The sequence below is a fragment of the Cydia amplana genome, chromosome 16 (assembly GCF_948474715.1).
Source record: "Cydia amplana chromosome 16, ilCydAmpl1.1, whole genome shotgun sequence".
Taxonomy (NCBI): Eukaryota; Metazoa; Arthropoda; class Insecta; order Lepidoptera; family Tortricidae; genus Cydia; species Cydia amplana.
This window is the reverse complement of record NC_086084.1, coordinates 12395600-12683957: the sequence shown is the minus strand read 5'-3', so window position 1 is coordinate 12683957 and position 288358 is coordinate 12395600. Positions and strand designations below refer to the sequence as shown.

Here is a 288358-nt window from a genome sequence, read left to right as displayed (position 1 = left end):
TTTTCATACTACACTGAATTGTCACCCTATACATGAGAATAACAGCGCCCTCTTGACAATTATCATATACTGGGTGCTTCCTGTAACAGGAGCAATAAATTAAACTGTAGGCTGTACTCCTCAAACTGACCAACATTTGTTCAGCAACTTTTGAAAATAACTCATGTTTTGAATTTTATTACACTTTCAAATTTATTCTAAGACGCAATGTATTGCTAATTTTGTTATGTTTAAAGCGTGACAAGCAACGTCAAACACACTGATGTCAGCATACATTGAAGGCAATATTTATTTTGTATGAAAAAGAGCAAGTCTAAAGGATTCATAAGTTTTAAAAGTCGCTGAATAAATGTTGGTCAGTTTGAGGAGTACAGCCTTTAGTTTAATTTATTGCTCCTGTTACAGGAAGCACCCTGTATTACTGGTCAGGCAATTTATGCCATAACGGCCATAACACATCTATCACCGTCATTGGAAAAATGACACAAAATAAAATAAGTCTTAACACAACACAATAAAAAAACTATTCAATAAAATAACATTTTCACCTCAGCAGCTCGAACAAGGGTACTTTGCTACTTAAAAACAGTGAGCAAAATCGCATTTTGCTCACTGAGTGAGACAAATTGAGCAAAATGTGATTTTGCTCACTCGGTGAGCAAAATGCGATTTTGCTCACTGTTTTTAAGTAGCAAAGTACCCTTGTTCGAGCTGCTGAGGTGAAAATTTAATTGTTGGTATATCTTAAGAAAACATGAGTGAATAGAGGTAAGTGATGAAGAAGGAATACATTTTTCGGGTTCTCTAATATGTTCTCACTGCTGAGGTGAAAAATGTTGTGTACTACACGAGATCAAAGTTATTTACATCTCGTGCGCTTTGAGTCCCTTACTACGCTCAAGATTCTAAATTAGATTCACTCGCTACGCTCGTGAATCTATTATAGAATCTTTCGCTTGCACGGGACTCAAAATAAGCACTCGAAGAAATATCAAACTTCGATCTCTTGTTGTACAAATAACTATATAACCTAACCATTATAACCAAAAGTGAAACAAAACAAGACGAAGAGTGAAAAGTTATAAGAAAAAGAAATAACATTTTGAACTTGGCGCGCTACGCTAGTTGCCAGCATTGAAAAATGATTATATGAATTATACTTGGTCAACCAGATCTTGAGAGTAGAAAAAAGGCGGCAAATTTGAAAAATGTAGGCGCGAAGGGATATCGTCCCATAGAAAATTTGTATTTCGCGCCTTTTTTTACTGACGAGATTTGGTTGACCAGCTATAATAACAATTCTTTTTTATGATAATAATTGTTACTTATAGAAATTAAATAATCAAATAGACACATTTATCGATAGCAACAAGCAAACCAATCAATAATTAATAATTTAATCATTATTATTTCAACCCATTCCTTCTTGTCTATGGTAAAAAAAAGAACAACTAGATCTGGCAATAAAATTCTAGATTGGCTATAGTCGTTAATTTTTTTTTTAAGTTTGAGTGATTTGTCTGCAATCGTAAATGTCATAGCATTTTTGAGCTCAATATTATACCAGAATGGCAGAAAATAGAGAAGAAATTTTAGCAAACTTCCAGGTGAATACGCTATTTATATCTAAATTCACAATAATCAGTGAGTAAAACTTGACTATGTTCGTTGTGAACAGGTTATGTGATTAACAACAACAGTGACTGTGAATTATTCTTTATCTCTTTGTGCTTTTCTCGTATTCCAATATTTATCAATTGTTACTTACTTATTATCATCCTAATAGTGCTTGCTTTCGGTAGTGTACGATTGAAAATCTGACAGAAGTAAGTTTTTGGTGAAATGCTACATTTTTCTAGTTTTCCATAATCGTAACGAAAATTCTCGTTACTAGTTGTTTCCACAAGGTTGATTTGCTCGGAACTGTGTATAGTAATTATAGTTAACATATATTTAAGGCAACACGCTTGTTTCGCACATTTCCTTCTAACTTCCTTTGTGTTCTTTGTTGTGGTTTACATATTTGTTTGTTTGTAGGGAATAACAGCAATAGATGATGTTGCAGAGGCGATATATCACTTGGACGAGGCAAACTGGGACTTACTTGTAAGTAAATGTCTATTTATATGTGCAATTCTCAAATAAAGTCAATTCCAAATCTTTGCATTTGCATGATTTGCAGGATTATGGCCTTATGGATTTAGGTTATTACTCATACTCATATATTTTATTGCATTTCATGTGTACAGAGGATCTTAGGGCCAAGTACAGTTTCAACATGAACCCTGCGAGGGTATAGCAACATAACAGACTAACTTAAACTAAACATCTAGATCTCACTTAAAAAAATCTTGGATACAATAATATGCTTTGCTAATTAGATATCGCCTTAATTGCACTTTAAATCTATTTATGTTTGTTTCCACCTGTATTGATTTTGGAATTTTATTATATATATTGACTGACATGGCAAATGGACTAGAGTGGATCATTTTCATGTTTGAGTTAGGGCGGGCTAATCTTGTATTGGGTTGTAAGTTAGATGGACGAGAGTTGTTAAAAACTTTGTTCATTTGAAAATAACATTCAATAGTAGTTGTCATAGCCATTTTAGTTGTAAACCTTATACCATATGCCCATTGGAGGGTCTGCCATCTTATAGCCTGAATCGGAAACATAAACTGTACAAGTACATTGACACTATGCCAAACGAAGTTTTTTCCCTTTGACAGTTCACATACGTTTTCTTGTGCATTGTAGGTTCTGCCATCTTGTGGGCTAAATTGGAAGCTTAAACTTGGAATTTACACTTCGCGCAATAAACAGGAGGCTTCTGTGCTGCCCCCTAGAGTCCATGCATATTTCCTATTGCTACCAACAATGATGCACCTTTTCACTAGACTTATATTAATTGACCGGGATATGAAACGTGATTACCTTTTGTTTTGTTGTTATCGTTTGGTCGATATAATCTATCTAAACCTTTAAACGAGCAACTCTTGTTTATTTATATATATATTTCGGGGATCTCGGAAACGGCTCTAACGATTTCGATGAAATTTGGTTTTCGGGGGTGAAAAATCGATCTAGCTAGGTCTTATCTCTGGGAAAACTCGCATTTTCGAGTTTTTATATGTTATCCGAGCGAAGCTCGGTCACCCAGATATTTCTAGTGAAACTGTGAATCATTCAAAACTGTTGATGCACCCAACAATTTTTTTTCCCATTGCAGTCAGCCATCAACAGAGTGATGCCGCAGGACGGCAGCCGGCCAGCGCGAGGCGACAACAACGACGTGGACGTCGAGATGATAGACGACGACATATCTGTGATAACCCCAAAAACACGCCCACCTGGTATGTACTATAAGTTTACAATCTAAAGGCCTATCTCCATATTGCGCGGCAAACTAACGAACATTGGCTCGCGAGGCAGCCGCGCGCAATGGATACCGGGTTGGCTCGCGAGCCAACGCGATCAGAGCGCCTACCGCGAACCACGTTCGACGTGTTGCCTCTCTGTCGCACTTGTAAATTCGTACGTAAGTGTGACAGGGAGGTAACACGTCGAACGTGGTTCGCGGTAGGCCCTCTGATCGAGCCAACTCGGTGCGCCCGGTATCCATTGCGCGCGCGGATTCAAAGATTCAAAGATTTATTTGTTCAACATAGGTAAGTTACAAGATGTTAAATAAATGTTTCAGTATCACTATGTCGTGCCTATTGGCATACAAATTCAATAAAAATACACACTCTAATCATAATGTCACAGATAAACAATAATAGTCAAAACAGGATTATCTCATGCAGTAAATCAATAAAGTAAATAATCTTTAATATTATGTGATAATAGTGGATGTTCGTGCCGCGCGATATGGAGACGGGGCTTAACATAGGTTAGGTTAGTTAATAATCTCCCTACCGTCAGTTTATAATTTAACTAGTGAGATTATAAACTGACGAGTGTTTACGATTTTATGGTGACATGTATTCTCAACAGACCATTGGTTACAGTCAGCTGCAGAAATTGCCAAGCGGGCGAGGTGTTCAAAATAATCTTGGCGCGACTTTATTGTTGACAGAATAAGAGCATGTCAAAGTAATTTTGAACACCTCGCCCGCTTAGCAACATCTGCAGCTGACTGTAGCTAGGTACTATATTGCGGTGAGTACGGGCCGCGACCACCACTAGAAATTGTCGCAAGCGAGGACTCGGAAGAATCTGCCGTAGGTCACACAGCAGAAAACCGTGTCTATGAGTCTTAGTTGCCTGAAAATAAAAGAGATTACTTAGATTAATAGTATTTTATACAATCGTGACATAATGGAAACCTTTAAAAGCTTGATTATATCACTATTGTATACAATACCTTTTCTACGACTCAACAAAAATAATACTCTGTGATTGGATTTATGAATTGTCTGGTAAAAGTGTGGACGATGATACATCCATCCCTGTGTCTGTTATCTGTAGGGCCTTCTGTGCCTTAACATTTTTTTTTTGATATTTATCTTTTATTACAGATCGAGAAGACAGTAGCCAAGCTTCAACCTCGTCGCCTAGAAATAGTTACACTAGTTTGGTAGAGCTGCAAATACACTATAACAATAAAGTGCACGATGTCCATATGTCCGGTGCAGCGACAGTCAGTAAGTATTTTCGTTATTGTATTAACCTTTTGGACGCCAATGACCGATATATCCGCACCGTAGGTTCAACACCAAAAACCGATTAATCGGTCACAGACAACAGAGCAACATAGACCTACGTGCATATGCATAAAGTTCAATTTCAGTTTTGACACTTCGGTGACGTGCTGACGTGGCGTCAGCGTGACAGCTTTTGTGTTTGACACGGCGTCGAAAAGATTAATATAGTTTGTCAAAGGACTGTCTCATTTCAGACATAGACAGAGAGAATCATACTATCTTTACCCAAGAAAAGGATGAGTATAGTTTTTTTTTGTTCTTATTTACTGACAAATTTAGTTTTACCAACTATACATGTTGTAACAAATTAAAGCCTGACCAGGAATATAATTACGCGCGGAATTTCACTGAAACTAATTTTTGCATGCTTCACTGAACTGTCATATGTCACCCTATACATGAGAATAACAGCGCCCTCTTGACAATGATCATATATTACTATCATACTTACCAGTTTTGTCACTGGCCTATTGCTCTATCCCTATCCTATCACACTTACTGTCAGTTAGTCTTAGAATGTTACAGACACTCTCTTTGTGCTAAATAAAAAAGAAGTGTTTTTTTTTTTATTGTCTTTAGTTACCGCAATAGCAATTCATTCTATTTCATAAGTGAATTTCTGTATATGTTAAACGATAACAAGTAGGTTTTACCAGGCGTGGCTCACTTCGCGATTATGTCGCGTCGCTACAAGTACCTACCTACACCAATTTTGGTGTCTAGCCATAGTAGTTGCCGCGCACCGCTATGGAACGGACGCCTGCTCGAGCTTGCGCCACCTAGCGGACATATTTGTCGTAATAGACGCGTTTTGTTAGGGAGTGAATCTTCTGTACCTAGTACTATTATTTATTCTGTAGTTTTACGCCAAGGCAATGTATAAGATGTTATTTTGGCACTTTGCCAATATTTATTATTATTATTATTATTCTATAAGCAGGCAGGCAGTTGTGACAACTGATATTGCCTGTATCCAGTAATCATTGACAGTTGTCATTGACAAGTAGATGTATAGGTGTGCTTGTCTAGTTGTTTTTTAAATTGGTTCACCTTTTGTGCTGAGACCACATCTTCAGGGAGTTTGTTCCAAGCCCTCACTACTCGGTTGCTCAAAAAGTGTTTGTATGGGTTACTGTGGGACTTATGCCTTTCTAACTTTAAGTGAAGACCTCTCAGACGGGTGTTGTTGTTGCGCTTGAACATTTCATGAAAATCCTTGAGGTCCTTGAGGTTGCGGATTTAATCAAATGTTCTACTTGTTCACAGATGACTTAAAGAAGCGGTTAGAATCGGTCTGCGGAGTCCCAGTGTGCCGGCAACAGATCTCCGGGCTGGGCGGGTCTCGGGCAACCTCCAGCGCTGCGTTAGGAGGGCTCGGTCTGCAGCCTAACACTGTGTTGCGGCTCAAACAGGCAGATGAACTCATGCCGGATGATGAGTAAGTTTCGTCTACTCCTAAAACATTACGGCGTTATTCATAATCGTCTGCTAAGTTAACCAGCTGCGCTGCGTTTTCAGAGCGCTGGTGGCCTAGCGGTAAGAGCGTGCGACTTGCAATCCTAAGGTCGCGGGTTCGAACCCCGGCTCGTACTAATGAGTTTTTCGGAACTTATGTACGTAATATCATTTGATTATTAAATTATACAACGGGACTTAATCGCGTATCTAAGTTTTAAGATTTACCTCCGACGTTTCGAGGACGGCGTTGTCCCCGTGGTCTCGGAGAAGACTGGCTTAAGTTGACATCAGCATCGTCTAACCGCGCGAGTTTTTCGAAGTACCCGCACTTGGACCGAACCGATAAAGTTGGCACGGTACTTGGAAAGTACTCTATAAAGACGGTGTACACTCCTTTATTCAAAGTAGCAGGGAGCCTAAGGTCACCGAAGGACGTTATTCCGTATCAGTCACCTGGCGTTTACAAAATTGATTGCAGTTGTGGTAGTTCCTATATCGGAGAAACAAAGCGCACAATAGCAGAAAGAGTTAAGGAACATATTGCAGCTGTCAAAAATCGTCAGGTGAACAAGTCTGCCGTGGCTGAGCATTTACTGGAGTCAGGACCAAACCACTGGATTGAGCTGCATAACCCTAAAATCCTGTCCACGGATCGTCATTTCTACAGCAGGAAAGTACGGGAAGCCATTGAAATCAAAAAACATAGTAATTTCAATCGGGACGAGGGTTTCAAGATCTCATCCACATGGAATCCAGTCATTAGTAAATGTAAGCGTAAACGAATATCGACAGTCGATAAATCGAATATCGTTAGTGTTGTGTGTCGACAGAGTGACATCCCTAGTGCGCAAAACGTTCAAGCGGATAAACAAGACCAAGTGCGGGTAGTTCGAAAAACTCGCGCGGTTAGACGATGCTGATGTCAACTTAAGCCAGTCTTCTCCGAGACCACGGGGACAACGCCGTCCTCGAAACGTCGGAGGTAAATCTTAAAACTTAGATACGCGATTAAGTCCCGTTGTATAATTTAATAATGTGTAAAAATCGTGAAAGTTTAAATCAGTGTGATATCATTTGATATTTACCAGTCGCTTTTCGGTGAAGGAAAACATCGTGAGGAAACCGGACTAATCCCAATAAGGGCCTAGTTTACCCTCTGGGTTGGAAGGTCAGATGGCAGTCGCTTTCGTAAAAACTAGTGCCCACGCCAATTACTAGGATTAGTTGCCAAGCGGACCCCAGGCTCCCATGAGCCGTGGCAAAATGCCGGGACAACGCGAGGAAGATGATGATGATCGTTGTTTATCCCTCTCTATGGCATAACGACAGATACAGACAAACGACGATTATCAACTGATTAAGTTAGCAGCCGTTTATGAATAACGCTGTTAGATTCCATTACGTATAGGCATAGACTAGGAATCCTCTAGACGGAGTTTAGAGCAATTATTTCATGAAACCGATGCTGCCAAAAATACGGGGGTGCGGGGGGACGAGGTGAGCGAATCCCGTGCCGTGATTGGTCCGTTCAAAGACACGGACCAATCACAGCACGGAATTGACTCAAAGATGGAGTAAAACTACCGTATAAGTGGCAGAGGGGTTAGCGTTACTATGCTCAGTCTAGAGGATGTCTTGTCTGTGCGTATAGGTATATATAGGTATAGTTTGTAGCTTTCTAATAGAGCCCGAAGGCTAATCCTATTGTCTATTGTTAAGTAAAACCGCTCGTGCCACGTGCCACAACCACCTGCATAAAAAATCGGTACTTCGGTTACTGAGTGCCGGCGAGTCGGACGCTACAGAACCAGTCTAAAATGTGTCATCGAGATGCGTAACAAAGGCGCGTTATCGGAGAGCGCACCTACACTGGTTTTTTGAGCGTTGGACTAGCCCGCGCTCAGGTGCCAAATAGAATAATTAGGACCCTTTTTTGCAGGTAAGTAGCACGTGCGGTTTTACTGAACAATTGACAATAGGATAAGCCTTCGGGCTCTACTAGAAAGCTACAAACTATATCGGAAATCTATAAGAGAGTTCAATGACCGGGTGGACGAAAACCGAATTAAGTAATATGTATTTTGCGGTTAATAAATTGGCATGTCCCAAAATATATAGTCACGAGCCGCCTCTGGACATGTTCTTTCCGTGTACCAGGGATCAGACGATGCCGGTATTTTTTGTATGGGAACGAAACGGTATTTGGGAACGGTAACGGTACAAAATTAAAAGCGCTTTTAATTAAGAAAGCCTACTACTCGGTTGCAGTATTCCTGGAAGATCAAAATCTATAATGGCCAAATTATTATCACCCCACTGCATTAGTTTTAAGAACTAGCTTTAAGAACTATTTTTTAAGAATACTTGCTATACCCTGTCACGGTCCATGTGATACCTTAAATATCTGTAACAACATATGTACCATGGTTGGCAATAAACGATTATGATTATGATTATTTTTTCGTAATTTGCTAATTATTTCATTTTTAATTGGGCAATCTAATAATACCAAGTCTTAACCTAAAACACATCTGAGTCCTGTACATTTCGAGTATAAAGTAATTCGAAAAAAATGGTTATTACGAAGTTTTTTGCAAAAAACCTGTTCCAATCCCTGCCGTGTACCCTTCATTTAGAGTTGAACGTTTATAGTTTGTCCAAGGACTGTCTCATTTCAAAGATAGACAGAGAGAATCATACTATCTTTGTCCACAGACTACATATATACAGACGCTGCTATCCCATACATTCAAATGTGACCGCCTAAAAGCGCATCATTACCAGATGGCGTCACTGAAAATGCACTGTTGCCTATCATGGATACAAGATGGCGCTGTGTCACATCCAAATCATAGAATTCCTAACGACATCTATACGTCTTCATTGAAAGTTAGTAGACATATGTCGTTGCCAACGATTAGAAGTAATCAACAGATGTCGCTTTATAGCGTATTGAATAAATCATGAATCTAGTTTAAAACTGGATCAAGCATGAGGGGTGGAAGGAAATGACCGAACAGGATATTCTTATGTATCTTTCAGTATGAGTAAAGAGAGTTCGGGCACTTAAGGAGTACAGGGAGGGAAGGGAGAGGCAGGGTACAGAGAAATAGCGTAGCCAAACGGTATAACCATAAAGTAATTTCGGAAAACGATACTGTGGTGATGATAATATTTATATATTATAAGAATGCTACATAAGTCTTGCCGAAACTATTTAAACCGGCTGAAAATAAATACCTGTCATAATAATTTTGCGCATGCTACCATTGGTGCATGGCAAAAGGATTAGACATTACTACTGGCGTAAGTCCGTCTATATGCCACCATGCCACTGGTACTTGAGCGTTTCTTTATATTTTTTTAATCCAATTGCTCAAAAAGTTTAGTTTTTGTAGCTGCAAATCGTGCGTAAAGTTTGATTTTTTTACACTAGTGCTAAAAAGTAATCTGATTGATACATTTTAAATAAATGAGTATTATGCGAGACCCGCTTATAAATGACCCACCTGAACAACGCGCGATTGGGCATAAAGGAGTATTATTCGAGACCCAATAGTATTACTTGAACAACGCGCGACAGAATGAAGCTGACGTTCGTACAATACACTTTATACACTTAATATAAATGTAATTAATTAGATATATATCAATATAATGAAATAACAAAAGATTCATGTTTTTTTACATATAGCTGGTCAACCAAATCTTGTCAGTAAAATAAAGGCGCGAAATTCAAATTTTCTATGGGACGATATCCTTTCGCGCCTACATTTTTCAAATTTGCCGCCTTTTTCTACTGTCAAGATCTGGTTGACCATGTATAATTATATGTTCTGAAAATTAATTTTATTAATTTTAATAATACAATTTCTCTTCAATTGGCATAATGCTGACAACAGTGACAACAGAATCCACATTGAAAAAAATGGCAATTAAAAGTAAAACTTTTTTTATTCCCTTCCCGCCTTTTTTATTCAACATTTAAAGTGATTTATGTTTGTAAGTAATTGCCAAGAAAGCATAAGTTATTAAATAAAAATGAGTGATTCAGACGATTTTGGAGTTAATTTAACGCCACCAGCCCTAGTAGCACGGTCGCATTTTTATCATTTATCACTATGCCTGTCACGTTCTAACAAGTAGGTAAGTGCGAAAGTGACGGGCATAGTGATAGTGGATAAAAATGGATCCGTGCTGAGCCCGCAGATATCAAAGTAAAGGCATCCGTTGTAAGTGACAGGGCTATAACCGCGAAAATCGAATTTCGCAAATTGCGGGCATTTTTCTCTGTCACTCTAATTACGCCTGCATTGGAGTAAAAGAGAAAGATCCCCGCAATTTGCGAATTTCGGTTTTGGCGGTAGCCCCTCAGTATATTACCGGAAAAATCGAAAGCTCGGTACTCGTGCAAAATGACATACTTCTCGCACTTATATCGAAAACTACTATTTTTTGCCATTTTTTATATTGTGATCTTTTTTGCCACTTTTGTGTTATTTGTACTCAAATTCACGAGCTCTTTCGATCCTAATGAGATAAAATACCTCAATTCATGCTCAATTCACTCTTATCGTGCCTTCTAAAAATTTACGATACAAGTTGCATTGCAATAACTATAAAAAAGTAACTGATTTGACTAGTACGAAAATACCCTATTGTAACAATACGATGCGACGTTGTCGAGTTAAACTGGACTCGCTTCGCAGTAACTCATAGCAGTTTGGCAACGTCGCGTCGTGCTTTTATTTTTAAGCAACAGATTTGTACATGATTTGTACCATCTTAGTACCTATACATACAAAGATATGTTTTCATAACGTTCCTTTTCAACTTCTCCCATGGCAAAACCCGTACCTATCAAACCTGAAATTATTATACAAAAGCATTTAATGTTTGTTTTAATAAACTTTTTCTGTTATAATTAGAATAAATATATCTAATTTTGCGTATATTGACCAGGCAGGTGTTTGTATCACTAATTATGTGACCTATAAGTATAGACAGACAACAGCGTGCACAGAAACGTCAAAAACGGCATCAAGTAATGATTATTGCTATTTTAAAATTAGTCCCCTACTTCAGGGTAATGTTATACGCCTGTTCCTTAAAAAAGCTGAGGGCCTACCGCGAACCACGTTCGACGTGTTGCCTCCCCGTCACACTTACGTACGAATTTACAAGTGCGACAGAGAGGCAACACGTCGAACGTGGTTCGCGGTAGGCCCTCAGAAATGGACACTGAGGCATAATTATCATTATTTTGGAATTTAAGTACTATATAATATTATTTGTAGTCTTTTGGAATATCATATTTTATTTGAACTAATAATATTGTATAATAATAAATCATAAAAGCTCTATTTAGGGACAAGAAAGAACTTTCAACGGCAACACTAAAAATAAACTGTCAAATAGTCAAGTCGCCACAAAGCGGCACCGCGTTTGTTGCCTTTGCGTTGTTTCTGTTTATACAAACTTATTAATTTCATATTATAGCTTCATTTGAACTATAGTACAAGTACGTGAATAGAATACCTAGACGTGTCTTGCTTGGTGCAGTTGCGTAGGTATGCTAAAAGGAAAGTTGGAAGACCGATGTGGCGCTTTAAAGACTGCTAAGCGTGACATGTGCCCAAAATGTGGGAGGTCGTGCCGCTCACGCATCGGCCTCCACAATCACCAAACCCGTTGTCTAAACAGCAATGCATAAATCGTCTGCAATAGACGAAAAGACCTGTGATGATGACGTGAATTGCCGATGTAGTAACGGAACACTACTAATGGTAAAACCTACATATTAATCTGACAGTGTCTACTGTTTGCCAATAAATGATAAAATTGATAAAAAATTAACACTTCAGGTAAGTTTGTTTTGAATACAAAGGTTAATTAAATAATTTATCACCACACCAACTGGTAAAGGCCCCCTTGATTGTTCAAATACTAATGAGAAAATTGCATTTTTCCCACATGTGGGGCAAAGTAATCAGATCTAAATTTTGAGTTTCCTTATGTTAGCTGGTAGAATTTACTTTTAAATGATGATTTTGAATTATAAATTCTTTATAATGTTCATGTGGATTTGATTTTTTTGGTATTTTATAGTTGGTATTTTCCCTGCGTTGGCATGGTGATAAATTCTGTGTTTCATTAGGTGGCAATGTTTGTTTAACCCTCGTGCCTTGAATTCTCACAACGCTCAAGATTCCACTTCTCGAACCACTCGCTACGCTCATAGTTCAAATCTTCTGCTTGGAATCAACATTAGCATGAGCGGTTAAACAACTGCTTTGCCCCCTTGCCCACTAATAACTATTGTCAAGTTTTATTTTAACCCCCCATGCTAATATTGATACCCGAGCAAGCAAAAGATTCCAAAGTATTTAGAGTTAGAGCAAGAAAGAAGAAAGGTACGTCATAATTTCAAAGATGTTTGACATTTAAAATAACACATGTACTGCGCAGGCGATCAATATCGCTGCATACTTTTCTTGGTCTAAATCTATACAATGGTTAGTGTTTGCAAACAGACTCCAATGTGAAGGCAATGTGTATTAAACTTTATTGTGATATTATTACATTTTATATATAAAAAATATGTTTCTGATTTCAGGACCCAGCCTCTAGCCACTAGAAGTTACAATGTATGCAACAAGAGAGTGAAGATGAAATAGTCAATGCATCTCTGTACAGTCGCCATCAGATATATCGGAACGGCCAAGGTGTTCACAATATCTGAACACGCACTCTAACGCCCTGACAATAGAGGCGTGTTCAGATATTTGTGAGCGCCTTGGCCGCTCCGATATATCTGATGGCGACTGTACCACAAGTAAAATATTTTGAGTGGAAGATGGTTGAGATTGATTCCTGTTTCAACGGACAGACACATGCTATGAAGATTCTTTTAAAAATAATAAAATACAATTAATAAATTCAATGTTTAACATGATAGTGACTTTATTTTGTCTACCCACTAACAACCAATTTGTTCAATGCTGGCGGGCAATGGCGGTAAACTTAAATATTTGATGTGGTATGAAGCTAAATGTTTTGAACATAATGGCAAGCCACTAAAAAGTTTTAATCCTAGATTAGCCATTAAACTGTGGCTACCAGTCTGATTTGTTAATTGTTATATAAGTACAGTCAGCGTCATATAGTAGGTAGCATCCAAAGTATTCAAATAGTTCGGTACACCATATTATTTGTATGGCGTACTGAACTATTTGAATACTTTGGATGCGACCTACTATACGACGCTGACTGTACTTAATTTAAATATATATAAATTGTATATTATTTCTACGGCCTCCTAGCTAGTCAGTAGTGACAGTGACCCTGCTCTGCTATGTGCTATGAAGTAGGAGGTCCTGGGTTCAAATCCTCATAGGAAATTTATTTGTTTTTTAATTGTGTGTGTATATATTAATGGTCTATATCTATTCCCATCTGTCCACACCTCTTGTATGGCGGCGGGGACAAATGGGCCACCACCATGGGACACCATATTAATACACTTTTAGGGGGATCCGAACCTAGGACTTCCAGCTTTGATATGATCATAAAATATAAGATATGTATGTATTTACATTTACACATTGTATTATTGCTCTCATACATATAGGGATATTTTTTTAAATGTCGGATGTCTCTTCTCTTTTGAGCATGAATAGAAGCAGGGGATAACTGACAGAACGGGATAGTCTTATGTATCTTTCAGTAGGAGTAGCAGCGAAAGCGCTATTATTGTTTGTCCTTGTCACAGTCTCACATCTTGTTTTATTCCCCACCGTAAATTGACCACCGTGATTGGTCGAATTCATTTGTTGCCCACCATAACAAATAAATTCGACCAATCATAGCGGCGCAATGCGACGCTATGATTGGTCGAATTTACATGTTTTGTCCCTCACGGAGGCACGCGTACACCACTTCTATAGGATGCTACCTTCTATGCTTTTGAGCAAGTTTTTGTCACCTGCCCTGCTATTCTAACTGCTCAAGAATTTACAATGTTTTGTTACCAAGTAGGTCGATTAGTGTAAGACTGTCCTAAAATATATGTATAGCTATATGAGGACAATTTTGTAATGCGTAAGGTTAAGTAAATTAATATACAAACAGCAACACTCCTAACTGTACATCGGTACAGTTAACACTTAACAGTGTGGCTGATGATACCATGTAGGTTTAATATATTTTAATTATTATCACGTTTCTAAGAACAATAGTACATTATTGTCGAGGTTCGGAAGTAGCTACTTGCAAGCTGAGGATTCGTTTTAAACGGACGACCTTGGGAGTCCGTTTAATTGAATCCGAAGCCAGCAAGTAGCCTTCCAGCCGAGTCATATATAGTGCTTTTCTCAAAAATGGTGCAAGAGATATTTTACAGAAGCAACGTTCTAATTTTCACAGAGAAAAGTAAAACCATTAAAAAGATTTGCTTGCCGCCTTTAAAAAAAATAGAAGTGTATTTTTCTGCTGAAAATACGCCAACGTATTTGAGACACCTAAATAGTCGCGGTACCAACATTATATTAATAATAAGTGCTGATCATCTGTTTGGCTGTTTAATGGACCTATGCCTTCATTTGATATGGCCATTTAAAGTTTTAAAAAGTTTGGAACTCGTTTAATAATGGAATTTGTATGCAACATTGCAGTCCCGAAATCGAGACTGCAATGTTTTTAACTTTTTAATTTTTAGAATGACCATAAACTACACACTTCGCGACCTATTTTTTAACCGGCAACGTCGACTTTGCCGTCCATTTTTGAGAAAAATTATATTATTTATTACTTAATAATGTTGATATGTTGTCTGTGATATGATCATAAAGTATGAGGATTTACTACAGTGACATCTATTGATAGTCTTTCTCAAACAATCGAGCTATTTAGTGTGTTACAACGGCAAGAAACTAACTGTCTAGTAATGCGATAGATGGCGCTTAGAATAGTTCATGCCATTATTTATTTATTTTTTTCTGCGTCGATTTACTATGTGTAAATGGATGTTTTAAAAGGTTTTTGTTGTAATATGCTAAATAAATTAGAACTATACATGTTAATTTAAAAATTGGCAAGATTTGAAATAACACAAATATATATTTAGGCCCAATGGTGCTCTGAGTGACATCTCTTGAATTTTTGTGGAACTAAGCGAGGCTTGTATGGGCCGATTACTCTATACTATACTTACTTTATGCTTTGTCTTACGCTAGTGTTAGCACCCAAAAGATAGGGAAGCGTATAGTTATTTTGTACTTTTTTTGACACATTTGGTTTGCTAGACCACAATTGCTACTTGTACTTTCCAGAGTGGCGGAACGTCTGACAAACACGTACGTGTTGCACGTGACGCACGAAGACGTCGGCAAAGACTACACGCTCAAGTACCCCGGCACGAAAACGGTGCAGGAAGTGAAGAACGACATATTCTCACTCACTGACATACCGGTCAGACACCAGGTGAGTCCCAATACATAGTACACAGTATTCTAAGAACGAAGATGTAAGGACTACACGCTCAAGTACCCCGGCACGAAGATGGTGCAAGAGGTGAAAACGACATATTCTCACTCACTGACATACCGGTCAGACACCAGGTGAGTCCCAATACATAGTACACAGTATTCTAAGAACGAAGATGTAAGGACTACACGCTCAAGTACCCCGGCACGAAGATGGTGCAAGAGGTGAAAACGACATATTCTCACTCACTGACATACCGGTCAGACACCAGGTGAGTCCCAATACATAGTACACAGTATTCTAAGAACGAAGACGTATAGACTACACGCTCAAGTATGCCGGCATGAAGACGGTGCAAGAAGTTAAGAACGACATATTTACTGACATACCGGTCAGACACCAGGTGAGTCCCAATACGTTGTACACAGTATTCTAAGAACGAAGATGTAAGGACTACACGCTCAAGTATGCCGGCACGAAGACGGTGCAAGAAGTTAAGAACGACATATTCACTGACATACCGGTCAGACATCAGGTGAGTCCCAATACGTTGTACACAGTATTCTAAGAACGAAGATGTAAGGACTACACGTTCAAGTACCCCGGCACGAAGACGGTGCAGGAAGTGAAGAATGACATATTCTCACTCACTGACATACCGGTCAGACACCAGGTGAGTCCCAATACGTTGTACACAGTATTCTAAGAACGAAGGCGTATAGACTACACGCTCAAGTATGCCGGCATGAAGACGGTGCAAGAAGTTAAGAACGACATATTTACTGACATACCGGTCAGACACCAGGTGAGTCCCAATAAGTTGTACACAGTATTCTAAGAACGAAGATGTAAGGACTACACGCTCAAGTATGCCGGCATGAAGACGGTGCAAGAAGTGAAGAACGACATATTCTCACTCACTGACATACCGGTCAGACACCAGGTGAGTCCTAATACGTTGTACACAGTATTCTAAGAACGAAGATGTAAGGACTACACGCTCAAGTATGCCGGCACGAAGACGGTGCAAGAAGTGAAGAACGACATATTCTCACTCACTGACATACCGGTCAGACACCAGGTGAGTCCTAATACGTTGTACACAGTATTCTAAGAACGAAGATGTAAGGACTACACGCTCAAGTATGCCGGCACGAAGACGGTGCAAGAAGTGAAGAACGACATATTCTCACTCACTGACATACCGGTCAGACACCAGGTGAGTCCTAATACGTTGTACACAGTATTCTAAGAACGAAGATGTAAGGACTACACGCTCAAGTATCCCGGCACGAAAACGGTGCAGGAAGTGAAGAACGACATATTCTCACTCACTGACATACCGGTCAGACACCAGGTGAGTCCCAATACATAGTACACAGTATTCTAAGAACGAAGACGTATAGACTACACGCTCAAGTATGCCGGCACGAAGACGGTGCAAGAAGTGAAGAACGACATATTCTCACTCACTGACATACCGGTCAGACACCAGGTGAGTCCCAATACGTTGTACACAGTATTCTAAGAACGAAGATGTAAGGACTACACGCTCAAGTAAATATCCCGGCACGAAGACGGTGCAAGAAGTGAAGAACGACATATTCTCACTCGCTGTCCTCGCTGACATACTGGTCAGACACCAGGTGAGTCCCAATACGTTGTACACAGTATTCTAAGAACGAAGATGTAAGGACTACACGCTCAAGTATGCCGGCACGAAGACGGTGCAAGAAGTTAAGAACGACACATTCACTGACATACCGGTCAGACACCAGGTGAGTCCCAATACGTTGTACACAGTATTCTAAGAACGAAGACGTATAGACTACACGCTCAAGTATGCCGGCACGAAGACGGTGCAAGAAGTGAAGAACGACATATTCTCACTCACTGACATACCGGTCAGACACCTGGTGAGTCCCAATACATTGTATACAGTATTCTAAGACCTAAGAAGGACTACACGCTTAAGTATGCCGGCATGAAGACGGTGCAAGAAGTGAAGAACGACATATTCTCACTCACTAACATACCGGTCAGACACCAGGTGAGTCCCAATACATAGTGCACAGTATTCTAAGAACGAAGACGTTTAGACTACACGCTCAAGTATGCCGGCATGAAGACGGTGCAAGAAGTGAAGAACGACATATTCTCACTCACTGACATACCGGTCAGACACCAGGTGAGTCCCAATACATTGTATACAGTATTCTAAGACCTAAGAAGGACTACACGCTCAAGTATGCTGGCATGAAGACGGTGCAGGAAGTGAAGAACGACATATTCTCACTCACTGACATACCGGTCAGACACCAGGTGAGTCCCAATACGTTGTACACAGTATTCTAAGAACGAAGATGTAAGGACTACACGCTCAAGTAAATATCCCGGCACGAAGACGGTGCAAGAAGTGAAGAACGACATATTCTCACTCGCTGTCCTCGCTGACATACTGGTCAGACACCAGGTGAGTCCCAATACGTTGTACACAGTATTCTAAGAACGAAGATGTAAGGACTACACGCTCAAGTATGCCGGCACGAAGACGGTGCAAGAAGTTAAGAACGACACACTCACTGACATACCGGTCAGACACCAGGTGAGTCCCAATACGTTGTACACAGTATTCTAAGAACGAAGGCGTATAGACTACACGCTCAAGTATGCCGGCACGAAGACGGTGCAAGAAGTGAAGAACAACATATTCTCACTCACTGACATACCGGTCAGACACCAGGTGAGTCCCAATACGTTGTACACAGTATTCTAAGAACGAAGATGTAAGGACTACACGCTCAAGTATCCCGGCATGAAGACGGTGCAAGAAGTGAAGAACGACATATTCTCACTCACTGACATACCGGTCAGACACCAGGTGAGTCCCAATACGTTGTACACAGTATTCTAAGAACGAAGACGTATAGACTACACGCTCAAGTATGCCGGCATGAAGACGGTGCAAGAAGTTAAGAACGACATATTTACTGACATACCGGTCAGACACCAGGTGAGTCCCAATACGTTGTACACAGTATTCTAAGAACGAAGATGTAAGGACTACACGCTCAAGTACCCCGGCACGAAGATGGTGCAAGAGGTGAAAACGACATATTCTCACTCACTGACATACCGGTCAGACACCAAAGGTGAGTTCCATAATGTATTGTTTGCCCGTATTTTCGTTAGTCATAATTTATCCAACAAACCACTCTGTGGTTTGGCAGAAAAATATATATGTAATTAGTTGTAAGCAAGATCTCTGAATAAACGTTTTATTTATTATTTATTTATTATTTTTATTTTTTTAGTTCAGAAACGTGTCACTTTTCAGGATTGCCATAAAACAAACCTAACCTAACCTATCTATAGGATAACCTTACGAAAATCCTGAAAAGTTAACGGTTTCAGTTTTAAAACTAATGATAATATGTCAAATAATACATTATGACTTAAAACTGTATGGGAATCAAAGGGGGAAAAGTTAAATTAATAAAATGGTGGGGGGAATAGAATAAAGTGTCCGCGTGGCAAAGTCCCGTAGCGGGATATATAGCTGGTCAAGCAAATCTTGCTAGTAAAAAAAGGCGCGAATTTCAAATTTTCATAATCATAATCATAATCTTTATTGTTTGTGAGTAATGGGTTACATTGCCAGTAATTACTATTGTAACAATATTTCATGGACTCACCAAGACACACTCACTGTACTGACAAGATCTGCTTGACCATCTATATCTATTGAATCGTAAGAAATATGTAAATTGGATTTTTTTTTCTTGTACAGGTGTGGACGGGATGGCCGGTGGTGACCGGTCTGGACGACACGGTTCTAGCCATGGTTGGGCTCGACATGCCGCAGCACGAGCTTGCCGTAAAACGCGGACCCACAAAGGAATACAAGCGGGTAACTGCACTTTTATAACACTTTAAACTCTCGCGTTTTGTACACATATTTAATTTCACAAACGGGTCTAACGCGATATATTTTCATTGTGCAACTCAGCTGAAACGTCGGAATTTAAGGTAAAAACAATGAAAATTATCGCGTTAGACCCGTTTGTGACATTAAATAACTGCACTTTTCTCCAACATCATCTTCGGGTCCATTTCTCGAATGGTTTTAGACTAATATCTTTTCTCCTGGAAATTCATACGATTTAACAGTCCGAAGACCAATAATACCCTTCAAGAAATGGGCGTAATAAGCTTTTACACCGGCCCTAATAGGATCACTTGTGTGTCTGTCCGTCCGTCTGTCACAGCCTATTTTCTCCGAAACTACTGGACCAATTAAGTTGAAATTTGGCACACATATGTAAGTTTGTGACCCAAAGATGGACGTATAACGTAAATAAATTAATTTTAAATATGGAGGCTATTTTTGGGGGGGTAAATGAGAAAATTTAAAAATAAAGTTTTTCAAACTATATCGTGTTACATATCAAATGAAAAAGCTCATTGTAAGAATCTCAAATATATATTTTTAATAATTTTAGGTTAAATAGTTCAGTAGTTATTCAAGAAAATAGTCAAAAAATGACCATCCTCCCCCCTAATCTCCGAAATTACTGGGTCTAAAATTTTGAAAAAAATACACAAAATAGTTCTTTACCTATACATGACAGGAAAACCTATTAGAAATGTGCAGTCAAGCGTGAGTCGGACTTAATGTACGGAACCCTTGGAACGCGAGTCCGACTCGCACTTGGCCGCTTTTTTTTTATGTCGATTATATTTTTAGCTCGTATTATTTTAAATTATGTTCGCAGATAGTAGTGGAGAGTTCTGACAGCGAGAACAGTTCCGTAGAAGAAATAGAAGACAGCGGTGACGGGTTCACGTGCGAAGACGACATGTTTGTTGAACTAGTCAACTCGGAGAGACTGCGTCCACTTAGTAAGCTTTTTATTTTATACTAGCTTTTGCCCGCGACTTCGTCTGCGTGGAGTTAGTAATTTGGGTAGCTTATTTTTACCCAATCTGCTTTTTAACGATTCCCCATACACACTTCCACCCCCCTTTTCACCCCCTTAAAGGGAGATTTTTGGAATATAAACTACCCTATGTCCTTCCCCGGGACTCAAACTATCTCCATACCAAATTTCAACTAAAGCGGTTCAGCGGGTTAATTGTGAAGAGGTAACAGACAGACAGACACCCTTTCGCATTTATAATATTAGTATTGATGAAAACATTGTTTTTTACGGTTGCTCAAGACAGGAAGGCGTGGAAGAATCTTGTGGAGGCCTTATGCACCTCCAGGGTGTCCTACGACAAACGACAAAATTGTTTTTTTAGCGAATCTGATTCGCTCACGACTATATTATTATGTATAAAAATCGATTGCAACGCTGTCCACAGTACACAGTGTACTACTTACTCAAAAGTGCTTGTTACTAGGCTTAATTTATTAAAAAATGTTTTTACTTGACTTGTTCAGCGTCTAATTCTGACGCCGTATATTCATGTTTTATGGAATATAACATTTTTCGATACAATCGTGTTCGGAAAACGAAACGTTACGCTATTTTCTCTCTATCACTCTTCCATATTAGTGCGATAGAGACAATAACGTTTCGTTTCTCCGATTGTCTAGCTACAATCCCCTGATGCTGCACTCAGCGTACGACAACTACGGACCGCAACGACAGAATAAATATACGTACTAGGTACTGAAGGTTCACTCTAACAAAACGCGTCTATTACGAGAGATATAAGCACAAGCGCGAGCAGGCGTCCGTTCCGTAGCTGTGCGCGGCAGCTACTACTGCTAGACACCAAAATTGGTGGCCGCATGTACTTGTAGCGACACGACGAAATCGCGGAGTGAGCCACGCCTGTCGCAACCTAATATTTTTTCTCTCTGTAGTGTCAGAACACGTAGAGGACGAGGCGCTAGGCTGCATCGAGTTCGCGGAACGGTTCCGCGCGCGCTACGGGCCCAACACGCCGCACTTCTTCGAGGGCACCCTACAGGACGCCATCAAGGAGTCCTGTCTCCAGCCAGCGCGCGAGGTACGCTCCTTAACATTTATATTAACCTTTTGGACGCCAATGACCGATATATCCTCACCGTAGGTCCAACGCCAAGGGCGGATTAATCAGTCGCAGACTACAGACAGAGCAACATCGACCTACGTGCATATACATAAAGTTCAACTTCAGTTTTGATACTTCAATGACGTGGTGTCTGAGTGACAGCTTTTGTGTTTGACACGGCGTCGAAAAGGTTAAAAGAGGCCTCAGACGATCTAGCATGAGTTGCGTTCTCGCGCGCGACTCCATGCATAAAGCGCGACTTCAAGTATGGACTCGCGCGCGAAAACGCAACTTATGCTAGACCGCCAGATATTGATTTTCAACACGTTCGGACGAAAATTAAGAAATTTAAGATGGCGGCCGACATTTAGATATAGATTTATTTATTTTTTGAACATGAAATGTCAATTTTAATTATTCAAGGCTAATCTATACGAATTTGAGTTATGGCCGTCAAGTAGGTAGCTATTCTTGAACCATTTTTTGCATATTTACCTACTTAGTTTATTATCACCTTATAAATGATGTCAAGTTTCGAATGATTAAAAATATAAAGCTACTTAGGAGCAATAAATATGTATTTATCTGTTCAATAAAAAACCTAAATAAACATCGTTTTCAAAGTATTTTGACAGTCCTTGCGCTCGAGTTCAACCATTGAGCTAAGACAGCAGATTATACACATTTTAAATTAAAAATTAAACATTTATATATTGTTTACAGCGAAAACTCCTAGGCGTATATCTGCACCACGAACAATCCGTGCTGGCCAACGTGTTCTGCGCTCAGCTGCTCGGCTGCGAAACCGTTCTACACACGCTCAACCACAACTTCGTACTCTATGGGTGGGATTTAACGGACCCCGATAACAACAACATGTACGTACACTAGTTTACATAGATATCCTCCTAAGGCTCAAGGTCCTACCTATAGTACCAATTCAGTTCGATGTAATTTAAACCAATTCAATTTGAAGTGTCGCTTCTGCTTTGTTTCGTTCAATTTTGAATCAACGCATAATCAACTCTATTTCCTACTATTTAGGTTCAAATTTCTCTGTATACGTTATTTTATGCAGGTTACTGAACTCCGTGGCCAACGCACTAGGCCCCGTGGCCAGCATGACGATCCGCAGCATCCCCGTGGAGAGACTACCCGCGCTGGTCATCATCATGCGAGTGCGCTCCAACACCGAGATCTACTCCGTCATCAACGGTGAGTGATGTTCAGGGTACTGAACTCCGTGGCCAACGCGCTGGGTCCCGTGGCCAGCATGACGATCCGCAGCATTCCCATGGAGAGACTACCCGCGCTGGTCATCATCATGCGAGTGCGCTCCAACACGGAGATCTACTCCGTCATCAACGGTGAGTGATGTACAGGGTACTGAACTCCGTGGCCAACGCGCTGGGTCCCGTGGCCAGCATGACGATCCGCAGCATTCCCGTGGAGAGACTACCCGCGCTGGTCATCATCATGCGAGTGCGCTCCAACACCGAGATCTACTCCATCATCAACGGTGAGTGATGTACAGGGTACTGAACTCCGTGGCCAACGCGCTGGGCCCCGGGCTCCGTGGCCAATCAAAAAGTTAACGATGATCAACTCAGGCTAACGTGGGATTCAAACCCACATGTTTGAATTGCCGGTCCATAGCGTTACTACAATAAAAAAGAAAAAAATATAAACATTTAAGCCTACAGTTATATTAAAAATTAAATAGAGTAAACCTACACCTACGGATGTTTCTGGGCGACCAGCCTCTAAAAAGCTTCCATTCCATTGTATTTGGAATTTTTATTTTGATTTGAATCGTAATTATATTTCTCTCGGTACAAACCTTGTCTTTACGTGTATTTTCAAAGTTCTACAATTTCTATTATTCTGGATAATTATAATGTATGTTGTAGGGTATATTCCCTTTATTTACAACTAGCGACCCGCCCCGGCTTCGCACGGGTTAACAAATTAATACATAAACCTTCCTCTTGAATCACTCTATCTATTTAAAAAACGCGCATCTAAATCCGTTGCGTAGTTTTAAAGATCTAAGCATACATAGGGACAGACAGCGGGAAGCGACTTTGTTTTATACTATGGAGTGATTGTCAGAGGTACGATTCTCTCACGAGTGTGTGATAATTGAAAACATTTTTTTTATCATATTATCATCTTTGCAGGTAATGTGGGCGTCTCAGAGCTAGTGGGCGGTCTAGTAGAAGCGTTGGAGCGATTCGCGGCCCAACGCGACGAGGACGCAAGATTAGAAAGAGAACGCGATGCCCGCCAGCGGGTCAAGCTAGAGCAGGACGAGGCATATCAAGCCAGTCTCGAGGCCGACAGGTATAGTTATCTTTTTTACTAGTACGGCAGAAGTTGTTAAGAACAGGGGCCTATTGCATAACATTTTACAACTCATAATACAAGCGGACGCCTCTTTTCATTCCCTTTTATTAGAAAGAGACTTCCGCTTGTATTATGAGTTGTAAAATGTTATGCAATAGCCCCCAGGTGCCCGTTTCTCAAAAGCTTGTAACTTGTAATATACTTAAGCGGATGTCACTTTTTGACATCTTTTGTTAGAAAGGGACATCCACTTGTATTACAAGTTACAAGCTATTAAGAAATGGGCCTCAGGTCTACGACTTGTTTTTACCACGCGCGTTGGCACTCTGAACGAAATAAGGATTTAAATTACCCCTCTTTCCTGTTATGGACAAAAAAAAACTAGAACTTATTTTTCTGACATATCCCAAAAGTGGTATAAATTTACTAATCAAGTTAAATTCATGTTGTCATTACGTTCATGATTTCAGAGCAAAAGAACAATTGAAAAAGCAGCAGGAACTAGAAAAAAATCAAGAAATAGAAAGAGCAGAGTCTGAAAGACAAATTGAAGAAGCGAAAAAGGAGGTAAGCTATTGCCACGAACTTGTCATGCACTGGCATAAGTTTATACTAATCAACAGTAACTTCAGTCACTGCGAGCGCGAAAGCACAAAATCCTATTATAATCCTAATCACATTACCATAAGGTTGATTTTCATTCGCAGGCGGATCGTTCGAATCAAGTCCTATAATAATTTGAAATTCTCAATGTCTATACGATGAATTGTATACCTTAAACCGGTGGGATAAGATTGAGTTTGGTCAGGCGGACCGCGCGAGCGCGCAGGCGCGCGTGCCGGCCGAGCCCGCCGACGGGTCGCCTCACGTAACGCGGATTTTATTACAATCCTAATTACATTATCATAAGGTTCATTTTCATTAGCAGGCGACTCAAGTCCTATAACAATTTGAAATTCTCAATGTCGATACGATGAATTGTATACCTTAAACCGGTGGGATAAGATTGAGTTTGGTTCGACAGGCGGACCGCGCGAGCGCGCAGGCGCGCGTGCCGGCCGAGCCCGCCGACGGGTCGCCTCACGTAACGCGGATTTTATTACAATCCTAATTACATTATCATAAGGTTCATTTTCATTAGCAGGCGACTCAAGTCCTATAACATTTTGAAATTCTCAATGTCGATACGATGAATTGTATACCTTAAACCAGTAGGATAAGATTGAGTTTGGTCAGGCGGACCGCGCGAGCGCGCAGGCGCGCGTGCCGGCCGAGCCCGCCGACGGGTCGCCTCACGTAACGCGGATTTTATTACAATCCTAATTACATTATCATAAGGTTCATTTTCATTAGCAGGCGACTCAAGTCCTATAACAATTTGAAATTCTCAATGTCGATACGATGAATTGTATACCTTAAACCGGTGGGATAAGATTGAGTTTGGTTCGACAGGCGGACCGCGCGAGCGCGCAGGCGCGCGTGCCGGCCGAGCCCGCCGACGGGTCGCCTCACGTAACGCGGATTTTATTACAATCCTAATTACATTATCATAAGGTTCATTTTCATTATCAGGCGACTCAAGTCCTATAACAATTTGAAATTCTCAATGTCGATACGATGAATTGTATACCTTAAACCGGTGGGATAAGATTGAGTTTGGTTCGACAGGCGGACCGCGCGAGCGCGCAGGCGCGCGTGCCGGCCGAGCCCGCCGACGGAACGCATGACGTCACGCGGATCAGGATCCGCTTGCCGCCGCCGCACGACAGCGCTCTCGAGCGCCGCTTCAACGGTGGGGACACGCTCGCGGTAAGCAAATGTGGACCTTACGTCTATCCAAATAGAGTTTAACCCCTTATTCATTAACCCTTCGTATGTATTAGCACTGATCAGTGCGAACGAATTTAAACCTTTTGTATTAAACAATGGACTTACATTTGTGCGCACTGATCAGTGCTTAGACATACGAAGGGTTAAACTTTACGGACCTGTTTTAAATTATGTTTTATCCCTTTCTTACATAATTTATAATAGTGTCGCAAGCGTGTCTAGAATGCAGAGGCCATTACCGGTATAATTAAAAATCAAAATACCTATCTCATAGCATTCACAATATTTCTTTGATATTATAGAATAGTATTTAGGTAAGGATAATGATTGATCTATCTAAATTATTATTTATTAGCTAAATTAAGTGCATGAATATAAATAAACCTACCTACACACCTACACCTACTGACATGACATAAATTTATTAATTTCCGCTACCTAAAGGTTGTCTGGAAGAGATCGCTTTTTAGCGATAAGACCGCCTGTTGTTTAACCTCTTCTTCCTGTGTTCAAGCTTGGATGTCTTGAGTATTAAATAAAAATCGCAGATACTTAAAAAGCTTCTAATTCTGGTTCCACAGAGGTACTTAAGATTACATTGTATGAAAAATATATTTGCGAGTGTGACGCGCACATGAGCGTGTATCTCAGAGCCTAATGGCTCGCTAGGCGTCTATAGAGTCGGCGGGGGGCGCGGCCGATGGGCCAACTGGTTTAGTGGTGTACGGTCCCCGCTTCCCCTTCGTTGGTAGGAGCCGCAACATCCTGGGGGCCCTTGGAGGCGTCAGCCTTCAAGGCTTCATGAGTGTCGTCCAGCAGTGGGCAGAGGTACTTCACACCTCGTTTATAAGTGCCCGTTACTGTGGCAACTTCGGCCACTCGCGAAATCCCGTCGGCGCCAGGAAACAATTTGGCGATTCGTCCAAGCCGCCAGTGTAGGGGAGGAGTATTCTCTTCCTTGATGAGGACCAGGTCACCCAGTTGAAGAGCTCGTCCTGGAACACGCCACTTCGTCCGTTGTTGGAGCTCGCAGACGTATTCCAATTGCCAGCGCCGCCAGAAGTGCTGTCTTAATGCCTCGAGCCTCTGAAACCTATCTAAACGGTTTGGGTTTATATCCGCGAGGTGGGGCGACGGCAACGAAGTGAGCGCGCGGCCGATGATGAAGTGACCTGGGGTTAAGGGTTGGAAATCGTTTGGTGAGGACGACAAAGGACATAAAGGACGACTGTTAAGGATAGATTCTACCTGACTAAAGAGAGTTGCCAATTCTTCATAGATTAAATGAGCGTTACCTAATATACGATTGAGGTGAAATTTTGCCGATTTGACTCCTGCTTCCCACAAACCACCAAAGTGAGGAGCATATGCCGGTTGGAATTTAAATTGTATTCCCTCATTTGCTGCAAAATTGCAAACCGTGTCTGAGTTTGAAGTAAGGTAATCGCTAATTTCCTTGGCCGCTCCTACAAAATTACGTCCATTATCGCAGAATATTTCGCGAGGTCGCCCTCTACGAGAGATAAAACGTCGCAGTGAAAGTATGAACGAATCCGTCGACAGCGTGCTTACTGCCTCTAAATGCAAACATTTGTACCGGAAACAAACAAATATAGCTAAATAGCACTTTGTTATTTTGCAACCTCTGCCATGCCTGTCTGTAATCATAAAGGGCCCAGCGAAGTCTACGCCGACACTAATGAAAGGAAAATCAGGCGTTACGCGCTGAGAAGGCAGAGCGCCCATCAAAGGAGCAGAAGTGTTGCCAGCTGCGCGGCGACAGGTGACGCATTGTTGCGATACGGTGCGCGCAAGCGTGCGCCCCGATACCGGCCATACCGTCTCGCGAACGGCGGCTAGAAGCAGCTGAGGAGGAGCGTGCAGGAGACGGATGTGTTCCTGTTGAAACAGCAATCTAGTCAATCTATGTTTAGAATGTAACAGCATTGGGTGGCGTTTGTCAAATGGATAAAACGACGAGGACAGACGTCCACCAACTCTGAGAAGCTTGTCGTCTTCATCGTAAAATGGGTTCAATGATAAAATAGGGCTTTTAGGGCCTAGAGGTTGCTTGTCACGCAACAAATTCAATTCAAGGGGGAAACTAGCCTGTTGTGACAAAGCGACCAGTTTTTTAAACGAAACCTCGAGCTCCTCAGGTTGTAGCACACCCGTAGTTTTATTGGATGAAGGGCGGCAGTTATGCGCAAACCTAAGCATATAAGCTACCGCACGTTGTAAATGTGTAAGTTTCGAATATCGATCGAAATCAATAACATTGGTTTTTTGCGAATCGTCAGTAATCGCGACGTTAACCTTTAGCTCGGGTAAATCGAGTTCCGAGTTTGCGGAAAACTGAGGCCAGTTATTTTGTGGCTCGTATAAAAAAGATGGCCCGGTCCACCACATGTGCAAATCAGGTAAGCGACGCGCTTCGACCCCTCTAGATGGGTAGTCAGCCGGATTTAACGCGGTTGGAACGTGACGAAACTCACTGCCATCGGTGAGTTCTAATATATGAGCCACGCGATTGGCAACAAACGTTTTTAATTTGGTTTGATTAGTTTTAAGCCATGCTATTACAATTGACGAGTCAGTCCAATAAAATTTCTGCGCAATCTGGCAGCGCAACGTCTTAGAAACAGCTGACGCGAGCTGCGCGCCTAGAAGGCAAGCGCATAATTCCAATCGCGGAATAGTCGTAGCCTGGACCTGCGCGACCTTGGCCTTGGCGCACAGCAACCTGACTACAACATCGCCCTTCTCATTAGTGGACTTTAAATAAATACAGGCCGCGTATGCAACTGAGCTTGCATCACAAAAGACGTGCATCTCGATATGCGTCGGCGAGTCGCAAAGTACATTACGAGGTATTTGGAGCGAAGTTAAAGACGCTAACCCGTTAACAAAGTCCTGCCAAGACTCGTTTATGTAACTCGGCACGGGAAGATCCCAGTCGATTTTTTCAATCCATAATTTTTGAATTAAAACTTTAGGTATAATCGTCAGCAAACACAAGAGGCCTAGGGGATCAAATATTTTACACGAGTCCGATAAAATTGAACGTTTCGTAGGGTGGCCGTCCTTGGCAGAGTATTGAGTAGGAAAATGAATGACATCTGCCTCAGAGTCCCAGCCCACTCCTAGCGTGTGCGACGACGAGCTAATGATCAAGCTACCTTTATTTTCACCTACACTATCGTTTTGTGAGTCATGCAAAATTGACGGTAAATTTGTGCGATATTTGCGCAAGGGAAAACAACCAGCTGCCAGCGCACGCTCAACCGACTCTTTAATATAACGCAATTCCTCCTCTGTGTCTGATCCCGTTAATAAATCGTCAACTAAAAAATCATTTTGAATGATGATCTTAATTTTTTCATCTGCACATTCCTCGCCCAACTGCCACAAACAGCGTGTACTCAAAAAACTAGCACTTGAAAATCCGTAAGTGACCGTGTTAAGCCTTAAAGTCTTTAAAGGTTCGTTCTCATTGGAGCGCCAGAGGATTAATTGTAAATCGCGGTCGCATTCCTGAACCAGGATGTAGCGATGCTACACGGTTTCCCATACTAAAAACATACTACACAACCTGCAATGAATGAGTGTCGCATTTCCGACAAAATAACATATACCAAAGTATGACAATTATGTAAAACTGTAGTATACCTTCTCAGCTGTAGGTTGATCAAAATACCCCGCCTCCTGGCTGGCTAGATTCGAAGAAACAAGCCCAAAGAGAATGCCACTCGAACGGAACTTGTCACCCGGGTTGTGCTGAAATTACTGGACTGAACCTGGCTTTGCGCATATCAAAATGATCCTTGTGATCCACTCTAACTGCTCAAATAGGTCACATCCTAATCTAATTGGTATTTTAGAATCATTTATAAAATTGCTTAAAATTATAAATCATAAATATGTGGGTCCTCCATCGTTCGACAGAGGAAACGTCAAAATAAACGAAGGTTTCGTTACTGCATAGGCAGGGAAGATATTCCGAACGAAACAATGTAGGAAATAGTAATAAAAGATGTAATTATTAATTATTATTGTTAACAACTTAAAATAATTCAAGTATTAATGAACATTTGTATTTTACAAGAATTACTGGATTTAAAAAATGCTCGAGTTGGTTTGAAGTTTAATGCATTGATGTGAATCGAAACGCAATTGACGGGTTGGTGGACTTTTCGAGAGGTGACAGGTCAGAACACTTGGGGGGTTTTTTGGTTTGTCGGGACGACGTGGGCTGGAAGCTTGTCCTAGATCGATTGTGGGAAAAATTATCACGTCTCCTCCTGCCGCCCGGCTCAGCCGGTGGGAACTCGGACTATGATGTAGGCCCGTTTCCGTGGGTGAATCGCGTGGGTGATTCGCGTGAGTGAAGTGCGCGTTCCGGTGTACCCTTCGCCGCCTTCCGAAGGGGAAACATGGTGGACAGTCGTGCTCCCGCGCACGTCAGCGCGTGCCGCCAGCTTGGCGGCGCGGCGCATTGACGCCGCCTCCCACCGCAGGGCGCTGCTTCGGCCCGTGGGCAGCGTGCCGGACGGCGCTACCAGCCGTTCGACGACCCCAAGGTTTCAGCACACGGCCCCCCGCGCACATCATCGAACTCCACGGCGCGGCGTACCCGCGCCGTCCCATAGCCGTAGGGCACGGCCCCGACCGCTGAGGGAGAACGTTAATATAGTCACATATTTATGATTTATAATTTTAAGCAATTTTTTTTTTTATTTTTTTTTTTTTTTATTTTATTTATTTACACACATACAATTATCATTACAGGTTGCACCCAATGCGATAATGTAGCAAAATATTACATACAAATACACAAGTACCTATATCTAACAAATCATATTTTTACCTATTCAATATAACAAAGAGTTATTAAAGCTACTTTAGTGAATTCACTCGTAGTACATGAAAATAGGTCTATATGCGAGGCTATTAGGTTAGGTTCAGGGAACAGCGGTCGGGGTATTCTCTGTTTCCCAGCGCCCGCATCTAGCGAGGTGCCATGTAAATAAGGTCTGTCACCGATTTGGAAAGTAAATTGCATGATACACATTTGGCCTTATCCTTTATAGCGCCCTATCCCTACTCTCATAACCAGGTTTAAAGCAACAAGAGGTCCTTGTATTTCAATGGTTCAGTGTCTTGCTGCGAGCCTTATCCGGCATCTATTGTTGAGCATTTAAAAGTGTTGAAAGCATAATCTTAACAAACCACAACTATTCGGCCATCGCCGCTTCAAAAAATTCTCATTTTTATACACTACAATGGCGCCCGAACTTAAAAGCTTTCTAAACATTTACCCTGGTTACTGTGAGCTTGGAAAGGTGATAATAACAATTTATAAAAAAAAATTGTCATTTAAAAAAAAACTTAATATTTAAAAAAAATTGTTGAATTATTGGAGTTAAAAACACAATGTCAATTAATTTGTAAGTTTGCTTGTGGCAGGGTAGCAATTTTATCAATTATTACAATTTTTATTAGGCTACACTATGACCAATTAGCATAGCGCTCAGCCACATATTATTTTTTCACCACGCTCCATTTGAGAGCATAGTGGTAATTTATTTTAACACTTCATGTGCAAAGTGAAGTGTTATCAACTTATTACATATATATATATTACATACCCTGACACAAGCAAACCAGCTTTTTCACCGACATGCCGGACGGGGAAGGAGAGGAATTTCATGAAGTAGGTGGGGTAGATAGCTAAGCCACCCACCCCTACCCGTGTCTAATACCTCATTGTTTAATACGCGACCACTGGGTGCCGCATTGGACACCCGCCCGCCCGGTCAACCCATTTCCCACACATTTCAAGAGTATTAAAATATTTATCCACTTTTACTTGTCAAACCAACTCAAACTTAACATTCCGGAGACTTAGTAGAATAGACGAGACACTCTAAATTATTTTTTCGGTTTTGACTTATTCGGTTCTAAATAGAACTATTTTATAGAACTTAAATGTTCACATTATTTGTTTTGTTTGAAATTTGAGGAAATTGGCCTTAGTACCAACCTCAATTCCAGCTATCTTTGCATAGCATTTTTTATGTTGTACTGAAACATGCACCATTTGTATTCGCTAAAGGTAGGGAGATGTCGACGAACGGCATGCTGCATTCCACATGGAGTAGTATTCCTGATTTGTCACATAACCTCCGAATTTCCGACTGCTAGAGCAAACCGCTTTGTAGTTAAGGTAATCTGAAAAAATTCAGTTACCATTTAATCTCAGAGCATTGGTTAAGTGACATTATGCTCAAAATTGTATTTTACAAGGTGTATTTTCAAGCTACCAACTTATTTTTATTTTTCGGGTGAACTTCGGTAACAACCCATTTTTTTTGAGTATGCATACTTCCTTGACTCATTTGGTCAAGATTTTTTCAAGTGTTTTCTGGAAAACCTTATTTTTTTGTGACTACACACCCTAAGGGTCCAGGGTGATTCATTTATATGGGATATAACTCACTGACTTTGACATGAAAAAGAAAACCAAGTTTTTTCTTTTTCACTTAGTGTAAGCCCGCTGGCTACACATTGGAATATGACTTGAGTGTGAGCTACAAGTTAGCCTCCACTATAAGTGCAATTACTAGGTATAAACTAGCAACTAGTTACCACATTCCATTAAGGTACTAGTAGTTTTATAGTTATAGGCATATAAGCATAGTAGAGCATGCTATATTAAAACATAATTATTAGTATTGTACTATGTATATGACTACTAGTAATATACTAAATAGTAAGAATTGAAAAATATAGTTGAAAATACTTGATATTTAAATTAGGTTTTAAATACATTAGTTAACCATAAAATAGAGATTAGCTTATTGGTAGTTACATTGAAAGTGGTTAGACCACTCAACTTAGGATTATTTTAAATGAAATCCAAGGGATATTTTTAGTTAGGTTGTAGAAACCACAGTGTACTAGCTAGACACTGTGATTTCCAATACATAACATACAAGGATAAAGGTCTAGGACATAGGTCTAACAAGTAGTAATAAAACTTTATAGTCCAAGAGACGGACATAGGTAGACTAAGTTTTAATAATAGCCGGCATGCTCAACATATAAGTCTAAGCTTAGGGTATAACAATGATATATGTTAAATGTATATGTATATATATGCATGCATAATTAACGTCCTAATAGACTTGTTGATTTCGGGAAAAATTCTCCGGTTACCCCGGCTGCCTCGGTTAAGCGGACTTAACCTCTTTGCCGAGAGAGGGGATATTGTAGCGATGCTACACGGTTTCCCATACTAAAAACATACTACACAACCTGCAATGAATGAGTGTCGCATTTCCGACAAAATAACATATACCAAAGTATGACAATTATGTAAAACTGTAGTATACCTTCTCAGCTGTAGGTTGATCAAAATACCCCGCCTCCTGGCTGGCTAGATTCGAAGAAACAAGCCCAAAGAGAATGCCACTCGAACGGAACTTGTCACCCGGGTTGTGCTGAAATTACTGGACTGAACCTGGCTTTGCGCATATCAAAATGATCCTTGTGATCCACTCTAACTGCTCAAATAGGTCACATCCTAATCTAATTGGTATTTTAGAATCATTTATAAAATTGCTTAAAATTATAAATCATAAATATGTGGGTCCTCCATCGTTCGACAGAGGAAACGTCAAAATAAACGAAGGTTTCGTTACTGCATAGGCAGGGAAGATATTCCGAACGAAACAATGTAGGAAATAGTAATAAAAGATGTAATTATTAATTATTATTGTTAACAACTTAAAATAATTCAAGTATTAATGAACATTTGTATTTTACAAGAATTACTGGATTTAAAAAATGCTCGAGTTGGTTTGAAGTTTAATGCATTGATGTGAATCGAAACGCAATTGACGGGTTGGTGGACTTTTCGAGAGGTGACAGGTCAGAACACTTGGGGGGTTTTTTGGTTTGTCGGGACGACGTGGGCTGGAAGCTTGTCCTAGATCGATTGTGGGAAAAATTATCACGTCTCCTCCTGCCGCCCGGCTCAGCCGGTGGGAACTCGGACTATGATGTAGGCCCGTTTCCGTGGGTGAATCGCGTGGGTGATTCGCGTGAGTGAAGTGCGCGTTCCGGTGTACCCTTCGCCGCCTTCCGAAGGGGAAACATGGTGGACAGTCGTGCTCCCGCGCACGTCAGCGCGTGCCGCCAGCTTGGCGGCGCGGCGCATTGACGCCGCCTCCCACCGCAGGGCGCTGCTTCGGCCCGTGGGCAGCGTGCCGGACGGCGCTACCAGCCGTTCGACGACCCCAAGGTTTCAGCACACGGCCCCCCGCGCACATCATCGAACTCCACGGCGCGGCGTACCCGCGCCGTCCCATAGCCGTAGGGCACGGCCCCGACCCGCAGACCGTGCGTCAGGCGGCCCAGAGCGCCGCTTGACGATCCCGAGGCTCTTCATGCGGTCCCGCCCGCGAAGATACCGGCTGCCGCGGACCGTTCTCGCCCTGGCTTAAAGAAGTTAAGGCTCGACGAACGGCCGCCGCCTTCTGACCACATCCGCCTGCTGCGGCCAGCAGCAGTGTTTCTCCGGATAACGACCTTGCGCCGGATTCGTGAGTGCACCAAACTTTAGTGTTAGATTTTGGCCAAAATCTCGCGTCCCGTTTGATCTCGCGGCCGTATTTTTAAGGCTCTAGGACTATATTAACGTTCTCCCTCAGCGGTCGGGGTATTCTCTGTTTCCCAGCGCCCGCATCTAGCGAGGTGCCATGTAAATAAGGTCTGTCACCGATTTGGAAAGTAAATTGCATGATACACATTTGGCCTTATCCTTTATAGCGCCCTATCCCTACTCTCATAACCAGGTTTAAAGCAACAAGAGGTCCTTGTATTTCAATGGTTCAGTGTCTTGCTGCGAGCCTTATCCGGCATCTATTGTTGAGCATTTAAAAGTGTTGAAAGCATAATCTTAACAAACCACAACTATTCGGCCATCGCCGCTTCAAAAAATTCTCATTTTTATACACTACAAGGACCTGCCGATACATCTTAGCGACATCCCCAGTTAAAACATATTTGTAAGTACGAAACCTCAGAAGAATGTTAAACAACGAATCTTGGATCGTCGGCCCAACCATCTGTAGGTCGTTTATAGAATAGCCAGACGTGGTGGGGGCACTGCCATTGAATACGACCCTTAATTTTGTAGATTCGCTAGAGGGCTTTTGCACAGAATGATGTGACACAAAAAAAGAAGGGTCCGGAATGTCAGAATCGGACACAGAGAGATGGCCTAATTCGGCATATTCATTTATAAATTGCTGGTAAGCTGTTTTCAAATCAGGGTTGCGTTTAAATCGTTTCTCTAATGCAAAGAACCGTTTTTTAGCAAATCGATACGAATCCCCTAAACAATCGGGTTCGGTAACTAATGGCAAACGCACGTGAAACCTACCGTTATCGTCACGATAAGTGTGAGTGACAAAGTGTTGCTCACATTCCGCCTCTAAATCGGTAAACGGTTGACTAGGTTGGGGCACCTGCTCCAGCTGCCAGAATTTAGTAAGCGAGTCGTCGAGATTACTACTTGTGTACAAGTGATTGCATTGTAAAAAGGAATTGAACGACTTATCGTTTAACATTGAAAATGCATTGTACTTACTGATCACTAACCAACCTAGTTTCGATTTGCGCAAAACAAGCGAATCGTGCCCTATATCAATTTGCTGGCCTTCAACCAGACTCCAAAAAACGTCACCGCCAAGTAAAATATCTACAGGTCCGGGCTGATTAAAATTAGGATCAGCGAGTGTTTTATTACGTGGCAACTTGACGCTCGACACATCGATATACTCTAGTGGCAAAGAGCTATTAATTACAGGCAGCGCTAAACATGCGATATCGAATTTGGATTTTTTATCATGTTTAGACCGAATTTGCACAAAGCAGCGCTCCGGATTACTAGATATAGGAACGTCGGACAATCCGAAAAGCTTGGAATTACTGGGCAGCGGTGCGAGTTGCAATTTCTGTTTAATACTGCTTGTAACAATAGAAGGCATGCTTCCGCAATCTAAAAACGCGCGCGCTGTTACATAATCATTAATAGCCGGGCTATATATGTCTATGTACGCGGTAGGCAAGAGTATTTGATTTGAGCGCGACACGGTCACATTCGACGACAGCCCGAGCTCGGGCTCCGAACGCGGCGGAGGCGCATCTACGGGCGCAGCGGCAACCTGAGGAGTCTCCCTATGCAACAAAGTATTATGGCGCTTCTTACAAGTGTGACACGGAGCTACTCTGCAGCGATGAGAAGTGTGCCCCTTCCGCAAACAGTTGAGACAAAGGCGTAACCTTGACGCTCCGGAGATCCGGTCTTCAACTGGCAGGGACAGGAATGACGAGCAATCGTAAATCCGGTGCTCGCCGCTGCAGAACACACAGGCAGGAGGAGAGGCCGAGGCCGAAGCAGCAGGAGTGGCTGAAACCGCAAAACATTTGGTGCTAGACTTCTCGCGTTTATTATGAGGCGAGGCAATAGGTTCGCGTTTATTATTATTATTAGTGATAGGCTTATCAGATTTATTACGCTGAACCGATTCCAAAACATCCGCACGTCCCTTTAAAAAGCGATTAAAATCGGCCAATGACGGCATATCATCATTTGAAAATGAATTACTTTTAAATTCCTCCCATTTTAAACTCGTATTACTATCAAGTTTATTCGCGACCATATGTATAAGAAGCGTGTCCCACTGATCAGTGGGCTGGCCCAACGTATTTAAAGCCCGTAGGTTTTTGGACACATGATCCACTAAATAGCGCAAGGACTTTGCCGATTCGCGACCAATCTGTTGTAAGTTAAACAATGAGTTTAAATGGTTGCTAATCAGCTGTTTTTTGTTGTCATATCTCTCGCAGAGTAGACGCCATGCCTCAGCATAATTATTGTCCGACACTTCTAAATTACTTATAACCTGAGCCGCTTCACCGTCCAAATAAGAATTTAGATAGTGAAATTTGTGAATCGGCTTGATGTGGTCGGAACTGTGAATGAGTGAATCAAATGTGTCTCTAAATTCGAGCCACTTAAAATACGAACCATCGAAACTAGCGATTTTAATCACAGGCAAACGAAAATTTAAACCGTTGCATACATTGTCATGACCACAGTTACTTTGAACTTCAGACTTTACGCTGGCGAAATCAGATCTTTCGGCTATCTTATCGATAATTTTCTGCGCCGTTGCAATAAGAGAAATAAAATCATTTTCCATCTCTTCTCTTATGTCAATTTCGGACTGCATATCAGATGTAGTCGCAATTTCTATTTGAGTTTGGATCTGGTCGAATTGTGTGAACATATTACGAAAACGATCCAACTTCAACGAAAGTTCGTCTACATCTTTCGAGGAAATATTTTCCTGAGCATTCAATTCCACAATGTAATTTTTAAATTTAGTAATACGCCCCTTAATGGACGTTCTAGTAGGAATCAACGTAGCCATTATATGAAAAAGATCCGATTTCAATTAAAAACAGCGAATGAGGAAATGAGAAATCAAAAATAAAATATTGGAATAAATACGTAAATTTTTCCGGCCTATGTTCACAGTCACAGTGGTTGGCTCGGTCGGCAACAGTGCTATGCGGAATGCAGGAGTCAGCGGAAAACGCACCGCAGCTGCAGCTGAGTAGTGGCTGTTGCCGGGAGCGATGCGACCGGTTCTTATCTGTAACACGGTGAACACTTGTGTTACTATGGAATGCAATGGAATTTTTTGCGTTGAGATTTAACTGTGCGTAATTAGTAAAATCGCTAGACAGTATTCTATATAGCACAAAGTGGGAGTATGCTTTATGAAATAACGGAATGTTTAAATTAAGCTGAAGAAATTAACTAATAAGAATGTCACTCAAATAAGCGTTCTGTTCTTTAATAGTTTTAAATGCTTAAATGGCCGTAAAAGGCTATGGTTTTTAATTAGGCTTTAAAGCAGCGATCAGATTATTTCACTGACACTAGCTATTAAATGAGGATACGTGCTAAAAAATGTTTACGTCACTAGTGCAATAAAATGGCATACAATTAAACTTAAGCACGGCAAAGGGTGAAGACGGCAAAGCTAAATAGTCAAGTAGGTGGAGGATAGTACGAGCAGAAAAATAGGAAATATGAAGGAATGGTGCACTTCCCTTGCTAAACCTTGGCTGCGGCGGCGTAGTTCTGACCGGCGGCGGGCTTGAAGTAAGGGTGTCTGCAGCTTCCAAAATGGCGTCGTAAATCTCCGAATATATATTTGTACACTGCAACTGGCGTCGTGGATAGGTACAATAGGCGTCGTAAGTCCAGAATACTGCGTTGACGCCGGGATGTCCAATTTCTGCCACGTTGTAGCTGTCGTGACCTTTGCTCTCTTCACACGTAGAAATTCCGTTCGACTCGGACAGAAGCAATCGTTGCGTATTAATCACGTCGATGGGTCACCATGTTCAAGCTTGGATGTCTTGAGTATTAAATAAAAATCGCAGATACTTAAAAAGCTTCTAATTCTGGTTCCACAGAGGTACTTAAGATTACATTGTATGAAAAATATATTTGCGAGTGTGACGCGCACATGAGCGTGTATCTCAGAGCCTAATGGCTCGCTAGGCGTCTATAGAGTCGGCGGGGGGCGCGGCCGATGGGCCAACTGGTTTAGTGGTGTACGGTCCCCGCTTCCCCTTCGTTGGTAGGAGCCGCAACATCCTGTATTATCTGTATTGTTTTCTGTAATGAGGTGTGCAATGAAGAGTATTTGTATTGTATTGTAAACAACCGTTATACCGATACAGAATACCGGTTAATTTGTATGAAAAATAAACCGGTATTCAGTCCCTGCTATAATGCAAGGGAAATTCTCAAGAATTAAATATTTTGTCATTCTTCAGTTGCCAAGAAGATTGAAGCAAGATTTGACATACTTGTGATAAAAATTTGTTTTTTTTTCTCTTTACAGGTATTATTTGACTTCCTTGCATCAAAAGGTTTTCCAAAAGAAAGCTACAAAGTGATATCTAGCTGGCCTAGGAGAGACGTAAGTTATACTCCGTATTTATACAGGGTGCCCAGTAATTAATGGATAATCTTCTAACCACCGACAGGGCACTTAGGCTGGTCAAGAAAATGCACTTATAGGTCTAGTAAAAGTTTCGTGGTTTTAGAGATAATCGCACTTTTCTAAATTTGAAGTATGGTGCTAGCTATTAAAAAAGATAGAAAAGTTCGATTATCTCGAAAACCACGAAACTTTTACTAGACCTATAAGTGCATTTTCTGGACCAGCCTAAGGTGCCCTGTTGATGGTTAGATGGTTATCCATTAATTACTGGGCACCCTGTATAATATGGTATTTGATATTTTATGAATGGTATCTGTCGATCAGGTTTGTTTTGAGGATCAAATGTCTGTGTCACAATGGGTCCCTTGTGTTAAAGCAATACAAAAGTCACAAATGATGGTCAAAGTCTGGCACCCGCACTTTACTGACGAAACGCTTCATAGAAAATGGCAATACATCGTGACGTCACCATGTAAATGTTGCTGCTTTTAGTTCCTTTCTTAGGGATACCATTCGTTTACATTGCTACTGACATATCCAGCTTGACAGACTATAGCTAAAATTTGGAACAGTTATAGCAATTACCAACACTAATATTGTAAATAAGTTAAAACCGCTTATTAAAGGCGCAAAGATATTATATACATGCAAACCGTACAAAGAAAATACGTATTTTCATCTAGATTCTTTGTCTTTTTGGGCCCATTTTTGTACAACAGGTTAAATGCAACACTAGACTTATACCCACTTAGCTATGCTTGTTGCAAGAATACTCTACGACGCGCCTTGCAAAAAATGACGTACGATGATACAGAGAACTTACTAATAGTCGTAAAATGATTACCTACTGCCTACTGTATTCTGATATTTAATACTTAAGAACCTACTTTTTTGTTTAGGTAATAAGACTTATATTGTGTACTACTTATAGTTTATAATTAAGTGAATAATTAATAAATAGTTAATATTGTCCTTCGCTGCCTGAAACACAGGGAATCCTAGTTCAGGCATTTGTAAATCACTTGTCTTTATAAATTCTTAGTCTTTAAGAGCAACCACTGTACTATACTTTTCTCAATAAATTATTTGTATTTGTATTTATATTTGTATTTTTATTTATTGTTGCAGTTAACAATGGAATCTCACAGCAGCACACTAAAGGCGATGAAACTGTTCCCGCAGGAGACACTCATGCTGGAGGAACGGTGAAGGCACACACACATACACAATTATACATATACATACAGTACCAGAAGCACACTCCCGCGCAACTTTGTACTTCCAGGGGGCAGCACTGCAGCGCGGAAAACCTTTTCAATACAGACTTTCATATAAAACTTGTACAACTTGCAAAGTATCACGTTTATCCTTGAGATTTAACAAAGACATTCCTCGCTGCACATCCACACACATCTCTGGTGGAAATGCAGCCTTATCAAACTCAACCTCACTGTCAAGTAAAAAAATTGTTAACTATTTTCAATACAAATAACTTCAACTATGATTGTTCTCATTTTAACTATCTATTGCCATTTGTGGTGACTGACTTCATTTAGATACACGATTATAATACAGATTTTACATTTTGACACAACAATCTATGATTAAGTACATAGGTACATTATAAATCGGTATTATATTTTATATAAAGACTAGATATATTAGACTTTTCAAGTTGTTTTCGCAAGTTTCCACGAATTATACATAAATGTACCTATGTCAGAGAAGAAAGATAATTATTGGTTTGATACAAAGGTAAGTCGCGGTCAGATTTTTTTTTTACCGTGATTGTCCCCTAAATTAGTGTGTTGTGACGACAAAACATACCAATTGGGCAATATCAGATACCTGATTAGGGTTCATCCACTTATTACGTCACAGTAACGGGGGGGGGGGGGTCCAGGGGGCGACCAGGGTACGCAGCCCTAGCCAACATGCCATTCGTTTACAACGAAACGCAACTGTCACTGTCGCACTAATATGGAAGAGTGATAAACACAGCGATTCCTTGTCGTAGCGCAAGCGATTGTCACCTTGGCTAGGCACTAGGAATGCTGACCTTACACCATTGCATGCAATAGAGTAATTGCTTAAGCTCTATTCTCCTAAGGCCCAAACATACAAACGCAACATCCAAACATTGCCACTGAAATCTGAACCTAAATTGTAGGAAATAGAGTTGATTTTGCGTTGTTTTAAAGCAAAAGCGACTTATACTATAGGTAGGACCTTGGGCCTTAGGAGTATATGGAGCCACACGCTTTTATTGTATATTATGATTTTTACATGAGTGAAGTAGGTAATTATAATTGATTTGTAAATAAATAGGCGTTGTCAGTACAGAAACGTGGGTTTTAGTTTTAATTTTTTCCACTACTGGGCATTATAAAAAATCGAAGCTATTTGTTAAATTTTTATTTTAGTTTCCGTACGATTATGTTAGCTAAAGTCCTATATACTTAGTTAAGTTTTCGTCAAAGAAAACTTACAATCTAGATGGGACAATAAAGGCCACCCCACACTAGCGTCTTTTGAGCGTCGGCCTCTAGTCAGCGCAATGGAAAATGGCGTCACTGCGCAGTTGCGCCAACGTTGCGTCGAGCAGCAGCCATAGAGTTGACTAGACGCCGAGACTCTGAAGACGCTAGCTAATAGTGTGGGGTGGTTATAATGTCCCAATTATGCTTTTAGTTCAATTTATTGTTTAAAATATAGAATGACCAGCACATATCATCAACTTTTAAAAGTGTTGGCTGGTTCCGTGCTGGTATCGTGTTTGAATAACATGCGTCTAAACGTAACAGCCAGAGATGTAATGAAAAATGTTTTAATCTTATCTTTGTGCAGTTGGCATAAGGTTTAACCTCAATTGACCTGCGGTAAAAGTTCTATGAAATTGTGGCTACATCATAATCATAAAGTGCAAAGACGAAATTTTACGTCGTCGATAAACGTGCTGTAAACTTATAAACAGGAAAATATGCTAAAAATGCTACTGATCCCAGGTTGTACAGAGTTTTATGACATTTAATAATAAACGTATGAAAATGTATTGCATTTTTATAGCATTGCCAGAAAATATCCACTCTATTGTGAAACAAAAACAAGTACCTATCAGAAAATGTGTAGAATATAATTTCAGAATATAGTTTGCTTACTATATTATCCTCCTTTTCAAATCAATCCTTTTAAAATATAAGATTGCTAACTGCGACATCTATAGTCGAAACACATTCGCTTTTGTACCTTTGAATTTCCAATGACGTCATTTTTACTTCTGCGTTGTCATTGATTGACCAAAAATAATTAGTATGTCTGGTTTTGTAAATACACCAATGGGAGTCGAGGGCAACAAAAACGCGCGAAAAAATACGCCTTTGGAAAAGTCATCCAATATTCCGAAAGCTCCCTCCACACTCGTGCGCGAATCGCGGCGCGAAGCCGAATCACGCGCAAAGTCTGAAGAGGGCTTAATATCGCATACCTTTTCTACAAATCGGAAAACGCCTGTAAGCAGTGCTTCACTGTTTTATATTTATATAAATTAGCTTAACATAATTTATGATAGCGGATAGCAAGATTTTGGATATTTATAATTTTTCACGACGCGAGTGGAAACTGTAATGTGAGGTTATGAAGTTATGTACCCAAATAAATAATGCGAATGAAGACGATATTGTGCTTTATTTCATTTTGTCCACTACGAGTATAAAGCCCCCTCCACACTCGTGCGCGAGCGCGCGTGGCTTTACAATTACTTTATAACCTATTCAAGTTAGGCGAAGACCTACGTACGTAGCGGTGTAGCATCGCTGAACCGCGCGGAACGGCGGAGGCACGGCGTGAAATTTTGTATCACGGTATATATCGGCTCGGCCACGACATTGAGCGACTTGCGACGGCGGCAGCGATAACCATAGGTTGCCGCTGCCGCCATCGCCAGTCGCGCAATGTGGCCGAGCTGTATAGGTAATCCGCTAGAGCGGATCCGTTCCGCACGCACTGCGAATAATTTCTTGTGTTGCGTTACTTGTTACTTCACTAGGTAAGTGTAAGTACGTCTGCGAAATATAATGGCTATCGCACTCAGTGTCTAAACTGTATCATCTTCGACTGCAGCCTATAGACCACGAGTTCAGCCATGAACACTACCGTCGCCGCGAGCACGCCCAGACACAGCAACAGCAATGGCGTCGTGAACTCACGGAGCATGACGCTGAATATGCTGGAGTCAGGAGTTCGTACGCAGAGCGGCTTCGGCTCGTCCCAGTTGGTTTTTAGACGCTGCATCAGACCAGATTCCGCCATCTTGCGGATCCTCTGCCAATCATCTTATTTCAGTGTGTGTGGTGTGGATGCCGCATAGCATAGTACTAACTAGGTACCAGATACCTCCCTAACGTGGCACTCTAGGCAGGTAGGGTAAGTGTAGGTAAATGACGCTACTGATGTCTACATCAGCGAAATATAACGTAAAGCCGAGCTTAGTGTCTAAACTGTATCCTCTTACACTGCAGCCTGTAGACCACGAGTTCAGCCATGAACACTACCGTCGCCGCGAGCACGCCCAGACACAGCAGCAGCAATGGCGTCGTGAACTCACGGAGCGAGACGCTGAATATGCTGGAGTCAGGAGTTCGTATGCAGAGCGGCTTCGGCTCGTCCCAGATGGTTTTCAGGCGCTGCGTCAGACCAGATTCGGCCATCTTGCGGATCCTCTGCTAATCATCTTATTTCAGTGTGTGTGGTGTGGATTCTGCATAGCATAGTACTAACTAGGTACTACATCAGCGAAATATAACGTAAAGCCGCGCTTAGTGTCTAAACTGTATCCTCTTACACTGCAGCCTATAGACCACGAGTTCAGCCATGAACACTACCGTCGCCGCGAGCACGCCCAGACACAGCAGCAGCAATGGCGTCGTGAACTCACGGAGAGAGACGCTGAATATGCTGGAGTCAGGAGTTCGTACGCAGAGCGGCTTCGGCTCGTCCCAGATGGTTTTCAGGCGCTGCATCAGACCAGATTCGGCCATCTTGCGGATCCTGTGAAAAACGTATTATTTGAAAAATGACACATTCATTGCTACCCAGCCAAACAAGACATCCGCGCGAAGCCACCGTAAACTTCGTCATATAAAGCTGTAGTACCGCGATCCCGACTATCGGGTCGTCCGGCCTGGGAACGAAATCATATAATACCCGATAGTCGGGTTTTCGGCAATGATTGTTAAGGCTGTCTGTCCACTGGGGCGGAGCGGTGAGCGAGATAAAAGTCCACCAATAGAGTTGAATAAAATCGCTACTCTTTGCGCTGTTGGTGGATTTTTATCAAGCTCACCGCGCCGCTCCGGTGGGTAGGCAACCTAAAGCCTTGCTTGAGTTGCGCTAGTTAGATTAGACGCGCAAACTAAAGCTTCTCGCATAGCCTCCTTAGGCCCAGCCATACAAACAAAATATCCAAAATTTGCCACTGAAATTTAAACCTAAATTTTAGGGAATAGAATTGATTTTGCGTTGATTCAAAATTGAACGAAACAGCAAAAGCGACACTGTTCTAATTGAACATGGTTTAAATTACATCGAACTAAATAGGTACTATAGGTAGGACCTTGGGGCTTAGGAGGATAGGGCAATCTGGACTGGATGCACCTTTAATTGCACACTGTTTAATTGTTTATTAGCATAACCTCGCAACCGAGCTAGCAAATCTGTAGCAGTTGTACGTCAGGGTTATCACTACTATGCATAAACTAAAGTACAAAAAATATTTTTTCTTTGTTTTCAAACACACCAATATTTTCAAGCAATGAAAATTCCATGTTAATATTTGAAAGAAATGCAAAAAACCGTAATTTTATAAATAAAATAACAGATACATTGAAGCGCATCTAATATTGACATTGACCTGTTAATTTATATTATTTGACAGTAAATTAAACCGGGTTATATCGGAACTATCGGAAGAGGGTCAACAAGGTTCTCGATCAATTTTATTAATCTTACATACAATAAAGTTAAAGCAAAATGGTTCATCATAATCGCCAACCCTGACACAAAACTGTCATATGCTACGGTTTTGCTAGCTCCGTTGCGGGGTATGTAGCCATCAACATCGTATAAGTAGTAAGTATATTAAAATAACGGTTTTAAAAACGCCCGTTTCGAACTGTAGTTTCTTTAAGCCCCTCGGAGCTGGCACATGTGGTTGTGGACTATACCAGGCGTGGATCACTCCGCGATTTCGTCGAGTCGCTACAAGTACATACGGCCCACACCAATTTGGGTATCTAAAGCCATATTAGTTGCCGCGCACCGCTACGGAACGGACGCCTGCTCGCACTTGCGCCACCTAGCGGTCATATCTGTCGTAATAGACGCGTTTTGTTATTAGAGAGTGAATCTTCTGCACCTAGTGCTATTATTTATTCTGTGACTATACTTCGCCTTCAGATCAGACAGACAAAGGTAGGTACCCATAACTGAAATGCTTGATATACGGCGAGCCCTTCTTCATGACAGCAAACATGGTCTGCGGCGGGAACAGCTCCACCTCCTGTAGCTCGCAGATCTCCCGCTCGGTGAACGTCCGCCTGGTGACAAAAATACAGGGCATATTTCTCTGTCACCCTAATTACGCCTTTATTGGAGTAAAAGAGAAAGATTCCGCAATTTGCGAATTTCGGTTTTCGAGGTCCTCAGTCCATGTGTCACACTTACTACAAAACCGAAGTTTGACAGCGATTCAGGGACGAATCATGCTATTCCTTTCAGCTATTTAGGGCTGTCAAAATTCAAGTCATTATATCTTATCTGAGTCATCTGCGGTCGTGCACGCAAAAGACCGTCAAGTGGTGCCAACCCTAATAATTGCTCGAAGCAATGCTGAGCCGAATGGAGCCCAATTGGCCCGAAAGGAGGAGTGTCTCCCCACTGACGCAGCTTAAATGGGCGAGGGAAGCAATCTAAGTGGTAACACACTACCGCACCGCACCGCGACCTTGGTGCGTCGCACCCATAAGTGAGAGCGAGAAACAGATATCTCTTTCTCGCTCTCACTTATGGATGCGAAGCTCCAAGGTCGCGGTGCGGTGCGATAGTGTTACCACTTTAACAGTGTCTCATACCTGATGATAGGGTAAGAGAAGGCGGTGTCGGCGTGGTAAGCGTAGCCCCCTTGCTTGACCAACGCCATGCCGCGGTCAGGGGGGAGGAAGTTGGGGCGAGGGGAGGAGGCGATCTTGCGAGAGTACAGCTTCAATGCTATGGGGTCGGTGGTGCGCTGAAATTAATTTGTAAGATTATAACAGTAAAGGGGCCCCTGGTTACCAGTCCGCCGGACGATATCGGCCAGTCAGTTGTTCGGAACTGTCACCTTTTGCGTTTAAGGCGCAGGGGGCCTACCGTGAAAATCAAAATTTCGTTATGTAGCTTTTTACGAGTATCACTCTTGCATATTCGAGCGATAGATTCAGATACCTAATATTTTTTTTTTGCTTAAATTTGCCTACAATGTTACGCCATACGATTAAATTTAATTATGATGGTGTATAAGTGTGTAGGTATGGATATTATTGATGTTATATGTGTTGCCAACCCTGAAATAATCCTTGTTGTAAAGCACATCTTCAACGCCCGCCTTCAGCTTGCTCCTGAGCAGGTCTTCCAGCGAGCGGATGGTGACAGGCGGCGCTCGCAGCAGGGTTGACACCACCAGCGCGTTGTAGTACTGGTACACGAACAGCGAGAACAGGAAAGACGAGAACAGCACGAGGCGTACGGAGCTCGCGTGAAGGTTTACGGTCATTCCTGGGATTTGGAAGAAAGAAGAAAAAAAAATATTTGCTACTATTATAACACTTATTAATTAATTAAAAAATACGGGTAGGCTCTATCAGGGACACAGCCGCAATGTTTTACGAGAATCGGGGTTGTAACAGCGATTGCAAAGCCGCAGGAGCTCCACGTAGGGTCAAAGGCCCGAAGCATCCGGAGGAGGTAGAACTTAACCAAAGAACAATAGGTGCATGCTACCTGCAATATTCACAAATGTCTTAATTGCGAAGTTCGAGTCCGCGTGGGGCCAAAGGCCCGAAGCGACTGGGAGAGGCAAGTCCACACGCAAAGCCGAAGGCCGAGCTACGGGAGGTTAGTGCTTAAACTCTGAATAATGGTACAAGTGTCCAAATTCTAAGGCCGAAGGCCGAGCTCTGCGTAGGGCCGAAGGCCCGGACTGTCCGACAGGTGCATGCTTCCAACAATTTCCTGAAGTGTCTTATGAAAGTACTTGGGGGAATTGCGGGAAGCACACACCAATCGATCATTAAAAGATGCCATTTACTGGGTGATTTTATGAGTAACTAAATGGTTTACCATATCAGCACAAAAAAATCAAAAACTTTTCTAAAACTTTACCCTGTTGACACACCGCACTCCAAATCGACAGCAGCGCCAGACTCGCCGATAAGTCCCCATCATCTCCTGCCGTCCTTGTCACCCTCAGCTTTATCAGCACGCACAGGAGCGAGCCAGCAAACACCAGGAGTGCTATGATGCAGAGCCATACGTTGTAGGAGAGCGGGCGGGTGTAGATGGTCAAGAAACCGCCGGGGTGTTTTGGGTGACGAAATATGAAGCATGGTCTAGGGAGGAAATAAAGGAAGTAAGTAAATAGTACATTACACACCTAGGGAGGTGAATTCGTAAATGATCCAGATCGCAGGTGTTATAATATGCGATCTGGGGCTTTAGGAATTACCGCCCGTGATTTGTCTAAAGTTTTACGTCTTGCCTTGGCCAGAAAGTAAGATTTTCTCCTCGCGTAGCGGGGAGAGAATCCCACTAGTTTACGGGCCTAGGGTGACGTAAAAATATTATCTTTTAAGTAATTGACTGAGTGCTATAAGGATCTGCTTGCTATAGCCAATAACCTGGATTGGCTAGGTTAGGATTTCTTTCATCAAAGCCATACGATTTTCAATAGGTTGGGTACCTAGTAGGTGATATAGATACCCTACTAAGGGCCACTTGCACCATTCACTAACCCGGGGTTAACTGGTTAAACCTGGAGTTACCATGGTTACCAGTACAATTTAACACTGGGTTAATGGTTTAACCGCTTAACCCTGGGTTAGTGGGATGGTGCAAGTGGCCCTAATCTTAAAAGGACGCAGGTAAAGAGGTTGATGGTGAGAGATAGAACTTTGCAATTCTCATCTTAATCCTATCATAATGAGGATCGAATTTAAATAAAAAAATAAATATAAAATACTTAGAAGGCCAGGTCGCAGTGACGTAGTGTATGAACTTGGCGCGGTCGGCCCGGATGAAGACTGGTGTGCCACCGACGTCGGTCTCCCCTCTCTGCAGGGTGCCCACCATGCCATCGAAGCTGCCGTTGGTCACGTAGCCCCAGGAGTTCGTCCGTTGGACTATCAAGCTAAAATTAACACCATACTTTAACCTCCTAAGACCCAGAAGCATTTGTATTGTTTTTAATTTGGAACCCTTAGTTACTCAATGAAAGTTCAAAATATTTTTTGGAATAAGTATGTACAACAATTTGTACGCAGAGTCTTAGGAGGTTAAACTAATAAGGGCCCCATTCCCGGGGTTAACCGGCTAGACCTGGAGTTACCATGGTTACCAGTACACTTTGACAATGGGTTAACGGTTGAACCGGTTAACGCCGTTTCAGTGGGATGGTGGTGATGCACCTGAAGGATAAAGGAATAAGTGAAAACTCAGGAAGGTGGTCACCAACAATCTTAAGATTTCAAAGAACCTACCACAGAATGAGAGATGAATATCGTTATCTCATTCTAACAAATAGCTTTGTCTCTACTTACAAGTGTATCTTGGGCCCCAGGCCTAAACTAAAAGCTCAGGCACATGGTGAAATATTAGGCACTTGCCCCATAAGTGCTTTCCACTGAGGCGGAGATGAGAGGAATCAACCTATAGCATTACTTAGTTTCATTTTGTACTTACCTGAAGTTGTACATTTCTCTCAAGTAATTCAAAAGCGTGAAATATTTCAGCTTATGCAATGAGTCTACCTCGGGCTGCAAGCGGCTGACGTACTCGTCAAACGTCTGATGGCCAATGCTGTGCGTCACCACCACCGCACTTCTCAACACAATGCCATCCAGATTCGTTCTTCTGTGCCCATTCATTCGCAATTTATAATACCAGTAGCCAACTAGCTCGACATGGTAACGACCGTTGGTGAAATACCCAGTATTGTAAACTTCGAAAATACCATAGGAATTTCCTTGTTGAGATAATATGGTAACATCAGAATCTACTTCTATTGGATATCTGGATAAGGCTTCGGTAGTAGAAGATACGTCGTCGGTAAAAATAAGCCATGAGTATAGAGATTTTTTGAATAAGTTCAAATCGAAATGCTCAAAGACTTGTGTCCAGTTTTCGCAGGATGTTTTTAGAACTATCCCAACTCTGCTATCATTTGTTTGTTTGAGATGTGAAGCATTATGCATCATGATAGTTGTAAATCGGAGGTCAATTTTCTTTAGATGTTTTTGCAGACAAATAGCATTTTCTGGTTTTGAACAATGAAATACTGTTCCAAAATGCAAATTCTTATGTTTAAAGACATCTCTAATGAGATTGATTTCCGCTGTTGAGAGTATGGTGAGAACACTGTATGCTGTTAAGTTCATGGTCGCATTTAGAGAATGAACTAAAATGGCTGCTCTGAACCTATCATAAATATTTCCCCGTGATAACTAGATGACAAGAAAATTACACCTGATTGCTGACTGTCGCATATTACTGTCAGGAGGCTATTTGCATACAATAAGACTGGTGAATAATGTAATAGAAAAAATGGATTTGGCCAAAATATTTTAATAAATACTAACACTAGCAGTCAAGAAACATGTTGAGTACAGAAAAGGTATTATTATGTTCCAAAAACGTCTTGGAAAGGAAAATGAGCCTTTTCTGGCACTAGAAGGTCAGCCAAAAAGCAAACAGTGCCAGCTGTGCCTTCATACAATGTCTCTGGGTTGTCCGGGACCCTGGCATCGGACAGGAACTGATCGGAATTCATGAAGTCAGCAAAAGCTTTAGCTCTATGCAAATATTTAACATCATTTGTCAGTCTGTAGAGCAGCAGGAAAACATAGCCATTGCCAGCGACTCCGTGGCAAATTCCAGGGCCTTTCATCAGCAAGCCTTTGTTCCATACATTTTCCCCAGCTTGTATACAAGCATCCAAATACTCCTGATTCTTGAACACGAGGAACGCCTTAGCCATAAGGTAGACGACCCCGGGAGCACCGTGGCACCAGTGCACCAATTTGTGTTCTTTTTGTTCCAGTTCCTCCATGCAAGTCGGCCAGTTACCATCCGTAGACTGAATGGAAACCAAAAAATCTATTGTACATTTAATGTCTTTGGCTGAAGCCGCATTACTCTCCAGATACCCGGGTACAGTCAGCAGCATCTGCAGTATAAAACTGATTCCATGTGCGGCGCCCAAGTACTCCGTATTGTAGTAATGGTACATCAAGGGACACGGACTCCTCTGTTTTTTAGCATACTCCCTGCCAGATTCCACTATAACTTTGCAAATTTTGTGCATTTCTTCCACAGTCAACACTTTTGTTTTCATTTCACTGGCCATCCACAAAGCCCCAGCCAGATAGCCGGAGCGGCCAACGAAGAATTCATCTCCACCGCATTTCAAGAAATTTGGGTTCAAGAATGAGTTATAATATTGTCTGTAGGCGTTGATCATGTCCGTGTAGGAGTGGTCGCCTACACTATGCTTGATCACACTGGCTAGAGCGTAAGTACCTGCATCGCCAAGTAGAAAAGAGGTTTTATCCCGAGTGGGATTTTGTAATGCAACATTTAAATATTCAAAGGCTTTCTCGCGATATGATGCCCTATTTTCGGCTAGCTTGTCGTTATTGGATAAGTGGTAGAACATGTAAGCGACGCCGGCGATGCCCACGTAAAGACCTCCGTCTACATGCTTGGGTGAAGGCGGTAGTCTGTTCAAAATTGTACCGATATGCTCGTCTATCTGTGAACGAACATTCTCCTGTGTAACAGACACTTCAGCGCCTTCCGTGTAGTCTTTCAGCGTATTTGGAAAGTATCTGACCATAGCTAAGTCGAAGGCAAACGTTCGTTTCCTAAAACGGGCTAAATGGGTTTTAATATTGAATTGCTTAAAAATGTTTGGTATATTCATACAGAAATCTTGAGCTCTAATTGCTTTCTAACTGCAGATATTTATAAAAAATCTTGTAACTCATTTAACAACTACTTCTTTCTTCATCCATTTATTATTTTCTTCTTTATATTGTAGTGTTTTGTTTTATTTCACTATTTTGACAATAACAACTATGACAAGCGTTTGACATTTCTCTCTACTGTACTTGAAGCTGTTTAGGCTGAATATAAAAACGCTGTTGCAAAACGCATGTGTAAAAAAATGGATGGTGCGCAAGATTTACCACATGGTTTAAATTCATATCTTGTAAAATAACAAATTATACTTTGCATACAACATGTATTAAATGTAATAATAAATAACGACCTCGGGTACAGTCACAGTCAAAGCCAGCTATATCTATAAAGCCAAAACACACTACCGCACCGCACCACGACCTTGGTGTGCCGCACCCATAAGTGAGACAGAGAAAGAGATATCTCTTTCTCGCTCTCACTTATGGGTGCGGCGCACCGTGACCTTGGTGCGGTGCGGTAGTGTGTTACGGCTTATACCTGTACCAGCCATACCTATAGTGCATTTACCTTCTAGAAATCTAGATCATCTAAAACCACAGCCACTCGCAAACTTGTTATTTTATTGCAACTCATCGAAATTCAATGGAAATTCATTAAAATCGATCCAAGGTCGTCGAAACTGTAGCTAAGCAACCAGTTGATATGTTGATGAAATGGACCAAAAATGCCTTTTCGTATAGACTTATTTTTACCAAAACAAAATCAATGGGGCCAATTTATTCTAGTCCTATACAAGTGTTTCTGTTTAATACATAGTTAATACATAATAGTTAAATACTAATGCCTATCACATTCAGTCGTGGAAACGTGAGTGCTTTATATCTTATGGTGTATAACTTACATTTATTATTTTCCTTAGGTCATTATTATTCATTGCCCACCTACGGGGATTTTCTATTCAAAGTAGATAACGCCACGAGACCACCACGTAGCGTTACGAGATTAGCTTTGCAGTGGTTTGAGTTCATTTATAAAATATAAATGCCATGCCAAACGTAACGTAGGTACGTATGCTTCCTCAATAGGGTATAGGTGCCAATTACTGGCTTTATGTCCTTCGCTTAATCTGGATGCATGTTTTTAAATTTCATTCCTAGGAAAAATAAATATTTAAAATACTACAGGTACGGAAGATAGCATTTCGCGCCCGAGGGCGCTCGGCTCAGTCCCTCGATGCTGGCGCGCCGAGAGACCCGGCCGCGGGCGGCGAACGTCAGTTCCTCCAAATACGACCAGCACTTGCAGACCATAGGGCGCCTATACACCGCTCCAATACTTTGTTTACAGGGTAAGCTATTTGTTAACCTTTTAACCACCATGTAATTTTTGATGGAGCGTGCTCGTTTCGCCGGCGGTACGAAGTTACACGAAGTTTTGTCTTATTTATCCCGAGATGAACCCGATTTTGTATCATCATCATCACTACCTACATAGTATAAAACAAAATCGATTCCCGCTGTCTGTCTGTCTAGTCTGTCTGTATGTATGCTTAGATCTCTAAAACTACGCAACAGATTTTGAAGCGGTTTTTTTAAATAGATATATAGAGTGATTCAAGAGGAAGGTTTATTGTATAATTTGTTAACCCGCGCGAAGCCGGGGCGGGTCGCTAGTGTCTTATATATCAGTCTATGGCGGTTAAAAGGTTAATAATATACATGGACGTCTCATCGTCTCGTCTTGGTTAAAGCGCGAAATATGACCTTGAAAGACGTCACCCTGGTTTGGATTTCAGTCTTTTTCAGAGTGGTAATTCTCTTGAAAGTAGCTGTAACGTTTTATTATCGCTTCAAATGTGATTCAAGGTGCATATATTATATCGCGCCACAACACAAGACGATGAAACATGAGAGATGAGATAACAAGAAAATGTATTAGTAAGATAATGATAAAGTAAAATATTTTGATGCTTGCAGCGGTGATGGCATCACCAAAGAGGACAGCAAGGATGATTCGATCGATCTGCAAGCTGTTGGGGAAGGAAAGGTTCAGCTCTCGCGGACGCCACAGGAAAAAGATAGACTGCCTGATAGGATAACTCTCGATAGGTTAATCTAATTTAGGAATTATCATAAATATTTTGGTAAAAAAATTAAAATGTAGCTGTATATGGAACTGAGGCAGTTTAGTTTTGTAACCGACTTTAATTAAATCTTGATACAAATAATCACAAATGGTGTTAATATTATTGTGATTATCGTTTTGTTTGACATATGCGTTAGGTAAACCAAACTATTATGGACATGGAAACTGGATGCTATTTGCCAGTAAATGTTATCTATGTGGCACGCCATGTTATAGGTACCTATGACCTCTATACTTTTTAGAAGCACGAACATCTAAGTAGCTTTTACTAGGCATTCTAGCTTCAGCAGATTTTCAGAAAACACCCCATAATATACCTATTGTATTGAAATTCATGAAGGTTTACATTACACTGTAACCATGCCAGTCAGTTGGCGTCACAGATCATATAAGTTGGCGTCTTTGGCGGTCAAAAGGTCAAAATATTTTTTGTTTTCAGACGGGGCTTATCTTCTATCCCACACATAGTCGGCGAGCCAGGGCTAAGGCTTCTGTCTTTGCAGCACAACCTCATCAATAGCTTATCGGGATTAGCTCCTTTAGATTTAGGGAAACTGGTGTTCCTTGACGTGTATGATAATCAGATCGACAAGATAACTTGCTTGGAAAGACTTTTTAGCTTAAGGGTTCTGCTCATGGGGAAAAACAGGTACCTACTAACTCGCTAGTATAAGTAAGTAAGAAATAAAAGGCTTACCTATATTATATTATTACATAAATAAGTATTTATAAAATATGTTCAGAGGTTTTATATAAAGTGTAATTACTTTCAGGATAAAGAGGATAGAAGGTTTAGTTAATCTCGTCAAATTAGAAGTATTAGATTTACACGGAAATAGAATAAGTAGGGTAAATGGGCTATCGAACTTGTCCGAGCTTAAGGTACTCAATCTGGCCGGGAACCAAATAAAATGTATCGGACTGACTGATCTTCAGGGTTTGATCTCTCTGCGAGAACTCAACTTGAAAAGGAATCGACTGAGAAAACTTTTAGGATTTCAGAACATGCCACAATTGCAAAAACTTTACCTTGGGAACAATGATTTACAAAGGTAAATAAATATACACTAATAGCTTGTTTTATTTTTATTTGCTGTTAAATAACAGCATCAGTAACATTATCTTTTTATTTCAGTGTTGAAGACGTTTCAACATTAGCAGAAACTACGACTCTAATTGAAGTGTCTTTAGATGGGAATCCAGTAGCTCTAGGAGGCGATTGCACACCCTTCCTCGTATCTTATCTTCCGAATCTTTTAACTTTAACCAACATGCATGTTACTGAGCAGGTAAGACATTACTTATACCAGTTATATGTTCGTTATATTAAATTGATAATAATGATTGTGTAAAATTAGGTACGTAGAGCAGCAATGGCTTGGAGAAGTAACAAGGAGGCCGCTCACGCTGCCTACTGCGCTCTCGGCGGCTCGGCCCAACAGGCCGCGAGGCGTGATCAAATTATCAACAATGCACGAACCAACTGGGAGCTGCTCAGGTTTGGTCGATAATTTCCATGCCACTATATATCACATTAATTAACGGATCAAAAACACCTTTGCGTGCACGCGGGTGTCATTATCATTAGCGGTTAGTCTTATCTACTCCCTACTGCCTAACGGCTGTGGCAAATTTTATCAAACTGTAATAAAAGCACGTACCGATTATTTTTTTGTTGACTTTCAGGTCAGAAAACAAATGCTTTAACAATGTTACTAGTCCGACAAAAAATGTAGATTTAGAAAAAGAGTTTGTACTAGAAGCATCAGCAGCAATAGTTCCACAAAGCGAAAGTACGCGAACCGTTAATATGGCGGGATTACCGGATGTTGTGGTGCTGCTGCAACAAGGAGAAAATGAGGACTCCGATTCTAAACATACTAATGAAACAAATACGAAGCCAACTACAGATCCACCAAAATCACCATCGCCTATGCGCAGCAAGCTACAAAGAAGTTCAACTGCAAAGAAAGCTCCTGAAAAACGTGTGAATTTCTCAGACAGGAGTGCCTCTCAAGACACCGATGCGTCTCATTCAACCTCAACTAGCAGTGACTTGAGGCTTCCACCAATACTCCTACCCATTATATCATCTTTAGAAAACGTAAGGCTTGCCGATGGGACAGAGCCAGTTCTGAAAAGATGGGAAAGTATATCTAGTGTGGACCCCGTCATGGATTCTTCGTTTAGTTCACTGCCTACATCATCAACTGATAGTGACGATGATAGTAATAAAAGACAATTCAAAAGAATTCCTACAGCGGTTCGGCGAAGAGCAAATTTTGGTACTATGCGATCTAAATCTGTGTGTGACCCTGAAAGTCGGAGAATCAAAGCCAAAAATTCGGACATGTGTGAAAATTCTAGTAACATTTCGTGCAGTACAAATGTCGGTTCAGTTCAATCTTCGACGTCAGGCAGTGATCAGAATAGTAGGATTTTAAGACGAGAGGGATCTGTAAACAGCAGGTTAAGTAACAGAACAGTCAGAAGTGCAACAATAGCGCGGAGAAGTGAACGAGCGTCATCTGCTTCGGGAAATCGGGCATCAACTGCTCGGGCAAAATCGGGAAAAAGTTTGGCCATTCTGAAATCGTCTGAACCAGTGCCGAAGCCGATGCCAGCATCTAAAGATAGGGAACAAGGTCAGTACCTATAATAGAAAAGTCGTAGGTACCAACAGTAAAATGTAGAAAATTATAAAACTCTAAAATAGACGAGGCTATTCTACATTTTTGGTATTGAATCAATGTCGCTTTTAAAATAGCCCTCCTTTCGGCAGTCAGATAACATGGTGATATAAGATATTACAATTTACAATCAAAGGTGCTACATCATATGAATTGAATTTAAATAAGTATTTAAAAAGCTTACGTTTGAATTATATGAAGTCTATATAGTATACATACTTCAACTTTCAGGGGTGGATTACTTGGTGGAAGTGGGTGACGGAGTGGTGAGCGCCTGGGGTGCTGGAGCAGTGCGTCGCCTAGCGAGGGATTGGGACTGGGAGCGAGCGAGGACAGTCACTCGTGCCGCCTTCCATTACGTACACTTCAACGCTGTGGCACAGTCTCTCCCGGAATTAAAAACGAAGTACTTAAGACCATTTCATTAAATTATGTTGAATTTTTTTAAACTGCGGCGGTGGAAACATTAAACAAGCATACGACTTGACTGGTGGGAAGCGGGGCACCACAGCCAATATATTATATTTGTACCTACTTACCTAGTATGCTGAAATATAGTTTGAACATAGACAGAGAGAATCATACTAGCTTTGTTTTACACTAAAGTGTCATTCAATAGAACTTGCGAACTATGTAAACAAAACTTACTAGTAATTTGACACTCAGTGTCAATTTTAGTATAGCGGTTTGTTTACATAGTTAGCAATTTCTATTGAATGACATTTTAGTAGGTACTAGCACCCAAAAGAAAAGGATGAGTATATTAGTTTTTTTCAGCTTTATCTAAGCTTTTGGAGTGATATAGCTTTAATAAGTTAAAAGTGTTTATTATTGGAGAAATTCTACCGTTTTACTTATATCACTTGCGAACTCACTACACTGAGTAGGTAATTAACGGTTTCCAATATGTAATTGTAGCTCTCAACCGTTTTAAAGCCCCTTCGCGGCTTCTCGCCGCGATTCGCGCACGAGTATGGAGGCGGCTTAATTTCAGGTTCCATTCCATTTTCCGTCTAATTTCAGGTTCCCAAACGTGACACACGTATCAGTCCGGGCGACAGGCCTGCAGTGGCTCGGACAGCTGCATGCCTTAGCCGAGTTGCGGGGGCTCACCGGGCTGACGGTGTTACCAGAAGGCAACCCCGTACACGCAAAGATATGGCGAGAATACGCCGTTTACAGGCTTGGCCATTGGGGGTTGAAGGAAATTAACGATGAACCGGTAATTTTCATATTGTCATCAATTTGGTCTTTTACTGCAACGCCTGTATGTGTGTAGTCTTCATATTATATTTCATATTTCTTTATTCATAAAATTACAAACTTTATATGTCAAAAATTAATACTTATAATTAGTCAATTTCAATTAAATATGGTTTTTATGTTTATATATCCTAATCTTAGGCTGACTCGATTTTCATCGTGATCATTCGTTCTAGATAGCCAAGCCATTGAAGTTCTACGTTCCTTTAGTCTATTTTTTCGACTTGTGATTAATTTTGTTTGTGAATATTACGAGATAACATGTGACTAGAATTTTACGAGTACCTAGCATATAGGTAGGTACCCTATTAACGCCCGACTTTTTAACTTGTATTATATTTTGTTATCTTGTGTTCCAAGCATTCCCTGTAAAAGGGGCCCACAGATTACCAGTTCGACGGACGATATCAGCCTATCAGTTATACGCAAAAAATTACAGCTCCGAACAACTGACAGGCATGACTGATCATCCGGCGAACTGGTAATCAGTGCCCATCAGTGGCCCCTTTACAAAAGTAGATGTTGTATGATCTATACCATTTTATAATACATTAAATTACAAGCAGGTAACAGAAGAAGAAATAAAGGAAGCGAACATCACATACAACGGTCTCAGTGACTTAGTGTTGCGAGCGCTACCTGATGCCCCTCTTCAGCCACTATTAGCGCGTTTGGGAAGGAGCGGGAACAGCACCGTCAGTGCCAAGGCGTGGTTGAGGGCCGCGGACCCGGCCTTGCGGGATGTCATTGCTAAAGAGGCGCTGCAGTTTAAGAAAGGACACGTTTCACAGGTAATCGATAATAATGCACTCGGTCGGTGTGAAACTGTAGTCTTACGATAACCGCGCCATTAAGACTTATCCAAACATGTGTGCCAACTCAGCGGATTTGATGCGCACTAGCATATTCATTAGACAGTTACAATTATAATCCTTCCTTTTTGTTTCACCGTAATCGGTATAAATTTGAGCAAAACAGTAAACATCTTGAAGATGGGTTGTTCCCGACGACCGTTGAGTTCTTACTGTTCTTAGTAATATCAAAGTGAAGGTGACCGGGGGCCTACCGCAAAAATCGATTTTCTTACGCCTTCATTGGAGTAAAAGAGAAAGATCCCCGCAATTTCGGTTTTCGCGGTAGCCCCTCAGTATTGCAGGTAAGACCTGTATGACAGGTAAGACCTGATGTACGTCGCTTCAGACACACAGTCAGAAAGGAAGAGTTTCACTCTTTCTGCTGTACCTACCTTCTGTATGTGTGGAGTAAGTAAAATATGTTAACGCAGGAGTTAAAAGCGACGAAGGTGCGTGTAGACGGTCTTCCATTTTAGACGGGCTGCCCCACATTTTCCTTATTTTTCTTTTGTTTAAAGGAGGACACGAGTTGGCGAGTCCGCGGGCGGGGTCAACTATCCCACGCCATAGAGCTGGCTTGTGGCGCAGCGCAGCGTTTGCGAGCTTTAGAGCTACAATGGCCTATGATCCTCGTAGAGATGATCGAGGAAGCACTCATAGATTTCTCTAATATGGATGCGCATGTCAAGGAACAGATGCGTATGATTATGGAAACATTGTGAGAGACTCAAAAGGATTTTGAAGCCTTTATTAGTTTCAAACGTAATCTGGCGGCATTATTTCCTTTTTAGCTTGATAGTGCGTTTTACCATGATATCATGAAACGCCGCCATTTCATAATCTGACTAAGATTAACCTAAGCATATCACGATCTGGTTAAGGCTTAATTTCCCGCCTATTAGTCACGGTCCACGTATTATCTACTCAGTTTTCATTGGCAATCAGTATTTTAGATTTTAGACCGATAAAACTGTCTGTATTATTAGTATACAGGGTGACATTTGAGTCGTGATCAGTAATATGTTTTTCTAACTCCATAAACAACGAGCAATTTAATGCCCCTACTCTTACTAAAATCAGACAAGATTTTTTTGTTTTTTTTGTTTATTTTTTGTCATTTATTTTACTTTTACAAGTGGCAATGTGGTATTTAAACAGCTTTGTAAGATATTTCAAATGAAAGATTAAGTAAATTTTATTTCTAACTGGGACAAATGACAAAATTGATGTCAATGATAGTTCCGATTCAAAGAGGCGATTCAATTTTCTAATTTAAATATCTTAATAAGCCGTTGTAATATCCTAAATCCATTGAATAATTTTACGGTTTAGACTCACTTGTTTTAAGTCACTCGCGCGACATGTGAGTCTAAACCGTAAAATTATTCAATGTTAGCATGTCTCACAACAGTTTAAATTCGATCCTAAATCCACTTATAAAAGTAAAATAAAATAAATTGCTCGTTGTTTACGGAGTTAGAAAAACATATTACTGATCACGACTCAAATGTCACCCTGTATAATTAAATACTAGTGGTAGAATGTAGATAGATAAATTTTCAGAACTGAACTGGTCGATTTTCGACCTTGCTCAATATACAACGCACTAAATTTCACTAGTATGAACGCTTTTGTAATCAATTCCTTTTCTTTTAATAAAAAATAAATAAATTATATCAAGTTCACAACACAAATAATATTTGTGTTCATCACACGAATTTATAAAACATTTAAAGTAAAGATGTGCCTCCGCTGTTTTCTATAAAGTAAATAACTAGGTACTATGACTAGAACTTATAATGTAATTATGAATCTTTAAATATATTATAGGTATTAGTCTTTTTAACCTTGTATTTTATTGCAATATCGGTAAACTGTAACCTATTGTCATGTCCAACGTCCGGCCTTAAACGGCGTCCACCAACTTAGGTAAGTAGGTACTTTTATATAAAATGTGTGTGTGGTTTACTAAATTATTTAAAATAAAAAATAGCATGCAATCAATTGTGACTTAAAAAAAATCGTTTTTTTTGTGGGGCCAATTACAGAGTATATTACCCTAGTACGGGATAAAGGCCTCATTCGCACGACCGCTTTTTCAACGCGCGTTTTTAAAGCGCTTCAATCCGTCCGCAATAATATACTTGGTCAACCAGATCTTGACAGTAGAAAAAGGCGGCAAATTTGAAAAATGTAGGCGCGAAGGGATATCGTCCCATAGAAAATTTGAATTTCGCGCCTTTTTTTCCTGATAAGATTTGGTTGACCAGCTATAGTAGATGAATATTAGTCATGCGTAAATACTAATTTTATAGAGTCGGACCAAGAAAAGTCTGCAGCGGGTTTGATAGCCCACGCAGTGCAAGTGTTATTTATGCGTCATAATTTCATAGAAGTTTGACGTTTAAAATAACACGTGCACTGCGTGGGCTATCAAATCCGCTGCAGACTTTTCTTGGTCCGACTCTATCAATATCGCTTTACGTCTCATTATTTTGTCACATAAATCCGTCGTTTTAAACTATTACTCAAACATCACTGTTGTCACAGAGTTGTTAAAAACGTCAAACTCACACGTCAGGTGTCAGGTCAAATGTCAGTGTCGTAAACACGTGTGGTGTGTGGTGTGCAGTTTTATTTTATAAAAAAAAAATCTTAAATAAAGCCATAAAATGAAGCCCAAGTCAAAGAAAAACGTGAAACCGTTGTTATCAGACAAAATAGCCGATGCATTGACGATAAAACCGCGTGCGGACATAGAAGACGACCAAGTTTTTGGCACAAAACCTCATACCGTTTCGCGAGCAGACCTCAGCTCATCTGAAAGCGAGGACGACGCCGCTATTAGTGACTTTCGGAAAAGGAATGTTAATTTACTAAGTGAGATAAGTAAAAAGTACGAAGGGCAAGTGGTAACCAGGAAAGATCTTGATAAAAATACCTCCGAAAGTGAGATCGAGAGTGACTCTGACGGTGGCGACGATGGCGGATTTCAGTCAAAACTGGCCTCAATTGCGAGTAAATTTAATCAAGAAGATTCTGATGGTTCGGATGAGGAACAGCGAGATAGCCAAAATGGTAAAAAATCATCAGATTCTGATATTAGCTCAGGCGGCGAGAGTGACGACTATAGTATTACTCAGCGTCAGAAAGGGACAGAAAGCGATCACTCTGAAGAAGATGATGATGATGATGGAGAAGGTTACGACATCAGTCAAATGGAAGAGCCTGTAAAAGAGGAGTTTGAGCATATGAAGAAACAGAATGTTTCCGAGGAGGCAAAAAAAGGGGCTAGTGTCAGAAACCAGCTATTAGTTTGGGAAGGCTTGCTAGAAATGAGGATACACCTGCAACGGTGCATGAGCACAGCCAACCAGATGCCACTTCCGGAGGTTCATAAAGATTTGAGGCAAAATAATGAGTTTGCCGAAGCCTGCAATACTGCGACTAGCAATATTGCTAGTGTCTTAGATAAGTAAGTATTTAAATGTGAATATAATGTGTCTATTTTAACCTCCAGACACCCGGAAGCAGTTGTTTTGTTTTGAATTTAGAATTCTTACTTAAGGTGACGTTCAGATGTCAACTGCAACTGCAACACCGTTATGGCATTGTTGTTGCTGCTGCTGTATCTGTCAATTTCCTTGATAAAATGAGTGACGTTTGCTGCCACATATCTGTACACCTTTAAAGATATTTATTGCCTACCTATACAGTTTTCTTCAAATATTCTTAAGCGCCACTTGCACCATAGCACTAACCCGGGGTTAAGTGGTTAAACCGTTAACCCAGTGTCAAATTGTACTAGTAACCATGGTAACTCCAGGTTTAACAAGATAAACCCGGGTTAGTGAATGGTGCAAGTGGCCCTAAGAGTAATGAATGTATCAATTTCATTAATAGCAATGATTTTTTATTAAATTACTTATTAAAGCCTCTTTGTTTTCAGGTTCTTATCCCTACAAAGCATGCTACTAAAAGGCTTTCCTGAAACTAAAGCGCTGTCCCCAAAAAAACAGGCTACAGTTACTGTTGAAAAGAAAGAAGAAAGTGACGAGGAAATACCAAGCGACACTGACAATGAAGAAATACCATCAGACACGGAAGAAGAAGACAACATACCAGTCGAAGATAAATCTCCAAAGAAAACAAGCAAAGAACAGCCACAGAAGAAACGTAAACTAACTGACTATGAAAGTGAACTGGCCACCGCACACAAAGTGTTCAAACCATTCAGAGATGCCACCATCCAGAAGTGGAATGAAAAGACCCGTTTGGCTACCGCTACTAACATCAAAAACGCGCCATCGAACACTATCCTGCAGCAAATATCTTATATCCTATCGGATAGAAGTAAATTAGTTAAACGCACACAGCTGAAGCGCTCAGAATACGATATAGTTGGATACAAAAAGGAGCCTAATGACTTAGAAAATAAGGAAGCGAATGAAGAGAACCCAGTTACGAAGGACAGGAAAGATGATGATGAATACATAACAGAAATATTTGATGATAGTGACTTCTACCATCAGTTACTCCGAGAGCTTATTGAGTGTAAATCAGCGGATATATCGGACCCTGTACAGTTGAGTCGGCAGTGGATAGCCCTGCAGCAGATGAGGAGCAAAATGAAACGGAAAGTTGACACGAAGGCTACAAAAGGACGGAAGATCAAGTATGTTGTACATAACCAACTGGTTAACTACATGGCACCGGAGAAATGTACTACATGGACAGATGAGAGCACCAATGAACTGTACAGCTCACTGTTTGGGAAGATGTTTGAATATAATAATGTAGGATTGAATGCTAATTTAGAGAATGGATTGAAAATAAAAGATTAATTTTACATTTATTCTGTCTTTTTAAAAATAAGAGCCGTAACACACTATCGCACCGCACCGCGACCTTGTTGCGGCACACCGTGACCTTGTTGCGGCACACCGTGACCTTGTTGCGGCACACCGTGACCTTGTTGCGGCACACCGTGACCTTGAACGGTGCGGTAATGTCACAGAATAAGGGTCGGTTGCACCAAACTGTTCGTATCGTTAAAGAGTTCGCAAAAAATTTATATATGGGAAGTTTCATAGTAAAGCGCCGGCTGACGTTGATCAGTCTGTCAAATGTGGTTGGTGCAACTGGCCCTAATATTATCGTATGGCAATAGTATTATCATACAGAACGGCCACGCATCGCCCCGCCCCGACTCGCATTACCTCGCCCCGTGCTCGCCCCGCGACATGAATCTGGCCATAGAGAAAAAAATACATAGAGTGCTCACTCCATACATCAGTTTTAGTACCAAAAAGACTATTAGCATCTAGCATCGAGTAGCGGAACTATCAGTACTGCTACTTGACAATAGATGTCGCCACCGACCGGAAAGTCTTATGCTGTTGAGATAAAACTTTCCGGTCGGTGCTACATCTATTGTCAAGAAGCAGTACTGATAGTTCCGCTACTCGATGCTAGATGTAGACACTGAAATTAATAGTCTGAACTGATGTATGGAGTGAGCACTCTATGTATTTTTTCTCTATGATCTGGCGGACTTCTGGCGTCCTCTCAGTAAAGCGACTTACCCACACATACACAATGACGCGTGTACAGACGTGCGTGCAGATATATAAACGCAAATGATTTTTGATGTATAGCGTGTCAGCCCTGTGGTGTGTGTTACGGCTATAAACTCCGTCCATACGTACAGTCAACCAATTTGATTCCTAGGCCATATATATTATAACCTTGTCGCTTTAACTACTAGAGAAATGAAATGACGTACATCACTCAATAAGCACTTGTCGAAAATTGGGATTTTTGCGTAGGCCGCACGCCCTGATTTGATCGGTCAATCGAATCAATGGATTCGCCGAGCCAATTTCCACTACATAATTTAAATTGATAAAATGACAATTTAATCATTAGGTAGGGCGAAAAATTGTTCCATCTGACTGGCTGTCAAGGTTAAGGGCTTGCGGAGCTCTAAAAAATATTTTCATAAAATAATTGGATTTGTTTCCTAGTAACTAATTAGTCTATTAGTAAAGATGTATTAAAATCTTTGACGTAGACTGTACCTAGCTACTTACTTTCCCAGACACAAGTCTGAAGGAATGAACTCTGAAACTGCCAGAAAGGTCGCTGAAGACAGGAATGCGTAGCTTGTGAAGGCCCTCTGCACCTCTGGGGTGCCTTAGGACAACATAGGTACGTAGGTACCTATAATATTTTAATTGTAAGTATTCTAATTACTATTATGGCTTATTTAGATGGCGCGCGAACTCGTATACGATTTTAGCTACATTGCGGACCAATGAGGTTACATCAATTCAGCCGACCGATCAAACTACGCAATGTAATCAAACTCGCATGCGAGTTTTCGCCCCGTCTAAATAGGCCCTTAGACAAGGGTCAAGGTCAATAAGTTTATTTAACTCGGTATCAAATTTTCAAATTATCTTATGTCCTTCCTCGGGACTCAATAGTTAGACCAAGATAGCTCTGAAGTGATTTTGATAGCACAGACTTAGACTTATAGAAGTCTGACGTTTAAAATAACACTTGCACAGTCTGAGCGATCAAAATCGGCGCAGAGTTATGATGGTCTAACTCTAGCTCCATACTAAAGTTCAAAGTGATTTTATTCAGCGGTTTGAGGGGTAGCAGACAGACATATACATACAAAGTTACGAGTCCTTTCGCATACTGTATGTAATAAGTAATAGTAAGTTTTTCATAATATACGAGGCTTGTTTGAGAAGTAACTTGGTTTCATATCAAAAAATAATAATATTGCAAATTGTATTTATTTTATTTCTCTACGTAATCCCTCCGAAGTTCTACGCACTTATCCCAACGAGTCTGCAACTTCTCTATCGCCTTCACGGAAGTGCGTTTCTTCAAGGGCCTCGAAATACGCATTGACCTCCCATATAACCTCCTCATCGGACTTAAAATTTCGCCCTAAGAGAAATGTTTTCAGTTTCGGGAAGAAGTGATAGTCCGACGAAGCCAAATCTGGTGAATAAGTAGGGTGTGGAAGAAGTTCCAATCGTAACTACGACAATTTTTGTGCGGCGACACGCGTTGAATGCCGAGCGTAGTCATCGTGAAAAATCACATTATTTTTTGCCAAACCTGGACGTTTTTCAGCTATTGCCGCCTGTAACTGATCCAAAAGTGATGCGTAGTATGCTCCAGTTATAGTTTTTCCCTTGGCCAGGTAGGCAATTAAAAGTATCCCTTTGCGTCCCAAAACACAGACGCCATCACCTTTCCAGCAGACGGAATGCATATGGCTTTCTTTGGAGTTGGCTCAACATGACCAATTGACCAGCCCATTGTTTCGACTGATGTTTCGTCTCCGGGATGTAGTGATGGATCCAGGTTCCATCCATAGTAACAAAACGGCGAATAAAATCTGTTGGATTTTTTTAAACACCTGCAAATCTTCATCAGATGTTCACATGCGAATACGCATTTGTTCTGGAGTCAGTAATCGCGGCACTTACCTTACACAAAGCTTTTTCTTGTGCAAATCGTCGTGTAAAATAAAATGCACCCGCTCAGAAGAGATGTTTGAGGCTTCAGCTAATTCGCGTATTTTCAATCTTCGGTCGGCTAAAACTAAATCATGGATTTTATCGATGATTTCGGGTAAAAGTGCTGTTTTCGGGACTCCAGGGCGAGGTGCAGTCAAATCGTTCCCTAGGAAGGACACGAACTACCCAACGTAGGTAAAATCCTTTTATGGATTTGTTTCACAGTTTTGCCTTCCAAAAAAAGAACTGAAAAACTCCACGAATTCCAATTTTCTCCATTTTCCCGCGTAACTCAGACCAGTTTTGTTTGAACTACTGTCAAATGTCAAATTCCTGCCAAAAATGACATGACGCCACATATTAAATATGTTTAATTACTAAACTAAATCAATACATACAGAGTTGACGCCAACGCCATCTATACGTAGGCGAAACAAGTTACTTCTCAAATTACCCTCGTAGTATTTCAATGTCATAATTACAAAATCTCGAAGCCCGCGCTTCAAGTAGGTACTGAGTTTTCCAACAAATATTACAAAATCCGTATTTGTCAAGATAATATGTATTACGGTTCCGAAGTTCGAAAATAGTTTTAATCTCTGTAGTTTGCGGTCGCATAGTTTGCTTAACACACCGATAAGACAACTAAGGATTATTAATCTTCTTAACTCTTAACCCCTTGAACGCTACGCCTATGGCGCGCGGCGCGTCATCGTAAACCTTGTCGGAATGCACTAAGGTTCATATTGGAGTGTAGCCGCGTGCATCAGTTGCGTCTTTGGCGGTCAAAGGCTTGAATCATGCTTGACTGTAAATCAATAAATTGCAAGTTTTCCAAATCTAAAAGTCTGAAGGTCTGCCGCGAATGCAATAGACGCTAGATCGATCCTACCCTGGGCATTGGAGGGAGGCCATTATGGTCACTTTTTGAGATCTAAGTATGTCAGTTTATAAATAAATATGCAAGAATTGCTCGTTTAAAGGTATTAGATATAATATCAGGGAAACCGAGCTTTGCTCAAAAACTAAAAACAAATGCGCGATTTCCTAAAGACCTGGCTAGATCGACTTTCGCCTCAGAAAACCCCAATAAGGTCACTGCGGGCAACACCGTCTACAAGGCAAGGCCGTCAACACGTTATAACTTGAATTTGAAGGCGTATGCCGCTTTGGAGTCTAGTCGATTAATCAGTTTTGCGCGTTAGTTCCCTCACTGTAAAACATAATTATGGCGCTGTGACTCGGAATAATAAACCAACAGGAACCGCCATTAACAGGCGTTCCCCTCTGCCAAAAGTCGGCGGCCGCCGGTCAAGGAGGTTATATAAAACTAGTTGCCTTACGTCATACGCCATTCAGCAAACGTCAGTCTAAGCGGAATGTTAGGAGCAGAAAATGCCGAATTGTAGCATTTCCTCCTGTAAAAACCGATCGGAAACATCTAGCGTACTTAAAGGACACGTTTCTTTTCATATGTAAGTACTATTATAACATGTAAATATTATCAAATAGTGCACTAATTTAGCAAAAAACTAAAAAACATTGTCAATCTGAAAGTGATACCACTTCATGGTACTAGATCTAATTTAGGGTAATATTTAAAGAGGACTTTCTAAATATTCATTAGGTATACCTAACTTCTAATTTGTGTTGCTTATTATTATATAATTTATATAACACATTATTTTTCTATAACACCTTATTTTTATATCAACATAATCCATTCAATCAAATAAATAGTATAAATCATAAATAACGTGATATTACCGATGGGTCATTGTGCTAGTTTCCGTCCATGCTCTAGTTTTCGTCCACATGACAGATTAGCAAATAACATATTTGATATTTAATTTACTACTTGCCAAATACATTTTTTATGTAGATAGATATATTGTCTCGACATTAAGGATTGTATTAAGTCCAAATTTGTGCAGCAATGTAGATTTATATTCAATTTCGCCAAGTGGACGAAAACTAGAGCTGGACGAAAACTAACGCACCAACCCTACTACTGTTTGAAAATTAATTTTTCTCTTAGTTTCTATCGTATATTTTTTATTTGACATGTCCAATATTTGTATTGTATTTTATTTATTTTAAGGTATTTACTGCCGACTTTTTTCCATAAATAGGCACTTTTAATTTATTACTCTGGTATCACTCTACCATAGTTAGTGATGGGACACCATAAAAACCAATATCGATAAAATCTATATGAACATTATAAATATATTGTTATTTTGATTTATTTTTTTTGATTTCCAAAAGATGCAATAAATTTTAAACATAAGTAGTTTTCAGCTTATCAAGCCATCCAAAACCTAAAAATATTGCAAGATCAGTCACGTTTTAAAGATCTAAGAACTGCATAAGTAAGTTTGTAATTCCATATAAATATATGCTATTACAGAGTTACTGTTGCAGTTCCTACAAATAGTAGGTAAAGTAAAGGTACACTACGATGTATGTACGATGTGAATACGAATAAAGATGTGTTTAGTTATGATATGTGTATACATAGTATGGGTATGAGTACCCGAAAAGAAGGACTGTCTACAAAAAGAGATGAGATCCCATCAAAAATATTACATGTAAAAAGGTGCAAGTCTCGCAACGATTCTACTACAAAAAAGTTTTGACATGTAATGCTAATGTGAAACCAAGTCGGTTATTTTAATCAGTGCCAGGGGGTGTTAAAACCGTATCAATAAGATATATTTAATTTGTAATACATATACTGACTTGGCAATCGCACATAATGCTTTACTCGTACCGTACTCGTAAATACGTGTAATGCTCAAACTGCAATTAGTGCTAGCGTTATGTTCAATTAGAATTATTTTTAATAGGTGACGATGATCCTTATGTCATTATGCAGCCGTGCGATGGCCCAGTCATTATGCGTATTACAAATTAAAGATATCTTATTGATACGGTTTTAACACCCCCTGGCACTGATTAAAATAACCGACTTGGTTTCACATTAGCATTACATCTCAAAACTTTTTTGTAGTAGAAGCGTTGCGATACTTGCACCTTTTTACATGTGGGTAATGTTTTTGATGGTTATAATTGACTAAAGCAGACAGTTATAATTCAGTCAATAAAATATCGACAATATTATCGACAAGTCCCTCGCACTTCTACGTTTACTTAAAACTGACATCATGTCGTTCACGGACAGGGTTGTCTGTGTTTGTTCTTGTATTTGTGTGAATATAGTTTATGCTAGTGTTTGATAATTTTGTCGTGTGCGTGTGTAGCGACGCATGCAAAAAATGCATTAGTGTTTACATTATTTGTGTGCGTTCCTCGCCCCCCGCGCCGAAAACGGCAGAATTTTTCACATAGAAATTAGTGCGTGTCACCACTCCATATTCGCTGTGACAACCAATTTCAGAGCAATCCGCCTAAATAAGTTCAACTCGATGTCATAGTTCGACAGCCGTTCGAAATTTTTTTGTTAAAAATAGTTTTTGAAAAGATTGTGCATCAGAAAGTACCTATGTAAGTAGCATAAGAACCAGTTATCTTTATTCTGTGTTTAAAATATCAGAAATTGGCTTGTAATTATACGTTCCACCATTTATCACATTAAAATTTGACTAAGTTTGAAAGTCCGTCTATTATGTTGAAGGCAAGTCTGTCCTATGCGCGACTTTCGTTAAATCAGAGATTACCAACTGTTTTTGCGACTAATATTATAACGATTTGATAAGGTATCGACAAATCCTCTTGACACTGCGCAATAGTTTCCTAAATTTTAATCTCAGTAAATTAAAAGAAACGAATAAAGTACCTACATTTTAAAATTTCTATTGGTCTTTTATTTCGGAAATCCAAAAAATAATTACGTGTAATTATTAGCCATAAAAGGTTTACACCCCATTTTCGTAGTATATTAGCCGGACTTGCCTTTATATTAGAAAGATTGCGTTTATTTCGAATCAGAGCCCTATATTTTAACAAGTTGAAAGTACACTTTTCATTGTCTTGATTCATTCTTTTTAGGAATTCGACTACGAACATATACGCACCCATAGATTGGCTGATATCATTACTAGACGGACTTCCCTTAAACTACAAGGGAAGTCCGTCTACTCGCCGATTTTTAAAAAATACTAATGTTCTTGCTTAATTTATGATTAAAATGATCTGTCACTATTGCTAAACGATTAATTATTAAATTCTTCATCGTATGCGATTATAAACGGTAACGTAGGTGAATAATTAACGCAACTAGATCACTGCAAAGTAAAAAAAAGAAATAAAGTCTTGCCCGCAGTGACCTTATAGCAAATTTCATCGTTATCGTTGGAGCCGTTTACGAGATCCCTGAAATATATACATGATATACTTATAAAAAATTGTATAAGACTGCATGTTGATTGCACGCTTTGGACTTACCCGTTGACTGTGATGTCGGACAAATTTTGTACCTAGGTTTTTGTTGTGTATTTGTTTTTGTGTTTCCTCCGTTCTAGATTAAATAAAAGCATCTAGTATGTGTAGTGTAGAACATGGTCTAATAAAACATGGTCTTCTCTTCCCAGAGTGTCACTTGCCTACGTCACAATAACATTGCCACTTTATTTCAACATAACATGTTACATGGGTACATTATATCTATGGTTAATAAGTTAAAATATTTCTTTATAATTTAATAATTTTCATTTATATGTATTTTATCTTAAATTTTACAATAACACGTCATTTTTAATTATTCGTTAGCAATATCTTCCGATTCACGAAAGAAATTTCAGACGTTCGGGCACGGATTTAGAGTTAATAAACTGGATCGAGTACATTGACCAAAAAGTGTGTCCACATGAGAAGTCAAACTAGAGCCCTGCATCTCGTTCTAATTAGGGTGACCATAAGACATCTGTATGTGGGATATTAGGATAACATAACATGGAATATATCAGTAGGGTAGGGTGTGTCATTTTGTAAATAAAGTGAAATTTTAAGTAGTCAGGGTTTTTTTTCATTTGTAGTCGGCCTCTTTCGCACTCACTCATGGTATGTTCATAAAGGTAGGCTTCCCTTTTGTCCACTTCAGCTTTTTGAAGTGAAAACTTCTTTAGCGGCACTGGGCACTTTTTGAGGTGAGGAAAAAATGATAAACTCGAGACAGCGTACGGCGATCACGTGACCGTAAGGGGCGTAAGGCGATCACGTGACCAGAAGCCCCGTAAGGTGGCCACTCATAATTTAAATTGCATTTAAATCAATAAAGAAAAACTCAATGTTATTTGACATTTATGTTGCGGACTCCTTTTCAAGACTCTTTACCTATGTTCAAATAATTTGACGTTGTCATGGCAGTATGTAAATAAACATGTCAATGAAAAAGTGTGATCTTATTTGAGAATGATAATAATATATAATAAATAAATAGAATACCTCCGCTAAACGTATGTATCGTTTTACCGGGCGTCGGTAACATAGTGAGGTGAGTTTTCATTTCTATCGGCACTCCCGGAGTGCAACCGTTGTTGCTTGTTTTAAGTGTAAGCGTCATTGAAGATCTGTTTAGCAAATATGACGTTTTTTTAAAGTTGGTGCCTTTTTTCTATTGACGGAAATGTATCCTATCTATAAAGAATCGATTGCATATATTATATTAATTATATAAACAATTTGACACACCTTTTCCGTAACAAAATATTATGTATAAATGAGAGTCTGTAATATTTAAGGATGTAGCGGAGTTTCACCTTTAGGGGGATGTAATGATGACCTCGCTACATGGATCTCTAAATATATTAAGCACAGTATAAAATAGCTACTGCAATGACCATGAATCAACACTCGATGGGCGCACAATTCCATCTCCTCTCAATCTCATATCTCTTGTTATGAATGTAACCTCAACTCTCTCAGGGAAAATTAGAAGGGCCCCAAGTCCCGTGGCTTATATCGGTGGATGCACGGCACAACTGAATCTCCACAACACAGGAGAACTCATCGTGCATCCCGCAACTCATATACTCATGATATACTCTCATAATCTCGTATATCTCTCAACTCATAATATGCGATGAGTCCCGAGGCGGGAACCATTTGGTCCCCGACGAGCCTCCACAACAACCCCTACAGCTCATCCATCAGCCTCCATAATGAAACCTCCAGTGACTCAAACCGATAAACTCTAGCCACCTCACTTGTTACATTCAAACTCGAGCTACACATAAAGAATATCAGACAATTCTTCAACTCAGCTCTATCTCAAGGTCGTCGCTAATTCAAGGTCACTGCAATATCCATATATATCAAAATATAGATTTGTTTAGCTTACCAAGAATCTCCTGTACGTGATGCACGCGCCACGGCGTCACACCACCTCTTACGTACCAGAAATTCAGACGACCTCTCTCAACTTGTCTCAACTCGGTTCCCGCCATCTTCTCCGCTGTCACCCATGACACTAGCCGACCTCGATCGCCAGTGTTACCAGTGAAAGTACGCTAAGAGTGACAGATAGGATACATACCACAATAACAGACTTCGCGATCTCCGCGACACTCGCGAACGGCAAAAGGGTTACATCAGTAGCGTCATTAGCTGACGCGTCCATTCGGCTATTCGTTCTCTAGCCCAAATGGCCGCATTCCTCCTTACTCTTGTCGCTTCCTCTGGCCGTTCTTCCATAACACTTGGCTCTCTCACTTCTGCCTCATGTGTATCAGCAACGGGAGCTTGCTCAGTTTGCGTAGGACTACTTTCGGAATCTAACACAGAAACTTCTTTCTCGGTTGCCGACTCGGTAGGGATTGTTACCTCATTAATTTCTATCTCGGGCTCGGGTAACACTATCGTTTCTGATGCTTTTATGGGTTCTATAATTTCAACCATCTCACGGTGTTCAGTTGGTGTCTCTGCCTTCTCGTTGTCTTGTGATGGTAATCGTGCATAATCCGTTGGGCCGTACGTATCAGACTCTAAAGGATACAGATGGGCTATGGATCTCGTAAACTCTGCATTCCCAACTACCACTTTGGCTGCTCGGCACTCACCATCACGGCTTCGGATTAAACTTGAGATTTTACCAACCTTCCAATTGATTCTATTTTTGGAATCATTCTTAATCTGTACAATGTCACCGACTTCTGGAGACTTCTTTGATATCACTCGCGGTTGTTTATGAGAGTGGCTGAATCTGTCCCGCAGACTCGGTAGGTATTGATTGGTGAACATCTCTCTGTATTCGTTAAGAATCCTCTGACCTCTCTTCCAGCCTTCAACCAAGTCAACTTTGGTATTGGTACCTTGTGAGGTCCCCTCGCCAAGTTCCGGGTTTATTTCTAGACACTGACCTAGAGACAGAAAATCAGCTGGTCGCAGGACTCCCTCTGGATCGGAACCCACTGCAGTCAAAGGTCTCGTGTTCAATACAGCCTCAATCTCCTTCACTACTGTATGCATTTGACCGTCTGTTAATAAATGCTTGTCAAGTGTTCGCTTTAAGCAGTGCTTTACCAGTGCAACTAATCTTTCGTAAAAGCCGCCTTGCCAGGGTGCAAGCTGCGTGATGAATTTCCACTTGATATGTTTCTCCTGGCAGTATGAATGGATTAGTACCTCACTTGTCAGCTTGAACTGTAGTGCATTGTCCGATATCAATATTCTAGGTGGTCCTCTAGCCGCCACGAAACGCCGTATCGCTAGCAAGCACTCCTCAGCCGTCAAAGCCTTGACCAACTCCAAATGTACAGCACGAACTGCTAAACATGTCATAAGACAAATCCATCGTTTTTCTCTACCAGTATTTGTTTCCACTAATACCGGACCCAGATAGTCCAATCCAGTAAAGGTAAATGGAGAACTATAGTTAACTCTTTCACTGGGTAGTGCAGGTGGTGGTGGCAGTTTATAAGGACCTCCAGAATACTTCTCACACTGCGAACATCTCTTCAGAGCTTTCTGTACTTGGGCACGCCCATGGGGGATCCAATACTTTTCGCGTAATATACTTAGCGTGTGTGGAACCCCAACATGGTAGTTGTCTCTATGCGTCTTCAGAATTATCTGGGTTGTGAAGGGCGATTTCTTCGGAATCAGAATGGGATATCTCTTATCATACGACAAATTAGCATTCGCGAACCTTCCTTTACATCTTAAGATCCCATCTTCGTCTACAAAGAGACCTAAGTTTCGTGACAAACTGGTTACCTTTCCTGAAACTTCTTCTGAAAAGAATTTTCCTTGTAACTTCTTTATCTCAGTCACTGTCTCTTCACACTTCTCTTCGTCTAATGGGTTTTGCATAGAATCCAAACTTTCATGAAGTGCAGTGGCTGCAGGATTATCCTCCATTTCAGAAAAGTTAAGATCACTATCTCGGTCTTCATAGCCTTTAATTGTCATCTCTGGACCATCCACCGTGTCCAGAGCCCTCCCGGCCAAGCACATTTCTTCCTTCTTCTGCTCCTTAGGCCAATCACGTTGGTCTTGTAGAAGGAAATCTGGACCATGGAACCATAGATCCTGTTTCTGATGCCACAATTCCGGTCTGGTAGCTATGTCTGCAGGGTTCTCTTTTGAGTTGACATAGCGCAGCTCTGAACCTAAGATGTCCTTAATTTGCTTGATCTCATTGACTCGTCTCGATACAAATGGTGGAAGTAATCTACTAGATTTGATCCAAGCTATGACAACTTGACTATCCGTCCATAAATATATCTTGCATATATTTAGGTCTATGTGGCTTTTAACATACCTCAGAAGTCTACTTCCTATCAGATACCCTAGCAACTCAAGTCTAGGAATTTTGAGATCACTTTTGTCTTCTGCTGGGGTTACTCTGGATTTTGACATGAGAAACGAAGTTGATACTTGCTTTCCAGTTATGACGCGCAGATAAACAACTGCTGCATATGCATTCATAGATGCGTCAGTGAAGCAATGTAGCTCATACTTCGTACATTCCGACTTTGAACCACTTGCGACATGTCTTGGCAGTTCTACGTTCTTAACAGCTTTTAAATTCTCAATTATGTTCCTCCATGATGTTGACAAGTCTTCAGGCAGAATCTCGTCCCATTTTAACTTCCTAGTACAGATCTCCTGGAACAAGAGTTTTCCTGGTAGCATGAGTGGTGACACAAACCCGCATGGATCGTACAGACGTGCTAGCACTCTCAAGACTCCTTTCTTTGTAATACCTCTGTCTATGATCTCGCTCTCAAAGGTTTCGTTATTCAGTTTGAGCTTTAAGGTGTCATTTTCCAAATTCCATATCAAACCGAGGATCTTCATTTCACTTTCCTGTTTAGCTCTCTTTTGCTCGGGAATCTTGTCTACAAAATCTTTGTCGTTAGACATCCAATCTCGTATGTTCATTCCTAATTCTTTGAATGAGTTTGTAGTTTGAGCATACAAATTGAGAGCCTCTTCTCTTGATTGAACTGATGTCACTAAATTGTCCACATAACATTTATCTGCTATCACTGGAAGAAGACTTTTGTTAGTCCTTGAAAGGTGATATCGAATTGTTGCCGCTAAGAGGAAAGGACTTGATATCACTCCAAAAGGCACTCTGCAGAACCTGTACTGCATGATATTGTCTTCGGTTAGTTCCCTTTCCAGATCTTTGACCCAGAGAAACCTGGTCACATCCCTGTCCTCTTCTTGTAGACCAACCTGAAGAAAAGCCTTTTCAACATCGGCGGTGATAGCAATTTTCCCAATTCTAAATTTCAGTACCAATCCTGTAAGGTCTTCCAGCATGTTCGGACCTCTGTATAAGCACTCATTCAAGCTCTTCTCGTTTTTCAGCTTAGCTGAAGCATCGTAGACCAGCCGGCCTCTTTTTCCCTTCTGTTGAACCATATGAAAAGGTAGGTAGTGAACTGGATGGTCAGCAGGAATGGTAGGATCCACAACTTCTATTATGTTCGCTTCAAGCTGTTCCTTTAAGATTTCCTCATACTCTGTCATGACTTCTTTATTTGACCTCCGTAATACACCCTTTAACCTTCCAAAGGCAAGTCCAAAATTAGTAGGCAATTTAGGTGGATACTCTATCCACGGCCACTTGACCTGGTACCGTCCTTCACTGTATTTGACAGTATTGTTAAAGTGCTGCACGGCTTCTTCCTCACATGTAGTTTTTGGAGAATTGCATATCCCGATGCTCTCAAGTGACCATAAAAATTTGACATCTATGGTACGCAGAGGAAGATCTGGTTCTGTAAAAAAGTCTTGATTGATTTCATGACACTGGCAATATGTAGCAACTGATAGAATGTCCCTTTCTCTGTTGTTAGTAGCACTTCCTGCGAGGAACCAACCAAAATCAGAATCTACCAGATAAGTATTATTTCCCAAATCAACACTCTTTCTGATAAATGAGAAGTATAAATCATTTCCAATCAACAAATCGATGCCTTCACCAGTAGAAGCATCGTCCGCCCAGATGTCTATCATTGGTGACTCTACCTTAGCTATGGGTAGCTCTGCGGTGATGTATGGAACTATATTCACTCTAATCAGTCTTTCAACATTACGTTTACTCACTACAGTTATTGTTGCATATGGGCATAACATTTCTCTGGGCTTTTCTGATCCAAAAGTATAAATCATCAAACAATCTTCTCCATCAGATTTAATTCGTAATAATTTTGCTATTTTGTTTGTAATGTAAGTTCGTTGACTTCCAGAATCAAGTAAAAGTCTAATGCTCAGACTTCTCCCCTCCGCTGTCCTTACTTGGGTTACTGCCGTCTGTAAGAAATTGGATGGTTTATTTAACTGTACATTAACTGAAGTAATGTTTGAAAGTACCATATCACTAGCCTCACCCCTTTGCACCTTCTGTCGACACAGTGCTCTATTATGCATCCTAGAGCAATGTACACATTTTCTCCTTCTTGTGCACTTGGAGGCACGGTGTCCTATTTGGAAGCACGCATAACACCTATCTTTCAACTTCCCAATCCTCTCTTTATATGTGTTAAATTTGGTACAGTCCTCACTATAATGTTCTTCATTGCAAAATATGCACATTCTCTTAGGGCGTTTCTTGCTAGGTTGAGTTGAAATTGCTTCCCTCTTTTGTTGCCATTTCCTTTTCTTTACAGCTCCAATCTGCAGTGTTGCTGTTGAAGCAGGTGTACTCATCTCCGTTGTGTCACTGGACTTTACTGGAATCACAGAACTCTCCATGTTTGTAACAACCGAACTCTCCATGGCTGTTATTACAGCATCCAAAGCCTTCCGGATTGCAGCAAAAGAATCATCGGTTGACATAAGCCACACTTGGTATACTACTCTTGATGGAAATTTATTAAGTATAATAACTCTAAGGTGACTAGCATCAACTTTCTCCCCAAGAGCCTCTAATACCCTAAGGTGCTTCTCTATATTGTTCAGAGTACGCCTACAATCTTCAGGTGAATCCTTAGCTACAGCTAGATTTTGCAAAGCATCATTGTGAGCATCGATGACCTTCGTAGGTTTACCAAAGCGGCTATTGAGAATGTCTACCGCAATCGGATAATTCATGTTAGTAGTTTCCAGACCCTCGACTGCTTGAAGGGCTGGTCCCTCTAATGACGCTAGCAAGTATGATAGCTTCTCAACGTTGGCAATGTCCTTATTATCAACATTAGCTGCGAATTTATCCCAAAAAGTGTTCCATTTTAGAATGTCACCGTTATATTTCCCTAACTCTAACTTAGGTAGACGCGTTCTATGATTGTTTTCCCCTTCATGGCAGTATAGTTTTATTGCGATTTCTAATTCGGTCAGCGTGTCCTCCGCCTTTACTTGCATATCTCGACATTCATTGCAGAAATCTTCTTTTATATCCGTTGCGCCAGACAAATATCTATCTAAATCTGTTGTGAGCGATAACAATCTATTTTTAACGTTTATTCTCACAGCAATTATCCTGTCCCTTGCTACGCCAGTTTCAATGCTGTTAAGGGCCTCTGCGGCTCCCTTTAACGCTTCTGCTAGCCTATCTAGGCGCAATTGTAATGTGGAAAGCAGAAAGTCCATTTTGTACGCAATGCGAGCTACCGATACACTTTATATGCTTCTATATCTTATGAGTATCTTGCATTTTGTTTGATGCTAATCTGCAATGAAAAGCGTTCACTTGAAGTCGAGTTTAAGTACTATAAAAGTTTGTTAATCTTACATGAAATTGCAAGTGCTTTATTACTTCATAATGAAGTCGCCTTAAATCTATTACTTACAAAAGTTTATTTAGCAGTCCACTTCGACACTTTGGCACTCCTTAATTAAGTAATTGCACACTTTTATTAGTTTTTCACTTCTAAAACAAACTTTTCTCACAACACACGAAAGAAAAACGGGTAAGTTCGCAAAAGTAAAAACCATAGACTTAAGTAGACTAAACTTCATTCTTAAACCTCCTCTACACGACCAGACCGATAGATCTATCATACCGAACCGTTCCGTACCAAACATAATAAATAATCCGTGACGTAAATAATGTCCGTAGGGAAAATAAAACAACAAGGAAATGTTTCAATATATCTTTTTTTGTTATAAACTAACGAGGAAACGCAAAATGTCAAATTTAGTAAATAAATTTGACCATGATTACCATGAATATGACCGAACGTAAAAAGTGGCGTGTTTCTGAACGTGTTCAGAAACTAATTAATGCTGATCTATGGAAAAGAAAAAAAAACAAGGAATCGTCTATCGGCCGGTTCACCGTGTAATAAAATTCTACAATCAATTCGTACTGAGCTCGAGACATGCACATTCTCTTCATGGCTGGGCAATATCACTGTCCATGTGTACGCACCACAATAGGTCATAACTATCCCATGTGTACGCACCAGCATGGGCATACCCAAACCAAAAAAAAAGTCAAGTTGAATAAAAAAATATTTCAACATTTAAGTACGACAACTCTTTTCTCATTCCAAACACGTGAACCGCAACCGACATATTTTTAAGCATTCTCCACCAAAACATGTAGCGGAGTTTCACCTTTAGGGGGATGTAATGATGACCTCGCTACATGGATCTCTAAATATATTAAGCACAGTATAAAATAGCTACTGCAATGACCATGAATCAACACTCGATGGGCGCACAATTCCATCTCCTCTCAATCTCATATCTCTTGTTATGAATGTAACCTCAACTCTCTCAGGGAAAATTAGAAGGGCCCCAAGTCCCGTGGCTTATATCGGTGGATGCACGGCACAACTGAATCTCCACAACACAGGAGAACTCATCGTGCATCCCGCAACTCATATACTCATGATATACTCTCATAATCTCGTATATCTCTCAACTCATAATATGCGATGAGTCCCGAGGCGGGAACCATTTGGTCCCCGACGAGCCTCCACAACAACCCCTACAGCTCATCCATCAGCCTCCATAATGAAACCTCCAGTGACTCAAACCGATAAACTCTAGCCACCTCACTTGTTACATTCAAACTCGAGCTACACATAAAGAATATCAGACAATTCTTCAACTCAGCTCTATCTCAAGGTCGTCGCTAATTCAAGGTCACTGCAATATCCATATATATCAAAATATAGATTTGTTTAGCTTACCAAGAATCTCCTGTACGTGATGCACGCGCCACGGCGTCACACCACCTCTTACGTACCAGAAATTCAGACGACCTCTCTCAACTTGTCTCAACTCGGTTCCCGCCATCTTCTCCGCTGTCACCCATGACACTAGCCGACCTCGATCGCCAGTGTTACCAGTGAAAGTACGCTAAGAGTGACAGATAGGATACATACCACAATAACAGACTTCGCGATCTCCGCGACAAAGGAGTTATGCACTTTGGTTTTAAATTTTGGCAATTTATTCTATAACAAATCTTAAATTAAACATGCCGAAATAAAGACGTAATACCTATTAAGTTAAACTTACTTTTACATTACCTACGTTAATAATGAGAATTATGTGAGACCGATTCACAACGTGCCGACATCATAGTCACCCTAATGAGTTTGACAATGTTGTCTTGTATTTTTATAGTAAAATGTAATAATTGTGGCTTTCTTGTGAAACAATATTCCACAATTAGCAATTATTTCACTCCAACAACCTTTAACACAACATTTCTTCAAAATTTTTAAGAAATTTCGCATTCACGTGTTTTGAAGAAATGTTATCAAGTTGGGGATACCAATTAATATTTAAAGTTACTACAAATTCTACCATACTAAAATTTAGGTTTTTTTTGCTGTGTATGCGCTTGGTTTAATCAGTTAATAATATTGGCATCATAATTATTTACAAATTACTTAAAAGATATCAGAACTGTAATCTGAATAAAGCACTAAAATTGTATAAGAAGGTAATTAAATTCAGTAGTTTATTGATATAATTTCTACCACTATGGTATCTTTTTAACATTGGCAACATGTGCGAGTGAGACACAGGGCTCGGGTTTTTCTATCTCAAGTGGACCGTTTTCTCTAGTCTGGTACGAACAACTTTCTGTCTCGGTGATAAGGTTCAAATTAGTATGGCAAAAAAAGTGACAACTCGCTCCAGTTTAAAAAATATAATTTCATGCGTTCGGGTAATTCTGTTTACACTACTGGCAACACAAGATAGCGCTGTCACATTTGACAATCCGCCATTTTGTCCCTGAACGTCATCCTTGTCGAACGCGTGTTAATTATTATTTCCTTCTCGCTCAGTGTCAGCAGTCGCAGTGTTTTCCAAACTTTTCACGTCGTAAGCTTGGTAATTAATGTTTTGTTACGAAAATGGTTGGCTGCTCTATTCGGAACTGTAAGAGTAGGAGTGAAAAGTGCAGTATAGATTTGTTTTATTTTACTATGTTTCTACATGAATAACTTAAAATTAATGCCGTTAAAATAATTTTCACCGTTGGTTAAAATTCTCCCACATTTTAAAGTTTGAAAACCTGTAAACAGCATGATGACGTAGGCAAGTGACAGTTAGGTCATTCGCGAATCTCGGAAGAGAGTACCAGGCGGAGTATATTATTATACCATGGTGTAGAATATGAAGACTTGGATGAGGTGATACTCCCTTAACTCGTAGCAATTGCTCGAATCCCAGGCGACGAGTAATTCATATTTGAAAATAGATTAGAAAGTCACGGAAAAGTCAACCGTGTGAACCTAGTTGCTACCACAAATTTGAGCTGGGATCCTGGGGATTTAGACAACTACTTGCCTAAGATACAAGTACCTAATTAAAGGAAACTGTTGAACTTAGATAAGTACCGCGAAACCATCCAATTAATCCAATTATGGTCCACAAGTTCAACACGTTATTAAGTATCACTACGAATCATTTTAGGGTTCCGTACCCAAAGGGTAAAAACGGGCCCTATTACTATGACTCCACTGTCCGTCTGTCTGTCACCATCAGGCTGTAACCGTGATAGATTAGAATAAGTATTGAAATTTTCACAGATGATGTATTTCTGTTGCCGCTAAAAACAGAATAAAATAAATATTTAAGTGGGGCTCCCGTATACACCAAACTTGATTGTTTTGTCGTTTTTTTCGTAATGTTACGGAACATTTCGTGCGCGAGTCCGACTCGTACTTGGCCGCTTTTTTGGTTTTGCCTTACTTTTGCGAAAATGTTGCCTTCGAGCAACAAAAACAAAGCAAAATACAAATTACATACAAATTATTCGAGTTCGTTTTGGCAAAGAGATTGGTTTTGGGCATCTTATCTTATATATCTTATCTTATTGTTTTCGGGGGCCCTTACGGATACACTTCGACCCATAGGGATCTTTTGTGCAATTACGCCCTAGAGAAGATTGGTTTTGGGCATAGTTAGGGGCTTTTGGGCTATAGGTAGTTAGTGTTTTTATTACAGTAAAACGTAGCAGGTACAATCGCCATCAGAAATATCGGACCGGCCAGTGTTCATAAATAAATTAACAAATAACACAATATGAAATATCTAAACAAAGATTTTTATCCAGCAAAAGGTTGAGCACTTTGCCTCTCCAAAATTTCTGGAAATTGTACATAAAGTAGGTAGGAAGGTCATACTCCTAATATTATTAATTTTTAGTCTCTGCCCGCGAATTCGTCTACATGAAATGATGATGATTATTTATCAACTGTCCTATGTCATTCCCCGCACTTCAAATATCCAACCCAATTTTCATTTTCTAAGGCTTAGCACGCACTGCGGTTTTTTTCTTGCGGTTGCGGTCAAAATGTAGCAAGTTGCGTGCGCGCGCTTATATAGAATGCCGTACGTTACATTTTTTGCGGTAGCGGAACCGCTTTTTAAAAACCACAGTGCGTGCTAAGCCTAAATCGGTTCCGCGCTTGAAGAGGTAAGTAAACAGACAGACAGTTATTATACTTTCGCATTTACAATATTAGTAGGGTAGGAATTTGTTTTATTTTAGAGTTGTTAATGTTGCTAAGATCACATTTCAGTTAAAACTGTCATTAAACTCAAGCGGTCGCTATGTTATTTTGAGGAATTTAGTTCCTCAAAGGAATTTCTCGCAGCTCTCCGTTGATACAAGGAATTCTCTTTCATTGTAGGTACCTACGGATTTTCTCTAGGGACTGCAAGGTGGGGTCCTTAATCAAGGAGTGTACAGGTTTTTAAAGGTCTAGAACCCACATGTGAGTGGGTAGTCGGAAGTTGCAGGTGTCGATGTGGATGTCGCATCTCATCCTCTAGCACAGCAAAGCAAATATCATATCGAACCGGCTTCGATAGCTTTGTTAAAACGTCTGGGTCGATAATATCAGTATCTCCGAAGTCTGAGGGTCTGAATTATGCACAAAGCTACGCATTTTTTTTTATTGACAAAAAACGCAAGTTACAAGGTAGGTGCTTTTTTTCCCTCCTACCTCCTCTGTTATTTTATTGCTGGTGTTTCTTTTCCAGCATTTGTCTCTATTCTTTTCTATTCTATCTTTTCTTTCTTTTCTATCTTTTATTTTCTATTATATATATTTAATACAATTTACAATATTATACAACTTACAATTTAATACACTTTACAATTTAATTCAATTTACAATTTAATACAATTTTATACGTTTAACAATTTAATACAATCTACAATATTATACAATTTACAATTTAATACACTTTACAATTTAATTCGATTTAGAATTTATTACAATTTACAATTTTATACATATAACAATTTAATACAGTTTACAATTTTATAAATTTACAATTTAATACGCTTTACAATTTAATTCAATTTACAATTTAATACAATTTACAATTTAATACAATTTACAATTTAATATGATTTAATACAATTTAATACGATATTATTATTTCTTTATTTATCTTTTCTCTTAAGTTAGGGTTTTTATAATATGAATATAAAAGTAAAATATAAAAACACTTACAAAACAATAAAAAAAAAAACATATAAACACATTATAAAAAACCTAACCTAGAATGCCGCCGGCAGCGGGGCAGGGCCCAAGCTACCGGTGGTCAGGGCCGCAGAGAGAGGAACCGGCGGACTATCCGCGCCGTGTCCAAGATCACCGCCTTCTGCATCCGGCCCTTGATCCAACCACCTAGCGAGAGTCTCCCAAGATGTTGGTCGAGACTCTTCGCTATTAGACCGTTCGCTGAAACAACTATCGGGACAATGATCGTCGAATCAACATCCCACATGGCGGTTATCTCGTGAGCCAAGTCTAGGTACTTACTGGACTTGTCCTTCTCGGCTTTCACGAGATTCTCATCATGGGGGATGGTGATGTCAACGAGCACGGCCCGGCGTTGCGCTCGATCTATTATCACAATGTCAGGCTTATTGGCTACAATAGTCCTGTCAGTGATAATAGATCGATCCCAATAGAGCGTGGCACGACCATTCTCGAGAACTGGCACAGGTGAATACTTGTAGTACGGTACTTCGCGGTCCACAAGACCGTATAGAAGAGCAAGCTGCTGGTGAATAATCCTGGCTACGAGATTATGTCTGTGCAAGTACTCGCCGTTAGCAAGATGAGAACAACCGGAAATGATATGCCTGAGAGACTCTCCGGGACGGCGGCATGCCCGACAAATGTCGACCGTACCGTCCTTCAGGATATATTTCCGATAGTTATTCGTCATCATTACTTCGTCCGCAATTGCACAGGCAAAACCCTCGGTTTCTCCGAAGAGATCCCCGAATCGTAACCAGTTCACCGACGCGAGCAGGTCCACATCGGGTCCCGTGAGGGCCTTGTAGAACCGCCCGTGTAGCACCTTACTCTCCCATGCCGTCTTGCGATCCGCAGTACTTAGTACCACAGGTTTGCGCCAGTTCTCGTTTGCCAAGGAGAGCGGCGTGAGGTTCCTGTCTACTGCCACCACATCACGATGCATCCCACACTGGTTGTTAAGGAAATAATTCCTGAGATTGTACACCTCGCGGTTGTGGAGATCCTTGGCGTTTAGGAAACCTCGGCCTCCACATTTCCGTGGGATGTACAATCTCATAACTGACGAGCGTGGGTGTAGCATGCGATGCGCGGTGAGCAGTGATCGGACCCTCCGATCCAGGGCGTCCAGCTCGGTCTGAGTCCACCTTAGTATGCCAAAGGAGTATGTGAGTAGGGGCATTACCCAGGCGTTGAAGGCGCGCACTTTGTTGCCTCCTGTTGCGTCTAGTGCCTAGTTCGTAGTATTTAGATGAATCCAGGAGATCTAGACTGCTGAATAAAACGATAGCGGACTGTAAACACTATTTTTAATTACTGGTAGTTACAAAGATGTTCTTATTATTTATAATTAATTTGGACGCGACGCGATATGTGTGCGTTCCGCGAGCCGTTATTTCGATTCTGCCCGTCCCCCCGCGGACCGGTCCCCGGGCCCGTCGCCGGCTAACCGGTCCGGTGACGTGACGTCATCGCTGTTGCTGTGGAGTCAATTTGATGCGGCGGCGGTATTGTTACCAACACCTCCTGACAAAAGACTGTTAAGAACTTTTGTGAGCCGACTGAAAAAGCGCTCCTTCACCGACCGTCTAATACCCTCGTCCTCAATACCCAACGACTGTGACATACCAAGGTATTTATAGGTTTCTTTATTATTTTATTATTACATCTACACATTTTATTTAATTATGTCAATACTTATTACTAATACACTATAATTTACTACAATATTTAAAACAATATTATGGTACCATAGGCACTTTGGAGCACGAGGGCGCACTTTAGATGCGCAGTTTGGAGCAGCGGCGCATTTAGGCGCAGCGGAGCCTTTTGGAGCCCCAGGAGAAGCAGCGGAGCTTTTTGGAGCACCCAGGAGCGCTTAGGAACGCATTTGTGCAATGGAGCGCATTGGAGCGCTTTGGAGCCTTTTGGAGCCCCTTGAGCCGGAGGAGCATAATGGAGCATAATGGAGCGCACCTTTTGTGGTTCCCATTCCGCTCCGCAGCTGGCGCATCTTTCCGCGCCTACCGGTACGTCTCCCCTCCCCGTCTCCACTGCCCCGCCCGTTCTCTCGCCCCGCTCGGAGCGGCAGTCTGTTAGGTGCGTCCGTTGAGTGTGGGTCAGTTTTGAGTGGGTGTAGCCTTCCCTGTTTTCCCCTAGTAAGTATTTACTTTATTTATCTTAAATTTTTAGGGTTTGTTTCTTTTTCTCTCGTGCTTTGTTCTTATGCCTTATTTATTCTCGTGTTTCGTCATTATAACTTAACTATTTGCCGCGTTGGAATGTTGTTTTCGACTAAGTGGATTTTTTACCCTCCTTATTTCGAATTGTTTGTGTGTTTGGTATGGCCTCGTACCTGATTGTGTATAATTTTTTTGTTTTAGGGCTTAGCCTTGCTGCCAACAGCGTGTCGCCTCCATCGTGTTCCCGCTTTCATTTTGTACAGGTAGGTAGGTTTGCGTTTTCCCCGTCTACCCGCTAATGCTTATGTTTTTTTGTTTTGTTTTTGTTTTGTGTGCTGTGTCGTGTGTTTTATTGACCGTGTGTTTCCTTCTTATTCTAGAGATATGGCTAGCTGGAACGATCGCAGCCGTGGTTGCCCTACCTGCCTAATGGCTGCCAAACTAGAGACTGCTCTCGAAGAGAACGCCCGACTGCGAGCCTCAGAGGAAAGGCTGTCGGTATTCATCAGCTGGGCCTTTCCAGCCCCACCGTCCAGGGTCTCCACGGGTGACTCAGGGATGATCGCCGGTTCGGACACCTTCGCCTCCTCCAGCACTGCCGGCCCCGATCATTCCGCCAGCTCAAGCGGTTCCTCCGGTTCTGCCAGCAGCTCCTCCGGTCTCCGCGGCAGTCCACACAATGCGTCCTCCGGGGCTCCGGATACAAGCAGCGGTGCAGTGGGGGCCTCTCCTAACTCCTCGGCGGCTGATTCTGGCCCCGCTGAGGTGGATGAACCTTTCTCCACTTCTTATGTTGCCGCCGCCGCTGAGTTGGAGTGTGAGTCCCGCATGGACGATGTCCTTGAAGGTGCGCCCCTTCCGCTGCCCGCACCGGTTCCCGGAGGGTCATCGGCCGGTCCCCTGGCAGCGTCCACTCCCCTGCGGAGCGTCGCCACCTCCTCGCGAGAGTCTTCTTTCGCGCGCCCCGGGAGCCCTCCTATTGGCCGCCGTCGCCTTTTATCTCGGATGTCTGGGGGTTTGCGTCTGGTATTTACCCCAGACATGTGCCGAATGGAGCGTATGATATCTCCCATGTCTCCCCCCAGTCCCATCATGGCAACCAGCGATACGCCTTCGGGGTCGTCCTCTTGCGGGGGGTTCCCCTATTCTCCCCGGACAACTGCAGCAAGCATGCGCAATCTGTATCGGCATGGTAACTCAGGGGCCAATAGCGCCAGCGTAGCGCCCCCATCCCCAGTCCTACCTGCCGGTCCTCCGTCCAGCCCTCAGCCGGCCGCTAGGCGCAGGGGCAGGCGAGTGCCAGTGGGCCGGCAATGCACCCTGTGCCCGTACTTCACCAAGAGCCGCTACATCGATCGGCACAATAGGGCGGGTAGGCTGAATGCACTCTTTTTGTCTGTTTACGGATATCACCAGATCGACGCCCCCGCAGCAACGTGCCCCCCGGCCAAGGTTCCAGAAAGGTTGAGCTAGGTAAAGCCCTTTGTTACAGAAGTCAGTGTCCTCTCCGAGACAATAGAAACTATATTAAGGAACATCAAATCTAGTATGGCTTATTAACTACATTTCCCATTTTGTTTTTGATTGTTATTTACGCATTTAAGTAAGTATTTTATCTTTAAATATTATTATTATACGAGTATGCAAATATATTACATACGATATAAAGACACATTTATAAATTATTAATAACTAAAATGTACCTTATATTATAATAGATTACAATTAAATAAAAACTAAATTATGGCATAGAGAAAAAAATACATAGAGTAGTGAGCACTCTATGTATTTTTTTCCATAGATCAGTTTTAGTACCCAAAAAGACTATTAGCATCTAGCATCGAGTAGCGGAACTATCAGTAGGTACTGCTACTTGACAATAGATGTAGCACCGACCGGAAAGTCTTATGCTGTTGAGATAAGACTTTCCGGTCGGTGCTACATCTATTGTCAAGTAGCAGTACCTACTTATAGTTCCGCTACTCGATGCTACATGTAGACACTGAAATTAATAGTCTGAACTGATGTATGGAGTGAGCACTCTTGTCTTACTATATTTCTATGTGATTAGGCTAACACAAATAGTCCCCCAGATCTGATCCCTGCGGAAGGCTGCCCATAATGCTGGCTACATTCCCCCTCTGAATGCCAACTCCGATTCTTTGGCCAAGGAATGAGCCATGGTCTTTTATATCTTTTAATTGAAGACTATTTATATTTTCGCCAGTAGTAGACGCCTATAATATTTTAGAGCTTCTGTTTACTACGATGTTGTTAAAAATACGTATTTCTATTATGCCAATAAATGATAAATTGTGATAATTTTAATAATAGACACCCACTTGTATTCCATCAATACCAGAATCCGAATGTAGGTACAAATATACATTCAACGAATCGGAAAAGGAATAAACACCCATTGTAGACGTTTTATTTCACGTCAATATTTATTTATAGGTGAAATGCGTGAGGGCTTAGAGAATTTACACACTGTCTGATCCGTTTTTAGGATCCTACATCCACAATGTCGGGCCACTATCCCCAGTATAGTCCCGTCCCTGTTTCAGCGGTCACGCACACTACAGCAAACGTTATGCCTACACATATTACCGCACACAAACAAAATTATCGGCCCGTCAGAAAGCTGAAATTGACCTGAAATTATCGGAAGTACATACAAACATGCATACATATCGATGGTGGAAATTTCAATGTCGCAAGGGAGACACGACAACATGTCCCTGACGACATTTGAATTTTCCACCGTCGTCGTCGTCGAATTTCACGCCTATTTCCCGGAATTGCCAAGCCGATATCATATAACGGATGGTCTCTACGGGAAAGACAGATGTCGGGGAGTGCCCTGTGGCATGATGTCCGCCTTTTTTTGGGTCCACGCAGATTTCTTAAATGATTAAATAAATAAATACATAATAAGACATGTGTTATACATTTTATTACTACATACCTATCTATCGGATCGGACAGTGTAAATCGCTCTTAGAGTTGGAGATTTCACATCGCAGATGTATTTAGATTTCCTCACGATGTTTTCTTTCACTGAAAAGCTAGTGGCAAATATCAGATACATATATCGGAGCGGCTAACACCTCTATTGTAAAGGCGTTAGTGCGCGTTCAGCTATTGTGAACAGCTTGGCCGCTCTGATATATCTGACAGTGACTGTACTAATATCAAATAAATGTATTTATTTATTTTACGGTTACCCGCATGTGAATAGCACGATATGATCTCGTGAGTAATTTTGCATTGCAACACCACTGATAAATTATAGATAAATTTTGCCGTCTTGGGACGTGTTTTAAATTAGATCATCAGGTATTATTAACTTCCTAATAAAATGTCTAATAACTTTACCGATAAACATTTAAAATATGTACCAACATTACCTATGTATTAGAATTCTACGATATACTTATTGCCGATTGTTTTTCAAGTTTTCATTATTTTTAAAAGTCGCTGAACAAATGTTGGTCAGTTTGAGGAGTATTAGCCTACAGTTTAATTTTTTGCTCGTATTACAGGGCACCCTCGTATATTTTGTTGCTCTCAAGTGTTACACATCTATTTTCGAGATGTTACGTGTCCCAATGTATGTACCCTTGAGCTATGCGGAGTGCAATAGGTACGATTCGGGACCTCTGGCCCGCGTATCGCCCGACCGCTGGGTTATCGCGCGACTCGCAAACAACATTACATCTTTAAATTATTAACAAGATTTTTGTCATCCTATAACACACGCTAATAAGTCGTAGTTTGTTTATCATTGTAGGCGTTTGCCAGTTAATGCAGCTGAGCGTTTCTTTTATTTCTTGCTATTTTTATATATTCTGACCTTTTTTGCCACTTTTGCTAGTTTAACTTAACTAATTCAAATGCCAAGCCAAACGCCGTGACGTGACCGTGACAAATTGTCGCGCCGGCGACGCGTCCTCTGTGTGTTCTGGCTGCCTAGCTGCTTAGCCAAGATGTCAATCGTTTGCGCTACAACGAAACGCTATCTGTCTCTCTATCGCACTAATATGTAAGAGTGAGCGTTTCATTGTCGTAGCGCAAACGATTGGCATTTTGGCTAGGCCCCCTGGTGTTTATTAGAACAAATTGATCGCTACGCTCACCGCGGCAGACAGGCCAATGCGAACGTACTCCGATATCAAATGTCATCTTTCTAAATGGTGTTCACTGATCGTGCATTTCGCTCATACTTGTCCGTACATGTAATAGCGCGAGCGAGACGCACGATAATTAAATGGCATAATTCAATAATTCTGATACGTATTCTGATAAAATGTCATTCAATAGAACTTGCTAACTATGTAAACAAACCGCCATACTAAAATTGACACTGAATGTCAATTTACTAGTAACTTTTGTTTACATAGTTAGCAAGTTCTATTGAATAACACTTTACGTATTATATTCGTACGTACGTACCTATTCTGGTACGTTCGAATGGGCCTGTCATGTGAATTGCCTATATAAATATTCGAAAAGCAGGGATGGAAACCACTATGAATAATGTTCACTATTCTATTGTGCCATTCGAAAGTTCCTCAAATCTTCGGGTAATAAATGTAAGATAAGGTCTAATATTGAGCACGTGACTTTATCATTGTGTTAGTTGCATGAACTGTAGGGGGCAGCACAAGAGCCCCCTGAACCCCTAGTGTAAATTTCATTCGATAGCATGACCATGTACGCGTTTGCGTTAATTAGGTTTGAATTTTGGAAACTCAAAATTAAACTTAACGCGTACGTTTATTGTGTTTATTCTCGCGAAATGTAAATGTCAAGCTTAAGTTTCTAATTTACGCCACAAGATGGCTCAACCTATAACTCGCAAGGTAGCGTACGTGAACTGTGTGCACCTGCTTTAACGTGAAGTTTATGTTTCCGATTTAGACCACAAGATGGCAGAAGCTCCAACGCGCACATAGTTTCTAGCAGCACTTATTTTACTTACTCACGTTTTACTAAGTGCTAGAAATAATATTATTATGACCTTAACTCTAACGTAACCTATGAACCTTATTAATCATGATTGCTGATCTCATCTGTTAGACTGGGAAATAATTTCTGCTATTATTGCATAATATGATAAAATGCTTTATTTTTCAAGTTTCCTATTTCCGGTATTATTATGTTCCGAGAAACTCAACATTTGATGTTTATTGTTTACAAGTTGGGTTTCGGTACCGGTACGGGAAAAACATCGCTAAGTAGGAAAGCCTCAAGGCTTCCCTTTTTTTATTTTCCTTATTTTCTCGTAATGCATGTTAATTATAAGATGTATTTTTTTTAAGATGTGTCACGCCGACTTTGTTGCCGGTCCCATATTGGGATACCCTCCTCCAATTGAGGGGGGATTTAAATCTTCTCGGGGCAGAGGTGTAGGGTTGGAGCCGGTGTAGCTTTATTTGACGTTCATAAGCGAATTGTAATTATGCCTACTTGAATAAACTATCTTTTATCTTTATCTCCGAAACGGAAAGGGGACGACCGGTCTTCCATACAAACGAAGTCCCATTTATAAAAGAAGAAAAATATTTTTATAAAATTAGATGTTTATTGGATTTCCACGACGCGACGATTCCGCAAATAATATGATAATAACCCAATCAAATTGGATCAAAAAATAAGAGCTCCGCAAACAGTTTTGTGCGGCGCTCTAAAAATAGGGGTTTGAGATTTTAATAGGTACCTACTTTCATTTAGTCCTAAATGTGTGTAATCCGAGTTTGCTCCATCCCAGTTGTGCATAAATTTTGGGAGCCTTGGGAGATTTTATAATTATTACCTATTATTATATATTTTTATTCAAGCAACATGGCTCATAAGGCTGTGAAACATAAACATTTAAAATTACAATTAAAATTAAAATACAAAATTGCTTAATTTAAGATATTACCTACTAAAATATAATCGAACGAGCGAGCGAAGCGAAGCGAAGTTCTTACATTCGACTTTGAACACGCGGCTGGCTAGCGGCACGTCTCGGCATTTCGATGTTTTTAAGCTGAACTGTCAGAAGATAGTTTGATACTCAATAACTTAAGTAAATTTGTTATAATTTAAATGAAATTGGGTAAACGTGTAGTCGAGGGCATTATATTTTAGTCATTAAATTATGAGTAGGCCCGATCAAGAGGTTATTGAGCTAGAAGAGCTTAGAAGGCAAAAAAGCTGTTTGTGAGAGGTCTTGCTATTCTGGTCATTTTTTTGCAAGAAACATGGTCGAGTTTAGTATCAAATGAAAGTGCTCGACTTACACTTTTATAATATCGTTTTTAAATTTACCATTTTGAAATAATTAGCAAGATAGAAATAAAATAGAATAAACATAATATATGTATTTGACATTTGACAGGAAATATTTCGGCTTAGCACAGATACAGTTTATTTTAATCTCTATGGTGGTGACTTAAATCCAGGGGAGGGACAGCCGTATACGAAGCCCTTTATTCGAAAAAATAGCGCCATCTATATTGCTTAACGCTAAACTTGTAAATGGCGCTTCAAAATTGATGTAAAAAAGCAAATCTTGTCAGTAGAAAAAAGGCGCGAAACTCAAATTTTCTATGAGACCATATCCCTTCGCGCCTACATTTTTTCTACTGACAAGATCTGCTTGGCCAACTATATTATACATACTACTCTTTGCTTAAATCAATCAGTTAAGGGCTCCACAGACCTTGCAATAAATCCACGCGATCTTTGATCCATTGCCGCCTATAGAGCGACATAAAATAGTAGAAATTAAATAAAATGGAACTCAAAAATGTCCATACTAAATTGTTGCCATGTGTAAGCATTTTACGTCAAAAATGTGACAGTTACGTAGAAAGTGGCGCCCTCATTTATTTTCTATTATTTTATGTCGCACTATACGAGTACCTAAGTAGGTGCAACAAAGTCAATCGCTATATAATTTTTGGTTACCCGCGAGTTCTCAGTTCGGGGCGAACTACTAGTTAATTAATTTAAGGGAAACATGTCATAAAAATGAAATAATAACAATTAAGATATAATTAAACAATGATTTATACTTGGTCAAGCAGATCATGTCAGTAGAAAAAGGCGGCATATTTGAAAAATGTAGGCGCGAAGGGATATCGTCCCATAGAAAATTTGAATTTCGCGCCTTTTTTTACTGACAAGATTTGCTTGACCAGCTATAAATAATAGTAATTAAAGTAAAAGTAAAGTAAATAATGTGTAAAGTACGAGGGGCGTTCAAAATATTCTCGGTATTGATATCTTACAACCTCTTCTAAAATTTCTTTCGTTACTGGCCGCTAAGGTTTATTCATTGACATTAAAAAAAAGTATAATTCGAAGCGAGATGTTCTTTTGTTTTTCTGCAATTGCTGAACAAACATGAACATCATGTGGGAATTGACAATGTTAACTAAATTAGAACATCGATGCGTGATAAAATTCTTGACAAAACAGGGTAAAAATCAAAAAACCATAAAAGAGGAAATGGATTGTGTTTACCGTGAGTCTGCTCCTTCTTTATCTACCATTCAAAAGTGGTCAAGCGAGTTTAAACGTGGAAGGGAGAGTGTTGAAGACGACCCTAGACCTGGCCGGCCTGTAGTAGCTACTTCACAAGAAAATATTGATAAAGTGGAAAAACTTATATTGGAAGATGGTCGAGTGAAGGTAAAATCTATAGCACAAGTAACCAATCTCTCTATTGGTACCGTACATGATATTATCCATGACCATCTTAATATGTCAAAAGTAAGTGCAAGATGGGTTCCGCGAATGCTGACTCGGCTTCAAAAAGACATGCGTCTAGCTTGTTGTTCCGATTTTATTGACCTGTGCGGTGAAAATCCTGATGAGGTGCTGCAAAGAATAGTTACTGGAGATGAAACCTGGGTTCATCATTATGACCCAGAGAGTAAACAAGAGTCCATGCAGTGGCACATTAAGGGTTCAGCTCATCCCAAGAAGTTCAAGGTCATCCCTTCAGCTGGCAAGGTCATGGCCACGATATTTTGGGATTGTGAAGGAGTATTACTGATCGATTATAAAGAAAAAGGTGTAAATATCACAGGACAGTACTACGCTAACATTCTACGTCAATTAAAGGATGCAATCAAAGAAAAGAGGCGAGGAAAGTTAACCAAAGGTGTTATGCTTCTGCATGACAACGCCCCCGTCCATAGTGCTCATATTGCCAAGGCAGCTATTGTTGAATGTGGGTTTGAAACTGTTACTCACCCACCGTATAGTCCGGACTTAGCCCCCAGCGACTTCTTTTTGTTCCCCAATCTTAAAAAGGATCTGCGTGGAAATAAATTTTCCGATGATGAAGCATTGAAGGCGGCAGTGGAGGAGCATTTTTACACCAAAGATAAAAAATATTTTTATGCAGGATTAAAAAAAATAATTGATCGATCTTTTAAGTGTATGAACATAGGGTAGTGTATGAATATACTCCCCATATTGAAAAATAAAAATATCAAACTTTTCGTACTTGTTTGTTTTCATTCTCATACCGAGAATATTTTGAACACCCCTCGTATATTAACATTTTTTCCTTGGATTGCCAAACCACTCGATGAAGAAGGAACTCACCATCAATTACAATGGCACTACTGGCAAGGTTTGGTGGATCAGACCTTCAACCAACACCGGGGGGGGAGACGGCATTCTAACTATAGTTTGTCAAAGAACTGTCTCATTTCAAACATAGACAGAGATAATCATACTATTCATACTATCTTTGTCTTACACTAGTACTAGCACCTAAAAAAGGATGACTATAGTTTTTTTGGTTCTTATTTACTGTCAAATTGGTTTGACCAACTATATTTCCCTTCTGCCGAAGCATTGGTACAACTGCGTCGTGACTCGTCCGTACCTTCACAAAAAAAAATCGAGGTGTGCAAGATTTGTCTTTAAGAGTAATTTAACATTTTCTATGTATTTGTGCCGTCATTACAGATTGGATTTTGAATTAATGAATGAAATCTTTATTTCAGGCAACTAGTGGCCCATACATAAATACCTTAAAACTTGCATACATATTATAAAAAAATTACTAAATACTAAACACTTAAAATCACATTATGATTGCGATGCATTACGCAACCCCGCAGTGTCAGGGAGCCGGCCGCGGAACCGCCGAAACTTGACAGTTGACACCCTTCGGCCAAAACTCGTCCTTGGTGGTGGTGGTTTGTATGTAGTGAGTGAGAAGCGCGACTGTGTGCACGTTTCCCCCCGCAAAAAATGGTAGAATGATTTGTACGGTAACATATCGTTTGGGTTCGTCCCTTCCGACATGTCGGAAGCCGGTGTTGCTCGAAGGATCAGATACTACACTAATTTCAAAATCTCGGTGTTATTTTATGATTTTGTTGTTGTGTGTCGTGACCTTAACTCTCGTGCCGATACCTATAGGTAAGTCTAGGGCTCATTTAGACGGCGCGCGAACTCGTAGGTATACGATTTTAGTTACATTGCGGACCATTGAGGTTACATCAATTCAGCCGACCGATCAAATGACGCAATGTAATGAAACTCGCATGCGAGTTATCGCACCGTATAAATGAGCCCTAAGTATATTATATATTCTTCAAAAGGTGTATCAGAGCTGCATCAGGATTTTTTTTTAATTCAACTCCTAAGGGGGTGTAACTTGGGTTTATATTTTAACGAGTAGACGCTAGTTTTACTAATAAATCCATTATTTATTTACATCAATTACGAAACTCATTTAACTGTAGGTTCTCTGTTCTTAAATTCGACTTAGGTATACGTCTAAACATAATAAACGCAGGAGTTTGATTTGTTATTGTCGTTATGGTGGTATTACCCCCCCCCCCCACTTATTCTAATTAAACGTATTGAATTGTATTTCTTTGAATACTGTTGAGATGATAACCAAGCATAATTAATATAATTATTAGTATTATTACAGGTTTAGTTACGATACTTACCAATACAATGTGATAATCATCTCTGTTTCTTGTTTACCCACATTTACTGCCGACATGAATCTATGTAGTAGGTATACAGGGTGCTTCCTGTAACAGGAGCATTAAATTAAACTGTGGACTGTACTTCTCAAACTGACCAACATTTGTTCAGCAACTTTTGAAAATAACTCATGTTTTGATTTTTATTACACTTTAAAGTTTATTCTAAGACGCAATGTATTGCAAATTTTATTATGTTTAAAGCGTGACAAGCAACGTCAAACGCACTGATGTCAGCGTACATTGAAGGCAATATTTATTTTGTATGAAAAAGAGGAAGTCTAAAGAATTCTTAATTTTTAAAAGTTGCTGAACAAATGTTGGTCAGTTTGAGAGTACAGCCTTTAGTTTAATTTATTGCTCCTGTTACAGGAAGCACCCTGTATAACTGGATCTGGATTGAGGGGTGGGGTAAATAACCGAACAGGATAGTCTTATGTATCTTTCAGTAGGAGTAGCAGCGAAGGCGCTATTATTGTTTGTCCTTGTCACAGTCTCACTTTTTTTTTTATTCCCCACCGTAAATAATGTATGTATTATGGACATTATGGTGGGAAACAAATAAATTCGACTAATCATAGTGTCGCATTGTCTAGTTTTGTCCCTCACGGAGGCACGCGTATACCACTTCTATATAGGATCCTACCTCCTATGACTGCCCATGACTGGAAAAAAACATGTAGTCTGTCAAGCTATTTCCGTCAATAGAAAAAAGCGGCAAATTTCAATATTTTTTGTCGCAAAGTAAATTAGAATATCGCGCCTTTTTCTACCGACAAAGTTGTTTGACAGACTATAGTTTTAATTTGTTAATTATTTTGAAACCAATTGCAGTACCTTTCATTAAACATGTCGAAAATATAAAAGACGTATAGGACATTCAACTTTTAAAGCGCAAAGCGGTAAAATTTTACTGGCATCTGTGAAATACCATGTGAAGTGTCTCATGATTGTTGCCGTTACCATGTATAATATTTAAAAAAGTTGAATACGCTTCAAAGTCCTCAAACCCAATGTTACGATAACGTAGTTCAGCGTGGCTCGCCGCCACATGGCTATAAGGCTGTATTCTTTCTCAAGAGTAGCGATGCCTGATAACGTCGCGCCGGCGTAGTGGGTCATTCTCCAGGCGGCCTAGCCAAGGTGACGATCGCTATCGCTTCGCCATCGCAACGCTTTGTGTCTCTCTATCACTCTTCCATGTGACAGTGACAGTTGAGTTTCGTTCGGTACGAAGCGTTAGCGATTAGCATGTTGGCTACGGGGCCTGATTTTGTGCCTATGTCTGCCTAAACTCCATCAAATAATAGTAAATGTTTTTTTTTAACAGAAAAACAGGACAGTATATTAAAATTTACATATTAACGTTGAAATACAAAACACCTGGAAAAAAATCAAGGCTTTTTACAAACTTTTTTTATAAAATCGTATTTTTTGTATTGACGAACGGCTGCAGCTCAGCGTTCGAATAATTGCAAACAGTGCAATAGAAGCAAAAATCAGTCAAAAATGAACACTAAAATAATGCGTCCACTTCTATGCCTCCCGCGTCGAATGGCGACTATGACAGTTCATTCTTATATGGAGTAGCTGTCAAGAAAAATGTTTGCAGACATTTTTGGAAGCAACAATCAATTTGGCAATCCAGCGGGGAAACGCAGCAACTTTAGTTTTTTTTATCTTGTAAAGGGTAGGTCGGTCTTTGTAAGTTAATAAAATATTATTATTAAGTTCAACACATTGATTTAATGAAATATAAAAAAATAAGGAAAAACAATTATTTCTTCAAATATTTTTAAATTTAGCCCAAGCAAAAGACTTGAAGGAACTGTCCTATGGACCATCACGAGAGGTATAGCTTCGCCGGCTACCCGCGGCGTCCGTGGCCTCGCCGGCTACCCGCGGCCGCCGTGGCCTCACCCGCTACCCGCGGCCTCCGTGGCCTCGCCCACTACCCGCGGCCGCCGGAGCCTCATCCTCCTTCAGATAACATCTGGGCGCCGCCCGCCCGCAGTAGTAAGAGCGCGCGCGTCTGAACCCAACGTCCCACGGCTGGGCAGTGAGTGACCAAGTGTAGTGTTGTGAGTGACTAACGGATGACAATACTTTTTGGTGAGTTTTTAACATGTTACTTGTGTACTTAGTTTGAATAAGTGTTGAAGAAGTTTCATAATTTTAACTTTGTTGAGCGTAAACTTTGGAAAGTTTGAGTTATATATTGTTCTCGTCTTTTTAACTTGGATTCTTAGTAGTTTTTGTGTTAAATTTTTAACATGAATGTTTTTATTTGTCTGAAAACAAGTACAATTATTACGTATTCGATCTGCGTCAATATAATATTTTCTTATCTAGATACCAATACGGTAAGTAAATAACAAGTGATTGAGTTGAGTCATATAAATTATATTCTTACCTACTTAAAGCATTAGAGGTTAGTACTTATTTATGTACTTACTCTGTGTGAAATTAAGAAAACCATTTTTTCCGAATTTTCGTATGGTCTAACATTTTTACCGGTCGTAAAACGCTATTAATACTAATGGATATTTTTTATTATTTAAGCCGATTATAGGCTTCACATTGACTTTTTAAACCATGTCGTAAAATACCAAGAATACAATCAGACCCAAAATCGACAGCGTAGCGGCTAAAGTATTAAAAACCGGACAAGTGCGAGTCGGACTCGCCCATCGAGGATTCCGTACTTTTTAGTATTTTTTGTTATAGCGGCAACAGAAATACATGATCAAATTTCAACTGTGTAGCTATCACGGTTCATGAGATACAGCCTGGTGACAGACAGACGGATAGTGGAGTCTTAGTAATAGGGTCCCGTTTTTACCCTTTGGGTACGGAACCCTAAAAAGTAGCGCTGACGCAAGCGACACTGCCATATATACTTGAAGTCGCGCAAGATGTATGGAGTCGCGCGCGAGAACGCAACTTATGCTAGACCGCCTGATGGTAAAATGATTCCTACGTGTATGTGTCTGTATCTGTATGTTTCCACGCCATTGACGTATAATATCTAAGGACGGGCTAATGGGGCACTAGAAATCGTACTAGTTCAGCGGTGTTACTCACGAATTCCAGCCAATCGTGCAGTCTAATGCAACTAGTTGCGACCAATAGCGCGCGTAATGCGAACTCGTCAACCAATCGCGTTGTAGCGGTTTCACACCGCTGTACTGGCCCCTGTCATGCCTCATTTTTATTGCCCGTAAAGCCAGTCCCTAGATATCTATGTCAATGCTTTCATGCCACGCTCGTGCCAATACATATAAGTATAAGCAGGCTAAAATCAACATAATAAGGTTACCTAATATTTACGCCAAACAAATTATTGTTTTATTGGCAACAACAAACCGGAGCGGGTCGCCGGCTTCACACGGGTTATCGGTTTTTCTCCCCTTCCTCGCGTTGTCCCGGCATTTTGCCACGGCTCATGGGAGCCTGGGGTCCGCTTTGCAACTAATCCCAGTAATTAGCGTGGGCACTAGTTTTTACGAAAGCGACTGCCATCTGACCTTCCAACCCAGAGGGTAAACTAGGCCTTATTGGGAATAGTCCGGTTTCCTCACGATGTTTTCCTTCACCGAAAAGCGACTGGTAAATATCAAATGATATTTCGTACATAAGTTCCGAAAAACTTATTGGTACGAGCCGGGGTTTAAACCCGCGACCTCCGGATTGTAAGTCGCACGCTCTTACCGCTAGCCCACCAGCGCTTGTTACTTCACACGGTTTATCGGTTACGGGTTAAGAATCACTCTATTGATAGTATAGATGAAAACCGCATGAACCGTTCAGTAGTTTTCGAGTTTATCCCGAACATACATACACAGAAACAGACAGACAAGGAGGGGGAGATTGATTAAAAAGGTGTATTGATGTAGGCAGGTACTCCAATAAAATCAGCCTGCCCTTATAAAATAAAACTCAAATAAAAGTAAAGTAGGAATACTTAAATAATAATTTAATTTAAAGTTAAATCACAAAAAAGTAACTTAAGTGGCAATTACGGAGTTAAATGTGATTATAAGTATGTATATTTATTCATTCCCTTTTATTCGTATAAAAAAAGAACAGGCATTTATATAAAACAGGTTTTTAAAGCATGTTGCAGGCGTCCATAGGCTACGGTGACTGCTTACCATTAGGCGGGCCGTATGCTTGTTTGCCACCGACGTGGTATAAAACTGGTACCTAACTTAATTGTATGTGTCCTGTTTTTTTACTCTGTAGGGAGGTCTTGTTTGCATGCAAAATACATTTACTTTTTTAAATTAAATTATGTAATATGAGAATATAATTGTAATGTTACTGAAATTTTATTAAGGAATAAACAAGGCTTAAATATATATTATTATTATATGGACAGTTGTGTGACACAACTTGTGTCTGAAACAAAAGTATTCATTGATAAAAAAAATACAAGATAAAATTCCTTTCAGCGCCATTGTCTATAGAAATTTCAAAGTGAGTTTACGTGATTTCAATATAAAAAGCAACAACGGTTGCACTCCGGGAGTGCCGATAGAAGTGAAAACTCACCTCACTATGTTACCGACGCCCGGTAACACGATACATACGTTTAGCGGAGGTATTCTATTTATTTATTATAATTATTATCATTCTCAAATAAGATCACACTTTTTCATTGACATGTTTATTTACATACTGCCATGACAACGTCAAATTTTTTGAACATAGGTACCTAAAGAATCTTGAAAAGGAGTCCGCAACATAAATATCAAATAATATTGAGTTTTTCTTTATTGATTTAAATGCCATTTAAATTATGAGTGGCCACACCTTACGGGGCTTACGGTCACGTGGTCGCCTTACGCCCCTTACGGTCACGTGATCGCCTTACGCTGTCTCGAGTTTATAATTTTTTCCCCACCTCAAAAAGTGCCCAGCGCCGCTAAAGAAGTTTTCACTTCAATAATAACACCGCTAAAAACCCGAATATCAATTTTCAGAGCTAATCAACTTTAAATTAAAAGCCAGACATTTTCAGCCACATCGTATCAAAACTCTTAATCGGTTTTTCGACTTCCAAACCGGCAAAATCAGACAAGGATTGACAAGGTCGCTTCCTGGCATTTGTTATTTTAAAAATAGACAAAAGGGTGATTATTTTACACCTTACGTTGGTCCAGAAAATCGACATTAAGTCCTCTTATTTTCGGCATATTCGCACTTATCTTTCTAGTGAAAGCCCATATCGTAGCGCGGTAGCGCCTTTTTATTAGATCATAATACGGTTGCCAAATATTCAATTAGCAATCTTGAGACCTTTTGTCTAGTAACTTTGCTAAGCAGACACTTTAGTAGTAAAGTAAGGGCTCATTTAGACGGTGCGAGAACTCGCATGCGAGTTTCATTACATTGCGTTATTTGATCGGTCGGCTGAATTGATGTAACCTCAATGATCCGCAATGTAACTAAAATCGTATACGAGTTCGCGCGCCGTCTAATAGTGAGTAAAGTGGGCCTTAACTCTTTGATGCTGTTCGGATTATTAAATGTTATAATGGCTTATTTTGGTTGCTGTTTTTAGGGTTCCCGTAGTCAACTGTGAACCATTATAGTTTCGTCATGTCCGTTTGTCTATCCGTCTGTCTGTCCGAGCCTTTGCTGAAAGCTGTAGGTATGTAATTTGGGATGCATGAGCATCACTACATAGTATAAAACAAAGTCGTTTCCCGCTGTCTGTCTGTCCCTATGTATCCTTAGATCTTTAAAACTACAAAACGGATTTTGATGCGGTTTTTTTAATAGATAGAGTGATTCAAGAGGAAGGTTTATGTATAATTTGTTAACACGTGCGAAGCCGGGGCGGGTCGCTAGTACAAATATAAATCTCCCCTATTGGGGAATTTTATTACTGTTTGGAACTTTAATTAACACTGATATTAATGGGCGTTTTTTTTTGTCCCCTACACTTTTTTATCAAATTTGGGATTTTTTATATTATTTCTACTCAGAATCACGAGCTCTTTCTATCCTAACCTAATAGGAGAAAAAAGTGTCCCAAAATTTCCATACATTTTTCGATCTTTCCATTCCGCGACTGCCATACAAAGTCTATGAAAAATGGTGACGCAATGGAAATAAAAACCTTAGGACACTTTTTTTCTCCTATTAGGATAGAAAGAGCTCGTGATTCTGAGTAGAAATAACATAAAAAATCCCAAATTTAAAAAAAAATTGTAGGGGACAACAAAAAAAAACGCCCTAATAGGTATTTACTTGGTCAGGTTAATTAGTATAGGTAATTACTTGGACAGAAATATAGAACTCCTGCTTTAAATATACACAAGAACTGACCGCGAGTCGCTGTTAAGGATGACTCATGTTAGACCGGGCCGTGTCCGGGCCGGAGCTTCCGACGCTAACTTTTCTATGACAGATGACAAGTGATCACGTGATGCATTTCATAGAAAACGAAGCGCTGGAAGCTACGGCCCGGTCTAACGTGAGTCATTCTTTAGGTAGACTATGGATTGGCATTAAAATAGTTAGGGGAAGTCCGGGTAAAGCGAACACCCCAGGCAAAGCGAATTCGGGCTCCCAATCCTAAACTATTCGACTTTGTCGCACCATGCGCCTATATGATGTTCGGAATCCTTCGCTCTATGAGCGGCAAGCGTCACAGGGAGCGGTCGCTGTGAGCGTCGTCGGTGACGAGTCAAAATGTGTTTTTAGTGCAAAACATTCGATTTTGAAAGGTAAGTACATTGTATGTTATTTTGTCATAGTAATTATCTCGAATTTTAATTCAAGATGCTTCTATTGCTTATTAAAGTATCTTCCTTTTACAACGCATTTCTTTTAAAACAATCCAACGGTTATTTTTTTTAAATTCTTAATTTCTTTAACTGACTGAATGGGCAAAGTGGATCGGGCAAAGCGGATAGCGTGTTCACTTTAAATTTATTAATTTTTTTAATGAAAATATTTTGTTACAGATGGTATATAAATATCGAAAAAAGATCTATAATAGCTCCTGGCTAACATACGTCATAGAAATGGCTATCAGAACGTGGATTCGCTGTGTTAAAATGTCTTCAGAAATGCCGTGAATACTTATGCTTATGAAATCAGTGAAAATATATCAAAAGTTACTTGTGACAGCTTTTTCTAATTAATATTATTGAAATGATCTTATGTTGATTAATTTTCACTTAGTTATTAAGTTCACTAAGATTTTATGAGTAATATTTGCTTTGCCCGGGGGCCAGTTTCACTTTGCCCGGCACCCTGGGCAAAGCGAATAAAATATATTTTTTTACGTTTTGTTCAAAATTGCAGCAACTGTTAAACATTGCAGGCTAGTGTTGTTTTAAATTAAAAGATTATTAAATAAAGACTTATTATTGATACTTTTTTCATTTCTTCCTCGTTAAATTTTTCTGTTATGTCAAGTCAAAGGTAAAGGTGTTCACTATGCCCGGACTTCCCCTATACTTACATTTCACTGGCCCTCCGAGAGCCTACTAAATGTTACATTTAGCGTGGACCTCTAAATATAGCATAGGTATATGTAAATATTTCATTAACTATGCAAATTAATGTGAGTATTACATATTCCGAATACGATCACGATATATTATGATGATTTGCAGTTCAGCGTAATATTCATTACTGGTGGGTACATTTATAAATAAGCAAGTCAACAAATGCTGACCAAATAAGTTTTGAAATTACACCGAAATTTGTACATTTGACATATAAATATTATGCGCTTAAGTAAGCAAATACTCTAAGGCCCACTTGCACCACTCCACTAACTCGAGGTTAACCGGTTAAACCTGGAGTTACTATGGTTACCAGTACAATTTGACACTGGGTTAGCGGTTTAACCGCATAACCACGGGTTAGTGGAATGGTGCAAGTGGGCCTTATAAACAAAAAACAACTGGATTGTGAAGCATAATAGCCATAGTAGGTATAGTTAAGCCTTAGCTATTTAATTTTACTGAGCATTTTCTGGTGTTCCACCACCATTGTGTCTTTTGCGTGAAAAACAAGGTAGCGCTACTCTAACTACCCTATTTTCTTCACGAAATCTAGGTATAGGTATCAGTGGCGGCGCGTCAAACATATCCATAGGCAAGCCGGAGCTAATTTGGCTTACATATTTCCTTTACAACTCTGCTCAAACGTCCAAAAACAGGCAAGCCGGTGGGAATCGGCTTTTATGGACGCGCCGCCACTGGTAGGTATCGGAGAAGGTATCTAGACGCCTGTGTTACAGACTGTTTAGTGTGTAACTTTAACTAATCCTAGGTACCTACTCTTTTTCGTACCTAATTGGTGTAGGTGTCCTGATTTATCCGTTACATGTCATATACTCATATGGCATGTATAGTCTCTATTTACTTCTGTTACCTTAATCATGATAAGTAATCATATGGTATACTTATGTGTATTAGTCTCTATTCACTTCTGTCATTTACTATTAACTAAATTGTGCTAAGTATATAGTTTAGTTTAGTTTAGTTTATTTATTTCATAATGATAAATTACAGTATAAATTATTCTTACGCTAATCTATATGAATTTACATTATGGTCGTCAATAATGTCAACAATGATAATCAAAAAACAATACAAACTATTAACACTAAGTAATAATATATTCAGATCACTCTTACTGACACCTATAAACGTACTAAGTTTAAAAAACTATAAGTAATTCAATTTAGTTTTATTAATTTGAGATAATTTTAGAGTGCCTATTACTAAAAACTTTTGAGTAGTTCCTCTTCTTATAGGCTTCAATAATCAATTAAGTATATTTATAATTTCTCATTTGAGTCTGGGTTACCTACGAGACACTCGAGACAGCCTAGTGTAGGAGCCAGAGCAACCTGGGAAGTTTGCAAATTGCGGGCATTTTTCTCTGTCACTCTAATTACGCCTTCATTGGAGTAAAAGAGAAAGATCACCGCAATATGCGAATTTCGGTTTTCGCGGTAGCCCCTCTGAAATGTATAGTTTTTAGCCAGTGGCGTAGCTAGGCGTGGGCGAAGTGGGCCGTCGCCCACGGCCTCGCGCCCCAAGAGGGAAAGAAAAGGGCCTCGCAGATGCGACTTCGCCCACGGCTAGATTTGTTCACGCTACGCCACTGTTTTTAGCCGAGGTAAATTTTGTGTACCTACAATTAATTATACTTAGAAGTTTTTGATATACGAGTAAATGTTCTACACAATCTACACCTAATTGCTTGCTTCGTTTGTCGGGCTCAGAGCGCCTACCGCGAACCACGTTGGACGTGTTGCCTCTCTGTCGCACTTGTAAATTCGTACGTAAGTGTGACAGGGAGGTAACACGTCGAACGTGGTTCGCGGTAGGCCCTCTGATACCTTTGTAATTATATCTTAGGACGGGTAAAAGTTTACAAAGACTGAAGCTAGAGTACCTAATTAACAGAGGGCCTACCGCGAACCACGTTCGACGTGTTACCTCCCTGTCACACTTACGTACGAATTTACAAGTGCAACAGAGAGGCAACACGTCGAACGTGGTTCGCGGTAGGCGCTCAGTATGATTGCGTCTCAATCTAAGTAGACTTGGGATCACTTTAGCTTTTAGCTAAATAAACACACACAGTACCGATATGTATCTGACTGAACTTTTCTTTTCATATTTCTACCCCGTTTTTTTACAGATTAGAAATTATATAACCTCAAAAGTAGCAACTTATTTCTTCCAACATTAAATCTGAGTAACTTACGCACTGAATTATAGTGTCGTTTACATAATTATTGTACCGCAATATTAGATATCATAGGATTTTTGACCTTCAGTCCACAATTTCTCTATTTTTCAGTAAGCCTTTTTCATTTGTGGAGGAGGACGGGCACCCATTTTTTTATGAAACAGATCCCGATAAACAATAGATCTTATGTATTTTAATTATTTTCTGGCTTTTTAAATATTTAAGTAAAAAACTACCCTCTGAGAAAAATTCAACTGTATACCTACACTCTACAGTTCTTGAGATAAAGCCCGCTGAAGGATAGACAGACAGGCGGAAGGGCAACGTAAGCTTAAGATTGTCACCCGTCGGGTGTGGAACCCTGAAAATGAAAATGGATAGGTATTCAGTAATACTGGAAAAACATTTTCCTTTTCCCTTCGTTAATACCAAATGGACTAAAAAGGGCCTGTTTACTGATAACATTCCGAAGTAAAATATGAAAGCTTTATACTCCCATTTCTTCTCAAACGATACCTACCGCGGTATTCGGAAAACAAGATCCTTTTTAGAGAAGAGAACGATACGATACGTACTAGATACCAACAAGATATATACAGTGGTATTACTAAAAGAAATTAAAAACTAGCTTCAATCTAAAATAAGTCCTTGAGGCATTGTACAAAGGATGCTGGCGACATTTCCTCGCTGTATCGCAATGCTGATACGTTGTGCGAGGTAGCCGCCAGCTCTTCGGTCATATCATTCGTTCGACGTGTTGCCTCTCTGTCGCACTTGTAAATTCGGACGTAAGTGTGACAGGGAGATAACACGTCGAACGTGGTTCGCGGTAGGCCCTCAGTTACGTCAACCAGACGCTTCGCTTTTATACCAACTAGTTTAGATTTCAACTAGATATCTTTTGCAGCTCAATTCGGGCAACCAATGTCACTTTTACGTTAAATTATCGTTTTAAGATCGTTTCAAAATCGTTTTGAGACTTAAAAATACATAACGAGACGTTTTAGACATTGTGAAAATCGTTCAGAATCGCGGAAATGTCAAATTTGACAGGCTAGATCTTAAAAATATCGTTGTCGTATCTTGGTCATGTCTAATAGATTATTTAGTTCAAAATCCGAATCGGGCCCCTACCCAAAAAAGTTTCATTGTGTCCCTAACAGGACCTAAAAATGTGTTTGTTAGTAGAAAGTAGCCGATGAGGGCCTCCGGTGACCCGTGAAGCCTTTTGTGGTTAACCATTCCCGCATACCTACGGTGAAAATTATATTTACTTGATAAACAACATGCTTGTATTAAAGGTATGTCCTTCGGGAAAATCCTGTGGGTATTAGGTAGTTTGGTTTTTGCTTTTGATTGATTTTGAACTCTATATCTTACAAGTTGAACTGTTATGTTGAACGATAAGAAGAGGAGCAAGTAAAAAAAAATCAAACATATTATTATGGATATCCAGAGAAGAAACGTTCCCGTTTCCTTATAAATGTCTCATGATTGGTGCCGTTACTATATTATATGAGCCATACGGAATAGGAGCCAGGCTATTGCCATTCCTGCCCACGGAAACGAAACATAATCGCCCTCGGGACTACCGCAAATTGCTACATTGCGCATTGCTAGGCAAATACTTATTCGGAGGACAACTTCTTACAACTGTTACTTCGTACTGTGTAGGTCAGCCATACTCTAAGTGTGTTCCGCGGAACCCTAGGGTTCCGCGACACCCCTGCAGGGGTTCGTATTGTAGGGTTCCATCAAGTATTTCGCTTTCCAAAAGGGTTCCGTCAAAAAAAAAAGATTGAGAACCGCTGGTGTAGGTGTACCCGTGAGTTCAGATCTAGCCAAGGTGACGATCGCTTGCACTTCGCCATCGAATCGCTTTGTGTCTCTAAAAAAGCTCTCGATTTTTCAAAAACTCTGCAGGCTGAACCCAACTAAGCATCTTAAGACCCAATCTGCTTGCGCCTCTCAAAGAAATTTCTAGGTTAGGTATATACAATATATACATACATTGCAGAGTTTGGACAATCGCCATCATAATTATCGGAGCGGCCAAGGAGCTGAAAAATATCTGAACATGCACGTCTTAATAATAAAAACTCTGTTCAACACTATGACATTTCATTAATTTTAATAACATGGGCTATAACCGCGAGAATCGAAGTTTGCAAATTGAGGACATCTTTCTCTGTCACTCTAATTACGCCTTTGAGTAAAAGAGAAAGATCCCCGCAATTTGCGAATTTCGGTTTTCGCGGTAAACCCTCAGATGCAAATTCGGTTCTGTCTGGCTGGATCCGGCCGGATTGAAAAGCATTCGGGTTTGCAATCCCTAGTCGGAACTGAAACATTATTTATACTTATCACGTAATTCTCCTTTACCTGTGATCTTCCTATAAAAATATTTTGCATTTGATTGATTTATTTATTGGTAAAATTTGTTGTTTTACAAGTTAAGATTTTTACATATTTACATAATGGGATTAAAATACTAATATTTACACATTTTTACATTTACAACGTAATTAATTCAACATAAATAATAATATTACAATTTCTTCTATTATACTTATTTTTATTGAACAACATAAAGTAACAATAAAATAACCTAAATAAAATCAAAACTACCTACAAAACTAAAACTACTACTTAAAAAAGGAAAACTAAAAATCTATATCTAAAGAGGGCCCCTGGGGCATAGTACCAAAGATACTGGCAGCATTTCCTCACTGAATTGCAATGCTTATTCGTTGAGCGAGGAAGCTGCCAGCTCTTTTGTCCCCAGTGACCTCAACCAGCCGTTTGGCCAAATAAATAAATAATATTTCTTCTTAGAACTACTTAAACATTCATTTAATGATCTCCACGAAGAAACTCGTCTACATTGTAGCACGCGCCCGTGCAATTAGCAGCGATTTGGGTTTCCTGGTAAACTCAATGTCACTTTTCGCTGATTTTATATCGGGTGGAACTGAGTTGTAGATTTTAGCCCCAATGACACTGAGTGATCTCCTGAGTTTGACTAGTCTCTTTACGGGGGCAACCAGCATTGGCTGTCTGCGGTTGTTCCCAGCGCGGCTAGAATTAGTTTTATAACTACATATAACTAGCGAGGTTTGACCTGACGTACTAACACGCTGCTAATATGTAGACCGATGGTAGCGTTAACAGTTTGTTGTGTGTAAATATGCATGCTGCTGTAATCCTCTTACTGAGTAGACAACAAGCTTAAGAACCAATATATCCAATGAAATGTACCTAAAAAGTTATATAATAATATTAAAGATTGGTAAAAGAAAAAATAAAACTTCACCGATGTGTGGAGTTAAAGTCCACCATTATACATTTTTCTTTTATTTTAACTTTATATTAACATTTATTTCACAATATTCCACCTTTGCTAAAAAAAAGTAGCCGAAAACACCTCGCGTGATTTGTGCACAACTCCTAAGCAGATGAAACTTGCATACTATTATGTTGGTAAGTTGTTGGTTCATATTAAGAAAAAAGCGGCCAAGTGCGAGTCGGACTTGCCCATGAAGGGTTCCGTATTTAGGGGATTTATGACGTATTAAAAAAAACTACTTACTAGATCTCGTTCAAACCAATTTTCGGTGGAAGTTTGCATAGTAATGTACTTACATCATATATTTTTAGGGTTCCGTAGCCAAATGGCAAAAAACGGAACCCTTATAGATTCGTCATGTCTGTCTGTCTGTCTGTCCGTCTGTCCGTCTGTCCGTCTGTCTGTCCGTCCGTATGTCACAGCCACTTTTCTCCGAAACTATAAGAACTATACTGTTGAAACTTGGTAAGTAGATGTATTCTGTGAACCGCATTAAGATTTTCACACAAAAATAGAAAAAAAACAATAAATTTTTGGGGTTCCCCATACTTCGAACTGAAACTCAAAAATTTTTTTTTCATCAAACCCATACGTGTGGGGTATCTATGGATAGGTCTTCAAAAATGATATTGAGGTTCCTAATATCATTTTTTTCTAAACTGAATAGTTTGCGCGAGAGACACTTCCAAAGTGGTAAAATGTGTGTCCCCCCCCCTGTAACTTCTAAAATAAGAGAATGATAAAACTAAAAAAAATATATGATGTACATTACCATGTAAACTTCCACCGAAAATTGGTTTGAACGAGATCTAGTAAGTAGTTTTTTTTTATACGTCATAAATCGCCTAAATACGGAACCCTTCATGGGCGAGTCCGACTCGCACTTGGCCGCTTTTTTTTAGTTTTATCATTCTCTTATTTTAGAAGTTACAGGGGGGGGGGACACACATTTTACCATTTTGGAAGTGTCTCTCGCGCAAACTATTCAGTTTAGAAAAAAATGATATTAGGAACCTCAATATCATTTTTGAAGACCTATCCATAGATACCCCACACGTATGGGTTTGATGAAAAAAAATTTTTTGAGTTTCAGTTCTAAGTATGGGGAACCCCCAAAATTTATTCTTTTTTTTTGTATTTTTGTGTGAAAATCTTAATGCAGTTCACAGAATACATCTACTTACCAAGTTTCAAGTCCTTATAGTTTCGGAGAAAAGTGGCTGTGACATACGGACGGACAGACGGACAGACAGACAGACAGACAGACAGACATGACGAATCTATAAGGGTTCCGTTTTTTGCCATTTGGCTACGGAACCCTAAAAAACGAACTATAGTATTTTATGCAACCGTTGTTTAAGAGAGGTTAAAAAAGGCGAGTGGCGTGAGTAACAATTTGAGGCGAAGCCGAAAATTGTTAATAAAGACGCCACGAGTATTTTTTGACTCAGTTAAAAAACAACGTTGCATACAATACTTTTTCTACGACCAAGCACTTACTTTGAAATAAAATTGTAAATATAACAAATCTAATACCTTTAAACGAGCAATTCTTGCATATTTATTTATTTATTTATTTATATATATTTTTTTTTTTTCGGGGATCTCGGAAACGGCTCTAACGATTTCGATGAAATTTGCTATATGGAGGTTTTCGGGGGCGAAAAATCGATCTAGCTAGGTCTTATCTCTGGGAAAACGCGCATTTTCGAGTTTTATAGATATTATTTTTAATTCAAGAAGTAGCAAAAATGGAGGGTACGGGCCACAGTGTGTAATTTTGGCCCGGCTGCGGCCAAGTGGAGTTTATGTGTTTATTCGAAAGAGCTTGATATGGCCAACAACTGATAAAAAATCCTACAGTAAATTTCTGTATACTTTTGTAGTAATATTTTTTTTTGTGAAAGGTCAACGACCTTAAGGTAAAATAATAAGTTTTTTTTCTCCTAAAATATAATTGTTTCTATTATTGTTAGTACCTTATGTAACGTAACAATGCATTATCTATTCGTATAAAAAAAAATAGGAAATGTAACTGTAGTATTATGAGAATTATTTAAGATTTTCTTATTTTCGCTTTTTATTGATTTTTAATTTAACCTTGTGTTGGTCGCATTTTATTCTTCATTATAAATATGAACAATATTGTTGTTTATTATGTCCTAAAAAATTACACACGACAATGGAAGGGGTAGAGAGATATAGCGTTTCTAAGTATTTTAGAAATTTCTATGGAAATAGGGTTGTCCAAAACTAACTACAAAAATAAATCCTATTAAGATTTAAATGTGAAAGCTTGTATGTTTTGATGTTTGTTGCTCGATCACACAAGAACGGCTGAACTGATTTAGATGAAATTTAGCTTAATGACCAATCATCATCAATCATCACAATACAACTTTTCAGATGATAATACGATGTTGTTATCTTCGTTATCGTCAGTGTCCCGTTCAAATTCAGTACACGTATCCTCAATTTGCGGTGACGAGTCGTCATGGATACGTACGTTATCCATGGTGGGTCTTAAAAGTTGCAGAACTTTTTCTGGAATGGCAGAATGTTTTCGTTTTCTTTGTCTATCGCCAACAGACATAGTCGACAAAAGAGGGTCAGATGACTCTAAAGCTTGGTGAAACAAGTCAAGGACAGTGGTTTTGCGGTCTAATTTGCGTGTATGGTGCTCTCGATCATAACGCCAAAATTTGTTCCTTGATTCACCGGCTTGTTCTGAGAGCATTCCAATTGGTATGGAAATAGATTCTATGATTTTCGCACCATGTATTAGTATTTTATGAACCTGCTGGTACAATGTGACGGTCATATTGTACCAGCCATATTTATTGACGTATTTGCTAGCCAAATTGTTACAAAATACCTGAAATTTCATAGAATCTATTTCCAAACCACATGACAATGCCACTAGAATAGTATGTAGGTCGTCAAGAAGCCATTCTTCGAGTCCTAAAATATTGGCAAAGGTCTTTCGATTTGATTCTGATAAAGCAGTACGGGCAGTATTACCATCATTAGTTGTTCCCGAGTTGGACCGAACTACGTCAATCAACAAACCCATTTTCTGTCTGATATCATTTTGGATTTGTTTTTTTCTTTCTTCCACAAAACGAGCTTGTGGCGATTTTTTAGCTACTCTCCACTTTTGAACAGCAGGGTGATTTTTATAGCCTAAATGTAATAAAAATTCGAATATTCTTATCCAGGCGTGCAATGGGCTAAGTCCGTGCATTAAAGCTTAAAAAATAAAAGTTATGAGTGATTTAATGATAACAGTAATATAATAAACCAAAATTAACGATGTTATTTATGAGCAGAATCAATGAATATGACTGAACATGATAATTAAATTTCCATAGAAAAGTTAGTGACAACCCTAAACAAAAATTTTAAAAATTCATATCTCGTCACCCCTTCATTTTTATGAGCTGGCATTTAATATACAACTATGTTATTATGTGTACATTCAACCCATTAAAAAATAAAATGCGACCATTAGGGCACTGTCCCACAAAAAAATATTTTTCCTATTTGGTAAAAACTTTAATTGTGTCTTAATATACCGTGTTTTTTATGCACTTTTTTTGCAGAGTTATGGCTACAAACTTGTTTTATGAGAACATATTTTATTTATTTGCATATAATGCACCTGAAAATAAAAAATGCATTTTTATGGTTTCTATGGGGTTTTCTCGCAAATCACAATAACTCCGAAAATAATTATAAAAAAAACTTCGGTGTCTTTATCAAACCTCTAAAATAGTAACAGCTATCAATTAAATACATAAACCACACATGACCGCAACCAAGCCAAAATTACACACTGTGCGGGCGGGAAAAGAATGAATGAATGAATGAATGAAATTAAAAAAAACATGTCTATGGTTCACTTATTGGTCAGAGATGACATTTAAAATAAGGTTGGCAACACTGTATTTCATTCAATATTTTTTAAGTGGTCATTACACGAAGTATCGTAAAATCGCCAAAAAGATACTGCGTGTATGTGTCTATAAGGTAGGGTTTTAAAGGTGTGTGCACGACCCTTTAAATGACAAATAAAAGTACGGGAGTAGAAAAAACATTTTTTCTCAAAAATGGACGGCAAAGGCGACGTTGGCGCTTAAAAAATAAGTCGCGAAGTGCGTAGTTTATGGTCAGTCAAAAAATTTAAAAGTTAAAAACATTGCAGTCTCGATTTCGGGACTGCAATGTTGCATACAAATTCCATTATTTGTCGAGTTCCAAACTTTTTAAAAGTTGAAACGGCCATATCAAATGAAGGCATAGGTCCATTAAACAGCCAAACAGATGATCAGTACTTATTATTATAATGTTGGTACCGCGGCTATTTAGGTGTCTCAAATAGGTTGGCGTATTTTCAGCAAAAAAATACACTTCTTTTTTTTTAAAGGCGGCAAAGCAAATCTTTTGCCCCACTGCACTGCCTTGGCCCCACCTTTAACTTTTATTATAAATCAGTCCATAGATCAAGGTATATTTCCGGAGCAGTTAAAAATTACAATAACCAAACCTGTTTTCAAAAAGGGCGATCGTCAGGATTCTGATAATTATAGGCCTATAGCATTGATACCAATCCTGGCTAAAGTCTTTGAAAAGGTCTTATATAATAGAACAATTTCTTTTTTCAATAAATATGACATATTAGCAAAGAGTCAATTTGGCTTTAGTAAAGGTAAAACAACTGTTATGGCAATTTATGAGGTATTAAAATCATCATGGCTTGTAGAGATAAAAATATCCCAGTGATGACAGTTTTTATGGACATGTCAAAAGCTTTTGACAGAGAATCACATGAGATACTACTGTCTAACTTATACAGACTAGGAATAAGAGGTAATGCACACAAATGGTACAAATCTTATTTACTGGACCGACTGCAGTGCACTGAAATAGCTAACTTCTGCCATAAAACAAAAACAGTAGTGACTTATAGATCCAATTTCGGTAATGTCAGATATGGGGTACCACAGGGAAGCATCTTAGGACCGCTTCTTTTCTTAGTATATATTAATGATTTACCTGAAGTCACCAAGCATAAAATTGTACTGTTTGCTGACGACTGTTCTCTGGTTATAAGAGGTGATGACCCTATGTCTTATGAGTCTGAAGCCAATCTAGCATTCAACAATATAATTACATGGTTGGAAAATAACAACCTTAAAATTAATGTTACAAAAACAAAATTTATAGAGTTTTATGCGCCCCAAGGTAAACCCAAATGTGTTAGACTACTGTGCAATGAAAACTGTAATCAACAGATAGAACAAGTCTCTTCTATTCGTTTCTTAGGAGTTACTGTGGATTGTCATAATGATTGGAAACAACATACTGAAAATCTTATTGATAAGTTGAGCCGCTTTGTTTTTGCACTTAAGGGACTCAAATCCATCACATCTCAAAAAACCGCCCTTCTGGCTTTTCATGGATACGTGATGTCAAATCTTAGGTATGGCCTAATATTATGGGGCAACAGTACAAACGTTTCAAAAGTATTTCTTCTCCAAAAAAAATGCTTGCGCGCACTCTACGGGGCTCAACAAATTGACTCGTGTCGACCAATTTTTAAAAAATTGAACATATTAACACTTCATTCACTCTACATTTATGAAGCGAGTCTATTTGTTAAAAATAACATAAGCTCATTTTGTAGCTTTGCTTCAACCTCGAGATATAATACCAGACATGGTTTAAACTTACATTATCCGGGAACAACCTCTGCCCTTGTTAATAAAAATATAGTATTTATGTGCACAAAAATTTATAACTATCTCCCTAACGAATTGAAGGAATTGGACTTGCCACAATTCAAATCAAAATTATTTAGATGGTGTTTAGAAAAAATGTACTACAGCAATTCGGAACACTTTGCCATTTCGCAATGAAGCAATAATGTAAATATAGATATAATAAGTTCTGTAAATATAGTTGTAAGGTTATTTAATTTGTATGTCTGTAATAGGCTGAAAATGGAGACACTAACTATAGAATAAGATCATTTATGTATACCCATTTCTTTACAAATAAATATATTTCATTTTCATTTTCATAATAACTAAACATACTAAACTAAAACTACCTAACAAGTAAAAACCTACAAATAAAAAATTGGCCTCAAGTCTGATTAATTAATTTGTAAGTAAACCGTCACCGTTCGCGTTTTCACCTGTTAGCTGTACCTTAGGTGTATGTGTGGAATAAATAAAATGAAATGAATGGAGGTACAAAGATACACTCGTTTTATTAGCGGGTGTAAATATCACGTTTCACATAAGTTTACTAAAACAGCAATATTCTCGCCTTGTGTAGACCTTATTTACGTAGGAAAGGACAAATAAGAATATATGTAGGTACCTATTGCTTTTGGGTAAATTCTACGTCTTGAATCCAAATATTGTAAGAATCTGTTTTGGGTGATATTCTTTGTTTTTTTAGCTACAGGCTTCGTCACTTAAGTACTTACAAATGATGTAACAGGCTTTGTCAAAGGCTTTGCTACGGTGCCACCCCGGAACGTAGCCAGCCCAAACGTTCCCAATGAAACTGGCAGTGTTGCCCCTTTGAATTGCTAATCTGTTGGACCAGATACGATTAGGAGCGAGGATCGCAACCCCTATCTATTAGTAGTATTAGTCGCCGACCCAATTCCCACACAAATTCCTTAGCCCCCGCACCCCAAGGTCATGCAGTCTCCACCGCAACCACAAAATAAATATGTACCTGGTACTATTAGGTACATATTTATTCTTACTAGGTACAGAAGATTCACTCTTTAACAAAACGCGTCTATTACGGTAGATATGACCACTAGGTGGCGCAAGCGCGAGCAGGCGTCCGTTCCGTAGCGGTGCGCGGCAGCTACTATGGCTAGACACCAAAATTGGTGTGGGCCGCATGTACTTGTAGCGATGCGACGAAATCGCGGAGTGAGCCACGCCTGCCGCAACTAGTATAAAAAGCGGCCAAGTGCGAGTCGGACTCGCCCATGAAGGGTTCCGTATTTAGGCGATTTATGACGTATTAAAAAAAACTACTTACTAGATCTCGTTCAAACCAATTTTCGGTGGAAGTTTGCATGGTAATGTACATCATATATTTTTTTTAGTTTTATCATTCTCTTATTTTAGAAGTTACAGGGGAGGGGGGGACACACATTTTACCACTTTGGAAGTGTCTCTCGCGCAAACTATTCAGTGTAGAAAAAAATGATATTAGAAACCTCAGTATCATTTTTGAAGACCTATATCCATAGATACCCCACACGTATGGGTTTGATGAAAAATTTTTTTTTGAGTTTCAGTTCTAAGTATGGGGAAACCCCAAAATTTATTGCTTTTTTTCTATTTTTGTGTGAAAATCTTAATGTGGTTCACAGAATACATCTACTTACCAAGTTTCAATAGTATAGTTCTTATAGTTTCGGAGAAAAGTGGCTGTGACATACGGACGGACAGACAGACAGACAGACAGACATGACGAATCTATAAGGGTTCCGTTTTTTGCCATTTGGCTACGGAACCCTAAAAATCATACATTGGTTCCAAGCCAGATTACTTTGTATGCTTTTGTTTAGCCGCACACACGTGTATATAATAGTGTACTTATATAATGTATACATATACAATACAATATATAAATCTGCTTTTAGATTAGTATTATCGTGTCGAAAATATGCTGTAGTGTCAACATGTTATATCACAACCAATTTCCATAAATCTAATCAAAAATCAAAGCAAACACGACGTTCATAAGTCCGTCTAGAAAATACCGAAATAGGGCACTAGCTATTTATATTTATCCTACGAAAAAGCTTCACACAATTAAAAACATATGACACATTTATATCAGATCGTCTGCAAGCGATATTTTACACATATTTAACTGTTTAGTAGCAGTTAGCACATTGTTACTGTTGAATTCTCAATATAACTTGAAACTCCGGTGCCGTTAAGACGAAACAGGAGCTGAGATTTAAATATTTTAGGTAAATATACCCGTCTCGCTAATGGAAGCGGCTCCTAAAACTAGTGCGATAAGGACAAGGCGAAAAATCCTGCGTAAAAATCTCAAAAATCGAGGTTTCGTACTCGACTGTTTCCTCCTCCAAAACTTAACCAATCGTAACTAAATTTGGAAATATAAATGATTATGAAATTATCTGTGTCGGACCGTTTTGCTTTTTTGGCTAATTAGTCAATAATTAATTTATATCAGTTTTGAATACCACGCCTCTCATTGCGGCATAGTCAATTAGGCCATTTTGGCCATTTTTGAAGGGTAGAGCGCCTTAAAAAAACAAAAATATCAAAAAAAGCAAAACGGTCCGACACAGATATTAACAATATTAATCTGTGTTGAAAAAATCATTGCTCTAGCTTCAAAACCCACGGAGGAAACAGTCGAGTAGTTTGTATGGAGAAATGACCACTCCTGTTGGCTCTTAAAATAGAACGTTCTTACGGTAGATGTCACTATGCGCCACCCTAACACGTGAAAACACAAAGAAGGAATAGAAGGAATTCGCACTCTTCTGGTAAACTTCGGTAGTTCCCTATTCTGGTACAATTCTAGCGCAATTTCACCGGAGCGGTTTCGCACTACGTCCGATCCGAATCCGATCCGAATCCGTGAAAATATGGTCCGAAGTAGCCGTAGAACTATTTCTATGGTAACGCACTCCGTCATCCGATTTCGGAAAGAAATCAGACGGATCTAGTGCGTAAATTACCATAGAAATAGTTCTACGGCTACTTCGGACCATATTTTCATGGATTTGGATCGGTGTACCCCTGTTTTGTCGACAAACTTTTCATCGAATATTATTTCATCGACAACGATTCATCGAAACATTAGTACTCGTAATATTGCTTGGCGTTATTTTGTTTCATATACTATTTATTTCAATTTTTCTTACTGTGTAGAAATACTATTCAATGAATATTACTTGATCGCTGATTCGTTTCAAATTATTTTAATTGACACAACTACTAAACATTGCAATGAATTTGTTCGACGTATTACTTTAATACATTTTTATATGTCGTACTACACATTTATACATTTTTCTGTTGTAAGAATTTTCAAATTATGTATAATAAAACTAAGTAGGTTTCGGTTAGGTTAGGTTAGAACTGAGAACCCACACAGAAACGAACGGCTTTCAAAGTAGGTTTAGGTTAGGTTAGAACTGTGACCCCACACAGAAACGAACGGCTTTCAAAGTAGGTTTAGGTTAGGTTATAACTGTGACCCTACACAGAAACGAACGGCTTTCAAAGTAGGTTTAGGTTAGGTTAGAACTGCGACCCCACACAGAAACGAACGGCTTTCAAAGTAGGTTTAGGTTAGGTTAGAACTGCGATCCCACACAGAGACGAACGGCTTTCAAAGTAGGTTTAGGTTAGGTTAGAACTGTGACCCCACACGGAAACGAACGGCTTTCAAAGTAGGTTTAGGTTAGGTTAGAACTGTGACCCCACAAAGAAACGAACGGCTATCAAAGTAGGTTTAGGTTAGGTTAGAACTGTGACCCCACACAGAAACGAACGGCTTTCTAAGTAGGTTTAGGTTAGGTTAGAACTGTGACCCCACAAAGAAACGAACGGCTATCAAAGTAGGTTTAGGTTAGGTTGGAACTGCGACCCCACACAGAAACGAACGGCTACCAAAGTATTACAAATATTAAATAAATATGAAATATTACAAATTCAAATAATATTATGCGTAATAAATTTTATTAAATGCAATCCAAAATGAAATAAGAAAACCCGTGAAGAAATACCACTATATAAACTATATGCAAAATAACTCAAGTACCAATTAAAAGTCCGAGATTTAAATTAACTAGTATCGATTCTTCGACGCAATGACTTGTCGATGAAATGAAAATACTTGAAACGTTGTCTTCGAAATAACATTCGATGAAATGTCTGTCGGCAATTCAAGGGTAAACCGTTAATTTCTGCCTATTTTAATATGATAGTTATTTATGTTTTATTTTAAGTTAACCTTAGCTATAAGTTTTAAATTGTTAAGATGTACTAACAAAATATGGACCATGTTTGTCTGAAATAAACGTTTTTTTTTAATTATTCAAAAAAGAAACCGAATAATTATATCGAACTACCGAGTACCGAACCTCCTTACAAATGTTAATCAGAATCAGTTGAGAAATGTGATTTGCAAAGGAGAAGAATTCGGATATACGAAAGCATTTTTGCCCAAGTTGAAACGGAGACCTTCGCTAACGCTCGGTCAATGATGGTTTAGGTACAGCCAGCTACAGAGGAAAGGTATATACCACCCCTGCATACAATCATCTTTGCAAGGGTGGTACCTTTTCTCTGCAGCTGACTGTACACCTATTGGCAAGGTGCGAAGTCGGTGGAGGGGGAAGTGGCGCTGATCGTCACAAACACAGGTAATCTTATGGAATGGCCGCCATTAGTACTAGCGGGCGGGTATTGAACTAATTTTACTCCATAAGATTTAACCTAGAAAGTCTGCCAAAATGAGGGCAGCACCAGTCGTGCACCTAGCGAATAAAATAAATAATAAATAAATAAATAAAAATAAAATTTGTTTATTTCAGACTTTTACATCCATAGTGTTAGTCTACTTACATCGAAAACTTAGAAACTAGATGTTAGTACCTACATATAAATACATAATTAAAAACAAAAACAGAATTAAAAACAAAAACAGAAAAAGGAGTCACCCAATATATATACATTTTATGCCCTTCCCGTCACAATACTGACCCAATATTTTAACATTGGGCAGTCAAGGCGTCCAGCTACCATCCTCAGGATGTTGTTATTACTGTCTCGCACTCGTCTCAGCAAAGAGGCTACCCTCTTGCGTCTGATGGCATGGAAGCCATCCGTGTGCGCCTCGGCAAACATGCCTGACGCACTGCAGTGGCGAGGCAGCTTTAACATCATCCTGAAGATGTTATTGTATTGTATACGGAGCGCGTTATAGACGCGCTTCGTATGTTTCACCCATAGACTGCACGAGTAGAAGGATGTACAAAACGCTTTAAATAGTGTAAGTTTGACTTCCCTCGTACATCGTGCAAATCTACGAATGAGCATATTGCCTCTGACTGCTAGGGCCCTTCTCTCTCTTTCAATATCGAGGTCATCCTCTAAATCCTCCGTGATTACGTGCCCTAGGTACTTAAATTGTTTTACAATTTTAAGAGCTACACCTCCCAACATGACCGAAGGTACCATTTGTGGATTGTATTTACGGGCTCTGAAGACCACCATCTCACTTTTACTCGCATTGTACCTAAGGCCATGCTGGGCCGCGTAACTCTCACATTTTCCCAGGAGCTTTCTAATCGAGTTGATTGAGGGACCAAGCAGCGCCATGTCATCAGCGTAACTTATGTTATTAACACACACATTATCTATATGACAGCCGACATGCATGCTGCTCATCTCCTCAATCAGCTCGTTTATATATAAGTTAAATAGGACAGGAGACGTTAACCCCCCCTGTCATAAAAATGGTTGTCCCTGCTGTAATTTTATACGGGTACCGTACTTTATATTTCAACCGGTATAGTTTTAAAGAAAGCATGTCTCTGCTTTGCACAATTATTGTGTGGACAAAATTCTTATAATCACCGAAACATACCTACATATTATACCTACGCACATAATGTCATTGAAATAAAACATTGTTTTTTTATAGTCAATTTATATAATACTCGATATATACACATAACAATAACCAGGCCGCTGCGGTATTGGCCTGTAAGCTTCATCTCGGTCTCCAAATCCGCAAAAACTAGTTAGTACTAAATGCTGGTCTTGCCGTTGTTCTTGATTCTTGAAGATTATCAGAACAGCACGTAATCGCATACATATAGACGGAACGAACGGCAACAAAGTAGGTGTAGACACTGTAAGACTTTCAGGTATTAAACGAATTACGCTTCGTATTAATAGGTAAGTAATATTTAAATCAATATATAATTCTCTAACGTAAATACAAGATTACAATTGACATCAAAAGTCATTGACGTACAGAAGTCATATACATTTTTTTTAATGACGCAAAATTGATACCAGCGTAATGAAAATCAATCCCAATCAGTAAAACGAGTCTTTAAACTTTTTTTCATTTTAAGCGGGTTTTGAAGGAACAAGTTACATAAATTCGATTGTAATCGTATTGTTTTAGGATAGTTTACTGCTGTTTTCGATCGTTACGATCTGTAAATAACAACAAATCAAATTTTAATTATATTTATTTACCCTATTTTTGGAAATACAATTTATCTACTGGTATACATTTTCGTATGCGTATATGATGAAATGTCTATAATAATGTCAAAAACGAGCTACGACGACGTACACGTCTGCTTCGATCCAAGGCCAGTGGCCATCTGACTCGAAGAAGAATTTTGAGTGATGTCGTCAATGTATGGAAATTGTTGTATTTGCGAGTAAAAATATAAGTAGATAATAATTTGCTAGTTTAGTTATCTAGCTTTCAAAATTACACAACAACTCAATTACTGTCAAAGGCAAAACTGTAATGCGTGTTGCTCAAACGGAACTCCATATTTCGATTTTTGGATACTTTTAGTGTCGATTTGTAGAGAATTACAGCAAATAAAAAATATTATGGCGTGAAGAGCCGGTACACGGCTTCTTCGTGAACAAATTTACGTATAATTTAATGCAGTTATTAAATTGATTGCACAAAGTGAGCTCTAAATCGAAAACGTCATATACCGTCCCCTTAAGGTGACAGAAAAAAATAACAAAAACAATGTCATGTTTAAGTAGGTATTAGTTATTTTCAGTTGTATATAATGCAGGGTGCATTTTATAGTATAATTTTTTAATTTTAGTTTAAAATTATAGTAGGTATATAATTTTAGTCTAAAATTATACGGAATCCGAGAGATCTGACAAGATTTTTTTAAACAGAAGTATGTAGTAGGTAAGTATTGAGGAATTTTCAGAGTAATTGAGATAGAACGTAAAAACCCGCGCGAATGGCATTTCTTCCCTCGCAAGTTTTGCGCGCCATTTCTTTTGTCCCCTTCTAAATGTATTGGTCCTGGACAACAATGTTTCTTAAGACGAAAGTAGAAATCGCCTTTCCACACAAACGTAGTCCTCATTTTCCTCTCTGAATATTAACCTTATTGAAAATATAATGGCACAATTTAATTTAAAAGATAACTAAAAAACAGATTCACTGTGAAACAGTATTTTTCACTAACAGAGAAAAAGGACGATGTAGACTTCGCAACGCAGACCATCTAGTAGTACAGTTTCCCCGCACTAAAAATTTTGGCACCAAAAATATAAAGTTTGAAGGGGCACGGATCTATAATAAGATACCAAAACATATAAAAGAATCTCACACCATGAGCATTTTTAAAACTAACCTAAAAACTTATATTGTGAATAACATCCCTATAATCCAAACCTAAATACGGCCCTGGCGAGTTACCGCTGACCACTAACTCAGTGCAGTTGGACAGCGGTGCGCGTATGAATTTAACTTAAGTATGTATTTTAACTTACTTCTACCCACTGAACTGTGACTTAACACAACTTTTGGTAATTTGTTATTGTTACTTCCGATACTTGTATATACTTTGTAAATTGAATCAAATTGTCGCTCACGGGCGCAAACTAACATAGAATAATATAATAAATTAGTGCATGTATCTCATTAAGTGAAATGTAAATTTCTTTTGAGATCAATAAAATTCTTTAACCACAATTTGGAGTACTTATTTCAACCACATTGCAGCTGCTCAAATACAGCAATGCCCCTTTCTTTGATTTTTTCGAGATTTTAATTGTTATATGAGTTTAGGAGTGTTTAATTCTTATAATAATCAAAAAATCTAAATAATTCAAACGAAGGGGTAGGTATAGCTACAGTTAATGTACATCAATTTACTAAAAAATATTTTCCATAAATGTCAATATTCAGGGAGGAAAATGGAAACTACATTTTTATGGAGCAGCGGCCGTCCCCTTTCTTCTTAATAAATCCTAAATAAAGTGCTATACACTCAAACATCTTGTTACTTTCATAATAAATTGTCAAAGCAAATCTCAACGACAGAGTATAAGTAAAATCACCTAAAGCTTTCATCTTATTCTCCTTAACGTTTACTCGTTCATTACTACATCTTTTATTTTAAATACACCGTTCCGAGAGATTCTTTAAAATAAGTACCAAAGTTTCCAGTTTCAAAAGTTTCGCTGTATTTGCAGCATGTAAATTTACCTTTAGAAACTAAATTAAAATAAAGAGTATTCCAACATTTCCAACTCCCGCTTTCGTAAACCGAGTCGCGAACGAATTGGTTTTTTATAAGTGGGCAAACACGGTTTATCGTGAATTGCTATAGTTCGTTTTTTTAGCATTAGAAGCGATATTGATATTCTTTTTATTAAAAATCACCGGTGATAAATAAGTCTCTGCAAATATGTTAGAATTATAAATCATACCTATATGTACATTCTTTTGCTTTCATAAGAAATATAAACTAATTTTTTAAAGCGTTTTAAAAAAAATTAATAAAAAGACACGTGAAGATTGTTTACCTTAGAGTTAACAAATTACCTAAAAATAAAGGGGCCCACTGATTAACAGTCCGCCGGACGGGTTCGGCCTGTCAGTTGTTCGGAGCTGTCAACTTTTTGTTCGAACTGACAGGCCGATACCATCCGGCGGACTGGTAATCAGTGGGCCCCTTTAGTAAAACGAAATAACTTAACAAATACAATATTACCCCCCACTCTGCTTATCCCCCGGACCAAATGTGCCCAGAATACTGGCGGCCGGCATTATAGTTAGACTAAGACAAGTCTGCAACGATTTTGATAGCCTACGCAGAACAAGTGTTATTTTAAACGTCAAACTTCTATGAAATGATGACGTGTAAATAACACTTGCACTGCGTGGGCTATCAAAATCGTTGCAGACTTTTCTTGGTCTAACAATAACTTGCTGAATGGCCAGTGATACTCGTAGGTGTTGGGCAAGGAAAGAACCAGAGCGAGGGTCGCAGCCCCTTTCCCTTAAATAAGTCGCCCTTTTTAAACTCGTTTTCTCAACTTACTCATACGAGTCATACGTCAAAGACTTCTTGATGGTTTGACTTACGTTGATTAATTCAGTTTATCCCCTTAGGAGAGAATTCAGTTTCCGCCTACAAAAGAGCTCATAAAATATGATCATATATATGCAATAAGATTCCCGTATAAGGCGTGAAATATGATATTGATATTTGATATCCTTAAGCCCCGTCTCCATATCGCGCGGCAAACCATCGAACATTGGCTCATAGCTTGCCGCGCGATATGGAGACGGGGCTTTACCAGTTCTTCGGGCCCGATTCCGATTTTGAACTAGACATCTATTAGACATCACCAAGATACGACAACGATATTTTTAAGATCTAGCCTGTCAAAATTGACATTTACGCGATTCTGGAGATACTCGTCCAAGTCACATCTAATAGATATCTAATGAAAATCGTTCGTTCATACGATATTTTAACGTAAAAGTGACATTGGTTGCCCGAATTGAGCTGCAAAAGAGAACTAGTTGAAATCTAAACTATAACGTATCTAGAATGGATGATCTACAGCCGTATTCGAACTTCAAGATATTCACAAGACACGACACGACACTTACTAGATCCATTTTAGATACGTTATAGTTTAGATTTCTAGTTCTCTTTTGCAGCTCAATTCGGGCAACCAATGTCACTTTTACGTTAGATAGAGTTAGATATCTATTAGATGTGAATCGGATCTCTAAGTCATATCTTGTGGAAATCGTTCAAGAGTATCTCCAGAATCGCGGAAATGTCAAATTTGACAGGTTAGATCTTAAAAATATCGTTATCGTTACTTGGTGATGTCTAAAAGATAGCTAATAGATGTCTATTTCAAAATCCGAATCGGGCCCTTAGTACGTGTCGTCTCTTGTGAATATCTTGAAGTTCGAATACGGCAGTTTGGCACAGTGCTAATAAAAATTTGGAAATTTATTGTAGCCGTCACTGAGGGTCAACAGGCAACACTAGATGCAAACATCCATGTTCTTCTGCCTTTTACGTTCGCGGTTTGATATTTTGACGTATTCGCCAATCAAAATTGACATAGTAGAGTCTGTGTGCAATGGAAAGAGAAGAAGCAAAAGGACCCTTTAACCATGGAACGCCACATTTAAGCTTTCGCGTTCGCAACGAGATCGCTTACGTAGGACACTTCTATGGGCATCAAAGGATTGATTTAGCCGCGCCGCGCCGCGTTCGCGCTTTGTTCGCCTACGTAAGACGTAGCGTAACTTGCGTTAACTTTATAAAGAAACAAACATTATGTTTTCTCGGATCATAAAAGTTTTTCGTATCGCTTAAAAAGCAAGTAAAATAACAATGTAAACAACTTGAACTTATACCAGTATAAGGTACTAGGAAGGGACATACTTATTATAGGTAATAATATACATTTTAATTATCTACAAAAACTTTACTTCCGTCCAGACTCGAGGTCTTGTATCATTATTTTTATCGAGAAGCGACGTAAACCACGCTTGGACAACTATAGTGTGTCAAAGATCTGTTTGATTTCAAACATAGACAGAGAGAATCATACTATTTTTGTCTTACACTAGTTCTAGCACCCAAAAGAAAAGGATGAGTATAGTTTTTTTTTGTTCCTATTTACTGACAAGATTTGGTTGACCCAGTATAAACAAACACCACGGCTTGTTGCAGCATTCTAGAAAAATGCTATGTTAATTTGAACTGTAGTGGAATGGTAAAAAGTCGGTTTTCGATAGTTTCCATTATAATACACGTACTACCTATATAAGTAGAATAAGCAGCATGTCAGGCAGTTAATTAGCTATTTAATTAATTCAAATAAATAAGTGATAAGAAAAGATATAAGTGTAGAGGCCACAGGGAGGGATCGACTTGCAAGTACCTACCGACAATTTATCTTTCATCCATTGTGCAATGTACAGTCGCCATCAGATATATCGGAGCGGCCAAGGTGTTCACAATATCTGAACACGCACTCTAGCGCCCTGACAATAGAGGCGTGTTCAGATATTTGTGAGCGCCTTGGCCGCTCCGATATATCTGATGGCAACTGTACATTATTAGTTATAATACAATTCAAAGGCAAAGTTCCGAGTCGGAAGAGGGAAGTTTCAATAGAGGTATAGGTACACGGTGCTTTTATAAAACTTTGTGAGGAAATAAAACGAATTCAATTTCAATAGTAACAGCCATATTCGAACTTTAAGGTACCTATTTCAAATATTAGATATCGTAACGATAAGGATCGGATATGTCAGTGTCAAACAAGTGTCAAAATTGACGTTTTTGTTTGAAGAAACGTCACTTTTGACACTGGTTTGACACTGACATATCCTATCCAAATAGTTTCGATATCTATAGTTCGTTTTTTTAGCATTAGAAAGAAGGTAAGCGATCTTGACATGTCTTTTAATTGAAAAACGCTTTTTAAAAATCAATAACTTATACTTATGAAAGCAGAAGAATATAAATTATCGTATTAGATTCATAATTGTTACATATTTGCCGTGACTTATTTTTAAAACATGATTTTCAATTAAAAGACACATCAAGATTGTTTACCTTTTTTCTAATGCAAAAAAAAACGAACTATAATATTTGACGTATCTTAAAGTTCGAATATGGCTGCAAATCGAATAATAAACCGTATAGTACTTCAAAGTGTACTGAGCAGAACTAACGAGCCTAATTTTGTATGACAGAGGGATATACCTAGACGACAAACTTTGACGAAGTTAGCGACGTATGTCGAGTTCAAAATGGTACCTACTTTATACAATCGTGATATAATAGAGAGCTGTTCTGTCGAGTACCGTGCTTTAGACGGTGCAAGAACTCGCATGCGAGTTTGATTACATTGTGTTATTTGATCGGTCGGCTGAATTGTTGTAACCTCAATGGTCCGCAATGTAACTAAAATCGCATGCGAGTTCGCGCGCTGTCTAACTAAGCCCTAGTAAGGATATTGAAAAGCTTAATTATACAATACCTACTTTTTCTACTATAAAACCTAAATAATTAAACAAAATTAGGTAAGTATATCTCTGTACAATGCCCCAGGCAAGTAAGGGCTAGATTTTTGAAGTAATCATTTAGTTATTCAAAGATACCATGTAAAATATTAAACAATATTATCCGCGATAAAAAGAGTACAAAAAGACATCAACGTACTTTTAATTCATTAAATAATAGCGCGTTGATGTCTTTTGTTCTATCCTTTGATTTATTCCTATTGACCGCGGCGACTAACTCTCTCCAGCTCTAGGATGAATTCATTACAGTTGACTAAAGCGTTTCGTAAGAAGTAATTATTATAGTTGAGTCTGGAGCCCATAGTGAAAAGTATGCGATTACAGTTTGGTATACGAAGTCTTAATTCAACCATTAAGGGGCCCAGTGATTACCAGTCCGCCGGACGATATCGGCCTGTCAGTTGTTCGGAACTATCAACTTTATGTTCTAACTGACAGACCGATAACGTCTGGCGGACTGGTAATCAGTGGGCCCCTTTAAAGTCGACGAGTAGAAAAACATGTTTACAAGCAAGCGTTGCGTTCCAAAAATATTTTTTGACGCATCTAAGACATTGGCGATAAGCTCGTGTAAATATGTTTTTGGAAATAAAATATGTCGGCGGCTTGTAAAGATGTTTGTGAACTCGATCGTAAGGCGCAAGATACATTTGTAAGTTTACTTACGTAAACTATACTTCAGAATGAGAAATGAATATCGTTATCTCATTCTAACAAATAGCTTTGTCCCTTCTTACGTATGTAAAGCTTACAAGTGTATCTCGGGCCTAACAGCACATACTCGTAGATATTCGACGGTTATTAAGTTATATATTACTTACTTTTGTCATTGAGCCCCTTTATGCAATTCTATTAGAGTCAAACACAAAAGTGTGTTCGGTTCTTTCCTATAGACATACCCAAAAGTTAAGGGTTATAATAAAGGTTAATTTTCTTATTTAACCCTTATTCACATGAAATAGTACACTGAGAGAAAAAACCCGCTTGACCTTCCGAATTCTTCCATCTAAATGCCTTACCTACCAAAAAAATCAACTTTCCCTCCGAATACTATTTACCGACCAAACCGGATGGTAATTGATTACCCCCCAAAATTTGGTAGGAACACGTAAATTTCCTTCCAAGTTAGAAAGAAATTTTAGAAGGTAACATTTTAGGAGGTAAGTTTTCAGAAGGAACCCGTTTTTACCGTCCATACCAATCCTTCTGCTTTAGTGGGGTTTTGAAACGGTAGGTAATGCCGGAAGGAAACTATAAAAAATAGACGGAATTTTCAGATACCTTCTAGCTTTTACCCACTAATTTGGTGGAATTTTTCTAACGGAAGGTAATTGAGGGAAAACCTTCGGAATATTTCCTTCTAAGTACCTAACCTACCAAAAAAAACGATTTTTTCCCTCCTATTACTACCGATCAAACCGGGAGGTATTAATTACCTTCCAAAATTCGGTAGGAACATGAAATTTTCCTTCCAGTATAAAAGAGGTAGGTAACATTTTAGGAGGAATTTGTTGTTACCGTCCATAGCAATCCTTCTACTTTAGTGGGATAATTAAAATAAGCGATCGCGGTATAGGTGAAAATTTTAAGCTGACCGTTTAAGGCCCTCTTGCACCATTCCGCTAACCGAGGGTTAAGCGGTGTGAAAAAACATGTAGCTCCCTATGTGGTAACATTATGCTCTTTGTAAACGATTTATTGGCAAGGTGCGAAGTCGGTGGAAGGAGAAGTGTGCATATATATACACAAACACAGGTAGGTAATCTTAGGGAATGTCGCACAATTAACGCTAGCGGCAGCCGTTGTTTTTACTTCGTAAGATTTAACGTAGAAAACCCACAAAATGAGGGCAGTGCCTATTATTATACTCCTCTTTGGCAGCGCCTGTCGTGCACCTAGCGAATAATGCGGGGCCTTACAAAGCGTCTGTGTTTGGCACTAACATTAAAATTTGCAGCGTCGAAAGCAAAATGTATGTTATGTATGCCTGTTATGATGGCTACAAAACCATGCAGCAAATTGCAGCGAAATTCGAGACTCGAGAGTGATATCAAACGAGCATGTGTGGGTTGCCAGGCGTGCAATAATCATCGCACATGCCCGATCACTTGGACTTTAGACTCATGTACGATGTACAGTGAGCTGCGAAATTGCATGGAGAAATTATGAATGAATTCATTGACAAAATCGCCATGCACTTTTACGGCTGCTGGTACAAACTAAAATCCAATAATCATTATCGTACGCAAACGTACGATGATTTCAGCCGTTAGACGATGTCACTCAAAAAGTCTCAAAAAGTTTAAAGCAAATTATGACACTTTTTCTCAGAAAAAAAGGCAAGAAATTATAATTTTTTGTGGAAGGTGTCGAAGAATCATCTTGAGCAATATTTTCAAATTTGCTGCCTCTTTTCACTGACAAATTAGTGTGCCAGACTAATTGTTATTTCCCCCAACATTAATTTACATTTGTAAAACAATACGCCGCTTGCTGAAATTAAATCACAGTTATAAATAGTTATACGACTTACCTGATTTTCCTTCTGCGGTTATCTCATTAATTTGTATTTATCAGACTCGTTGGAACATAATTATAACATGTATATATATGAGTATTATCACTTGCGGTATATAACATTAGTACTTAATTAAGTCAATTTAAGTCGCGTGGAATAGCGGTAATATTAGTAAATTAATCTTGGGGAAAATAACACAGCGATCGGTATAGATACATCTTCTTCTCTTCTTCTTCCTTGCCACTTCCCATCATTTGGGGTCGGCTCTCCTCGTTCTAAGGCGCCAGGACGGTCTGTCCTGGGTTGTCGCACCTGTAAGTTGGGCTCGCTCCAAGTCGCGGGTTATAGTAGCCAGCCACGTGGTTTTGGGTCTTCCTTTGCCTTTTCTGGTGCCTGGCATTGCCAGCGCCTTCCTGACCACGTGATCTTCGGGACGCCTCATTATGTGGCCATACCATCTGAGTCGGCTTTCGGTGATCTTTTCTGTGATGGGCGCAACTTTGTAACTCCCTCTGATATACTCGTTCCGTATTTTATCGAGTCTTGTTACGCCTGCTGCCCATCTCAACATCTTCATCTCTGCAACATGGACTTTGTTTTCGTGCACTTTTTTTATAGCCCAATTATATAATTGCAAAACAACGACATAAATCGACCCTAGACATAAAGGTAAACAAATACATAAAAGACGAAAGTGGTCGGCTGCTGACCAGTAATGAAGAAATAAATATTAGATGGTACCAATATTATAAAGACCTCCTAAATGAAGAATTTCCAAGGCAAGAAATACCACCACCACATCCAACGGCGGGTCCAATTCAAGAAATCGACGTCGCCGAGGTGAAAGCCGCGCTTTCAAGAATGAAAAACCATAAAGCTGTTGGTCCTGATGAAATTCCGTCCGACATGTGGAAACAGATGGGACCAGTAGGATCTATGTGGCTTGCAAGGTTATTCAATGCTATCCTTATCTCAAATAAGATCCCGGGCGCATGGCGTCAAAGTTACATAGTGCCTTTCTTTAAAAACAAGGGTGACGTCAGCGCCTGTGGAAATTACAGAGGAATAAAACTTACCTCTCATACCCTCAAAATATGGGAGAGAATATTGAACCACCGCTTCCTTAAATATGTGTCAATATCCGAAAACCAGTACGGCTTTACTCCTTCGAAGTCTACTATCGATGCCATTCAAGCCATCCGTATCGTTATGGAAAAATACCGGTCAAACCACGAAAACGTACACATGGTTTTTATTGACCTTGAAAAGGCTTTTGACCGGGTTCCAAGAGACCTAGTCTGGAAAGCAATGAGGGCACAAGGAATACCGGAACATTACGTAGCTCTTGTCCAGGACATGTACATTCGGAGTAGTACGAAAGTAAGAAGCTTGGCAGGAGAAAGCAAAACCTTCGAGGTCAAAGTCGGCGTACATCAAGGTTCCGCCCTGAGCCCTCTACTTTTTAACATGGTTATGGACTTTCTTACCAGAGATATCCAGTCCCCCTCGCCCAGCTGCATGCTATATGCAGATGATATTGTCCTAATTAATAATAGTGCACAACAGCTACAAATCACTCTCGAACGCTGGCGGCACGTCCTCGAAACCAGCGGCCTTCGTATTAGCAGAACTAAAACTGAACACCTTGAATGCAATTTCAGCGGTGACACCACAACTCCCAGTACGATCTACATCGAAGGAGAGCCACTACCCAAAGTATCTCAGTTTAAGTACTTAGGAGCGATGCTGACAGCTGATGCTAATATCGAAGCTGACGTAACCCATAGAGTGAATGCTGCCTGGCAAAGGTGGAGGTCCCTTACGGGAGTTCTTTGTGACGCTAGAATGCCGATCCGGGTAAAAGGGAAGGTTTATAAATCTGCTGTAAGACCTGCATTAATGTACGGGGCCGAATGCTGGGCTATAAAAATCGGTATAGATACATATACTAATATAGGTACATATACTAAGTAAGAAACGTACGGCACGTGTCTGACTAATACATGCCTGGAACTATATTAAACCGACCTTAAAAATATAACTATCTAATATGTATAAGGCTAGGTGAGCATGAATTAACTTTACCTGTGATAGTCGCTCTGTGAGCTGCAGCCTTGCGAACCCCCATGACTCTGTCAATAAATATGACAATTTAAAAAAAATGCCGACAAAAAAATCCATATATACTTGGTCAACCAGATGTTGAGAGTAGAAAAAGGCGGCAAATTTGAAAAATGTAGGCGCGAAGGGATATCGTCCCATAGAAAATTTGAATTTCGCACCTTTTTCTACTGACAAGATTTGGTTGACCCTATAAGTAATTATCGAACCTGCGGCGGTAGCACGGTCGCATCTTTATCGCCTATCGTCATGCCTGTCACGTTCTAACAATGTAAGTGCGTAAGTGACCGGCATAGTGATGCTCACAAATTTCTCGTGAGAAATGTAACCTGTATAGAGGAGAATAGCTGGACATACGGAATAATTTTTGTCCAAGCTGAACAGAGAGACCGAAATGAAATAATACTTCAACCGAAGTAGTAGATAAATATGTCTATAAAGCTCAATTTTCGGGGACTACAACCACTATACTGATTTACTTTTCCGGAGTCAGCCAATCCCCAGCATTTCTAAATAGGTATAAAACGTAATTATTTGAGCCATTTGCTGGCTCCAGTAAAGTATTCACTCAACTCAACTATACCCACGTGTACGTTTGGGGTTGACAAGGGTCGAAAATCAGGACGAATGTCGGTGTTATTTGATTTAGGAAATACGAAACAGGGCAAACAAGTCTAAGTTTTAGTTTTGTTTTTGATGTTTATTTCAACATTTCATTAAATCCATTAGATTTATTTTAAAAATGCTTATTTATTTGTTATTTTCGTATTTCATATGGTATATCTAAACCTGAGTACCTAACTAGCTACATAGGTAACTATCTAACTATAACTAGTGAAGGTTAGATTTACCAACTGAAATTTGTTTTGCAACCTCACCCTGTTGACGTGAACACAATCGCTTGAAAAACGTCAGAACAGTGTGTTTTTGCAAATTTTCTCTATATTTATACAAAGGGCTTTTTCCATCCCTTAACCGGGGAAGGTGAAATTAGAAAGCGGTAATTAGAAAGTTTAATCGGTCACTCAATTTGTCAAAGAGCTTGCCAGTGAATTTTCCGTAAGGTCGTCGCGCTGTCAACAAAATAGAAAATTAATAGAAATCGTTGCGCGCCCGCGGCGAACTCGCTGCGCGCTCGCCTCGCTTTTAACTCTCCCGCAAATCGCACGTGTGGTAAGGCTCTTACGTTTCACTGAGCGGACGGCCATGCTTGCCCGGATTCGCAGATATTGTTATTTTGATTTAGTTACCCTGTAATATGGCGATTAGCCAGTTTCAATGTTTAGCAGTAACGCTTTGGTTTACTGCGACATAAACGCATATTGCTTGTGTCAGCGCAACCTAACGTGTATAAAACAATAGGCATTTAGAGAATAAAGGTTCAGAATGTTCTTATACTAGCACAGATAAGGTGTTTAACTTCTACTCCCATCACCCGCTCGAAACCAGATATATTTATAACAAGTACTATCTTGTTATCTGATGGCGACCCATACCAGAAGAGAACCAGGAGAGTGAAGAATACCACGGCGCACCGCATACGAGAATGAAGATAGAAGTCAAGGCAAGAAGATCACCCTAATGAAGATTCAAGTTCAAGAACCTATTTTTCAAGAAAGAAATTTCCTGCGCATTTTCAAGAAAGAACCTTCCTATTAGAACAGAACCCTCCCACACATTTGGAAACGAAAGAGAAGAAAGAAAAAGATGACCAAGAAACAAAACTCAAATTAAGAAGAGACGAAGAAGGAAGAAAGAAGAGCGTTGTCCAGGGTTATCCCGGCTCGCAATTCAAGAGGTGTCCAGGGTTATCCCGGCCCACATCAAGAGGTGTCCAGGGTTATCCCGGCCCATGCTCCAACAGCCAGCCAGCCAACAGCTGCCAAGAATGCCGGTCGCGAACTCGCACCGGACCGGACGAAGACGAAGCCGAGGACGGCCAGCCACGCAGCAATAGGATGTAAATCCTACATGTAATTTATTATTTTAATTATTTTTCTCTAAAAGCCAGCATTTTTTTTTCCAATTCAGTAGCAGTCATATTTAAATCATTCATAATTATTAAAGGTTGTCGCTAAACTCAATTTCGTTTCGAGTATAAATAATTTTCATAAGAAGTCATAATATAATATAAAAATTAAAAGTGTCGAATAGTGTCCTCAATCATGTATGTTGCAATTTGCAGCGCGTGCCACGCGTTGTGCGCACGTCGACAGAAAACTTAACTAGGCCGCGAGACTTTGCCGCGAGTTAGAATATTTTAATAAGCGATGAATGAAATTTGATACATCGCATAACGATTAAATAATTAACAACTCAATTCAATAAAATTATTTTATTGTTTCTTAGTAATGATTGATACTTTAGCTACGTGTCGGACTGATCACCTGATATACAGCGAAAGTTTGATTTATTACATCGTTTTTTTTTTAATTTTGGAAGTTAAATAATAATGTTTATTTTATAGAAAGCTTACAATACGGTACAATTTTGAGAAGTTTTAAGGAGTTTAGGCACATTTATTTATAAAATGTGACCTTATAGCTAGAGCACTAGTCCTTCGTACCTACTTGATCATAGTGTGATATACAGTATCCTCCGTGAAAGTTGTAGGAGACTTATTGTCTTAATGCATTTGTGTCTCTAGGTACAGGCAGAGCCGTACAGCCTGGCCTGATATGCCATTTTATAGAGTTGATAAAGGGTGACCATGCCCTAGGTGTTTATTGAAGAATTGCTATGGATAGTATTTATAGGTGAATGGTGCGCACAGAGGCGCAACCCAGTTATGTCCTTGATCATAGTCGACCTTATAGGTGTCCGTGAAAGGCTTAACATTTAATACGGCATTAGTTTATTTTATTATCAGAATTATGGGAGATACCGTAACTATAAACAGCGAGAGTGAATATTTTAAAGTTGAATACCAATTGTTTCTAAATGTTTTAAAGTTGAATAGTAAATGTTTTAAAGATGAAGAGTAGGTAAATGTTTTTAAAGAAGGAGATTTATATTTTATGAGAAAAGGAAGTAAATTAATATTTTAACGTTTGAGAGATGACAACATTTTAAGTGATGATATTTTCTTATTAGCACAACGATTTTTTTTCTTTTCCTTAATAGGACTACGACACTTACGACACATAAGAACCTAGCTAAATAAAGATTGTTTGCATTATACCTATATAATTTGTTAATATTTTTTTGTATTGTTTTCAGAAAAAATTGTAAACAAGTAACATGCGTTTAAATTTTTTCTTCTGCCACCCCGGCGGTGAGAGGAACTTTCGGGGGAGGTGTAATATGGCGATTAGCCAGTTTCAATGTTTAGCAGTAACGCTTTGGTTTACTGCGACATAAACGCATATTGCTTGTGTCAGCGCAACCTAACGTGTATAAAACAATAGGCATTTAGAGAATAAAGGTTCAGAATGTTCTTATACTAGCACAGATAAGGTGTTTAACTTCTACTCCCATCACCCGCTCGAAACCATATATACAACAGGACTATCCTGTTATCTGAACCCATAACAAAAACAAAACGATGAGTTCGATCGAAAATAATATTTGCATATTAGAAGCACGCAATTTTTATGTTAAACAGCTTACGTGCAAAAACATTTACAAATTTTTAATAGTGCGTTTCTGAACTATGGTCTTGATTTTTTTTATCTATGCGAAAGTTGTTTAATCAGGTTTCGAATCTATCAAGTTACTAGAGAAAGGCCACAAGTTTGGTATTCATATTTTTAGCAACCGTATTATGTTCTAAAAAAACGCTACGGTTTTTCAAAATCTCAGCTGGCTGAACTCGCTGTACTTACCTTTTTGGGCTCAATTAGACGATCCGAAAACTCGTATGCGAGTTTCATTACATTGCGGGTTTTGATCGGTCGGTTGAATTGGATATAACCAACAGTCCGCAATGTAACTAAAATCGCATGCGAGTTCGCGTGTCGTCTAAATCAGCCAAGCTCACTCTGCAAGCCGGCCGGCAATGTTTATGAAAAACTATTGCTGGTGCGTTCCACTAAAGCGCAAGAAAATTGATATTTGATCGATCCTACTTACAGGCTATTATTGAACTGTGCCTATAGAATTATGGGAAATTGTATAGGTAACAATCGTGAAAGTTTAAATCAGTGTGAGTTGTATAACAGGTTAATTATGTTGCCAGGCGTGGCTCACTCCGCGATTTTGTCGCGTCGCTACACTCGCTACTAGTACATGCATCATACACCAATTTTGGTGTCTAGCCATAGTAGTTGCCACGCACCGCTACGGAACGGACGGCTGCTCGCGCTTGCACTTATGTATATCTCTCGTAATAGACGCGTTTTGTTAGAGACTGACCCTTCTGTACCTAGAACTATTATTTATCCTGCCCTGTATACATACCTTTAACAAACTTAAGTCAATCTCTGAAATCATTGCCTGCTACTTGCCAAACATCGGCAGTTGATAAAAATAACACATTTATTCATAAATTAGTTCACAAAGGCGCTTTCTTTCGTCAAGTACAGTTAGTACTTACACTAGTTACACTACCTACTTAAATTATCAACTATTATATGATTTTACTATCACATTTCATTAGGTATTATTGTACATAAACATATTTTTCACCACATTTATAGCAAGCGCCAAATGGATGTAAACAACGAGCTTTATAGTAGAGATGCCACGAATATTCGGCAACTATTCGATATTCGGCCTATTCGGCCACTTTGCCGAATACCGAATATCTGTTGCACCACTTGCACCTACTTAAAAAGAAAAATTGCACAATAAAAATAACCAAAATCTATGTAGGTATATTTAGAATGTGTTCTTGGAAAGTTGTTAAATACGAAGACCGTTTTTTGAGCATTTGTTGATTAAAAAACATTTTATTTTTATCATGAGTCTGTTTTGTTTGACTCTATTCATTAATGCTGTTCAACAAAAATATATATTAGCTAACGTCATCTAACCTTGAGTTTTGTTAGCGATCAGTTTTCGTAATAATTGTGACTCAAAATGTTCGCATGTTATGCCGAATATTCGGTATTCGGCCGAGAGAGGGGCCGAATATTCGGTAATCGGTATTCGGCCAAAACCACTATTCGGGGCATCTCTACTTTATAGCGTCTGATAATTAAAACGGATATAGGTATAAATTTGTTTTCACACCGGTTACCAAGTTTATTTTCATTTAATGGCCAGTATTTACTTATTTACCTAGTTTAAACAACGACTGTTTACTGAAAATACTCCATTACCCCCCTGACACACCAAAGTAAAGAAACGAATCAGAGTAACAGCTTTGTAGAAAATATGGCGTAATTTTTACTGGTATTAAACTACTATAAAAATCGGCCAAGAGCATGTTGACCCATACTCAGTGTAGGGTTCCGTAGTTACCATTCTGTCAAAATAGGCTAAACGGGGGCTATCAGTAAGTATTATGTACATTACAAGCATAAGGGTGTACTTTGCGCTTTGTAGATACGTCTTTTTACTAAGAAGAGAAGAATTTTTGCAATTCATTTTTGTATTAAGCAGAAACGTCTGCGAACGATGCTATTAACTACTAGTACTAGTGATCCAGTTGTCGTGGGTTCAAGTCCCCCCAAGACAGTGAATTTTTCCACTTTTAAATTATTTTTTGTAATAACTCTAAAACGGCTAGAACGATCATGTTCGATATAGTTTTTATCGAAAGTATTACATCACTAGTGGTCAAAGAGTGATAATCTATGTGATAATCGAGTTAAAGTGAAATTGTATTAAATTAAAGGTGTTGTATAAAGGTTTGCCAAATATAAGAGTAAGTGTTAATTCCATTTCTTTTATTCAATTACTATACCATTACCTTCCTTAATTAATGTGAGAGAGTCTAACGTCTAAAAGCGTGGTTACAATAAATTTGACAGTATTTTGTAATTAAGGTTCCTCTCCCATGATTAAGGTGGTAATAGTAGCACTATCAATCGAACTGAACAGTATTTCAAGTAAAGTGTAAGTACGTTTACTATTTATTTGACTAAATCTCGATTGAGAGAGCTATAGTGTTTAACATTGCTATTGTTTTACGATTTTTTCATATTTTTTGGACCCGTGGTTCAAAAGTTAGAGGGGTAGGGGAGAGACACATTTTTTTCTTTCGGAGCAATTATTTACGAAATATAGGCGGTGGGGTGGGCAGCTTAGTGTAACTGTGGGTACCTAACCGTGCCCTGTACCTACCTGTTACTCTGCTTTATTTCGTAATCTCTTCTCAACTTCGACTCAACTTGTTTAACCTTGGCATGGACAAGTACTTTAAGAAGCTAAGTAATTTTGCAGATCATCTTTCAGCGAGTTAGTACTTGTATAATGAGATCTCGAGAATTCTTACCTCTCAGGTCAATTCATTATTCTGAAAGTTTGTTTGTCTTCGTAAGAAAACCTTATCCAATTTATTTTCCGATATATTTTTGAAAGGGATGGGAAGCCCGGGAATTTCTTTGTTTTGTTTTGAGTTGGTAATTTTCGTACTTTGCAGGTAAATAAATACTTTGTGTAGGACCAAGGTTATCACAACTTTCGAAACGTTCTTGCTTTGATATTTCTAAATTGAAGGTACCTATACACATTCCTCGCTACGTACCAAAGAGTAAATTATGAGGACTTAAACGTCATATTTACCTTTCCTAGCAAAATATACCTAATTTGAGTAATTTGCTTTCCGTTGGGTAATTATGCTCTAATTGTTTTTTACCAGACTACGGAGGGTTATGATTTTGACCGGTATGTATGTGGGTTTGTATGTATGTATGTTCATCTGTTCCCTCATTGCTTCAAAAGTAGGTACGCATTATAATTTTATACATATATGAAAACCATATCAAAACCTCATTTATTTAGGTGTTACAGCACACAGTACCTAGTGATGGTCTACTTTAAATCAGCATAATATAATATCAACATATCTACCTATCACATTACAATAAATTTAAAATTAATTAATATGTTTACAATTGTTTTTATTTATTTTTGACATATTATTTTGTGATAGATTTATATATAATTGTATATAACTGCCCCCTTAACATAATATTAAAATTACATTTCAAATTTCTCATGAGGGATTTTGTTATAAAAGGCATCTTAACAATAGGTGACATTGCTTCGGACAAATGTAGGTACCTAGATATATGTACCTATACCTCCCTACGGTATAAATTATTCGGCCTTAAAAAAAACATACTGGTTTTGTGTAGGTACCTATCTATTTATAAGTAGGTATTAGTACAATTACTTGTATACTAAGCCGTAGCTCGATAATTGTTAGCTTGTTACATTTAAAAACGATTTAAATAAATTCTTTACATTATTTTTTCATGCACACGTGAAACGCGAGACATAGGTAATATTTTCCCGTAAAAGGCAAAAAAACACGATTATGCTTTAAGGAAAATTATTTAAATTGATGCCACTTATCTGAATTAGGTACTCATAGTAATTTTCTTGCTCATTTCACAACACATTTTATAATATGAAATGAAGAATTACTATTTCTGCCATATAAATGGGAATGAAGTGGATGATGTAATTATTTCAAATCTCGAATAAATGTTGTATATTATCAATATTTTCAGTTTTGCTGTTAAAATAATAAAAACAGGTCATTTTTAGTTGTTTTTTTAATAGATACAGTCGCCATCAGATATATCGGAGCGGTCGAGGCGCCCAGAAATATCTGAACACGCACGCCTTGACAATAGAGGTGTGTTCAGATATTTATGAGTGCCTTGGGCGCTCCAATGTAACTGATGATGATGAATGTACCAGCTGTTTTCATTTCTTCTTACTGAATATTTATTTTAACGATGTCTACTACGTGAAACATTATTATTCTAAAACGAAATATTATCGATAAAACGATGAGTAAGCAAACACATTTTAACGCATAGGTATACTCTCAAATTTCAATTATTTGCATTAAATATATTTGTCAAAGTCACAGTGTTATGTATAATTTGGAAAAGAGCAGGTATTTCATTTGTTATTATAGAGAAAAAAAATATTAAGTTATATTTGGTTAAAATGTTAAGTTTATTTAACTTAGGCGTAAGTAAATAGTCTAAACACATGTAAGTACGCAGCTATCTCGTTATCTTCAGCATCGGATATTGTACCTTTAACAAATATTTTTTCACACCACCCATTCGGAAAAGAGCTTTTTCACCTCAGCAGCTCGAACAAGGGTACTTTGCTACTTAAAAACAGTGAGCAAAATCGCATTTTGCTCACTGAGTGAGACAAAATGACATTCAAGTGACCTTAATATTCAAATGTCATTTCAACATGCGGGGTCTAATACAAGTTCGAAATACTTGGATTTTATTATCTCTGTCCCTTTCACGTCGTTAGCAAAAAGAAAGAGACAAAAAATTTACAAACGACATTCAACGGTATATTGACGGTTTATAATAGACCCCCGAAAACCGTCAGAACGCATCGTTCCAAAACACATACAAGTATGAATTCTTAATATGTAATTAATGAAAATAAAGTTTCAGATTTGATAAAAACTGATAAATACACTATATTTTACGTAATTTATTGTACGATTAAAATAATGAACTCAAAAAATACACAGTATATCACGTAAAATAAATAATTATACTTTTAAGAATCTCTACAATAGTTTACAAATAGTAAGTAATCCGTAATTCGGACCGTATCTTACAATGTTTTTTTTTTACAAAAAAAAAAGTTGCCGATTCAAATGTCAATCAATTGATGGTCGTTGTTTTCATATATTACCTATTTTACTGAAATTTACTACGTTTGTTTGTTTGTTTTTGTGTTTGATTGTTGTAATTATACTTAATTGTTAGTATATCTTAAGAAAAATGACTAAATAGGTAAGTGATGAAGAAGGATTACCTACATTTTTCGGGTTGTCTAAATGTTCTTACTGCTGAGGTGAAAAGTTTTATGAACTACACGAGATCAAAGTTATTTACATCTCGTGCGCTTTTGAGTCCCTTACTACGCTCAAGATTCTAAATTCGCTTGCACGGGACTCAAAATAAGCACTCGAAGAAATATCAAACTTTGATCTCTTGTTGTACAAATAACTATTTCTTCCCTGCTAGGAGAGATCAAAGTGGCACTTTTCCTCCCTGCTAGGAGGGATCAAAGAAACACTTTTCTGTTCTAGCACACTATTTTTAAATTTTTTTGCACATTATCTTTTTAGCTTAAATAATCTGTTTAAGCATCAGATTGTGTCAACACTAAGATTTTTTAATTTTCCTCATAGTTGATGTGAAAAGCAGTATGTCTCACACGGTATCAACATTATTTCGTCTTGGGCGTTAACACTTGAATTCCCCATTAATTGTAGAATCTATCGCTTCATTCAGGATTCAATGTACGCCCTTGACGGAATATCATTTTGATCCCTTGTAACACAAACTACTATTTACTAGTGGGCCTTAATTCCCGCCGGGCCTCACTGACCTCAAGTCCCTTCAATTCTAATTCAAGTACTCTGTCAAACAATCAATTTACTAATGAATTTCATTCAAAGGTTTTAATTCAATATCGTTTTAATTCAATATCGTAGGCGTAACTGCAAATTGAGTCGTTACGTTGTTTCTCGTACATTGTATTTATTTCCAAAAACAATCAAAGAGTTTTGAGCTACCAATTTGACTTGGGCAATTTAAGTTTGAATGGTTCCGTTGCTTTGTGTATGTTGTTAATTTTGCTCCTATTTATGCAAACGGGGAAATTGTTTAGGTTTTTATTTTTCACTTATTATAAGTACACGTTAATATTTGCAACCGTTTGTGAGATACAGTTTGTTAAACATTAGTGCAAAAATCTGCATGTTTCAACCCTAGCAAGTCGATCCGAGTACCTACCGAATGTAAAGTCAAGTTAAAGACATGTGTCAATTTAAAATGTAAATAACTTTGTAGGGGTAGGGTTGTCACTGATATATAAATATTTCATTTTAATGATTTTGTTTTACTTTTTAATCCAGTTTTACGATTATAATAAAATAGATCACTTAGATAACACTATCCTTTTAGATCAGTCTCTAGAAATGTATAAAAATTAATCCCTATTTCCCTTTGTCACGGCGTCACGCGTGAACGGCTGGACCAATTTCGCTGATTCTTTTCGTCTTGTGTTTTTTATTGTCAAAAGATAAGAAAGTGCAAAAAAAAGGTAGGTGAAACCAAGTTCACCGGATCACCTTGTAATAAGTTAAAAAATCAGCCAAATACGTCTTTGAAAAATATTTACCTACTTACGAGCTTATATTATACAGTGAAACTTGGTTAAGTGGGATCTGGACTGGATAAGTGGGAAAACTCTTTAGCTGGGAGCTGCTGGGACTCATGGTTCGGTCCCGATACTTTAGCACTGAATTACCTCTGTTAGTGAGATAAAATAAACCTCTATAACTGTTTTTAGCACTTTCGATTTTATAGTCACATTTACCTTTATAATAATAGTTTTTTATTTCATAAATTAATAAATACAATAATACTATTAAAAAAAACACAAACAAAGACACTAAAAGACTAAAACTACCTTAAAAAAAAAAAAAAAAAAGCACACTAATAATAAACTAACCTACTTATCGCCCCCATTCCGACCCCCACCCAGCCCAAAAGTGCCAAAGATACTAGCGGCATTACCGCGCTGGATGGCAAGCGATATCTGTTGGACTAAGTAGGAGCCTGAACGTGGATCGCAGCCTCTGTCACGTAGACGCCTTTATAATTGAGATAGAGAGTGTAATTTACTTCTTTTACTGAGACTATATTTGAAAGAATACTTTTGCCCAATTGTTTCTTTAGGACGTTATAGGACTGACCTCTGTATCTGAGTTAGAGCTCATTTAGACGATGCGAGAACTCGCATGCAAGTTTCATTACATTGCGTCATTTGATCGGTCGGCTGATTTGATGTAACCTCAATGGTCCGCAATGTAACTAAAATCGTAAGGTCAATGAGGGCATTTCCGTCATACTTTTTTATAAGTTCACTTTGGCTGGTCTGAACTACGATGATATTTAATTTTTAATAAACCTGACTGTAATAGATTAAGCATTTATTTAGCTATATAAAGGTACTCTTATTAAATTGCTAGTACTGCTGGTTATTTAAATATGTTTTTTTTTAAAGACATGTCAGTTGACGGATTTTCCCTAGGGTTTGGGACATTTCCGTCAACCAACGATTTTTCTTGGATCGTGACGTATTACAAACATATACGTCAAGTGAACAAATACCACTATATTCTTAATCGAAACTAAACCTTAGCGAACTCAATTTAAAGTTCACTTTAGATTTTATTGCCAAATATATTTTTTTGGAGCAATTCCGTCCTATTTTTAAATTCAGGGGTAATGAACATTTTTTAAACTTTAAAAATAATATCTACTTTTTAATTTTAAATAATACAGCACAGATATAGGTTGATCTACGAAAGCTACGACGAATTTATATGATAAATTTTACAATTCAGTAAGAATATCGCGTCACCTCTCATGAATATGAGTTACACTTAAGTGAGTCAAATCAAAAAAGGTTGGCAATATATGAAATAGGGAAATTCCGGCACATGACGATTTTTCCCTTTTCGTAATTGACGGATTTGTCCACTCGCTAATTTTGTAAACAGAAATTTTAACCACCCATAGTTTCTCACCAATTGATTATAACGTAAAATGGATAAAGAGACCGATAAATATATGCATATCGAACAATATAAAAAACACACTCATTAAGACCTAACTTACATCGTCTCATCCCAACTTCACAAAACAGAGCAGCATACTCAGCTCGATATCGAGTTCGGAGCGCACCTGAACTTTTAATAGCGTTTTTTTTTTTTCATTTACTGGCGACTAAGCGCTATCTGTTCTTGACTACTGGTATTAAATATGCTCTCTGCTTAATCGATCGAGTCAGCAAGTGCATACTGTTGTTAGAATAGCCACAAATGTTGTTAGACGGATTTGCCCCGCTGACGGATGACGGACCCTGACCTATACGAGTTAGCGCGCCGCGCCGTCTAAGTGAGCCCATTAACATCAATCTATGACCTCTATCGGTTTTTATTGCCTAAAATTAACCTTTGTAGCCCTTTCACTTTTGGGTATGTCTACAGGAAAACGCGAACACAGTTTTGTGTTTGACCCAGGTCTAGTAATAATACATAGTTACTCAAGTACAATAGGGATGTTTCCTGTACTTAAAATAAATTGTTTCAAACCGTGCACGAAATAAAGCACCAGATAATTATTAGAAAAACATAGACAGCAGCTATTTTTAAACACAATTTGAATTTAATAAATCGGATTGAAATATAAAAAGTAGGTGAGTTTACCGTAACGTCACTACATTCGTTTTCATATAAATTCCATATTAATTAGCAAATCGTTTTGACAGTTCTAAAAAAGAAGCTGATTTGACTAGTAGGAATGTAGCCTATTCTATCCACGTAGAATTGTCTCCGGGAACAAGAACCGTCTGATTGCTAAAGGAACAATTTTCGTCAGAGGAGAATGATTTCTTTTGTCTTGATTCGTATTTTCCAGAAGTTCCGAACAGATTACCCGTTCATCAATGGTTCCGAAAGTCTGATTAAGGCCCTTGAAGATTTTTTTATGCCTTTCTTTCCGTAAAAAGCGACATGTAATAGTGTATTGTGTACTATTAAGGATGACTCACGTTAGACCGGGCCGTGTCCGGGCCGGAGCTTCCGGAGCGGAGCTTCGTTTTCTATGGAAATCATCACGTGATCTGTTATAGGAAAGTAAGCGCCCGGAAGCTCCGGCCCGGACATGGCCCGGTCTAACGTGAGTCATACTTAAAGGGCGGTAAACAAGAATTGAAGGATGATTAACGCTAGACCGGGCCGGGCCCGGGCCGAGGCGTCCGTCATGTCATTTTCTATGACGGTTGATCGGTGATCACGTGGTGCTTTCCATAGAAAACGAAGCGCCGGAAGCTCCGGCCCGACCTGGCCCGGTCTAGCGTGAGTCATCCTTAATACGAGTTCGTTATTCTTGTGGCATGTGGCACACACAATGTTTTTCATCATCCTTGTGAGGAAAAAACTAAATGTTAACCGAAATAATTATTACGAGGGGTGTTCAAAATATTCTCGGTATGAGAATGAAAACAAACAAGTACGAAAAGTTTGATATTTTTATTTTTCAATATACTCCCCCCCTATGTTCATACACTTAAAAGATCGATCAATTATTTTTTTTAATCCTGCATAAAAATATTTTTTATCTTTGGTGTAAAAATGCTCCTCCACTGCCGCCTTCAATGCTTCATCATCGGAAAATTTATTTCCACGCAGATCCTTTTTAAGATTGGGGAACAAAAAGAAGTCGCTGGGGGCTAAGTCCGGACTATACGGTGGGTGAGTAACAGTTTCAAACCCACATTCAAGAATAGCTGCCTTGGCAATATGAGCAGTATGGACGGGGGCGTTGTCATGCAAAAGCATAACACCTTTGGTTAACTTTCCTCGCCTCTTTTCTTTGATTGCATCCTTTAATTGACGTAGAATGTTAGCGTAGTACTGTCCTGTGATATTTACACCTTTTTCTTTATAATCGATCAGTAATACTCCTTCACAATCCCAAAATATCGTGGCCATGACCTTGCCAGCTGAAGGGATGACCTTGAACTTCTTGGGATGAGCTGAACCCTTAATGTGCCACTGCATGGACTCTTGTTTACTCTCTGGGTCATAATGATGAACCCAGGTTTTACCTTATAGATTTTACCTTCACTCGACCATCTTCCAATATAAGTTTTTCCACTTTATCAATATTTTCTTGTGAAGTAGCTACTACAGGCCGGCCAGGTCTAGGGTCGTCTTCAACACTCTCCCTTCCACGTTTAAACTCGCTTGACCACTTTTGAATGGTAGATAAAGAAGGAGCAGACTCACGGTAAACACAATCCATTTCCTCTTTTATGGTTTTTTGATTTTTACCCTGTTTTGTCAAGAATTTTATCACGCATCGATGTTCTAATTTAGTTAACATTGTCAATTCCCACATGATGTTCATGTTTGTTCAGCAATTGCAGAAAAACAAAAGAACATCTCGGTTCGAATTATACTTTTTTTTAATGTCAATGAATAAACCTTAGCGGCCAGTAACGAAAGAAATTTTAGAAGAGGTTGTAAGATATCAATACCGAGAATATTTTGAACGCCCCTCGTAAGTACTACAACATTTCAAATATTCGTCCGCCATACATACATGTATTGTCTCATTTATGCTTGCTTGATGCTTGTTTTATATGTATAAAAATAAATAGTCTTCATTTAATTTAATATAGTCGTTAATGTTGTATCTTCCTTCTGTGTAACTTTTATTTTATTTTATTTTACTATCCGTTAACTGTATGTTATTTGATGTCTTTTTCTTCTTGTCTGTTACCCTCCGTGATTCTTCTCACTTGATGGTCTCATCAGAAGACCAGCGCTGGAAGCCACCAGCAACATGCTGAGATGAGGCCATTTCGTTAATCTTATTTTGTGTTTTCTTTCATATTATGTATTGTCTGTGCTTACGAATAAATTATATTCTATTCTATTTATAACAGGTTAGGCATCGAAGGCACAGATCCATCGCCATTCAGCCACGATTGAAAATTGTGTAAAAATATTTTAAGCGACTATTAAATTAACCATATTAAATATTTTTAAACTACACAATAATATGTAGGACGTAGGTATATAAAAGTATATTCTTAAAGTAAAACTCGTTTATATCTCCTTGCGTAGAAATATTTAGTACTAGAAATTGAGTAAGTATGCCCAATATGCCCATGGGCATAATGAAAAAAAAGGAAACATTTGTCCGCCATACATACATGTATTGTCATTTATAACAGATTAGGAATCGAAGGCACAGATCCATCGCCATTCAGCCACGATTGAAAATTGTGTAAAAATATTTTAAGCGACTATTATTTTTTATATTTTTAGCGAATTCTTACTTTTCAAAGCGGGTGCTAAAACGTATGAGGTCCTGCCACCGATTACTCTATGTGGCACAAACCTGAACAGAGTCAGGCACTTCAAATATCTGGGTCACTGGGTAACTGATGATCTCTGTGACAACATGGACATCGAGAGGGAGAGACGGGCGGTGTCCGTCCGCTGCAATATGTTGGCACGTAGGTTTGTAGGGTGCACTGAGGAAGTCAAAATAACTCTATTCAGGGCATACTGCCAGTGCTTCTACACCTGTAACCTATGGGTCAATTTTACGCAGAGGACGTACAGCGCTCTTCGAGTGCAATATAATGATGCCTTCAGGATGTTGCTCGGTTTTCGAAGGAGGTGTAGTGCATCGGGCATGTTTGCGGAGGCAAGTGTTGATGGCTTCCATGCGATTATAAGGAAACGCTGTGCCTCCTTGCCTTGCTCGATAGGCTGCTGGGGAGTCCGAGCAGCATCCTGAAGGTATTTGCCGGGAGGTGGGACTCACCGATGATGCGTAGATGGATCGGTCTGCACTCCAGCTTTGTAAATTATGATGGTTAGTGATAAGACAGAGGACAATATAATTTAATTTAATTTATTTGTAATATTAATGTTGTATTCGTTTTTTGTTATTGTAACTGTTATTTAATTTTTAGTTTAATTTATATTCTTATGTACTAACCGAATTTGATTGAATAATGTATACTAACACATATGGGTCTTGTTTGAAATAATTTTTTATTTAATTTAATTTAATTTAAATTAACCATATTAAATATTTTTAAACTACACAAAAATATGTAGGTATATAAATAAAAGTATATTTTTAAAGTAAAACTCGTTTATACCTCCTTGCGTAGAAATATTTAGTACTAGAAATTGAGTAGGTAAGTAAAACTGGGCAACCAAATCTTGTCAGTAAAAAAGGCGCGAAATTCAAATTTTCTATGGGACGATATCCCTTTGCGCCTACATTTTTCCAATTTGCCGCCTTTTTCTAATGTCAAGATCTGGTTGACCAAGTATATGCCCAATATGCCCATGGGCATAATGAAAAAAAAAAGGAATCTATGTGGCCATATATAGTTGGTCAAACCAATTTGTCAGTAAATAGGAACAAAAAACTATACTCATATACCTACTCATCCTTTTCTTTTGGGTGCTAGTACTAGTGTAAGACAAAATAGTTACTATTATGATTCTCTCTGTCTATGTTTGAAATAAAACAGTCCTTTGACACACTATAATAAAGCTCATTCCATATAAATGAATAAATAAATGATGAATGAATGAATGACTGAATGGATGGATAGTCGGATAAATGAATGAATGAAAAATAAATAACTAATAATATTTTCAATTGTTTCAGTGAAGTGCAACCACTAGTGGATCACGAGTGTTCGGTTAAGGCGTAGTTCCCAGGCGGCAGGGCCTGAAGTAAAGGTAAGCTTACACTTACAACTAATCGTACTACAAGGGTCTACCGCGAAACCCAAAATTCGCAAATTGCGGGGATCTTTCTCTTTTACTCTCATTAAGACGTAGGTAATTAGAGTGACAGAGAAAAATGCCCGCGATTGACGGACTTCGATTTTCGCAGTTATAGCCAAGTATCCATCAGGCCAACTCGTATTATGATGAAATGCACCTGGTGATGATTTTTTTAAAGCAGTATGTTCAGCGATTACTCCGCACCCATAGTCCGATTTGAGTATGTAATTATTTTTTTGTTTGAAAGAAATTACCTTCGAGGTATTCCCATATAATAATGTTGGTTCTGATCTGAAGTAATCGACGGAACTCCTCAATTTTTAAAGGCATGTGTATTATGAATTCGGTATTTTCTAAAGTAACTCAAGCATTTCCTCCCGAAATTCACCAATTTGATGTAGTGCAATTGTAGCCTTACCTACCACGAGTTTGACACTACATATTTGCTAACTTCTTCGTAACTTTATATATGCATATACTTAATGCATTTACTAAAAAATGATAATATTTTATTTCATCCTTTTGTTTCGAAAATTACGACTTATATGTAAAATGTGAAACGTTATTCGACTAAAACATTGCTTAAACGAAACGATTACTCTGCCAAATGGAAATCGTCCAATAATAGTTCTGCTAATTTACACAGAAGCGAACTGAACGGTATGTGAACCAAGAGTCTATGTAACGTTCGTCGATCAAAAGTTACATTTACAAATAAGTAAATGACTCTGCGAAACGATGTTCGGCGAATCGTTGTCGGCGAATCGATAATCTGCTAAAAGTTTCACGGAGAATCATTAGGTACCCCCCTTACATGTATTATTGCGAGCGAGACGCACGGGTGAATGAGAACAAGATAACATTATTTAGATATCGTTTTGATGTCAGGTGTAAGTTTAAATTGGCCTGATATTTAGTTGTCTCTGAAATAATATGAAACCTATGCAATAATACTAAAATATGACACAAATGTCGGTTTTGTCCTCGTGCCGCCCACCATACAAAATTATACCCAAGGAAGTTTGAATCTTGTTGTATTTTCAATTGGGTTGAATTTCATTTGTTCGAAAATTTTACGAGACAAATGAAATTCTACCTACTTTGTTTTTGATTAAGGTTGACATTCCATCGAAACTGAGTGTACATTCTAATGTACATTCGTACATGTTCGAATTTGCATGCTCGTTTAGATGTTAGGTGCAGGTTCAAATTGGTCTTGTATGCAGGGTTGGGCAGTATTTCAATTACATGTATTTGAAATACGTATTTGAAATACAAATTAGTATTTTGTATTTGTATTTCAAATACTACCTCAAAAGTATTTTGTATTTGGTATTTCAAATACTGCACTCACATGTATTTAGTATTTTGTATTTCAAATACTTCAAGCTTCAAAATACATTTCTATAAATACATTTTATTAAATTCTATAATCCTAAAATGTCTAATCTCTCGCACAAGCTGTGAGCCGACCGCGAACCTCCGATCCAGCCGAGATACAATTTTCATTGGCTGGATACTGGATCTATATTAGGTCAACTTCTGCGTGGAACTTTTCGTTTAAATCTAGGGGATAGGGTCATTGCAGTAGTTTCCGTCCATGCACTAGTTTTCGACGACTTGACGGATTATCAAATATATATTTCATTTTTAATTTACTACTTTATGCGAAATCTTCATCTTCCTCGCGTTGTCCCGGCATTTTGCCACGGCTCATGGGAGCCTGGGGTCCGCTTGGAAACTAATCCCAGTAATTGGCGTTGGCACTAGTTTTTACGATAGCGACTGCCATCTGACCTTCCAACCCAGAGGGTAAACTAGGGCCGTAATTGGAATTAGTCCGGTTTCCTCACGATGTTTTCCTTCACCGAAAAGCGACTGGTAAATATCAAATGATATTTCGTACATAGTTCCGAAAAACTCATTGGTTCGAGCCGGGGTTCGAACTCGCGACCTCCGGATTGCAAGTCGCACGCTCTTACCGCTAGGCCACCAGCGCTTCCTTTTTGCGAAATATCATTGTTATATGTAGACAGATATATTGCTTAGACGCCTTAGACATAAGGATTGAAATCAGTCCAAATTTGTGCAGGAATGTAGGTATATATTCAAATTTCGTCAAGTGGACGTAAACTAGAGCTGGACGAAAACTAGCGCAATGACCCTATAAGTTTATATGAAAGGATATTCGTTAACGTTAAAACTAAATGCTAAACAAAAAAATAAATAAAGGTATATTTTGTAATTGAAATACATTATTTTAAACACTGTAATTTGTATTTTGTATTTCAAATACCCGTCACCAAAGTAGTTTGTATTTTGTATTTCAAATACTTTTAAAAATGTATTTTGTAATTTGTATTTCAAATACGTGGAAGCCAGTATTTTGCCCAACCCTGCTTGTATGTTTTTACTACCTATATCTGAAAAATGAACTGAACTCTAACCGAAAATGAACTCTAACCTAAAGTGTAAGACAAAATTTTATAAATAAACTTTATTTAACTTTTATCAAAACTACAGTGTGCTACAGTACAAACGGATTGAAAAGCTTAAAATATTTTGTAACTTTAGTTATAAAAGGCAAAAGCAGCAATAAAGGTGTTTTTCCTTCAGAGCTCGATGAATTGAAAAATAATGAAAAAGTACCTCCCTATTTGTATTTTTTATTAAGTTTAATAAGCCTTAACGGAGGCACATTTTTATGTAAATGTTTTTGTGACCTTTATTCTCTTCTAATATTGTTCTCATAATAGAAGATAACTCTAATGTGTCCATTACATAGGTAACTAGAACTATAGGAAACCATCGCCATAAAAATGAATGAAAAATAAATAACTAATAATATACCAATAATAATAACCCACATGATAAAATAAAGATTTCATCAATCATTCATTCATTATACAGTGAATGGTTGAGTGGCAAGGAATTTAAATAAATGAGAACGTATCTCTATTGTTTGAGAATACTTCGTATACTTAAATATATTTTTGTTCAGAAACTCTGGTAGAATATCTTTAATTTAGGTAGGTATGTTATTTGCACAAACAATAAATATTTTTTATCGAACGTGCTCCTGACAGATCGCCGGATAGGTACCATTGTATCATTATACTCAATTACTCATACCTACATGAGAGAAATCTGTTATTTACGAGCTTTTACTTAACTTGCATTGTATGTACGTACCTATATATCTATGTATCAGGCCAAATCTTGCAAGTTATTTTTCACCTCAGCAGCTCGAACAAGGGTACTTTGCTACTTAAAAACAGTGAGCAAAATCGCATTTTGCTCACTGGGTGAGAGAAAATGAGCAAAATGCGATTGTGCTCACTGTTTTTAAGTAGCAAAGTACCCTTGTTCGAGCTGCTGAGGTGAAAACTTAATTGTTGGTTGGTGAAAACTTAATATCTTAAGAAAACATGAGTGAATAGGTAAGTGATGAAGAAGGAATACATTTTTCGGGTTCTCTAATATGTTCTCACTGCTGAGGTGAAAAGTTTTGTGAACTACACGAGATCAAAGTTATTTACATCTCGTGCGCTTTTGAGTCCCTTACTACGTTCAAGATTCTAAATTAGATTCACGAGCGTAGCGATAATATAGAATCTTTCGCTTGCACGGGACTCAAAATAAGCACTCGAAGAAATATCAAACTTTGATCTCTTGTTGTACAGATAACTATTACCCCACTTCTCGGTTTCCGATGACGCTGAAAATCTGTCTACGTGTGTAAGTCGGGTGACATGCAATATTATGGTACCATGGAGCTGATCTGATGATGGAGACAGGAGGTGGCCAGTGGCCAAAGGAACTGTGATAAAACAACGCAACCGAATTGTGTTTGGGGTTTTTACAATGGTCTCGATGAGTATTATTAGTTGTCTATGGAAAGAAAAATACAGTCAGTGCTAAAAGCCTATACCAAAAATGAAATATTTGCCAAAAACTTATTTTTGCTTAATTTTTCGCATTCCAGTCATCTTTGCATTGCAACTACATGTGTCACTATGACAATTGCAGGTCGCGTCATCACCACCAGTGCGTCATCACCACCAGTGCGTCATCATTCCCCGCCGGTCCTTATCGACCAATACCGATTTACCGATACTGATCTTGCGCTGCGCTAACCTTTCAGGGATCATCATCATCTTCCTCGCGTTGTCCCGGCGTTTTGCCATGGCTCATGGGAGCCTGGGGTCCGCTTGGCAACTAATCCCAGTAATTGGCGTGGGCACTAGTTTTACGAAAGCGACTGCTATCTGAGGGCCTACCGCGGACCACGTTCGATGTGTTACCTCCATGCAGGGATCGGAACCGGTTTTTTGCAAAAACTTAGAAATAACCATATTTTTCGAATTATTTTATACTCGAAATGTAGGACTCAGTTGTGTTTTTAACCGACTTCCAAATCTAAAAGGAGGAGGTTATCAATTCGGTTGTATGTTTTTTTTTTATTTTTTTTATTTTTTTTTATGTTTGTTACTCCATATCTCCGTCATTACTGAACCGATTTTGAAAATTATTTATTTGTTTGTATGTATATGCATACAGATTGGTCCCGTTTTTGTCAAAACCCAGTTCTGATGATGGGATCCATGAGGAATCGAGGGAACTCCTCAAATCGTAAAGGCACACATATAGTGATTTTTGTATTTTTATCAACAAATCAAGCATATACATTCAAAAAAGTGACATTTGATGAAGTGGAACTGCTGATGATGATCAGAACGGAACTCTTCAACGATGCATAGCACACGTCTGACGATTTGTCCTCTTCGTTATGTTTGTTAAGCAAGTTAAGTTTTTAAGCTACATTTTTGTCAAGCTTGAGTGCTGATGATGGGATCCATGAGGAATCGAGGGAACTCCTCAAATCGTAAAGGCATGCGTATAGAGATTTTTGTATTTTCATCAACAAATCAAGCATATACATAAAAAAGTGACATTTGATGAAGTGGAACTGCTGATGATGATCAGAACAGAACTCTTCAACGACGCATAGTTCACGTTTGGCGATTTGTCCTCTTCGTTATGTTTGTTAAGCAAGTTAAGTTTTTAAGCCACAATTTTGTCAAGCTCGAGTTCTGATGATGGGATCCACGAGGAATCGAGGGAACTCCTCCAATCTTAAAGGCATACGTATAGAGATTTTTGTATTTTCATCAGAAAATCGAGCATTTTCATTAAAAACTGTCGCATTTGATGAAGTGGAACTGCTGATGATGATCATAACGGAACTCTTCAACGACGCATAGCTCGCATTTGGCGATTTGTCCTTTTCGTTATGTTTGTTAAGCAAGTTAGGTTTTTAGGCACATTTATGTCAATCTCAAGTCCTGAACATGGTATCCATGAGGAATCGAGGGAACTTCTCAAATCTTAAAGGCATCCGTATAGAATTTTATATATTTTCATCAGAAAATCAAGCATTTACATTAAAAACTGTCGCATTTGATGAAGTGGAACTGCTGATGATGATCAGAACAGAACTCCTCAACGACGCATAGTACACGTTTTGTGATTTTCAATTTCGATTTTGACTTGGATCGTACTCGGACTCGGACCCAGACCCGGACCTTGACCCGGAAAACCACTATGATACCTAAACTAAATCAACCACTATGATTACCATAAAATGTATACATATTACCAAATAAAGTATAAGCACCGTTAAGTGGGTTAGGCTAGTAGTTAGAGAAGTCGGTTTTTTTCTATTAAAGATTATTAGGTTACGACTTCGTATTATTAGATTGCCCAATTAGAAATGAAGTAATTAGCAAAGAACGAAAAAATACCGTTTCCGTTCCCATACAAAAAATACCGATATCCGATCCCTGCCTCCATGTCACACTTACGTACGAATTTACAAGTGCGACAGAGAGGCAACACGTCGAACGTGGTTCGCGGTAGGCGCTCTGACCTTCCAACCCAGAGGGTAAACTAGGCCCGTATTGGGATTAGTCCGGTTTCCTCACGATGTTTTCCTTCACCGAAAAGCGACTGATAAATATCAAATGATATTTCGTACATAAGTTCCGAAAAACTCATTGATACGAGCCGGGGTTCACCGCTAGGCCACCAGCGCTTTTTTCGGAACCTAAGTATGTATACGTATGTAAGTATGTCACTAGCGACCCGCCCCGCCGGCTTCACACGGGTTAACAAATTATACATAAACCTTCCGCTTGAATCACTATACTTATCTATTAAAAAAAAACCGGCCAAGTGCGAGTCGGACTCGCGCACGGAGGGTTCCGCACCATCAACAAAACAAGCAAAAAACAAACAAAAAAACGGTCACCCATCCAAGTACAGACCCTCGCCCGACGTTGCTTAACTTCGGTCAAAAATCACGTTTGTTGTATGGGAGCCCCACTTAAATCTTTATTTTATTCTGCTTTTAGTATTTGTTGTTGTTGTTATAGCGGCAACAGAAATACATCATCTGTGAAAATTTCAACTGTCTAGCTATCACGGTTCGTGAGATACAGCCTGGTGACAGACGGACGGACGGACGGACGGACGGACGGACAGCGGAGTCTTAGTAATAGGGTCCCGTTTTTACCCTTTGGGTACGGAACCCTAAAAACCGAATCTAAATCTGTTGCGTACCTAGTTTTAAAGATCTAAGCATACAAGGGACAGACACAGCGGGAAGCGACTTTGTTTTATTAGGGTTCCGTAGCCAAATGGCAAAAAACGGAACCGTTCGGATTCGTCATGTCTGTCTGTCTGTCTGTCTGTCTGTCCGTCCGTCTGTCCGTCTGTCTGTCCGTCCGTATGTCACAGCCACTTTTCTCCGAAACTATAAGAACTATACTGTTGAAACTTGGTAAGTAGATGTATTCTGTGAACCGCATTAAGATATTCACACAAAAATAGAAAAAAAACAATAAATTTTTGGGGTTCCCCATACTTCGAACTGAAACTCAAGAATTTTTTTTTTCATCAAACCCATACGTGTGGGGTATCTATGGATAGGTCTTCAAAAATGATATTGAGGTTTCTAATATCATTTTTTTTCTAAACTGAATAGTTTGCGCGAGAGACACTTCCAAAGTGGTAAAATGTGTGTCCCCCCCCCTGTAACTTCTAAAATAAGAGAATGATAAAACTAAAAAAATATATGATGTACATTACCATGTAAACTTCCACCAAAATTGGTTTGAACGAGATCTAAGAAGTAGTTTTTTTTTATACGTCATAAATCGCCTAAATACGGAACCCTTCATGGGCGAGTCCGACTCGCACTTGGCCGCTTTTTATATATACAATGTAGTGATTAGAGGAAACCGGACTAATCCTAATAAGTCCTTGTTTCCCCTCTAGGTTGGAAAGAAGATTAGATCCTAATTGCTAATTACTGCGAAAAGCGGGAACAACGATAGGATGATGATGATGATGGGTATTTTATTTTGCTCTTTGTCACCATCGTAATAATACAACATACATTATGTTAAAGCTTAATAGCAAACCGAATAGTTAGGTACCATCACGCTCCGCGAATGTTACGCCATTTCGGGTCCTGGCTAAATTGGTGTTACAGACTTACGCTATGGAATGTCCAATTTAGCTAGATCCCTAAATAGCGTAAAAATCACGGAGCGTGACTGTACTTGAATGAATAACAGAGTTTACCGTTTCAAAAATCACCACAACTTATAAAACAAAGTACCCCGCCGCGTCTGTTTGTGTGTGTGTATGTTCGCGATAAACTCAAAAAATATTGAACGGATTTTCATGTGGTTTTCACCTATCAATAGAGTGATTCTTGAGATAGGTTTAGGTGTATAATTTGTTAAGGTTTTGTGCCACCCGTGCGAACCCAGTCGCTAGTATGAAATAAACACGATGTAAAATTACTGCAAAATTGAATTACGACCAGGATGTAGATTATAAAACCTATAAAGATTCGAGAGGTCAGCGTCCCATTTACCTAATGTTGCTTTACATAGATAGTGTTATCACGATACATTGACGTATATCTCAGGACAGGCCTTATGGGCCATAAGAATGGGGTCAGCACAGAGGTGCGACACCGCTACAACGCGATTGGTTGATGAGTTCACATCATGCGCGCGATTGGTCGCAAGTAGTTGCGTTAGACTGCACGATTGGCTCGAATTCGTGAGTGACACCGCTGAACTAGTACCATTTGTATTGCCCGTAAGGCCCGTCCTGAGATATTCGTCAATGTCGCGATACCAACTTAGCTCTGAAAAGACGAGAAGCTTCTGCGCTGCTTATGGTTAAAACTAGAGATGCCACGAATATTCGGTAACTATTCGGTATTCGGCCTCTTCGGAATATTGGGTATTCGGTTAAAAGAACTGAGTTCTGAGAAAACAAATATTAATATCAAATGCATAGACTAGGAATCCTCTAGACGGAGTTTAGAGCAATTATTTCATGAAACCGGTGCGGCCAAAAATACTGGGGTGCGGGGGACGACGTGAGCGAGTCCCGTGCCGTGATTGGTCCGTTCAAAGACACGGACGTCATACAAAGACACTTTGACTCAAAGATGGAGTAAAACTACCGTATATTTGTGGCAGATCAAATGTTTAATCGACATTTAGACAACAAAACCAATTTTTTAACAAGCAGATACATCTGCGAGCAATATTCCAAGTTTTATATTAAAGGAAAAATGGAAAAAGTCTATCCGGTGGCGAATGCACTAGTCCCAAAACGCACTATTAGTCAATACACTCTAATTTCGAAAGCCCCTCTTCTCATAAGAAACTAGGCCCAAAATACCATATTTCCAAAAAGGCTCATTCTCGATTTACACGAGAACCATTGAGAACTAGTCCCAAAATACACCTTTCCCAAAATACCCCAAATTGTGTTCACCTGTGCGTGGCGTAATACTTTATTCTCATAATGCGTAGGTCTCAAAACACTCTAGTTCCAAAATACCCTATTTTTTTGGAATGTCTCTTTGTGACTGCTTTCAGCCGTAATCATTACCCGTTTGATGCCTAAAATATTTTTTTCAAAAATAGGATTTACGTATTTAATTATTATTTTGAGCTATACAGGGTGTAATCGTTAAGTGTTGCTCGGCGATAGTTCCGTAAATATAGCAGATATCAGAAAATTTCAAATTGATATCGAAAGTGCATATAGTGAAAGTGAAGGGCAATATACACACGAGTGTTTTAATGCCTGTGTTGATAAAGCAGTGTATGGAACTATCATAATTAGGTGGGCGAGAAACTACCCTCATTTATGGCATTATTTAATTATTTAATGCCATAAATGAGGGTAGTTTCTCGCCCACCTTTCACTATATGCACTTTCGATATCAATTTGAAATTTTCTGATATCTGCTATATTTACGGAACTATCGCCGAGCAACACTTAACGATTACACCCTGTATAGCTCAAAATAATAATTAAATAAATCCTATTTTTGAAAAAAAAATTTTAGGCATCAAACGGGTAATGATTACGGCTGAAAGCAGTCACAAAGAGACATTCCAAAAAAATAGGGTATTTTGGAACTAGAGTGTTTTGAGACCTACGCATTATGAGAATAAAGTATTACGCCACGCACAGGTGAACACAATTTGGGGTATTTTGGGAAAGGTGTATTTTGGGACTAGTTCTCAATGGTTCTCGTGTAAATCGAGAATGAGCCTTTTTGGAAATATGGTATTTTGGGCCTAGTTTCTTATGAGAAGAGGGGCTTTCGAAATTAGAGTGTATTGACTAATAGTGCGTTTTGGGACTAGTGCATTCGCCACCGGATAGGAAAAAGTTACGCTTCCGGCAGGACTTGAACCCGCATCTTCCACAATCCGTGTGTTGTTCTTAACCAATTGAGCTACGGAAGCCTACCAGGACATCGCAAATCTCAAGATTCAAGTCCTGCCGGAAGCGTAAATTTTCCATTTTTTCCTTTAATATAAAATTTAGACAACAGTCCCAAAATTTAAAATTATTTATGTTATAAGTTAATTAAAATGGTCGAGTCTCACCTCATAACACATAAGTACTTTTATAACTACCTAAAAGTACCCTGTGTGTTAGCAGCGGCCTTTTTCTGCCAAAAGCAGTTCCGACCTACATCAACTTTAATTCAGTTGTTATATATACCAGTGTGCCCTGTAATACGAGCAAAAAATTAAACTGTAGCTGTGACTGTAGGCTGTCCTTTTGAAATTGACCAACATTTGTTCAGCGACTTTAAAAGAAAACTTTTTTCTCATGTTACAGGCCATAAGCGGTAGCGGTTCTATGTTCTTGTACCAGAAACCAGAAAACAAATTATAACACGTTGAACAAAATAATATTTTAACCAAAAACCATTAAGTAATAGGATATCTAAAGGTGGATATTAAAGCAACAAAAGCTTCCAAAGTTCTCCCGAAAGTTCAAAGCTCTCAAAAGTTCGCCTTTGTACTGCCTATCCTGTGCGATATTTAATATGTTTTGTACAATAAAGAGTTTATACACACAAAATATAATATGTCACAATTTCAATGGGTGACAAGGGCAGACTGATAATAGCGACATGAAACAAAACAAGAAGTATAAAGGCTTGACATAATGTACAAAAGGGTCGCGTGCCAGCCAGCCGCCATGAGTAAGAAAAACCGGAGTCTGCCTCGCTCATGAAGGGTTCCGTACCATTACGCAACAAATTGCAAAAAAATCACGTTTGTTGTATGGGAGACCCACTTAAATATATATTTCATTCTGTTTTTAGTATTTGTTGTTATAGCGGCAACAGAAATATACCTACTTACCTAGTCTGTCAAGCCGGGTATCCCAGTAGCAATGTAAAGGAAATTAAAGTATGGTAAAGTATGGAAACGATCAAAAAGCAGCAATGTACATCGAACAACGATGAAATGTAAACAAAACAGTTCCACAGATAAGATATAAATAACACGCGATTTTCGAACAATTCAAACGTAGTATTGCTAACCCGTAATTTTCCAAATGTGCCGTTTTTATACTGACAAGATTTGCTTAATCAAGTATACATCATCTGAGAAAATTGCAACTGCCTAGCTATCACGCTTCATGAGATACAGCCTGGTGACAGACAGACGGACAGCGCAGCGAAGTCTTAGTAATAGGGTCCCGTTTTTACCCTTTGGGTACGGAACCCTAAAGATAATACATATTTCTCAAACATTTCCCTCGCTAAATCCTTCAAAAAAGTTTCAAGCTAATTCTCGTTGAGTTCTTTGAACGAATATGGGCAGTAATGATAAAAGTTGCGTCCTAAACCAATACAAACTTTTTGTACAGATTAAGCCAATTCAAACTTTATCTTTTTGGTCGTCATCGCCTCTTAATGCCTTTAGAAAAGTAGTAATTTAAAAAAAAGGACGACTGTCAGTACCATTATAGAGACAAGAGTGCTCACTCCATACATCAGTTAGACTATTAATTTCAGTGTCTACATCTAGCATCGAGTAGCGGAACTATCAGTACTGCTACATCTATTGTCAAGTAGCAGAACTGATAGTCCCGCTACTCGATGCTAGATGCTAATAGTCTTTTTGGTACTAAAACTGATGTATGAAGTGAGCAATCTATGTATTTTTTTCTCTATGGTACCACTTACTTTACTCTTTGCTGTACGTCTAGTGTACAGGGTAGCCCAAAAATTCGTTGACAATGTTTTTTCTAATTATTTTATTAAGTACTTACGTAACACGTACAAAATAATTTAAAAATTAAAACTACACGGAACGGACGCCTGCTCGCGCTTGCGCCACCTAGCGGCCATATCTGTCGTAAAAAAACGCGTTTTGTTCATAGAATTAATATGACTAGAACAACTGTCAATCTTCAAAAGTGCGACCAAAAATGAAATGCAAGTGTGTGCGTAAATTGTCTATGTGAGATCGAAAATAGTGATGTCATGTTACAACATATTAATAATTTGTCGATGTTTGATTGCTTTATCGACTACTTTTTCAAATGTGTTATTTTAAACGTTAAAATTCTACGACATTATGACGTATAAATAACACTTGCACTGCGTGTACTATCAAAATCGTTGCAGACTTATCTTAATGTAACTCTTACTGTGTTGGAAAGTGAAGTTTAAATTTACCGCTAAACATGAGCACCTTCAAAAAGGTATAACAATCGTTATTATTTGAAGTCGGTTATAAAAGCTAATATCTTAATGATGTCTTGTGAAGAAATAATTACATAGCTATTAATATACCGACAAGTTATCGATACTGTCATATGAACATTTTGTCAAGCCCTATCGTAAAGTAACAGGTTATGTTTTTACACAAAATATTTTAAATTATAGACTAATATGATAAAATATTAGCACACAAGGGAAGAAAAACTTATAATGAACTTTATAAACCGGCTTCTTACACTTTTTACGCTGTTAATTTGACAAAATATCGTTATGAAAATTTCGCTAGGAATATCATAAATCCTCTGAAATTAGTGTTTGCTTGGATTATTTGGCACTGTAACACTGAAATCCGGCACACTACAAGACACAATCTTCACTGAATTACTTTATTTAATACTTTTCGTCCTAATCCGTGTATATTTTTCAATTTGAAAATTACTGTGATACGCTCTTGGTCGTCCGCGGCCGTCGTCAAAGTCAAAAGTGGTCACGTTTTCTCATTGGTAGTCTGACTCTTTCGCACTCATGGTATGTTCATATACGTGATGGCTTCCCTTTCGCACACTTCAGCTGTCTGTCAAGCGCGAGCGCGAAAATGACAAGTCTGTGGTTTTGTTAGAGAGTGAAGCTTGCTCAACGAAATGCCGCAGCTTCTCCAATGATATTTTTTCCCATTGTTTAGTAAGTGTTGCTTTTAGAGCGTTTACACTTTTGTGTTTAGTAGCACAGGCCCTTGTCTCTAAGATTGACCACAAACTAAAATCCATTAGATTTAGATCGATAGTGTAAATAAATAGCGTTTCGTACGTACCCCAATATATCTCTGGTTGTAGATTTAAGTACCTATAGTAATACGTAAATATGACCAATAGAAAATAAGAAATAATATCTGGGAGACCGAGCTTTGCTCGGAAAACATAACAACTCAAGTATGCGCGTTTTCCCAGAGATAAGACCTAGCTAGATCGATGTTTCGCCCCCGAAAACCCTTATAGCAAACATCGAAAACGTTAGAGCCGTTTCTGAGGTCCCCGGAATATATAAGTACATATATGTATAAATAAATATACAAGAATAAGGTAGTATGTATACCTTTAAACGAGCAATTCTTGTATAAGATAATATAAGTGGCCGTATTCAATTGCTTGTATCAGCGATAACTTCATATGTATAAAATAGGCAAACCATCGAATAAATTGTGCATTACTATACCTACACTCGTCTATTGACTCTAAACCTCTATACTACCCTTTTACCCGGCTCCGCCTCAGCGAATAGTATAATCTTATATTTATAATATTATAGTCGTCTCGTCATAACTGTTACGTTGACAAATACAATAGGACCCCAGGGGCCCGTTTCTCAAAAGCTAATATAAGCTTTTGGAAGTCCCTTTATAACAAAAGCTGCCAAAAAGTGACATCCGCTTGAATTACAAGTTACAATTAAGCTTTTGAGAAACGGACGGCATCTTGTGAGCGTTCATTAATTACCGTTACCTGCCTGCGACATGCATTAATTCAACTGCAATTTAATTAACTCAATTAAAAGCCCTATATTAGATAAATGATAACTCTTATTACATAATGGCAGCGAAATTATTGTACCTATGCGAATTATAAATATATATGTGCTAATGTTAGGTATGTACATCCCGAGTTTTAATATATTATGATTTAGAAAATGTAGGTACATTTGAACTCTTATAATTTTACGCTGTTTTCAAAGATCATCACTCCACAAAACATTGGAAAAAGTATTAGTCTCGTAACGTAAAATAAATGTTAAAGTAATTTTAATAATGGGCTTTTTCTTGTTACAAGATGAAATACCCTTGAGGCCAACATACAACGGTTGTAAGATTTCCAAGAAATCGCCGAAAATGTTTGCTAATTTATTCAAATTTTATTTTCACACCACCTATTCGGAAAAGAGCTTTTTCTTCCCTGCTAGGAGGGATCAAAGTGGCAGTTTTCCTCCATGATAGGAGGGATCAAAGTAACACTTTTCTGTTCTAGCACACTATTTTAACATTTTTTTGCACATTATTTTTTTAGCTTAAATAATCTGTTTAAGCATCAGATTGTGTCAACACTACGATTTTTTTATTTTCCTCATAGTTGATGTGAAAAGCAGTATGTGTCACACGGTAATGAAAATTATTTCGTCTTGGGCGTTAACACTTGAATCCCTCATTACGCTCTGGATTCTACTTTAGACGGAAATATATCATTTTGATCCCTTGTAACACAAACTACTATTAAAGAAAGTTTCAAGATCTAACCTACTTGTCTGAGATATTGTGAAATTATGATAAACTAGTATGTTACAAATATATAAGAAAAATAATACATAGAAAAGATTTTGTTTTATTTGAAAAGTACTTGTGTTTTGAGCCTCCGATTGAGAATGTTGGATATTTCTACATTACTAATTTAAAAAGGATGGTAATAAAATATTTACAGTACATATGGTGCTACTTTACCGCCCCAGGGCGGGATTAAGGGCAATACGTGCGTATGTCAAAAATTTTAAGGGCCATATGTTGTACTGTAAAACGTTGTGCAATACACGTGCGAAAAGGTAATTCGCAACTCGTGTCGATTAAAAACACTCCCTTCGGTCTTGTTTCAATTTATCGCCACTCGTTCCGGATTTCCTACTTTTCGCACTTGTATTATCATAATGACTGATTTTCATGAGATGGATTTGTAGGTCATTGATAATTATTAGAAAGCAAAATAGTAAAAACCAGACAAGTGCGAGCGTTCCGTACTTATTAATATTTTTTTCTACTCCAGCACTTAAATGTGTCAATTAAATGACTGACAGTGATATCTAAAGCAATGTCATTTGAATGATTTGTCTATAGGCTCATAAGATGACTGCTAGCAGTCATCTTATGAGTATAATACAACTGCTTTATTTTTTTTAAAGATACAAGTTCCGATCATCTTGATTGAAAGAGGTATGTTTTCATTTACAATAATAACTCTTTTTTTTTTTAATAATAACTCAATTTTTTTTAAATAATAACTCTTTTTTTTTAATAATAACTCTTTTTTTTTGCTGCAGCTGTCATAGAAAAAGCAATATATGCAACAGCTCATAATTGGTTCTTAAAATTCTCGGGTCTTTTTTTACAAAACTCGACTACGTCTCGTTTTGTAACTTCGACCCTTGAATTTTAAGAACCCTTATTATATCACTGTTGCATAAACTACTAATTGTTTATAGCGGCAACAGAAATACTATCACGGTTCATGAGATACAGCCTGGTGACAGACAGACAGACAGATAGACAGAGGAGTCTTACCTACCGTTTTTACGCTTTGTGTACGGAACCCTAAAAATAAAACGTTATAAAAGTACGTTACTCAAATTCTATCTGGTTACGCTAATTGCCAGTTCAATATTTTGTAAGATAGGTAATAAAAAAGGGCGATAATTGTAACTTCTCTAAAAACCTATTTTTTTACAATATATTAAAATGTTTTAATACTAAGGCTGTATTTTCAATATTTTAGGGTTGCTTATGTAAGCTTTGTGTTACCAATATACAATAAAAATTATAGAATGAGATATTAAAGACAACAACGCCTGGAGCTGGGGTGTTTAACCTTTTGGACGCCAATGACCGATATATCCGCACCGTAGGTTCAACGCCAAAGACCGATTAATCGGTCACAGACCACAGAGCAACATAGACCTACGTGCATATGCATAAAGTTCAATTTCAGATTTGACACTTCGGTGTTCGGTGACGTGGCGTCAGCATGACAGCTTTTGTGTTTGACACGGCGTCGAAAAGGTTAATATATAAGCACTAGTTAATACGGAATAAATTAGTCTAAGCCTGAAGAAAGGACGCCTAACACCAGGAATTTCACACACTGAACCGCCTGTTCCTGTCTCTATTGCACGCGCGTAAATATATCGCTGTCCCGCTCGCACAGTGTCATTGATCGAAAGTCGTCGTGGAAAGCGTCCTTTCTTTGCCAGCAATGGGGTTGGCAACTGTCAAAGGTTTGCATAGATGGCGCCATCATAGCTCGCCCCCTTTTCTATGACATTTGGCTTAAAGGGCTGGCATCCAGGGCATTAAAAAAAAATTGACACAATTCTAGGGATTGACAGGGCAAGCTATGATGGCGCCATCTGCTAAATACTTCGGCCAACTCCATTGTAACTTTACTCATCCTGCCGCTGTACCTAAACCACAGGGCGGACACGCCATACATCAAAAATGATTTGCGTTTATATGTGTGCGCGGCACGTCTGTACACGCGTCATTGAGTTTCTGACGGAATCCTGACATGCTCTCAGTAGAGCGACTTACGCACACATTCATGTCGCGGCCTGTCGCGGGCGAGGTAATCCGAATCGGGGCGGGGTGGTGCGTGTATGTTCTGTATAATAATACTATTACTTATTCTGTGCCTAAACGTTAGTCAGATTCTATATACCTTTGTTTAAACCAGTCGTTAAAATTAACAAGGCGGCAACCTGTTGTCACCGTTTATCTGATGTCAGAGGTCGCTGCTAACGATGGCCGCCGTTGACAGCGCTGTCAGCGACGCTGACACGACACGGGCGACCTTTGAAGGTCACTCGTGGAAGTCGCGGACGGTCAATAACAACTTGCGGTAAACAAAACGACTTGATGACGACTCAGGATCAGTTTTTGGGAGAATCACTACATAATATAAAACAAAGTCTCTTCCCGCTGTCTGTCCCTATGTATGCTTAGATCTTTAAAACTACGCAACGGATTTAGATGAGGATTTTTTTTACAGATAGAGTGATTCAGGAGGAATGTTTATGTATAATTTGTTAACCCGTGCGAAGCCGGGGCGGGTCGCTAGTAAAATATATAAATGCGACGTGGCTTGGGCTGTCCCTCACCACACCCACGGAATAAGTAATAGTATTCCACACCACTCGATGGACTACACTACACCAACACAGCTAGACGTGGCTAGACATAGGAATGCCATTTATTACATTAATATATCATAGCATAATATATTATATATACCTAAGTATTACAGGCTTCAAACCTCGGCTCGTAGCAATGAGTTTTTCGGAATTTATGTACGAAATATCATTTGATATTACCCATTTGATTCAAGAGGAAGGTTTATGTATAATTTGTTAACCCGTGCGAAGCCGGGGCGGGTCGCTAGTAAGTATTATAGGATGGTTTACCTATCTATTAGGAAATTAAATACTTTTATTTTTATTCCGTTTTGTACAGTACCTATATATAGATGCCTACCGTCTCCAATTCTCGTCAATTGCTCAAAGTTTAGGTAACTCAAGTATTTTACGCCTTGGGGCTAATTATAGTTGTTATGAGAATATGATATATACACTTTGGTCATAAATAATTTCAAACTGTTTTGTGAAGTCGATTATTTTTCTATTAAAGGTTATTAGTTGTGTTTTTAACCGACTTCAATTTCATAGAAGGAGGAGGTTCTGTATTCGGGTTAGGCTATATTTTTTTTTATGTACGTTCACCGATTACTCCGACATCCGTGGTCCGATTTGAGTAATTCTTTTTTTGTTTGAAAGGAGCTACCTCCAAGTTGGTCCCATATTAATTTGGTTCTGTTCTGATGATGGGATCCATGAGGAATTGAGGGAACTCCTCAATTTTTAAAGGCACATGCATAGTGATTTGGGTGTTTTCTTAAGCAACTCGAGCATTTTCTCCCGAAAACCACCAATTTGATGAAGTAGACCTGATGATGATGATTGTTTTGATGATAATGGTGATGATTTTTTTAAATGTAGTATGTTCAGCGATTAATCCGGCACCTGTGATCCGATTTGAGTAATTCTTTTTTTGTTTGGAAGAAGTTACCTCCAAGGTGTTTCCGTATTATTTTTGGTTCTGATCTGATGATGGAATCCATGAGGAATTGAGGGAACTCCTCAATTTTTAAAGGCACGTGTAAAGTGATTTCGGTGTTTCCTAAAGTAACTCGAGCATTTTCTTCGGAAAACCACCAATTTGATGTAGTGCGACTGTAGCCTTACCATGAGTTCGACACTACCCCTGATCAGTAGCCATATCACAAGTTTGGCATTGACATATTCGCTATTAACGTCTTCGTAACTTACTTTTTATGCATCTCGCTCGCACTAATATGCCAGTACGAGCGAGATGCAAAGAAAGTAAGTTACACACACGCTAGCGAATATATTAATGTCAAACTCGTGGTAAGCTGGTAGGTAAGGCTACTGATCGGGGGTTAGGGTTAGGGATTAAGGGGTCGGGGACTGGCGGTTGAAGGGCTGTTGCTTCAGGGTCGAGGGGTTCCTGGATCAGGGGTTGATGCGCTGTGAGGTTGAGTGATCGGGGGGGTTGAGGGATTGAGTCAGTGGCGGGGCGGAGGATGGATTTAGTGTAGTGATAGTGACAGGAATTATAATTTCCCAGACGGACTCGAGAAAATTCCTAATTACATATTTATTAAAGTAATAGGTACACGAATTTAATGTTAAACGTGATCTCGTTTTTCACTCATGCGTCGCGCTCTTAACAATGCGTTAAAACTAAAAATTGAAAAGTAAAAACTTTTTACAAAAAAAGAAAACCGACTTCAAAAAGGATGAAATAAAATATTATCCTTTTTGAAGTCTATGCGTTACCAACTGATATGTTTGAAGTCGGTGCCAAGCCAAGTAGTAACAATACCAGTCAAAAATAATCAGCTTTATGGCTATAAATCCCATTAGAACTGTACTAATAATAACTATTGTAAATGTGCAAGTAATTCTGTCTGCCTCTTTGTCGCCTTTTCATGGCTAAACAACTGAACTGCTTTAGGTGAAATTTGGCAAAAAGGTAAATTCCTTGAATTGTTTTATATTTTGAAATGTAGTCCTCTGGATAAGGGACGGGAAATAACTCAGTTCCAATCCCACACATTTGTAAGAAATGTTCTTTAAAAAATACGACGGCAAAAAAATGCATTGGATTTACACTATGTGCCGACAAACATGGTACGGACTGCGCCAAGAAGGTTTGATCGTGTGTTCTTAGGTACAGTCGACGTCAAAGATATGTTAACACTTTTGCACCTTACTCCTTTGTAATAAGGCGAAAAGTGTAAAGATATTTTTAACGTCAACTGTACCTACAGAAAGTACGTTCATTGTCGTCGTATAAGACAATCCAACGTACATCCTTATTGAATCGCACCAAATCGCAAATCATGGTATGCAACAAAATTTGGCTTGGCACCGACTTCAAACATATCAGTTGGTAACGCATAGACTTCAAAAAGGATAATATTTTATTTCATCCTTTTTAAAGTCGGTTTTTTTTTTTTTGTAAAAAGTTTTTATGTTTATTGTATTGTATTGTGTGTCATGAATAAATGATTTCCATTTCTATTTTATTTTTTGTTTTTGTAATCAACAAAGTTTACAAAGAAATACCTATCAAATATTTCTTATCTAAGACAAAAGGGGACGACTGGCTTGAAACCGTATTCCATAAAAACGTAGTCCCCCTTTTTCTCTCTGGATATTAATATTATTGAAAATATTTTTAAACAAGTTGATGTATTTTAATCATATCTATGCCCGACTGTTTGATCTTTTTCGATTTTTTAGGGTTCCGTACCTCAAAAGGAAAAAACGGAACCCTTATAGGATCACTCGTGCCGGATCTGTCTGTCTGTCCGATCCCCGAAACTACTGGGACTAAAATTTGAAAAAAAAAATACAGGTAATAGTTATTTACCTTTAGATGACAGGAAAACCTATTAGAAATGAGTAGTCAAGCGTGAGTCGGACTTAATTACTTATTTTTTGATCCGACCCCTACTGGGTTTTTAGACATTTCATTCATGTTCCCCATAAAAAAATACATTGTTAAAAATTGGGTAATGTATGGAACCCTTGGAACGCGAGTCCGGCTCGCACTTGACCGGGTGTTTTCATTATTATAAGAGTTAAGAGCATTTAATTTTTTTTATGAAACCTGTTTTTCGCTCCTAACTTTGATCTGATAATAGGTACTTAATTAAAAATACTTACGAAAAAATCAAACGTTCAGCTATGACTATAATACATAAAAATTCTGTGAAAATATTTTCCATAATGTCGATATCCAGGGAGGAAAATGAGGAACGTTCGTATGGAGAATCTATCATCCGTTTTTCTCTTAAGCAATGATTTATAACTCAAGATAGGTTATAGGCGTTCCAAAATTGAAGCGCTTAACTTGTGACAATTTGTCACAAGTTGCCTTTAGACGCGGCTGGACAAACGAGAAATGTGCACGTGCTAACGAGCTCCTGCACACCGAAAGAGCAAGAAACGACCTTATGTTTAACAACGAATGTGACAAAGATGGATGGAATGAGACAATTAATCAAAAATAACAGATTTCTTCGTAGGCACAGAAATAAATATGGAAGTATTTTTTGTGCTCCTCAAGTATGAGTATAACCTATCTATGGTTATATAATATCATTGCTCTTAAGTAGAAAGGTTTTCTTTCCATTTAGAGAAAAACCTGAATATTTTATAAGCAGTAGAACAAATTCTAAACACTGATTTGTTTTCTCTTGTAAAATCTGTTCGAATAGCTTCTTTTCTATTTAATCTCTCTGGCGTCTGGAATTTCTCTATAAGAACGTTCATGAGAAAAGACGTATTTTATCTCCTACTCGTTTATTAATGACTAAGCATATGTAAAGTAAAGTTTTTTATCTACCCACATATCATGAACCCTCTATGATGCCTTCAAAATCCGTAGGTAAATATTTAATAGCCAACATTAAGATAAACCGTTTTGTTACAGTAAATTTCTTATCTGTGAAAATGCTGTAATTGCTTCATTATAAGAGTCTGTGCGGAAAGAGAAGAGTCGTATATGGGATCCAATACATTCTACGACTCTTCTCTTTCCGAACAGACTATATCTACCTATATCAAAATCGATTTGGTAATGACATTCAAATTTTGAACATCTCTGAAAAAAAGTAATTCGTTTGACCTGTATTCTAATTCAGTGTCGATTCAACAAAATTCAACTCGTGTCGATTTAAAACACTCCCTTTGGTCGTGTTTTAATTTATCGCCACTCGTTTCGAATTTCCTCATTCCCGCACTTGTATCGTAAATAACTATTTTGATTCCCCTGAGGGTTGAGTTCGATTTTTCTCATCAGGGCCCGTACCATGAGTGCCAAATTGACATATACGCTATCGAGAACGTAATTTACTTTCTATACATCTCGTTCGCACTAATATGCGAGTACGAGCGAGATGTAGGTATAGAAAGTAAATTACGTTCTCGATGGCGTTTATGTCAGTGCCAAACTGATGGTAGCCGTACAGGACCCTACGTTTTAGAGCTCGAGTTGTAAACAAACTTGAAATGTTGATCACTTTGATCTCTCTTTTGGAGTGACAACGGCTTAATAACGGAATCCATAAGTTTGTACCCGAATCACTTTCTCAATTAACAAAGTCTGTCGGGAATCCAATAGTTAGAGCGGTTTTACATTGTCCGATCCGATTTTGGATGTCGGATACGACAAACAAGCAAAAAGTAAAACTGTCTTTTCATATATCTTAAACATTTTTTTTATTATAAACTAGCTGTACCTAATAGACGTCATATATTATAGAAAAAGTGCCGAAGCCCTCCAGTGGTAAAGGCGATTTTTTTTGGCTTTAGTATTAAATATGTATTATGACAACTATTTCAGTTTAAGTATAATGTAGGTATGTTTACAGTAGTGTAACTACCTATTTAAAAACACAAATCATTTTTTTTATCTTATCTTATACCTTTAAACGAGCAAATCTTGTATACTTATTTATTTATACGTAGGTATATATATTTTAAGGATCTCGGAAACGGCTCTAACGATTTCGATGAAATTTGCTATATGGGCGTTTTCGGGGGCGAAAAATCAATGTAGCTACGGTTTATCACTCGGAAAACGCGCATTTTTGAGTTTTTATATGTTTTACGAGCAAAGTTCGGTCTTCCAGATATTATATATTAAATATTTATTTATTATAAACTGTACCTAATAGACGTCATATGAAAAAGTGACGAAGCCCTCCTGATGATGATATCATGATGTTATTATGACACCTATTTCAGTTTTATAATGTTTGTTTATAGTAGTGTGACTATCTATTTAAAAACAAAAATCGAAATATTTTGTAAAAATAATTTGAATTGTTCCGAAAATAGCAATTTTTTTTTTAAGAAAGCGATAAACCATGACGTAACAGTGCTTGAAAATGGAGGCAGGCTCTCCAAAAACATGCCGCACGTATAGTTCGTTTTTTTTAGCATTAGAAAGAACTTGAAAGAAGATAAGCGATTTTGACATGTCTTTTAATTGAAAAACACTTTTTAAAAATCAATAACTATTACTTATGAAAGCAGAAGACTATAAAAGATCGTATTAGATTCATAATTGTTACATATTTACCGTAACTTATTTTTAAAATGTGTTTTTCAATTAAAAGACACATCAAGATTGTTTACCAAATTTCTAATGCTAAATAAAACGAAGTATAGTAAATAAAAAACCGGACAAATGCAAGTCGGACTCGCGCACCGAGGGTTCCGTACTTTTAAGTTGTTATAGCGGCAACAGAAATACATCATCTGTCATCATCTACCACGGTTCATGAGACACCGGTACAGAATAAATAATAGTACTAAGTACAGAAGACTCACTCTCTAACAAAACGCGTCTGTTACGATCAGCACAGATATGGCCGCTAGGTGGCGACAGCGCCACGCGCGGCTTATGAATGGCTTTCCCCAAAAGTAGGGCCCAACGGATGTACTTTTAGCTACCTATAGCAAAGCGACGAAATCGCGGAGTGAGACACGCCTGACACCGGTGACAGACAGACGGACGGACAGACAGACGGACAGACGAACAGAGGAATCTTAGTAATAGGGTTCTGTTTTTACCCTGTTGGGTACGGAACCCTAAAAATAAACATACGTGAGTTAAAGCATGGACCTAGAATATTACGGACGGACTGTCACCTAAGACAAACTGTGACACTGCAATGGCGGACGGTTTGAATGTGTGCGTCTAGACGAGTGTTACCATGTAACACAAATTCTCCCCTAATGGTGAAACAATTATTTTTAATATCGTCCTTGTTTTCAAATAAAAAAATTGGGACAGTTTTACGTTAGACAATAAAAAAGGTGTGTACGTATCTGATTTTATAGGTCTTGAAATTCGCAATATTGCACAATTACTTTGTGCAAACATAATTTTCAATTACCTAACGATATTTAGCATCGTAATGAAATCAGTTCGTCATGTTTTTTTTAATTTATACATTTAACTGGAAACATATCTGGTTTTCAACAAAAAAATTATAATACATAACAAACAAACGTTAACTATCAAACATGCATGTAAGCGTCTAATCTCCTTAGTATCGGGAAATTACCATACCGAGCTAGTTTGAAATGCACAATCAATAATTTAACCCAGCCATTCTCAAAGTGTGTTCCGCGGAACCCTAGGGTTCCGCGACACCCCTGCAGGGGTTCCGCAAGAATTTAGAATTATGCTTATTTAATAAAAAAATACACTTCTAAAAACTATTGTTTTATTGTAGGGTTGCATCAAGTATTTCGCTTTCCAAAAGGGTTCCGTCAAAAAAAAAGATTGAGAACCGCTGATTTAACCATTTACCTAAATGATCTCTTAATACATAATGATTTAATAAGAAGGGTATCAATGACCCTACTTTCGGGAAATTACCCTATTCATGTTACTGGTCACACTCCTGTTTTGCAGTTTGATAATTTATAAACAACAAATTATCGTGATTTTACGTACTAATTGATAAACTTAAGTATGAAAAGTTATTTCGTGACTTTTTTTCTTTCGATCGGTACAATTCTAGCAGGATTTAGCTACGCATGCCGGCATATTTTATATTTTTCTTCGACATGTTTACTTCAATGACGTTTCGATTCGTCTGACGGCAAACTGGTGGATGTGGGCTGTCAATGTGTATGTGTCACGCGTAAATACTATGAAACTGGTGGATGTTGGAATCACAGTTGTGTTGTAAGCGAAATTCTGTCCGTAATATTATAGGTCCATGAGTTAAAGCATAAAATACCTATGTACCTAAATGAGCACGAACAAATTTCGACTAACTTTTCTTGCAAATTCAGTGAAATTGATTGAAGCATATCTTCATATTTTAATGAATAACTTTGATGAAATGAAACGTCTAGCGAATACGAGTAGGTCATGCTAGGTAGTGAGGGTGTTAAGTGAAATGACCTTTTTTTGCTTGATTAAAGCATGAAACTTGGCACAGTTGTTCCTTATATCAAAATAAGCCGATTAAGATCGGTAGCCCGAGGGACCCCCCGCTTAAGCCCGAGAGGGGGGGGGCGTCAAGTAGCGCCCCGCCCGGCTTCATTCTAAAAATTCTAACAGGCCCCGCTTAGCTAATAGGTCATATTTGGTATCAATTTCGGATAAATAAATAACGTAGAATTCATTTCTGGTATAAAAAATTGCAATTTGTTGAAAAAAAAAATAAAAAAACACAAAAAATCTATTTTTTCAAGTGTAATTTTTGTTTTATATTTATTGTCAAAATTAAACTGCTTAGTTTTTCTACATACAAAAAATATGACAATAAAGCCTATTTAATGCAGATTTTAAAAACATAACTTTTACTAACCTTTATTAAAAGGAAATTGCATAAAAAAAACTTATATCGTCTCGCGCCGGTGAATATCTTTTTACCGATATCGGCATTGATATAGACAACATCCGAAGTGCACACTCTGGAGACCGATTAAATGTATTGTTTATTGTTGTAGATTCTATTATAAAGATAGAAAAGCGTACAATTTTTTTTAATGTGTCGTTCAGTGAAAAAGGGACCTTAAAAAAATTATCACAGCCAGCCTCGTGTTTGTATAGAAGCATACTCGTATTTAGTTAATGCCAACCACTCCATGGACTCCATGGTCCCTGTTCTCAATTAATAAGAAGTAAACTGTAAGTATTCTTTAATATACTTGCTTATTACATTATACCACATTTAAATTTTGCGTCTTGTGTATTAATACAGTTCCTTCCCCCGACACATGAATGGGTACATTTCGTCATTCACGTATATATGTCAGTTTCAACCATATTCTGGCCACAGCAGGGTTGTCAGAACAGTTTGGAAACAGTCGTCTGCTCCTTGCTTTCATTCCCAAGAAGACGGACTGAGCAAGTTTAAAGAGGAACTAAAGTCTGACCCCAAACATATAATCCTATCCTGATAAGGCTGCTTCTATTTCAGTAGTCGATTCATGTAAAGAATTATTTCGGGCATTTTTTAATTATTTAGCAACGGCTTTATCTGTAAGTATCACTTTACTTTGCTTTACAAGGTTATTTCACCTATCATCATATAAAGGTATAATAAAGTTTTGGCGAATGCTATTTATTTACTGCTATTGCTCCATCCTGTAGGAGCTTGAATCCTTGTATCGGCCAGGCTAAAAAGGGTCCATGCTTAGATCTCACTTTTATACACCTTATATTAAATGGGGAACCCGGGTTCAAATTCTAGAAGGCATTTATTTGTTTGTTTATCGTGAATACTTGTTCCTGAATTACCTATGGATGTTTTGAGTGTATGTATCAAATATATATGATATATATCACGTAGTACCCACATCACAAGTCTTATTGAGCTTACAGTATTACAAGGACGATCGAGAGAATGCTTGGAATACGAGTACGACTCCTGGTTTTTCAGGGCCCGATAGAAATAAATTAGAGTTTAATTTACCATGACGGTAAGCTTCACTTATAACCACTGATCTTTTAGTGAAACTCATTTCTTTACCACTAGGTAAATCATTTTGAGACACTGTGTTGACAAAACTTCGAAGAGTTAAAAGTCCTTATTTATGCCATCGCGAAATTGTGTAGAGAAACATGTCACAAGTAATTTTCCTCGTGAGATTTCGAATACTCCAAGAACCATGAAAAGTCCGATTCATTTAATATGATGGCCCTAGTTGCAGATGCTGTAAAACAGTCATTGCAAGGTATTGATACCAAAAGTAGACATGAACGTAGTCATAGCAGCTAGACTAGATTCATGCGTACGAATATTTCCCCAACTACAGGAATTGTGGGCTCACGTTGACAAAGTGGAAAACACAATTATATCACATGACACACCATTGCATCCAGGTCAGGGAATTATATTTTAAGCTAATAAAATTATCTATTCTATAAGCTAAGTAAACTATCTTTTATTTACCCTAAAAGAGCGGAAGTCTTAGCCCTGTTTCGAGCATTCAGTGGAAAGGGGAGAAAAAGTGAATTCGAAGCATGGAATCTGTTCAGAGTTCAACCAAACCACTACAAGGATTCAAGCTCTTACAAGATGGAGCAATAGCAGTGGCTAAAAGCATTCCCCTAAAATACTAAAATGTTATTATATGATCGGTAATAAGTGCAATATTGAAGAAGGCAAGTTACACCGGGATATTGAAATGAACAGGAGGTCTAGCACAACTTGCGTTCTCGCGCGCGAGTCCATACTTGAAGTCGCGCCAGATGTATGGACTCGCGCGCGAGAACGCAACTCATGCTAGACCGCCTGTTGTATAATGTTATACCTGTTCTATGAGATTAAGTCACTGCTAAGTTATTTTATTATTAAATTCCATAATGTATACCTACTTCTAACAAAAGGGAGCCATATAAATGCCCTATTACGCGCAGTGTACCGAGGGGTTGATGTTTAGGTTCAGACGTTAGCTCGTCGTCAAACTTGCTCAGTCCGTCAGACTTCTTGGGAATGGAAGCAAGAAGCAGACGACGGGTTCGACACTGGTCTGACACCTGCTTTGGTCAGAATATGGTTGAAACTGACCAGAAGTAAATGCAAACCGGAATAAAAAACGCGATGCAACTACATGAATGATGAAATGTACGCATTTATGTGTCTGGGGAAGGAACCGTATTACGACACAAGACGCAAAATTAAAGTGTGGTAGGGTAATTCGCCAGTAACTGGCCACTTTTAGTAACTGGCCACCCAAAACCAAAAATTCATTTTAGGCCAGCCAGTGGCCAGTTATGGAAAGCTGGCCAGTTTTTGGAACCTTATATTAAAATGAATTCTGTTTATAGGTGAATAGAATTCATTTTTAGTTTAGAGCGGCTAGTTATTAAAGCGGCCAGTTACTGGCAAATTATTCTACAATGTAATAAGTAAGTAGATTAAATAATACTTACAGTTTACTTCTTATTCATTGAGAACAGGGACCATGGAGTCCATGGAGTGGTTGGAATTAACTATGCTTCTATACAAAAGAGAGGCTCTATGATAAATTTTTCCAAGGTCCCGTTTTTCACTGAACGACACATTTTTTTTCTAATCAAATATTATGTACGCCTTTCTATCTTTAATATATGATCTACAATAATAAACAACACATTTAGTCGGTCTCCAGAGTGTGTACTTCGGATGTTGTCTATATCGATGCCTATGTCGGTAACAAGATATTCACCGGCGCGGGACGATATATGTTTTTTTAATGCAATTTCTTTTTCATAAAGGTTAGTAAAAGTTATGTTTTTAAAATCTGCATTAAATAGGCTTTATTGACATATTTTTTGTATGTAGAAAAACCAAGCAGTTTAATTTTGACAATAAATAAAAAATAAAAATTACACTTGAAAAATTAGATTTTTTGTGTTTTTTTAATTTTTTTTCAACAAATTGCAATTTTTTATACCAGAAATGAATTCTATGTTATTTATTTATCCGAAATTGATAGCAAATATGACCTATTAGCTAAACGGGGCCTGTTAGAATTTTTAGAATGAAGCCGGGCGGGGCGCTACTTGACCCCCCCCTCTCTCGGGCTTAAGCGGGGGGTCCCTCGGGCTACCGATCTTAATCGGCTTATTTTGATATAAGGAACAACTGTGCCAAGTTTCATGCTTTAATCCAGCAAAAAAAGGTTCGACCTATTTTTGTTACTTAAAACCTTAACTAAGGTAGGTCATGGTATAGTTCGTTTTTTAGTATTAGAAAAAAGGTAAACAATCTTGACGTGTCTTTTTATTGAAAAACACTTTTGAAAAATATGTCACGGTAAATATGAATAATTATGGATCATATACGATTATTTACATTCTTTTTCTTTCATAAGTAATAGTTAATTAATTAAAAAAGCGTTTTTTAAATTAAAAGACACTTCAAGATCGCGTAGTCTTTTTCTAATGCTAAAAAAATGAACTATAGCTAATTTAATGGAAAAATAATACAAGTAATAGTTTATATACGCGGAATAGTTTTAAAACTATAAGGGTTTTACAAAGTGACGTCTGTAGTATATTCTGGTAGGTATATTCTGGTACCACCGTAGTAAGTAGACAGTTGGAATGTTCACAGAGTGTATTACAACAAATGTCTACATACTATACTTGGTCAACCAGATCTTGACAGTAGAAAAAGGCGGCAAATTTGAAAAATGTAAGCGCGACGGGATATCGTCCCATAGAAAATTTGAATTTCGCGCCTTGTTTTACTGACAAGATTTGGTTGACCAGCTATAACTCATATTTATAGACTGGTCTAGCGCAAAATTTATTTTATTAAGTACCTTTATTTACTTTATTAAAGGTTATAAAATAAATTTATTTTTTCTACTCCCGTACTTTTATTTGTCATTTAAAGGGTCGTGCACACACCTTTAAACTCCTCTCTTATAGTTGTCAAGACAAGTCTTTAGTCTATTCCCCAAAAAAGTATTTGTGCATACACGCAGTATCTTTTTGGCACTTTTACGATACTTCGTGTAATCACCACTTAAAAAATATTGTATGGAATACATTGTTGCCAACCTAATTTTAATTATCATTTCTGACAGATGAGTGAACCATAGACATGTTTTGGTTAATCATCATCATCATCATATTTTCATCTTTATAGGGCTGTTTCTCCTAAACCGTGCATCGTAGCGCAAATCAAATTTTCGTTCCCCTTTGAAACCCGTAAGTAATATTTAAAAAAGCGGCCAAGTGCGAGTCGGACCCGCCCATGAAGGGTTCCGTATTTAGGCGATTTATGACGTATTAAAAAAAAACTACTTACTAGATCTCGTTCAAACCAATTTTCTGTGGAAGTTTACATGGTAATGTACATCATATATTTTTTTTAGTTTTATCATTCTCTTATTTTAGAAGTTACAGGGGGGGGCACACATTTTACCACTTTGGAAGTGTCTCTCGCGCAAACTATTCAGTTTAGAAAAAAATTATATTAGAAACCTCAATATCATTTTTGAAGACCTATCCATAGATACCCCACACGTATGGGTTTGATGAAAAAAAAAATTTTGAGTTTCAGTTCGAAGTATGGGGAACCCCAAAAATTTATTGTTTTTTTTCTATTTTTGTGTGAAAATGTTAATGCGGTTCACAGAATACATCTACTTACCAAGTTTCAACAGTATATTGTTTATTTATTTATTGACTAAGTATAGTTCGTATAGTTTCGGAGAAAAGTGGCTGTGACATACGGACGCACAGACAGACGGACAGACAGACAGACAGACAGACAGACAGACATGACGAATCTATAAGGGTTCCGTTTTTTGCCATTTGGCTACGGAACCCTAAAAACACAAAAAACTAAAAAAAAAAGAAAAAAAAAGAAAAATGTTTATGGGTTGTATATCCTAAACCGTGCGTCGTAGCGCAAAAATAATAAAATATTCATTCCTCTGTAAGAAACCCCTAATTAATATTTAAAAAAAAATAACAAAAAAGAAATAATAAAAAACAAAAAAAAAACTTTATAATGCTGTAATATAATGGGAACGAAAATTTGATTATTTTTGCGCTAAGACGTACGGTTTAGGAGATACAGCATTATAAAGTTTTTTTTATTTCTTTTTTGTTTTTTTTAAATATTAATTAGGGGTTTCTTACAGAGGAATGACCATTTTATTATTTTTGCGCTACGACGCACGGTTTAGGAGATACAACCCATAAACATTTTTCTTTCTTTTTTTTATTTTTTTTTTGTTTTTCGTGTTTTTTAAATATTACTTATGTGTTTCAAAGGGGAACGAAAATTTGATTATTTTTGCACTACGATGCACGGTTTAGGAGATACAGCCCTATAAAGATGAAAATTGATGATGATGATGATGATTAACCAAAACATGTCTATGGTTCACTCATCTGTCAGAAATGACAATTAAAATTAGGTTGGCAACAATGTATTCCATACAATATTTTTTAAGTGATGATTACACGAAGTATCGTAAAGGTGCCAAAAAGATACTGCGTGTATGCACAAATACTTTTTTGGGGAATATACTAAAGACTTGTCTTGACAACTATAAGATAGGGGTTTAAAGGTGTGTGCACGACCCTTTAAATGACAAATAAAAGTACGGGAGTAGAAAAAATACTATTTCAGAAGTGTTTTTCGATAAAAAATACCATATTCATAAGATGGCTGCTAAGCAATTGTATTATGATATGATATTTATGATCCTATAGACGAGCGATCGCGCCCCACGCGACGCGTTTCAAATGAAGTTGATTCAGATATCACGACATGTAACTGACAAGATAGAAGTGCTGAAATCACTGTGTTATACGAAATGTTCTAATTTAATTGGGCACAGATAAAATATAAACGGAAAAAATATAAAAGTGGACAACTCCATAAATACTTTTACCTGGCATTAAGTTTGAGTGGCGTTTTCAGAGGTCATTCCCAGAATTATAAATCGAGCTGTCGTGTCGTCTTAGGTGACAGCCTTAAAAGTTGCCATCATCAGTTTCTTACTCACAAACTGATATCTATTTTAGATTACCAACCAACTCGAATTTTAGTTATTCGATCTGATTCCGACATGATACTGATCTGTCAGTGTCAAAAGTGACGTATTTGGGTAGATTATAGTTTTTGTATCTTTGTGTTTTTTGAAGTGAAAACTTCTTTAGCGGCACTGGGCATTTTTTGAGGGAAAAAATGATAAACTCGAGACAGCGTAAGGCGATCACGTGACTGTAAGGCGATCACGTGACCGTAAGGTGATCACGTGACCGTAAAGTTTAGATGGCCACTCATTTAGATGGCATTTAAATCAATAAAGAAAAACTCAATGACATAATTCAATAAAGCTACATCTTGATGAAATTGCTAATAAAAGTGAACTCTAGTACTGCTGAATAAAACTCAAAATATCATGACCAAATATATTTAGATGCGAGGTATGCAAGGTAACTTTACTATTCGAATTTTATAGTATTTTATGCAACCGTTGTTTAAGAGGGGTCAAAAAAGGCGAGTGGCGTAAGTAACAATATGAGGCGAAGCCGAAAATTGTTAATAAAGACGCCACGAGTATTTTTTGACTCAGTTAAACAACGTTGCATACAATACTTTTTCTACGACCAAGCACTTACTTTGAAAAAAAATTGTAAATTTAACAAATATTTTTCATTCAACAAAAATAATACTTTAAACAACTGGAATCATATAGGACATATATGTAGGTAAACAAACCAAACCCGGCCACCGCACCCCGCGCCCCACGGCCGGTTGGTCAGCGACACCTTCTTGTAACTCATGAGGCCCTAGTACTTGCTCTTAGTTAAATTACAATTTTGATTTTTTTTTCTCGATTTTGGCCAACCGCACCCCGCGCCCCACGGCCGGTTAGTCAGCGACACCTTCCTTTAACTCATGAGGCCCTGGTACTTGCTCTTAGTTAAATTTCCATTTTGGATAGTTTTTTTCTAGATTTTGGCCACAGTAGCCTATGGAGACTAACAAGCAACGCTAAGCGGTGTTCGTAGTCTATGGATTTTGCTATATTACGAGTATCACATGCGCGTTTCTGACTTCTGAAGCAATTTTATTGTTTCTACTATAGAACCTAATGAATATTTTGTAAATTGGCAGCAATGCACTGTACTCATCTGTCAGATATGACAATTAAAATTAGGTTGGCAACAATGTATTTCATACAATATTTTTTAAGTGGTGATTACACGAAGTATCGTAAAAGTACCAAAAAGATACTGCGTGTATGCACAAATACTTTTTTGGGGAATAGACTAAAGACTTGTCTTGACAACTATAACATAGGGGTTTAAAGGTGTGTGCACGACCCTTTAAATGACAAATAAAAGTACGGGAGTAGAAAAAACAATTAACGCTACAAATTTGAATTTCGAATTTAAAACAAGTTCACCAGCAACCAGCGACCAGCAATTTCGGAACTAAAGTTTTTCAATAGAAATGAGGATGGATCAATTATACATAGTGCTGCAGACATTTTGGACTAGTCATTGAGTTTTCACTTCTGTCGGCACTCCCGGAGTGCAACCCGTTGTTTTTTTTTAAATACTATTATTATAGTTTTTTTCTTTGTAATTCGAAATTTAGAGACTTTATACATCTCTATGTAATACTTTAGTTTTAATTGATATTTGCGGCTTAGATTTATTTTATTTGCTGATGTTTTTTTTGTTTGTACATATATGTAAATTCCATGTTGACGTGTAAAAGTGCCCTTGTGGCCTATTTGCTGAATAAATGTTGATGTTTGATGTTTGAAGAAACGTTTTCACATTGTCAGATCAGTATCATATCGGCAACACATCGAATGACTAAATCTTGAATTGGCCTTTATTTATTTGCAAAGAACCTAAAGAACTTCTGAGATGTCCACCGAAACACCGAATATTTCATCATATCCGTCATTGTTCTTTTCTGTTGTTTAAAACTAACGGTAAATTATTTTCTCGTCAAAATTATTCCTCGACGCCACAAGCCACAATCAACCATATTCGAACTTTAAGATACGTCAAATATTATAGATATCGAAACGATGTGGATTGGATTTGTCAGTGTCAAAAGTGACGTTTCTTCAAACAAAAACGTTACTTATGACACTTGTTTGACACTGACATATCTTGGTGATGTCTAATAGATAAGTAGATAACTAATAGATATATCTAGTTCAAAATCCGAATCGGGCCCAATATCATAACTGATTCATTCTAGCTTATAACTTCTAGGCACCACATCTACATTTTTAGAATTTCGTTTCAATTTTAATTGATCACCAAGTCGTTTGACATCTTATCATAATTCGAATAAAAATAGGGATGATGACACATGTTGAATTTTACAACAAAATCTAGTAAAATAGATAGCAAACAAGCAATTTATCATAATAATGTGGACATTAAAATAAAATATGAAAATGTAACAAAAATACCTACAGGACCTGAAAGTTTCAAAATTTAAGTTTTTTTTTAACTTCCAAAAACGATAAAAGTAAAGGTACCATTCGATTCCTTACATTTTATCCAAAAAAATATTGTATAGCAACTATATTTAATTAAATTGCTATGCACTCATATTAGAATGGCATTGTTTTCTGGTATCAAAACAGGCCCTATAATTAATTGATTTAAATATAAAATAAAAACAAAATGGGAAATGTAGTAAATAAGTCATACTAGATTCGATGTTCCTTATATAGTTTCTATTGTCTAGGAGAGGACACTGACTTCTGTAACACAGGTATTTACCTAGCTCAGAAGTCAGGGACTTCAAAACCCACTTAGTAACTTGTTTTTTGTCAATAAAAATATTTTATTATTTTATTATTTTTTATTATATACATAAACGCAATATTTCACCGACAAAAACGCAATTTTCTTGTTTTGTCCATACTACAAGATGGGCTCTCAGAGACCTTGACGTCACGTTCACTTATCGTTTTGTTAAGGGCGTTTCGCGAGTGAAGTGTGAGTCAGCCTTTGACTACAATTTGTGACTTTTGTGTTACTTTAATGCAATGGGTCCCATAATAGACAGTTGATCCTAAAAACAAACCCGATCGATTGAAACCATAAATGAAAATTAGTCATGTAGCCTATTGTAAAATAAAATTTAAAAACCAATTCATTACAATTCATTACAAAAAAAAACTTGATAAATAAATTGACATATTTTAAATTTTAAAATTATACCTACACTTACATTATGTAGATATGAAACAAAGAACTATCGCCTACAGTATTCGAGAAATAAAAAAGTACCTGGGAATCATGTGAAACCTGCACCAAAACTAGAACTATTCCGAAGCAGCCCCCTATATTCATATGCAAAATATTACAATAATCCTCCAAACTACATTAGGTCAGAAGAGAAGAACGAAACGTTTGCAAAAAAGTTAAAGGCATTTCTTATTAATAAGAACTATTATATAGTTGACGATTTTTTAAATGATTTCGATGTTTGTAACTTTGTACCAACCAACAATGTAAATAATTATATTTTTTATTAATATCATAGTTAATAGCACTAGTCTTAGTTTTAAGTTTTAACTGCCATACCCGTTCCGGGTCCATGAGATACGTTCTATGTTTTAACATCTTGTAATTACCATGGTGCAATTAAGAAATAAATAAAGAAAACTCAAAAATGCGCGTTTTCCCAGTGACAAGAGCTAGCTATCTTTCGATTTACAAGAATTATTTTTAAATGTATAAGATAGACTCGTTAACCCCATAGTTGCATTTGACCTTATACACATTTTGCATTATCGTGACAGGAGTAGGTAGTAGGTACCTAACTCTTCAAGTGGCAGGAACCGGCTTCCGGACAATTTAAGTTCCGGACATTTCGATCTGAAATTCGATTAATTGAAATAAAATCGAAATTCCAACAACTCAAATATGACATATGCCACTTGAAAGGCTAAAGAACCAAGACCATATTCGGAAGACCAGCGCTGGAAGCCACCAGAAACATTATTATGTAAATATGTAATTTAATGTAAATAGGTTTCAAATCTTTTGCATGCCTACTAGTATAAGGTCATTATCGGGACATAATAATATTGACTCTACCATCTTATCTGTACATAATGTTAAGCAAATAAACACATTTCATTTCATTTCAACATGCTGAGATGAGGCCATTTTGTGGCACTTTAATCTTATTTTGTGTTTTTAGGGTTCCGTAGCCAAATGGCAAAAAACGGAACCCTTATAGATTCGTCATGTCTGTCTGTCTGTCTGTCTGTCCGTCTGTCCGTCTGTCCGTCTGTCCGTCTGTCTGTCTGTCCGTATGTCACAGCCACTTTTCTCCGAAACTATAAGAACTATACTGTTGAAACTTGGTAAGTAGATGTATTCTGTGAACCGCATTAAGATTTTCGCACAAAAATAGAAAAAAAATAATAAATTTTTGGGGTTCCCCATACTTCGAACTGAAACTCAAAAATTTTTTTTTCATCAAACCCATACGTGTGGGGTATCTATGGATAGGTCTTCAAAAATGATATTGAGGTTTCTAATATCATTTTTTTCTAAACTGAATAGTTTGCGTGAGAGACACTTCCAAAGTGGTAAAATGTGTGTCCCCCCCCCCCCTGTAACTTCTAAAATAAGAGAATGATAAAACTAAAAAAAATATATGATGTACATTACCATGTAAACTTCCACCGAAAATTGGTTTGAACGAGATCTAGTATGTAGTTTTTTTTTATACGTCATAAATCTCTTAAATACGGAACCCTTCATGGGCGAGTCCGACTCGCACTTGGCCGCTTTTTTATATTATGTATTGTCTCGTTGGTTTGTGCTTACGAATAAATTATATTCTATTCTATTCAAAACAGACCAACAGATTCACTAAATCACTACTCTGATAATTAATTATTACTTCTATGTCGCCTTTCTTCGCATTATCGATTCAGCTCACAGAATCGAATAATAAAACAGCCCTCAAACAGATTGGAACGCAATCCTCGAATTAAATAATATTTAATTCGAATCGTTATTGCTTAAAATCGAAATTCCGAATCCCTTGTCACTAATACCTGTCCAAAGCTAATGGGCTAGCTGGAGAGATATGAATATTTAATCGTGATCAATAAAAAAAATCTTTAAGAAATGTTGAGTCTTAGTCCTTTGACCTAAGGTATAAAAGTTAGGTTAGGTGTGATTTTATCCGCGTCTACGGCAAATTATATTCGTTATGATCTTTTGTACAGTCGCCATCAGATATATCGGAGCGACCAAGATGCTCACAAATATCTGAACACGCCTCTATTGTCAAGGCTTTAGAATGAGTGTTCAGATAGTTTTGAGCGCCTCGGCCGCTCCGATATATCTGATGGCGACGGTACATAATTGTAAGATTTGTTAAGAATGTAAAATGTTAGCCTGCCGAGGTTTTCACGAGGGGATTCAGTATGGAATTTATCAAAAAAGGAGTGTACAGTCAGCAGCAAAAGTTGCTAAGCGGGCGAGGTGTTCAAAATGATCTTGACGCGACTTTATTGTTAAGAGAATAAGAGCGTCTGCGAGCTTCTGCGCAATATAGTTTAAATATCTTTAATGAAGTCGATGACGTTATCGCTGCTTTTTAAAAGATGTAACTGATATTGTAGCTAGTTTTACAAAATGGACCAATACTCGTCATACCAAGACAATAAATAGCACTACTAACTAACTATCCTTTAATTCAACTACAATAGAGTACTTACCTACATAGAGTAGGTATAGGTATGAGTCCAAGATGGACCAAAAAGATTCTTTAACACATAGGTATTTATTCCTCAAATGTCTTCTGTATATACAGGTGTCGTGACCAAATCATAGTTTTTGGTCATTTCATGAAATGCATTTCAAAAATTGACCTTGCCACGATGTGGCCAACAGATAATTTCATGAAATGATTGCCACATCATGAAATGATCAATTCTTAGATCTGGCCACGACATACAGTATACAGTCAGCAGCAGAAGTTGCTAAGCGGGCGAGGTGTTCAAATATTCTCTAACATTAAAGTCGCGTCAAAATCATTTTGAACACCTCGCCCGCTTAGCAACTATTGATGCAGACCTGCAGATTGTATATTGCCTTACGAGGTTATGATACATAGATTAATAATATTGATATGTGCTATGTGAATACACGCGCGTCTGCACTGGCAGTGGCAGCCGATAACGGGTGCGGCTTTCAAACCCGATATCCTAGTACCTATAGATTCAATAGATTCTCACAGCGCCCGTACCAATGGGATAAGGTTTCCAAAACTAGCCTTGTTATCACAGTGTCTGTTCTGTACCTACTGTACCAATTCTATGGATATGCCTGCCAAACCCTAACTTATTTTAGAAATAGATAGATATCTTTATTTGCATACCAGCCCTAGTAGCACGGTCGCATTTTTATCGTTTATCACCATGGCTGTCGCGTTCTAACAAGTATGTAAGTGCGAAAGTGACGGGCATAGTGATAGTCGATAAAAATGGAACCGTGCAGAGCCCGCAGTATGTTATAATAGGTACATAATGGACCCTGGAAGGGTATAGCAAAACATTAGTTACTCCTAACATCATAATCATTATTTTATTTATAGTGTTTACCGCTGTGGTTTTTCGGAATTTAGTGATGGTATATTTTAAGAAAGGTACTTTCAGTCTTTCATAAACCGATAATCAATACCTAACCCAGTTAAAAAATACCTAAGTATTCGACAATACTTTGAAGTAAAAATTCACGAACAGTAAACTCAACTCGCCAAAAAAGTTACCGGCAAATCTCAATACCCTTACCTTTATACTGCGTATAAACCACCTATTAAGCAGTTATGTTTGTCACTTTATTGCACACAAGAATTGCTCGTTTAAAGGTATTAGATAAACAGCCAGCTTATTATGGATAGCTTTATCCATCTTTATCCACGTGATAAAATAACTGTCACTGTTTAACACCGTGGGAAAGAAAGTGACGGACACCGTTTTATCACGCTGTCACGTAGACAAGAACGACCATCATATCCGTACAGTACAGGTTTACATAAAACAGACCAAACAAAAACAATACAGTTATTATCCTTGACTTTTGATATTTCAAATAGAGATGCCCCGAATAGTGGTTTTGGCCGAATACCGAATATTCGGCTCCTTTCTCGGCCGAAGCGCTGAATATTCGGCATGACATGCGAACATTTTGAGTCACAATTATTATGAAAACTAATCGCCAACAAAGCACAACGTATGCTAAGAGTTTTGTTGAACAGAAATTAATGAATGTAGTTAGAGTCAAACAAATCAGACCCATGATAAAAATAAAATGATTTTTAATCAACAAATGCTCAAAATCAACAAAATGCCGAATAGTTGCCGAATATTCGTGGCATCTCTAATTTCAAACCCGTTACAATAGGTACCTGCATTCCAACATCAAAGATACGAGTAAAAATTCCGGTAATGCCCTGATGAGTACATGCCGGCCGATCGCTCCGCTCGTCCAAAAATAATAAAATGAACAAACATCGGCGAGCCTTGAATTGGAAAAATCGCTTTAACCTTTCGAGTGAGGTGAAATTTAGATTTCCACACGAAAACAAATGAAACCTGTACAAGTTATATATAGACATTATTAGGGTTCCGTACCCAAAGGTAAAAACGGGACCCTATTACTAAGACTCCACTGTCCTTCTGTCTGTTACCAGGCTGTATCTCATGAACCGTGAATACCGTGATAGCTATTAGACAGTTGAAATTTTCACAGATGATAAATGCTGCCGCTATAACAAAAATTACTAATAACAGAATAAAATAGATATTGAAGTAGGGCTCCCATACAACAAACGTGTTTTTTTTGCCGTTTTTTGCATAGGTAATGGTTGCGAGTCCGATTCGCACTTGGCCGGTTTTATTTTTTTTCTCGTAGGTTTTATTCAAAATGTCGAATGTTGGGCGCAGCCGTTACTTTACTTTATTCGTTCTTTGTTATTATTAAAATATGATTTTAAATAGGTCTAATATAAAATTCCTCTTTTCAATACCGATATTTTGACGTATTTTAATGTGATTTTAAATAGGTCTAATATAAAATTCCTCTTTTCAATACCGATATTTGACGTATTTTATGGAGTGTGTACAGGTACATACCTAATATAATTTTAATTTTCATCAAAGTTGCTCGTAAAAGGTGCTATTACATGTAGGCGATGCGGTCCGTAAATCCTAAATCTCGACCTAGGGATGTAATGTACGTAATACGAAGTTAGGCAGAAGTTTTATTTATTTGATTACAATATAATTATTATTCATTTTATTTATTTTTCATCTTAAGTTAGGTAATTTATAATATGAATATAAAAGTAAAATATAAAAACGCATACAAAACAATTAAAACAACCTACATATAAACACATTATAAAAAACCTAACCTAGGGTGCCGCCGGCAGCGGGGCAAGGCCCAAGCTACCGGTGGTCAGGGCCGCAGAGAGAGGAACCGGCGGAATATCCGCGCCGTGTCCAAGATCACCGCCTTCTGCATCTGGCCCTTGATCCAACCACCTAGCGAGAGTCTCTCAAGATGTTGGTCGAGATTCTTCGCTATTAGACCGTTCGTCGAAACAACTATCGGGACAATGATCGTCGAATCAACCTCCCACATGGCGGTTATCTCGTGAGCCAAGTACTTACTGGACTTGTCCTTCTCGGCTTTCACAAGATTCTCATCATGGGGGATGGTTATTATAATTATTATATATTCGTTCCTGGCCTGGCCCGGTCTAGCGTGAGTCATCCTTAAAATAAAATTGCCCTGTGGCCTATTAGCTAAATTAATAATGTTTCAGTTTGCAGTACTTAATGTAGTATGTATTGCAGTTCACTGCGAATGCAATTATCCTGAGACGCAGCATTAGTGAGCATTTGTTTGCAAACAATACTCCGTGCCCTCGCCGTCTGCATTCATTGCATAGCAGATACGAGCAGAGTAGCATGGTAGCATTTTCTTTTAAATCATTAATTTGATTTACAACGCGTAACACTAAATCATCTGAATCAAATTAAAATAAAACTAAATTTGTACAAAAACATCGTCTCTAACGACTTAAATTTATAAGAATCCATCCACCTGAGCATGAATATCCAACGGAATAATTAAATATCGCTTAAGTACTCAGATGTAGTAGGCTACACGTCAGAGACATAATCACATCACATACACTCTAAAAAACCGGCCAAGTGCGAGTCGGACTCGCGCACGGAGGGTTCCGCACCATCAACAAAAAATAGAGCAAAACAAACAAAAAAAAACAAGCAAAAAAACGGTCACCCATCCAAATACTGACCCCGCCCGATGTTGCTTAACTTCGGTCAAAAATCACGTTTGTTGTATGGGAGCCCCACTTAAATCTTTATTTTATTCTGTTTTTAGTATTTGTTGTTATAGCGGCAACAGAAATACATCATCTGTGAAAATTTCAACTGTCTAGCTATCACGGTTCGTGAGATACAGCCTGGTGACAGACGGACGGACGGACGGACGGACGGACGGACGGACAGCGGAGTCTTAGTAATAGGGTCCCGTTTTTACCCTTTGGGTACGGAACCCTAAAAAAATGAAGACCAACTAAGAGCAGTTTTCTCTTAGTTGACGTTAAGTTAATTATAACAATAACGATCTTATATAAATCAAAGAAAGCTGATTACTTAAAACAATAAGTGTATCTGTGATTGAACTAATAAAGTAGGTATGTTATTAATCCTAACAATTGTATACTTTGCATCTATCATTAACTTGTTGGCATAATTATGTAACGTAGGCTGATTCAATCCTTAACAAATTAATTAAAACAGATAAATAATTTAATAGTTATGAACATTTTAATAGTTTATGTGATTATTTTATCTTTGTTGATTTACATAAGACTTGGTATTTTAATCAACTAAACATATAATATTTAGAACAACGAAGATAAAACATTCAATCCCATTATGATCAAGTTATTGTATTAATTACGAAACTAATATTCTATTCTATTAAGAATTATTTGTTAAATCTATTTTCTTCATAATTAAATTAAATAATCAGTTAATCCGTTCAATCAAGAGATAAGTAGGGGGGCGCCGGTGCATCCGCGTTCCTCCCCGCCCGCGCCCCTGCGGCGTCTGAGACCGTGCGAGCGGGACTAGTCTCAACCTCAACGTTCAACTACTTAGTCATTCAAGTACGCGTCAACGAAATAAACTTTACTTTTGCCTTTATTTCACGGCAAGCCTGGAACAGTGAACGTGTTACCTTTGCTTTGTGTACCTAATGTATAATAGTGTATGTGCAACATGGAGGAAGTGCTAATCTAACCTAACCCCTTAACTGATAGCAGTTCAAATGCGTTACGCATACCACCCGGCGCGGGGACGGGCCGGGATGGTTATGTGGGAATCCCTGTTGTGGACTAATGAGACCCCAGGTCTACCCAGTAAAACCCCTGTTGGCCGCCTCAAGGCTTTAAGGCGAGGCACGGGAAACGATCGGGACCATGCCTCCGAAACCCCGCCAGCGGCTGTCCGAACTGCGGACTCGACTTCGGAGGAACTGTTCCCCTTTACTTCTCTAAGAGTGCGCCATTTTTTGCGCATTGGCCATCCCAGGGACCCTCGTGTAAAGTGTCATTCAATAGAACTTGCTAACTATGTAAACAAAAGTTACTAGTAAATTGACAGTCAGTGTCAATTTTAGTATGGCGGGTTGTTTACATAGTTAGCAAGTTCTATTGAATGACATTTTAGGCGACAGACGTCCCCGAGCCTGCCGCCAACGGGTACCCATAAGGGGGAAATCGACGGTTGTACGCCAAACGGTCATTATATTTGTAGCCCGTTTTAAATGTTAATTATAATATATATGTAAGGTATGTAAAAGAAAGTTCGATTTTTAAATGTAAAACGTTTAGTTTTCTAAATGTTTAGATGAATAAATAACATCTTATTATATATATTTTTTGTTTTATTCATTTACCCCCTTTTCATAAAACTTTACTTTGTTAAATTTGAATCTCAATTGTTTAATCAGTTCAACTATGAAGCTTGTCTAGTACAATATACCATTCTTCTTCAATTGTACTATAACTCTTTGTCTCATTTACTAAGACATTTCTTTCAGATCTCTACTTTTTATGCGTACCGTGCTGAATAATGCTGATCCTACAGTTTAATTTATTGCTCCGGTTACAGGAAACACCCTGTATAGTTAACTTTTCAGGTGAGTCAAAATTATTACCAAAGAGAATATAACCACTACGTATTATGACAAATATTTGGCACTTAGTTTCCCATTATTTCATGAACTATGCCTTTTTACCTTCTATTCTGGATAAGTGAAAACGTTTAATTACTTTTTATACTACACTTATTTTAAAAGGCGGTACTTATGCTATACCTAACACACGCCACTCGCTTTTTGCTGCGAGCCAGACTTTAACAGTAAAAATATCATGAATAATATTGTCCTCGTTTAAACTAATGTCATTATTTCAAAGATAATGTAATTTTTACTTACCGTGTCTGACCCGCATTTATTTTATACCTATACTAGCGACCCGCCCCGGCTTCGCGCGGGTTAACAAATTATACATAAACCTTCCTCTTGAATCACTCTATCTATTAAAAAAACCGCATCACAATCCGTTGCGTAATTTTAAAGATCTAAGCATACACAGGGACAGACAAAGCGGGAAGCGACTTTGTTTTATACTATGTAGTGAAGACAAAAATACAACTGTAAAAATAGTTATTTGTACAACAAGAGATCAAAGTTTGATATTTCTTCGAGTGCTTATTTTGAGTCCAGTGCAAGCGAAAGATTCTATACTAGATTCACGAGCGTAGCGAGTGAATCTAATTTAGAATCTTGAGCGTAGTAAGGGACTCAAAAGGGCACGAGATGTAAATAATTTTGATCTCGTGTAGTTCACAAAACTTTTCACCTCAGCAGTGAGAACATATTAGAGAACCCGAAAAATGTATTCCTTCTTCACCACTTACCTCTATTCACTCATGTTTTCTTAAGATATATACCAACAATCAAGTTTTCACCTCACCAGCTCGAACAAGGGTACTTTGCTACTTAAAAACAGTGAGAAAAATCGTATTTTGCTCACTGTTTTTAAATAGCAAAGTACCCTTGTTCGAGCTGGTGAGGTGAAAAATGTATTTTGTTGGGCCTTATAGCTTATATTTAGGTACTATGACTGAAAGTATTAACAAGATTTATTTACGTGGCTCTTAGAAGATTTGAGGAATAACCGCGAAAACCAAAAATCTAAACATTCGTTATCTGCCTCTCTATCGCTCTTGCATATTTGAGCGATAGAAATGGAGATAAAGCCATTTTCATTTTCATTTTTCGCGGTGGGGGCTCAGTTTTCGTAATTTATCTCTTTGCATTGGCAGGCGTGTCTCACTCCGCGATTTCGTCGCTTTGCTACAGGTAGCTAAAAGTACATCCGTTCGGCCCCAATTTTGTGGAAAGCCAAAAGCCGCGCGTGGCGCTGTCGCCACCTAGCGGCCATATCTGTGCTGATCGCAACAGACGCGTTTTGTTAGAGAGCGAGTCTTCTGTACTTAGTGCTATTATTTTATTAGCATAAAGATATACTACGCTGCTAGAATGGGACGTTATAATAAGTTAGTAAAGGCGTCTAGAGGACTTTACGTCGTTACCCCCGTAGATTGCTCCAGATGATAGTATACTTAGGTACTAATTAATGATATCATAGGGTTGTTGACAGGTGTTGAATTTTATAACGAATTCTAGTTAAATAAATAGAAAATGAGCATTTTATTACAATACATTGGAAACTTAAAAAATATATATGGGAATAATACAAAAATAACGGGTTGCACTCAGGGAGTGCCGGCAGAAGTGAAAACTCAATGACTATTGCAAAATGCACTATGTATAATTGAGGTTAACGCCATCTAGCGTTAATTACTTGAAACCCCTAAGCACATCACTGTTAGTACTCTAGTTATATTAATACCAGTTAGAGCGAAACTCACTGGATGGCATTTAAATCAATAAAGAATAACTCAATGACATTACATGTAACAGTTTTTCGATCAGGTCAATCGTCTTACGGTCACGTGATCGTCTTACGCTGTCTCGAGTTTAACATTTTTTCCCCACCTCAAAAAGTGCATAGCGCCGCTAAAGAAGTTTTCACTTCAAAAATATTGACCTTAAGAGAATAAGATAATCTATTTAAAGTATTTAAACGTACACAAATTGTAGTCGACGGCAAATAGAGAACGTTTAGCTACAGATAGGTATTACTTATTAAGCAACAGCACTGACAATCCAACCTCTAGAGTGAGCTTAGGCCAATTCTTTCATGAAACCGATGCTGCCAAAAATACGGGGGTGCGGGGGGACGAGGTGAGCGAATCCCGTGCCGTGATTGGTCCGTTCAAAGACACGGACCAATCACGGCACGGGATTGACTCGAAGATGGAGTAACGCTACCGTATGTATGGCAGAGGGGGTAGCGCGACTATAATATGTCTAGAGGTTGGATTGTCTGTGAGCAACAGTGTTGTTACCAGCCAATACAATTAACTCGATCGATTAACAATTGAGCCGGCAGCGGGCGGTATTTAGTAGTATTTACGTCCAATGCAGCCGCTGCGTCGCAAGGATACATTGTTTGCCATTAGTTTGCGCACTTGGCCAAATTAAACTCTATATCATCATCTTCCTCGCGTTGTCCCGGCATTTTTGCCACGGCTCATGGGAGCCTGGGGTCCGCTTGGCAATCCCAGTAACTGGCGTGGGCACTAATTTTTACGAAAGCGACTGCCATTTGACCTTCCGAACCCAGAGGGTAAACTAAGCCCGTATTGGGATTAGTCCGGTTTCCTCACGATGTTTTCCTTCACCGAAAAGCGACTGGTAAATATCAAATGATATTTCGTACATAAGTTCCGAAAAACTCATTGGTACGAGCCGGGGTTCGAACCGCGAACTCCGGATTGCAAGTCGTACGCTCTTACCGCTAGGCCACGAGCTTTTTTTTATGATAAATTATGTAGCCACTGTAAATTTACCGCCATCTTTTGACAGAAGATTAAAACTGTTAGAACGCCATTTGACTTTCATCCTTATTCTTTCACTGATATGTGTTAATTTGTAGATATTGAATGAACGCCATTTAGCCGAGCATAGGCCAAAGGTTATGGCGCCATCGTTCAAAAAGATTGCACCATACCTTTGGCCTATGCTCGGCTCTTTTTCCGTGTAGGTACCTACATAAGTAAGTCAAAAATTTTACATAATACACTGGCTGACAGAAAGGAATAGAGTGAAGCCACAGACAGCCTATCATGTGCTATCACAGACTAAGTACAGCATACTGTTGCTAGGTTGCTACAATCAATTCACTTAATGAGTCTACAGCTACACACGTTGCTATTGCTAATGCTATGAGGACGATATATTCCGACACTTCGAATGTCGGCATTTAGTCAAATTACACTGGGTAAATGTAAATGTGGACGTCTGAGATTACCCCACAGCAACTGTCCGCGAATCACTCGATAATCACCCCATATTGAACGAAATTAAAAATTTAAAAACAAAACATCACTAAGCGTATAGAGACACGTGGTAGCCTAGTAGCCTCCCTATTATAATTATTAACTAATTGGGATATTGCGGATGCTATACATTTAATAGTAATAAATGATGATTTGTACTGCCTTAGATATTTAATATTTATTAAAATCAGATTTTTTCTTTTAAAAAGTAGGTTACTATAATTTGTCGAGTCATTGGCATTGTATTTGTAAAATGGAAAACCCTGGATTTTTTCTATTTTTTTAATGATCGAGTATTAGATGACAAAAGAGTAAAAAAAATGTTCAATTTAAATGATAATTATATTTGGCCTTGCCAATAAGGGTTAGGTAACGACTTTTACGCTGATGACGCGATGATGTCGTTAAAAACTTTCGATCTCATTTTCACCCCCCTGCGGATTGAATTTCAAAGATTTTATACGCAGTGGAGCTTAGCATTGTAAAATCATATTATATTCAAGGTCCTTCAACGGTTTTGGCCGTGCATAACATGTCAGTATGATTACAGGTCGGCCATACTCTGAGAGCTCAATATGTACTTAGGTCACAAATCACAAACACGCGTTATGGCTTCAATGCATTACGCAACCCCGCAGTGTCAGGGAGCCGGGCGCGGAACCGCCGGAACTTGACACCCTTCGGCCAAAACTCCTCCTTGCTGAAGGTCGCTAGACGTTCAGCTGTAACGCTCACCATAAAAGAATTAAATTTCGCATTGTATCGTGATTCCAAATTCGCGACCCTCGGAAAATAATTCATAATGTTGGTGTCTGCTAAAAAACGGCAGGATTTTTTCGCAATTTAGTGATTGGCCCAGTGAGATTTGTTCAGTATGACCTACATATTCACTTTTCAAAGTATGGCCACACATAACAAAATCATATATGTACTTACTTAATCCAAGGATTAAATTTCAACCTCGATACATTAACGCGACAGGAGCTGCCAACAGATAATTACATTATTAGGTCAGTGGTTACTAATGTTACTATGAGCACCATTCTTATGCGCAGTATGAAAATAAGATTGAGTAAGAAAAAATGTTGATAAAGTTCCTAGAAAACACGCCTTATTACCTACCTACTTTTCAGGACTCCGTACCTCCTAAAGTAAAAAACCGGCCAAGTGCGAGTCGGACTCGCGCACGGAGGGTTCCGCACCATCAACAAAAAATAGAGCAAAACAAGCAAAAAAAAACAAGCAAAAAAACGGTCACCCATCCAAGTACTGACCCCGCCCGACGTTGCTTAACTTCGGTCAAAAATCACGTTTGTTGTATGGGAGCCCCACTTAAATCTTTATTTTATTCTGTTTTTAGTATTTGTTGTTATAGCGGCAACAGAAATACATCATCTGTGAAAATTTCAACTGTCTAGCTATCACGGTTCGTGAGATACAGCCTGGTGACAGACGGACGGACGGACGGACGGACGGACGATCACTCGTGCGTCTGTCACTGTCGGTCTGTCTGTCCGACCATTCCCTCCCCCCCAAAACAAACTGTCTACAGTTCGCCAACACACTGTCTACACTTACAGTTTGGCGAAACTTTTGTATACCTAGACATAAGATTATTTTTGAAATAAAGAAGAACGCTTTAATCAAACCTTTTACAGGCATCTCAGACGAGTACTGGCAGCTTAGGAATGCATCTTTGGTTTATTTATTTCGAGCGTGCAGCTGAGACTTTTTCCCATTTAAATAAATGGCTTAGTGCTTACGGGGCGGCGCGGCGATGCCAGTCGGATTCGTTTAATTTCATTCGTATTCATTCGTATTTCGTATTGAACAATTTTTTTGTTAAATGTTGAGATTAATGTTGCCTGTATGTATTCATTCGTATTTTAACAAATTGTTTGTTAAATTTTGAGTTGCGAGTTGCGAGTAATGTTGCCTCGAAAACAATTTAAAATGTTGAGAAATGAAATAAAATGATTATCTTTATTTTCTTGTACAGCCGTTATCGGTGGTCAAGTGCAGCAGGCGAGTAAAGGTTATTTTTTAACTTTATTTTAAACACAAAATACGTTTTTGTAAATACATATAAACCATTACCATCTTGTGTGAAGGTTTATTAAAATATCAGGTGCCAATATCACCGCGCGGTATTAGGTACCTATTATGTATATTATTTATATGAAAAGGGTTTTATTGTAAATATACCGTGCCCATGCTCACATTGTTACACACTTTTATTTATCTTCACTGCGTATAGGTCATTGCGCTAGTTTTCGTCCATATTTAGTTTTCGTCCACTTGACGAAATTTGCATATAAACCTACATCGCTACACAAATTTGGACTTATTGGACATATAAATGATATTTCGCAAGTAGCAAATTAAAAGTTAAATATACTGTTTGCTAATTAGTCAAGTGGACGAAAACTAGAGCATGGACGGAAACTAGCGAATTGGCCCTACCTACCTTTGTATAGTGCTTCAAATTCCGTACCTAATTAAAATTTGAGCCACTTGTTCCCGGTATCAGTTGAAATTAAGTACAACCGTAATAAAAGTGTGTCACTTTTTTTAACAGTAACTTGTATACGATTTTAACTTAAAACTTCAAACGTCAAAATCAAACGAAGGGGCAGAGCTATGGTTAAAGTAAATATTAAAGTATCCTCTTAAACTAGGTGAGAGACATGATGTTCTGTGTAAATGATACCACCGGGAGCTCACCAGACGGTACGCCGCAACCTTCCATTGTAATGACATCGGTAGATTCGCTCCCTAGACGAATTTTATCATCCACGAGGCATTAACCATGTTAAGCTCGTACATATTAACTTAGTTCGGTTTTTTGATCGTAAACTATTCATCATCATCATTATCATTTCAACCTCTTGCATTTTACTGCATAGGCCTCTCTTCATGTACACCATCCCGAACCTGAGCTAGTTTCATCCAGAAGTGCCCCCATTTTTTCGGAGAATGGTCTAGCGAACGGACGAATAAAGCATGCCAGCCGCTTCTTTCACCCGAAAACGGCCAGCAATCCGTCAACCTTTACTAAAAACTGTTATATAATATCAAGCACCAATGAAATCGTGTTATTACCTTTGTGGGTTCAGATGTAGTGAACAATCCTTTGCCATCGTATTTTCTCGGAAACGTTCGTATTTGTCATCCTACTTTAGTCAACCTCAGTACTTTTTGTACTGAAACTGTTCGTGCGTTTCTTTGAAAATACGATGGTAAAGGATTATTCAGTTATTCACTACATCTGTACTCATAAACTTTGTCGTAAAGTCTTGTTTTGAACAGCAATGGAACTCGGATCCTAAGGCCCAACGAAAAATTGAGTATGTAGTCAGTACGGCCCGTAGTCCTACCAGTAGTACTATTGTTTTATACTCATTCAGACCCAAGTACTTAAAAGACTTTTTAATGTTATTATACTTATATACAGCACCTTGTACAGCACTTTGATTTTTTTTTACGAACTTGTTAAAGGGCTCACAGACAAAACAAAACAGTCCTTTAGAAGTTCGTACACGCCAATTTCGAAATTTGAAAACAAAATGATGGGTTTTCTATTAAGTCCTACTGGTAGGACCGTGGTACGCTATGACTACACAATTGTTGTAGGAGCTGGGTCTGAATAAGAAAGTTAATAAGTACTATGGGTAGGACCTTGGGCCTTAGGAGGATATTCGGATACTCGGAGTTCCCTAATTGGAAGGCAAACTGAAAGTTTCAGTTTTCGTCTAGTTTTTTAGAGATCCATACAAAAGAAGGTAAAAGAGGTACCCAAAGAGCGTCTTTACCATGCCTGATGCGATTTTGGATATGGACAGAATTAAAATGTATACTTAGTTTTATATCTATTCTTTCTCTTGATTTCTTAGTTTTAGATTTAATTGTTTACTTAGTTTTTAAAATTTACTTACAAAATTGTATGGGCTTTGAATGAAATTGACGTTTTTAGTTTTTATTATTTATTATATAATTATAGGTAAGTATAGTATAATGCCTGGAAGAGCTACTGGTCCATGAAAGAGCTAATGAAGGGTAACCTTCCATTGTCACTGAAACGCAAACTCGTTGACATGTGTATTCTGTCTGTTCTAACCTATACGGCGTGCAAACTTGGTCACTCGCAGAGATTCAGAAGTCCAAACTGAAGGTTTGCCAACACGCGGTTTGGAGCGCAGCATTTTAGGTGTTAAACTAACTGATCGCATTAGAAACACCACGCTGCGCTCTAAAACCCGCATTGCTGACATATTAGGTGAGAAAACCGCTAGGCTCAAATGGGACTGGGCGGGTCACGTCTACCGCATGCATCTGGAGAGGTGGGCTATAGCTTAGCCACCAAGTGGATGCCGGTAGAGGGACGTGGCCGGGGCAGACCCAAACGGAGATGGCGGGACGACCTGGACAACTTCCTGAACAACTGGCCGCAGGAAACACCAAACCGGGAGTCGTTAAAATCAAGGGGAGAGGCCTTTGCCCAGCAGTGGGACACTCATATAGGCTAATAAAATAAAATAAAGTTTAATATAACATTTTTGAAGTGAAAACTTCTTTAGCGGCGCTGTGCACTTTTTGAGGTGGGGAAAACATGTTAAACTCGCGACAGGTCACGTGACCGACAGATTCGACAGATTGAAAATTCGTAAGACGGACACGTGACCTGATCGAAAAACTGTTACAATGTCATTGAGTTTTCACTTCTGCCGGCACTCCCGGAGTGCAACCCGTTGTTTTTTTTTCTGTATTTATTTATTTATTTAAGAAATCTGCATGGTAAAACAAATATTAACCCGGATCCATATCCAATCATCTGGATTCCTATTATTAAAATACCCGGTAGTTTAGCTATAAAGGTTATAAAGAAGGGAACAAGCATTAAGGTGGTTCGATTTTCATACAAAATTCAATCGACTTTCATTAAGTAACTACACACTATTACTACATAAATATTTCCGCATTTATCTTCTTTCGAATATTCATTTTCGCTAAATGAATAGGAAAACAATGTTTCATACAGAAATCATGCAAAAATCATAGTTAACTTTTCATCAATTTTACGTATGTGTGCGTCACAAATGTCGTGTACGGATACATTTGCGACGTTGCCATACCATTTCCGACGTTGCCGGGCTGACCACGGCGCGAATTTGAAGTGCCGTGATGTTTATTGCAATTTTGTTGACCTACCCGATTTTGTTGAATAAGTACCCGAAGTTCGTCAGCTTAGCTAAGAAGTATCATGGCGCGTTTTGTAAACAGTCGCTTTTTTTGCTTACAAACGGAAGGTCCCCGGTTCAAACCCCAGTCATTGTATGCTGGGACATAACTTTTTGTATTTTTTTTTACACCTAAATTTCGTGTTGTGTTTTTTATTTTTATTTAATTTTTCTTATTTTCAAAAATCGATGGATTAAGTATGGGCTAAGCGTATTCGTTTAATTTTTACAAAGATAATTAGAAATTATACTCTACCTAATCTCTTTGATTTTTACAATCAGGACATCCTCACAGCAATAAAAAAGAAACGTATAAAATTTCCTGTGGTTGAAAATAATGGAATTTTGCCTATGAATGAAAAACAGAATTATTACTAGTTACTACCAGGTTTGTAAATTATAACTTTATTAGAATCCATATTGTTGCATCATCTTTCTTCCTATTACATTAGATATTTTTTTCTATCATGATTCATGATATTATATTTCTTTCAGGTACAGGGATTACTACGGATAACAAATATAAAAAAATGTACTGTAGGTACTTGAATTAAAAAAAAAATGTTTTCCTTTTATTTTATTTTACAATTACCTACTACTTTATTAGAGGCTGGGCAGTAAGGGATTGCTTTACTTGTAGAACAAACTATTAGCGCTTTAAAAAAAACTGATACCTGACACTTACAAACTGGACTTCCTTGGGCTTATTCTACTAAAGGCTTGGCCAGACACAGAGCGCGACGCAGCGCCGCGTGATGCCGACGCGATGACTGTTCAAACAGGGCGCGCGCGGACCGCGCTCTCAACACGCCCTCATCGCGCGCGCGAACGCCGCTCGCTGCCTAACGTCCGATCCGACTGATGTGACCCAGCGCGACGCGGCGGCCCGCCGCGTCCGTGCGGCGCAGCGCTGCGCGGACGCAAGGGGCCGCGCGGCGCGGGGCGCGACAGAAGCGGGGCGTGATACCGGCGGGACGCAGTCTGTTTGACGTCGGTAACCTGTTAGCATGTGCCGCGGTCGCGCGGCGCGGACGCGGCGCTGCGTCGCGCTCTGAGTCTGGCCAAGCCTTAAGTATCAAAAATGTTTCCCAGCCTGCGTGACGTAGCGGAAACTAAAACTTCTATACAAATATTTGGGACATAGTTTTTATATTAGCTTAAGGATTCAATAAGAATATGCTAGTGATTCTGAGTTGGAAGAACCCAAAAAGATCATAATCTGTGAAAATCAGGTATTGATTTTTTTTTTGAAAACGTTGATAATGTAATTTATTGATAATAGCTACCCGCCCCGGCTTCGCACGGGTTAACAAATTATACATAAACCTCCCTCTTGAATCACTCTATCTATTAAAAAAAACCGCATCAAAATCCGTTGCGTAGTTTTAAAGATGTAAGACAGACAGACAGAAAAGCGACTTTGTTTTATACTATGTAGTGATAGTGATGATGATGATACTGAATATCTGGGGGAAGCGCTGGTGGCCTAGCGGAAAGAGCGTGCGACTTGCAATCCGGAGGTCGCGGGTTCTAACCCCTGCTCGTACCGTCGTACCAATGATTTTTCGGAACTTTTGTACGAAATATCATTTGATACCTATTTACCGGAACCTATTTATATACCGATACCTATTTTTCGGTGAAAGAAACCAATGTGAGGAAACCGGACTAATCCCAATAAGTTTACTCTCTGGGTTGGAAGGTCAGGGCAGTCGCTTTCGTAAAAACTAGTGTCCATGCCAATTCTGGGATTAGTTGCCAAGCGGACCCCACGCGAGGAAGAAGAGATTGAATATCTGGGAGACCGACCAAAGCTCAGAAAATATATAAAAACCCAAAAATGCGCGGTTTCTCACAGATCAGACCTAGCTATGAGATCAAACCCCTTATAGCAAATTTCATCGAAATCGTTAGAGCCGTTTCTGATATCATCCAAATATATAAATAAATAAATATATAATAATTGCTCGTTTAAAGGTAAGATAACACAAAAAGGACAAAAATAAACAAAAAGAAATTACCTACTCGCACCAGTCTTGAACCCCAATCCTGTTGCACGTATTTCCACGAACATACCGTAACGCTATTGCAGTATACTTACGTTGTGTGAAATTGTCTACTATAAGCATCACGGAAACACTGTTTGCATGTGTGAGTTATAGTAGGAAAAAGCATGACAGCAACACTCCGTCGACTTTAAAGGCTGGTTTTTGCATAATGAAGTATTCAATGTTTATTTTAATAGTTCAATATTTACTTAAAGAGTTCGCTAAACATACCTTTACGTAAGTATACAAATACCAAGACCATTCCATAAAAAAATTAAACATGAAATTTTGCGAAAGTGGCACCATCTAGCGAGGGTTAAGCTTTGAGTAACCTAGTCGAACCACCTTAACAGTCATATTTCATTTATAATAAACTTATAGGTAAGATAAAAACATTTATTGTAGAAACTTAAATATAAATACAAACTAAAAATATAAAAAATGATGGACACCTTTGCGACGGGGACAGCCCGGGACGGGTTTTAGTAAATAGTTATATTTTTTATATTTTTAATTTAGGTAAGTAGATCTCTCAATATTTCTCACAAAGGTACACGCACAATCAGAATTAAGGACGTTTCGTCAGTCAAATAAATTCATTGTAGCCGGCATCGGCACTGCTAGGATGATCTTATTATTCGACGGTCCTTCGATCGTACAATTGTACACCTCAAATTTTAACTTCCGTTGATATTCAGGCCAATTCGAGTTTTAGTTATTCGTTCATTCATTCATTTAAAATTATGTCTTCAGTCCAGTAGGACTATTAATTTCTCCAATATTGGGAGCTAAATACGACTAAAATTGTACGGTTAGTCATAGAGAAAAAAATACATAGATTGCTCACTCCATTCCATACATCAGTTTTAGTAGCAGAAAGACTATTAGCATCGTCTTATGCTGTTGAGATAAGACTATCCGGTCGGTGCTACATCTATTGTCAAGTAGCAGTACTGATAGTTCCGCTACTCGATGCTAGATGTAATGTAGACACTGAAATTAATAGTCTAACTGATGTATGGAGTGAGCACTCTTGTCTTACTATATTTCTCTATGGGTTAGTACAAGACAGTGTACGGTGATATTGTTAGCTCTTGTAAAGCGATAGCTGGCCTTTACTAGTAGCACGTGGAGTACCGGCCGCGCGCGCCGGCCGTTAACTCCAAAATGGCGGTTAAACGGGTTTCAAGATGAATGCTCCATTCACTGCACACTACCACATAAATAAGCTATCGATATTACACTGTAAACAATATTAATCTTCTTCAACCTAGCGTTTTCCCGGCCTAGCGCCAGGGTCCGCTTTCCTGCTTAGTCTTCTCCACTTTGCCCGGTCTTCGGCATCCTCGGGTGTGAGATTGTTCTCTTCCATGTCCGCTATCACGACGTCCAGCCAGCGCTTCTTAGGCCTACCGCGGCCGCGTGATCTAGGGCCTTGGACAGTCAGATTGAGGCATCTATTTCCGACGTAGTCTACCGGTCTGCGGCGCCAAACCACCATCAACATTAATTTGGCGTATTAATGACCAAAAAAAGCAAAGCAAAATTAATCACGAGGCGTGACTATCAAGATGGCGCTCGATCCGGAAGATTCGATCTGTTTCCGATATGATACTGATCTGTCAGTGTCAAAAGTGACATTTTTTCAACCAAAAAAGTCGCTTTTGAAACTGACAGATCACTAACAGATCGAATAACTAAAACTCGAATTGACCTGATTGTCGTGATTTCTTTATTTCGTTATGGAACGGAAACTTCAGAATTCAGGCTTTGTGTTCGGGAAATTGGGGGCCTTTGCTTCGTATCCTGAAAACACGTGTAGGGTGCTTTAGGGCGCCTGTACACGGTGCCGCCTCCGCGCCGACACCGCACCGCCGCCGCACCTCCGCGCTATGTACACGAGACGGGTAAAGCCCGCCTCCGCGCCGACACCGCACCGCCACCGCGCCGCCGCCGCACCTTTGCGCTATTGTATGCGGCCCTTAGTCAACAAGGAATTCTTATAAGTAAATATGTCAGACCTCGTCTGCTCGTACATGCGGCTGATGCGGCACTCACCAATTTTGGTGTCTAGCCATAGTAGTTGCCACACACCGCTAAGGAACGGACTACTCGCGCTTGCGCCACCTAGCGGTCATATCTGTGTAATAGACGCGTTTTGTTAGAGAGTGAATCTTCTGTACCTAGTAGTCCTAGTACTATTACCTATTTATTATGTGCTCATGTGTGCTTCAAAAAAAAAAGTTATAATTCCTATTTCAGTTAAAGTCAGTTTAATTATTTTATTTCTCATGCTCTGAAAGAGAGTCATTGTTGTTCTAAAAGGTGTGCAGAAAGTGATACGTTTCTACACTAGAGCATTTAACTTCCTAAGTACGATTTCTTTCATTTTTTTTAAATATACGATTGAAATTTGGTAGGTATCAAATGAATTTGTTATACAATTTCCATTCTGATTTTTAACTCCCCATTCCATAAATAACGATTATTTTACCTAAATTGTTAATTGAAAGTACCCTCGAGATACAGTATAAAATGTTTTTTAAATCAAATGGATTTTACTTTCCTCGTATTTGAAATGAAAAGATTGAAAAGTAAAGTGTTTAACTCGGGTGAAAGGCATCATTTCACCCCTTGTTTAACAATCTACTATATAGCATTCTTACCGCATTCACTGCCAACTGCCAACGCGACCGCGCGCTACTCTTGTAGTCGTTACGATAACGCGTTTTTTCTGCTTTATATCGAAAAGCGCCTACGAAAATAGCACCCGCCTAGCGGGTCACTAGCAGTGGATATGTTAATCGCTATACCCCTTGGATAAATTATCAGATGGTCGACATAGCACTCGATTTGATTGCTGAAACAATTAAATTAATCTACCCTTTACAGCTGATTGCTAATGCTAATACACCCATGTCAAACAGATTACAGATTCAATTATGGTATCGGATCAGCTGGGCATAGGAAATATTGGCACATTACCCTCATCAAATCATCCAGAATCAATTATAAGATGACATTGTTCATTTACAACCTATCCTATTCGCTATGTGCACGACTGGTGCTGCCCTCGTTTTGTCGGACTTTCTACGTTAAATCTTATGGAGTAAAATTAGTTCAAGCAGCTGCCGCTAGTACTAATGTCGGACATTCCATAAGATTACCTGTGTTTGTGACGATCAGCGCCACTTCCCCCTCCACCGACTTCGCACCTTCCCAATTAAACGAGGAATGCCTACTTGTAACGTCTTCTTCTTCTTCTTCAACTTAGCGTTTTCCCGGTCTAGCGTCAGGGTCCGCTTTCCTGCTCAGTCTTCTCCACTTCGCCCGGTGTTCGGCATCCTCAGGTGTGAGATTGTTCTCTTCCATGTCCGTTATCACGACGTCCAGCCAGCGCTTCTTAGGCCTACCGCGGCCGCGTGATCTAGGGCCTTGGACAGTGAGGTTGAGGCATCTATTAATCCCTACTACAATATTATAAATGCGAAAATAACTCTGTCTATCTGTTTGTCTGTTACCCGTTCACGCTGAAACCGATTTAGCAAATATCAAGCTAGGTTCCATTATCATGAAAATACGCTGTCTCAAACAGCACTCATTTGCAAAAATGCCTCTGTGATTTAAAAATAGGTACATACCTAGGTAATATGTGTTTGGTAAAATATTCGAGGTGTAGGTGAAGGTGCAGGTATACTGAACATTTTTATTGTGAGATCAACAACTCTGAAGAAATCGAAAGAAGTCAAGTCAAACGCAATGCATAGCTATGGTTAAAATACATCAAATTGAGTAAAAATAATCCTTTATGTGTACCTAAATTAGTGACGTTCGCCGTCGCATCAAGGATGAACTCACGTTAGACCTTAGACCGGGCCGTGTCCGGGCCGGAGCTTCCGGAGCTTAGTTTTTTATGGAAAGCATCGCGTCATCACCAGTCATCTGTCATAGAAAAGTAAGCGCCGGAAGCTCCGGCCCGGACACGGCCCGGTCTAAGGTCTAACTGGACGTGTCCCCAGGTTTAACGTGTTAACATTCTTTCACTTTTTTTATCAAGGAAATTTATAAATAGAGACATCGGCGGCAACATCTACGCCGCGCCGCAACAATAATGCATTACGTAAAGTTGACATCAGAATCAGAACGTCACCTTAAAATAATCATCGGAAAACTCATTTTAAGACAGTCTGTTCAATTTGTCCCAAAGAGAACAAAGTGTATAGAGAGTTAATGTTGACAGTAACTCTGTATACATCCGCCATCGCTCGAAAATATTGCACCATACCTTTGGCTTAGTCTCGAATAGATGGCGTTAATATTTGACATTTAACAAATTGACACATATCAGTGAAAGAATAAGGATCAAAGTCAAATGGCGTTCTAAAAGTTTTAATTTGCTGTCGAAAGATGGCGGTAAATGTACTGTGGCTACTGGCTACATAATTTACTTTGACAATCCGCCTCTATTTCAAATTCTCTTTGATTTGTTCTCAGAATTGGAACAAGAAATTTCGTTTTTACCTTCGAACGCCCATTAAATGTCGAACGTAAGCATCTTATCTCCAGCAACAAGTTATAAATGTGTTATTTCCAAACAACTTTATTTTTCATATTTACGTTCCAGCCCTAGGGCTGTAGCACGGTCGCATTTTTATCGTTTGTCACCATGCCTGTCACGTTCTAACAAGTATGTAAGTGCGAAAGTGACGGGCATAGTGATAGTCGATAAAAATGGAACCGTGCTGAGCCCGCAGGAGTCTTGTTGCTGTCACTTTTCATCAATCTAAGCCTCTTAGTTACTTCTGTAGGATCTCTAATAGTGTCAATTTTCGTTAATATCAAAGAAGGCCCATCGTCATTTTTAGGGTTTCGTAGTCACCTAGAAACACTTATAGGTACCTACCTACTTAGTTTCGCTATGTCTGTCTGTCCGTCCGCGGATTTGCTCCGTGATCGTTAGTGCTAGAAAGCTGCAATTTGGCATGGATACATAAATCATGCATGACGACAGAACGGTAAAATAAAAATTTAAAAAAAAAATTTTAGGGATGCTTCCCATACAAAAAGTTTACTTTTGCTTTACCCAATAGGGTGGGGTATCGTCGGGTAGGTCTTTCAAAGTTTGATAAAGTTAATATTTTCGGAAATAATCCCTCCGAAAGAAAAAAAAATGTGCTTTTCCCTAAAAAAATATGACCGGTCCAGCCATTTTTGAGTTATTGCAAAAATTCTTCTCTTCTTAGTAAAAAGACGTACAAATGCTCCCTTATGCTTGTAATGTAGTACATGTAACATGATACTTATAGCCCTCGTTTGGCCTGTTCTGACAGAATTGTAACTACGAAACCCTACACAGAGCGTGGCCCGACATGCTCTTGGCCGACTTTTATTATAGTAACTGTCAACGCTTGTTACTATAAAAAACTCGTAGGTATATTGTAATGTCGTGTCATGTTCATGTTATGTCGCTGTTAATGTTTGCAGTACATTGATGCTCGGTAAGTTTTCAAACATCATAATTAAGTGTTACTTAAAAAACTCCTAAATGATGAAACGAATAAATTCTGTCTGGTTTAATTTATCGCCCGTATTGGATTTACTTACTGTATAATAAAATTGTCGAGCGTAGACTGTAGCTTTTTTCTTTATATTTGTTCTCCGAAGTGAAGAAACGCAAGTCAGGAACGCGCCGGCCGCTATGTTGCCCAGAAGTCCGCTTTACCTCCAATTTACCACCAATTACCGGGATGTGTTTGTGTCAAATAAAAACACATATTTAACTTTAATAATACTGGAGAGTGTTCAAGCAAAGTGCTTGGGTGGGTGAGTAAAACTCTCTGAATAAGCAACCAAGATCGGGGTTTATATAGGCAGAATATCCCGTCGTAGGTACTTTTCCAGCAACTAGGGAGTGTTACATGTGTAGGTACTTATACACATTTTATACACATACATTTTTATATACCTATATTTATATTTATATATTTTACCTAAACTTACATACACTCCTACATATGTCGATAAACCGTATCGACTATCGATACTATCGACTTCACCTCCGTCCTAGCGCGAACCGGTCTTGTAGCTAGGCCCGGCGTCCGCGCAACAGAGGTCATTTGACAGTCACTGCCATGATACGACGCGGAACGCATGTCTCTCTCGCTGCGATCCTATTGTTTTGCTTTTCGCTTCCCGCTTGTTTACTTTACCTAATTCTATCTTCTGAACTGTTCTACTTCTGCTTTAAACCTGTGCCTGTGTGTTCTACCCTTCTGTGCCTTCTGTATTGCTCGTGTATGGATTTCCTGTGTGCTTTAACGAAGTATACCACTTGAACTGTAAGTCTGCATTTATTATTTACAAGACCCAGTGGATAGTGCACAACCCCGACCATACACCATACTGGTGACCCCAAATATGAGCGACGAAAAGGAATTTAAGGATGTGATCGGTGATGAAGCATCCGGAAATAGTGCGGGGACAGGGTCGACAGAGTTGATAGAAGCGACAAACATTTTTAAGGTTGGAGTGAAAGTGCCACCATTCTGGGCAGAAGAACCGGAGATATGGTTCGCCCAAGTCGAAGGTCAATTTCATAATTCCGGCATCACCAGTGACGTCACAAAATTTAATTATGTGATCTCCCACCTCGACAATCAGTATGCTCGTGAGGTGAAGGACCTTATTATCAACCCTCCCGCGTCGCAGAGATACGACAAGCTTAAAACCGAGCTGATCAAGAGACTGGGCATTTCCAATGAGAGGAAGACCAAGCAGTTGCTGATGCATGAGGAGCTCGGGGACCGCAAACCTTCGCATTTCTTCCGGCATCTTAAGGATCTGGCGGGACCTGCAGTACCAGATGATTTTATCAGGTCTATTTGGATGACCCGCCTTCCTCATGGTGTGCAGATGGTGCTCGCGGGCCAGCCATCTTCGGCTTCGCATGAAGAAATCTGCGACTTAGCTGATCGTGTTAACGACTTGGCCAGTTCTTCGCCGAAAGTCGCCGCTGTGAGTGGTGGAGCTGCGAGTTCAGTTCCCAGCGATATTGCCAGAGAAATCGCAGAGCTTCGGAAACAGTTCCAGCAGTTCCAGGCGTCCGGACCAGGCAGGAGTAGCAGATCCAGGACGCGCGCATCTCCAGGCAAGCGTAACGCATCCAGGCAACGATCCCAGTCGAACTATCGCAAGTATCCTCTCTGCTGGTACCATGGGAAGTTTGGAGACAAGGCCAGCAAGTGCGTTCGACCATGCGACTTCAAGCCGGCGGAAAACGAAAGGGGCAGTCGATAATGGCGACTGACGATTGCCCATCGACACCTACTGGTCGCCTGTTCGTCACCGACCGCACTTCAAAGACGCAGTTTTTAGTCGACACTGGAAGCGACCTCTGCGTCTATCCACGGTCGGCGCTGTGTGATCGTCGTTCTAGGACTGGGTATAATTTGAGTGCTGCAAATGGTTCTAACATTGCTACCTATGGCTATTTAACTTTAGATTTAGATTTTGGTTTGCGCAGATCTTTTATATGGCGTTTTGTAGTAGCTGATGTTACCAAGCCAATCATTGGTGTAGATTTTCTCAATCATTATAATCTGCTAGTAGATTGTCCTAATAAGCGCTTGATTGACATGTTAACTTTAATAGCTGCCATCGGCACCACAGCCAATTGTAAAGACGTGTTTTCCGTTAAAGTCGTAACTGGCGAGTCCCGGTATCACAAAATTCTTGACGAATTTCCCGAAATTACTCGACCAGCTGGCAAACATAACACTAACATACCCCATAACACAGTCCATCACATACGCACCACACCGGGTCCCCCAGTTTCTTTACCACCCCGTCGTTTAGCTCCTGACAAACTGAAAATCGCCCAAGAAGAGTTCCGGATCATGCTGGCTAGTGGTACAGCCAGGCCGTCGGAGAGCTCATGGTCGTCGCCCCTCCACCTGGCCCCGAAGAAGGGCAACGGATGGCGGCCCTGCGGAGACTATCGCAGCCTGAATGCTCGCACCGTGCCTGACAGGTACCCGATTAAGCACATCCATGATTTTTCATACGATATAGCTGGTTGTAAAATCTTTAGTACACTAGACTTGGAAAAAGCTTACAATCAGATACCTGTCAGTCCCGACGATATCGCCAAAACCGCCATCACGACCCCCTTCGGGTTATTCGAGTTCCCGTTTATGACGTTTGGTCTTCGCAATGCGGGCCAAACGTTTCAACGGTTCGTCGATGAGCTTACCAGGGGCCTAGACTTCGTATATGCTTATTTGGACGACTTCCTAATTTACTCTAGGAGCGAGGCAGAGCACGAGGAACATCTGCGTGTAATCTTCGCTAGGCTGAAGCAGTACGGCATGCTGGTTAATACCTCAAAGTGTGTCTTAGGAGCCCAGGAGGTAATTTTCTTAGGGTACCTGATTTCAGCTAGCGGATGCAGACCTGATATGTATGCATGTCTATGTGTGCGCGCGCGCACCCCGATACCTACACATCATACAAGGCTCGTGCTGGGGTTCAAGGCAGGACCGGAGAAGGACAAGCTTTTTGAACAGGATGCTGCAACACTCACGTTCGCAAAAGCCGTAGAAGTGGCTCAGCAGGCGGAATGTGCAAGGAAGGTAAAGGCCTTGCCTACCGTGACCGTCAAAGAGGAACCACTGTACAAGGCGAGCGTGGGCCGGGCGGGCCAAGCGGCCAGCCGAGACCAGCCTATGCGTCGTTGTAGTGTACTGTAGCTGAGGTATTTCGAATAATCACCAAAAACATCCCACACAAAGCCACTAAAGATCTATACGATATTTCTATGGAGCTTATATATATCGCTGCCGCTCCCCTATCACCTGTGCTGGCGGATTTGTATAATCAATGCATTTTCGAAGGAGTCTATCCCTCATCCCTTAAAACTAGTAAAATTTCGCCTGTGTTTAAGGGAAAAGGAAAAAGAGAAAACATTGATGGATACAGACCCGTCTCCATAATTCCAGCGGTGGCTAAGGTGTTCGAAAATGGCCTCAGCTCGCGACTAACAGATTTTCTTACGGCTACAGACGCTCTATCTGTGCGGCAATATGCCTACCGCGCGGGCCGCTCGACTTGCGCAATGACGCGCGAGCTGGTGCGCTGTGTCGTGGGCGCTCGCGAACAGGGCCGGCAGGTCGCTCTGTTATGCTGTGACCTGTCAAAGGCGTTCGATGTTGCCGACCACAGCGTGCTTGCTATCAAACTGCGGCACTACGGCATAAGAGGTAAAGCGCACGCACTCTTAACAGATATGCTTCATGGTAGGTCCCAGGCAGTGGTAGGTGACGGGGGCCGAGTGAGATCGGAAGCGATATCGACGGCAATGGGAGTTGCGCAAGGGTCGTCGGTGTCGAATATACTTTTCTCGCTGCTTCTAAATGACCTTCCGAAAGCAATAACAGCGGGAGAAGCTTATATGTATGCCGATGACGTCGCTGTTGTAGTATCCGCACCCACTATAGATGAACTCGAGCAGCGCCTAAATGAAGTTGCTAGTCAGGTATCGCGGTATTTCAGTGTGAACGGCTTAGTACTTAACTTAAAAAAGACCCATTTCCTGCATTTCAATCTTGCAGGAAGAGATCCTAGGGATCTAGTGGTACTCGTGGACCGTGTCAGAATAGACCAGGTCCAAAGCACCGCATTTCTGGGCATTGAACTTGATAGGGGCCTCCAGTGGGAAGCACACACTATTAAAGTTTGCAATAAACTGGCGGGTGCCTGCTTCGCACTGCGACGCCTGGCAAGGGTGGTGCCCAGGGATGTGGTGAGGTCTTGCTATTTTGCCACTGTGCACTCGATCCTCCAATACGGTGCGGAGCTGTGGGGCCGCGCTGCCGAATGGGAGCGCGTCTTCCGTATGCAGAAAAGAGCCGTCCGAGCGATTGTGCAGGTAGGACAAAGTACATCTGCAAAACCACACTTTAAGGACCTCCAGATACTCACTCTGCCCTCTGTAGTTATATACCAAGTGGCTGTCTATGTGCGATGCCACCTTAATGAATACGTGAGAGGAGCTGACGTACACGGTCGTAACTTGCGGAATGCCCACAGACTCTTGGGTGTAAAGCATAGGTTAGCCAAGTCAGCGAAACTAACCCACGTGATGGGGCCGACTGTGTACAACCGACTGCCGAGTCATGTCACGAATGCGCCGTCATTAACTAGCTTTAAAATGCCACTGAAACGATGGCTTATCGAGCACACTTTTTATAGCTTTAATGAGTTTATGGAGTACAAAATAAGTACCTAAACTTAGATTTTAATTTAATTTTATATTATGTTATTATGTAAAATGTTACAAATCCTATTTTGTAAATAATTTCTTGTAAATAATATTGTGACATATAATACGAATTATTATGAATAAATATATGAATATGCGGGTTGAAAGGGCATGAGTCTGATAAGTGTCGTTTTAAAAATTATCGCTGCCAAAAGTGTCACAATAAAGGCCACTTGAAAAAGGTGTGTAGTGCGCGTGTGAACAATATTTCTGTTGAAGATGTAACTCCAGATGACCAGGACTGCAGTGACTGTCAGGAATGTAAAGTCTTTAGTTTAAGGTGCGTACACTATGATCCTATACTAATGACTGTTGCCATTAACGGTAAAGAGTTTGATATGGAAGTAGATTCCGGTTCGAGCAGTAGCGTAATTTCAGATAGCATGTATCGAATAGAATTTTCAGAAACACAGTTAAGTAGTTGTAGTATGAGAATATGTTTTTACAACGGTCATAAAATTTTACCCTTGGGTCGTTTTTCAACTCAAGTGTCATTTAATGGTATTACAAAACAAATTTCATTTTATGTCATAAAAAATGGAGGTCCAGCCTTGCTTGGGCGAGATTTTATGGCCGAGTTCGGATTAGGTATAATGCCTATAAATAAAAATTACAATTTAAACTGTTCGTGCGATATAGATACCGACAAGTTGTTACAGAAATATAAAGAATTATTTAATGACGATTTGGGTTGTTTTAAATATGGTGAAGTTAAGTTACAGCTTAAAGATGGTGTCAAACCGAAATTTTGCAAAGCTCGACCCCTACCTTTTGCTCTTAAGGGTCCCGTAGAGGAGGAGTTGATGAAACTCGTTGATAAAGGTATATTGGTACCTGTAAATCATTCCGACTACGCGACGCCTATAGTACCGGTACGAAAGGCTAACGGTAGTGTAAGAATATGCGCGGACTATTCGATAACTATAAATAACGATGTATATATAGATAAATATCCGCTTCCGCGTATCGAAGAAGTGTTCGCAAAACTCAGTGGTGGTCAACATTTTTCCAAGTTGGATTGTAGTCAAGCGTACAATCAGTTCCGATTATCGAAAGATTCGCAAAGGCTTACTACTATTAATACGACTAAGGGGCTGTTTATGTATACACGTCTCGTATTCGGATTGGCAAGTGCACCCGCGATTTTTCAGCGGGCGCTCGAAAGCGTACTAGCGGGTATCGAAGGGGTAGCCGTGTTTTTAGATGACGTGTGTGTAACGGGGCCGACTAAAGAAATACATCTGAAAAGATTAGAGGAAGTTTTTAAGCGGTTCCAAAATGCGGGGTTGAGGTTAGGTAAGGATAAGTGTGCTTTTTTCCAGGAAAGCGTCACATACTTAGGTCATATTATTAATAAAGACGGGTTACTGAAGTGTCCAAAGAAAGTTGAAGCAATTGTCAGTGCTCCCCGGCCTAATAATGTGACAGAATTGAAAAGATTCCTGGGTATATCTAACTATTACCGAAATTTCGTTCCAAATGCATCATCTTTGCTAGGGCCTTTACATGAGCTGTTGCGCGCTGACGCGAAATGGGAGTGGTCAGAGCGGCAGCAGGCGGCGTTCGAGGCGATGAAGCGCGAGCTGGCGTCAGATCGCGTACTCACGCACTTTGAACCGAGCGCGCAGCTGACGGTAGCGGTAGATGCTGGTCCTTACGGCCTTGGGGCAGTACTGGGTCAAATCGGCCCCGATGGCAACGAGCGACCACTCGCTTATGGTTCAAGATCCCTAACAGCTGGCGAGCGAAACTATAGCCAGCTTCACAAAGAGGCCGCAGCAATTGTATTTGGTGTGACACGGTTCCACCAATATTTATATGGTCGGCAGGAGCCTTTTGTTTTGAAAACGGATCATAAACCGCTCTTGGCAATATTTGGCAAGAGCAACGGTATTCCTGTAATGACAGCGTCGCGTTTAATCCGGTTCGGTATAATTTTGTCAGCATATAATTACAAAATTAAATATATTACTAGTAAACAAAACGAGGTTGCGGATTATTTCTCGCGTATACCGACTCAGAATCAGGATCCGCAGGAGTCAGCAGTTGAAGATGAGGAAATACATACTATAAATTCAATGCAATTGAACAGTCTTCCGTTAACATATAAAGATATTCAGGTAGCTACGGCCAGCGATAAGTGTTTACGCACTGTACTTAGGTATATAAAGTATGGCTGGCCACGTAAAATTAAATGTAAGAATATCTATCCATACTTTTTATGCCGTAACGAACTCGACGTAGAACAAGGTTGTTTATTACGAGGGCATAAGGTGGTTATTCCGGCGATTTATAGGCCTAGATTGCTACAAGAAATGCACAAATCGCACCAGGGAATAGTCAAAACAAAAAGTAATGCACGAGCGCGCTTATGGTGGCCTAACATAGATAAGGATATCGAACAGCTGATTAATGCATGTACCGTATGCGTGCATCAGCGCGGCGCGCCCCCGCGCGCCCCTCCTTCGCCATGGGCCCGGCCCACCTCTGCGTGGCAAAGGGTACATATAGACTATTTCTCGGTGGGTCAAAGGTCGTTCTTAATAGTAGTAGATGCCTTTAGTAAATGGCTGGAATGCTTAGATATGGGAAACAATTTAACTACGCGGAATTTAATAACAAAATTGAAGGGTTTGTTTGCCAGGTTCGGCCTTCCAAGAGTTATTGTCTCGGATAATGATGCAAAAATAGCTTCTCAGGAATTTGTCGAGTTTTGCAAAATAAACGGGATACAATACCTTACGTCGCCTATTTATCACCCGTGCAGTAACGGCCTCGCGGAAATAAATGTTCGTACGTGTAAGACGCAGTTAAAGTCCATTTTACAGTGTCACTCGTGTGTTCAGGTCATAGATGAGAAATTACAAGATTTTTTATTTGAATACCGTAATACTGCACACTGTACGACGAGTGCCAGCCCGGCTAAGTTAATGTTGGGGCGCGAGCTGCGCTGTCGGCTGGACTTGTTGCGACCGCCGGCGCCGGCGCCGCGCGGAAACAATAATAAGGAAAAATGTAACAATACATTTTTTAGATGGTTTGAAATAGGTGACCTAGTGTGGGCCAGATGTTATGAAAACCGTAAACCATGTTGGAAAAAAGCGTGTATTTGTAAGAAACTTGGCAATAGAATGTACGAGGTAAAATTAGAAAATGATATTGTATGTAAGAGGCATATCGATCAATTATTAAAATATACGAATGTGGGAACTAATCTGTTATCGTCAACTGACGTACAAACGTCAAGTTCTGCCGATTACACACCTGTAGTATCAGACCCCCTTCCTTGTTCGCTTGATGTTCCAATTACTGTTAATGATCAATCGGACAGCGCGGGGGAAGAGGTGAGGATTGCGGAGGGGGAGATGACTGAGACAGAGACTCCTATGAGTGCGAGCGAAAATGATCAAGTACTTGAATCATCGGAGCATTCTGAGCAACCGGTGCAAGACATTAGTGAGCAAGTCTCGTCAGGCTCATCGCCTGCTCCTCAGCCTGGATGTAACTTAAGACCTAGGCTTAAGAAAATTAATTATAAGGTTTAGCAAATAAGTAATTTATTGTAATTGTCCCCAGATTCCCAAATTAAGTCGGGAGGAGTTGATATGTATGCATGTCTATGTGTGCGCGCGCGCACCCCGATACCTACACATCATACAAGTCAGTAATAAACCAGCTGTGCATCGGTACGAGTGCGTTTCATTGCTCCCCACTCTACCCACATACATCTCAAGACCCCTCGAGTCGAAGGTCCAAGCAGTCACGGACTTCCCTCCTCCAACTAACATCAAGCAACTACGGGGCTTCTTGGGCATGATTAACTTTTATAGGAGGTTTCTTCCTCGAGCAGCCGAGATACAAGCCCCACTGCATGCACTGCTGACAGGTTCCGTGAAGGGATCGCAAGCAGTCAACCTCACTGGAGAGACGCTGAAAGCTTTTCAGGCCTGTAAAGAGAGCTTGTCAAATGCAGCGATGCTAGCGCATCCCGATTGCACTGCAAAGCTAGCGGTGGTCACGGATGCATCCGACAAGGCTCTCGGTGCAGTACTCCAGCAATTTAAAAATGGCGCTTGGGAACCTCTGGCCTTCTTTTCCCGAAAGCTCAGCCCCTCTCAGGCCAAATACTCGCCCTACGACAGGGAGCTGTTGGCCATATACGAGGCGGTGAAATATTTTAGGCACATGCTTGAGGCTCGTCATTTCACTGTCTATACTGACCACAAGCCCATCAGTTTCGCCTTCCATGAAAGGAAGAGTAACTGTTCGCCTAGGCAGTATAGACACCTTGACTTCATATCTCAATTCACGACAGACATCCGCCACATAAGTGGCAAAGACAACGTAGTCGCGGACGCGTTGTCGCGAATTGAGGAACTAGAAGCACCTGTGAGCCTCGAGACAATAGCCCAACACCAAGCCTCCGACCCTGAACTTCAACAGCTCTTGAGCAACGGGTCATCACTGCATCTGCAGAAACTTCATGTTCCTGGAAGCCAAACCCCTTTGTACTGCGACGTCAGTACACTGGCTACCAGGCCTTATGTACCTAAGTTTCTGCGGAAGAAGGTGTTTGATAGCCTTCATTCCTTAAGCCATCCTGGCTGCAGCGCATCGGCGAAACTAGTTTCCGAGCGTTTCGTCTGGCCAGGTGTTAAAAAAGATTGCAGGGAGTGGGCGCGTTCCTGCTTGCCGTGCCAGCGAGCTAAAGTCAACCGTCACGTGACTTCCTCACTGGGCACCTTTAACTTGCCGCGCGCCCGCTTCAAACAGATCCATATAGACCTGGTGGGGCCCCTCCCACTTTCTCAGGGCTATCGGTATTGCCTCACAGCAGTAGATCGATTTACTCGCTGGCCAGAGGCAGTACCGATAGAAGATATCACGGCAGAAACCGTTGCAAAAGCACTGCTGTCCACCTGGATTGCTCGGTTCGGCTGTCCTACAAGCATTACAACTGACCGTGGCCGTCAATTTGAGTCGGCCCTATTTCAATGCTTAGCTAGGATAGCCGGATTCGAGCATAAAAGGACGACAGCATACCATCCTGCTTGCAACGGTTTAGTGGAAAGGTATCACCGACAACTAAAAGCGGCTATCGTCTGTCATGCAAATGACAGATGGACTGAGTCGTTGCCGTGGGTCCTCCTGGGAATACGTGCCTCTTTCAAAGAAGATCTGCAAGGATCTTCGGCCGAGTTGGTCTACGGAGAGCCGTTACGACTCCCTGGCGAGTTTTGGGAGCCGAGCGCTGGTGTAACTTCGGATATATCCGACTTTTCCGCCAGACTCAAAAGCTACATGGAAAAGCTACGATCCGTTCCTGCTTCACGACACTGTAAGCCCAGAGTGTTTGTGCACAAGGAACTGGAAACCTGTAGTCATGTCTTCCTTCGCGATGACACTACAAGAGGTTCCCTCACCCCAGCTTACTCCGGGCCTCACAAAGTACTCGTCAGAGACGACAAAATATTTAAAATCCTTCTTAATAGCAAGGAGGCGACAGTGTCTATTGACCGGCTCAAGCCAGCCTTTATGCTAGACAATAATGATAATGTCAAAGACACTCCCGCTCCTGTGACAGAAACACCTCAGGTACCTGAAACCAGAACAACTCGTTCAGGTCGTACAATTAGGTTTCCTGATTATTATCGTCCCTGAGGGACTCTGGTGGGGGGTGGTGTAGGTACTTATACACATTTTATACACATACATTTTTATATACCTATATTTATATTTATATATTTTACCTAAACTTACATACACTCCTACATATGTCGATAAACCGACTATCGATACTATCGACTTCACCTCCGTCCTAGCGCGAACCGGTCTTGTAGCTAGGCCCGGCGTCCGCGCAACAGAGGTCATTTGACAGTCACTGCCATGATACGACGCGGAACGCATGTCTCTCTCGCTGCGATCCTATTGTTTTGCTTTTCGCTTCCCGCTTGTTTACTTTACCTAATTCTATCTTCTGAACTGTTCTACTTCTGCTTTAAACCTGTGCCTGTGTGTTCTACCCTTCTGTGCCTTCTGTATTGCTCGTGTATGGATTTCCTGTGTGCTTTAACGAAGTATACCACTTGAACTGTAAGTCTGCATTTATTATTTACAAGACCCAGTGGATAGTGCACAACCCCGACCATACACCATACATGGAGAGTCAGTTTTATTTATTTCGACCAATCACCTTAATCTAATACATTTTATTAAATACAGTGATACAAGACTTAAAACTAGGCACATAACATTCCACACAATTCATTAACATGATATAAACGGTAAAAAACACATAAAAGTAAAATTACACGAAATTACACGTAAAATCAAGATTACACTAAAACATGCATGATTAAGAGATATTCACGACAGTCTCCCCCACGTGTGCCAACACCGTCTTCATGTGAGGAGTGGATGGGTATAAGCCGGGAAACTGGGCGGCGGACGTCACCTGCGCGGGTGCGAACAATGGCCACTCTTACATGGCCATCCGGGCCGGAAAAGAGCTGGACGATTACGCCTCTGGGCCACGTTCCTCGTGGCATGGAGCAGTCGCTTATTATGACGCTGTCGCCTACGTGCAATCTCTGTATGTTGTGATGAGCGTCGGGTATATTCGTAGCTGCAGCGGTAGATGATAGTGGATTCGTTCGAGGCCTTTCTAATGGTAAGTCGCCCACGGGAACCTTGAGGTTGGCCCCGCGACAGGTTCGACACCATTGGCGCTTACCTGATCGATAACGAATACTACCGCGCAGTCCGACTATGTGATATTTTTGTTTTAACTCGCTTATCACTGTCGAGTGGTTGCCGTTGTACAGAGCGTGAAAATGATGAATTAGCAGCTTGGCGAAGTCTTCTTTAGCGTGTAAGACGGGTACTTGCTTACTTCCGCCGTCTGTCACGATGACTCCGTATTCGTCAAGTTTTACTGCTATTCTGCGTAGCGGAGATTTTTTCGGTAGCGCATGCCCAGCTTCCAGGGACTTCACTTCCTCTGGATAGGCTTCATATTGGCTCCGTTTGATTAGCGATATCTCAGCTAAAATCAAATTCCCCTTGATCATTTCTGTGTCTGTATTCTTATATGGCAACTTGGCGTTATTTACCTCGGTGGCAACCAGAACTCTAGCCGTGGCCCTAACTAAATGCGTATATTCGGAAAAACTGTTTACCTTAGGTAGGTACTCGAATTTACTTTTAGTTTTCTTATTTGAGCGCACGGATTTTGACGCGCGTCGTCGTGTATGACACGTCGCGACGTTGTCGGCGACGGGCGCGAGCGTTTCAATTATTGACGATCGCGGCTTATGGTCGCTTTTAGGTTCGGGTTCTACAGCCCACCGGGAGGTTGCTCCTACTTGAGCAGGTTTGCCTCGGTCAAACGTCGACGCGGGCCGCGTTGTGGCCAATATCTGCGCGGTCGGCACGTCTTTGGGCGGGCTTAGAGAGCTTTCGCTCCCCCCGACGAAAGACGTGTTGCCTTTTCTACCTACGCTAGATTTTATCGCGGACGTGTTTGACGTGAAGCTAACTGTGTTTACGGCTCGTGCCCAGCTAACCTTAGTTGCAGATGAGGCCGTGTGCAATCCGTGCAGCAGTCTATGATGACTTGCTTCGCATTCGCCTACGCCGCATGCTACGTATTTGCATGTATTCGGCTGATGAGGCGCGGATTTTAAACACTTAAAACACAGCCGCGCACCCTTCGCTAGTTCCCATCTATCAGAAATCGTTGCCGCCATAAACTGTGCGCACGTGCTAACGAAGTGATCCCCATTACAAATGGGGCACGTATTGCGCGGCGGCACAGAGATGGACGATTCCTGATCGAATCTAGCTCCGGTTGACGCGGGTTTTTTTCTATTATTACTATCGCGGTGCTTTACCTGTGCGATAGTAGACTTACTGCGTGAACTACTTTTCGAATCGCGTGAGTAAGTTTCGTGGGAATCGGACTCCGAATCCGTGCTAGAATCGCGGGTGGACGCGGGGGCGCGAGACCTAGAGAGAGCGTTGCTCGATCGTCTGGGTTCGCGCTCAGAAGAAACCGTGTTCCCTACATTTCGCGATCTATTTCCCGTATCACGTGTGTATGTTTCGTGGGAATCTGACTCCGAATCCGAACTATATTCACGGTAGAACGCGGGGGCACGAGACCCAGAGAGAGCACGGCTCGATCGTCTCGGTTCGCGCACAGAGGATACCGCATTCACTGCATTCCGTGATCTATTGGACGGCTTATGTCGGTTTACGCGCTTGGCCGCAGTGCTAATTTCGTTAAGAAACTCGGATATCGCAACTAACCCAGGTGATTCTACGTTAGACTGCCTGTATTTGGCCCATTCATAGCGCACTATCAGATTCAACTTATCCACGATTTTATTTACAAGCTCAGGCGCGTGTAAATAGTTTTCTTGACGCAACGATCGAATGGTGGCGACGGCGTTCGCGATATGGGCGGCAAATGAGGCGATATTCGCATTGTCTTCGGACAAACGCGGCATGCGTTTGATGTTATGTATTTCCGTAAGAACAATTTCCTCAGGGTCGCCGAACTGCCGTTCTAGCGCTTCCATTATTTCGTACGGATCCTGAACCGTATACATGATTGATTTTACGGCGGTCCGAGCTTCGCCCTTAAGTGCGCGCCTAATCCGACTCACGTTATTGACGGCACTAAACATGGGCGACGTATCCTCGAACTCTGCCCTAAATGATATCCACTCGGTGATATCTCCGCCGAATGCGGGTAATTCTGGCGGTTTATGGTACATTGGCGCGTAGGTACCGTGCGGTACCTCTAAAAAGCGCGGTTGAGGTCTGCTAGCCCGATCGGCGGCTGCACGCGGCGCGGTCTCTTTCGGCGGCGGGATTTTAACGTTTTCACTCGCGATCTCGCGCTGTAACCTAGCTTGTCGTTCTACCCAACTTCTAGTCCGTTCTTCGACGGTCGCGTCACTGCTGCCGACAGACTGCGCCTTCAGTTGCGCAACCTGCAGCCTTAACTTTGCAGTGTCGGACTCTGCCTTAGCAACGGTTAGAGTGGCTTTATGAACCTCGAGCTCGGCCATTAGCACGGCTAATTTCTTATCGCGTTCCCTATTTACCGATTCGCGATTTCTCTTTGACGATTCGCGATCAGACGGCGCCCGCGGCGGCGGCGCGACATCGGTGTCTTTATGCACTAGCGTATTTGACCTACTGCGAACTAATACCGTATTGTCGAACGCTTCCGAGTGTACCGACTCGTTCTCACCGGTAGTGTTCCGGTTGCCACTGGTGCCCTTGCTCCACGTATTGGTCTCGCCGGACGTAGTCTTTCCGGACGAGGGGGTAGGGGTGTCCATGTTCGGTGCGGGGGCAGGCTGGCCCCTGGTGCGCGAGCGAAGGCTTCGTGCTCCCTTTTCGGACATCTTCTTCTTGGAACCACTTCACTTTACACTTTACACACGCGGGGGGTCCCTAACTATATACCTGCCTACGCCTATGATCTGACGTTACAGAGCGCAACGTCGATGCCCTAAGCGTGGATCCCTCGTGGCACTGAGTCTCCCGCAATGGCAAAGTGCAATGCCTAGAGCGTTTGAAAGCAGTGTGTTGGTATCAACCATGTGACACATGCAACGAAAGTTGCCAGGACACGTGAGTGGAGGTAAACCTACAACACTGCACGGTCCGTCCGGCAAGCCGGTAATTGGGGTATGGAAAGGTTATTGGGGTAGGGTCTGAACCGAAGCGAACTTCTAGGCTCAGCGCGTACTTTATTTTTTCTTGCCGTCTGAGTTAAGCAATAGTTCGCTTGAAACTCAGCGCGTACTTTATTCTTTCTTGCTGTCTGAGTTAAGCAATAGTTCGCTTGAAACTCAGCGCGTACGTGTTTCTTTCTTCATCCGGTTCGAAGGACCAAACTGTCGAGCGTAGACTGTAGCTTTTTTCTTTATATTTGTTCTCCGAAGTGAAGAAACGCAAGTCAGGAACGCGCCGGCCGCTATGTTGCCCAGAAGTCCGCTTTACCTCCAATTTACCACCAATTACCGGGATGTGTTTGTGTCAAATAAAAACACATATTTAACTTTAATAATACTGGAGAGTGTTCAAGCAAAGTGCTTGGGTGGGTGAGTAAAACTCTCTGAATAAGCAACCAAGATCGGGGTTTATATAGGCAGAATATCCCGTCGTAGGTACTTTTCCAGCAACTAGGGAGTGTTACATGGAGAGTCAGTTTTATTTATTTCGACCAATCACCTTAATCTAATACATTTTATTAAATACAGTGATACAAGACTTAAAACTAGGCACATAACATTCCACACAATACATTAACATGATATAAACGGTAAAAAACACATAAAAGTAAAATTACACGAAATTACACGTAAAATCAAGATTACACTAAAACATGCATGATTAAGAGCTATTCACGACAAAAATTATACGCCGTATTTCATATTTAGATCATAATAATATTGATGTGATATCATATCCAATATCCGTATCTACATACATAGGTATTATCGATTGTCTGTAGTTAATTTTGAGAATCATGAATTCTCAGGTCACGATTATTCGCTTAATTAATTATAGTTTTAACACGAATGTCTGCAATATAACTTTATTAACAGACGGGCGTCACGGGCGTAGTTTAGTGTGCTTAGATAAACATGCGATGTCGAGAGAATAGAATTCAATTTCAGCACAGAGCCTGACAGCTTATGAGCTTGAAATATTGAGATTTATTTGAGCTATAATGTACCTAAGTGTTGGTACATGTACCTACCTAAATAAAGCAACTTTCTTCAAATTTTGTTAGAACTTTCAAAATGTAACATTTAAGTAACAAAAAACATATACGAGGGTAATTTGAGAAGTAACTTGTTTCGCCTACGTATAGATGGCGTTGGCGTCAACTCTGTATGTATTGATTTAGTTTAGTAATTAAACATATTTAATATGTGGCGTCATGTAATTTTTGGCAGGAATTTGACATTTGACAGTAGTTCAAACAAAACTGGTCTGAGTTACGCGGGAAAATGGAGAAAATTGGAATTCGTGGAGTTTTTCAGTTCTTTTTTTGAAAGGCAAAACTGTGAAACAAATCCATAAAAGGATTTTACATACGTTGGGTAGTTCGTGTCCTTCCTAGGGAACGATTTGACTTTGCGTAAATGAGTTTAAGCGAGGCAGGACATGCATTAAAGATGCACCTCGCCCTGGAGTCCCGAAAACAGCACTTTTACCCGAAATCATCGATAAAATCCATGATTTAGTTTTAGCCGACCGAAGATTGAAAATACGCGAATTAGCTGAAGCCACAAACATCTCTTCTGAGCGGGTGCATTTTATTTTACACGACGATTTGCACAAGAAAAAGCTTTGTGTAAGGTAAGTGCCGCGATTACTGACTCCAGAACAAATGCGTATTCGCATGTGAACATCTGATGAAGATTTGCAGGTGTTTAAAAAAAATCCAACAGATTTTATTCGCCGTTTTGTTACTATGGATGGAACCTGGATCCATCACTACATCCCGGAGACGAAACATCAGTCGAAACAATGGGCTGGTCATGGTGAGCCAACTCCAAAGAAAGCCATATGCATTCCGTCTGCTGGAAAGGTGATGGCGTCTGTGTTTTGGGACGCAAAGGGATACTTTTAATTGCCTACCTGGCCAAGGGAAAAACTATAACTGGAGCATACTACGCATCACTTTTGGATCAGTTACAGGCGGCAATAGCTGAAAAACGTCCAGGTTTGGCAAAAAATAATGTGATTTTTCATCATGACTACGCTCCGGTGCATTCAAGTCGTGTCGCTGCACAAAAATTGTCGGAGTTACGATTGGAACTTCTTCCACACCCTACTTATTCACCAGATTTGGCTTCGTCGGACTATCACCTCTTCCCGAAACTGAAAACATTTCTCTTAGGGCGAAATTTTAAGTCCGATGAGGAGGTTATATGGGAGGTCAATGCGTATTTCGAGGCCCTTGAAGAAACGCACTTACGTGAAGGCCATGGTATAATAATATACTCCGCCTGGTACTCTCTTCCGAGATTCGCGAATGACCTAACTGTCACTTGCCTACGTCATCATGCTGTTTACAGGTTCTCAAACTTTAAAATGTGGGAGAATTTTAACCAACGGTGAAAATTATTTTAACGGCATTAATTTTAAGTTATTCATGTAGAAACATAGTAAAATAAAACAAATCTATATTGCCCTTTTCACTCCTACTCTTACAGTTCCGAATAGAACAGCCAACCATTTTCGTAACAAAACATTAATTACCAAGCTTACGACGTGAAAAGTTTGGAAAACACTGCGACTGCTGACACTGAGCGAGAAGGAAATAACAATTAACACGCGTTCGACAAGGATGACGGTCAGGGACAACATGGCGGATTGTCAAATGTGACAGCGCTATCCTGTGTTGCCAGTAGTGTAAACAGAATTACCCGAACGTCTGAAATTTCTTTCGTGAATCGGAAGATATTGCTAACGAATAATTAAAAATGACGTGTTATTGTAAATTTAAGATAAAATACATATAAATGAAAATTATAAAATTATAAAGAAATATTTTAACTTATTAACCATAGATATAATATACCCATGTAACATGTTATGTTGAAATAAAGTGGCAATGTTATTGTGACGTAGGCAAGTGACACTCTGGGAAGAGAAGACCATGTTTTATTAGACCATGCGTGAAGGCATAGAGAAGTTGCAGACTCGTTGGGACAAGTGCGTAGAACTTCGGAGGGATTACGTAGAGAAATAAAATAAATACATTTGCAATATTATTATTTTTTGATATGAAACCAAGTTACTTCTCAAACAACCCTTACATATCTTGATTCTTGGTCATCATCATTCAATTTAAGAGCTGGGCTCTTGTCGGTGCAGCGTGATGAAGTTGTCTCCACCTTGGTTAATCCGAAGCCAGCCCCTTAGTGTCCTGGTACGACACGCGGCCCCTACATGCTCCATGCTTCATGTTGATTCTTGGTATTTTCTCAATTAAGCCTCCCCTAAAGCGACTTTGAGGAACTGTCACAGGGACCATCATTCGACGCGTGGGAGGGGGGATGACTTTTTAAATAGCACACTCTTACTATCTACAGCAAAACAATTAACTACCGCTATTTGTTACCATCGATGGTAACAAAGTCGACCCGAGGGTAATTGAATATTAAGTGTTTTTAAAAGCCATAAAGTGCCTAATAAACATTTGTTTACTGTACATTTATTAAAGTAAAATGTATAAAAATAAAAAAGGTAAATAATTGCCGAAAAAACTTGCTTCAAAAAATGAATCAAGTCATTACTACGGACTACGGACACCGATTATTATATATTATTATCCATCTTTGAGTGGAATTCATGAATTCATTAAATCCACAATAAGGATAACCATTAAAAATACTTCAAAGAAGGTCTTTTCATCCCCCAATTAGCATGAAATTGAATCCTATTAATACAAATTCCTTTGTTACAGGCTAAAGATTGAGCAAGATGGTGAAATAACTATGGAGATGGACGACAAAGTGTCGGGGCCGGGGGGAGTGGCGCAGAAGAACTGGACGCACACTAACGCCAGCTCCCCGCTCCCCCTGGACATGACCTTCAACCATGGGCACGTGGTGCAGATCTGCGTGTACAGCGTGCTGATGGTGGTCTCGGCGACGGGCAACCTCACTGTGCTGACCCAGCTGGTGAAGCGGAGGAGAGCGGGCCGCGCCAGCAGGCTCGATTTGCTGCTGATGCATTTGGCTATCGCTGATCTTATGGTAAGTGTTATCATCTCCTAGCCGTTTTCGGCCACAGCGACTGCGTTCTACCGCTGAGAGCGTCTGGTGTGCTCTCATGTGACTGACCTGACACAGCCAATTTTTGCAGCGAATGTGCGGCCACACTCGCTGCTAACCCCTCCGATTAATTGTACGATGATAAAGCGTTATCATAACATGAAATGGGGCTATTTGGTACATTTTTTATGATATGGTGAGCGATTATCCGCACCCGCAACCCCAGTGGGGTTATAGGTACTTGTAACTTGTAACTAGGGCTTGCAATTCGAATATTCGACCTGTTTTGATATTCGAATATTCGGCCGCTCAGGTTTCGAATATTCGAATATATCAAAAAGTATGTTATTTTTACGGTGCGTAAGTTTTAAGTTAAAGGGTCATTCTGTTTATTCAGTACAAGCGTACGTTAAGCGAATTTTTGAAGTCTAAACCTTGCCACTTATCGCAATTCTCAAATTTAATCATACCAAACCTGCCCAACTTGGTAATCTAACCATGCACCTTTAGCTGACGAATAATCCACCCAGTACTCAACTAACTTTTTCCCTTAAATATTCCAATATTATATAATTAGCCGACCATTAGGAATAATAACTTGCCAAAACAAATAAAGTCAATAAAGATTCAAAATACAATGAAATTAAAGGCTTTTTTACAGGCCTCTGAGTGATTACAAGTTAATTTAAATCGGAAAATAATTACCTACTTACTAAAAAACTATCTTACATACCTAGGTGTTTGGATGGTTAAAATTATATTATTTCACGCAACGACGCATTTATAATAAGTTATATCTAGAAATATTAAATACGTCTAATTTTGGCGTTTTACTTGTTTTTATAAATGTGGGCATCTTATAAATAGTAGGATGATAAAATCTAGTCAATTAAGTAGATTTCTGCCAAATATCCTTAGTTTTAGCAATATGTGAAAAAAGCTTTTGAATAAAACGATAATAAACCGATTTCTCGTTCCTTTTCTTATTTTTTATAATATTCGAATAATTATTCGAATATTCGAATACGTCGTCAGAAAAAGTCGAATATTCGAATATCTGAAAGTTTCGAATATTTGCAAGCCCTACTTGTAACTTTAAGATGGGAGTAATACGCTCTTTTGTTAATTTTTAGACTAAAATATCACTTACCTACTGTTTCATATACTTGTATAAGTTGTATATTATGACAAAATCTTCTCTGCCTGTCTGCTAGTCTTATAAGAACTAAGTACGTTACCTACAAGTAATAGGTATTTGCTTTTAAGATTATTAGGTACAACTAAATAAGTGGTTCAATTTCAATTTGAACAGAAAATTTTATTAATTAAATGCATAAATTGAAATATGATCTTAGTAAATTAAGCGATAAATTGTTTATTAATCAAGCAGCCCTGACGGAGTGAGTATAATACTGCTATTAGCGCGCGATGGAACAAGAGTGAAAGTCCATGAATAAATAACAGTTAATAAGTAATTATTAGCCTACACCGGCGTCCTTGCAACAACGTGCCTTAAGGTGACAGTCCATTTCCAACCGCAGCTGCACTACTGTTCATTTTACTATGGAAATTGACAGTAACAGCGACGCGTTCAGTACTTACCAGTAGTGCAGCTGCGGTCAAAAATGGAATGTTACCCTTACAGGCCAATTTGAGCTCAGGAAAATCCGTTCAGTAGTTTTTAAACATACAGACAGATAGACAGACGTGGCAGGGGACTTTGTTTTAATAATATGTATTGATTCTCAATTTACCTGATAAATAACGAATTTAGCACCCTCGCAAGGTCACCTATTCGCGCAGATAGCTATTGAATACTCGTTCGATCACACACGATGATTTGAAACATTGCGCAACCCTGCCCGTGCTACAATACAATCCTATTCAGCGTAGTGCCACAGAATAAATAATAGTACTAGGTACAGAAGACTCATTCACTCTCTAACAAAACGCGTCTGTTACGATCAGCACAGATATGCGACAGCGCCACGCGCGGCTTATGGCTAGCCACCAAAATTGGTGTGGAACGGATGTACTTTTAGCTACCTGTAGCAAAGCGACGAAATCGCGGAGTGAGCCACGCCTGGTAGTGCTTTCAGCGGGCTACTTATAAATATAAAGTCTGTATTGGGCCCCATACATTCCAGGAAACTTCTCTTTCCGAACAGACCCTACCAGCCTATTGGGAACGACTACTTCTTTCTAGATATATCTTTTCATGTGAATAATTAATTTAAATACCACATAATGTTCGAAGCTATCGTTTTTTTAGTACTCACAGTTTTTTTATTTAACCTTTCTTAGACAAATTCTTCGGAATTGATTAGAAAATTTCTGCAAATTTTACTCAAAGATTTTGCCGTTACAAACTGTTTTCAGCGTTCTATGATGAAAATGGTTAGAAACTAATTTAATAATACCTACCTTTATAATTGCCTTATTTAAAATTTTAAATACGTAACATGAGATATAAGGTAAATTAACGTACTAGTGCTCGACATGCTAATGCCCAATAGATGGCACCCTGCTGTCACCTCTATTGACAATGACTTAAGTTTCAAGATGACATGTAGGTACTGGGACCGCGTCGAGCACCAGTACGTTTACCTTAGTTAGTCATTTAATCACATTTGCGGGAATTAGTTACTAAAACATCGATAAACAGTGGTTTCCAAAGTAAAAGTTCAGGTACACGCAAGAATAAAAAAACCGGCCAAGTGCGAGTCGGACTCGCGCACGGAGAGTTCCGCACCATCAACAAAAAATAGAGCAAAACAAGCAAAAAAACGGTCACCCATCCAAGTACTGACCCCGCCCGACATTGCTTAACTTCGGTCAAAAATCACGTTTGTTGTATGGGAGCCCCACTTCTTTATTTTATTCTGTTTTTACGAGTAGTATTTGTTGTTATAGCGGCAACAGAAATACATCATCTGTGAAAATTTCAACTGTCTAGCTATCACGGTTCGTGAGATACAGCCTGGTGACCGACGGACGCACGGACGGACAGCGGAGTCTTATACATGATGTATTTCTGTTGCTGTGAAAATTTCAACTATCACAGTTCATGAGATACAGCCTGGTGACAGACAGACAGACGGACGGACAGAGGAGTCTTAGTGTTTGTTATAAATGTTAGTGTTTGTTATTAGCGGCAACGGAAATACAAATTTCAACTGTCTATCACGGTTCATGATAGATAGATCCTGGTGACAAACAGAGGGGCAGTGCCCAGTCTTAGTATTAGGGTCCCGTTTTTACCCTTTGGGTACGGAACCCTAAGAATAGGATTATCTTTACAAACGATTTGCTTTCAACCGGCTCAGCGGCCGTGGTTCGTGGCGAGAGGGAGGGATAAAAAGGATGAATGCCGCTCTGGCTTCTTGATTCCTGATTTATAATTCAATTTAATGCTTTTGCGGGTTTCGCTAATTATGAAGCTAAGTAATTTACTCATCTTTGCTGCCTGACTTTGATGTAGGTACCTAAATAAATGAGGGTTTGACTTTATCTACAGTATTTTATACTCTAATCTAATCGGTCCATTACCTAAATACATTTTAGGCCCGTCATGTCAACGGCTACCTACGTCAAATATTAGATATTATGTCAGTGTCAAAAAAGTGTCAAAAGTGACAATCAATCAATCAATCTTTGGGTAATATGGCTCCATCGATACTGTCGATGATTTCGCCAACGTCGAAGTGGATCCCTCGTGGGATCGAATTAATATTATTTGTAATAAATAAACTTCAGCCAGTGTACGGTATATAAAATTATAAAATTATGGCCTCTAGGGCTCTAGCCAGCCACGGTTAGAGGTAGAAATACCAAATGCTCGTAGAGCACGACGTTGTTCGGTTGTATTATGAGCTCTTGTAAGGCGATAGCTGGACTTTACAAGGGCCACGTGGGGCTACCTGGCGTTGACGCCAGAATGGCGATTAAACTCGTATCAAGATTAATTCTTCATTATCCGCACACTTCCATATTAGTTTACTGTATAATAAGCTATCAGTATTATACTTTAAACAACATTAATGGGCAAAAACAAAGAAATTAATCACGACCCGATGTGACCAAGATGGCGGTCGACAAGAAGCCTCGTCAAAAGTGACGTTTTTTCAAACAAACACGTCACTTTTGACACTTGTTTGACACTGACATATCCAATCCATATCGTTTCAATATCTAATATTTGACGTATCTTAAAGTTCGAATATGGCTGTACGTCTCCGCCTGGCGCCTATTACTTTCCTCGCTACTTCCCATGCCACTCGACGAATGTGTGGCAGGAGTATTAAGTTATAAATGCTATTAAATTGATTCACTATGATGTTCAAAATAATCAAAATATATATATTATCTGGGGGCACGGCCGTGCCCCCGCCAAGACGAGACAAAGGGCAAAAGGCAGTACATATCTTTTCTCGGCATATTATATTCAGAGCAAAGTTAAAGGTTATAGGTATGTAATGCATTAAAAACAAAACACCTACTTCTCAAACTCACTCCACCTTTTGCATGTGAGTGTGACGGGTAGTAAATAGTTATTTGTTTTACAAGGGAGCAAAGTTGTTGTTTAACTGCTCGTATTGATACCCGAGCAAGCGGAAACGGCGTAGCGAGTGGTTCAAAAAATGGAATCTTGAGCGTTGAGAGTGTTTCAAAGTGCCCCCGAGTGAAAAATAGTGTGTAGAAAATATTACCTGTAAGATATCAAACCAAATCAAATCCTAATGTATGTTATTAAATATTTATCATTCAAAATCATCATTTAAAAGTCAATTCTACCAGCAAATATAAGAAAACAACTCCAAATTTGCATTTTATTACTTTGCCTGACATGAGTGACATGTGAATAAAATGCAACTTTGCTATCAGTTTTTGAACAGTCAAGAAAGCCTTCACCAGTTGATGTGAAAATGATAGAGTATGTATTATCAGAATATGAACGTCAGTATATTATGTATTCAAAAATATTTCAGAAATTTTTAACTTAATAGTAGTTTATGCAACAGTGATATAATAAGGGTTCTTAAAATTCAAGGGTCGAAGTTACAAAACGAGACGTAGTCGAGTTTTGTAAAAAAAGACCCGAGAATTTTAAGAACCAATTATGAGCTGTTGCATACATTACTTTTTCTATGACAGCTGCAGCAAAAAAAAGAGTTATTATTAAAAAAAAAGAGTTATTATTTAAAAAAAATTGAGTTATTATTTAAAAAAAAAAGAGTTATTATTGTAAATGAAAACATACCTCTTTCAATCAAGATGATCGGAACTTGTATCTTTAAAAAAAATAAAGCAGTTGTATTATACTCATAAGATGACTGCTAGCAGTCATCTTATGAGCCTATAGACAAATCATTCAAATGACATTGCTTTAGATATCACTGTCAGTCATTTAATTGACACATTTAAGTGCTGGAGTAGAAAAAAATAATTATGTCTCTCGTTATCGTGTGATTCGTGTGTTCTAATAATAGCATGGGACCCGGACCCTTAATCAACGTAACGAAAAATTCTTTGAACATAATCACGTGTAGATAAATTTTTTAAGCTTTTAGTAGGTAAGTACTCGGCCCCCAATCGCACGGAAGCTTTTTCAACGCGCGTTAACCTTTTGGACGCCAATTACCGATATATACGCACCGCAGGTCCAACGCCAAAGACATATTAATCGGTCATAAACCACAGAGCAACATAGACCTAGGTGCATATGCATAAAGTTCAATTTCAGTTTTGACACTTCGGTGACGTGGCGTCTGAGAGACAGCTGTTGTGTTTGACACGGCGTCGAAAAGGTTAAAAAAGCGTTTGAATGACACAAATGGATAACCATGTATACATGTATTCACACGACAGCGGTGGCGCTTTCGTTGTTGGATTTTCGACTTTAAGCCTTGGTCGTTAAATCGAATTTTAGAGTGCAGACGGATTCAAGCGCTTTTTTAACGCGCGTTGAAAAAGCTCTCGTGCGAATGGCAACTCGCAACGCTGGCTCTCGTAAACTTTTCCGCACTCTTCTATAAGTGGTAGTGTTTTTTTTTTGTTTTATACATATGTTATTTGTAGGGAGGTACAACATCCTCCGTCGTGGCAAGGTGAATCTTTTTTTTAGGGTTCCGTACCCAAAGGGTAAAAACGGGACCCTTATTACTATTACCCTTATTACTTTGCTGTCCGTCTGTCTGTCACACCTGGCTGTATCTCATGAACCGTAATAGCTAAGAGAGTTGAAATTTTCTAAGATAATTCAACTTCAACTTCAACATTTATTCAGCAAATAGGCCACAAGGGCACTTTTACACGTCAACATTGAATTTACATACAAGCAAAATAATAATAATTATACATCAACAATTATTAAATACAACTACAACTACCAAATCAAACTAACGTAATACAATTACTTAGAGATGTATAAGGTCTCTTAATGTCGAATTACATAAAAAAACTATAATAATAATATTAAAATAAAAACAAAACAGATACATGGAAAAAAAATCTAAACTTATTTAGAGGTGTAAATGTCTCTAAGTGTCAGAACTAAAAAATAACATAGTTTATCAAATTATCCTTAGAGATGTATAGGGTCTCCAAGAGTCACAATCCTGTATGATTAACACATTACGAGAGAAAAAAAAAAACATACGAGAACCGAATGAGGCGTCTCACTGCAATTAAATTAAAAAATAAAGTTACTAAATATATTCGTGTTAGCTTAAACAGACCCGTCTCCACAAACAGCACCCGTTCACGAGTACGACGCGTATCTCAGCCATCGCCTCCCTCAACCTTCATTCGGGAAAGTGGCGACCCGATCAACGACGCCACCGTAAGCAAAGACTTTTAAGCGAGCATGACATGTTCAAGCTACCGGCCTATATTAATATTAAAATAGTGATAACACTTAGCTGTGAGACACAGCATTTTGTGCTCGTATGTTACATAAAAGACGGTATAGCTTCACATAATTACTAGCCTAAATTGACTTAGAGATGTAAAGGTCTCTAAGTGTCCGAATCATTAAAAATATAAGTATGTACAATAAAATAAAAATAATAAAATGAATAAATACTTAGGGATGTAAAGGTCTCCAAGTGTCAGAATCATTAAAAATAAAATAAATAATTATTTAGAGATGTATATGGTCTCCAAGTGTCCAAAACTAAAATTAAATTAAACAATATAATCAAGCGAGAACATGATTGTCTCATGTGTCAATTCTACTGGACACTAGCATATTTAATTTACAATGAAAAAACAATATTTATTGAACTCTTATCATACTATCGAAATCAAGCTACAGGCTTAAAGGCATCTCTATCGTGTATAAAATCATTTACAGTGTAGTACGCCTTACTTAACAAGGAGCGCTTAATGTGTGACTTAAATTTGGTAAGTGGTAAATTCGCTATGTCAGTAGGGACTTTGTTATAAAAACGTGTACAGTTCCCGACGAAAGACGTACTAACCTTACGGAGGCGGTGGGCGGGCACAGCAAGTTTATGTTTGTTTCTAGTGTTATAGTTATGGATGTCACTGTTAAGCTTGAATTCGTGGATGTTTTTCCGAACATACATAATATTCTCAAGTATGTATTGAGATGCAATGGTAAGAATGTTAACCTCTTTGAATTTCTCTCTCAGAGATACTCGAGCGCCCAGTCCATAGATGGAACGTACAGCTCGTTTTTGCAGCACAAATATTGTCTGAATGTCTGCCGCTTTTCCCCACAACAGAATTCCATACGACATAACACTATGGAAATAACTAAAGTATACCAGCCTGGCCGTCTCTACGTTTGTTAGCTGTCTGATTCTCCTCACTGCATAGGCTGCTGAACTGAGTTTGCCGGCTAGAGTGGTTATATGTGCATGCCATTGCAGTTTTGAGTCTAAAGTGACTCCCAGGAAAACAGTTCGATCTTCAAATTCCAGCGTATCACCTTTTATTTTAATCTTGCTGTTAGTTACCTGCTTGACGTTAGGTAGCGTAAACTTGATGCATTTGGTTTTCTTGGCGTTCAAAAGCAAATTGTTTGCCGTAAACCAGTTTACTACGGTAGATAACGCTTCATTAATGCTATCGAAGCTATTTTCCTTTCTGTCCACTTTAAATATAAGGGAAGTGTCATCTGCGAATAACACTATATCATGTCTATCTTGCACAACTTTTGGTAAATCATTAATGTATACCAAAAACAGGAAGGGACCAAGAATTGAACCTTGAGGCACTCCGAGGGCTACCGGGGACCCCGCTGATTGAGCTCCATTAATAACTACTCGCTGAGTTCTATCCGAAAGGTACGATGAGACTAGGTCAAGGGCACTAGCCTTTATCCCATAGCGGCTTAATTTTCTCTTTAAATTTTCGTGATCAACGCAATCAAATGCCTTTGACAGATCACAGAAAATTCCCACAGCATCTTGAGCTTTTTCCCAAGCGTCAAAGATGTGTTTTAGAAGTACCGCACCGGCGTCAGTAGTAGATCGACCTCTGGTAAAACCAAATTGATTGCTGTCCAGCAGTTTATTTCTGTTGAAATGTGACAATAGTTGATTCAGAATAAGTTTCTCGAACACTTTGCTTAATGCCGGTAGTATTGAAATTGGTCTAAAGTTCGCTGGATCTGTTTTCGTTCCTGATTTAAACAGCGGGATGATTTTACTATGTTTCATAATATCTGGAAAAATACCAGCATCAATGCATCTGTTGAAAATCTCAGCCAAGTATGGTGTAATCGATTCAATAATGGAATGTAATACTTTGACTGACAGGCCCCAAAGATCTTCTGTTTTGTAATGTATTTCTGTTGCCGCTATAACAACAAATACTAAACACAGAAGAAAATAAATATTTAAGTGGGGCTCCCATACAACAAATGTGATTGTTTTGCCGTTTCTTGCGTAATGGTACGGAACCCTTCGTGCGCGAGTACGACTCGGACTTAACCGGTTTTTTCAATATATTTATTCACGTAATATGTCCAGCTAGGTATAAACATAACAGTAAAAAGTAAAATATTAATTTCATTATACTCAACGTAAGACCTCGTACTCAAAGTAAGAGTATATACTCGTTTCTGTAGCGAGTGAGGTTGTATGGCTTGCTTTCATAATGTACATTGTACATGCTTTTATGTGAGAGATATATTCGTACATTTTATGTGTTTCAATTAAAGTCACATGTGTTACATATTGTAGGAGCTTTATTATTTTGTTGTAGCTATGTAGCTATTATGTTTCTCAATTTTATTGTGTTCTTTCTTATTCAGTCGCTAGAGGCATAGAGAAATATAGTAAGACAAGAGTGCTCACTCCATACATCCGTTCAGACTATTAATTTCAGTATTAAATTATACAACGGGACTTAATCGCGTATCTAAGTTCGAAAAACTCGCGCGGTTAGACGATGCTGATGTCAACTTAAGCCAGTCTTCTCCGAGACCACGGGGACAACGCCGTCCTCGAAACGTCGGAGGTAAATCTTAAAACTTAGATACGCGATTAAGTCCCGTTGTATAATTTAATAATGTGTAAAAATCGTGAAAGTTTAAATCAGTATTAATTTCAGTGTCTACATCTAGCATCGAGTAGCGGAACTATCAGTACCTACTGCTACTTGACAATAGATGTAGCACCGACCGGAAAGTCTTATCTCAACAGCATAAGACTTTCCGGTCGGTGCTACATCTATTGTCAAGTAGCAGTACTGATAGTTCCGCTACTCGATGCTAGATACTAATAGTCTTTTTAGTACTAAAACTGATGTATGGAGTGAGCACTCTATGTGTTTTTTTCTCTATGCTAGAGGCATGTTATGAACGTTAAGAGCTCGCAGCAAGCTCGGTTCTCCATACAAACGTAGTTACGCTCTCATTTTAAAACGACTTGGGGCCCGATTCGGATTTAGTAATAGACATCTATTAGATATATTTTAGACATCGCCAAGATACGGTAACGATATGTTTAAGATCTAACCTGTCAAATTTGACATTTCCGCGATTCTGGAGATACTCTTGAACGATTTCCACAAGATTTTACTTGGAGATATTAATTCACATCTAATCTATCTATCTAATACCTTTAAACTAGCAATTCTTGTTTATTTATTTATTTATTTATATATATATATATATATATATATTTCAGGGATCTCGGAAACGGCTCTAACGATTTCGATGAAATTTGGTATATAGGGGTTTTCGGGGGCGAAAAATCTTATATAGTATAATAGCTAGGTCTTATCTCTGGGAAAACGCGCATTTCCGAGTTATTATATGTTTTCCGAGCGAAGCTCGGTCACCCAGATATTAGGTATCTAATACGATCTATCGTAAAAGAGACATTGGTTGCCCGAATTGCGCTGCAAAAGAGAACTAAGAGAACTAATCTAAACTATAATCTGTGAATATCTTGAAGTTCGAATACGGCAGTTGCTAGATTGCTCTGAAACTTTGTACTTACAATAGGATAAGGTATATACAGCTAATTTAATTTATTATTTCATACAAACCTTGTTTTTCCTCTATTTTGTTTGTTTTATAAGCTGGAGTTATATAAACTTATTACAGGCATAGATATACCTCATGTCCTTGTATGTGCAAAATTTCATTACAATCCAACACGTAGTTTTAAAATGAGAACGAACTCCGTTTGTATGGGAAGGTGAAATTCGGCCGACCTTGCTGCGGACTCTTAGGGCCACTTGCACCATCCCACTAACCCGGGGTTACCAGTACAATTTGACACTGGGTTAACGGTTTAACCGCTTAACCCCGGGTTAGTGGGTTGGTGCAAGTGGCGCTTAAGGTTTAAAAATACTCTGCGTAGGCCGCATAGGTGGAGTGAATCAAAGAACTGTTGACAGCTGATTGTTACAATGTAAACAAATACTTAAAACTGAATAAACAATTTTATTATTTTATTATTATTTGTATGTCTTACCATATCTTGGGACGATGGGGTCCCGGACCTTTGGGAGGCGTGCGTGTAGCGTGCGTGGGGCCGAAGCCAACATCACAGAGACACTTTAACCCTTATCTTGGCATTGTAACACCCGTGATACATGGAACTTTAAAAAATCTAGCAGGTTAACTTTATTACCTAACAATATAATTCTGCCATAAATATGTCGAGCTACCCTCCTTTATTATAGAAAAAAATAATGGAGACAAGTGTCATTGTAAATTAATTAGTAATAATCAACATGGCGCCGCGGAAACAACAAATTTCGTTTCGTATTGGTAGTTTTGCACTTATTTCTTAGATCTTAGATATGTATTTTCCCATAATCTACATTTTGATGCATTAACTATCTGTTAGTGTATAAATATTTCCATTTGCGGTCGAATTTTAAAACATTTAATACACAGAATCTTACATGAAACTGTTATGTATTATATTTGATACATTGCCAAGAACTCAGAAATGTACATGTCAAAATAATTGTATTACATTTAATACATTGCCAAGTTATCATCAAAATAGGTTAACATGTTTTTAAATATTTTTTATATTTGTGGGGTTACAAAACATGTTTCAAATATGTCATATTAGTTGTCCTATTATTTAGTTACTGAACTTTGATTTTTATAAAGTACTAGATGTTTTTTAACTATATATTCGTACACTGTAGCATTATTGCTACGCCGTAGCTCGTAGCGCGGAAAATTTTGTGTATGCCCAAAAATGCCCCCTAAGTAATAAAATATTTTTTTTTTTACTCATATTTATTTGTTTAAATTTCCTATTTTAGACTACTTTTAGTTGATGAGTTTTTTTAAACTTTACGGGATCAAATTGATTTTTACAGGTTTAATAGTCATCTGATGCTTTAGATTGGTTTAATAAGCAATAAATGATGATTTCTGTTGCACTACATGTTTTATTTTTATTATAATCCAAATTTTTCTTCTAAAAAGTAGGTAAGTAACTGGTTTGTCGAGGGATTGGCATTGTATCAAATATGATACATATGATTTTCTGAAACTGGAAAACCTTGTATTTTTTTCCTTATTTTTTTATAGTCTAGAATGCTCAAAAGGTGACCAAAAACTAAAAAAATATTTATATTTAAGATATTTTGAGCCTTGCCAAGATAAGGGTTAAGACAAGTTTGATGTCATGTAGAACGCCTGCTGGAACCCATTCACAGGTACATCAATAGATACCCGTGAACCGGTCTCAGCAGGCATAGGGCGATGTACCTATGAAGTTTGGCTGGAGCTTAAGATTGGGCTAAAGAGGTCCGGACACGGCCATAACAGTGTACTATAAGTACAGTGTTATCGAGGCGGGCGGTGACTCGCCACTCGCTTGATGGGCACCTGATACGCCATCGTAAAAGACGGCCAGGCGCAACACCGGTTATTATTATTGTTTATTTTTTTACGTCACCCTCCCTAGGCCCGTAAGTGGAATGTTCTCCTCGCGTAGCTTACTTCCTAGCCAAGGCAAGACATAAAACTTTAGACAAACCACGGGCGGTAATTCGTAAAGCCCCAGATCGTATATTTATGGCCCTCACCTTCGGTTCGGGCCACAAACACCTGCGATCTGGAGCATTCACGAATTCACCTCCCTATTTCTCCTTTTTCAAGGGACGTTTGTTTATTATACGGGCCATGGCCAAGTTATTATTATACATCATTGTTTTGGTGGCCAGAACTATTGGAGAATACTTATATAAAACCTCCTTACATAGACTATAGTAAGGACGCTACGCACGAACAGTTTCGTACAATATATGACCCGCCGTTTACTATCTCAATATACCTACTGCGGTCCTGCTCACACAGTGACACATATTTTAGAGTACATAGTTACCTTGAGCTATCTCTAAGCTTTGAAAGTATATTCAGAGGAGCTTCATTGCATGAACTTTCATTATAAACTACCTATTTCATTCTATTTTTTAATAATTAAATAAAATGATGAACTATTTTTCTCGAATTTGGTGCCCTGAATTGTTTGATGCTTGTGCCTGAAAGCAATTTTGATTAATATCCAACCTAATGAACCTAATTAAATTAATTTTAAAAGATAAAAGAAAGATAATGAAATATTAATAACTAGAGTTCTCCTTAGTATTCGCCAATCATCCACAGTGACAGTTGAACGTATCTCCTTCCTATCGATTTTACGTTGGGACAAGATAAACTATTGTAGGGAACAGTTAGGGGTACATAAAGTAAATTTAATGATAATTCTAAAAAGCTAATGCATAACTAAATAAAATAAATAATAACAACAGAAAAACCGCGGGCGTGCACTCCCTCCGTGTATACCCGACCAAGTCGGCAAAAAGACTTAACACATTTCAAACATTGTAGTAAGTAAATAATATTATTAATTTCTCTAAGATTTCTATTCACTAGTCATATAGACCGCGAGCCATGAACAGATTTCAATGACCAATGCCCTCAAAATACCTAAATTTCAATATCAATTATTTCTGTAAAACGTTGGCGCCTCGGTCAAAGGGCGATCACTGCTCTCTTGGATACCTTATATTTTTTCCATTATTCTTGTTATTCTTAGAAATACCTTTAATTCAATTCAATTTATTTACAAACATTCCAATTCCGAAGAATAAAATATAGAATGAAATCCCGATAAGTTCACAAAGGTCACGAATGCTGACGGTCCATTAAGAGAAAGCTCCTAAGATACTAGTTTGCAATAAGTTAGGTCTCGTGAACTTTAATGAAATACGTTTGAAACTGTTTTTAATCTAATTTAATTTCTGATTTTCAATGCAATTAGGTAGGTATAGGAAGCGTGTTCACGTTTTAAAAATATGATACATACAAACTACAAACTAAAATAAACCTAAGAATGAGTAAAACTAAATAACTTAACAAATAAAATATATTATTACCTCTCCCACTTTGATTATCCCCTGGACCCAATGTGCCAAAAATACTGGCGGCTTTACCCCGCTGAATGGCCAGTGATATCTGTTGAACAAGGAAAGAACCAGAGCGAGGGTCGCAGCCCCTATCCCTTAAACGTCGCCCTATATCCTTAATAAAGACTTTGGCCTCGACACATTAATATGATACCAATATCAATCATCTCAGTGCGTCCTTCTTATACAAAGAGTACCAAATAATGCTCCCCCATCAGGCATAATAGCGTTTTTACATAACCCGCCCGGTCCGACATAGGATGTAGGATCCTATGTATCTAAGCATGTCTTCCACTTCCACTATGGAAAATGGTAAAAAAAAACTAAAAGACTTTATTTTCAGGCAACTATTGGCCCATAGATAAATAGTTAAATACCTTAAAACTAGCATACATATTATTATAAAATATATCTTAAGACTAGAAACACACAATTATGGCTGCAATGCAGTTCGCAACTCCGCAGTGTCAACCGCGGCCGCGGAACCGCCGGAACTTGACACCCTTCGGCCAAAACTCCTCCTTTGAAGGTCGCTAGGTGTTCAGTCGGAACGCTCACTACAAAGCACAAATGCAGGGTTCAATTCGACTCACTATGGTGATCGTTTCTTTCAGAATTCTTACAATTCTCCAACTTCCGACTTCCAAGTCGTTAGTAAACGTGCGTTATTTCGGCAAATCATTGACGTACACATTTTTGCTCTTCGGCGAGAAAGTGAACATGACAGCCAGCATTTATAGTAGAAATAACACTGCATTACAGATACGACAAATCCCTTTTCCATCCTAATGGCATTGCTCAAAGAAGGTGTGTCAAATACGAATTCCGTTGGAATTCGTTATGTATCGAGTCTGTTTTTTAGAAAGAGGTTATAAAAAATAAAATAAAATATAAAAAAATCCATAAAACATTGTTAGTACCATATCATTTATCATTATAGCTACGTTAGTAAGATCATTAAAATGTATCATAACATTATACAAATAATCGATACAACGCTTTTGACAATGAGATCAAGATTTATAATAAAATTAAAATTATATATTATAAATTATATTCTGAAATGCTAATGAAGGCAATTCGATATCATTTTGATGTCAAAATGTACGTTCGAATTGATCTCCTTTATTCCTACTGGTATATAGTAGGTAGTACGTAATAAATAAGTCATTAATTACTGATCAGTGATTACGTAACAGGCCAACTATCACAAAAAAAGCTTTTTATAGACAACAGTAGGAAACCAATATCTTCTATATTTAGTCTAACAATAAAAAAGAACAAATAAAGGAATTCGAGTTAGGTATCATTCCTGTGCCGAAGGTAGGACAGGAGCTAGGTTCCTTTATTAAACTGATATGTTCTAAACTTGATTTTTTCCATGGATGGACGAATGGATGGACTCAAATCTCTTTATGCAAAAGTGCTTAAGGCCCAGTAGGTTTGTGTTTATCTCTTACTCTCACTGAGCGTTTTAAGCGTGAGCGCGTTGGAAGTGCGTGCCCGGAAGCGCGGATGTCATATTTTTAATTTAAATTTTATGTACGTTTATAAAAAAGTAATCGATTAGTTCCTTTAAACATGATATTGCCGATTTTTAGAAGCAATTTTAAACCAGCGAAACTCAAAAACTCAGGATTCGAATCGAAACAGTCCCTCAAGAAAGGCCTCAAGGTTGCTAATTAAATTTATGGCAGCCGTATTGTGATCCGAGAAAGCGCTACGACTTTTTAAAAACCCCGTTTTCTGAACCTACTGCACCTTATTGAACACAGGACAAAAATATTCATACATCAAAAAAGTAAAAAAAATCAAGTAAAAAATTGAAGTAGAAAATGTAATAACTAATATTAATTATTATTTTATTATCACTAAATCTGAATAGATTTACTGATTAACTCATCGAAAAGGTTAACTCATCGTTGCAAGTAAAAGAAGTGGATCGTAGTTGGTAATTGAATTCATTGTAGATCTAGTGAAAAGGGGTACAAGTCTCACGTAGCGCAGGTGAAAAAGGACTTAAGTTCCGTAGAAAACTTACACTTACACCCTTTTTCACCTGAGCTTTGCGGTACTTGTACCACTTTTCACTAGTGCCACAGCAATGCAAATGCGTCTAGAATAAGTTGGCTCAACATAGTTGAGTCACGTCTGTATTAGATGGAATTTAAATTAACTGTCTAGGTCTTAACGACATCTTATTGAAAAGGAACATTTTTTAAGAAATAAATAGAAATATGTTTATTCGTGAACACAGTTAACATTACATAAGACAAGTTTAATAACTAACTAGCGACTAGCGACCCGCCCCGGCTTCGCACGGGTTACACAAAACCTTAAAAAACTACATAATATACCTAAACATTCCTCAATAATCACTCTATTGATAGGTGTAAACCGCATGAAAATCCGTTCAGTAGTTTTTGAGTTTATCGCGAACAAACATACACACAAACAGACAGACGCGGCGGGGGACTTTGTTTTATAAGGTGTAAGTGATACTCGTAACTCGTAACATTACGGAAGACAGTTAACGTAAAAAAAACCGGCCAAGTGCGAGTCGGACTCGCGTTCCAAGGGTTCCGTACATTAAGTCCGACTCACGCTTGACTGCACATTTCTAATAGGTTTTCCTGTCATCTATAAGTAAAGAACTATTTTGTGTATTTTTTTCAAAATTTTAGACTTAGTAGTTTCGGAGATAAAGGGGGGGGGCAGGGGGGGAGGTCAAACAGACAGACAGACGCACGATCGAGTGATCTTATAAGGGTTCCGTTTTTCCTTTTGAGGTACGGAACCCTAAAAAAACGTAGAATGAGTAAAGTGCCACGAAATGGCCTCATCTCAGCAAGTTGCTGGTGACTTCCAGGATCTGGGGGCACGGTAGTGCCCCCGCCAAGACGAGCAAAGCGAAGCGCAAGGGCACTACCTACCTTTTCTCGAAGCGCTTCGTCGTTTTTTTGAACCCTCTTAACTTGGATTTGGATTATACCAGATAAACGAAACTCTCGGGATATGATCTGAATAGTGGACTTATTAAGCATAAAAAATTTCAATTGCATAGCTCTTATACTTTGGATTTTATTAATGTCTAAAAAACCCCGATTTCGTCACTGACTCATTCACTCACTGCTGATCATCAAAACCTCTAGTGTACTTCCTGAAGTCCTAGGAAGCTGAAATTTGGTATGTGAGATAGTATTAGTCTACAAACAACAAAAAAATTCAAAAACTTGAAATTATTAGCCCCTAAGGGGATGAAAAGGGGGGTGGAATTTTGTATGGGAAATCGATAACCGCGGAACTGATTTAGTTGAAATTTGGTATGTAGATAGTTATTGTTATGGGGAAGGATATAAAATAGTTTCAACCCCAAAATCACCCCGTAAGGGTGAAAAGGGGTGGAAAAAGGCATTAGGGGAAAAAGGGGGTTGAAGTTTGTATGGGGAATCAGTAAAAAAGCAGATTGTATATAAAATAAAAGATGCCCCCCAAATACGTATTTCATGATTTTTAATAGTAAATCACCCGCAACCCTTTAAATCAGAAGATTGTCATAAGCAACTTACAAAAAGATGTGAAATCCCACCAAAAACATTTTCATGTAAAATGTTGCCAAGACGAAACCATAAGGCTCGCACTGACAAAAATTTATCAGATATCTTGTAGAGCCAAGCTTCTAACTCTACAGGCCCTACCTTCACAGACTCTACACCTTAGTCAAAATATGTGGCTTGGCCGTTTCATTATTACAAGAACTATTTTATAATAAAAAATAATGAATAGTGAATATACATATTTCACCTTACGCCCATGTGACGAAGCGGTCAAGCCACATATTTTGACTAAGGTGTAGTCTGTGAAGGTAGGGCCTGTAGAGTTAGAAGCTTGGCTCTACAAGATATCTGATAAATTTTTGTCAGTGCGAGCCTTATGGTTTCGTCTTGGCAACATTTTACATGAAAATGTTTTTGGTGGGATTATATTTTACAGGATTGGTAGAGTAAGACCAAGCTAAGTTGGCAGCGATTTTTCTAACTCTACAGATCTCATTATTGGTGCCACTGCCAAGTCCATTATATGGGTGTTTATTATAGTAGGGATTATCCGTCCGCGCACTTAAAGTGTCATTCAATAGAACTTGCTAACTATGTAAACAAAAGTTACTAGTAATTTGACATTCAGTGTCAGTTTTAGTATGGCGGTTTGTTTACATAGTTAGCAAGTTCTATTGAATGACATTTTACACTAATTGGCTTGACCGTATCAACGTACTCATTGAAGGTACGCTGTTTTCTTTTTGCTCCGACGCACACTAAAAGGTACAGTCAGCAGCAGAAGTTGCTAAGCGGGCGAGGCGTTCAAAATTACCTTGACGCGCTCTTATTATCTTAACAATAAAGTCGCGTTAAGATCATTTTGAGCACCTCACCCGCTTAGCAACTAGTGCTGCTGACTGTACCACTATACTCGTGCTCATAATTCTCGCCGAAACATCCTGTTGTGTTGAGGTTGTAAGTATCTAGTTATTATATTATTTTTATTATTGTTCATGCTAGTTTAAGTTCTTTTTTGTTCCATATACAGGGTGTTTCCTGTAACGGGAGCAATTAATTAAACTGTAGACTCCTCCTTCTCAAACTGACCAACATTTGTTCAGCAACTTTTAAAAATAACTTACCTATATATTGGTTTTTATTACACTTTAAAGTTTATTCTAAGTTCTAAGACGCAACGTATTGCAAAATTGTGTTATGGGGTATGTTTAAAGCGTGACAAGCAACGTCAAACACACTGATGCCACCGTACATTGAAGGCAATATTTTTTTGTACGAAAAATAGGTAGTCTAAAGGATTGATAGTTTTTAAAAGTTGTTTAGCAAAAGTTTTATAGTTTGAGGAGTATAATATAAGATTTAATTATTTGCTTGTGTTAAAGGCAACAACCTCGTATGTATATCTAAATTATTTGACGTTTAAAATAACACGCGGTATAATCGGTATACGTATATTAGTTTATCAATATACATAGAAAGACAGTTCGCGATTAAATCTGGTGCGGTGCAAATCAGTCATCTGCTTGTGTTATTTTATTCCATTCACTAAAAGCTAGCGAAGCCCTCTTCTACAACTCTTTGTCGTCATTAGTTCTGTTTCGGATTTTGTCTGACTTTACTCTCTGTGTATTGAGGCCAGCAAATAAATAAGCGGTTTATTTACTTTTCTGTCTACTCGGTCTCGCCCGCGGCCGGACAGCCATTGAAAAAACTCAACTTTTTGTTCGTCATTTTATTTTAAACCAAACCAGTAGAGATATGATGGTCGGCTCTTTATCATTTGTCACCATGCCTGTCACGTTCTAACAAATATGTGGGTGGGAAAGCGACGCAAGGCATGACAGGTGATAAAAATGCGACCATGATAACGCTGCAGCTCATAAAGCTCTCTTTAGGTACCTAATAGTTTAGGTATTCGTCAAAAACTGATGAGAAAGTTGCATTTTATCCACAAGATGCAAATTTTGAGTTGTTTCTTCTTGTTGGCTGGTGGAATTGATTTTGAATGATAAATACTTAATATAGTTGGTCAAAACAATTTTGTCAGTCAGTAAGAACCAGGAAAACTATACTCATCCTTTTCTTTTGGGCGCTAGTACTAGTGTAAAACAAAGATAGTATGATTCTCTCTGTCTATGTTTGAAATAAGACAGACCTTTGACAAACTATAGCACTTATTTGGATTTGATTTGTAATGTTTTACAGTTTGTATTTTCCTTTCTGAATGTGGTGAAATTTTTTGTGTTTCATTCGGTATAGCAAAGTTTATTAACCCTCATACCTTGAAACCCTCGTAACGTTCAGGATTCCACTTTATGAACCACTTGTTCCGCTTGTTTAAATTTTGGAATCTTTTGTTTGCTCGAATATCAATTAGCACGAGGAGTGAAACAAAAACTTTGCCAATTGTAAAACAAATAACAATTGCTAGTTCAAGGAATAGAATGCAAAGTTCAGACGGACTAATGAAGGCAGTTCCTACCCGGGCTCGAACAAACTTATCGTAAAACAATACCTATCACTTCAGGATAGTTTCACTACATAGTTTATAAACTCTTGCATCGAATGACCTTTTGTATAGAGTAGCTGTCACGTAAAATGTTTGTAGACATTTTTCGGAAGTTCAGCCATTGAGTTATTATTACTTCATGTTCATATGTTATTATTACTTCATGTTCATATGCAGAAGCCATACAATGAAATTGTCGCAATCGCCACCTGTAGGGACTGTAGGCGACCCTTCGCCCTCGCCCGCTCTCCAGGCGGGCCGTGAACTACGCGACCAAAACGCTCATGGCGCTTACGCGTTTAGATCGCGAGATTCACGCTCCGCTTCCATAGTTTGTTGTCGGCCGGCAACAACTCATATGGCGCAAAATATTTACTGGTTTTCTTCTCTTTTTTCATTTAATTTTTTTTTATGTATTTAGGTAACATTTAAGTAATAATTTAATAAAAATACGGTAAAAACATATTTCTTCAATTAAGTACATATTTAATTAAGCGCAACCAAAGACCGACTTGAAGGAACTGTCATAGGAACCGTCATTTATCAAATTGAGGTGTGATTCTGACAATCTAAATTCGATATTATTAAGGTTTTTTAAGCGTACAAAGGTGCTTTCTCCTATTACAGGGGTTCCCAAACTTTTTTTAGCCGCCCCCCTGCTGCCCAAAATGAAATTCCCACGCCCGCCTTTTCGCTTCGATGCAAGGAAACGGAGAACTATTAGGTAATCGTGTTCAAATTTCCCGAGGCCTCGAGCCCCCCTTAAAATCTTATAATGTGGTCGCGCCCCTCTAGGGGGGCACGCCCCCCACTTTGAAAACCCTTCCCCTATAGCTACAAGTTTTCACGACTGCTTTGTCCCCAGGTGACGTTTCTAATGATGCCGCTGGAGATCGCGTGGGCGGGCACCGTGCAGTGGCTGGCCGGGGACCTCATGTGCCGCCTCATGATGTTCACGCGCACCTTCGGCCTCTACCTGTCCAGCTTCGTGCTCATCTGCATCGCTGTTGATAGGTGAGTAATAAACAACTGCATGGTTTTTATACTTCTTATACCACGTCGGGGGCAAACAAGCATACGGCCCGCCTGATGGAGAGCAGCCGTAGCCTATGGACGCCTGCAGCTACATGCGCGTGCGACCTCATGTGCCGCCTCATGATGTTCACGCGCACCTTCGGCCTCTACCTGTGCAGCTTCGTGCTCATCTGCATCGCTGTTGATAGGTGAGTAATAAACAACTGCATGGTTTATTTTTTGAATATGCTAGTGATTCTAAATTGAAAGACCCCAAAAACACCAGGATCTGCGAGAATCAGGTTTTCAATATTTATTTTAGAAAACGCCCAAATAACAGATGTAAGTAAAGCTACAAAGTGAAAATGGTTTTTTTTTAGATTGCTAGGTTTAAATAACCTAAAATACGAACGACTTCAAATTATGCTTTGTTCGAAATGTTTCCTTTCAAATGACAAAGTTTTACTTACTCGCCTACTTTGATGTAGGTACCAGACAAATAGAATATAACCACTTGGTACCAGATTCTAGTATAACAATGTCAACAAAAAATGATTGGCTCATTCAGGCGTAGGGGTCCCGACGGTCACCTTTGAGAGCGTCTGCCAAGCACTTCCGGCAAAAAAAATACTGGCAGACTTCGCTTTTCTGTGTCTACATGTAAATTTCTAACTGCTGCCATAACTATTATTTCGGTATCAGATAGGTTAAACCAGCCCCCTTTTTTCGCACCGGAAGTGGCCTTCTTTTTCGTACTTTCGGCAAGTTCCGCCGTGGCAGACTATCGAATTCGGACTTAGCATCACTTTTATGGGAAAGCATTGTGCATTTCATCGTGGTATCAAGTCTGTTAGAAATTTTGCGGCCGGCTCTTCTACTATTGAGCAAATACTAAGCCTCCGTAGCGTCGGTTTACATATATTACTGAAATAAGCGGATTTACGTGCCGAGTTCAGCATCTTGGAAATGTTGCAAATTAAAGACCATTTTAACCAAGTGAGATATCTCCTTAATTCATCACGGAACAATGGTGTTCCGAACATTTGGGAGGCGGAGCTTAAAGGATGACTCACGTTAGACCGGGCCCTGTCCGGGCCGGAGCTTCCGGAGCTTCCTTTTTTATGAAAAGTATCACGTGATCACCTGTCATAAAAAAGTAAGCGCCGGAAGCTCCGGCCCGGACACGGCCCGGTCTAATGTGAATCATTCTTAAAGGACTACGTTTGTATGAAAAGGCGATTTCGCGCGGGTCCTCCACTCTTGTCTGAAGGACTCACGCTAGACCGGGCCCTGCCCGGGCCGAAGCATCCGGCTTGTCATTAAGACGAAAGTGAAGGACCCGTGCGAAATCGCCTTTTCATACTTCAAACGTAGTCCTCAATATTCCTCTCTAGATATTCACATTATATTGAGAATATTTTAACACAATTTGCTGTGTATCAACCTACTATTGATTTTTATCGAGTTTTTAATTATTATAAGAGTCAGAACTGTCAGGGGCATTTAAAAATTTGTATGAAATTTGTTTTTCGATCCTAATTTTTCAAAAAAATCTAAAAAGTCAAACGTATAGCTATGGTTAATATGTAGATATACCTACATCAAATTATGTAAAAATATATTCCATAATGTCAATATCCAAAGAGGAAAATGGGGACTACGTTTGTATTGGTCCACGAGCCAGGCGCAAATTTCGTCAGTCATCGCCTCCCGGGTGAAAACTCGTATACTGGTTAACGGCCATATATGATGAACCCTCGTGGACGTCAGCTGCCGCTACGTTGGTGGGTTGAGGAATGGCAGCCACCGAAACACGTAAAAAAAAATTTTTTTTTCAGTCATCGCCTCCCGTTTGATACTTAGTCAGATGAAAGTTTAGGTGCTATTGTTAATAAAAACAATCGTCAGCCAGTTGTATCGCGGTGGAATCACCGTCAGCTGTACACATGAACATGTAAAAAAAAAATTTTTTTTCAGTCATCGCCTCCCGCTTGATACTTTGTCAGATGATAGTTTAGGTGCTATTGTTAATAAAACAAATCGTCAGCCGGTTGTATCGCGGTGGAATCACCGTCAGCTGGTCACATGAACATGTAAAAAAAAATTTTTTTTTCAGTCATCGCCTCCCGCTTGATATTTTGTCAGATGATAGTTTAGGTGCTATTGTTAAGAAAACAAATCGTCAGCCGGTTGTATCGCGGTGGAATCACCGTCAGCTGGTCACATGAACATGTAAAAAAAAAATATTTTTTCAGTCATCGCCTCCCGCTTGATACTTTGTCAGATGATAGTTTAAGTGATATTGTTAATAAAAAAAATCGTCAGCCGGTTGTATCGCGGTGGAATCACTGTCAGCTGGTCACATGAATTTATAAAACAAATAAATAAATACAATCTAAAATTTAAAATAATTGGTTTCAGTCATCGCCTCCCGTTTGATACTTTGCCAGATGATAGTTTAGGTGCTATTATTAATAAAAAGAATCGTCAGCCGGTTGTATCGCGGTGGAATCACCGTCAGATGGTCACATGAACATGTAAAAAAAAATTTTTTTTTCAGTCATCGCCTCCCGCTTGATACTTTGTCAGATGATAGTTTAGGTGCTATTGTTAATAAAACAAATCGTCAGCCGGTTGTATCGCGGTGGAATCACCGTCAGCTGGTCACATGAACATGTAAAAAAAAAATATTTTTTCAGTCATCGCCTCCCGCTTGATACTTTGTCAGATGATAGTTTAGGTGCTATTATTAATAAAAAGAATCGTCAGCCGGTTGTATCGCGGTGGAATCACCGTCAGCTGGTCACATGAACATGTAAAAAAAATATATTTTTTCAGTCATCGCCTCCCGCTTGATACTTTGTCGGATGATAGTTTAGGTGCTATTGTTAATAAAAGAGATCGTCAGCCGGTTGTATCGCGGTGGAATCACCGTTAGCTGGTCACATGAACATTTTTTTTACATGTTCATGTGACCAGCTGACGGTGATTCCACCGCGATACAACCGGCTGACGATTATTTTTATTAACAATAGCACCTAAACTATCATCTGACAAAGTATCAAGCGGGAGGCGATGACTGAAAAAAAAAATTTTTTTTACATGTTCATGTGACCAGCTGACGGTGATTCCACCGCGATACAACCGGCTGACGATTTTTTTTATTAACAATAGCACCTAAACTATCATCTGACAAAGTATCAAGCGGGAGGCGATGACTGAAAAAAAAATTTTTTTTTACATGTTCATGTGATCAGCTGACGGTGATTCCACCGCGATACAACCGGCTGACGATGTTTTTTATTAACAATAGCACCTAAACTATCATCTGACAAAGTATCAAGCGGGAGGCGATGACTGAAAAAAATTTTTTTTTTTACATGTTCATGTGACCAGCTGACGGTGTTTCCACCGCGATACAACCGGCTGACGATTTTTTTTATTAACAATAGCACCTAAACTATCATCTGGCAAAGTATCAAACGGGAGGCGATGACTGAAAATATTTTTTTTTTTTACGTGTTTCGGTTGCTGCCATTCCTCAACCCACCAACGGAGCGGCAGCTGACGTCCACGAGGATTCATCATACGTAGCCGTTAACCATTATAGGAGTTATCGCCTGGGAGGCGATTGGTCATGGAAACCTGTTCGTGGCTCGCGGTCTATATGGAGAAGCGACCGTCCCCTTTCCTCTTAAGCCCACACATAAGGCCTTTTGACACTTCAAATGTAAGGGTCTACCGAGCGGGTACCGCCCAAATCAAAGTAGGTAAGTACGTGTGAAGAACGGAGCTACCTACGCATCAACAAAAAAACGGCTAAGTGCGAGTCGGACTCGCGCACGAAAGGTTCCGTACCATTACGAAAAACGGCAAAAAAATCACGTTTGTAGCATGGGAGCCCCACTTAAATATTTATTTTGTTTTTAGTATTTGTTGTTATAGCGGCAACAGAAATACATCATATGTGAAAATTTCAACTGTCTAGCTATCACGGTTCTTGAGATACAGCCTGGTGACAGACAGACGGACAGCGGAGTCTTAATAGGGTCCCGTATTTACCCTTTGGGTACGGAACCCTAAAAAGGTACATAAAGGAAACAGAAGGCAACATAATAAAGGAAAGGAAAGCTTAATAACCAATTATTATAATTATACACTCGTTGAAAATAAAATGCTTTTTTCCTTTGAATTACGTTTGACGCCGGCAAAAAGCGTTTTGTAGGTAGGTACAGTCAGCAGCAGTAGTTGCTAAGCGGGCGAGGTGTTCAAAATGATCTTGACGCGACTTTATTGTTAAGAGAATAAGAGCGTGTCAAGGTAATTTTGAACACCTCGCCCGCTTAGCAACTTCTGCTGCTGTGCTGCTGACTTACCTACATATTGTTCAGCGACCACGCTCGACATAATTACATCTTGGTCTCTTACAAGAGACGTAAGAGACCAAGATGTAATTATGTCGAGCCATTAACCTTTTCCACGCCGTGTCAAACACAAAAGCTGTCTCTCAGACGGCACATCATTGAAGTGTCAAAACTGAAGTTAAACTTTATGTATGTGCATGTAGGTCGATGTTGCTCTGTGGTCTGTGACCGATTAATCGGTCATTGGCGTTGAACCTACGGTGCGGATATATCGGTCATTGGCGTCCAAAAGGTTAAGAGGGGGCTAGCGCAAAATTGTAGATTTTATATTGAGTTTTTATCAAGGGAATCCTAGACTACATTTGTAAGGGCATACTCCAACCAAAACCTTAAAAGTTTAAAGTTGGCTCGGGAGTAAAAAAAAACACGAAGACATGTCTAACTTTCATTTATTTTCAGTTGTATATCGTTACGCTTACGTAACAGTATAATCTATATCTATATATATAAATGTGAAAGACCTGACTGACTGACTGACTGACTGACTGACTTAAATCAACGCACAGCCCAAACCGCTGGGACTAGAAAGTCCAAATTTGGCAAGTAGGTTCCTTATAAGGTCTAGGGGTCCACTAAGAAAGGATTGTTCAAAATTCATCCCCTAAAGGGGTGAAATGGGGTCCAAAGTTTGTATGGGGTTCAAGTTTTATTTTGAGCTAGGAAATTTAAACTTCGTTAAAAGATATATTATTAAAATACAAGAAAACTAATTTCAGTGCATACAAACTTTCAACCCATTTTTCACCAAGGTGGTGAAAAAGGGGTTGAAAGTTTGTATGCACATCAAATATTTTTTTGAGCGTGGGACTTGAATCTTTGTATAAGGACATATTATAAGAATACAAAAAAGTGATTTCAGCGTTTTTAAAAATTCATCCCTTAAAAGGGTTAAATAGGGGTTGAAAGTTTGTATGGAGATCAAAATTTTTTTTTGTGTGCGGGACTTGAAACTTTGTATAAACATAAAGGCATAATTATTAGAATACAAGAAAAGTAATTTCGGCATTTTTGAAAATTCATCCCTCAAGCTGGTAAAAAAGGGGTTGAAAATTTGTATGGAGGTCAAACATTTCACCATTTCATTTTCATTTCACGGCACGATTCAAATCGTTGTATAAAGGCATATTATTGGAATACATGAAAAGTAATTTCACCTTTTTTAAAAGTTCATCCCCTAAAAGGTTTATGAAGGGGTTGAAACTTGGTAGAGAGATCAAATTTTATTTAAAGCTAGGAACTTCAAACTTCGTAAATAGGTAGTTAGATAGTAGGTTCTACTAAATAGTGGACTTGAAAATATGCTGGAGGTTGAGAGGGATTATATCGAGAACAATTTTATTCAGTTAGGGGCTTGAAACTTCGTAGCCAGGTTGTGTATAATAATTAACAAATGATTAACAGTCCCTACTGCTATCTTTTGCTGCATAATGTTCTAAGCTAATGTAGAATATGTAACCACCAATATACAAATCCACGTGTACGAAGTCGCAGGCAACAGCTAGTTTTACTATAAAATTTATTTACTAATACAAAATAGGTATAATATAGTAGAGAGATTGGACAAGCAAAATTCAAAAATAATTATACATATTTCAGAGTTATTGAGATATCTAAATGGTGGCCAAATCTTCCGTCGTATATATCGCGCGGCGCGGCGCGCCATATCTTTTGTTTCCTTCTAATTTCCTGACTTTAAGCTCCTCTTAATCATGTTCTAACAACATATAACAAACATATAAATTACTTAATTTAAAAAGTATAAACTGAAATAGATGTCATATATTAAATAAAAAGTGACAAAGCCCTCCAGTGGTGAAGCCGGATTCGAACGCCCGTCTTTAGCAATCCCAAAAAAACGTATACTTATTTTAAAATAAAATAGCCATTTAGGGTAGGTACAGTAAACAATAGTTTCACGAGCAATTTAAACTTAACACAAGACCACAAAAAGTGATACTTCTGAACCAAAACCTATAAACTTTCTGCAAATAAGACGATATTCACTGGACTCGACAATATTGGACCGGCTCAAATATTTACTCACGATTATTTATAGCTACTGCCAAATTTCATTAATTTCCATTTTACACAACTCTCGAAAACGAAAGTTTTCATTAATTTTATTCATATTTTTCAATCGTTCGACTTTATTAATCTCATTTAATGACTGTATAGTGTACGTTACCTACTTAATTTCTTTTATCTAGAGTCGGTCCGGAAAAAGGAGAGTCGGGAAATGTATTGGGCCCCTTTACCTAGGCAATAGAGTCCACCGCCGGGCGAGCGCGGCAAATCATTCGGTGTGCTCGCCCGGCGGTGCGCGAACATCTACTCTGCAGCAATTAATTTACTTACTTGGACTTTATTGCCGAGGTAATAAGGCTGACGTCATTTTGGCTAAAATACCAATATCTCAGTTCTGCAATGTAATTCTGATTTGTGCCCATAGAAAAAAATGAAGTACATAGAAATACCTATATAGTACCTTACTCTCATTTCTGTTGGCGTTGGGTCCAGGCTCCATACAAAGTTGCCCATGGTCCTTTAACTTGCAAGATTTGATTACAGACCGACAGACAGACAGACAACGGGACAGGTGAAACTAAATAAAAGCTTGTAATAAAAATGGCCAATATTATAACAATTCGATTCAATTAAATAGGTAAAGGTAGACAATAGCGTTTAATGGGGGGTTAGAATGAGGGTCACGTGGGATAGTGTCCCATAATAGCTTGGGAGACGTGAATTTTCCGTAACAATTACGATAATGCTCTGGCAAGGCCTGCGTAAACAGTGATCATTTAATAGAAATGAGGTCAAATCAAATTCCTTTGTTCGAAATTTTAAACTCATTATTAAATTACGTAATAACATTTTCACAGATAATAAATTTGTTGTAAACAGTTTCTTTATAGTGGCCGTAATTTGCGGTTTTTGAACGAATCATAGAAGGTATGATACGTGTGTAGAGTCTGTGCGGAAAGAGAAGAGTCGTGGAATGTATGGGGCCCAATACATTCCATGACTCTTCTCTTTCCGCACAGACTCTATGGGGCCCATTTCTCGAACGATATTAGACTAATATATGTCAAGTCCAAGTCGTATGGGTGTGAACTAGGGTTGCCAGATCGAAAGGCGCTATTATCGGGAAAAATATAAATTTTTCGGGATTTTGGGCCTTAAGTCGGGAAATAAACCATTCAAATTAAATTAATTGTATTAAAAACAACGATATTTTACATTATTGGCACTACGTCAGCTGCCCTGCCCAAACTCGCCACACGCGCCCCGCGCGCGCGCTGACGGGTTCGACGCGGGTCGCTTGCTCGCTCGACCACAGTTCGGAACTTGAAATTATTGTTTTATAACGTGAAGCTGTTTTTCGGGACAATTTTCACTTTGTCGGGAATCGGGAACACTTGCTAAAAATCGGGAGAATCCCGCCGAATCCCGACCATCTGGCAACCCTAGTGTGAACACACCCGATTTATTATGTTCTCGTATTTTCGTTTTAACAGAACAGGCTAATAAGGGTTTGTACTAGTAATATGTACCTTCAACTCGCGAGGAACGTAAACCACATCCTAAACTAATTGTACATTGGTTTCGTAAAGGTAATTGTACTACTCGGCATGTAGACCTAAATAATTTGCCTTTTGAAGTCAGTTATTTAGTTAATTTCTTCGAACCTGTTGTACCTATGTATATACAGGGTGTTGCCTATAAGCCTGTAACACGAGCAAATGATTAAAACATATATTATACTCCTCAAACTATAAAACTTTTTGTTAAACAACTTTTAAAATTATGGATCCTTTAGACTCCCCTTTTTCATACAAAATAAATATTGCCTTTAATGTACGCTGACATCAGTTTGTTTGACGTTGCTTGTCACGCTTTAAACATAGCAAAATTTGCAATACATTGCGTCTTAGAATAAACATTAAAGTGTAATCAAAATCAAAACACAAGTTATTTTTAAAAGTTGCTGAACAAGTGTTGGTCAGTATGAGGAGCCTACTGTTTTAATTTATTGCTCCTGTTACAGGAAACAGCCTGGGTGCAACAGGCTGGGTAATGTTAGTTATTCCTTCATCACTTCTGGCATTACCCTCCCAGTGGTGGGTAGACCAAGATCTATACAGGTAAACGCTGAATGCAAAAATTTACTATGACAATAACCCTCTATATACACTCTATTCTCTTTGGTAATAATGACAATACCTGTTAATGAAACCACAAAAGCGGATTGTATCCGATTCTAACGTCTCATGATTGAAAACTTGACAGGTCTATCTTAAAGTCTTTATACATATAGGTATACAATATCTGAATAGGTAGTGAGGTAGTACCTACTCTGTCAAGAACAGAATCTTCGGTTAATTGAAATATATGTTCCAAAGCACTCTCGTCTGTCGCTTCCGCATTTTCACAGAAATAAACGCAATTCTAGCGGAAAATATGACTTTTTCGGCTAATATTGCGTCTTTTTATGCATAAACAAACCAAATTAACTCCGACATACGAATCAAAGGCTTGTTTTAAAAGCAACGCAAACCAATGACGCAGTTAAGGTTAAGGTAAAGAAAAAAGGCCTCATCCCCGAATGTGGAGTAGAGTGGTAACAGTGCTTTTCTATCTATTTAAAGTTGTACTACTTCCAGTTTGGACTTTGGAATTTTTGACCGAAGCGTAGCGAAGGTCTACGTTTTGACTCGGGCATTTTGCTTTTGTATGTCCGGATGTTCTCCTCTACAGGTCACAATTCTCAACCGATTCTTGTGAAATTTTGTGACCAGATTGTATGAGTAAATAATTTTTTTTTGTCGATCCCGTTTTTGGAAATTTTTAAAAATGGAGGAGTTGTGATACCTCGCGCTTAAACAAAATAGTCGTATCGATATCATAAGAGTTTTTTCTTTTTGAGACATATTTACATAGTAAATGGCAAAAATGCAGAAAAATTGTATTGCTGGTTTAGGCGGTATTTAGATATTTAGTTTGTACTTGAGAATGAGTAGCCCAATTTCGTCAGCTTAGCTAAGAACTATCATGGCGCATTTTGTAAACAATCGCTTTTTTTGTTTGCACACAGTAAGTCTGGGTTCGATCCCCAGTAAGACATAACTTTTTGTATTTTTTTTTTTCACTTAAATTTCGTATTTTTTTTAATAAATTAAAATCTTTGTATTGTTGGTTGATCAAACCGCTGTGTGGCGCTGTCATCCTGCACGGTCCCAATAAGCTATGCTCGCGAGGTCTACAGCTCACAGAGCCACTAGTTATATCTTTTCCACTCATTACTCAATTAAGAGCTCTTTCGATCTTAATACGAGAAAAAGGTGTCCCCAAAATTTCATACATTTTTTTTTTCAAATGTCTCTTTGTTTGTGCAATTAAGTTTAAGTTTGAATTAATTATCGAATATCGGGCGTTTTTAAATAAATATTTGTATAACTTGGTGACGTCAGGTTTTTGACCGGCGGCGATCAGCGAGTACTGTTATTTTCCTACTCAGACAAAAATATCTATGAGTCTCGCATAACTTTAAAAAGGTTTGAATTTCTTATACTTATTAAGTCGTTGTCCTACTTTTAGATTTATCTAGACTACATAAATATTATGTAATCGATTTGCAAAACTTAAGAGACCGTTTATAATATCGAAATCGCCCCCTTGATAACTGTGAAATTGCGCAGATATTACTTAAGAAAGAAGGCCAATTAATTTTGAGTCATACTGCTCATCTCATCCGTAATGTTTTCATATCGTTACCAGCTGCTTATCTAGCTCACCATCTGTCGACTACTTAATTTGCAATGTAAATTCTCCATCAGATAAACAAAATTCACTTAAAAGCGCCCAATTAATTTGGTTTACGGGAGTCGTATTAAAATTCGTAGTTGATTTTGGAAGTCGCGACTTGATTCAGTTAGTAACAAATAAAGTAAACAGTGAGCCATTAGGGGAAAGGGCCCTCGAGTACCTACCTATTACCAAAGAGAATTTGAAATAGAGGCCGATTGTCAAAGTAAATTATGTAGCCACAGTAATAAATTCACTGCCATCTTTTGACAAAAGATTAAAACTGTTAGAACGCCATTTACACTTTGACCCTTATTCTTTCACTGATATGTATATGTTAATTTGTTAAATATTGAAATTAACGCCATCTACCTGAGAGCATAGGCCAAAGGTATGGTGCAATCTTTTCGAGCGATGGCGCCATAACTTTTGGCTCGGGTAGATGGCGTTAATTTCAAAATTTAACAAATTAACACATCAGTGAAAGAATATGGGTCAAAGTCAAATGACGTTCTAACAGTTTTAATCTTTTGTCAAAAGATGGCAGTAAATGGACTAGGGCTATATAATTTACCATGACAGTAACTTTCTATTTACACTATTCTCTTTGCTATTATTTATTACAGCCACCGACTACAAAATTATACCTAATATATCAACCCGAGGGTTCGAGCGTGCACGATTGACGCTAAAGCCGACCGATATAAACAATTGCAGCTACATATGAGCATAGTTTACAGTTATTTATAATCGGAATTGAAAACGCCTGACTAAATACACTAATTCAAGCTTAAATTATTAGCAGTAGATAGCTTACATTATTCACGTACACGTATAATATTTAATAACCAGAGTCTAATTATAGATAAATTATCCAACCGACGTGTTGTTCTGTGCATTGCTAATATTGCTATGAAGTTAATGTTTAAAGACTAACCAATTCATTCTACTTTGTATTAAAGTGCTGTGAGTTCTAAAATTGGGAATAATTGTAGCAATTAGCACCACAAAAATTGTATTATTATTATTTATTTCCAGATACTACGCCATCTTGAAGCCCCTGAACGTGACGTGGGAAGCGAACGCGCGGCGCGCGCTGCACACCGCCTGGGTGTGCGCGGCGCTCGCCAGCCTGCCGCAGAGCTTCATCTTCCACGTAGAGGAGCACCCTGATGTCGCAGGGTACGTCACTTGTTCTTTATAAACTGAAATAGATACCATACACCAAAGAAAAAGTGACCATGTCCATCGGTGGCCGAGGCGGGAATCGAACCCACGTCTTCAGCCTACGCGGCTAACGTCCTGACCACTAGACCACCCGGCCACGGCCGTACTCGTCCCAAATTCTCTGGTGTATGCTATCTTTGAAAGGCTAGGCGCCTCGCGTTGTATTTTCTGTTGAAGAAAAAAGGACCAAGTCCACCGGTTGCCCAGGCGGGAATCGAATCCACGTCTTCAGCCTACGCGGCTAACGTCCTGACCACTAGACCACCCGGCCACGGCCGTACTCGTCCCAAATTCTCTAGTGTATTCTATCTTTCAAAGGCTAGGCGCCTCGCGTTGTATTTTCTGTTGTTCTTCTTCTTTGTCGATCCCTCATATAGATACTGAGGATCGTGACCACTTGGTTTTGCAGCTCCTGTGATTTTTCTCCATCGGTCTCAATCTCAGTTATAGAAAATGAAGTGTCGGATGCCTCGGCCCGAACCCGGGCCATTCTAACGTTAGTCGTCCTTAAAATCCTTTCGCGAGCCGGTTCTTAAACCCCATCCTTTAAAAAAGTTATTAAAAGAACAGCGGGCAGAAATTCATAGAACTTTGATCCTATAATACGTAGGTACACATATATATAAATTACGAGGGGTGTTCAAAATATTCTCGGTATGAGAATGAAAACAAACAAGTACGAAAAGTTTGATATTTTTATTTTTCAATATACTCCCCCCCTATGTTCATACACTTAAAAGATCGATCAATTATTTTTTTTAATCCCTCGTAAAAATATTTTTTATCTTTCGTGTAAAAATGCTCCTCCACTGCCGCCTTCAATGCTTCATCGTCAGAAAATTTATTTCCACGCAGATCCTTTTTAAGATTGGGGAGCAAAAAGAAGTCGCTGGGGGCTAAGTCCGGACTATACGGTGGGTGAGTAACAGTTTTAAACCCACATTCAACAATAGCTGCCTTGGCAATATGAGCAGTATGGACGGGGGCGTTGTCATGCAGAAGCAGAATACCTTTGGTTAACTTTCCTCGCCTCTTTTCTTTAATTACATCCTTTAATTGACGTAGAATGTTAGCGTAGTACTGTCCTGTGATATTTACACCTTTTTCTTTATAATCGATTAGTAATACTCCTTCACAATCCCAAAATATCGTGGCCATGACCTTGCCAGCTGAAGGGATGACCTTGAACTTCTTGGGATGAGCTGAACCCTTAATGTGCCACTGCATGGACTCTTGTTTACTCTCTGGGTCATAATGATGAACCCAGGTTTCATCTCCAGTAACTATTCTTTGCAGCACCTCATCAGGATTTTCACCGCACAGGTCAATAAAATCGGAACAACAAGCTACACGCATGTCTTTTTGAAGCCGAGTCAGCATTCGCGGAACCCATCTTGCACTTACTTTTGACATATTAAGATGGTCATGTATATTATCATGTACGGTACCAATAGAGAGATTGGTTACTTGTGCTATAGATTTTACCTTCACTCGACCATCTTCCAATATAAGTTTTTCCACTTTATCAATATTTTCTTGTGAAGTAGCTACTACAGGCCGGCCAGGTCTAGGGTCATCTTCAATACTCTCCCTTCCGCGTTTAAACTCGCTTGACCACTTTTGAATGGTAGATAAAGAAGGAGCAGACTCACGGTAAACACAATCCATTTCCTCTTTTATGGTTTTTTGATTTTTACCCTGTTTTGTCAAGAATTTTATCACGCATCGATGTTCTTATTTAGTTAACATTGTCAATTCGCACAGGATGTTCATGTTTGTTCAGCAATTGCAGAAAAACAAAAGACTATCTCGGTTCGAATTATACTTTTTTTTAATGTCAATGAATAAACCTTAGCGGCTAGTAACGAAAGAAATTTTAGAAGAGGTCGTAAGATATCAATACCGAGAATATTTTGAACGCCCCTCGTATAATAGCGTTGTTTGACCATAATAAAACGAGGCGATAATAGACAGGCTGATGCGATTTAAAAAGTTAACGCCTCCACAGCACGCATTGTAACACGAGCAAAGCCCATAATCTTTCCGGGTGACAAACACTTGAGAACTTTCCTCAGAACTTCGTGCCCTTTACTTCCACGAACTTCGCCCCACGTACAAACAAGACTTAGGAAGATCACGCAAAGTGACACGTGCATAATATATTAAAGCCCTCGACACGTGAGATACCTGTGCCAAAGAAGGCCCGGTTCTTTTGCTTGCCTACTTTCAAACTTTCATACTTTTATAAGTGGATTCTTTTATATGGGTACCTACCTTGGGCGTTAACACTTGAATCCTACTATGCTAAGCGCCACTTGCACCATTCTACTAACCCGGGGTTAACCGTATAAACCTGGAGTTACCATGGTTACCAGTACAATTTGACACTGAGTTAACGGTTTAACCGCTAATTTATTTATTTATTTATTTAGAAGTTTAATTCAGGCAACAAGGCCCATATTACAAATACCTTACAGACTAACATACATATGTATTTTATAGACTTAAAACTAAACACTAGTTATTTAGTCGATAAAACGGCGTGGCTCCGTTGCATCGGCTGCTCCTGTGTCGGATTCGGCAGTTTGCCCCGGAACCTCCGAAACACGACACCCTTCGGCCAGAAGTCGGCGCACTCGATGGTCCCCTGCAGCGGTCGCGGCACGCGCACCACAAAAGAGTTGAAGTGCACGTAGTGGCGCGATCGAAGCTGGAACACCCTCAGCGTGTAACCGGTCTTCTGGTGTACATACTCCACCACTTCAGGAGCCGTGGCGGTGTAATGCAAGCGCGATACGTACAGCGCCTTACTCGGTGTAGCAATCCGCAAGCCAGAATTAGCCGGTTCGGCGGTACCACACTGAGTCTTACGAGGCGCCGTGCGCGCCTTCTTCTTTCTTGATACCAGTGCTAAACCCCGGGGATGGTGAAAGTGGACCTAAGGATTCTATCGCAAACGCCCAAGCCGTAAATATGTAATTTTTCTCCCTTGTGACTTGTGACACAATTTTCTATTCTACCCCTACCTATAGGTAAATAGCGTAAGGTTTGTGACTTCATAATTTCATGTATGATTACTTTGTCAAAAAAGGGATTTGGTCGGTTTGATATCGATCCACACAAAACAACGAAAAAATAAAAATTATAGCGAACAGTTTTCACCGCGTGGATAAACGCCGTGAAATCGTTTTTTACAGATGATTGAGTTGAAATGGAATTTTCCTTGAGGCGCAGTTCTGTACCTTATTTCCTAGAGATAAATTCCAAAATATATGAATTACTATAAGACCTAAAATTCTTATTCACGAAGGGTTATAAAAGGGGAGGTTATTTCATTAAACGAGATAATGAGATAAACCACGCGGTATTCAAATTATTTCCTTTCAAAGTGGAAATACGGACTTTCCGTCTCTAAATAAAACTTATTCCGATCTCCGACTCTCGACTGTTTATTGCACCTAACTGTACAACGTAGCTAAATACTTATGTATATTTACTTAGGTACCTACAGTCAACATCAAAAGTAGCGGATCAGACTACGCGTCAAAAGTAGCTAAACCATTTTTACAGCTCCGCACAAAACTGTTCGCAGAGCTCTTATGAGTAGGCTTGGGATTTTTGGGTGCTTACCGTGGTTCTAAAATTCACGGAGTCATCATATGTTAAAATATTTTATCTCACCTTCGGTTCGGGCCACAAATACCTGCGATCTGGAGCATTCACGAATTCACCTCCCTAGGTATGTAATGTACTATTACAGTACATACTCGTATGGTGCTACTTTACCGCCCTAAGTAAGAGCGGCAAGACATTAGGGGCGGCAGCCAAGTTGCAGTCTATATGATGGATACTGAGAAAGGGGCGCCTAGTAGTTACTACAGAATCCGGGGCCTAGGGCAAAGGGCCAAGACTGCAAATCCGCCACTGTTTGTTGCATTGTAGGCCTCTAAAACAGTCAAATAAAGGCCTCCAAAGCAAAATACACAATAAATTATATAATTATACCATGTTTAATGCAAATAAATGAAATCTAAATCTAAAATATACAGTGTGAGCAGTTCCAGTAGCAACATTCGCATTAAAGCTTTTAATATTGTGTTAGTGCATTAATATAAGATACATTCGATATATATCAATATCATTTGTCAATTTTATCATCACAGCTGTAGTAAATTAGGCTAGATACGTCAGAATCAATTTAACCGAAAGATAAGTATTTAAAGTGAGCCATAACTCATTTGGCTCAATAACATGAATCACCGAAACTAATCAAAACTTAGTAGATACTCATTAAATACTTCCAAAATAAAATAAAAAAATTGGGTAACATCAAATACCGATTCAAGATGGAATTACACTCTTTTCTTGAAGGTTTGAAGGATGCAGTCACGTAGAAAACGTGCGCGGAGCAAATCCTACCGCATAAAGTCCCTTTCGGCAATTGAATAAAATTTACGAGATACATCAAATGGATACTGGCCCTACCTGCCTCATGCGATGCACGCCGAGACAGCAGCGCGCGTCAGGCAGTAGATAAGGACAATTGAAAATTCATGGAATCTGAAACGTGCTAGGCTATTTCTACGGTCTACATAACTATTGAGCTATTGGAACTAAACAAAACAGGGGCCTTATTCGACAAGCGACGTTTGACGTATCGTGTTGAACTTCCGTTGAATCTGAACAATCGTGTGTCAAAATTTGACATTAGCAATCCACAATTAGGTGACAACCAGACCAAACCATTATAAACCTTAAAGTAGTAATAAAACAAAGTTGATATTTGTTGAATTATTGGTTGTACCAAATGATATTATCCGCATGTTCATCACATGTGATTCATTCAACTGTTGAATAGAAGTGGACGCGAAATCTGACAGTTGTACCTGTCGAATAGGGGCCCAGGACTCCTGACTTTGTATGCGAGATATGCAGGACATCTAGGTTTTTAATTAAAACGCGTTTTCCCGGGTTAAAACTACGAGGGCTGCTACTTATGTATCCGGAAACACAAAAAGTAACAAATATCTATAGATATAAATGGTTTTATTGCCTTTGTATTTGTCCACCAAGATGAATGATGCACTATTGCATAAATGTTGAAACGACTTCATAGCACTTTTTCCATTCTGATCTTGATGACAAGACGTGCATTTTGTACGCAAGAACGGCTCTTTCGCGAGTTTTTCTTTTTTTTTTTAAACCAAATGTTCATGTAATATCTTACAAATGCTCGTCATACTATTGCCATGAGATGCCTCTATCTTGCGATATATACTATGACCATCTTGCATTATGAGTTCGTTCACTCATCTATATTTTGTGGGATAACAGCCGCTTTTGAGCGTTTTTTTTTTATTCGTACTACTTACTGTAAATACCGTAATATACTACGACCACAATTTATTCACTAAAACATTGACCTTCGATGGAACTTACTCCCCAAAAGTCGAAAAAAGTCGATCCATGCACTATTTTTGAGTTTATCCACTCCGAACATCGTAAGAAAAACATCTGCACGAAAAGTAAATCCGTTGAAGATAAAACAAAAAATTTAAAAAAATAATGTTACAATGTAAAACCAATTGATAGACATGTGAAACAAACTGTATTTTGCTTCCAAAGAGTTCCATTTTTATATGTTATATATATATTTTTTTAATATAGTTCCAGTAAGTGGCCCATTCCGGATACATAAGTAGCAGCCCTCGTATTGTACCTATTCCGTAAAACTTCGTACGACCACTTCTTTAAAACTATCCTGGAGGGGCGGATAGGACGCAAGCGGGGTAGAGGAAAACCCAGACGCAGCTTTTTACCAAGTGATAGAAAAAAAGTACGGGTCGTGTCGTATCAAAAAGTCAAAGAGCTGGCGCAAGATAGGGAATGCTGGAAGATACTTCACCGACAAGAGAATAACTCTAAAGTTAATAATGATGACGAAAACCTCGTTGATAACTAGTTTTGACCGGAATTTTCCAGTCAAAACCAGTTTTTTTTGAGCTTGCTGTGGGACTAGGTCGATTTGTGTAAAACTGTCCTATTGACTCATTATTATTATTTCCAGATATTTCCAGTGCGTGTCGTATGGCTCGCTGCCGACGGAGTCGCACGTGTTCGGCTACTTCTTGCTGAACATGCTGCTGATGTACCTGCTGCCCCTCGTGTCCACGCTCTACTGCTCGCTGGCCGCGCTGCTCGAGATCATACGTCGAGCCAACACCAGTAATGGTGAGCTAAATGAACTGAACATGCTACTGATGTATTTCGAAGCAGTTATATTTATATGACACCGTAAGATTGGGAACCCGTCAAAGTTGTGTAGACCGCGCTCGGTCTACCGGGTAGACTCTACCCTCATTCGTGCGCGTCGGTGAAAATAACTAGCGTTTTTATTTAGTTTTAGCCTAATATTTTCGAGTAAAATAGACAATTTCTTTAAGGCCCAAAGCGAATTATTTCCACTAATTTATAAGAATACCAAATACTGTTTTCTGTATACATTTAAAATTAAAAACTATTAATTTGACTTGACCGTTATTCGAAGCTTATTTAATTGAGATAGGCAGCACGTTTCCCGCCGGGTATTGCTATCTCTTTCTATACCCCTTCCATGTTTCTCCCTCCACCTGGCAGTGGGGATGACATTGGTTCATTCCCAGATTTTAATTTGTTCTTCATTGGCGTCTAGTTTCCCGCCGCGGTTGGTCGCGCTCTCAAAAATATTATCCAGAACAAAGGATTGGAATTTATTTCGTAGTCTGGATATCAAGCGCGACGGTTAAGTCCACTAAGTTGTCATTATTACGGTATAGTATCTACTAATACCGAATTACATTTATTGTGTGCAACAATACACGTAAGTTCTAAACATTTTGAGATCAATTAATGCAAATTATATCCATTTTGAATTGGATAGTTACTTGGAATACCTTTTATGTATTCTACCCTCCAGTGATATAAGTAATAACTGTAAAGAATTAAATACTGGATCTTTAATTATTTGCCGTGAAAAATGTACCTACCCTCCATTTTATAATAAAATTCTTAAACGGTTTTACCGTTCGATCTTTGTTTATTGAATAGCATTTTAATACGGTTATTTTATTTAGAGTCATGGACGATACTAAGGGAGAGTGTAGCAAAGCCGGTTCTCAGGCAAAACCTACACGAAATCGTGACCGGTCGTCCAGTTCCAGTTCATCGAGTAGTAGCAGTTCTACTAGCTCCTGCAAGTCAGGCCCGAGGCGAAGACGGCACCGCAAGTCAAAGAAGAGGGGGGGCACAAAAAAGGAGCTACTTAAATTGACAAAACTCGTTAACAGCTTGCAGGCACAAATAGCAAGATCAAACGAATGTGTTCGTCCATACGATAATATTTCAGATATTTCAGATTGCAGTCGAGATCTTTATGTGGAAAATGAACCAGACCAGGCACCGCCTGTGCCCGTGGAACCAGAGCCGTTTGCTTTTGGACTCGGTACCAAATTAAAAGAACCGGCTATGCCAGGCACGTCAGAAGGTGAGTTAAAGCTATTGTGTGATATACAACGGTTGAATCATAACGAATGGTTTAATTTACGCTATGCAGAGATCCAAAAAGTGTATAATCACACGCCAGGCTATACTGACTTAGAAACTAACGACGAGGTTAGAGAGTATGATCAGAATCCTCACTTAGTGCAGGCAGATAGGGCTTTCGGTGCATTAACCTACTGTATGCTAAAACAGCAGGAGGCTTTACACGCAGCCGTGCAGGATGTGCTGACTTGGGCCCAGGCGAGCACGGAAATTGTACACGAGGCTCTTCGTGAAAAACTTAACAGTGTTTTTCTCAGTGGTGATTACTACAAGGTTTCTGAAGATTTTTTACAGGTTATATGTGGCCACAGAGCGGAAGTGATTCAAATGCGACGTAACGGAATCACAAAAAATGTCAAAGATAAGTTGGTTAAATCCGCTTTACGTAAGATTCCTCCATCAGGAACGTCACTGTTTAACGCTGAGGCATTTACGGCTGCAATCGAAAAATATGGCGGTGTACGAAAATGTTTCTGGCCATTACCTAAGACTCCTGCTTCGCAAGCAGGCCCTTCAAAGATGACAAGCGCGCCCTCGCAGGGTGCAGCGCCGCCAGCGCCTCGTAAAGTACTCTCGCAGGGTACTCGCTATAATCAGGCACATGCTGCTGGTAATAACTACGAGAATTATGGCTATTCTGATAATAATATTCCACCATCGCGGGGTGGCTACCATCATCCGTACCCTTCGCAAGGGTATCAAAATACATACAATCCTGCTCGCTCTAATACAAGGCCAATTCCTGGGTCCTCCTTTCGAGACCGTCAGCCAAGGGACTATCAGCAAAGAGGTCGAGGAGGACGTAAGCGCCCTCATTCCCCCGCGGGGCAGAGACAGAACAAGCGAAGGAGATATTGACTCGATACAGTTCAGGGCCGGCCGTTTAGCAAATTATTACAACATGTGGAGAGGAATGAATGCTCCAGACTTCTTGTTGCGGATAATAAAAGGGTATCGCATACCGTTCATACAAAAACCGCCTCTCCTTTATCCGAGTCTTCATCAGAGCAACTACGAGTGCCCACACTCGACCGAAATGACAGCTGTTATCAATCAAATGAAGACTCAAGGTATACTGGAAGTGGCAGAGCCCTCAGCCAGTTTTCTTTCCACAATTTTTCTCGTACCAAAGAGCGACGGCACTGCTCGTCCTATTTTCAACCTAAAGGCCCTGAACAGATTTGTATTGACAGAACGCTTCAGTTTATTAAACGTTCATCGCATACCGGACTTTCTTCAACCAAGAGATTGGTTGTGCAAAATAGACCTGTCGCAGGCTTATTTTCATCTACCAGTTGCCCAAGCGCACAGAAGATTCTTGCGTCTTATCTACAGGCAAGAATTACTAGAAATGACCTGTTTGCCATTTGGTTTAAGCACAGCGCCCAAGGTTTTTGCGTCAATCACCAACTGGATTGCACAAACGCTGAGAAAGGAGGATATACGAGTAGTTGTATACCTCGACGACTTCCTGATTGCCCACCAGGTCAAAGAGACTCTTGTCAACCACGTAAACATAGCCCTAACAAGACTAGAATCACTGGGATGGATAGTCAACTACGAGAAATCAGTCCTGAAACCTCAGAGAGGTCTGGTGTATTTGGGCGTTTATTGGGACCCGTGGTCCAATCAGAAGTATCTGCCGAAAGACAAAGTACCCAAGTTAATCTCGCAGATACGTCAAATGTTAAACACCAACAAGACAAACCGGAAGGAGTTGGAGAAATTGGTGGGACTCCTAAACTTTGCGAGTTTCGTGGTTCACTTGGGAAGGCTAAACTATCGAGCCTTATTAAATCTCCTAAATCGGATACCAGAAGTTTCGAAAAGGATATATGCGATACCTCAAAATGCGAGGGACGATCTAGTATGGTGGATGAACAATTGTCTTTGCGCGTCTCCAATTCATGTACCACCTGCGTCTCATTTTCTGACAACCGACGCATCAGATCTTGCGTGGGGAGCGCAACTAGATTATCAGTCTCTCTGGGGTCTCTGGACGAGTGCGGAAAAAGAGTTGCACTGCAATCAAAAGGAGATGCTTGCCATTCTAAACGTTTTGGAAGATCGTTGTCAGTTCCTGTCTCACTCGACGGTCCTAGTTCAGAGCGACAACAAGACTGTTATAGCTTACCTCCGCAATCAGGGAGGAACAAGGTCAACACCTCTCTTACAGCTAACGTACGGAGTCTTCCAATTGCTGGAGCAGTATCAGATCCAACTAAGCCTGTTTTACTTACCGGGGAGGTACAACAGTCACGCGGATCATCTATCGAGATTGCGTGCACCTCCGGAATGGCATCTTCTTCCAGAATGCACGGAGCGAGTATTTTCCAAGTGGGGAGTACCAGTAATAGATCTGTTTGCTTCGGCGAGAGCTCATGTCGTAATCAACTATGTATCGATAGACCAAAACGATCACGAAGCCCTGTTTCACGACGCCTTTTCAAGGGTTTGGAATTTCGAACTGGCATGGATTTTTCCACCCCCGTACTTGATACCGAAGGTGCTGGCTCACCTAAACCAAGCTTCAGGAACATTTCTGATGATAGTTCCTCGATGGCACCGTGTTTTCTGGCGTGCGGATCTCAAGGCTCGTGCCATAGCCGCACCCTTTACTCTACGTCACCTAGACAAGGTTTTACTGGACGTGACCACAAATCTTCCGCCCTCGAATGTTCACGAGATGACGCTAGAAGTCTGGAAGTGTGGGGGTGGTCGGAAAGTCTAACGGGCTGGAATTCTGAACAAATTTCCCTTCTTCAATCCTCTTGGCGTGCCTCTACACGCAAGACGTATAATACAGCCTGGAAGAAGTGGGTAGTTTGGTCGACGCAGCATAAAGTAAATACTACACAACCTTCGGGTGCAGATGTTGCCAAATACTTAACTGACCTTTATTTGATTGACAAATTATCTTACAAGACAATTCTTTTATACAAATCTGTAGTATCGACTCTTTGTAATGCGGAGTCTGCGGAAAGATTAAGTACTCATGTCCTTGTTAAGCATGTGTTAAAATCCATAGCATTAAGAAATCCAATAGATAAAAAAACCTCCGATTTGGAATGTGGAAGTCCTGATTGATTATCTTAGAAAATCTAAAATTAACCATGACAATATTTTTGAGGTTTGCAGAAGAACTGCATTGCTCCTCCTTCTCTGCTCGGGCAGAAGAATACACGATCTTACGTTGCTAAATATTGATTGTAATCACTGCGTATTCTCGGATGGTTCAATAATTTTTTGGCCTATGTTCGGGTCTAAAACTGATTGCGCGGATTACAGACAATCAGGGTGGAGATTACTTGCTAATAAGTCGTGTCAAAATCTTGACCCTGTTTTTTGGATTAAACAAACAGTCTCGCTATTAAAAGGTAGAAGAGAATCGGCGAATTGTAATAGCCTCTTTATTTCTTTGAGAGGTGATGTTAAAGTTGCATCGCGTGCTCTGATTGCAGGTTGGATTAAATCCGTGTTTAGGGAGGCAGGCATAACGGCAACACCTGGAAGCATTCGTGCTGCTGTAGCCTCTAAGAATTGGGTGGATAATTGTTCTGTAGAAGATATTCTGTCACGAGGTAATTGGCGCTCTGAAAACACGTTTAAAAATTATTACAGACGTGAGGTTATGCCTGCGCCCTCCTTGAATAAACCAATGAATATATCAAATTTGTTTGCAGCAGTTGATTAGATCTAATTAAAAAATAACTAATAAATATTAGTTAGTCCTAAAGATATTCTGATCGTTATACATATTTAGGACTACTTGGTGTTAACAAAAACTTTGATTGAGAAATTTGGTGTCAACTATTGTTGATTACTCTAATAACCCTTACGGTTTTAAAATTGTAATAATCTTACTTTGATTACGAAGTACTAATCCATTGAAGTTCAGGTAGCAATACTTGCTAGTCGTGTTCAAGAGATCTTAATTGCCATTGCTTTATGTTTGTATTACAATATCTCTGATGATTTTTAAAAATCCATTTATTGAAACTATACCATGTATCATCGTATGAACCCTTCATTAAAAATTGAAGTTTGATAATTCTCTTGTTTATTTTCAAACAATCTAGCAAAAATGATTTCATGCCACAAGTGGTATACATTTTATAGAACCCTTGTCACATTGGCATCTTAATTCCTCCACCAGGCGATAACAAACATGTCTCAATTAAATAAGCTTCGAATAACGGTCAAGTCAAATTAATAGACGCGTTTTACCTACCATTAAAACGCATATTAATTTACTTACCTTATTCGAAGCTTATGAGTAAACTCTGCCTGGTTTAATTTCGATCCAATGAAGAACAAATTAAAATCTGGGAATGAACCAATGTCATCCCCACTGCCAGGTGGAGGGAGAAACATGGAAGGGGTATAGAAAGAGATAGCAATACCCGGCGGGAAACGTGCTGCCTATCTCAATTAAATAAGCTTCGAATAAGGTAAGTAAATTAATATGCGTTTTAATGGTAGGTAAAACGCGTCTATTAATATCTGTTATTACTAGAGATGCCACGAATATTCGGCAACTATTCGGTATTCGGCCACTTTGCCGAATATTCGGTATTCGGCCGAATGTTGCCTACTATTCGGCCGAATACCGAATATCTGTTGGACCTACTAAAAAGAAAAATTACACAGTAAAAATAACCAAAAACTAGGTAAGTACATTAATATTTAAAATGTATTCTTGGAAAGTAGTTAAATACGAAGACCCTTTTGCGAGCATTTGTTGATTACAAAATATTTAAATTTTATCATGGGTCTGATTTGATTAACTCTAACTATACTTATTCATTAATTCTGTTCAACAAAAAATATATCTTAGCAAACGTTGTGCTTAATTGGCGAACAGTTTTCATAATAATTGTGACTCAAAATGTTCGCAATGTGATGCCGAATATTCGGTATTCGGTATTCGGCCAAAACCACTATTCGGGGCATCAAATACAAATACAAATACAAATACAAAATACAAATATTTTATTAATAACAAAAGGTTACAAGTCATCGGGATAGTGGGTACATTCTGTACATTATGTTTTGTAAATTACTATTATAAAATTACAAATTGTATAGGTAATTATTGATTTTAAATATTAATTCATTACAAGAATTCAAATTATAAAACTAACATTAACAATAATATTATTTATGTCATTATAGGTAGGTTAAAGTATTCTCCATAATCATAGAACACTTCGCTCATGAGCCACGTTTTTAATCTATACTTAAAGCCCGCGGTGGTAGCTGCGTTTCTGATACTTTCGGGTACGCGATTATAAACAGACGGTCCCGCGCAGTATACGGATCGCTGGGACTTAGCGAGTCTGTGCGGTTCGGCGATCAGTCTGTTTTTATGCTCATTGCTACGGAGGTGGTAGTTATCATTTGTTCCCTTGAGTTTGAACTTATTTAAATTTTCGTGTGTAAACGACGCTACTTGGTATAGGTAAAGGCAGGGCAGGGGCAATATGTTGAGCTCCCGGAAAAGGTCTCGTGCTGGCGCATCTGCTGGTTTACCGGCCATAATGCGGACGGCACGCTTCTGCACAACAAACACGCGATTCCAGTCCGATGCGCGGGCCCATAACTCCACGCCATAGGTGAGGAGTGAGTGCATAGTCGCGTAATAGCACTCGCGCACCGCGCACGTGCCGGCGGTTCTCGCTAAGCGCCCCAACGCATAGCATGCCCGTCCCAACCTGCCACACAGCTCATCGATATGGGACTCCCACGTTAAGGCGCTGTCGAGCTGAAAGCCCAGAAGGCGTGCGCAGGAAACTTGCTGTATAGGGGCACCGCCCGCACACACCTTCAGGGTCGGGCTCGGGTGACCATTTAACTTGAACGTCATGAAGCATGTTTTTTCTTTGTTCATGGCCAGGCCGTTGGATTGAAACCATTTGTGTAGTTGTTCCATGATGTCGTTGATCGCTCCCTCCAACTCGCGTTCGGCGGGTGTGGTCACGACTGCCGTGACGTCGTCGGCGTACATATATATCTCCGCGCCTTTTATCGCCTTTGGCAAGTCGTTTAAAAGGACGCTAAACAAGGTATTGGAAAGGCACGAGCCCTGGGGAACGCCCATGAGGTTTCGTAGTTCCGCGGACACAACACTACCTCCCGCGCCAACGACGACCTGTGCCCTGTCTGTCATAAATGATAATATTAGCTTATTTGCCGGGCCCCGGATGCCGTAGTGCGCAAGTTTGTCGGCGACGAGTGCGTGGTCTGCCGTGTCAAAGGCGCGCGATAGGTCGCAGCAAATGACGGCTACATGGCGCTCTGCCTCGCGGGCGCTCAACACACCACGCACCACCTCGCGCACCAGGTCTGTGGTAGACCGGCCTTGGCGATAGGCGTATTGGCACTCGGACAGTGCGTTCCGCGGTGCCCAGAAACTAAGTAGTCGTTTATTTAAACCCGCCTCAAAACATTTGCTCGGGCCTGGAATCAATGATATGGGGCGATAGGATTTAATAATAGATTTTTTGCCTTTACCTTTATAAAGCGGGCATATTTTAACTTTTTTTAAGGGTTCCGGATACACACCTGATCGCATACAGTTGTTGAATAAGTGGGATAACACGTAGCTAATTGTAGGGCTGGATTGCTTTAGCAAGTTAGTAGATAAGCCGTAAGCGTCAGTGCTGTTTTTAGCTGCAACAGAATATTTAAATAAATTGACGACTTCATCCGGTGTGAAAGCCTTCAGCCTCAGTGAGCAATCGGCGGCAGTGTACCCATCTGACAGGGTGGAAATGCATCGGCCTCGGTCGGCAGCGGGCGCTCCGCACGCAGTGGCCGCCGTCACGAACTCGTGGTTGAGGGCGTCTACCGCGAGTTGTTTGGTTGCGTACGGGCGGCCGGCGCTGTCGACGAGCAGTTCGGTGTAGTCGACACGCTCACGGGGGGTCCGAGCTAGCTCGATGTTGATGGCCTTCCACATCGCCCTGCTTTTATTGGGGTTATTATTAATAATTGAATTGAAATAGTCACTGCGTTTAGTTTTTAATTTATATTGGTAGCATTTTTGTAACTTACTTAAGGAGTCGTGTAGGGGGATATTATCCGGGTATTTTATTGATAGGCTAGTAAACTCGAAGGTCAGTGCTTTTAAATCTTGAATTTCGGTATCTATCCAGGGGTTATGTTTAGGACGTATTATTAAGGGTTTTAGTGGGAGGTGGATATTTAGTAAGTTAGTGAGGATATTAATAACTGTGACTGCAAAATGTTTGCATTCGCCACTGTGTTTAGCCACGACTGCTTGCCAATCTATAGACTCGAGTGCTAGGGCGAAAGACGTTCTGTTTTTGTGGCTAAAAACCCGTTTTGTTATCACTTGAGGCGGTGGGTGGCGCGGGGGGCACGGCGCGATCACTCGCTGCGCTGCGTGGTCGCTCAGATGAGTGTCCACGCAGGCGGCGGTAACTCGATCGTCGCGGATGTTTGTGTACACATGGTCTAATAGAGTTGCACTGGGGCCATCCCGTCTCGTTGCGTCTTCGATATATTGCCGAAACCCGTGCGTCGTTAATATATCCACCAATTGCCTCTTTGACGGAGTATTCAGAAGAAGGTCGATGTTAATATCTCCCATTATTATAGCTAGAAGTTCGTCATTGTTAATTTTAGTTAGTAACTCCTCGAATAGTTTTAAGTACTCGGTATGGCTGGTGAGATTCGAATGGTAGATTCCTATTATTAAGATATTTTCGTCTACAAGGTATATAGCACATACATCGAATATCTGCTCGCGGGATAAATCGCGATAATCGGGTTTGTTTACAGCTCTTTTATCAGACTTAACGTATATGCAGCTACCACCGCGTTCAATATTCGGTCTACAGTAATAGGATATAAGGTCGAAATTTGTTAAGGTAACAGATTGGATTTCGTAGTCGCGTAAAAAGTGCTCTGTAATCACTAACACATCGCATGACAGCTCGTCGCTTAGAAGCGCTTCTAATTGTGTGGTTTTACCACTCAGGCCCCTAATGTTTTGGTGACACACTGATAAGGTAAGGGGATGACTTTCTTGCGCTGGGGGCGGCGGTGGCGCGGCCGGGGGAGCGGCGCGGGGGGGGAGCGCGCCTCGCGCGCTCGGTGCTGCCGCGAAACCACTCGCTGACTTGTGTACCTGATGGCCAGATTTCGGCGGACATGAGGCTGTTGAAGATGCTTTGCGGGACAGTAATTGCAAATGAAGCGTAGTACACATGTTTGAGCTGTAACTTCTCAACAGTACAGTCTACATTACCGGTTTTCTTATTAATATAAGATTTGATCGCTTCTGGGCTAGTGTTCACGTCGAAAAAACAAGCATGCAATTTTCTTGTGCGCTCAGTCGTTTTAAGGTCGGTATCAGTAGGTCCGGTGCCGGTAACTGCGACGCGCGTTGGTTTCTGTCGTATACGACCCTTGTAGTACGATGCGGTTTTCCATGAGCTATTCTGGGTACACTGAGACAGTTGAGTCATTTCGCAACTGTTGTCATGATTGTTGTCATTGTTTTTGTTTAACCTATGGTTTAACTGTTCGATATGTGGTGATGGTGCTATATCTGCGAGGTCAGAGGTCACGTCAGCTGCTGTACGTGGAGGGGTCAATTTATCTTTGTCCATATTGGCAGGTAGCGAGCAGCGGCGATCGTCGTTCAGAGCTGATCTCGCGGGTAGGGTTCGAGTGCCGATTGCGGCCGCTTTGCTCTGGCGCTCGTTCGCTGCCACGGGATTATCTGCACGCGACTTGGGCGCTGTCGATCCGTTCGGTTTAAAATCGCTTGGGGATTGCGGATGACACTTATTGCACTGTTTCTGCGCACTTTCAATTTTGATAATTTTCTGTTCTAGCTTTTTAAGCTCCGTTAAAACACATCCGATTTTATTTTCTATCGGTAGTAAAAACTTCTTGATCACTTTTTCTAAAGCGTCGACCGTGGACTTTGCCATAATTCAATTTTTATTTAATTTTAACCACGCGAGCACTTGCAAGTGATGCTTGCCGGACAACCGCGCGCGCACGCATCCAGCGACAAGTCACATCTCTAGTTATTACTGTCAATTTTTTTAGGGCCTTAGTACCTACCCTGCTAGTGTTCAAAAACGCCCAAAACAGTACTTTTATAAAACTAGTATTTTTCAAGAGTGCCGTAATATTTCTATAGGTACGAGTAACTATTTTGGTATATGAATAAAACCTAAACAAATGAGAAACCTGTATTGAGTGAGTTTTACGCAATATCCTGATTTGTTTAAAAAATATTTCAATTTAAATTAAGGTGGTGTATATGCCTCGCCTAGCTTAGTTTATTATGCGGTTAATTGTTTGAATTAACTACATGTCTTGCGACTTTTACTTGTTTGTTAAGTAATAAAGTACTTTTTAAGTATAACTTTTCCAATTAACTAATTATTTCTTGATTCTGCGTTCGTTTTTCAAGTCACGTCTAACCTCGAACGAATTTCAAAGGCGTTCACAATTAACATTTACCCAACTACAATGTAAGCTTCGCTTTCTGCTCATATTTTGTTGTTCCGAGAATAAAGGAAATGTAGGTCATACTCTAAGCTTATTGTCGTCAGGGGGCCTAGCCAAGATCCCCCGACAATCGTACATCGACGAACCCAAAACGAAAATAAAAAATGTATCGAGATGACAGATGCTACGAATAGTCACGTGACTATTTCCATTAAGTTCAAATTATCGTTATTGGCTATGCGTCGCCAATATGCCAATCGTGTACACTCCGTAACGAATGAAACATACCTAACGTCACTGTCGCACTAATAAGGATGAGTGATAGAGAGACACAAAGCGTTTCGTTATCGTAGCGCATGCGATGGTCACATTAGCTAGGGACTAGGCACGGCACTCAGGGTCAGAAAAAATAAATAAATCTATCTGTCTTTTTTGCCTGTCTGTTATCTCTTCACGCTTGAACCGCTGAACCGATTTAGATGAAATTTCGTATGGAAATATTTTGAGTAAAATACATACTTACTAAATTTAATTAAAACCAAAATCTGCATATAAACTCAGCGTTATATGAGCGTGAGTTATATTTTACTGAATGCCCTCAAGGAAAAAATAAAGTTATAAGTATCAACTGTCTTCTTTATTGGTGATAAAAACCTGAACTTTAACTTTCGGGACGACTTTGCTCCGAGCTCCGATCCGGAGATGTGACAAGTATCCCTTTTTAAAAAGTTTTGCGGATAAGTTTGACTTAGAATACTTAGATACGCTTTTGGAATTATTAGAGTTTTATTATACTTTTTAGCTTACTTTGATAAAATATATCTAGTAGTTTATTCAGGTAATACAAATAAAATATACTTAAGTAGAAACAAGTTCATCCATAGTTCGTGATCAGCATTGCAGGTTTCGTCAAGTGGACGCAAAAGCAAAGCAGCTACAGGCTTCGTCACCTACTAACAAACATTGTCAGTCTTAACCACTAAATTAAACTAGGTTAAGGTGCCACCCTGGCTGGACCCCGGACCGTAGCCGGCCCAAAAGTCCCCATGACGCTGGAAGTGTTGCCCCGTTCAATTGCCAAGAAGATCTGTTGGACCTGGTACCAGGCGTGGCTCACTCCGCGATTTTATCGCGTCGCTACAAGTACCTACAATTACATGCGGCCCACACCAATTTTGGTGTCTATAGCCATAGCAGTTGTCGCGCTCCGCTACGGAACGGACGCCTGCTCGCTCTTGCGCCACCTAGCGGTCATATCTGTCGTAATAGACGGATGTATAGGACGGACCTATTAGTAGGTACTATTATTTATTATGTGCTGGCACGATCCGGAGAGAGGATTACAACCCCTATTTCTTACAGGCCCGGATTTAGAGAACTAGGGCACTTAGTACCTATGGCATTTAGAATATAATGTATAGGACCCCCTTCCGTCTCAAAACCATTGCTAGGTTGCCTGGGCCCCTAGGCCCGGCCCTTGTGATGCTACCAGCTTTAATTCAAAAGGTTATATGTAAGTACTTTTATTTATATTTAAAGCTGAAGTATAATCGAATAATGATGTATTTTCTAAAAACGTTTTGAACTTAAAGTCGTTCAATGAGAATATCGTGAGATTCGTGAGAGATGAATTAAAGGATTATGCATGTCTATTGTCTAGATAGGTGCCCCTAATCTAATGTAATTTAATATAATGTTTTACATATGTATATAATACAATCGTTATTATGATATATACGAGATATAGCCCATAAAAGTAGCTACCTACATATGTAAATGTAAATCAAAATTAATTTCGTTATTTGCAAATCATTTCATCTCTAAATCTTACTTATTGATTAAATATTACGTTGCGCCGAATATAATAACCTAGTTTCGCAATGAACGCCTTTGGTCCTTATAATTAATAATGTTCAATACCACCGCCTCATGTCGTTTATTTTGATATTAAAGACGTTGTTAATTATTTTGTAATTAATTGTGCTGGTACAGTCAGGATCAATAGTAGAGGATAAAACAACGCGCCAAAATCTCAAATCTATACCGTTCATGTCTCAGTGTCACTAGATGACTCGAAATTACTCAAAGAAATCATTCAATTTCGATCATGAAGTTTTTTTTCTATTGAGATCTAGAAATTACTGATACTACCTTAGGAATAAATCTACAACACAGGCAATATCAAACACGAGTATTAATTACGAGCAGGTTTGAGTAAAAAACATTACAATTCTTGGATATCTAGGTACCTTTAGTTTATACCGAAATTGCGAATTAAATCCCATAAACCTTCGACAATGTCGGTCGATTGATATTTTTTCGGCTGATCGAGTTTTACTTAAGGATTTACATTAGGTACTTACATTGCATTTTTAAAAGGCAATTACATATGTGACGTTATCTATGAAAAGGAACCTTATTGTCGATGGCGCTTACGCCATTATTAACGATGCTCCGATATAAATACGCGACGCTGTAAGCGCCATCGACAATAAGGTCCCTTTTTATAGATAATGCCCAATATTTGCGGCACTTGCAATCGAAACCTTTGGGCCATGGTCATCAGACACCAAACAAGTTGTGAAAGAAATTTCTCATAAACTTGTCTAGGTGTCTGGCGACCTTCGAGCGGGTGAATATTTCGCTCAGCGGCTAAGTCTGGCAATCCAGCGGGGAAACGCAGCAAGCGTCCTGGGGACGATGGCCCGGGCATCTTTAGGTTTAATAAACGAAAACCGTTAATAATTATATACTAGATATGTTAATAAGTTGATGAAATATACGTAGAATACATTTGTTTATTTACACTTTGACTTGTTCGCAGATAATATGCGCCGCAGCGGCGTGGGCATACTCGGGCGAGCGCGGGCGCGGACGCTCAAGATGACGGTCACCATCGTCATAGTGTTCTTCACCTGCTGGTCGCCATATTACTGCTATTGTCTGTGGTAAGAGTTTATCTGTATTTAATTATATTAACGGGTCTACCTACCAAAAAGCCGTATGGCTTTTCAGCATCTAGGAAGGAATAGTGCCAAGATATTCATTTGATGTCAAAGTGTACGTATACGAATTGGCGTCCAGTTGTAATTACTATACCTATCAATGGTTTATTAATCTCCGATCTCGTAATATTCGGATCAAGTATTTTTATTACACTAATTTTATTTTGGAGGGCAGGATATGAGAATATTCTACTTCCCTTGGTAAATGCTCACTTTCTGTAAAATAAAAACATACCATTTAAGTATATCTGAAAAAAAAAGGGTACAAGTCTCACGCAGCTTAGGTGTAAAATGGCATTAGTGTTACGTGGAACTTACACCCTTTTACAACTGCGCTGCCCGAGACTTGTAGCCTTTTTCACTAGGGCCACAGATATTAATTCTTGTAATGTTTATATTTGTAAGGCTTTTGTTTTTTATAGTCCTAAACACAAACGGTATACAACTTTATTAATCTGAAGAACTTTAACACTGATTTAAACTTTCACGATTTTTACACATTATTAAATTGTACAACGGGACTTAATCTCGAAACGTCGGAGGTAAATCTTAAAACTTAGATACGCGATTAAGTCCCGTTGTACAATTTAATAATCTGAAGAACTTTGACAAATAGTACCTACTGATCCGATGTTCTTTGTCTATGGATGTTTATTCACTCTCTCTCAAAACACCAGTGTTTTTAGGGTTCCATACCTCAAAAGGAAAAATATATCTCCGAAACTACTGGGTCTAAAATTTTGAAAAGAAATACACAAAATAGATATTTCTTCACCTCACCAAATACCACCAAGGGGAGGGAGGGGGTCAAAAGTAGGCAAAATATGATCACATTAATTTCTGAACAAGCCCTAAGGCGTAGTTACCGACTCAGATCTTGAGATCTCATTACATTGGCTCGCTCTAGATATAAGATAGTCTAGATACAATCGTGCCAAAATGGAAATCCTGTGCGGCTTCTAGGGTTGCCAGATGGTCGGGATTTGGCGGGATTCTCCCGATTTTTAGCACGTGTTCCCGATTCCCGACAAAGTGAAAGTTGCCCCGAAAAACAGCTGCTCGTTATAAAACAATAACAATTTCAAGTTTCGAACTGGCGTCGAGCGAGCCAGCGACCCGCGTCGAGCGCGTCAGCCCGCGCGCGAGGCGCGCGTGGTTAGATTGGGCAGGCAGAGCAGCTGAAGATGTAAAATATCGTTGTTTTTAATACAATTACTTTAATTTGAATGTTTTATTTTCCGACTTAAGTCCCAAAATCCAAAAAAAATGATATTTTTTCCTGATAATAGCGCCTTTCGATCTGGCATCAACCCTAGCGGCTTCGTAGTAACGTGTTTACTACGCTTCAGTTATTATTATATAGTTAACACTAATTTATATTAATATAATGCTGTTTCTGCGTGATTGTGATTTTAACGTTACGTTTGTGCCTCGGGCTTTTACCTTCTGTTACATGAATATTCAGAGATTGTTCAACCATTAGCATTGTTGTGAATATTTCATATTTCATTTATTGCATAGTCATGAACATAAATTACATAATAAGATGTTACAGTTAAGTTGGTCAATTCATGACACCCTGTTAGGGCACACAATATTTAGTTTACTATCTCATATCAAACCACATATCTCATATTATTAATGTTTAGCTACCTATTAAAACATTTCATCATAAATATTTACTACATCACAGTGTTGGGCGTAATTAATTACTTTGTGTAATTTAATTACTAATTAAATTGCATGTAATCAAATTATTTGTAATCCGATTACATGGAAATTTGATTACATGTAATTCAATTTGCTGTGTAATCTGCAATTGCGATTACATTAATTCGTAATTGAATTATTCAATTATTTTTCGTTAACCTTTTTATTCATTTGCCAAGATGAACAAATTTACTTGGAGTAAGTAATTATTATTATTTTTTTTTAATTCCATTATACTGTGCATAACATTATAACATATTTTTTATCCCGGGAATCATCCCTTTAGACTCTTTAGAGTGTAAAATGTGACAAACCACGTCGAAAGATACCTTAAGACGGTCGGCGCTTACGTCGCGTAGCACTGCATTAGTATTGGGGCGCCGCTAATAAGGGCGTAAGCGCCGACCACCTTACGGTGCCTTTCGACGTGAACTGTTACAAATTGTGGGCAAATACTTAAAAATAGGCAGGGGGGTGAACAATAATCAACTCATGTGTATCAATAAAATGTTTTATTGCTCAAATCAGTTTCATAAAAAATGCACTTTTGTTTGACATCGTTATTTTAAATTAGACTTTAACACTACCCTCATCTCAAACATTTCATCGGATAATCTGTGCGATTTTGGTAGGTTGATCATAGTCGCGTAAGAAAAGAGTCTTTCAACTGGTCCTGATGATGGCATTGGTGTATTAAATTTTTTGAAAATATTCATAACTTGAGGGTGTCGGTGTAACATAGAAATGTTTTTGTCTTCATCTCTGAGATAGTTTGTAAGCAAAATATCTGGTCGTGTATAATGAATGGAAGACCCCGCTCCCTCGCCTTCGAGTCTGTTTCAAAGTCGAAGAATGTGTCTTCATTTGTTTTTGTTCTCGTACTTCCTTCTAGGGTATCATCCTGATCGTGTAATTCATTTGTAGTTCATATGTAGTTCAGTATTATCTCATGTGTCTTATAGCATAGCATAAAATAATAATTTTAAGTGTATTACATATTTCATTGTTGTCAAAAGACTAATGACAACAGGCGAAATAATATTTGAATAGTGATTATTAGATTCACTCTTTCTGTTAATTTTTTTCATACATTAACTAAACATCATGATTATCATGAAATAAAAATCTAAAATATTAATGTTTGGTTTTCCATTACATTATATTATTTTCCATTGTACAAAATCTTGCAACAAAAGGTACTGATTTGCATTTTTTTTAATACAAAATTTCAAATATTTACAATGTTGCTTAGTCAAATTTAAAGCTCATTCAAAATTTTGATCTGATTTTGATGATCGAAAACTTGCGTTCAATAAAAGTAATTGTAATTGAGTAAAGTAATTCATTTAAAAATGAAATTTAAAATTTAATTAACGATTACATTTTGCAATTGTAATCGTTAATCGAATGCGCAATTACTTTCTACATGTAATTGAAATTATTTATTACAATTACATTTTGTAATCGCAATTGTTAATTTGTAATTCGATTACTTTTTGCCCAACACTGCTACATCAGCCCAACGGATTAGTCTAGGGCTTCTCAAACTATAGTACATACTTATTTTTTAAACTCGATGGGTATGCTGACAGATGTCATATCAATACAATTTAGCGATATTTGGCGTTTTTAGGTTATAAATTATAATATGTGACGTTATCTATGAAAAGGGACCTTATTGTCGATGGCGCTTACGCCATTATTAACGATGCTCCGATATAAATACTATGCCGCGCGACGCTGTGCGGCGTAAGCGCCATCGACAATAAGGTCCCTTTTTATAGATAATGTCCCATATCGTCGGGGATAGTGCAATACCGCGTAACTAACTAAGTTGAAAGAGTTCGAAATTCAAACACCGTACAAGGAAGTTGGACCTTACTGCAACTAACAGTTACGCGGTATTGCACTATCCCTGACGATTAGGGCGGGTCATTTTTACTTTTTTTTAATTTATTAGGGGGCACAGTTAAAAAAAGGTGCCATTTGGTAATTAATTATTGCACGTATTTTTATTTTATTTTTAGCTTTAATTTTACTGCCTCCGGATTTTAGTTAAAATTTTTGTTAAATGTATGGACATTGTAAAAAAAAAATGTTTCTTTTTGAGTACTTTTTTATTTATTTATGGCTCTGAACCTTTACCATGCTATTTCGAGCTAATAATGGTATAACTTTTTAGCTAAAGTTTGAATAAAGAGACGATACATAAATATACTCCGCTGACCATATAACAATATTTATATGAAAACTTTGAAATGGATCCGGAGGCAGAAAATGAATTTCGATTACAGAATAATTTGAAACACTGTTTATTTACGCAACTTTTTGTAACTATGCCCGAAGGATAACTAATACTTTTTTTTTCTCCATACACAAGTGACCCACCCTACTGACGATATGGCGATGATAACTGTCACCCTACCCATCGAGTTTGAAATATACTATAAGGGCCACTCCACACTAGCGTCTCCCGAGCATCGGTGTCTAGTCAACTCTTTGGCTGCTGCTCGACGCAACAATGGCGCAACTGCGCAGCAACGTCTTTTTCCATAGCGCTGACTAGGCGCCGACTCTCAAAAGACGCTCTAGTGTGGGATGGCACTAAGGGACATAAATCGTCAGGGGATCGCCAGTGATTATAAAGTGTTTTTTTGAGTTGTTTCCTAAAACCCGTAGGTACCATGAGTCACTGACAGTGTCAAAACATCTCGTTCGCACTAATATGCGAGTACAAGCGAGATGTATAGAAAGTAAATTACGTTCTCGATAGCGTTTATGTCAGTGCCAAACTGATGGTAGCCCTACTTATGTTGGCTCGTAGAATTGACTTTTAAATAATGATTTTGAATGATAAATATTTGATAAATTTGGATTTGATGTGGTTTGATTTTGTTTGATGTTTTCCTGTTGATAACTATTTTCCTGGCGTTAGCGTGGTGAAAAAAATTGTATTTCACTCGGTGGCAAAATTTGTTTAACCCCGTGCCTTGAATTGAAACCCTCGCAACGCTCAAGATTCCACATTTTTTTCATACCTATATTTAATATCATAGTTTCTGGTCACTTTTCAACCCAAAATTTAACTTTTCCAGGTTTCTTTCCAGGTATTGGGTGGACAAGGAGTTCGTGAAGGGTTTGGACCCGGCGTTCCAGAAAGCCATGTGGCTGTTCTCGTGCACCAACTCGTGCGCTAACCCCATCGTGTACGGCATCTTCAACCGCAACCGGTGGTCGTGGCGGACTGGGCCGGTAACAAACTTTCTTATTATTTTTTTGATTTGTGTTGTTATTAAGCAGTTACACTACTATGGTTGAACATTTTTTCGCTAGCCATACTCTGCGTAGTGAATTTATAGTAGGTCTGAACAATTTTTATTATAAGACCAACCAATGCCGAAATCGCGAAAAAAAATTCGGCTGTCCCATCGAAATCATCTGCATCACATCAGCCAGAATGAATGAAACAGCAAAATATAAACCTCCTTCTCTTTCTTCCACCGGTAAACAAACAGCATCAGCTTGAAAACCGTCAAATTAGTGTTTTCGTGGTCTGCCATGACGTCGGAACTCCCTAATATCTACTATAACTTGATGATATCTAAAATCTAACTACAATTTCTGTAACTTGATATAGGGATGATAACACATGTTGAATTTTATAACAAAATCTAGTAAAATAGATAGCAAACGAGCAATAACGTGGATTACTAATGTGATGTGGATTAATAATTTATTTTAATATCCACAATAATGTGGATATTAAAATAAAATATTGAAAATATTACAGAAATACAGGACCTGAAAGTTTCAAAATTTAAGTGTTTTTTTAACTTCCAAAAACTATAAAAGTAAGGGTACCATTCGATTCCTTACATTTCATCCAAAAAAATATTGTATAGCAACTATATACATAAACGCAATATTTCACCGACAAAAACGCAATTTTCTTGTTTTGTCCATACTACAAGATGGGCTCCCAGAGACCTTGACGTCACGGCCTCTGGCCGTTTTGTATAGTGCGTTTCGCGAGTGAAGTGCGACTGTCGGCCTTTGACTACAATTTCTGACTTTTGTGTTACTTGAATGCAATGGGTCCCATATAGACATTTGATCCTAAAAACAAACCCGATCGATTGATACCATAAATGAAAATTAGTCATGTAGCCTATTGTCTGTTTTCAGCACACGCGGTGTCGCGGCAGCAGCGCGCGGCGCGGCTCGCGGCTCCCCTTCGGGGACTCCATGGAAATATCCGCGTCGACGCTCGCGCGCGCGCGGCACTCCCTGCACGGCCGCCGCGACTCCTACGTCACGCACAACGGGCACAAACACCACAACAACAACAACAAATACGTCGACAATGGCATCGTTTAGATCATGTATGCTCTGTCTGTGTGTGCTTAAGCCGGAAAACTCACAGCGGTACGCCTCCTCCTTAAGGCTACGCTTGTGATGGCTCCTCTACACGATGGGCCAGCGCCGGCCACTCCAAGGGACGCAGCCATGCGGTAAAATGAGATAGCAATATCACTTGCTCCCTCTAACGCATAAATGCGTCCCTTGGAGTGGCCGGCGCTGGCCCATCGTGTAGAGGAGCCATGAGATGTTTCGACTTGTATCTTGATAGAACGGCGCACTAGGATACCTCACGAAAGAAATCGATTTAATTATGTTGGTTATTTTCATGACGTCCGTCCCAGTAGGCTTCGGTCTTTAAGGGCGTCCGCTAACGAAAAATTGTATGAGCGACGGTAACTGACGCTGCGGATGCGTTCGTAACTTGGTTTTGATCGAAGCTTTTTTTTTACTTATCCCTAACTGGCTTCGGTCAAGCACTTTGTTTCACTCCTACAATTGCGCGTAGCTCCGGTTCGTGCACCCGCACCATCTAGCGGACGCCCTAAGAAGTTTAGCAGTGGACATGATCATTGGACATAATGCCACTCTATCTTTGGATGTGGGTTGTGATGATGCTGGAGGAGAGGATGAACCTACGGAGGTTGTATCGTCATGTATGTATTTTGGCCTATATCACTTTAAGTTACCAGAACATGTATGAAAAATAATCTGCTGAATACTGTCTTAGTTTTGCTTTATACATCTATTTAAATTGGAACATTCCAGCTTATGTGATCGCATTTCAGAGTTACGGTACGATCTCCATACACGAAATGAGGAAAATTGTCCTTTAAGGTACTACGTTGGACCATTACTCTGTTTTTGCCTTTTAGTCCAGTAATGCATTCCAATATAAGTACCTAAATTATACTTACAGTCTGTACAGATACTCTCTTCTGAAGTATTTTTTAACTAATTGCTTATTAGGTATTCTATATTATGTTCAGTGGTTCACCAACTCAAAGAATACAGTGTGAATTATATATACTGAAGGTGAAAAGCGATTGTCGAGCATTCTACCTTGAACCTATTTATATATGTATATATACATGTATATGGTGATAGCTTGCTTATATGTCCCTCAGGAAAAAGTAATGAGAGACTTATAAAATCTATTGAGACCTGTCAATAATATACAAATAAAAGAGGTACAAATTTGTAAAAGTTTCTCACAATAAGGTAGATGTCGGAGTGTTAGTCACTGTCCCAGTACATGCCATCTTAACTTAAGATTGACAATAGAGGTGACAGTAGGGTGACTAGGGTGTCACCTATTGGGCATTAGCATGTCGAGGACTAGAACGTTTACCTTACTAGGAATTAACTAAGAGAGAAGAGTTTTTGCGTGACCTGAGGAAAATAAAACAAAAGTTTCACTAACTTCATAACTTTCAGTTGGTTGATTCAGTAAGAATCATTTGTTTCCAATCTGTTAAGAATAATCATACTTCTTTTTCTGCGAACGGAAATGATTAGTGTTGTGAATAACGCTCATTTCGAGGCCTAAAGACTCTAACTTTTAAGACTCTCGAGGCTTAACGCCTCAAAGGCGGCAAAGACGATTTCTTACATCTGTAGCGAACCTTTTTCGGTTGGCTTACCTCCGCCTGCGAAAGCAGGCCGCTAAGTCAATGATATGCCTAGGTGTCAATTTAATTGTCTAATATAAGATATTCTTGTTATGTCAGAATAAATATTAATACGTTTTAGCTATATGAGATTAATTATTTATTTAATCCTAAATAGGAGTCCCACAACTGGTGACCCCGTTATAAATTTATCGAATATTGTGTGCTATATATAAAATATTGCTAGCAAATTATACAGAATGCCAGATGTAGGAAGTAACTGCGAGTCGGCGGTGTGTCGCGTTAGCGTGAAAATTCCACCGTTTTGGCCAGACAACGCGACGTTATGGTTTTCACAAATAGAAGGCCAATTTGAGGTTGCAGGAATCACTGCAGATTCCACCAAGTATTACCATGTCATATCAGTTTTGGAGGCCAAATATGCCACCGAAGTCCAAGACATAATCGTAAGTCCGCCGACCGACAACAAGTATGCAACTTTGAAGCGAGAGCTTATTGCCCGTACATCGGCATCGCGTAGTGAAAAAATCAAACAGATTATGACTGCGGAGGAACTCGGGGACAGAAAGCCGAGCCAGTTTCTGCGCCACCTGCGTAACCTCGCCGGCTCCGGGTATCCAGACGAATTTTTACGCACAGTATGGTCAAACCGACTACCTTCTTTGTTGCAAAGCCTGATTGCCATGCAAGATAATGTGTCTTTAGATAAATTAGCTCAAATGGCAGATAAGGCTTACGAAACTAACAAATTGACGCCTCAAGCGTCAGTCGCGTCAACATCTTCTGTTCCGCCTTCGGCTGTAGACGAGTTAAGCCAGAAAATTGAAGCCTTGACTACGAGAATCGAGGCGATGTCAACATCTACGCGACGCCGCGACTCTAGACCGAGAACATGGTCCCGTCCCCGTCCTACTCAACGCAACCAGTCTAGAAATCGATTCCGTGCAGACAACGACAGGCAGTATTGCTGGTATCACTTCACCTTCGGTAACAGAGCAGATAAGTGCATCCCACCATGTAGTTATCCAAAAAACTAAATGACCAGTCGCTCCATGCGACTGGTAAACTTTGTGACGAAAACGGTGAGTGTCATTCAATGTCTATCCGTTTGTTTGTCACAGATGCTACAACTAAACTTAAATTTTTGATCGACACTGGTTCAGATTTGTGTGTTTTTCCAGTGAGTTTTTTGCGTGGACAAAAACGTTGTCGAACGAACTACGAACTTTTTGCCGCGAATAATACAGTTATCGCAACTTATGGTTATTTGAGTTTGTCACTTGATTTTGGTTTACGACGTATATATGTTTGGCGTTTCGTGGTTGCGGACGTAAGCAAACCAATTATAGGAGTTGATTTTTTATCGTTTTACGATTTGTTGGTAGACATACGAAACTCGCGCTTAATAGACAATACAACTTCGCTTGCATCAGCCGGGGTTGCTGCTCCTGTTTCTTGTCCGGAAATTAAAGTAATCTCGGGTAAATCTGCCTATCATAAACTGTTGGCGGAGTACCCTGATATATTGCGGCCCATTGGTAGCCCTCAAGAACGTATTTGTAAACATAACACGCAGCATTATATCAGGACAACTCCCGGCCCTCCGGTATTTGCGCGACCTAGACGACTAGCACCGGACCGTTTAAAAATTGCGCGGCAGGAATTTGAAGATATGGAGCGTACGGGTATCGCGCGGCGGTCTGAGAGCGCGTGGTCATCGCCTCTCCACTTGGTACCTAAGAAAGACAAAGGTTGGCGTCCTTGTGGTGACTACCGCGCACTCAACGCGCGTACGATACCAGATCGATACCCGGTACGTAACATTGCAGACTTTTCGCATAATCTTTACAATTGTAAAGTGTTTAGTAAGTTGGACTTAGTAAAAGCCTATAATCAAATTCCCGTCGCGCCAGAAGACATTCCTAAGACAGCAATAACAACACCTTTCGGGCTTTTCGAATTCCCGTTCATGAGTTTTGGCTTACGGAATGCAGCGCAAACTTTTCAGCGCTTCATGGACGAGGTTTTGCGAGGGCTCGACTGTTGTTTTTCGTACATTGACGATGTCTTAGTGGCTTCCACAAACGAAGCGGAGCATGAGGAACACTTACGTTTAATCTTCAAACGCTTTAGTGAACACGGTATTCTGCTAAACCCTAACAAATGTTTGTTCGCTGTACCCGAAATAGAGTTTCTAGGCTACCTGGTCTCTTCTGAAGGTTCAAAGCCTATTGGCGACAGAGTTAGGGCAATTCAAGATTTTTCAAAGCCAAAAACATTTAGAGATCTAAGGCGTTTCCTTGGCGCTATTAATTTCTATAGACGTTTTATGCCTAACGCCGCAAAAATGCAAGCTCCCCTACATGCGTTGCTTAGTGGGACGTCTGTCAAAAGCAACAACACTATAATTTGGACTACTGAGTTGGAAAAAGCTTTCAACGCATGTAAACAGAGTATTGCTAGTGCGGCTCTGTTAGCCCATCCAGACCCCCGGGCTCCGTTAGCCATTGTTAGTGACGCATCCGATTTTGCTATTGGGTCGGTCCTACAGCAAAAAGTGCAAGGGCACTGGCAACCGCTAGGTTTCTTTTCTAGAAAATTAAGCGTAGCGCAAACTAAATATAGTGCTTACGACCGGGAATTACTGTCGATTTATGAATCAGTGAAGTATTTCCGTCACATGATTGAATTGAAACCATTCTTTATCATGACAGACCATAAACCTATAATATCAGCTTTTAAAAAATCCTATGACTCATGTTCGCCTCGCCAGTTTAGGTACCTAGATTTCATTTCACAATTTACTACTGACATTAGGTACATCGCTGGCGAAGATAATGTTGTGGCCGATGCACTCTCGAGGACCGACGCCATAACGAATGGTCTAGACTTAGATATTTTAGCCGCATCTCAAATCGCGGATACAGAACTGCAAAATTTAATCAAAACCGGTTCATCTCTTAAACTTAAACAAGTAACTATTGGTAAAATTAAACTGTTTTGCGACGTATCTGGGAATGTAAAACGGCCTTATATAACGCCAGAGCTTAGAAAAACAGTTTTTGACTCTCTTCATCAGCTCAGTCATCCTAGTGCAAGAGCTACAATTAAATTGGTGACTGAACGTTATGTCTGGCCGGGGGTCAGAAAAGACTGTCGCACTTGGGCGCGAACTTGTATCGCTTGTCAAAAATCAAAAATTTCTAGACACGTTCATGCACCAGTTCACGAATTTAAGACACCTTCAGCCCGGTTTTCGCATGTGCATTTGGATTTAATAGGTCCGATGCCAAGTTCAGACGGATACAGGTACTGTTTTACCGCAGTTGATAGATTTACTCGCTGGCCAGAGGCGGTACCGATAATAGACATCACTGCGGAAAGCGTGGCTAAAGCATTTATCACCACATGGATAGCACGATTCGGTTGCCCA

The 288358-nt window shown here is 39.2% G+C and overlaps 8 protein-coding genes, 2 long non-coding RNA genes and 1 other non-coding gene across 14 annotated transcripts; 5 read left to right on the top strand and 6 right to left on the bottom strand.

Moving 5' to 3' along the window:
• Positions 1–1474: 1474 nt before the first annotated feature.
• On the top strand, positions 1475–40289 carry LOC134655063 (FAS-associated factor 1). Its single transcript, XM_063510524.1, has 16 exons — positions 1475–1607; positions 2038–2106; positions 3233–3356; positions 4524–4649; positions 5976–6147; positions 15497–15647; positions 19441–19560; positions 20426–20552; positions 21526–21671; positions 22419–22573; positions 22774–22910; positions 23876–24038; positions 24512–24608; positions 25710–25850; positions 38867–38944; positions 40097–40289. The coding sequence occupies exons 1-16, from the start codon at positions 1569–1571 to the stop codon at positions 40175–40177; spliced, it is 1926 nt and encodes a 641-aa protein (XP_063366594.1). The 5' UTR covers positions 1475–1568; the 3' UTR covers positions 40178–40289.
• LOC134655072 (uncharacterized) lies at positions 26499–28428 on the bottom strand. Its single transcript, XM_063510535.1, has one exon. It carries the CDS (start codon positions 28278–28280, stop codon positions 26586–26588), a length of 1695 nt encoding a protein of 564 aa, XP_063366605.1. The 5' UTR covers positions 28281–28428; the 3' UTR covers positions 26499–26585.
• Positions 40290–42180: 1891 nt separating the features above from the next.
• LOC134655133 (uncharacterized) lies at positions 42181–42642 on the top strand. The gene is made up of 2 exons (XR_010097410.1): positions 42181–42353; positions 42434–42642. It is a non-coding gene; the product is annotated as an uncharacterized LOC134655133 (long non-coding RNA).
• A 1115-nt stretch (positions 42643–43757) lies between these two features.
• LOC134655069 (ionotropic receptor 75a-like) lies at positions 43758–49819 on the bottom strand. 3 transcript variants are annotated; one of them, XM_063510533.1, is made up of 8 exons: positions 49694–49802; positions 48959–49589; positions 48240–48407; positions 47384–47610; positions 46566–46777; positions 46096–46250; positions 45445–45561; positions 43758–44014 (listed from the first exon to the last, which is right to left on the bottom strand). In XM_063510533.1, exons 1-8 carry the CDS (start codon positions 49698–49700, stop codon positions 43783–43785), a joined length of 1749 nt encoding a protein of 582 aa, XP_063366603.1. In that variant the 5' UTR covers positions 49701–49802; the 3' UTR covers positions 43758–43782. The 3 variants fall into 3 exon arrangements, with proteins under 3 accessions (XP_063366603.1, XP_063366602.1, XP_063366604.1); XM_063510532.1 differs by having other exon boundaries at positions 48959–49819; XM_063510534.1 differs by lacking the exon at positions 45445–45561 and having other exon boundaries at positions 48959–49819.
• Positions 49820–49873: 54 nt separating this feature from the next.
• Positions 49874–51329, bottom strand: LOC134655077 (lanC-like protein 3). The gene is made up of 2 exons (XM_063510540.1): positions 51267–51329; positions 49874–51138 (listed from the first exon to the last, which is right to left on the bottom strand). The coding sequence occupies exon 2, from the start codon at positions 51108–51110 to the stop codon at positions 49896–49898; it is 1215 nt and encodes a 404-aa protein (XP_063366610.1). The 5' UTR covers positions 51111–51138; positions 51267–51329; the 3' UTR covers positions 49874–49895.
• A 468-nt stretch (positions 51330–51797) lies between these two features.
• Positions 51798–58893, top strand: LOC134655031 (leucine-rich repeat-containing protein 49). Its single transcript, XM_063510490.1, has 12 exons — positions 51798–52063; positions 52381–52544; positions 53173–53304; positions 53781–53990; positions 54115–54393; positions 54477–54630; positions 54700–54839; positions 55028–55986; positions 56263–56437; positions 57055–57253; positions 57861–58085; positions 58667–58893. The coding sequence occupies exons 1-12, from the start codon at positions 52037–52039 to the stop codon at positions 58868–58870; spliced, it is 2868 nt and encodes a 955-aa protein (XP_063366560.1). The 5' UTR covers positions 51798–52036; the 3' UTR covers positions 58871–58893.
• Positions 58894–60773: 1880 nt separating this feature from the next.
• LOC134655030 (protein Aatf) lies at positions 60774–63001 on the top strand. The gene is made up of 2 exons (XM_063510489.1): positions 60774–61623; positions 62098–63001. The coding sequence occupies exons 1-2, from the start codon at positions 60821–60823 to the stop codon at positions 62990–62992; spliced, it is 1698 nt and encodes a 565-aa protein (XP_063366559.1). The 5' UTR covers positions 60774–60820; the 3' UTR covers positions 62993–63001.
• Positions 63002–76308: 13307 nt separating this feature from the next.
• Positions 76309–77993, bottom strand: LOC134655029 (uncharacterized). The gene is made up of 2 exons (XM_063510488.1): positions 76498–77993; positions 76309–76420 (listed from the first exon to the last, which is right to left on the bottom strand). Exons 1-2 carry the CDS (start codon positions 77696–77698, stop codon positions 76371–76373), a joined length of 1251 nt encoding a protein of 416 aa, XP_063366558.1. The 5' UTR covers positions 77699–77993; the 3' UTR covers positions 76309–76370.
• A 19297-nt stretch (positions 77994–97290) lies between these two features.
• On the top strand, positions 97291–283354 carry LOC134655083 (adipokinetic hormone/corazonin-related peptide receptor variant I). 2 transcript variants are annotated; one of them, XM_063510546.1, is made up of 9 exons: positions 97291–97387; positions 147549–147622; positions 224379–224670; positions 245540–245688; positions 256956–257099; positions 263212–263375; positions 277045–277168; positions 282043–282187; positions 283121–283354. In XM_063510546.1, exons 3-9 carry the CDS (start codon positions 224410–224412, stop codon positions 283310–283312), a joined length of 1179 nt encoding a protein of 392 aa, XP_063366616.1. In that variant the 5' UTR covers positions 97291–97387; positions 147549–147622; positions 224379–224409; the 3' UTR covers positions 283313–283354. The 2 variants fall into 2 exon arrangements, with proteins under 2 accessions (XP_063366616.1, XP_063366615.1); XM_063510545.1 differs by having other exon boundaries at positions 282031–282187.
• Positions 165307–165862, bottom strand: LOC134655233 (uncharacterized). Its single transcript, XR_010097420.1, has 2 exons — positions 165676–165862; positions 165307–165390 (listed from the first exon to the last, which is right to left on the bottom strand). It is a non-coding gene; the product is annotated as an uncharacterized LOC134655233 (long non-coding RNA).
• Trnat-cgu (transfer RNA threonine (anticodon CGU)) lies at positions 257170–257241 on the bottom strand. The gene has a single exon. It is a non-coding gene; the product is annotated as a tRNA-Thr (tRNA).
• Positions 283355–288358: the final 5004 nt, after the last annotated feature.

Coding starts and splice junctions, on each gene's coding strand:
- LOC134655063 (XM_063510524.1), top strand. CDS start 1,569: ATGGCAGAAAATAGAGAAGAAATTTTAGCAAACTTCCAG. Junction 22,574..22,773: donor GACCCCGATAACAACAACAT/GTACGTACACTA, acceptor TATTTTATGCAG/GTTACTGAACTCCGTGGCCA. Junction 38,945..40,096: donor CTAGCTGGCCTAGGAGAGAC/GTAAGTTATACT, acceptor TTATTGTTGCAG/TTAACAATGGAATCTCACAG.
- LOC134655072 (XM_063510535.1), bottom strand. CDS start 28,280: ATGTGGTGGACCGGGCCATCTTTTTTATACGAGCCACAAAATAACTGG.
- LOC134655069 (XM_063510532.1), bottom strand. CDS start 49,653: ATGAACTTAACAGCATACAGTGTTCTCACCATACTCTCAACAGCGGAA. Junction 47,611..48,239: donor ACTGCGACCTGGCCTTCTAA/GTATTTTATATT, acceptor TTTCCTCCCTAG/ACCATGCTTCATATTTCGTC. Junction 46,251..46,565: donor ACAACAAGGATTATTTCAGG/GTTGGCAACACA, acceptor AATTAATTTCAG/CGCACCACCGACCCCATAGC.
- LOC134655077 (XM_063510540.1), bottom strand. CDS start 51,110: ATGGTCAGATACTTTCCAAATACGCTGAAAGACTACACGGAAGGCGCT.
- LOC134655031 (XM_063510490.1), top strand. CDS start 52,037: ATGCCTATCACATTCAGTCGTGGAAAC. Junction 54,631..54,699: donor ACATGCATGTTACTGAGCAG/GTAAGACATTAC, acceptor GTGTAAAATTAG/GTACGTAGAGCAGCAATGGC. Junction 54,840..55,027: donor ACCAACTGGGAGCTGCTCAG/GTTTGGTCGATA, acceptor GTTGACTTTCAG/GTCAGAAAACAAATGCTTTA.
- LOC134655030 (XM_063510489.1), top strand. CDS start 60,821: ATGAAGCCCAAGTCAAAGAAAAACGTGAAACCGTTGTTATCAGACAAA. Junction 61,624..62,097: donor ATTGCTAGTGTCTTAGATAA/GTAAGTATTTAA, acceptor CTTTGTTTTCAG/GTTCTTATCCCTACAAAGCA.
- LOC134655029 (XM_063510488.1), bottom strand. CDS start 77,698: ATGGACTTTCTGCTTTCCACATTACAATTGCGCCTAGATAGGCTAGCA. Junction 76,421..76,497: donor TCGACAGAAGGTGCAAAGGG/GTGAGGCTAGTG, acceptor AATTTCTTACAG/ACGGCAGTAACCCAAGTAAG.
- LOC134655083 (XM_063510545.1), top strand. CDS start 224,410: ATGGAGATGGACGACAAAGTGTCGGGGCCGGGGGGAGTGGCGCAGAAG. Junction 245,689..256,955: donor ATCTGCATCGCTGTTGATAG/GTGAGTAATAAA, acceptor ATTTATTTCCAG/ATACTACGCCATCTTGAAGC. Junction 282,188..283,120: donor GGTCGTGGCGGACTGGGCCG/GTAACAAACTTT, acceptor GTCTGTTTTCAG/CACACGCGGTGTCGCGGCAG.